Source organism: Lynx rufus, unplaced genomic scaffold (assembly GCF_022079265.1).
Source record: "Lynx rufus isolate CCGP_SWC_20201006 ecotype Redwood Valley unplaced genomic scaffold, mLynRuf1.p SCAF_6, whole genome shotgun sequence".
Classification (NCBI taxonomy): Eukaryota; Metazoa; Chordata; class Mammalia; order Carnivora; family Felidae; genus Lynx; species Lynx rufus.
The window spans coordinates 93,274,536-93,531,883 of record NW_025814878.1 but is presented as its reverse complement, the minus strand read 5'-3'; the positions used below and the strand labels follow the sequence as shown (position 1 = coordinate 93,531,883).

The 257,348-nt window shown below is 36.6% G+C and overlaps 1 protein-coding gene across 4 annotated transcripts; it reads right to left on the bottom strand.

Annotated features, from left to right (window-relative positions):
• Positions 1 to 36,073: 36,073 nt before the first annotated feature.
• Positions 36,074 to 229,367, bottom strand: HMGCLL1 (3-hydroxymethyl-3-methylglutaryl-CoA lyase like 1). 4 transcript variants are annotated; one of them, XM_047103158.1, is made up of 13 exons: positions 229,260 to 229,367; positions 212,394 to 212,416; positions 206,126 to 206,148; positions 200,660 to 200,677; positions 184,577 to 184,596; positions 183,896 to 183,976; positions 183,556 to 183,663; positions 153,397 to 153,492; positions 151,031 to 151,179; positions 138,341 to 138,404; positions 136,569 to 136,757; positions 40,045 to 40,170; positions 36,074 to 36,175 (listed from the first exon to the last, which is right to left on the bottom strand). In XM_047103158.1, the coding sequence occupies exons 1-13, from the start codon at positions 229,365 to 229,367 to the stop codon at positions 36,074 to 36,076; spliced, it is 1,107 nt and encodes a 368-aa protein (XP_046959114.1). The 4 variants fall into 4 exon arrangements, with proteins under 4 accessions (XP_046959114.1, XP_046959115.1, XP_046959116.1 ...); XM_047103159.1 differs by lacking the exons at positions 184,577 to 184,596; positions 200,660 to 200,677; positions 206,126 to 206,148; positions 212,394 to 212,416; XM_047103160.1 differs by lacking the exons at positions 153,397 to 153,492; positions 184,577 to 184,596; positions 200,660 to 200,677; positions 206,126 to 206,148; positions 212,394 to 212,416.
• Between the last annotated feature and the right edge of the window lie 27,981 nt (positions 229,368 to 257,348).

The following is a 257,348-nucleotide window of genomic DNA, read 5'->3' as shown; positions in this document are numbered from 1 at the left end:
AGTCTCCCTTGAAGGCAAAATGTGTTATCCCAAGTTACAGTCTGCATGATTTGTTTCATGGTAAATTTGAATCCATGTAATAGTAATTAGTTGCATCAAAATATGACATATTATGGTTAGCAGGGTTTTTTTTCTGATCAATTTTACAAATTCCCATTGGCTTGCCAAAAGGAAAATGCTAATAGATATATCCAGTATAATTTGCTATTTGTGTATTCTTACTAATTTTCACATCACACATCATGGTATCTTTGTTTTTTGTAACTTAAATACTGTAGAATTTTGCTTTAGTAACTTGGTATCTTTATTTCATACAAAAACGTAGTTGCCTGAAAAAAATCAATATGCATTTTAATAATGACATACTTCATTTGTGAATTTAATTTTTCCTATGTTAATTACTATGAAATTCTTTGGTAACAAAGTAATACTATAATTGTATATTCTATATTGTTACTTTTGGCCAGATTTGACACCAGAGTGCAATTGTGATTAGAAAATTGTGAACAAGTTGTTTGTTAGTTTAGTTTTTGGTATATATATGCTTTTCAACTCTCTGCAATCACATTAATACCCACTGTTATGAATGAATAGGAGGTTTCATTATCCACAGTGACACAGAGACACAAATATTCAATAATCTGAGAATATTAATAAATAGTGGTATATTCACACTTAAAGGTTGAATATTTTCTGTTTCGTCTCATATCTATTGCTATGTTTCTATTGTTTACTATGCTTCAGATTAAATAGTCTATATTAAATTAAATTTGAAGTTACCATTTGGCTGTCATTACTCAAAGTAACTGAAAAAGCTATCCTTTGTCTTTTAAAACAGGGAAGAATGATTTGGTGAGTCACAAATCTCCCTCAAGGAGTTCTACATATTGAAGAGTCTTTGAGCTCTCTACGTTATGTGAGGAGAATGTAGACACTTCTTTCTCCAATTCCTGCCATTTAACATGGGCTTGCTAATGTCCTGGAAACAGAAACTGTTTCTGGAAAACTGAGGAAAGAAGTCAAGTTGCTTTTAGAAATATGTTCATGTACAGCAGAGAAGGTGAGGACAGTGTGAAATAGATGATGCCCTTATAAAACATAATCTTGTCTCCTAGGCCAGCAAGAATGAACAGGCCATTGGGGGTAGAGTTGCAGAAGCAGGAATCCACATGCAGCATTTGGAGAACTTTAAAGAATCAGCTGTCTCTTGACAGGGAGTCCAAACTGAGAAAATATGGAACATAAAACTGACAAACACCATGACTGAGACACAAAACGTCCTTAAACATGTGGCTAAGAAGTCAAGATACCATAAATGTGGCTTTCGGGCCCCTTCAGAGCATGGCCCACAAGCCACCCCCATCTTTCATTCTTCTGTTCTTTAGAAAGCCTTTCCTCACAGCCTTTCCCTACTCTGTAGTTAGGTACTCCTGCTCAGTGCTTCCCCATCTTAGGCTACTATATCTTACTGCAATTTATTTTTCATCATTGTTTTTCTTAGTAAATTGTAAACATGCTGATTGAATCTGTTGGTTCATCTCTAATATCCCTTTCTTTACACATTTAATAAAAACTGTTTAATGAATGAATTGGAAGGCTATAAAGTGCCACAAAATAGTTTGAAACAAGGGAGTGACATCCAATATATGAATGAGAAGAGGCAGGCAGGCAGAAATGGAAATGATGGACTGAAGATGGCGAACACTGATGTCAGTGTGCTAAAAATGCACTGCAGTGTTGAGCTAGGAAATATTGAAAACCCTGGGCGCCTGGGTGGCTCAGTCGGTTGAATGTCAGACTTTGGCTCAGGTCATGATCTCCTGGTTCATGAGTTCAAGCCCCAAGTCAGAACCTGGAGCCTGTTTTGGATTCTGTGTCTCCCTCTCTCTCTCTGCCCCTCGCCCTCACATGCGCTGTCTCTCTCTCTAAAATAAACAACCATTAAAAACTTAAAAAATAAATATTGAAAACTTGCATTAACCCATATGTTCAACACATGTTTACTGAACATGTACTATATACCAGCATTGTACTAGGCACTGGAGATAGAGTTCTGAACAAAGTCTTCTTGGAAATTTGAAAAACATACAAATAAAGACAGTAGTTTGTAAAAGTGCTATATACAACTAAGAAATGATAAGCTGAAGGAAAAACAAATGATAGGCTCAGGTGTCAGTAAAGTGATGTTAAAGGGAAGTAGCAGTGACGGGAGAGAGCAGCATGTGCATAAATATTTCATAAATAGAATGCATAGCAACTCGGGATGAAATGTTTGCGAGAAGAATGTTGTAGAGATCATGGTAGGAACAGAGATTAAGAGTAGCCTTCTGGTTTGTTGTGCCATTGGGTAAACTATGGCACTCTCTAGAAAATCAGTTCACATAGGGGGAAGATGAACTTGGAATGGGAAAAGGCAGTATGGCAGTTACCTTCAGATCTGTTCTTCCCTTTGTTCACCTTGTATATACTCCAGGAGGCTGACCTGTATGAAATATAGGTTCTCTTGTCCTCCAGCCTCCAGTTGAGTTCAGACAATAGTGAGAAGATGGGAGGAGATATTCCCCTGAATCCCTCCATAAAGGCCTACCTTGGGCTGGCTGCCTCCCTTCTATCAGTGTGGCATATTCTATATGAATCTCTCCTTCTGTGTTCCAGAAACATTTCCTTTTTCCTTCAGCATTAGCAGTATTAATGAGTAACTCAGCTGTTACTAGTCTTGAGTTCCCGAGTTACAGGATTACCCCTCCTGGTGTTCTGGTGTTCTACAACTACCTACACCTGTGTAAAGACTCCCTCAATCAAATACTTTTAGAGTCCTCCAGTTTTAGATAACTTGGACTTTATATTAATTTGAGGATACTATTTGTTTCCTTTTGGATCCCGAATTATCCTGGTAATTAGGGGGATATCCAAGTGGAGGTATCTAGTAGCCAACCAGAAAATATGGCTGTAGGACTGAGATCTGAGCTAGTTCCATTGACTTTAGAGTTTTCTAGGATCTTCCTTACATACCTCTCTCCCCAGATGAGAAAACAAGTTTACCACCAGATGGTGCCTGTGATTTCTGGAAAAAAAAATTGGGAGAAGAGTTGCCAAACCACAGACTTCTCAGAAAAATTCAAACCTTGATGAAATTCCCTCTACTAGTCTGGCTATTTCAGTTGTAGGTTTTTGTGCCTCTAGCTCCTTCTGCCTAATTTACCCACAGCCTCTTGTCCTCCCCAGAAGTGTTTGCATAAAATCCTACAGGCACAAGGAGTCAGCAGGGTGGTATCAGCTGAAACTAAGCAAGGTCAATCAGAAAGGCTTGCTGGGAAGGGATTTAAGGCGGAAGGAAGGACTTTGTAGTTGTTGTAAAGGTGGGGTCATATCTATTCCTACTTCTGATTTCTCTGTGAGAGTTCTGGAAACATCTTGTGGGACTTATTGAAACGTGCATCCCTTTCGTTGCCACATACAGTGAAATGAAGATAATTTAAAGAGTAAGTGAAGGTTTCTTTTTACTTTTTTTAGAACAAAATTGTGAGCTCTATAGCCAAAGAATAAAATCTAAGGAACTGATGGTCGTAATGATGGCACCACAGTTTTAAGGGCATGCTAGCTTAGCATGTACATTTGGTGCATAACCACTAGTATTTTTACATGTCCTTGTCTAGTATTTCACACTTTGCTCCTCTTTAAAACTTTGAGATGAGTACTTGGCTGTAATCATTTACTACACTTGGGTTTCTCAAGTTACTCCCTCAATGCTGTTTTCGGACTTGAGTGTTCATTCAGACCACACTGGTTGCACCTAGAAACTTATTGTTGTAGAACGGATGTTTCCAAAGCTTTTCTACACAAATGAGTTTCAGTAAAGGTATTCTCCTTAATTGGGGATTTATAACACAGATACTATCTTTGTTGTACAGAAAGAAGGCAAATAGGCCTTTAAAATAGCAATTTAAAGTTTTAGTTAGACAAGATTGTCAAATTTATTTTTAGACAAAGCCATAAAACTTCATGAAACTGTGGAATTTCTCCAGCTAGTGCATACAATTATGTCAATTTGTCTATTAACCTATGAAAAATGTAACTGTCCATTTTGAGCGTAATAGACTATTTGCTATCTGCATGTAACTTGAATTTTACCAGAGACAGCAGGGACAATTAGGTAAAATATTTTATAAATCTTTTATGTCTAGGTAAAAAAAAACACAATTATAAATACAAAACAGCCATCTTTAGGGTACAGTTCTTCATTTGCAAGCCTAGGGTTTGCTGTGGACATATGTTTACAGTACGAATTAAGGAGTTTTTAATTTCTCATTTAGTATTTTGTGTGTGTTTTCATGAAGTCATTTTCTGTTTTCTTAAAAATACTTGATTTCTTTTATGCAATGGTTTAATATTTTTAACACAAAGATCATTGTTTTATTTCCTATGGATAGAAGTTCTTAAAAAGAAAAGGGTTGAGGAGGATGCATTTTCATGATTATTAAAACAATATTTTCAAAAAACATGAGGAAAAAGAAAATGGATGCATATGTACTTAGGATGGCTAAATAATATACTTTGAGACTTTACTGAATTGTCTATTATGTTGTATAATTGGTTTTACAGAAATATAAGGTGAGTATATTTTTATTGAAAGTTTACATTTATTATATATATATAGTTTTTTTTCTTTTTGAGACAGCGAGTATGCATGTGCATACATGAGCAGGGGAGGGAGGGTGAGGGAATCAGTCTTAAGTTTCATGCCCAAGCATGGAGCTCTACACGAGGCTTGATTTCACCACCTTGAGATCATGACCTGACCCAAAATCAAAAGTCAGATGCTTAACCAGCTGAGCCATCCAGGCACCCCAACATTTATTATATTCAATATTGTGAAACAAACACAATTGCTGCCCTTGTGCCCAGAAATCCTAATTTAGTGAGTTCTTGAAAGTAATGTGCCTACTAAGAATAGCAGAAGTTATTATTAGGGCATTGTAAACATAAGCAAAGAAATAGTTATAAACACAAAAGTAGAATTAGTCCTCAAGGAAGTATCGATACACATCAACGATCTATGATAAATAAAGTAACTTAATTTTGGTTTTGGTAGAAATGTAAGTCATTGAGATCTGGAAATGATGTTACTGACTTGGTGGAGACAGAAGCCCAATGATAGTGGAGTGAAGAGAAATAAGTGAGAATATGAAGACAACGAATATAGACCAGTGTTAGAAATTTTGCTCCTAAAGATAGAATTATAACAGAGGTGTATATGTGGAGTTGGTGTTAGTGTGAGGGCATCAACTGCTAACTAAGAGGAATAGATGGGAGAAGGAAGAGACCTTGTAAACTGATAATTTTGGAATGGATAAACTCATTATGGAAATATTCTAGAGGAAACATTTCTAAGCTAATCTTGGTTCAAATCTTTGTTGGCCCTTGTTTGGGTCAAATTACTTAACTTCTGAAGTTTTGCTTCCCTCAACTTTGAAATAAGATTAATAGAATTTATCTTAGAAGGTTTTGAAAGGAATAAAAATTATGTATATATCCTGCCTGGCATGTGCTAAGAAGTGTATGTGGGCTTTCTACTATATAATTACTTAGAATCACCTGGGATATTTTTGGTCATAAAATATGTATTTCAGAGTTGGGTGATTTTTGCCATTAACTAATCGGGTATGAAGAGCTGAATTTTACCACATTTGAATTTTTGCAGATAAGTTCAATGAAGGGAAGAAGGGGAAGGGAACTTAATTAAAAAAATAATTGAATCATTTTGGCAATGACTAAGACCCAAAACAGGTTATAGACGGGGTCATATCTCTGTGGTCTCAGTGGGGATGAATAGTTGTTGGGTGCACTGTTGGTACAAGAGAGATAGAAAAATGATACCTGAATCAATTTCACAAGTTAGTTAATAGAACCGTGAGGGTGTCAGCCTGAGTTGAAGGGGACATTAACGAAAAGGTCTTAAAATGAAGCTAACAAGGACTAAAATGCCAGGTGTTAGGTATGTTACCATCACCAAAGAATAGCACTGCGGGGTGGGGTGGGGGGGAGGGGGAGAGTGAACCAGGCCCTTGAGTCTTCGTGAGTGACAAGGAATTAAGAGAATACTAAATGACAAAGACTCAGTATAGTACCTTGACGAATCAGATAATGGGTAACTAAATTTGATCATCCTCTCTGCAAAGATTTGGGGTATTTTGAAACAGCAACAAGGAGAAACATTTTGGAAGCAGAAAGGGAATGAAGAAGAATGTAAAACCCAACCTGTAGTTCCAGAATTATGTGAGTTGTGGCAGAAAACTCCCTAAAATCAAGAGGATGCCATTCATAGGCAATAGTTAATTGATCCAACGCTATGATTCTTAAATTCAGTTCTCATGGAGGGCTTGTGAAAAACGGCTTTCTGGGCTCCATCCCTGGGTTTCTATTTAACTGATCTGGGATGAGGTGAGAATTTGCATTTCTTACAGGTTCCTAGGTTATGCTGCCACTGCTGGTCTGAAGGTCACACTTTGAGAAACACTGATACAGTGGCTCTCAACCCTGTATTCTCACTTGGGAGACATTTAGACTTAGTCAATATCCATGTTCCTTCCCTTTGGATTTAATTGATGTGACCTAGTCCAGAGAATAAATATGAGTTTCTATCATGATTCTAATATCCAGCCCATGATTTAGAATCATTGGAGAGCAAGTAGGAAGTAACAGGTGGAAACGAAAGATACAAGATGAGTTTGTTGAGGACTGACTCTGATTCCTGAAACCCAGTAGAAGGATATGGAAGACCAGGAAGGAATGAAAGGTGGCATCTTAATAGGAAAGGATCAGAATGAAGGAATAAGGAAGCACAAAACAATGGATGATCTTGGCAGCTAGGCCTTGAATAGCATGTGAAACTGTCCTGGAAATTACGAAGCACAAAGAGAATGAAGATGGTGTAGTGACCTCTTGAAGCCTGAAATGTGGCCATTGGCAAAACTCCAGGGGACTGGTCTTGGTCCTAGCTGGAGAGATTATTATATATAAAATATTCTTTCCCAGTGTTGAGAAGAAAAGTTATCAAGGGAATAGGAGAAACAGGCAGTGTCCCAAGTCTCTGAACACTGTGATCTTGTATGTGTTGAGCAATTACTGCTGTTCTATTATTCCTAGCACTAAAAGGCAATCCAGAAAAGAGAAAGAGATAAACAATGATCTGATTCCCTGCTGCCCTATAGTAGGATACAATGAATTTGTTCACCTGAAAAAACAACAAAGTATTTGTATGCTTACTTCACCAAGCATTTATAAAATCTGTGACTACAGGAGAGAACTTGTTCTTCTGATCCACTGATAAGTGATACACATAGGAAACGTTAAAGTTTTAGTTAAAATAGAAACCTAAGTCCTATTTCCATCATCTCTTGTTGAGACTAATGTCTTAGCCCCTTTTTAACTCAAATACGTGCTTGTCCCTCCAATCTGTCAATGTTATTCCCTGCTTCTCCATCTATTACTTAAAATGTCTAAATGGATTCTCCTAGCTTTTAGGCTATAGAGTAAATTTCTTAACATAGCCCTAAAGCAATAATTAACAGAACTTATTGGTGGAAAGCACACTCCCCAGAGCAAGACTTGCTGGTGTGGAAGCTCATCATTGTATTCCAATTAACTCAGTGAGTTAGGAAAATTACTTAGACTCTCCATGCCTCCATTGATTATATTAAGGAATCATTAAGGATATCTTTCATAAAGTTAAGATTGAATAACTTTATACATATAAATTACATAATACAGTGTTGGCAGGCAACAGGAGCTCAATAAATGTTAGCTATTATTTTTTACTGGCAATACCGATGTGAAGACCCCTGCCTACCTCCCCTAGGCTAATGTTGTATGAGGCTTCTGGCTCATTCACACTTTGTGTTCCAGCCACAAAGCTTTTGTTTTCATCCCTTGCAATTGAGAAGCTCTTTGTTCTTACCACTTACTTCTACCATTTAGCTCTACCATTCATCTTCCTCCCCTCTCCACCAAGGTAACTGCCATGCAACATGGGGATTTGAATAGCTGCTTCCTTGGGGAAGCTGTCACTGGCCTCTCTGACTAGCTCGGCAGACCCTTTGATAGTACTGTATACCTCTTATGTGTAACCATCACTACATTTGTGGTCACATATTTGTGGGATAATTTGATCAGTTTTCTCCTCTCTGGCTTCAAGCTGCTTGAGGCAACTGACCAGTTGTTGGGTTTTTCGTTGTTGTTTGTTTTGTTTCTCTTACCAGTACATTGGCTGTGTCTTGTGCAGCTCCTGCTAGTCAGGTAAATGTGTGGTTTTTGAATGAATAAGAAAGGAGGACATTTAGACATGTACAATTCCTACAACTGAGTGAACTTGAGTTAAAATCTTTGTGTAATAGACTTTTACTAAGAATCTTGATATCCTAACAAAAGCAAGAATAAACAAGTAGACTATATCAAATTAAAAAAAACTAATACAAAGCAAAATTAAACAATAAACAAAATTGAAAGGTAATAAACAAAATGAGAGAAACTATTTGCAAATCTTGTTTGATAAGGGGTTAGTATCCAAAATGTATAAGGAACTCCAACAACTCAATAACACCAAATTCCAGTTTTAAAAAACAGGAAAAGGGAATAGACATTTTTTAATCTTTATAAAAATGACCAAAGAGACATGAAAAGATGTTCAATATTCCTAATCATCAGGGAAATGCAAATCAAAACTACAATGGGATATCACCTCATACCTGTTAAAATCGCTGTTAGCAAAAATAGCAAGAGCTCAGTCATGTCAAGAAAGAAGAGAAAAGGGAACACTTGTGTACTGGGACTATGCATTGGTATAGCCACTATTGAAAACAGTATGGAGTTTCCTCAAGAAATGGAATACTATCTACCATATAATGCAGAAATCACACTTCGGGGTATATATCCAAAGAAAATAAAATCAGAATCTTGAAGATGTATCTGCAGTTGTATGTTAATTGCAGTACATTAGCCAATACATGGAAACGGTGTAAAGTGTTCATCTATGGATGATTGGGTAAAGAAGATATACATACATAGATACACACGTGCAATGGAATTTTCAGCCATGAGAAGGAAGGAAATCCTGCCATTTGCAACAGCATAGATGGAACTTGAGGGCATGATGCTAAGTGAAATAAGTCAATGACAAAGGCCGCATAGTATTATATGTGGAATCTAAAAGAGCTAAACTCCTAGAAACAGTATAATGGTGGCTTCCAGAGACTAAAGTCTAGAGGAAATGAAGAGAGGTTGGTCAAAGAGTAAAAACCTCCATTTATAAGACGAATGAGTTCTCGAGATGTACAGCATGGTGATTATCATTACCAATACTGTATTAGTATTTATAATTATAGTTGACCTATAATTTCAGATGTACAACATAGTGATTCAACAATTACATATTAATCATATAAGCATGGGTTAATTTCTGGGCTGTCTATTCTGTTCCACTGATCTAGGTGTCCATTTTTCTGCCAGCACCATACTATTTTGATTACCATAACTTTGTAGTGTAGCCTGAAATTGACTGTGATATCTCCAGGTTTGTTCTTAACATTGCTTTGACTATTCAACATCTTTGGTGTTTCCATATAAATTTTAGGATTATTTGTTTTAGTCATGTAAAAATACTATTGGTATTTTGAGAGGGATTGTATTGACTCTATAAATTGTGAACAATACAGACATTTTAACACTTCTGTTGCAACCCATGAGCATGATCTATCTTTCCATTTTTTGTTGTCCTCTTAAGTTTCCTTCACCATGATCTTAGAGTTTCCAGATTATACATCTTTCACCTTTTGGTTAAATTTATTCCTTGGTATTTTATTCTTTTGATGGAATTATAAATAAGTTTTTTTTTAATTTCTCTGTCTAGTAGTTTGTTAGTAGTGTTTAGAAATGCAACAGATTTCTATTTTTTTGGTTGCTGTATCCTATAATTTTACTGAATTCATTTAATGGTTTTTAACAGCTTTTGCTACAGTCTTTAGAGTTTTCTCTCCAAATATTGTCATCTGCAAATAGTGACTTTTTTTTTTTACTTTACCAATTTGTATGCATTTTGTTTCTGTGTCCAATTGCTATGACTAGGATTTCTAGTACTTTGCTGAATAAAAGTGGTAAGAGAGGCATCCTTGTGTTTTTTTCTGATCTTGGAAAGATTTCAACTTTTCACCATTGAGCATATTAGCTGTAAGTTTGTCCTATGTGGCCTTTATTATGTTGAGGTATGTTCTCTTATACCCACCTTGAGAGTTTTTATCATGAATAGTTATCAAATTTTGTCAAATGCTTTTTCTGCATCTGTTGAGATCATCATAAGGTTTTTAACTATGATTTTGTTAGTGTGGTGTATCATGTTGATTGATGTGCAGTTACTGATCTATCTTGCATCCCCAGCATCAACCCCACTGGACTGTGATGAATTGTATTTTTAATGTATTGTTTAATGAGGTTGAAGATTTTTATCTGTTAATCAGTGATATTGGCCTGTATTTTTTGTTTTGTTTTGTTTTGTTTTGGCTGTTTGTTTTTTGGTAGTGTCTTTATCTGGTTTTGGTATCAGGTTAATGCTGGTCTTGTAAAATGAATTTGGGAACTTTGCTGCCTCTAATTTTTTGGAATAGTTTGAGAAGGATAGATACTAACTCTTCTTTAAATGTGTGGAAAATTTTATCCGTGAAGCTGTCTGGTCCTGGACCTTTATTTCTATAGGGAGTTTTGATACTACTGATTCAATTTTGTGACTACTAATTGGTCTGCTCGGATTTTATTTATTCTGATTCAGTCTTGGAAGATTGTATGTTTCTAGTCTTGTACACTGTCCAAATTCTTGGCATGTGTGTGTGTGTATATATACCTGTATGTGTGTGTGTGTGTGTGTGTGTGTGTGTGTGTGCGTGTGTGTGTATAAAAATCTTAAAATCCTTTGTATTTAGTTGGTGTCAGTTGTGATTTCTCTTTTCTAATTTTGAGTAATCTTTTTCTTTAATTCTGGCTAAAGTTTTATTGTGTCATCAATCTTCTCAACCTAAGCTTTTCAAAGAATCATATCTTAGTCTCATGATCTTTTCTAATTGTTTTTGTCTCTTTCTCATTTGTTGCTATACTATAATCTTTATTTCCTTACTTCTAACTTTTGGCTGTTTTTGTTCCTCTAGCTCCCTTGTGTGTAATATTAGGTTGTTTGATACTTTAATTTCTCGAGGTAAGTAAGTATCCGTCTACACTAACTCTTAGAACTGTTTTTGCTGTATAAAGATTTCTGAACTATTTTTTTCCATCTTTGCCTCCAGGTATTTTTATTTTTTAATTTTCCTTTTTGGTTTCTTCATTGACCTATTGGTTATTTAGTAGCCTACGGTTTAGCCTCCACTTGTTGTGTTTTTTTTTTTTCTAGTTTTCTTTTTAAACTGACTGCTAGTTTCATGCCATTGTGGTCAGAAAAGATGTTTAATACGGTAAGTTTAATCATCCCATTGAGACTCATTTTGTGACTTACCATGTAATGTGTCTTGGAGAATGTTCCATGTGTACTTGAAGAGTGTGCATTTTGTTTTGGTATGGAATGTTCTCTATCTATTAAGTCCTTCTGATGTGTCATTCAGAGCTGCTATACCCTTACTAACTTCTGTTTGATACATCCGTTGATGTGAGTGGTAGTATTAAATCCCCGTCATACTGTATTATTGTCAACATCTCCCTTGATGTCAATGTTTGCCCTATGTAATAGGTGCTTTTATGTTGGGTGAACAGATATTTAAAATTGTTGTATCTTTTTTTTTTTTTTTTTTTTTTTTTTTTTAAGGATCCTTTCATCACTATGTAATGCCCTTCTTTGGCTCTTGCTACAGTCTTTTTGTTTTTGTTTTTTAATCAATTTATTCGAATTCCAGTTAGTTAACATACAGTGTAATACTGGTTTCAGGAGTAGACCCCTCAGTGATTCATCACTTACATATAATACCCAGTATTCATCCCAACAAGTGCCCTCCTTAATGCGCATCACCCATTTAGTCCACACTCCCCTTTAGTGTTGTTTAGAGTTGTGCCACACTCTTTAGTGTTGTGCTTGGATTCCTGTCTCCAGTGTTTGTGGATCTATTATAGGCTTTTGGTTTTTGGTTACCATAAGGTTCATATGTAATACCCTATGTATACTAGTCTATATTAACTTGATGGTTGTGTAGATTTTAACACATTGTAAAAGCTCTACATTTTTACCCTCCTCTGCAGTTTATGTACATGATGTCATATTTCACATCTTTTTATTTGGACACTTTTCACTAATTTTTGTAGATAGAATTGATTTTATTACTTGTATCTTTTAACCTTCATACCCAATTTATAAATGCTTGATCTACTACCTGTACTGCATGCTTGCTTTTACCAGTGGAATTTTTTTCTTTTCCAAATTTTCTTAATTTAAGCTATGGCCCTTTTCACTTAAGTTCTCTTAATACTTCAGACCAGTTTAGTGGTTATGAACTCTTAACTTTCATTTGGGCAACTCTTCATCATCCCTTCTATTCTGAAGGATATCCTTGCCAAGTACAGTACTCTGGTTATGGGATTTATTCCTTTTTTTTTTTTTTTTTTTTCCTTTTTAACTCTTTGAATATATCATGCCACTCCCTTCTGGCCTAAATAGTTTCTGATGAAAAACTACCTGATAGTCTTATGGGGTTGCCTTGTATCTAACTGGTTGCTTTTCTCTTTCTTTTCTTCTCTCTTTCTTTTCTTCTCTCTTTCTTTTCTTCTCTCTTTCTTTTCTTCTCTCTTTCTTTCTTTTCTTCTCTCTTTCTTTCTTTTCTTCTCTCTTTCTTTCTTTTCTTCTCTCTTTCTTTCTTTTCTTCTCTCTTTCTTTCTTTTCTTCTCTCTTTCTTTCTTTTCTTCTCTCTTTCTTTCTTTTCTTCTCTCTTTCTTTCTTTTCTTCTCTCTTTCTTTCTTTTCTTCTCTCTTTCTTTTCTTCTCTTCTCTCTTTCTTTTCTTCTCTTCTCTCTTTCTTTTCTTTCTTTTCTTCTCTTTGTTTTCTTCTCTCTTTCTTTTCTTCTCTCTTTCTTTTCTTCTCTCTTTCTTTTCTTCTCTCTTTCTTTTCCTTTCTCTTTCTTTTCCTTTCTCTTTCTTTTCCTTTCTCTTTCTTTTCCTCTCTCTTTCTTTTCCTCTCTCTTTCTTTTCCTCTCTCTTTCTTTTCCTCTCTCTTTCTTTTCCTCTCTCTTTCTTTTCCTCTCTCTTTCTTTTCCTCTCTCTTTCTTTTCCTCTCTCTTTCTTTTCCTCTCTCTTTCTTTTCCTCTCTCTTTCTTTTCCTCTCTCTTTCTTTTCCTCTCTCTTTCTTTTCCTCTCTCTTTCTTTTCCTCTCTCTTTCTTTTCCTCTCTCTTTCTTTTCCTCTCTCTTTCTTTTCCTCTCTCTTTCTTTTCCTCTCTCTTTCTTTTCCTCTCTCTTTCTTTTCCTCTCTCTTTCTTTTCCTCTGTCTTTCTTTTCCTCTGTCTTTTCCTCTGTCTTTCTTTTCCTCTGTCTTTCTTTTCCTCTGTCTTTTCCTCTGTCTTTCTTTTCCTCTGTCTTTCTTTTCCTCTGTCTTTCTTTTCCTCTGTCTTTCTTTTCCTCTGTCTTTCTTTTCCTCTGTCTTTGCCTCTCTCTCTCTGTCTTTGCCTCTCTCTCTCTGTCTTTGCCTCTCTCTCTCTGTCTTTGCCTCTCTCTCTCTGTCTTTGCCTCTGTCTGTCTTCTTTGCTTTTATTTTTTTTAATGTTTATTTATTTACTGGGAGAGAGAGAGAGAGAGCTAGAGTGCTTGCAGAAGAGCACAAGCAGGGGAGGGGCAGAGAGAGGGAGAGAATCCCAAGCAGGCTCCATGCTGTCAACACAGAGCCCCATGTAGCGCTCAAGCTCATGAACCATGAGATGGTGACCTGAGCCCAAATCAAAGGTCAGCTGCCCCTGCTTGCTTTTCTTTTGCTGGTGTGTGTGTGTGTGTGTGTGTGTGTGTGTGTGTGTGTGTGAATTGATTGGGTCCTACCTGTTGAGTTTTGGGTGCTTTCTGGACATGATGTCTGTTTCTTTCCCCAGGGTAGGGAATCTTTCAGCCTTTTTTTTTTTTTAAGTTTATTTTTTTGGGAGAGACCAAGACAGTGCAAATAGGGAAGGGTAGAGAGAGAGAATTCCAAGCAAGCTCTGTTTTGCCTGTGCAGAACCTGATGTGGGGCTCAAACCCACGACTGTGAGATGAGGAGCAGAAATGACAAGTCAAAGGCTTAACCTACTGAGTCAACTAGGCACCCCTCAGCTATTTCTTAAATAAGTTTTCTGTACCTTTTTGTCTCTTCTCCTTCTGGGACTTCTGTAACACAAATGTTAGTATGCTTGAGGTTGTCACAGAAGTCTCTGAAACTATCTTTTTTTTTTTTTTTCCTTCCTGCTTGTTGTTGAGCTTGGGTGCTTTCTACTATGTCTTCCATATCATTGATGCATTCTTCAGTTTCTAATACGTTGTTTGCCTCTAGTATGGTTTACATTTCAGTTCCTGTATTCTTTAGCTTTGTTTCTTTTTCATACTTTCTATGTTGAATTTCTCAATGAATTCATCTACTCTTCCCTCAAGATAGGTGAGCATCTTTAGGACTATTACTTGAAACTCTTTATCAAGTGAAGTGCTTATCTCCTTTATTTAGCTCTTTTTTCTGGGGTTTTGTTTTGTTTGGATCGCAATTCTTTGTTGCCTCATGTTGTTTGACCCTGTGTTTTTTATTATATATTAGATGGCTGTATCTCCTGGCCTTAGGTAGAAGGCATCATGTAAGGTCCAGTAATGCAATCCCCCCCTAGTCACCCAAACCAGGTGCTCCATATGTAGTCCTTGTGTGGACTGCGTGTGACCTCTTGTGGTGAGGCTGTGACTGCCATGGCCATCAGCCTGGCTTACTGTAAAAACCAGCTGTGACTGCCATTGGTGCATTGTTGAGCAGAGCTTGTCTGGCTGCAGCCTTTGTGGGTGTGCTGGTGGGTGGGGGTAGGTCCCCACCTCTCCTCCACTAGGCAGGAATATTCCAAATGGTTCAGGGGGAGGGTGGTGCTGGTCCTAGTGATTGCTGCTGGTCAAGTGTGGTGGGGCAGTACTAGCTCTAGGGCATGCTGGCCCCAACTGAGGCTACCTGCTGAGTATGGCAGAGAAGGAGCTGCTTTAGAGGATCACTTTCTGGTGAAGGTGGGTTGGACAGAGTGGAACCTCAGAGGAATACCTGGGCTAGGCAGGCATTGCTACCAACATGGATGGTGTCAGAACTGGCTGTCTTAAGTGTCAAGTTAGCTAGGCTAAAAGAGGGCAAGAAAAAAAATTACCTGACAGCACCTCTGTTATCAGAGAAGGCTCCTGCAGATCCCTGACCCTCCAGTACACATCTTAAAATTGTCAGTGATTCTTCATGGATACCCCCACGCACTGCTCAAACTGCTGTTTCCATGCTGGGTCTCAGGCCAAGTGATCTAGCATAGTGCCCTTTAATAACAGAGATTTGTTTTCCTGCAGCCCTCTGGCTCTCCTAGAGCTAAGTCCCACTGACTTTTTTCGAAGCCATAAGTTGAGGGTTTATTTTCCCAATGAAGGTCCTCAAGGCAGCTGTTGCCTGATTGAGGGCTCAACTGCCTTGTTTCTCATGGAGTGCCTCCATGCCTGTGATACCCTGGTGTGTCAGTAATCCACAAGTAGGGGTTTGGTTCTTAATTGTACCTCTTATCCTTGTACCCATCTTGATGTGACTTTGTGGCCTTTTCTTTATTCCCTTTTAGCTATTGAAAATGTGCTCTGCCAGTCTTAGGTCATTTTTACAAACACTTAGGTTACATATAGTTTTTCTTTTTTTTCAGTGTGTCCCTGAGAGATGAGCTCAGGATTCTCTTTCTCCACCACCTTGCTCTCTATCCAAACATCATAACAATAAGACAATTTCTCACCACACACACACACACACACACACACACACACACAAAAGGTGGTAATGATGCAACGTGATGGAGGTGTTAACTAGCCCTAATGGTAGCAGTCATTTCTCAATAAAGAAGTGTATGCTATCATCACAACGTAGACCTTAAACTTACACAATATTAAGTCAATTATATCTTGGTAAAGCTGGGGGGAAAATGTTGATTTTAATCACATCCACAAATAGATTCTATGTGTTTAAGTCTGAATTATTTAGTAAAAAAGAAAGAGATAACTACTAAATAACTTTTCTGTATAAATATGAAGAGAAGTGGTGAAGATAACTAGTTTTTGGTTATGGCTCCTCCAAACATAGGGCATAAGCAATAAGGTATAATCATTAATCTGACTGCTTAATGTGAGACACATTCAGACAGGCAGCTTGCTTATTTGAAAGCTGGGCCAGTTTTCATTTCCTAGAGAGTCTCAGCCTCCCTGCATTCTCCGGAGGGGCAAAATGGTTCTCTATTCTCTCTGCCTGTTGTTATATTATGCAGTATTTTATTGGAATTAACTTCAATCCTTCCTTGAGTCATGGCTTACTTCCTGCTGGAGTTTCAGTGACATGTTGGTTTGGCAATATAATTAATGTATACCTTTCCTGAGGGAAAAACAGTAAGATCTCTTAAACTGGCATTTTCCACAAACGTACACGGGTGTTAACATTGTTCCTCATTTCTGGGTCGCCTGGGTGGCTCAGTCGGTTAAGCATCCGACTTCAGCTCAGGTTATGATCTTACAGTTCATGAGTTGTAGATCCATGTCGGGCTCTGTGCTGACAGCTCAGAGCCTGGAGCCTGCTTCGGATTCTTTGTCTCCCTTTCTCTCTGCCCCTCCCCTGCTCACGCTCTGTCTCTGTCTCAAAAATAAATAAACAGTAAAAAAAATTTTTTTTAAAATCGTTCCTCATTTCTTCCCTGGTACCAAGCCCATGGTAAGTTCCACAGTGGATGAAGTGGGGTGGTTATTGAGAGAGGGGAAGTAGTGGTTAAGAAGGGGTCAGGAAAGGATACCAAAGTGGAACCTTCTGCTTCTGCCTTTCTCTTCCCCTCATGAAAATGTCTATTTAATGCGAACTTTTCTTGCACCATATTCTCCCTATGTTTTATGCTATGACTGTTAGTACAGCCCTACTACTCAAATGTAAGTTAATAAAATTGAAAAAACACTGCTCTCTCAACAAAGCCTGGCTTTCCATGCTATTGTTACTTCATGTGTTTGAAAAGATTAGATTTTGAGCTCAAATTGAACAAGGACTTCTTTAGTCTAAGACTGTACCCTTAGTCTTAGGAACAATGAATATTTTTGCTTCATTCATTGTAGAGTTGTAGAGAATCAGATTTCAAGGGAAATGAAGGAAAAAAAATGTGATGGTTTAAGATTTTTCCATTATGTTCCTATTACATGCAGTGGTTCATCTAAAAGCTAGAGTTAATATAGGAAAGAGAAATAAGGACAAGGGAAAATAAAAGAGTAGATGAGAGCAAGTGAGAAGAGAAAAGGTAGGGTGCAGGCAGTGGGGGACTAGGCCCTGCCACCATGTCCTTCCATTTCACAGACAATCTTACCTCTACTTCAGGCAGTAAACAAGAGTGCCTGTTCTAGTAGGGAGCACCCCTAGGACTTTGGTGGTTGTAGTTGCCTCAATGTTTTGCAGGTAACTATAATCATCAAAGCCACAGGTCAGAGAAGAAGACCAAAAATCACCTAATCTCCTCACACTGGATTTAATTTGCTAGTCACATACATACGTACATATACATAGTTTTTTTAAGTGTGAAAATCCATGTGACACGGTTCATATTTCCGAAGTAGTAGTTTGATTGCCCTTAGTGACTGGTTTATTTTTATTTAAAGGACAGACACCAAATCTAGTATTTAAATGTTTGCTTGTATAATGTGGCTGATGGAAAGTTGAGTTTAATTTGTGTGTTACATTGACAAAGTATCCCTGATTCTACAGACTTTGATAATTTCACGCCTTCATTATTATTATTAGTTGTAATAGTAATAAGTACACCAAACAGAATAGGTTAGGTTACTCTATAGGATCAAGCAGCCACAAAATGTCAGTGGATCACAATAACAAAGGTTTATTTGTTCCTCACACTACAAATTGAGTACAATTAAGTTCTAACTGTGCTCTGTTGATTTCACTGAGAGATCCAGGCTGATAAAGCAGCTTCTCCCCAGAACACTACCAGAGGGAAATGAGAAATCATGACAAAGTACATCTGGGGTCCTAAAACTTTGATCTGAAATAACACCTGTCCTCTCTGCTCATATTTCATTGGCCAAAGCAAATAAGGCTCTGTGAATCAGTGAGGCAAGGAGGTACAGTGTTGATACAGAGAAGCCCAGGACACATTTGGGGATAGTAAGTCCGTCAAAATAAGTAGCATTTAAGTAATTATTCAGCACCCAGAATTTTTCTAAGACTGACATATTTAATACTCATCAGAGTTCTGTTGGGTACATACTAGATGAGAGTATTGAGTTTGGAGAGTACGAAATGTCTTCAGGTTTACAAAATTGATAGTGGACTGAATTGGGATTGGAACTGGATTTGTTTCTGTCTCCAAACCCAGTCTCTATTTTTTTTTTTTTTATTTCACTGAATAGGTTTTCAGAAGTTTTTCTGGGAAGAAAGGGGTTGAAATTTAAACCTCAGCTGATGAGAGGCTGAATGGTCCATATTACCACTCAAGTGTTAAGAAAATCCAATTTGATGGTAATTAGTTTCCTCTAAACCTGTGTGAGGAATCAACTGCCAATAGGCCAAAGTACCTTCAAATGAGCCAATGATTTTTCTCTCATTAGTAACTAATTAACCTGCAGCTTGGGGGCACTTGTCAGTAGGTGTTCAGAAAAAACAATAAAATGAGAGGTCAACTAGGGTAGCTGGAAAAGGTCAAACCAGATTTCTGAAATATAGTGTACATGATAATGTATATGTGACAACCAAAGGTAGTATTAAAATCAAATCAATAAATTGTCTTTGTATTTTTTAAGATCCCTCATTTTATGTATGAAAACAGAATGGTAGTGAGCCATGGGTTTCCTGGTCTAACCAATCACTGACCACAGTGCTTAAAAACATTTTTGGGTTGTTAGAATAGGTAGCTTTATAATTTTCTGGATGCCATTTTCTTTCACATACAAAATTTCTCTTGGTTCCCATTGTCCTACTCCAATGTAATTTCTTAAGGCACCCCTGAAAGTATATGAAGCCAACATAGTGAATAATTATTGAGATCCAATTACATACCCATGCTTGTGGTGAACTTGATTGTGGAAAAAAAAAAAAAAAAAAAAAAAACCCTTCCCCCTTGGAGCCTAAAGTCAAGTAGGATGACTTAATGTGCAAAGGTGTTGGTGTAATTAATTTAATACCAATCACAGCAGCATTAAAGCATTTTGACAACACATTGCATTTGCACACATTACCGGTTGTCCTGAATTAAATAGGAAAGTAACAAGAAAATTCATTCAATTCAACTTTAGTATTAAGTTGTGGACTGAATAATTGGATTTCTTCTGAAATTCGTATTTTAAAATCCTACCCACACCTCCATGTGATGGCATTGGGAGGTGGGCCTTAAGAAGGACTTGATGTCATCAGGGTGGAGCTCTCAGGAATGAGATTGGTGTCCTCATAAGAAAGACCCAGAGAGCTCTCTAGTTTTCCTTTCTTGGTGTGAGGATGATAAGAAGTCGGCAGTTTACAAACCTGGGAGAGGGATCTCACCAAACCTAACCATCCTGGAACTCTGATCTCACTTTCAGCCCCCAAAACCATGAGAAATGAATTCAGATATAAGCTATCCAGTCCATGGTACTTTGTTATAGCTACCCAAACTAATTAAGACGTACTATGATTTAACTTAAACTACTTAAAAGACAGGTATTTGTTAGACTTGATTATTATTTATGCCTAGACAGTTATATAGCAAAGATTTCAAAATAGATACATCAGATTTGAAAATTTATGCATTTAATCTTAGCATTTTTGAAGGCTTAAAATTTTCTCATGAAGTTAAAATTATATTTAATACTTGAAATTTTAGGTCAACATTCAAAATTTAACTATAATTGTAGGTAAACACAAATGTTGCAAAGTATCTTGTGTTAATTAAAATAGACTACTTTTGTTGTCTGTGAAAATGGTACCATACATTTAATCTTACTGTAATAAAAAGCCTTACGTTTTCTGGTTTCTAGAATATATGACCATATATTCTCATCCTTGAATATCTTGAAGCACCCTTGAAGCTTAGCATAAAAGTAACAGGCCCTCAAACAGGTGGGTAACATAATTTTCGTTTTCCTAATGAATAACAGAATCTAAATTGCATCTTGCCTTCATTTGAAACCCAACCATTTGGTTATGGTAAACTGTCTTGATGGGAAGTTTATCTTAAGACTTATGTAATCTCTGCCCCTTGTGTATCATGATATTTGGGGAATATATTTTCTGGGGATAACATATGGTGGAACAATCTTTGAGGTTACCTGTTGTGACCCTGAGTTTGCATTATGGGGGAAATATGCTTCCAATTAAAATTGTCCTATGGGGATGCTATTCTTTATGAATTCAGGGTGAAGAATAGCTAAGGAGTCTGGTCTGTGTCTGACAGCTGGTGCAAAGCACCTTGAATCAATAAAAGTCTTATTAATTCCATTCTAAGTACTTGCTATTGGTTCACATGGACATGATTCTACAAAGAACTGTAGATTTGAAAACTTCTAATACAGGTTATTGTTGAGAACAATGCCAATATTCCTGAAAAAAAGGCCTACATACTGACAAAAACAGCATCAAGTAAATACCTACATATCAGCAGTTTGTAGTCACTGTTTTAAGTGCTTTGAGGGTTACAAAGAAGTTGAAAGACATAATTAATTTTTTAATTGATACTTCTAGAAAACAAGACCCAGAACTTTAAGGCTATGTAGATTAGGGTTTATAGAAATTCCTCTCAAGTACATGAATTAACTTTTTGTTGAAAAGGATCCAACCATTTATGAATGATCTCCTAGGTTGCCCCATGCATAATGCTAAACCTATTACACATTCTGCAGAGTCAAATAAAACTTAATTATAGGAAGATTTATTTTTCCTTACTGTTCTCCACGCTTTCACGTTGTTCCATATTTAGTTTATTATCCAGTTCAAAACAGGAAAACACAAAGTCATGTTGATTCTCCACTTAGACTTCATTATGCATCTCTAGTCTGTCGCTATACCCCCATTGATTTTTGTGGAACATATTCTACTATTTTATCATCTCATTCAGATATGAGTGTCCAGATACAAAGAAAAAGATTTCTCTTAATGTAGTTACTACAGCTCCTCACCTTCAGTAGAAAATCAAATTTATGGTCAGTAATTTGGAAGGAGTTGAACATTCATTCCTTTTTCTCCCTTACAAGAATCTCAAGATGATTTTATAAAAGATCTGGTTCTCATTCTTAAGGTTCCTTAACAGCCAGTCAATAGGAGGAAAGATCTATCTTCTTCATACTTGCTTAGTCATAAGGAATTGGGTGGTGGTTGAGAAACATTTATTGAAATGATATGACATGGCAAAATTCTTAAGTAATTCAGTAATCTTGGGGTGCCTGGGTGCCTCAGTTGGTTAAGTGTCTGACTTCGGCTTAGGTCATGGTCTCATGGTTTGTGGGTTCCAGTCACATGTCGGGCTCTGCTCTGACAGCTCAGAGCCTGGAGCCTGCTTTAGATTGTCTCCCTCTCTCTCTGCCCTCCCTCCTGTTCGTGCTCTGTTTCTCTGTCTCAAAAATAAACATTTAAAAAAAATGAGTAATCTTAAAATTTCTCCTTTTACTGAACCACTAGATAGGTGCAGAGTGATTACTGTGTTAAGCACTGAGCACATGGTTTTAGAAGAGCTTTGAGGCTGTAAACATAATTCCCAAGCATCTGCCCAACTGGTTTCCTTGTGTTTTTTATGAGCTCTTTATTAACCAGCTCATGTCCACACATCCATATTCCCCCATTTTTCCCTGTGCTTTAGCTGCACTAGATGCCTTTGAGTTTCCCATATGCACCCTACCCCTTCCTTGCAAAGGGTTTTAACACATAATGTCCCTTTCACATGCAATGGTCTTTCCTATCTTAATATTTTTTAGACTTCATCTCACGAACCATGCCATGTAGATGGACGCATTTGACAAGGTCATACCTTCTACTATATGAGGTTGGAAAAAGATAAATTTCTTCCTAATAGCACTTATTACAAGTATAATTGTCATTTGATGTGATTTTGATTCCCCCCTATTAGGCAGTTCTATAAGGAACCATGGATGATTTGACTCATAGTTACATCTCTAGCACATTGTACAACATGGCCCCTATTTGGCCTGGTTGACAGTTGCTTTCCCAGGATCCAGTCTCACTTCTGTACATAGAATTACGATTTTGTTTAGGGTAGCAGTATGTCCAAATGAAATGCTTGAATTCCCTGACTCTTCAACAACTAAGTATAGTGATGACACATTTCTGGACAATGACAATGGGAAAGCTATAATTTTCCAGATAAAGAGGCAGATGTAGCAAGAACGCTAATGCCCCCTTTGCTGACCTTGAACGTGAATGTAAAGATTGGAGCTATAGAAGTTATTTTGAGACCAGAGGAAACCAGCATAAAGATGAAAAATAACATACTTTCAGCATGGTGAAGCAGAAAGATACCATTACAGTATCGTGATCACTTATACAGATGGGATGGGCTTTTACCCAAATTGGTTCAAATATTGAGACTGATGCTACTACATACACCAAGAAGATACGAAGAGATATATTCCTCATATATTGAATCTTTCTGATAAGATTAAGGAAGATATCCAAGCAGATATAAAAATGGCTTGTGCAGACGCAGGGGATGATTGGCCCTGGATTTTGTGGCTAGGAGGTAGAGTCAAGGTGGAGGTTCCTACATAGTTGGAACTTAGTTGCTGGTGATTGCATGGTTTGAACTTCACTAGCCCCAATGGAAAGCAAGTGGGCTTTCTTTTTAGCTTGACCATATGTGGCACAGAAGGATAGGGAAGGGAGATTTAAAAACTGCCAGTAGTTATACACCAAAAAGGGAGTCAGACATTTTCTTACCTATGACACTACATTAGTAATTGCACCCATGTACCTCCATATTGATAATAGCAGGCAATCACAATCCTAACTGTTGAATAGGTGCTGAAAAAATACATGCTATTTGTTCTTGAGGTATAATTGAACTATAACATATTTCAAGTATATAACATAATGATTCAATATTTGTGTATAATAAAACGATCACAAAATGTCTAACATCTGTCATCATACACAATTACAAATAAAATTTCCTTGTGATGAGGATTTTTAAGATTCATTCCACTGGCAACTTTTGCAGATTCAGTAGAGTACTAACTACAGTCACAAAACTGTACTGCATCCCTGTGACTTATTTTATAACCAAAAATTTGTACCTTTTTAATCCTCTGTACCTGTGTTCCCTATCTCTCCACAACCCCACCACCACCACCACCACCACCTCTAATGCCCACCAATATCTTCTCTGTATCTAAGAGCTAGTTTTTGTCAATTTTTTCAAGATTCCACATACAAGTGAGATCATAAGACCTAGGTCTTTGTCTCACCTCATTTAGCATAATGTCCTCAAGGACCATCCTTGTAAATGGCAAGATATCCTTCTGTTTCATAGATAAATGATATTCCATCATATATACATAGATACACACATATATGCATGCACATATGTGCATCCTATCCATATATCCACATTATTCATTCATGACTCAATGGACACTTAGGTTGTTTCCCTTTCTTGGCTCTGCAATAAACATAAAGGTGCATATATCTTTTCAAGACAGAGTTTTTGTTTCCTTCAGATAAACACTCAGAAGTATAATTTTTCAACTATATGGTAGTTTTCTTTTCTAATTTTTGGTGGAAACTCCATACTGTTAACCATAGTGGTTGCACCAGTTCATGTTCCCACCAGCAGTGCATAATGATTCCCTCTTCTACACATTCTTGCCAACATTTGTCTTTGTGATGATCACCATTCTAACAGGTGGGAGGATACCTCATAGTTTTGATTTACATTTCGCTTATGCTTAGTGATGTTGAGTATCTTTACATGTACTTGTTTGCCATTTGTATGTCTTCTTTGCAAAAATAACTATTCAGATCCCCTCATCTTTTAAAATTGGATTGTGTGTTTTTCACTATTGAGTTGCAGGAGTTCTTGATACATTTGGATACTAACCCTCACAGATACATGATTTGAGAATACTTTCTCAGATTCATTAACTTACTTTTTCATTTTTTTGATGATGCAGAAGCTTTCTACTTTCATGTAGCCCGGTTATTGTTGTTGCTGCTGCTGCTGCTGCCGCTTTTGCTTTGTGATAAAATCCAAAAAATCATCACCAAGATCAATGTCAAAGAATTTACTGGCTCTTTTTTTTCTAGGAATTTTACACTTTCTGGACCATTCAGGTTTTTAACCCATTTTGATTTTTTGTATCTGGTATAAGAAAGTGGTCCAGTTTTATTCTTTTGCCTATAATTGTCCAACTTCTCCAACACCATTTATTGAACAGACTGTTTACCCCAGTATATATTCTGGCCTCCATTGTTGTATATTACTTGACCATATAAACTTGGGTTTATTTTGGGGAAGTCTATTCTGTTGTATTGATTTATGTGTCTGTGCTAGTATTACACTGTTTTCATTATTAAAGCTCTGCAGTATATTTTGAAATCTAGGATTGTGATACTTCGAGCTTTGTTATTTTAAGATGGCTTTGACTCACAGAGGTCTTATGTGGTTCCATACCAATTATAAAATAATTTACTCTCTTTCTGTGAAAAATGCCATTGGAACTGGTGGGAATTGCATTAAATTTTCATGTTACTTTGGGTATGGACACTTTAACATTATTCTTTCAATCCATGGTAACAAATATTTATTACTGTCTTCAATTTCTCATCAATGTCCTAAAGTTTTGGGTATACAAGTCTTTTACCTCATTGGTTAAATTTATGTCTAAGTATTTTTAATGTAATAAGTGAAATTATTTTAATATTTTCTGATACCTTGTTATTAGTGTAGAGAAGTACAAAAGATTTTTATACATTGATTTTGTATTCTGCAACTTTACTGAAATTTTTACCAGTTCCAAAAGCTTTTTATTTTTTTATTTTTTTTTTTTTTAATTTTTTTTTCTTCAACGTTTATTTATTTTTGGGACAGAGAGAGACAGCATGAATGGGGGAGGGTCAGAGAGAGAGGGAGACACAGAATCGGAAACAGGCTCCAGGCTCTGAGCCATCAGCCCAGAGCCTGACGCGGGGCTCGAACTCACGGACCGCGAGATCGTGACCTGGCTGAAGTCGGACGTTTAACCGACTGCGCCATCCAGGCGCCCCCCAAAAGCTTTTTAGTGGGGGCTTTAGTATTTTCTATATATGTCATATGCAAATAGTAATAGTTTTACTTCTTCCTTTCCAATGTAGATTTTTTTTTTCTTTCTCTTGCCTAATTGCTCTTGCTAGGATTTCTTCTATTAAGTTGTTTAAAAGGTAAGAGTGAAAATTCTTGTCGTGTTCTTGCTCTTAGAGGAAAAGCATTCAGTTTTTCACTGTTGGAGTATGATGTTAGTTGTGGCCTTCTAAAATACTGCTTTTATTGGGGTGCTTGAGTGGCTTAGTTAGTTAAGCGACTGACTTCAGCTCAGGTCACAATCTCCTGATTTGTGAACTCAAGCCCCATGTCGGGCTCTGTGCTGACAATGCAGAGCCTGAAGCCTGCTTCAGATTCTGTGTCTACCTCTCTATCTCTCTTCCTGCTCCCTGCTCACACTCTGTCTCTCTCATAAAAACAAACATTGAGAAAATTGAAAAAAAAATATGCCTTTTATTAAGTTGGAATATTTTCCTTACCCACTTCATTGAGAAATTTTTAAACTGCAAATGTATATGGAATTGTGTCATATTTTGAGATGATGATAGGATTTTCATCCTTCATTTTGTAAATGTGTCATGTTGACTGACGTTCAGATGAACTACCATCCTTGCATTCCTGAAATCCCATTGATCATGGTATCATCCTTTTAATGTATTAATAAATTTACTTCTCTAATATTTATTAAGGATCCTCGCATCTGTGTTTCTTAGGAATCTTGGCACTTTTTTTTTTCTTTTTTGTGGTGTGCTTGTCTGGTTTTGATATCAGAGTAATGCTGGCCTTGTAAAATGATTTTGAAAGTATTGCCTTTTCTATGTTTTTAGAAGTTTTTGAGACACATTAGTATTAACTCTTGCTTAAATGTTTAGTAAATTGATCAGTGAAGCTGTCTGGTCCTGGACTTCTGTTTGTTGGGAAGATTTTAATCACTGTTCAATTTCCCTATTAGTAATCTATTCGGATTCCCTATTTACTCATGATTCAGTCTTGTTAAGTTGTATGTCCAGGGATTTAACCATGTCTCCTACGTTGTTCAATTTGTTGGTGTATAATTCACAGTAGTCTCTTAAAATGCTTTGTGTTGCTTTGGTATCAGTTAGAATATGTCTTTGTTTCTGATTTTTTTTTTTTATCTAAACCTTCTTTTTTCAGGTGAGTCTAGCTAATGGCATGTCAGTTGTTTTATCTTGTCAAACAACCCTTTGTTGTTTCCGTTGTTATTTTTTGTCTTACTATTCTATATTTCATTAGTAAATACTTGATAAATGGTGAAAAAAATCAAGTTTATAAGGTATCCAAAGGCTTAGACTTCCAGAGTTTCAAATTTTATATTTTTCAATATATACTATGCTCTGTAACTTGGGCTGAGGTACCTTCTAGTTACCAGAACTAGAAGGTAACATTGATACAGATAAGGACTTCATCTGTTTTGTTTACTATTAAAACCTAAGAACTTACTAAATTGTTTATTTAATATATGTGCTCAAAAAATACTTATTAAATGAATTAATAAAATGTACCACTCTGATACATGTAGGCAAGAACCCTGATTTGCACTTGTGCTTTTTTAACTCACAAGAGAGTCTATAAGTTTTATTAACAGCTTACTAACTTGTACATGAGGCACTTGGAGAAAAAGTGACTCAAACATCAAATATATCTTTGCTGTTAACTAAGATTCTGCTGAGATCCCCCCCCCATCTTCAGGGATTTTTAAATAGTAGGTGAAATAGAAACTGCGAAGAGGTGACTTAATAGTGAGAGCTCTTCCAAATTAGGAAACTAAAGGCACAGTTTGCCACAACAACATAGTCTTAAACCACTGAGGGCAGGGCATATATTTTGCCCTATACATCTCACTAACAACTGAGACTGTTAACTAATGAAATCAAATAAGTGAAGTTGATAATAAATTCCATATTATCAAGATACATTTATGTCAATTATTTTAATTCATGAAACATTCACTCATGAAGCCCTATCTAATATGTGTTAGATACTAGGAGAGGCAATGGGGATATACAGGTCCATATAATAGAGGCTTTGAAATTCAGAAGACCACAGTCCAGTCAGATACATGGGTATGTAACAAACAATCACACAGAAGAGTGATGAGGTATGAACAAATTACAGTGGGAACATGCTGCATGCAAGCAGGAGAAGGTTATCAAAGGCCAAGATATGAGCATGAGGAGAAGCAGGACATTGAGAAGTAGTGATTTATTTTGAGGGTTATTTCATTAGAGGTCTTAGAGGGTAGGGTAGTAAAAGATAACAAAGTTAAACTAGAATGGTAGATGAAGTCCATATTGGGAATGGTCTTCTGTGTTGTGAGAAGTTTTTAAAATAGGAGAACAAATAAATCCTGACCATGACAATATTGCCTACAGAAATGTTTATTGAGAAAATTGCATGTAAAGTAGAAATTTTCACTCACTTTAGAAAATCGGGGATCTTTAACAGCCTATCCCTATTCATCTAGATAAATGGTACTATATTTGAGTTACGGGATAAAAAACAAAACAAAACAAAAAATATTTTTTTACATTTTTATTTATTTATTTATTTTTTTTTTTTAATTAAGATTAAAATAAATGATACCCCTTCAAAACTACTGACTTGAAACTCTGGACGCCTATTCATTTTGCCAATGAAGCTAATGTTTTTTTGGCTCACTCAAATTGTTTTGGAAATTTTTTACATTATTTTGAATTATCTGAAAAGTGGAAAATACCTCTTGTGTCAGTCTGCATTGGAGTTTTAGAGAAAATTGAAAATCATTTGGATAGAAACTTGGTGAATAATGTGGGTGCTTGAATTGGTTAATGTATTATATTAACAATATTGATGAAACAAAAACAATATAGTTGATACTATCTTTGTTAACAATAGCAACATAATATGGAAACTGAATGTGACTATACATTTGTGAAATTTAATTTTTTATTTGGAAAAACAATATAATTCTAATTGTAAACGACAGTATCATTGGGTCACTTGGGTGGCTCAGTCGGCTCATGATCTCAAGGTTCATGAGTTGGAGCTCTGCGTCAGGCTCTGTGCTTACAGCTCAGAGCCTGGAGCCTGCTTCAGATTCTAGGTCTCCTCTCTCTGTGTCCTGCCTCCCCCCAAAGTAAACATTAAACATTTCTTAAAATAAATTAAAAATTTCTTAAATAAAAGATACTATCACTGACCTGGATGCATGACTTTCCCAAATGACCGTTTTGAAGGACAACCTTTCCTGTACACACAAAATATTTAATGATGGTGCTGCACTGAGTCCAGTGGGTCTAAGTAATAGCCTCTACTCACCTAAGTGGTAAAAGGCCAGGAGGAAGAAGCAGACTAAGAGCATGGCTATGTCTGTGCTGGCCATCATGCTTCACATGCGTGCATAAACCCCTGGAGAAAAACACATCTATCCCTATGCATGCTTCTAACATTTGTCATCACATAATTCTCCCTTCTTATTGTCCATAATTCTACCCTGAAATCCTCTGATCCTCAACATCTGTGAAGACCTTAAGAGATGACAAACCTAAGACATACTGTTTTTTGTTTAAAACACAGATTTTTTTTTTTTCTTTACACAAATGTTAAAGGTACCTCAGGGTACTGAGACTGCTGTAAGAAAGACAGACATGCAGAATTCATAGCTCAATGATGGAGCATCATAAGCATGGGACTTTGTCAACTTGAGATTACATGTTTCTGGGATTTGATGGTGATCCATCTCTTTTGGAATCATGGCAAGCTCTTAAGGACCATGTCCCCTTTACATGGAACAGGATGAAGGATGATCTTTAATAAGAGCCTGAGCACTAAACAACTCATAATGGAGGAGGAGTTACACTCTAAGGGCAGTTCCATAGCTAGGGATAGTAAGTGGTCAATAAATGTTAACTATTATCATTTTTACTACATGTCAAGTACTTTGTCAAATGCTTATAAGTATTTCAGGAAATACAACAGCTCTGTAAACAAGGGGTACTATTTAAGTTTTATAGGTGAAGGAACTGAGGTTTGAAGTTTAAAGTTATTAGGTAAAATGACAAAGGTTTGTATAGCCATTAAGTAATGTATCAGATGGTACCAAGAAGACTCAAGACTGATGGATATGCAGTAGGTCCGTTATACCTTCTCTCTCCATGGGCAAAGTAGTTTCCATGACAGAATCTTCTTCCCTAAATTGAGGCATTATTTCTAGTTTTTCTTTATAACTATTCCAAATGCTCCTATTACTCATTTTAATTTACTTTTATACTTAAGGGTTTGAAGAATACCATAGATAGAAAACTGGTGGAATTTAGCTCTGACCCAAGTCTCCTGGAGAAATTCTTATGATTAGCCTGTTCACCTAGTTCTTGCATCTTATGGAGCTGGCAAACTGTCAAGGGGAGGAATGTGATAGGAGATGTTGACATTTGTTTTGCATATTCTGTTGATTCCCCTGTAAGATTTTTTCACATTGGAAATGGCTGTTTGGATTTTAAGAGTGTTAGTTTGAAAGGATGCTTTGCTGTGTGAATGTGAAACATGTAATAAACTGACTCTGGTCTATTCCCCCCCACCCCCCCCCCCTCAACTACAAGGGTGGTAAATCACTGTTTTGGAAAGAAGTTCACTCTAGCTTCTGATTTAGTAGATTTGACTTGGGGCCCAAGAATTTGCATTTCTATTAAATTCTAATCACATTCTAATGAATTTGTATTACATTGCTTTTCCTCATTTCTAGAGTATAAACACATTAATGGTACAGATTTTGTCAGCTGACTCCTAAATGATCTGGGTTTATCTGGGTAAAACTTCTAGGAAAAAAAGTAAGCCGTGTTGCTGATGCTGCTTGTCCTGGAAACACATTTTTAAAAAACACTGTCTTAAAGTGGAGATTTAAACTCTTGCTTCACAGGAGACTACCTTCTATACATTAAAACCAAACAAAAACATAAAACCAAAAAAATTCATGCTTGAAGTCTTATTCCAGACCAACTAAATCAGAATCTTTGGAGGCAAAGTCCAGGTATCACTATTGTTGTCCACACCCTCCACACTCTCATCTTCCACTGACGGATCAAAGGTGCAGCCTGAAGTGAGACCATAGACAGTAAGTTTGTGTGTCAGCCATAGAGAATTGAGGGTGATATCTATGTTGAGACTTGATTCTGAAATACCTGTAAATGAGAACTACTGTAGGAACACTGACTCAATGAGGCCTTGATACCAAATCATTGTGGAACTTTTATATCTCATGATTACACAGATGACAGCTGACCTAACACACTTTCTCTCCTTGATGACATGTTACAGTGGACTTAGAAATAGGCAATGCAGTTCTGGTTCCTTGAATGGTTCTAGAAAGTTTAGACGATAAAACTGACCCTTACTGGCCCAACTGGAATAGTCATTTATGCTTTCATGAGACTGTGTGTGTGGTGCGTTTGTGTAAGAGAAATGTAGAGATAAAAAGGAATTACAAGTGCTTCTTATGATAGCTAATATCTTTCTTCCATCTCAGGAAGGTTTTCAATATTACCACTTTTGGACCAATTTTATGGTTTATTCCTGCTTAAAAAAATTACAATTTCATAACCTTCTTGATGTATATATGTTTCCATTCCTTAGTGCGATCTTTCAACATAGATTTTAAGTATTGAATAAGAATTGCTGTCAAACTACTAGGAGACAAATCCTAAAGAATGACTAAGGGCTCAGGGAAAAATTAAATATATTTAACAGGCAGACTTCACATAGAATGGTTCCTTTGATTAAATTATTAAATATTTGATTTAAATTACTTCCTATTTTTATTTTTCCTTCTAACTAACATTTACTAGACATCTATTGTGTCAGGCCTGAGCAGTGTGTTCTGGGCACTAAGGAAGTAAAATTAAAGAGGGTAACAAAGCTCTTGTTCTCATGGAGCATATATTTTATTGGGGAAAGAAAGATCATAAACGACTAAATAAACAAAAATTTTATAATAAAAGTTCAATAAGTTAATGTGAGAGAAAGGAATCGAGGCCTTTCCTTAAATTGGGTTTTCCACAAAGACTTACTACAAGAGGTGATAGTGATGCTGAATCTGAATGACAAGAAGGAGCCAGGAAAAGAGCATTACAGGCAGAAAGAATAACTAAAATAAAGCATCTGAGGTGGGTCTGAATCTTGCCTTTTCAAGGAGCAAAGACATTGGGCCATAGCACAATGCAGGAGGGGTAAGTGGCACAGGTATTTTGAATACACAAAGCTTCAGGGGTGTCTGAGTGGCTCAGTTGGTTAAGCATCCAGCTGTCAGTTTTGGGTTAGGTCGTGATCTCAAAGTTTTCTGAGTTGGAGCCCCATATCAGGCTCTGTGCTGACTGTGTGGAGCCTGCTTGGGATATTCTCTCTCTCCCTCTTTTTCTATCCTTCCCCTGCTCATGCTATCTCTGTCTCTCTAAAAATAAATCAAAAAATTAAAAAAACAAAAGCTTCCGATGCCCATTAGACACCCAAGAGGAGGTATCAACAGGCAAGTGCTTCTCTTCAGTGAGCATATGAGTCCTGTGAGGATTTTGGCCTGGGATAGAGCCTGAGATCGTGCATTTCTCAAAAAGTCCCAAGCAACGATAACCCTGCTGGCAGTGGAACACATTTTGACTGGTGGGGATGTAGGTAAATTTGTATGTGAGTCAAATAGGACACAAGGAAGAGACCAAAAATTTTGAGGTGGAGGACATGGGACCAGAGAGATAGTGGGAGGTGCATGGAGTGGTCCCCAGAAACCAGGATGGGCTTCCAGTAGGTGGGAGTGTCAAATGAAGTGGTAAACATAGCATGAGGACACATACTTGCATTGAGCATATAACAGCCCCTGGAAAAGTTGGATAGACTAAGTTAAATTGTACTACTGCTCTAGGTGAGTTTCAAGCTTTACCATTCTTCTCCAGCCCTCACTCCACCCCCAACTAATGTCTGAAGACCTCACTTCCTGTCTTCATTAAAAAAAATTAGCGGGATCAGCTACTTTCCCCCTTAAAACCCATACCCTTCAACTTTAAAAACTTTTGTTTCCATCCTTTGCTCCTGAGAGGAGGTAAATATGGTCCTTCCTTATGCTTGTTAACTCATTAGCCTCAACTCCCCTATCATTTCACCATAAAATGTGCTCTGCATCAGGTTTTTTTCCCCCCACTATTTCACTGATCTGTTAAAGGTGATCAGTGACCATTCTATGGTCTATTCTAATGGCTTATTCTCCTCTCACCTTACCTTTAAGGAAGGAACATGTAATGAAGTTATTCCCAGTGAAACATGAGAAGTTTGGGATAGGGGTGGGAAAAAAGTCTTCATTGATTAAACAAAACAACAAAACAAACAAAACCACATTCACAACAAAACCCTCCACAGTGGCTGAGCACTGTGTGGGATGTGAGGCTGGGAAGTATACTGACCATCTTGTGACCCTGAGGAGCGGTAGCCTGAACGTGAACCAATACCTTGAGACAAGAAAAGAGGAAAGTGGAGACAAACTTTTGCTTATAACAGAATTGAGCTACTGAACTAAATGATGGTGAAAAAGCAATATTTCTAAAATATTGGAGAGAAGTTTTGTTGCATAAGCCTACTGAGTAAAGGCTTTTTATTATGTGCAATTTATAGCAGCCTCGCTGATGGACTCCACCATAGCAGAATGTGCTTTCTATTAGAGCTGTTCAAGACAGACAATAGTTTCTTAATCCCCTCTCCTTTCCTTTTCTTCCACCTTTATTCCCTCCATTTCTGAACCTCTTCCTTTCCTCTCTCTTGCCCAATCTCTCCCTCCCTTTTTCTGTCTCCAAAACTATTCTTTTAATTTCTCGATCTACCCCACATCTACAAAACTTCTTCTAGTCTACAAAAGCAGTTTGTAAATGATTATTGGTATTCACAGCAATTCTTCACTTGGCTGTTACTTCAATTTAGATTTCTGGCTGGTGCCCAGGCCTTACTTTTATCTCTTCTTGACAATTCTGATAGGGATGATATTTGTGGCCAACTTATTCAATGTTGTGCAACTTGTCACTCTCATACCTAGAGTTGATCATTTCGGAGACATAAGATGCACATATATAGAAATGAATAGCCATGTAAGTCCAGCTAAATGTTAATCAGAATAAATAACACAAAAGGGCAAGTTGAATTTTTTCAGAAAGTCAGAGTCAGTTTCCTGTTTATTTGCTTTGTGAATTTCATGAATCTGGAACTTAGAAAATTTGTAGCTTTCAGAGGACTTCATCTTAGTTTCCATCTATAATAGGTCATCAACATATACATGTGATAAAATATGTTACATATTCTAGAACACAGGATATTTTCCTTAAGGGCAGATTCCACAAGATTATTTTGATAAGTATTTCAATAAAGGTCATAATTTCTTTGCCATTCTAAAGACTTTCCCCATGGCTAACTCTGACATGGGTTTCTGTGCAGGTTGTTTGGGTGGGTCCTACAATGATTCCAGGGTTTCCCGGTTAGTTGAAATATGGCTTTGGTGGGATTCTGCCTATGGACTTCAGGTAGCTTTCTGTGCTTAATTGAGTTTTTCACCACAAATCAGAAATAAAACTCTAATTCAGCAGAAAGGTTTATACGGTTTGGGTGGGGAAAGGATAACAAATAACTAAAACATGGACCTTCTTGTGAGTGTGAATAGGAAACATTGAAGGATTCTCGGAACTGAATCTGTAGACTGATATTTGCGCTGTTTAAGTGTGTGCTAAGCTGCACCTGGGGTTTCCAATTACTTGCTCTGCTTACTTTCCGATTACTTGAAGACTATATGGTTTGTGTTTCAAAACAGCAAAGTTTTGATCCTGGCTGTTTCTATAAGCAGTTTGTACCAAAAGATCAGTTTCTGGGTATCTCATAACTAAGAACTCCACAGTTCTAGAAAAGAGGAAAATTCAGTCTTTAGAACATGGGGTACATTGCCAGCTGCACACACTAGGGCAGGTGTCCCATTACTGCCCCACTGCACAGGGCTGTGTTCTCTGTGAAGAGAGAGACATAAGGGAGACATAGCAGGCAGATCCATGAAGTTCTGTGATCCTGTTTGCCCCTGCATTACCTCCCTGCCAACACTAATCCAAATGCAAAGAGCACTCTAGATGACAGGCTCCTGCTCTAATACCCATCTCAACCTGATAAGCTGGCTTCTTCTTGGGAATTTAGTTTGGTTTTGTCAATTACCAAGATGTTTCCCTTGAGACTTTTATTACGAATATCTTCAAAGTTAAGTTAGTTGTAATCAATAGTTCTCGTATTTTTTTAAATTTTGTATTTCAATAGTTGTGATGAATATTTATAGAAAGTCCACAGTGCTCACTTTCATATTTAAAGATATTAAAATTTATTCAAAGATAAGATCACCAAGTATTGCTGGAGAAGACTACATAAACAGAACTGATGATTCAGACCCACATTTAATAATTCTGTCCCCATATGATTTGCATAGGTTACAGAAATGCTTTTTCTTAACATAGTCTTTCTGCTCCTCCTCTCCACTTTGACATATTAACTTTTGCTATTCCTGGCAATGTTTTCTATTGCAAAAGATAAAATTTCAGCCATTTCAACATTAAAAATTACCATAAAGTCAACCAAAAGTGATCACATTTAATCAAAGTACCTGGAATCAATGAAAACAGTTTTGTTTTATTTTGTTTCATGAATTAAAAACTGCCTTACTATTCTTAGGATCATAGTGACATTTCCTCGGGCAATTTGAATGTGACCTGAAAATTACCAAAGTGGATTATACTCTATGTATCAATCTGTTCTTATCACTGCAGCTGAGACACTGAGATGACAGTTGAACCTTATATTTTTCAATAGTTGAGTAACACCATGCTTGTTTTTACTAAACTTGATGAAAGAGAACGTATGGTAAACTGGATGCATATCACAAACATGGGAGGTCGTAATGTTTCCAGCATATGGCATCTTGCCATTGACCACAGCCTCTTGGAACAAGATAAAGTCGCTGAAATAGTTAACAGATGTTAGCCATACTTGAAATATAAAAGTTCTATTGCTAAAAATTATGTACGGTCAGATGGAGATTTGGCGCTTGGTTCATAATTTAACTGACTTGGCAAATGGAAAGTTGAGATCCAGAGGCATAACGCATAGGACTGAGGCCACACACTTTGCACACTACGCAGAAGCTCATAAACCACTGACAATATGTATACTGTGCTAAGCCAGCTTGATTAAGTATTAACACAGTATTTGATACTTAGGGAAACCTGAAGTTAATTTTCACATCTACTAAATTAAAAAGTTATTTCTATTGGAGCAAAAGAGTAGACTTTTCTCCAAGTTCAAAAGCATATCTACAAATTGTAGTGTTTTACTTCAGCTTCCAATTTACCGATGACTGGATATTACTTTCCACTGATTTCATAATTTGTCCAGTAATATACTTTAAAATTATATCTTTTTCCCCCACTCTTGTCTATTACTTCACATTTCAGAACAACTTGATAGTAATGATTTTCAGAAGAGTATCTGTAGATGAAATGGATCTTCTCAGCCTTAAGTCACAAATTTATTCAAGTCAAGCATTGAAGGAGGCTTGTGCTACTTTAGAGTTTGTGGTTTTATTCACAGCTTTGCAAATAAAGTCACCAGCTTCCATCACTTTGTAAATATTGACACCCTGATAAGGAAAAGAAGGGAGACCAGTTGGATTAGGGAGAAAGAAGACAAAACAGATTTCCGTTTATTAGTAGTTAATTCACAATTTGAAAATTATTAAACAAAATGTTCATTGTTGATTTGAAGGCAACATTTGTCTCCATGAATTCTGCAGTCAGCATTTTAGTTTCTTATGTTTTAATAAAGCATATCTTGAATCTGCCCTTTCTATAAAATCATAGGCTAGCCATACCTGAAAGACCTCAGAGTAATTCAAGGTTGTACCTAAACTCTAGGAAGGACAGTAACAAAACTAGAAACAATGTACAAAATACCAGTGAAGGGCAATTAAAATTAGAATGGTTTGGAGGAGTTCATAGATAAGGACTTAAGAAAGAAAATCTTTTTACTATGTAAAGAAACAAACTTGATCAACCTATAGGAGATAGAAGAAAAGTGAATGCATGATTTTAACCATATTCAGAAACACTATCAGTGTGATTTCGAAGGAAGTAGTTGTAGGTCAAATAAAATGAAGTAGTATTTAGTACACATCTGGAACTTGTTTGTGAGGTTGTACTGGCTGAAAGCATAAACAGGATCAACAAAGGCTTAGATAAATCCACGAATGACAGATAGACAGTTGGGTATGAAGGCCAAGTTTGGGGCATACCCCTTATCTCTTGGGCTTGGTGTAACAAAAGGTCCCTATCAAGGTCTCCACCCAGCACTTCTACTGTCACTAAGGGAGACAGAGAATTAGGTAGATTACCCAGAGGTTGCCCTCAGGTAGCATTTCATAAACTCTCAAGTCCTCCCTTAACATGGACTAGAAACTGTATGGACTTAAAATCGAACAGACTCAGGCTTTCGTGCTATTAAGTAATTCTTTTTTTTTTAATTTTTTAAATTGTTTTTATTTATTTTTGAGACAGAGACAGAGCATGAGCAGGGGAGGGGCAGAGAGAGAGGGAGACACAGAATCCGAAGCAGGCTCAAGCACACAGCCTGACATGGGGCTCGAACTCATGGACTGTGAGATCATGACTTGAGCCAAAGTCGGATGCTCAACTGACTGAGCCACCCAGGCACCCCACTATTAAGTAATTCTTAATATTTATGTACAAGTCCATCATTTTCTTAAAATAGACAAATATAAATATTCACAGGGCCTTCTCATACCAAGACTCATAAGGAGATCATCATTTTAATACAACTGATTTCTCTCTAGAAACTTGTAGAGCAATGTTTCCTTTGTAGTTTACTTCTTTGTTTTTGGGGAATGATCAAGAGAAATGTTTTGTAAAGTGACACTTATAAATGATTTTCATTTTCATTTTGCTATAAAGTTGTTCTAGGGTACCAACACTTGCTTTGGTCTGAGTTTATTGGTTGCATCCTGAGAATGGCTTTAGGTGGAACATGTTAGGCACATCTTACTTGATATCCTAAATCCAGTCCTATTTAAGTTTTGTGAATAATTAGCTACATGTGTCTTTCATTTTTGAATTACACCCAGGAAGGAATAATAGAAAGATAACCAGTCTTCTTTGCTCCCCAAGAATTCCATTGATAACAAGTATGTTCTGGAATTTGCTGACATTTTACCCAAAAATTTCATTTTGACCTTTCTCTCTCATTTTACTTAACAGAGACCATTATGAAATAACATTGCATGTTTAATATTGAGTCATTTGTCAGATGCTTAAATAGGTCTCATGTACTATGATATGTTCTGGGGTTTCAAGAACCTCATGGAGAATAAAGTTTCTGTCCTCAGGTTGTTTACAGTAAAGCAGGCAATATGGAGCCCTGTTGAGGGGAGGGGGGGGGGACCCTGTATTATAATTAAAGACACTGACAGAGTAATGCCCAGCTGATTACGAGGGCAGAGGGTGGGTTAGTCAACCCACTGAGGATAAGAAAGTAGTGAGGAATGTGTCAGGAAAGTGTGTCAGGAAGGGTAAATCCTGACTTCAGTGTTACCTGGGGAGTATAAGTCTTTGAGAAGGAGGACCAATGGGGCACTGCAGGCAGAAGAACAGTACAAAGTACCTGAAAAAATGGATACTATAAATGTAGGATGATAGGCAGAGATGACTTGAAAAGTTATGACTAGGCGCTATGAGGTGACAGAACACAGCTTTGCTTTTCAGTAAATGAGAACCCACTTTGGGTGCTCGAGAAGAAACCAAGCATATTCACATTTGTATTTTGGATGAAATCCTCTGATGGCAGCATGAAGATGGATTTAAAGGCAAGTCAGAAGCCTGCACACCAGTGTAGACGATGAATACCCAGAAAAGAGATAAGGGATTGTGCTGACATAGTAAGGGTATTAAGGAACAAACAACCAAAGTAACTTACACGTGGCTCTTGGTAATTGATTGGACATGGGAGCCATGTGACACGGGAATTCTACAGAGAAGCTTGGCTTATTAGCTGGGTAGCTGGTTGAATTGCAACTCCTACCCAGTGTAACAATCCTCTCCTTAAATTGTGAATTCTTCTGAATGAAGCTATGGCTTATTTGCATTTCAGCCCCCAAGGTCTAGAACATGACCTGGTACATAATAAGCATGAAAGCATCAGCTAAGTTCAAGTTGGTCATCTAAGTCATGGCCATACATTTTTACTGGAAATGATTAGGGAATTTTGTAAATGAAAGAGTTTCTCCTAACCAGGGAAGACAGGCTTTTGGTGTTAAGTCCCAGGTGATATTACCTATCACCCAGTAAATGTCACTGGAGCATCTCTGTGTAAAGGGAACAGATGTAATAATCATTCACTAGCTGCAGGGGGAGCTAGACACATTATACATTATACAACCTCAGGGTAGGTTCAGAGGTAGTAGCACACAAGTTGGCATGGAAACCCAAATGTGAGGAACCCAACAGTATGGACCTGGGGATCAAGCAGAGAGACACTAGAAGAGTTTTTGAAGATGGTAGCACTTCACTCTTCAGGTGAAATTGAGTATGGGGAGTAAGGCCAACCAAGTGGTGGTGGCACATGGTGCTGCAGGACCTTGAATGTAAGTAGTGTGAGGAGAGAGAAAAGATGAGAGAGAGGAGCAACATTGCATTTTGTAATCCAGATGATGCTTTCAAGTAATGTTAACAAGCATGTGGTGGGATGCCTGGGTGGGTGGCTCAGTCAGTTAAGTGTCCGACTTCAGCTCAGGTCATGGTCTCACCACTTGTGAGTTCTAGCCCCGCGTCGGGTTCTGTGCTGACAGCTCAGAGCCTAGAGCCTGCTTCAGATTCCGTGTCTCCGTCTCTCTGTCTTTCAAAAATAAATAAAGTTAAAAAAAAAGCATGCGGCAAAACTAATCAGTAATTTAGGTGAATATTGTAGAGGATGTGACTTTCCAGGTACTTTTTTTTAAAGAGACTATTCTTTTTTAAAGAGACTAGTGTCTCATGCCGTAAGTACTGTTAAGCTCTCCTTTTTCCTGACCATTTCAATAGTGCCCTGGGCCCTTTTCCAGAAGCCCTAGTTGTCAGTGCAAGAAAATCAAGATCTCCATTTCCTCCTAGGAAAACATCCATCCAAAACAAAACGGCAAAAATAACAATCCTAACAGCAAAGACACAGGCTCTGACTCACAGTGTGTGAAATCAAATCAGATGATACATGAAAAAGTACTTTGGAGGTCATGAAGCACCATAAAAGTGTGACATGGTAGCATTATTGGTGATGGGGCTATAGCAATAACTTACTTTATAAAGCCCCCTAAAAAGTTTTTATTGTGTTTTCCCACTGTGCATTTTAGCAGATAGCAAAAGTGTAGTAAAACTTTGACCTCAAAATTTCTTCCCAAATCTGAGACACATTCCCCTTTGTATCTGCAAGGCATGCATGAATATTAAAATATGTTAAATTACTTACTGTGTTGAGCCCCAAGCCATTAAGCATATATATCAAATCCTCAGTGGCTACATTCCCAGAGGCACCTTTTGCATACGGACAACCACCTAATCCTGATACTGCAGAGTCCACCACATTAATTCCCATCTGGAAAACAAACCAGAACACTCAGGGCTTGTCTATTTATGGCACGCAAATTGTTGAATTTCTATTTAACCTGTTCCAAAGAGCAAATAAGCGAAATCTAAACCCATTATGCAAACATACTCACTTACTCACCTGCTGCTAGAACAGTCCCTGGGGTGCTGATTTCTTTTCTATCTAATCTTGTCTGTTAGGCTAATGGAAATTCTAAGGATCTCAGGAAGGAGAATAATCTTAGATAAAAATTAAAATGGTGTTATTCATAGGGGGTGAAGCTTGAAGTAAGATGAATTCACTCTCAGGTCATAGATATTCTCCAACCAATTCTCTAGCTCTATCCTAGTAGTATTATATAAACACAAAATATTTCCAACATCCCAGCTCAAAGTCAGTGTGCCTTAGAAGACTGGTCTTAGTGGTAGGGTCACTGTATTTGAAGTAGTATTTTAATGGACTCAATTCACCTATTCAATTCACTTGATCTTTATTGAGCCACTATTTTGCATACCCAAACCTGCTGCTTTGGGAGAACTGAAGAGACACTTGTAAGGCAAGCCATCCACTGCCAATGCTAGTTCCATCTCACAGTTATTGGGTCCTCATTAAGTGCTAGATGTTACTCCTAACATCTTAGGAGTATTAACTGCTAACCTTCACAAAAAAACCTCATAAGGAAGATATTCTTCTATCCTCGAATCACAGATGAAGAAACTCAAGTACAGCAGGATTACAGAATTTGCCCAAGGTCACCTCTGTCTCCAGAGAATTCAACACTGGGATTATGGTCTCTGGAAACATGCACATTGGCACAGGTTATGCAGGTAGGGACAGGAAAGCTAGAAGGTGTATGTGCTGGAGGTGGTTTGGAAGACATGATCACAGCGGGGTCTGAAAGGGGTGTTGGAGATCGGGATCGGAGAAGACTGAGAAGACAGGGAGGCATGTATGCTTCTATAAAATGTGACAAGTGGATAATCACATGCTACCAAGAGGCCTAATCTGATTCTTCATCACCTGGGAATTGAAGAAAAAGTAACATGGTCTTAGCTAAAATGAGAAGCACCTGAAATCAGAGCTCTTGGGTGGCCAGCTGGCTTGATAATCTGAATGTTTCACAAGATCCCTGATGCTGCTCTTGCTGCTACTCTGGGGATCACACTTCCTTTTGCTTTTCTTTATCTTTCTGATAAACTTTTTGTTTTAGAATGGTTTTAGATCTTCAGAAAACTTGTGAAGAACAGAGCATTCCCATATATTATGCACCTAATTTCCTGTGTTATTACATTATCTTACACTATTAGGGTAAATTTGTCACAGCTGATGAACAAATATTGGTATGTTATTAAAGTCCATTCGTTCTTTAGATTTCCTTAGTTTTGAACTTAATGGCCTTTTCTGTCCTTTCATTTGGGTTTGTCTGATGTTTTTTTTTTTTTTTAATGGTTAGACTAAAATTCTGAAATATTTCAAGAAAGACAACAGAAGTAAAATGCCCTTCTCAATACATCGTATCAAGGGTACATATGATCAACATGTTTTATGACTCATATGCACCTTGATCACCTGGCTGAGGTTGCATTTGTCAGGGTTCTTCTGCACCAGGAAGTCCCCACTCCCCACTTTCTAGATTATGCTCTTTGGAGGAAAGTCATTATGTGCAGCTCGCACTTAAGAGGTAGAGAGTATCTACAGAAATTATTTGAAATTCTCCCATTTGGGGGATTTGTATATTCTCCTCTATCTATTCAAACATTATTTTTTTTCAGTAGGGACTCATGGTATTTTTTTCAGTTTGGTGTACAATATTACTTTCTATATTTGTGGCTCAAGTTGCTTGAGATTTGGTTTTTAGCTCCTGGGTCCCTTTGTCATACCAAGGGGAGGGGACTGTGCTTTTTGAATCACTCTTCTAGATATCCTCTTAAGAGTTAAGAGGATATCTACCAAGGCCTACAAGTTTAAAAAAAAAAATTGGATGATAGACCAAAACATTTAACAGTGGTCATCACTGGGTGGTGTGATTACAGGTAAATTTATTCTGTTTGTCTTTGTTTTCCAGTTTCTCCACAATGAATGTTAATTATATATAAAGAAAAAAAAAGCTCTGTAAACCATAGTCTGTAGTAGAATGAGAATGAACATAAATGAATCTAAGATTCGTTTTCTTGATTAAAATCATTATTTTGCAATTAACTGATCTTTCTAGCATGTGAAACTGCAGGGTTACTCTGCATACAAAATCATTGAATACAGACATGATCTGAGTGAAAGTTTACCTGGAAAATTGCCTTTACCTCTTTCCTAGCATCAGAATAGCTGTAGACATGGATTTTCTGTTAGTAAGCTCTATTCCCAAATTAATTGAATCAATCCTACGCAATATGTGACTTTAAAACAAAGTTGAAGAGATTATTAAAGTATACATTACCTGCGAAGGAGAACATTAAAATATCAGTGCCTTTTAAATTGTCTCTCCAAAATAAAAAATCACAGTACTATTTTAAAAGTATTTTTTTATGCAGTATCTCCTACATTCTGATCTCTATTAAATGTGCAGTTCTGTTCCCTAGAAATAACTCTTAATGGATAATGTTGACCATATACTAAGATTTTTAAACAAGCTGCTTTGGAAACTTCTAGTCTTAGTCAACTAAGAAAATTTGGTTTTACTATGTATGTTTTCTTTACTTCCCTATTCCATTAGAAATGATACATATTATCATGTAAACAAGTTCTTGACCCAGTAGGAAGAAAAATATTTGATTCTTGATGGTAAATAGAAGGATGTTTTTGTACTTAATTATTGAAATCATGATATTATAGTAAATGTCACTACTTTTACTATATTACTATCATGTATTTGAAAATAATAGATAGGCTCTTAGATGATTTTGTCATAAAGAGATTCTTTGCATTAAAAGATCATTCTTAGAAACCCCCTTCCCAGGTCTCCAAACAGAAACCACTACTTTCTGGTTCTTTGAGGTGTGTGTGTGTGTGTGTGTGTGTGTGTGTGTGTGTGTATACACATGTGTGTTCCCGGGTGTGTGCACAAGAGGTTTTCTTGTACCATAGATCGCAAAACAAAGTATTTGCTTTTTGTTTTGGAGAAAAGGTTATCTTTAGATGAGTAGCCACAAGGTGGCAATGCAGCTTCAAAATCCACCAAGTTAAAGTTAAGCATTTACAACCCTACTGGGTTCCAGCCCCCCAAAATGGCAAACATGTAAATGAATCACTTTGTATTATACAAATAAATATTTTCTCTTTAAGAGAGGAAACTTACAAACTGTGGTTCAATATATTCAGTGTATGTTTTATTAGTCTTCCTTTGAATAGAACATATTTATGAAGTGCATTCTATGTGCCAGGAACTTGGAATACATACAAAATCCTGTAGCTCATGGGGTTTAGCATTAGAAATTAAAATTACTATATATTTTGTCACTGAGAAGTTATCAAACTAGAGGTCATTTTCTCTAGGGTAAGAGAACTAATTCTCCCTAAAATAAAACTCAGAACTCAAAGGGTGGAGGTGTGCTTGGCTCCCACATTTCTCCAAGCCTATGCTTAAAGCTATTAATCCAGTGACCAGGAAATGATAAACTTGTTGAGTTCAGTTACATGTGCTCTGTCTGCTTGAGCTCTGCAGTTACACGCTTGGACTTAAGGGCTGAGAAAAATGAATGAAATATTAGGACCCACTTTTTCTGGAAAATGGTAAATTATAGATCTACCATGAGCATATCACTCTGTGCTACAATCTTAGGTGAGCTCTATGGAGTAGTAATCTTGTGTACTGCTTAGATGCCCAAACCATGCTGATATTCTAACAAAAAGTACATCGTGACTTTTTCTTGGTGCTTGCTGTAAGAACTTACTTCCCAAACAAAACTGAAGAATACCTTAAGAGGTGTCAAATCATTTTGCAAAATTTACAATGTCCTATATGTTCATGATTTCAAAATATCTAATGGAATCTAAAATTTTAGGTATTGAGGATACTAAAATCTTAACATACCAAAATTCTGCATATTCCTTAAGGTTTGAAATAGCATTTAATTTCTTTACCCCCTGAGATCAACTTTCTCTTTAAAAATAACCGTTATGTTAGATTTAATTTAAAAATAAGGTAATTTCCGATAGTGTAAGTTACACATTGAGTAACTTAAATTACTCAGGGAAAAGGCAAATATTCATGTAGGATACCTATTAAAAATATACTCATGTTTCTAATATTTGTCTCCTTAGCCATTCCTCATAGCTAGTATCCCCTCTAACACAGGATTGCAATTTTCCATGCATGAGGGGCTACTTGTCTTCCAGGGGTCAGACCAGATAGCACTTATGGACCATGACATTCTTTCAAATAAGCCTAGATCTTGCCTTGAGATACTTCTCAACCAGTACTCTAAACAATTAGTATATATTGAGTTATGATACCACCTGAGAAATAGCACTCTATGCCATTCATGTGCACTGTGAATATAACATATTACATAAATCACAGATAATGAACACTTAGCATACATGAATAAAGTCCAGTGTTTTAATTAAGTGACATATATACAAAAATTGGTATGTAAATGACAATAGGCATATAAATTGCTGTTGGGGGATAACTAAGCCATTGGTGATTGGTTATTAATACTTTCATATAATATCCTTTATCTTTGAACAGATTTTCTGACATACTTCATTTTTTTTTTTTGCCTTACTATACATAATGAGATAGATTATATTCTTACCTTCATTTAGTATATTTCAAATGGAGATAGAAATGGGACTGTGTACATAGGAGGGGGTAAGGAAATGGAAAAAGAGATAACAAGGAAATTCTCAACTGCGGTAAGACAAAATAATAAATACTATTAGTGAAAATGTATTGAATGTTTATTTCGTCACAGATACTGTGTCATATGCTTTACATATGATAAAGTCACACAAAGTTAGTGTGAAATGGGTGGTAACCCAGGCCCATTTTACTGATGAGGGAACTGAGCCTCCAAGAAGTCAAACACTATTTCTTGCTTTTGCAGTAGCTGTGTGCTACTGCCCAATGTTAATTGTTAACGTTTAATGAGAGCCCTGACTATATGCAGGGCAGATGACTAAACACTTTCCATTTAATCCTTGTAATAACTTCAGGAGGTGAAGTGTGAATTAGGAAGAAAACACTGACAAATCAAAAGCCTTCCCATTTCTTATGACGCTTTCTTCAACTTTCTAAAAAGTCTGTACACAATTTAGTAACGAGAGATTTGAGAAATTAAATGATTGCTGTCCAAAGGTTTTTTTTTTCCCCTATGAAGCTAGACCAAGAAAATAGCCAGAAATGTTAATATAGATTTATGTTCGAGTAGATATTCTTTGTAGCATGATTTGTAACAGGAGAAAGAAGGCCATAAGTTAAATGTCTGATAATTGGGAAGTAGTTAACACATTAGATAAGATGGACTATTTATTATGAAATCATTAGATACCCACTGAAAAAACACATTCAGTGAGGAACAGACCTCCATATGTTTGAGTCACTATTCATTTTGAGGTGTGCAGTAATATTGGCACAGCCAATTAGAGCTTATACACCAGCTGATGAGATAGGTTAAAATCTACCATTTTGCAGCTAGTTTCTATTCTATCTTTTCTTTTGTTAATGGAGCATTTCTTAATGATTTTATTATCTCTTGAGACGATTTCTCTTGGCATCATCTACTTTTGCCTGTTCTTGAGTGGACAGTGCTACTATACTGCACTTCTCCAATAACCTGTAGAAAAGGACAGAAAAATGTCCTTTGAAGTAGAGTGAGGAGAGGATGGACACAGGTACAGAGATGTGTTAAAGCAACACAGACCTCGACGTTTTCAGGAAAATAAATGATCAGTAATCTACCTCTTTAAATTGTTTAGTAGTTACCCTATGGTTTACAATAGAAATGTTTAATAAGTACCTTCAAATATCCATGCCACATATAATGAAAGACCTTAAGACAGTAGATTGTCCATTCCATCCAACCACCCTTTGTGCTGTAGTTTCCTCACCTTTACTTTTATAATCCCCTAATACATTTACATACCCATAACATGTTGCTACTCTTTTTGCTTTAGGCAGTTATCTTTTAGAGCAATTAAAATAAGGAAAAGAATTCACTTTGATTTACTCCACTTTGAGTTCTCTGAAGAAACTTGACAAGAACATCAGAGATTCAGATCACAGTATTCAGTTAATACTTTTTGGAGGTGGATGAAGGAAGATGAGTTACTGAAAGAGACAAGGAGTTCAGGAGGAGGTCCAATGTCACAAGCCAGAGTGGGAAAATTTTCTCTAAATACTTACACCACAGTAATGAAGGCTTCACAGAAGGAGAAGGCTTTCTATTTAAGGAAAATAAGAGCCTAGAAAAACTACTGGATATGAAACTGACAAATTTTGAAATGGATTGCAGCATAGACAGGACAGGGAGAGCTAGCAATTACTTGAAAAACAAATGGAGAGCATACAGCCTAGTACTTAAAAAACCAGTTTAGGGACACCTGTATTTGAACCTGTCTGCCACTTGTTAACTGCATGATGTTGATAATTTTACTTCTCTGTCCCACCAACTGTAAAATGAATATAATAGTACTAAATGATGGCTTGTTTACTATTTTGTGAGATCTTCCATGGGAAGTGCTTACCACATAGTTTGGCACATAACACTCTGCAAATGTTGGCTTTAACAAGGATAGGTCAAGAATATAGAGACAGAGGGCATGTGGTCTTAAAGAAAATTAGGGCATAATTGAGGGTATGTGAATGGAGAGATAAGGGGAATATCTGAGACCTATAACTTGGAAGCCTTAAGGGACAAATTAAATGAAGTAAAGAATGAGGGGCGCCTGGGTGGCGCAGTCGGTTAAGTGTCCGACTTCAGCCAGGTCACGATCTTGCAGTCCGTGAGTTCGAGCCCCGCGTCAGGCTCTGGGCTGATGGCTCAGAGCCTGGAGCCTGTTTCCGATTCTGTGTCTCCCTCTCTCTCTGCCCCTCCCCCGTTCATGCTCTGTCTCTCTCTGTCCCAAAAATAAATAAACGTTGAAAAAAAAATTAAAAAAAAAAAAAAGAATGATACCAGGGGCGCCTGGATGGCTCAGTGGGTTGAGTGTCTGACTTAGGCTTAGGTCATGATCTCACAGTTCGTGGGTTTGAGCCCAGTGTTGGGCTCTGCACTGGGATCCTCTCTCCCACCCCCAACCCCACCCCCATCTCTCTCTGTCCCTCTGCCACTTGCACTCTCTCTCAAATTAAATAAATAAACTTTAAAAAAAAAAAGAATGATGCCATACATAGAAGAGAAAATTCACAGAGCAAAACCCTTAGGAGATGTGGATGAATTTGGGATAAAGGCAGAAACATGGAGTTGAGCTAGAAATTAGTGGAGAAAACTGTCCTTTGAAGTAGAGTGAGGAGAGGATGGACAGAGGTACAGAGATGTATTAAAGCAACATGGACCCTGAAGTTTTCAGGAAAACAAATGATCAATAATCTCAGAAACACAGTGACTGAGTTTATCTGCTGAGATTTCAGAAACAAGTTATGTCATTTCTGGCTCCCTGATACTAGCTTCTCTTAGACCCAGCCCTACCCTGCTCTTCCCACACTCTTTGATGTGTGCACAAATAGGTAGATGGATAATGGGGAGGAAGAAAAGTGGACAGATCAATAAATAACACTGGAAACAATAAAAATTGTACCTATACATTTTTCATAAGAATCTGTAAACTATTTTTCATAAGGATCTATAAATTCAAGAGTTTTACAACAATACAATTTAGTCTATTTCCCTTGTGATTAATTGATTTAAAGGGAACTAAGCACCTGAGTTCTTTGTGGGGTTACCAAAAGTCACAGAGGTCATTAGTTCTTGAGGTGGATCTGGATTCTAGAGGTGGATCTTGTCTCTGGAATTTCACTAGTAGGAGGTAAATAAATTCTAGTTCCAAATGAATGTTAGTGGGAAGACTATCTAATGGTATAAATATGCAACTAAATATTAAGTTTTAAAAAAGTTAAAATAATGAAAGCACAGTGATGCTGACAAGAATTAAGTGTCAATGTAATCAATATTCATAAACCAAGAAGGGCTTGGGATAATAGGAGGACCAAATTTGGGGGGCAGTGGAGAGTCAAAACAGCAAGATATATATATTAACTGTATGAGGGCAAGAACGTTCCTCTATCTCACTTCATCATAGGCTCAGTATATGGCATAGCTCTTAGAACATAATAAGTTATTACTCAAATATTTTTGAAAGAATTGGACAAGTAATGTATCTAAAACAATACATGCAATACCAAGACCCGGTGTAAGTATAACTACACATGATAATAAATGAACTTGATACAATTCGATTGGAAACACAGAACTACATAAGGAGGACGCTAAAATAAATGAAATGGTTCAGTGGTTCACTACCTATGTTGTTTGTTCCCTAAACCTCCTTTTCTTAGAACCGTCTTCTCACAAAGATGGGTTCCTGGAACCTGTTTGTGTGTTCAGTGACTCCTTATTCAGTGCAGTTGATGGACCTCAATTGAGTCAATCACAGTCTCCTCTCCCAGAACTCATAACGGACACAAAGATAGAATTCACCTTTCTAAAAGGTCAGATGTACAGCATATGAACTATGGAGAAACAACTTTTTATATGAGCAATGGAAAAGCAGAGAAATTCAGTCTGCAGTAAGAGGGAAGAGGAAGCATCACTGAATCAGAAATGTCACCCGAATTTCAGACAGCTTCTCAGTCTTTCTGAGGTCCAGTTTCACTTCCTCTTTACCTTTGTTTTTGAAATAACTTTTAATCAGAGCTATGTCAAGTGTCTTCAACCATATAATATTCCTAGGAAGTAGGTACTGTCATCATTTTATAAATGAGAAAACTGAGTCACAGAATGTTTAATATGACCATGCATAGTGTTACATATTTGATAAGTGATTAAGCTGAGATGCAGGATTAGGTGAAAAAGTCTCCAAATGTCTGCTCTTGTGTGTGTACTTATTTAGGAGGTTTTCATGAGACATCCCTGTATCCTCATAACAAAGGGTCCTTTTTGCTTAAGGTAGTTTGAGTTGGCTACTGTGGCTTGGAAACAAAGAGTAGTAACTAACACATCATTAAGTTAATGACCTGGCAGAGAAGATACTCATAAAAACAAAGAACTATAATACAAAGTATAGTGTGGTAGTTATTAGGAGAATTATAAACAGAGCTATTCAGAAACACCAGTGAGACGGTTTCTATATTTTGTAAGGGAGCAAGGAAGGAGGGGCAGGGTGAAAAGGTTGATGAATAGTTTGGCTCAGCTTTGGGCCTTGAAGGATGTTGACAAGTGGGGGATGGTGAGGGAAAATATATTCCACAGAGAAAGAACAGCTTGAGAAAAGGCACATATGATGAACAGGCCAAGGATGTACTGAGAATATTTTAATGAGTCCTGTACTCTAGGGGCTGTTGAGGTGTGGAAGGAGTGCGGTTCCAAATCATGATAGGCCCTGAATGCCTTTCTCTGGGGTATGAGCTTTATTTCCTACAAAATAAAGAACTACTTAAGGTCCATGAATAATCATGGCATCATAAGCATTTGTTTCACTCAAAGTTTGTTATCAGGGGAGCAATAATGGAGATGGATAGAGGTTAAGAAATATGTAAGCAGAAGTACTTGTTAGAAAAATTAGGGCAATGCATGAAGCCAATGGTGATGAGTATTTAAAATGAAGCTTTTGTCATTGACAAAAACAGACTTCTAGCTTAACAGCTAATAGAAGGATGATCCATTAGCTGGAATGGGATACAGAATCAACTCCAGTAAAAAGTAGAAAATCATTATAGATATTTAAAACAAAACTGGATATTTAACATATCATTTCTTAAAGCATTCATGCTTGTTCAAAACTAGCATTAATTCTTCTTCATCTTTAATTGTATACCTATTTCTTCTTGCTCACTTATATCTGGGGTGATCAATGGCTTTGGTAATGTTTAAATTAATGGTTAAGCATTCTTATAACCCAAAGAATTGACCTCTCTTGGGCAGTGAAACAATTAAAAAAGATATGGCATTGTGCTTCCTGGCTTGAAGATTTCTCCTCTCTGTTGAGTACTAGGGGTGTAGTTGGGGTAATGGGTGATAGAAATTTCAGACAGGTTAAGGGAAACCCTAGAATGCATGAGAGTGGTCCTGCTTATAAAGGTGTATTCTGGGAGTGTATAAGACTCAAAAGCTCCCATCCAACTGGCTAGAATGCCAGCTCAGCAAAGGTGAAGTGAGGAGCCTGGCAAGTGGGACCCAAGGTAGCCTCAAGGACAATAGAGCACTCAAACTGGCCACAGAAAGCATACAACAGTCTTGTATATCCCTCACCAGAGGTAAGAGAGCACAAGCAAATGTGAGAGAACTAGGATAATGACCAGGAAGGAGCCAAGTATGAGCCAACATCTATACACCATGATTACCTATCACAAGGGGCAAGGCTGAACAGGATGGAGAGATGCATCAGAGGAGATGAGTGAGGACTGAGAATGCCATAAAACCAGGTAACCCCTGACTAATGGTGGATGGGTACTCAAACTCCCTTCAAGTAGACAAGCTCATAGGAACAAAAGGCAAAGAAGGGCAGGGGGAACTTGAGGCACTGAATTTTAAGTGGAAATGATTCAGCTGATTTGACTTCAGCCATTTATTAGGAGATATTTGGAGCATTTAAACTGGAGGGATTATTAAACTGAACATTGTCACTTACTTACATAGAAAGTTTAAAACATTTCACAATGTTATATCACTGTATGATTACCACTCACATCCTTATTGTTCATTTCAAATAGTTCAAGTTCATTCTGATTCCCAAATGACTTACCAAAAAACTTGCTTACTCTAGAGACACCATTGATCAGAATATCTCACAAGATATTTATGGTTATAATGGTGTTAAGTTTTCTAAGCAGTGAGTATAACTTGAAAAGAGAGAAAGCTGAATATACATGAAATCAAAATGGATTTTCCTCCAGTTGAAGCCAATTATTCAGAGAAGGTAGGAAAACAAAAGTATACACTTAAATATATAGCAGGTGAAGTGGGTTTGGAGTAAACCAACATATCTGGAAAACATGATAGGATCAATGGTTGAGGCAATTGTGAGCATTTTGGATAAGTCTCAGAGGTAGATAATAGTTGTAGTTACATAGTTCAAGATCATTATGCGGTCAAGAAAGTAGACATATTTTGTATGACTCCCCAGGAAAATGGACAGAAGTAGATTTTGCTTGATTATGAGAGAGAACTCGGTAGCCATTTAAGGCTGCCCCAAATTAAATGGTTAACACTCAAAATAATTATCTCCATGCCACTGAAACTATTAAAAGACTGTCTAAAGATTGTAGAAAGAATCCCTTCTCCAGTGAGTGAAGCTATTGGCTTTGAGGCTCTCTAGGATTTTATCCAATCCTAAGGCTTTCTATAAATGCATATTTAACTTAGCTTGCTCAATACCATCTAATTTTGTCATAAAGTTATAAACATAGATCACATTAAAATATTAAGTGTTTCTGCTATTGTGATTTGAGGTAACACATTCCTGTGGTAGGTCCATTCCTTGGCATCTGTACATGACAGGCAAATTCTAAGCAAAGACACAGTGACTTCTTGGGATGGTAACATTCAATAATCTTCTAGATGGCATACAACTGTGTGTCCAGTGCTAATAGCCAAGAAAAAAGACTTTTAACACACAGTTTAAGAAAAAAACTTGAAGAGTCTCCTAAAAGGTGTCAAAACCATACATATTTGGTGTATATGGCAAGCCTGCCAAATACCACTACAGTTACAAAAGCTTAGGATTTGTTTTAACTTTAATACTTACAAGCACCTAAGATTCAATACCGTCCTTAGTTAAGAGTTAAAATAGAGAAGCAGATAGGAATTTTTAGATATGAGTCCAAGTACTATTCCCTCTCTTGGCTAGATAACATTCAGAGAAAAAGAAATCACTTATGAAATAAGTAGGAAAATACAACATTAACCATGGGAAAATGGATTGATATGGCCAAATATCCTGTTTGGGTGAGAATAAAGTTAGACTCCTCAACTTTTACAACAGAACGAGAAACCTTCCACCTGCATCTCTGATTCCAAATTTGTGTAGCCCAGTGATACTCAAGCGTCTGCTTGTCTGCCCCTTTTTGGTTCCTGGTTTTGTTTTGTTTTGTTTTGTTTTTTATTTTGAGAGAGTGAGTGAGAACATGCACATTGGCAGGGGAGTGGAGGGGGGAGAGAGTGAGAGAGAGAAAGAATGAGAGAATGAGAATCCCAAGCAGGCTCCATGCTGTCAGCAAAGAGGCTGATGTGGGGCTTGACCTCATGAACCATGAGATCATGACCTGAGCCGAAATCAGGAGTCAGAGGCTCAACCAACTGAGCCACCCAGGCACCCCACCCTTTTTGGTTCCTTAACACAGGGGACTGAGCTGTGTAGCCTGCATTCCCCCAACTTCCATGTCAGCTAGATTCCAACTGGTTCAGCCAACAGAAGGCTCTGATGGAGGAAGAAGCTAGAACATTTCCCCCTCTGTTTCAGGTGGTATTTTTAGCACAGCCTGTTTCCTCATTGTCTCTAAATGTTGACCAAGGACAGGCCCATCATGGTTCCACTTCCGTCCTGGTGACTCTGGATGGTGGGCTCCTATAACAATGTCTTCTTTGTCCAGCCTCATGGCCTCACCGATGTTGTAGTGTGATTTCCTGTTGCTGCTAATCTCAGGAGTGCCACTTTAAAAGTGAGAGCACCAGGGTGCAAGATATAAGGAGATATCCACTCTCAGGGTGGAGCAAATACAGTTAACACCTGAAAATGAGTGCACCCTGGGCACTGGGCTACCCTGCCCTAACCCAGATCTCACTCATCTTTGGTTGCTTTACTGCCTAATGTTTAGTTTTATGGTTCTCCTTTCACCTGTACACAATTTCCTGGATTCAGTTGCTTATATGGCTCCTGCTTTCCGGCTGGACCCTGAGAGACTCAAGCATCCTTTTCATAGAGTTCAATCTGAATTTGTTTCCACCTAGCTGTTGTCAAAGGCAGATTGAGAAAATATTAAAGGAAGACCTTTTAAGAAATATACAGTCCCCCCTCTTCTAAGTATTTGAATTCTAGTCTTAAATGAATTTAGTTTATCAGAAAGATCTATACCAGGATCTCATCAGCTCAGACTCCTGCAGAGATAGCTTCCCTGAATCCTATTTTAAGGTTATTTTCTTTCATTTACTGATAGTCCTTATAAAACATAAAAAATAAGTCTCATGATGGACAATTTTCCCCCACATATATCTTAAAACCTCCTGATGAATATCCCATTCATTAATTTTACTACATTGTATTCTGTATTAATCAGGATGATCAGGTTGAATTACTTAAGGGAATAAAAATGGGGGAAATGTGTTGGTTTACTTAAGTGGACTGCGGAGAGTTCCCCTAATCTTGGGAAAGACTGGACCCTTTCTGTTTCTTTCTCTCTGTCTCTTTCCCTACTCCCTCCCTTTCTCTTCACCCACCCCCCATCATTTATTTTCTGTGTTGGCTTTATTTTTTTTCATATATTCTATACCAAAGGTCACAGAATTTTATGTAAGAAAAGTGAGCACTTTTTCATGAGCTCCAACCAGGAAACTACTGGGAAAGGGATATTCATTGAGCCCCCTTGAATCATATGTCCATTTCTAACTAGTTATTGAAGCAAAGTGCACTAGAGTACAAAGATTTCTTGTAGGATGGTCATGAGTGTACCATTTCCTATACTTAGGAGGGGTGGTGTGTGTGTGTGTGAGAGAGAGAGAGAGAGAGAGAGAGAGGGAGGGAGGGAGGGAGGATGGGGAAGGTGCTGTAAGTTCTCTGCCCTCACAAGAAGTACATGGTCAGCCTGGTAAGGAAATGGTTTCTTAGAAGAAGGAAGGTGTTATTTTCACAGATCAAACAAGAATTCTTCAGTAAATTGCTTTTGTGGAAGCCACTCATTATATTCCATTTAAGTGTCAATACCATAACAAGATTTGTGTAACTCTTTAGGTCTTTGTTTTTAGAAAACTTGCAACATCATTTAATGCTCAGTAGTGCAAGTTTTCATCACGTCATTTAACAAACATTTATTGAGTTCCTACATTGTTCTGGGTGTCAGCTCTAGAGTAGTGGAAAATAACATGTACATAACATGTACAAATACATGCTTTTATGGAGCCATCTTTCTGATGGAGGATAAAACACTTAACATGGTTAAACCACAAGATAAGAACGATGCAGGAAACAATTTACAGGGGAGAGATGCCAATGTACACCATTATTCTTCTACGGAACACTGCTTGAGAAAGGAGTATTTGAGCTGAGACCTGGGTGAAGTAGGAAGATGAACTAAAGAACTTAAATGAAATAATTGCCTATAAGGCAAAATGAACAAAGAACAAAAGCCTTGAAAAGGGATGATGCTCTGTGTGTTCAGAGCAGTGAGCAGACCACAATGACAAAGTAGTAGGAAACAGGGAGACAGTGTTAGAAAATAACACCAGACGCTTACCAGGGCCAGATATTGTAGACAAGTATATTTTAATAAGGTGTGTATCATTAGGATAGCAGATGGGAGTCTCAGCATTTTTTCAATGATAGGAATAGAATGGAAAACATCTTGGGGCATTATACTTTTTTTCCATATCACAAAACATTTTACTGTATGATAGGTCATGATGTTTTGGATTAATAAACTACAGTGGACTAGGGAGAATGTTACTGGCCAAAGCTGATGAAGCTATTAACAAATTAATTGAAGACATGTTTGTGCTTTCCTGTCAAATAAAACATGTTTACTTGAATAAAAGTCTCCTGTAATTGACTACAGGCTATGTAGTTTCTTTCTTGGACGATACAATATGAATTTCATAAATATCCATTAGTTGAAATAGTTCTGATTTCACAAGGAGACCTCTTCGATCAAAATTACTATGAAATGATAGCTCTTATGAACATATTCAGCATTGTCAATCAACCAATACTTACCAAATACACCTTTACAAAGGCTCAGCATACCAGTATATTTAAGATACAGTTCTTGATAGAAAAAAAAAACACCTTATAACCTAGTAGAGAAGATATGATGTACATATGAATACACAGAAGGACGACTGTGAGAAGTACTAATTCAAGTCAATTAGGAAAATATAAGAGTTCAAGGAGGAAGGAAATTATTTCAGGCCATGTTAATCAGGGCAGGTTGCATGGAGGAAATGACATCTGAATCTGGCCCTGAAGAGTAGGATGATTTTACAGAGTATGGCATTGGGAGTAGTCCTTCAAAAAGAACTGAAAACACCAATGACTGAACTTGTTAATAACAGTTTCCTGTTTATTGATATTTAACATGAGCTCGATTCTTCCCACGATGTAGCCCAATTTTGTAGAAGTATCCAAAATATTATTTACTATGAAAACATTTATTAAGTGGTTTCTATGTACAACTCACTAAATGGGACAAAAATAAAGGTTATATGCAATATTATAAGTCTAGATGCTTAATGGAATGGGTTCTTAAAGGATTGTGATACGTACATACACATACTTTTTAAATTTCAGTCAAATGCTATGTTATTGAATATGTTTAAGATAGCTTATATATAAATACAGGAGATATACCTATCCATATATAGCTATCAGTGTGTGTGTGTGTGTGTATTTCAACCATATTACATAATTACTATTTAATTTAGAACCTCAGAATCTTCTTTACAGCTAATGTCCATGAGATATCTGTAAATACTATTCCATTTCTTAATAGAATTACATCTGTTCTTTCTCAGTATTTCAGGCCAGTGCCTAATCTTGTATCAATTACTCACATCATCTCACATGTCCAGAAGGAACTTATATCAAAGTTTGTAAGCCATCTAACAAACACATGAATGCTTCTCTAAAGTATAGCTGTATTTGAAATTTTACAGAGGAGGAACTCTTCCAGGCATCTTATCTCACTAAGGATAAAAGAAATCCAAAACTTTACACAAAATAAAGTACATCATATAGTTGTCTATGGAAAATGTGCTAGTTATTTATTGTGATATATGTAAAACTAAAAATATCATGTCAAGTTGGTATTTAACTCAAAACTGAACCAGTTACGTGAACAAAGAACTCATTTTTTCTTAACTGAAGATGAATCACAATTGAGAGTCATAGCACTGAGGTTTAATTTTACCCAAGTTTTTGTCCCTTTCACCAACCACATATTTATAAACGTCATTTGCTACCAGACATGGTTTGGGGGAGCACAATAGACAGGGGCTTTGGCTTTGCTTGCAGTTCTTCAGTTACTAGATATTTGACTTTGGAAGAGTTACTTTACTTCTTTGGGTCTCACTTTCCATATTTGAAAAGTGAGTTGGTAAAATAGTTCCCTCTTGAGGTCTTACTTTTAGAGTATATAAAAATATTCTCTAAAAAAAGAGGAAGGATAGAGTTCATGGTTACTTTCCTAATTATAAAGGAAATGAGAGATGCTTAAGAGCTCCCTATAAAGTTTTAATAAAATGGCAATCAAGGTGCTAATATTATACCTGCCAAATATCATACATTTATAGCAGAGGTTTGTACATGGTAGGCAGACAGTCTATATGTGTTAAGTGACTGGGTGAGCATATTTTGTGCTTCTAATATATTATTCTACTGATAAAATATGTTACAGTTAAAATGCATATTTAACATTAAGGGAATAACATGTTTATTGCACTATAAACCATCATGCTTCTCAATATATAAAAAAACTCTTCTTCTAAGTCACATTTCCAAATGTTTTACAAGTCATAGATTCCTTAAGGAATCTGAGGAATCTGAAGAAAACATTATAACCTTTTGCTAGAAAAACTCAAAAAAGACACACATTCAAAACTGAATATACTGATCCGATCCATGGGCTGAACACTTTTCTAAAATAAATACATTGAACTCACTTGTCACTTTTATCCAAGGGAGGAAAAACACTCCATTGTTACTAGTGAGCTGTATAGCCCATGTATCTGCACATTTTTGTGCGTCACTGTTTTTTAACCCAGAAATGTCTGAAATTTGGTATGAAGATAGGTTTTAATATCAATGTTTCTTATTTATTACTAAAACACTAGCAACATTTAAACATTTATCTGACCAAGTAACATTAAGTAGGAAATCTCTATGAGACATAAAATATAAGATGTAATATCTGCTCATGAGAAACAACTTAATGTGTTTTATTAAGACTTTTGCCCTTAGGGTGCTGCTACAGGACTTGGAACCAAAATCATTTAACTCTGTGCCCTGAATATGGAGGAAAAGAAAAAGAAACACAAAAATCTAATTTGTAAAATTATTCTGTTGTGCTTTGTTGGCAAGCAGTATAAACATCCTAAAGAATAATGATCTGTTGTATTTTTTAGTCATCTAGACATTCTTTAAGGTAGTAAAGATTTTTTTTTTTTATTTTGAGAGTAAATTGTTTTTTGGAGAGTCAAAAAAAAGAAACATGTGGAACACATTCCTTGGCTTTCCAAAACCTCCAACTGTGAGTGACACATGTACAGTATTTTAAAATTTGCAAAAAAAGAAAAGAAACAAGAAAGGAAAATCATATTATAATTCTCCAAATAATACTGTGTCTACCAAACAGTACTGGTTTTGCAAAGGTTTAGCTAGTGTTTCAATGCCTCATAATCAGTAAGGTAGTGGGAAGGACTAAAACCAAACAGGCAAAGATTTGCTAAATTTGAAACACCCTTTGAATAGAATACTTGGCACATAGTAAGAACAAGAATATAACTAATTTCTTCCTTCACGTTACTTCAACTAGTAAATTTACTTAATGAAAATTAATGTATTTTGGTATTTCCCTTAAAACCATCCTTTGAATAAGATAAGAGAAACCAATCATCACTTTATCAGAATTTCAAAAAACCATCAAATTAGACCACCGTTTTACAAATTAATATTTTATATATTTTTTTTTTTAAATTTTTTTTTTCAACGTTTATTTATTTTTGGGACAGAGAGAGACAGAGCATGAACAGGGGAGGGGCAGAGAGAGAGGGAGACACAGAACCGGAAACAGGCTCCAGGCTCCGAGCCATCAGCCCAGAGCCCGACGCGGGGCTCGAACTCACGGACCGCGAGATCGTGACCTGGCTGAAGTCGGACGCTCAACCGACTGCGCCACCCAGGCGCCCCTAATATTTTATATTTTAAATGTACTTGGACTCTGAACTTAAACTGAAGAAGTACTCAAGACAGTCAATAATGCCACTCTGGCAGCTGCAAAACTACCCTAAACACATGAATAATGAAGTCATCCTATTTATAACTTAGAGACATTAAATAGTAGCAAAATTTAATAAGAATATAAATGGCTGTGGGGAGCCTGGATGGCTCAGTTGGTTAAGTGTCTGATTCTTGATTTCAGCTCAGGTCGTGATCTCAGGGTTCGTGAGACTGAGGCTCATGTTGGGCTCTGTGCTGACAACATGGAGCCTGCTTGGAATTCATTCTCTCTCTCTCTCTCTCTCTCTCTCTCTCTCTCTCTCTCTCTCTCTCTCTCCCTCTCTCCCCCCTCTCCCTCTGCCCCTCCCCCACTCCCCACTCCTCTCTTTTCTCTTATTCTCTCAGAAACAAACATTACATATATATATATATATATATATATATGTGTGTGTGTGTGTGTGTGTGTGTGTATACATATATATATATGTGTGTGTGTGCATATATATGGCTCTTTACTAATAGGGTATACAAGGGGCACCTGGGTGGCTCAGTCTTAAGTGTCTGACTTCAGCTCAGGTCATGCATGATCTCATGGTTCATGAGTTCAAGCCCGGTATTGGGCTCTGTGCTGACAGCTCAGAGCCTGGAGACTGCTTCGGATTCTGTGTCTCCGTCTTTTTCTGTCTCTTCCCCATTCACACTCTGTATCTCTCTCTCTGAAAAATAAATAAACATTAAAAAAAAAAAACTACAAGGGTAGAAAGTTTGTATGATTCATTGTGATCCATATGAATGACAAATACATCAAATCAAGACATTCAGTCCCATCAGATATGCAATATACGCATGTGATTATGGGGCCTTTGGGGCATAACTAATACAAATCTCTGCCATAATTAGAGTCAATACTTGAGAAATTTTAAAAAAGATATAATAGGTAGGGTGTTTTGTTTCTCTATGCTTACTTTTCTAAGAGAATTACTTCCTTTCTCAAAAGAGGCAATTTGCTCTCTTGGGACCTTGCCTTCCTCAAAACCTTCACCTTTATATATTAGAACTGTATACAAAGTCATTTCCATTCTTCCTGTGCCAAACATGTATGCTCTCCTCTTAAACTTTGTTTTGTTCTCTTCTTCATTTATACGGCACCCTAGCTTTCTCCTCCCTGCCCACTCTCCCCCCATGACTTCCAAAACTCTCCTCTCTCCACACATCTGCCTTCATCCTCTTCAAGCTGGAATAACAACTATATGATTTTAATTTCATCTAGAGATTTAAGTTTCAAAATGTGATCCATAATATGCCAATATAGAATCTTATAAATTCTTTTGATCAGTTTAGATCAATTTAAAGTAGAGCATGCAAATGATCAATGAAAATGCTAGTCTTCTTTAGCTGTACTTGGATAAACTACTGTAAAATGGTCTAAGGATTATTTTGAATATCACCTAAGACCAAAACTGATTATGCAAAGTTCCTTTATTATAAGCATGCCTCAGATGCTTAGATCTCATATTGCTGCTATATATTTCATCTGGTAGACTTCTCAGAAGTAACGTGCAAAACGGTACACCTAACACGACTATCACAATTAAAACATGGCTCGTGAAGGAAAATTGTGCATGGATGGTACAAAGAGTCTCTTCCCACATGGAACAATACATGTTGTCAAAAGTCACAAAGAGAATATGTTCGGGTTGGGTTGGGGTGTTGAGTCCATACAGTCTTTAGCTGAGAAAAGAGATAAAGATATGTGGGAAAAAATGGCCTTTGCAATGTAAACAATTCTGTAACTCTTTTAAAGCAAATGAAATGTTATAATTCCTAATTTAAATTACTTACTGTTAGGCCTTTGTTTTCATTGTTTCATTGTTTCTCTTTAATAGTTAGAGCGGTGTCTGGGTGGCTTAGTCAGTTGAGAGCCACTGACTTTGGCCCAGGTCATGATCTCACAGTTCACAAATTCAAACCCTGCATCAGGCTCTGTGCTGACAGCTCAGAGCCGGGAGCCTGCTTCAGATTCTGTACTTCTCTCTTTCACTCTCTCTGCTCCTTCCCAGCTCATATTCTCTCTCTCTCTCTCTCTCTCTCTCTCTCTCTCTCTCTCTCTCAAAAATAAATGAAAACATTAAAAATTTTAAAAAAAGAACTATTAAAAATTTCTAGAAAAGTTACACTAGAACATAGAACTTTCCAAAGTGCTCCTATGAGACAATAAAATATATTTTGATACAGGCATTTCAAAATATAATAATAGATACAAATTTTGGTCTAAAACTGTAGGTCATCTGCAGATTTTCTAATATCTCAAAGTATCTACTTCTGTTACCTAAATGTAGTAACCCCCTGGCACTTCTCCAGATGGAATCATCGCTGAAAGAAAGGGAGCTTTGTCTTTTGTTCTGTTTCTGATTGAGCTGTTCATCTTTCTACTCCACATACTCTTGTGTTCCTGACAGAACACATGGGACGTGCTTTCAGTATAAAATATTTCCAATCTCTTTTGAATGCCTTGAGTCTCACCTTTAGGGCCATACTGTGTATGTACAGGCTCATTAAAAAAAAAATGAGTATCCAAAACATGGGAATCAGGAACCACATAAAACTTTTTAGATAAAATGTCTCATTTTATTTTTATTGTAGCTTGTTTTATTCCTTAATTTTTATTTACTTTAAATAGTGGTAATGAGACTCTTCTATAGTCACCTAGGATTAAAATTTCTGTCAAGATACACATTTCTAGAAACAATGACTGTGAACAATATTAACACTAAATTCCATGAGAAATTAATTCTCTTAATTGTTAATATGTGATAGCAACTGAAAAAAAGTCTGTATCATTACAGTTTCATGAGGATGATTTGCTGATTTAAAAAAAAATTGAGACTATATAGGAAAAAATATTAGACTCCTAGCTGCAGAAATCAAATTTTAAAAAGACAAAGTAAGAGATGTAAAAGTCTTACTCTGCAGCCATAACAGTGATAATGTGATGTAGTGATTTAATGTTTTAAGAAAGCCCTCTACTGTCAGGCCTCTATATACCCACCTGGATATACATCTATAGGGTATTTTTAATAGATAAAAGCTAAAACAAAGTTCTCCAAATATAAATAATATGGCAGTAGCTGAGCCTGACATTTGGTTCTGTGACTCAAATTCATTCAGATTAATAACCTAGTGAGGATTAAAGATAGTTTCCTCTGTGTGGATTACCATAGGTAAAACCAACAGCCTCTCCTACTTTGTAGCCTTTTAGAATTAATTAACTGCTGATCATTGTCTCAAGCATTCTGATCCTATCTAAGCTCCAAATAAAATCAGTCCTGAAGGCTTCTGTGTCATAAAGAAGTCTTTCCTGACTGGAATTTGATAAGGCAATTTCTCCTATCTTGTTCTAAAACTTTTCTTGTTTACTCTGCCTTTTGTTTTGTTTTGTTTTTCTTATTACATTAGCTTTATTGAAAGATAATTGACATGTAACATTATGTAAGTTTAAAGTATACAATGTGCCAATTTCATACATTTATGTATTGCAAAATTATTACCACCATAGCATCACCTAATACCTCTATCCAGTCAATTACCATTTCTTTTTTGGGGTGACAATATTTAAGATCTACTCAATTAACAACTTTCAAGTACATAATATAGTATTATCGGCTATTGTCTCCATACTGTACATTAGATCCCCAGAACTTGTTAATCTTACGACTAGAAGTTTGTACCATTTGACCTCCCCATTTCCTCCACCTGCCAGTGTCTGGTAACCATTGCTCTACTCAGTTTCTCTGAGTACAGCTTTTTTAGCATTCACATATAAGTGCTATCATACAGAATTTGTCTTTCTCTGACTAACCTAACTAACGTACTATGATGCCCTCAAGGTGCATCTAAGTTGTCAAAATTGTCTTTCCCATCACTGAGTGTGTGTATCTACACCACATCTTCATCTATCAAAGGACACTGAGGTTGTTCCGTATCCTGGCTATTGTAAATAATGTTGTAATGAGCATGAGGTATAGGTAGGTCTTTTTTTTTTTTTAATCTTTTATCAGAAAAAAAAATACTGCATAGGCCCTAATACCTGAACATCAAGTATATTCATAAACAGTGAGTATCTTCTCGCAAACAGTTTTAGGTATGAGACCCAGATGGTACCCCTTAGGGTAAGAGTTTTAGCCCCTACCCCAATAAGCCCCATCCCCTCACAGCTCAACTCTTCAGTACACATTGGGGTGCAAACCAAAGGTAGCTCCCAGGAATATTTTTTCTTCAGGTGTCAAAGATCCCCAAGTGATCTCAACATTCACCCCTTCCTGTTTTTACATTTGCTTGTCTGCAAGATAGCTGCTTAGCACAGGTCAGTAGTGAAGCTCTGATCAAAAATACATAATATACAAAAACAAAGAAGAAACATATTTGGGCCCTTAAGACAAACCACCTCGATGACCTCCCCATCTCTCTAGGGCCACTCCTAGGAGCATAGATGTCTTGGAGAGGCCAATGCCACCCAGCTGCTCTCCTGGCTCTGTCACACCGCTGTCGTCTTAATTGTCTGTAACAATAAAAATAAGCACGTACAACATACACATCCACCCAGAAGTCTGGTTGGCCCCTAAGCCTTTGTTTCGTGTTACAGTACTGGGGAGCATGTGCCCCCAAATGGTAGCCACCTGAACATCGCAGTAAGCTTCGTAGGAAACACAGTGTAGCCCCCACTCATTGTCCTTCCCTCAGGTGGCTGTTGTCCGTTTTCTAACACACAGGCATCAATTCTTCAGGTCCTGTCTGTCCATGTCCACCCCAAAAGCTCAGTTATGGGTGCCATGGGAGTAAGGTCGGTCCCCAGAACCATGTTCAGCTCTCCTCAATGAGGAGCTGTTGGGAGCTGTACAGATTTTTCTTGATGATTCAGAAACCCATGCCCAGGGTCTGGAACTGGCTGAAGCCAGAGATGAAGGGAGAGTTGGCAGAGCTGATCAGCCCCTGGATCTTAGGCCAGAGGCATTAGTCCACATGCAGCACGAGGGTCAGCTGGACGGTGGGTACCAGGATGGGGTTGAGGGCCATCTGACCCATGCTGTGGCAGCTCTTCCCCTATTTCACGCAGACATCCAGCAGTGCTCCTCACCAATCACCGGGCTTGTTTTAGGCCATGCGCAGTAGTTCCTTGCCCACCTGGCTCACCAGCTGGCTGGACATTGATGACAGCCATTTTAACAGGTATGAGGTAATATCTCATAGTTTTGATTTGCATTTCCCTGAAGATTAGTGACGTTGAGCTCCTCTCTCTTTGTATCTGCTGGCCATCTGTGTGTCTTCTTTGGAGAAATACGTGTTCAGTTCTTTTGCCCATGTTTATTTGGGTTGTTTGCTGTTGAGTTGCATGAGTTCTTCATGTATTTTTCTTATCAATCCTTTATCAGATATGTGACTTGAAGATATTTTCTCCTATTCCATAGGTTGCCTTTTTATTTTCCTGATTGTTTCTTTTGGTGTGCAGAAGCTTTTAAGTTTGATGAAGTCCCAAACAGCCTTGTAGTTGATTTTCTGTTTTTGTAGCTTGTGCTTTTGATGTCATATCCAGAAAAATGCTTCCATGACCAATGTAAAGGAGTTTTTCCCTGTTTTCCTCTAGCAGTTTTAGGGTTTCAGGTCTTCTAAAGTTTCATCCATTTCAAGTTAATTTTTGTCAGTGGTGTACGATAGGAGTCCAATTTCATTCTTCTGTGTGTGGTTATCCAGTTCCCAACACCATTTGTTGAAGAGACCATCCTTTCCCCATTGATTATTCTTGGCTCCCTTGCAAATATTAGTTGAACACATATGTGAGAATTTATTTCTGTGCTATGAATTCTGTTCCATTGGTCTATGTGTCTATTTTTATGCCAGAAACATACTGTTTAGCTTTGTAGTATAGCTGTATAGTAGAATTGGAAATCAGGCAGCATGATGCCTCCAGCTTTGTTCTTGCTTCTCGAAACTGCTTTGGCTATTTGGGACCTTTTCGGGTTTTTTTTTTTTCCTGTGAAAAATGCCACTGGAACTTTGATAGGGGTTACATCAAATCTGTAGACAGATTCAGTATGCACAATGTGGACATCATAACCATATTCTTTTTTTTAATTTAAAGATTTTTTACTGTTTATTTACTTTTATATTAAATATAATTTGTTGTCAAATTGGCTTCCATACAACACCCAGTGCTTAACCCAACAGGTGCCCTCCTCAATGCCCATCACCCACTTTCCCCATTAATTCTTAAAATCCACGAATACAGGATATCTTTCCATTTGTTGAGTTTGTTCAATTTTGTTTATCAAAGTCTTAGAGTAGAGGTCTATTACCTCCATTATTGAATTTATTCTCAAGAATTTTATTGTTTTTGTTCATATGAATGGGTTTATTTTCTTTATTTTTTGGATGTTTTGTTGTTAGTGTATAGAAACACAATTGTTATCTTTTGATTTTGTATACTGCAACTTTATTGAATTTAATAGTCATGTTTTGATGGAGTCTAGGATTTTCTGTATATAAGACAATAGCATCTATAAACAAAGACAGTTTTCCTCCTTTATTTATTTCTTATTTGATTGCTCTGGCTAGGACATCTAGAATTATGTTGAATAGGAGTGGTAAGGGGGCACTCCTGTCTTGTTCCTAATCTTAGAGGAAAAACTTTCAACTTTTCACCTTTGAGCATGATGTTGTTCGGGTATGTCATAAATGACATTTATAGATTTTGTTTTTAAGTTTCATGAACAAAGCTGTTAGAATCATTTCAAAGAATATAAACTTAATAAATCAATATTGGGATACTTGTCATCTTTAAGATAGTGAATTCTCTCCCCCATGAACATTATATATCTAGCTGCTTGTTCTGATTTCTTTGTATTTCTTGAATATCACTTTTAATTTGTGCAGGTTTTCATCAAAAGTTCAATATATATTTGTTTTGAACACATATTTGGTTTCTTCTAGTATTCTATAGATATTTTTAATTTCTAACATGAATATTTTATTTACTCTGTTATATCTTGATTGATAATTACTCTGTGTAGGAACACTACTATTTTGAATATTTTTTAGCCTGAAACTTTGCTGAATACTCTTAACACTATATATATTCCCATTCCCACAGCCACACAATGGTTAGTACATATGCTAGGACTGTCTACATGAAAGTCCAAGAGAATATATATTCCATCACTATAAGTAACCATTTGAAAATACATTTGATTTTTAAAGTCCTAATTACTTTTTATTTCTTATTGTATTGGCTAAAATCTATACAGTGCTAAAACAGCAATAGACATCTTATATTAGAAACAGGATCAATCAAAAAGTAATCATTTAGTATAATATTCATTGTAAGGTTTTGGTAGATGATATTCATGAACTCCATCTAGGAAGGTATCCATCTACTCTTAGTTTAAAGACGGTTTATCACGAGCAAGTATTTATCAATTTTTGTCTGCATTTCTTAAGAAATTGTTTTCTAATCTATATATGTTATATATGTTATGTTCACTTTCCTGTTATTGAAATAATCTTTCATTCATTTCTGGTATAAACGTTGGTGTCTTAGTTTGGGCTGTTAAAATACTATCAACCATGTGGCTCATAAAACAACCATTTGTTTCTCACAATTTTGGAGGCTGGGATATCCAAAATAAAGGTGCCAACAGATCTGATGTCTGGTGAGGTATCTCTTGCTGATTTTCAAATGGCTGTCTTCATTTTGTATTTTTCATGACCAAGACAGAAACCACCTCATTTCTTCTCATAAGAGCCTAGTCTTTTTCATGAGAATTCTACTCTTGTGACCTAAGTACTTACCAAAAGTTCCTATCTTCTAAAAATATAACATGGGCTTTATGATTTCAACATATGACTTGGCTGGGAGTGGGACACAAACATTGAGTTCATAAAAATTGGTCATGTTCTATTTATTTTTACTGCTTAATTTTGTAACAGTTTAAAATCTGTGGTGTTAAAAGTCTTCATGAGATTTTTTTCTTATTTTGTATTGGCATCTATACCCATGTATGTTTTCAGGCTGGTCTGGCTCCAAAACACTGCACTTAATCTCCATGGTGCACTATCATGAGTAATGGAAGTTATTAAATAGCAAGAATTCAACAGAGTAAACTTTAAAGATCCAATTTGCTTTATTAACTGATTAATGAATCAGGCAGCATCCCATGTAGCAAGTAGATGGGAGCTCCAAAGAGTTACAGGGGGAAAGAAAGTTTTTAAAGGTAGAGAGGGAGCAGAAAAAATGAAATATTATTAGCAAAGAATCCACTGTTTTGGGCAAGGTCAGCCTCCTAAGGAGAATAGAAGGGGTCTATCAGTAAATTTGCCATGTTGACTGGTTGAAGGTTTTATTCCTCGGGGGTTGAAACTGCAGTTAAGTTAGGAATTAAATCTTGATTTACTGACTTGGGGCTTTAAACTAAGTGATGCCATTTTGGGCCTGTGGTTTCCTTTTTAACAGACTATAAGATTCTTAAGGGCAGAATCTATTTGTAGACCCTCTGAGGCTCAGTAGTGAGCCCCAGAACCCTACTCTGTAAACCTCTGTGGTTAGTGGGCCAGACATTTGAGCAATATTATGCCAGATGAGCCAAATTATTTTCACTAATCAAGAGGCAGTATCACCAGCCAAGCAGGAAGAAAACATAGTAGGAAGCTGATAAGGGATGAACCTTTAGAATAGTGGTAGCTGAAAGGAATGAAGTGCCAAGTCAAGAACAAGAGTTTTGTCAGTAAGTGCCTCAATAAATAAGGGGTGAGATTTCACTTTGTGAGCTAATATGATAACCTGAAATGATTCCTGTGCTTTAACTTGTCTCTTTCCACTGCCTCTTCCACAGTTCAGGCACAATAGTTCTCTGCTCTGAAGGAGAGCAATAGCAGTTTAAATGTATCTACATGACAATACATACGGTTTGATCATTGACCATCCCATCACTCCTGCAAAAAACATGGGGATCAATCAGCCTCCTCTCCCTTTTTCTCTCTTTCTTGCCTTCCTAATTCAGCCAATCATGAGGTCCTATTAATATTAGCTCCTAAATAAATTTCCAATAACCCCCTTCTCCTACTCTGCATTGTATATGCCCTAGACACAAACCCATCAATATCCCTTGCTTGATTCAGTAAAAGAGACTATCACCTGATCTGCTCGGTCCTATGTTCCTGGAATCAACCCTTTACAGATCTGCCAGAAAATTTTTTCTAAAGTACAAACTTAAAGTTCAAATATCATTTCCTTGTTTAAAATCCTTTGTGGCTCTCCATCACCTACTGGATGAAATCCAAGATTGTTACCATTGCTAGGGAGGCCCTTCATGTTTTGGCATCAGGATATGTTGTACTGCCCCATCTTTTATCATTGTCTTACATTATGTTTACATGACCATTTTCCTTGTTACCATTATCTTGAAGTTCATATTTCAACAACTTAAAACTTCTGGTAGATTCCCTCACAATATCTGTAACTTTCTTGTTCTTACCACAATATCTTTTCTGCCTGGAAATTTGCCTATATATGAACTAACTCTTCCTCATCTGAAATATTACTTATTCTAAGAAACTATGTTTTTGGAATAAAATTATGACTTCAACTAATAAAGATATCATTTTAAGGAGTTCTTAGACACATGTGAAAACATTTATTTCATGGATTTGCATGCCTGTAGTTTAAACTGTACAGCCTATATTCAATATAGAATATATTTCCTCTTTGTATTTTTTTCATATTTTCTTTGCAAATGTTTCAACAAGAGTCATATCAAATTTCTTTTGTATAGGCATCTATAATTAAGTTGTCATGTTACCTGAATGGATATTACCTAATTCCTGTTCCACCTTAGATCTAACACCAATTAAAATTGAATTAAATAATTCAACCAGAGCTCACTTAAGGAAAATTAGCAGACCTAAACAAACAAACAAACAAACAAAAAACAGCTTCTGAATTGTTCACCGATTCACAGACTCCCCAAGTATCCTCACTGAATACAGGTGTTTTGTTCTTTTTTGTACCCTTAGGTACTATAGTATCAGGTAGTCCTGTTTTCCACAAAGAAATCAAGAAAAAAAATTCCTTTTTATATAAGAGATAGAGAGTTTCTATTGAAACTGTATATGTTTAGCAATATTTAGTCACTTTGAAGATAGGTATCAAACACTAAGTAATATTATGTGTTAAACCCTGTGTTAGATGCTGTGACTATGACACACACAGTCTTTCTCCTAATAAGTGGAACGCTGACATGTAAATCAGCTGTGGATAATGCTGCAATAAACATGGGGATGCAGATATCTCTTCAATACCCTGTTTTCAGTTCCTTTGTATATATACCCAAAAGTAGGATTACTGGATCATATGGTAGTTCTATTTTCAATTTTTTGAAGTACCTCCATACTATTTTCCACAGAGGCTAAACCAATTTACATTTCCACCAGCAGTGCAGTAGATTTCCATTTGTTCCACATCCTCACCAGCATTTATTATCTCTTGTTTTTTTGATGGTAGCCATTCTAAATTTTTTTTAATGTTTTTTATTTATTTTTGAGACAGAGAGAGACAGAGCATGAACGGGGGAGGGGCAGAGAGAGAGAGAGACACAGAATCGGAATCAGGCTCCAGGCTCTGAGCCATCAGCCCAGAGCCCGACGCGGGGCTCGAACTCACAGACCGCGAGATCGTGACCTGAGCCGAAGTCGGACGCTTAACCGACTGAGCCAGATGGTAGCCATTCTAACAGGTGTGAGGTTATATCTCATTGTGGTTTTGACTTGCATTTTCCTGATAATAATGATATTGAACACTCATTATGCATAATAGTTAATATATAAACACCTGAATGTCCATGAACAGATTAATGCATAAACAAAATATGGAATAAATATGCAATGAAATATTCTTCAACTATGAGAAAGAAATCTCTCATTGCCAACAACATGGATGGACCTTGAGGTCATTATGCTAAGTGAAATAAATCAAACAGAGAGCGGCACCTAGATGGCTCAGTCAATTGAGCGTCTGACTTCAGCTCAGGTCATGATCTCACAGCTTAGGAGTTCGAGCCCCGCGTCGGGCTCTGTGCTGACAGCTCAGAGCCTGGAAACTGCTTCGGATTCTGTGTCCCTGTCTCTCTGACCCTCCCCTGTTCATGCTCTCTCTCTCTCTCTGTCTCAACAATAAATAAATGTTAAAAAATTAAAAAAAAACATTAAAAAAATTTTTAAAAAAGTCAGAGAAAGACAAATACTGCATGGTATCACTTGTATGTAGAATCGTAAAGAAAAAAAAAGAATATGGGGCTCCTGGGTGGCTCAGTTGGTGGAGCATCCAAATTCAACTCAGGTCATGATCTCACAGTTTGTGGGTTCGAGCCCAGCATCGGGCTCTGTGCTGACAGCTTGCTCAGAGCCTGGAGCCTGCTTCGGATTCTGTGTTTTCTCTCTCTGCCCCTCCCCCACTCGAGCACTATCTCAATATGTCTATCAAAAAAAATGTAAAAGAATTTTAAAAAAATTAAAAAAGAATAGAAAGTGGTTAACAGAGATAGGGTGGGAGTGAGGGAAATAGGGAGAAGTTGGAAAAAGAGTACCAACTTCTAGCAATGAGTGAGTTCTGAGGATCTGATGTAAAACATGGTAACTATAGTTGATAATATTCTATTGTATAATTAAAATGTGTTACGGGCACCTGGGTGGCTCAGTCAGTTAAGCATCCAACTACTGATTTTTCCTCAGTTCATCATCTAACAGTTCATGCATTTGAGCTTCAAATTGGGCTCCACTCTGACAGCATGGAGCCTGCTTGGGATTCTCTTACTGCCCTTTCTGCACTCATGCTCTCTCTCTCACAATAAATAAATAAACTTTAAAAAAATGTGCTAAGACAGTAGAACTTACGTTCTCTCTCTCACACACACACACACACACAGTTATATGAAGTGGTGGATGTGTGGGGAATCCTTTCACAATGTATGCATATATCAAAACACAATGATGTACACTTTAAACATATATATTTTTTTATTTATATCTCAAATTTAAATTAAAAAGAAATAAGCAGTGGAAATACTGTGTGGACAGCAGAACTGGGGATATGCCACATGTGTGGTACAGGAACATAGTCCAGAAACACCTGTTAATGAAGTCTGTGTAAATTGAGACTTAGGAGACAACTAGAGATTGTCCAGAGAAGGAGGCAAAAGTATACCGTAAAGACCAGCCTGCCTATGCGAGGCCTCCAGCCCAGGGGATTTGAGTGAGGGGGAGCATGACAAGCAGTAAGGTTGTGGTGGCAGGCCTAGGGCAGCCTAACAAGGGGTTGGAGATCTATTTTGAGAACTTAAGGCTACAGTGGAGTCACTAAAGACTTGAAGAAGAATGTGAGATCTTAGGTCTAATAATATACTTCATAAGGTAGCAATAGATTCAAGTTGAGTGATTTTGAAATTATTGGAAAATTAATGATCTAATATCCTCTCACAAATACACAATTAAGTTCGATAGCAACCAATTTCACCACTTGGTAAAGTACAATATCTTTTTTCATTGCAGTATAATTAACGTACAATGTTATGTTAGTTTCAGGTGTATAACCTATTGATTCAACAACTCTGTACACTACTCAGTGCTCACCACAATAAGTACAGTCATCCTCTATCACCACACAACATTATTAAAACATTATTGACTATATTCCCTATATTGTACTTTTCATCTCCATGACTTACTAACTTTGTAACTAGAAGTCTGTACTTCTTAATCTCCTTTATCTCTTTTATCCATCCTCCCACTCCCCTCACCTCTGGTAACCACCAGTTCTCTGTATTTCAGAGACTGTTTTTTTCGGTTACTTTGTATTTTTAGGTTTCACATGTAAGTGAGATCATGATTATTTGTCTTTCTCTGACTTATTTCACTTGGCATAATACCCTACAGGTCTCATCCATGTTTTTGCAAATGGAAAGATTCCATTCTTTCTTATGGCTGAGTAATATTCCTGTGTGTGTGTGTGTGTGTGTGTGTGTGTGTGTGTGAATGTACAACATCTTCTTTATCTGTTCATCTACTCATAGACACTTGGGTTGCTTCCATATCTTGACTATTATAAATAATGCTATAATGAACATGGGGACGCATATATCATTTCAAATTAGTGTTTTTGTTTTCTTTGGGTAAATACCCAGTAGTGGGATTACTGGACCATTTGATATTTCTATTTTTATTTTTCTGAGAAAACATGACTGCACCAATTTACATTCCCACCAACAGTGTATAAAGGTTCTTTTTACGCTACAACATCACCAACACTTGTTATTTTTTGACTTTTTTCTGTTAGCCATTCTGACAGGTGTAAGTTAATGTGTTACTGTTGTTTACAGGTGAGGAAACATGGGGCATATGGAAGTTAAGTAATTTCCCCTAGGCCACAGGGTCAAACTTGGAACCTAAACATTTAGATTCCAGAAGCCCTGCTTGGAACTTGTGTTCTATATTCTCCCACTCAGGAGCTAAGATGCTATAGATTAAATCAGGAAAAACAATGAGTTGGCTTATCAGAAGCAATAGCTATGCTATATTTTTACATTAGGTATTTGTGTATTTGCATATTTATTTTGATTAGGGACCACACAGGATGTTTGAGGGTAGAGAAAGCTAACCTCTTGTGTAGCATGGATTTATAGACCTATATTTAGTCATGCATATTTCTTTTATTTTCTAATTCATGTTATGAGTTTCAATCGAGGGCTTTTAGGATAGTATTTTGAAATTGGGACAAATATATTAATGCTGAAAAGAGGAACTTAGTGGAAGTAAAACACACACACACACACACACACACACACACACACACACACACACAAAGATGTAAAATGACAAAAGCCCAAGCCATGAAATAGCAATTTGAAGCAAGGGTACATGACGTCAGGAGCAGTAAGCAGACTGAACCCACACTGAAGCTGAAGTGAGGAATAAGAAGTCCAAATCCTGGCTATGTTTTACTACTATTCTGTATGCCCTGTAGATACTGCAAGATATAGGTGCAGCTTCTATCGCCTATTGATCTTGAAGCCAGACATTCATGCAGTGACCCTAAAGGTGACCGATAACATGGAAATATATATTTGAAAGTAGTTGTGTTTTATTCCATTGATTATTTGAAATACTTAAAGTAAGAGCAGGAGGGGTGCTTGACAGCTAGTTAGCAGAGAAGGAGGGACAGACAGAAAAGGGGAGAGGGGTGAAGGAAGGAGAGGAAGAGGAGCAAAAAATACTTGCTACTGTTTTTAATTTTCACTGGCCAAATGGCACCAGTGTAAAGGGGGCAAATTACTAAACCCAAGTATAAACAAAGAATCCAGGGGGCTTCTTATATCACGGGATTGACACAGGTGCATATTCATCTTTTGGCACATTTGGGAAATGAAAGTTCTACTCTTTATTCAAATACCATGAAGTTATTTACAACTAGATCTGGAGGTTTCATATTTATTATCATGAAGTATAAAGCCAAATGTCCCTTTTTCAGGAGCACCAAAGATTAACAGATTAGAATGTTTTCCACATGTCCATTTTTACTGTCAAGAGAATTTTAAAGAAGTTTTCCAGCTTCCGCAGCTGAACCAGATGTCAGTGGATCCCACAGTGAAATAAAATTGGCAGAGTAGCCTTCTCATGACCCCGGTGTTGTTTTATCAGGGATCAGTTTTATGTCTAAGATCCATTCCTTGCTGAAGACTGTAAAGTTTTTGGGTCCAGTCTGCCACAATTACTGAAATCCGCTGACTTGGTTGAACCACTGAAACTAAGCAATATTTCTTGTAACTTTTCTCACATGATGCTATAATTGTTGTTTGTGTTGGCACAAGAAAAGTAAAGGGTCTTATTTCCACTGTGAGTTTCTGGTCTCTGGTTTCAGAAACATCAGTAGAGAATATTTTACCAGCCACATTTTTTGTTACGTAAATAAGTCCTAGGGATTTACACTATAGGTTCCTCCATTGTGTTCGCAAATGACCATTGCCTGAAAGACAGTGGATAGACACTTTGTAAGATAACTGTAGGAGGTAACGCAATACAAAAGTGTTTTATTTTCATTGCTAGCTTTGGTTCAGGATTTCATGACCAGAAGTCCAAATGCAGTTATATGGATATATTTCATTCTTTTCTTTCTTTAATTTGTAATTTGTCACTGTTAATTTAAAAAGCATAAAGTAGACATGTAGTTTAAAACATAATAATATGAGGGGTGCCTGGGTGGCTCAGTCAGTTGGGCATCTGACCTCGCCCAGGTCATGATCTCCTGGTTTGTGTGTCTGAGCCCCGTCGGGCTCTGTGATGACAACCCAGCCTGCTTTGGAGTGCCTGCTTTCGAGTTTGTATCTCCCTCTCGCTCTCTGTCTCTGTCAAAAATACACAAACATAAAAAAAAATAATAAAATGAACATCCTGCTTACCTTACAGTTTAAGATAAAGCATCACTAATATATTTTTTTTAATTTTTTTGAGAGAGACAGAGCGTGAGAGGGGGAGGGGCAGGGAAAGAGGGAGACAAAGATTCTGAAGCAGGCTCCAGGCTCCAAGCTGTCAGCACAGAGCCTTATGTGGGGCTTGAACCCACAAGCTGTGAGATCATCACTAATATTTTTGAATCCCCCTGCAAGCTCTACTTGATGACATGTCCCCTCCTACAGAAAACTCTGCAAATCATGCTTTTGTTTTTCTTTATAGTGTTAAAATGATTGTTAATTTTGTCTATTTTCAAACGTCACATTTTTACATAACAAACATTACTTTAGGTATTCTTCAATAATTTGCTTTTTTCACCCATTATTAATTTTTGGAGATGAATCCTGTGATTACACATAGCTCTTAGATATTCCTTACCATAGCATATTTCATTATGTGAATATGCAATACTTTACCCAATTCATTTGATTTCATTTTTTTTTTTTAATTTTTTTTTTCAACGTTTATTTATTTTTGGGACAGAGAGTGACAGAGCATGAACGGGGGAGGGGCAGAGAGAGAGGGAGACACAGAATCGGAAACAGGCTCCAGGCTCTGAGCCATCAGCCCAGAGCCCGACGCGGGGCTCGAACTCACGGACCGCGAGATCGTGACCTGGCTGAAGTCGGACGCTTAACCGACTGCGCCACCCAGGCGCCCCGACCCAATTCATTTGAGATGGAAATTGGAGCTGATTCAGTTTTTATTATTAACATTTTTGCTATAAACTCACTGTATCTCCTGCTGTACATGTACAAGAGATTTTCTAAGTATATATCTCAATGAATTTCTGGATCATAGGGTAGGTACATGTTCAAAATTACTATAAAGAGCCAACCTTATTCAAGAGTGGTTGTATCACTACATAGTCTCATTAGCAGGATGTGAGATTTTCTGTAAATCAACATTATTACCAGCACTGGATATTCTGGATATCCAACCCTGGATATGTCTGACTTTTAGCTGCTTGGCAATATACAAGGAATAAAATGGAATTGCTTATTTTCATCTGCATTTTTCTGATTAATAACACGGCATTTGTGTTCCCTTTTGTGTGTAATACCCAATGGAGTCCTTTGGCCATTTTCCTACTGGTTTCTTTCTTTCAAGTATACATAGAGAAAGGAGCACAAATCATAACTGTATAGATCAACAAGTGTGCATAACCCCACCCACATCAGAAAACAGAATCTCACCAGTCTAAGATGCCCTTCTCACATCGCCCCCCCCCCCATTATGCTATTCCCATCTTAGCATCTATCACTAATGGATGAGTTTTATATGTTTTCAAATGTTACATAATATAATATACACTTCATCATGTCTGTCTTCTCTTGCTCAACAACTATTCTTGAAATTCAAATATGTTATATGTAGTAGTGTTTTGTTAATGATCATAAATGATAAATGCAGATACCACCATCTATATACATTCAATTGCTGACATGGATTTGAATTGCTTCCAATTTGGGGCTATTACAAAGAATACTAGTGTGAACATTCTTGAACATATTTTTTGGTGAACGTGTGTACATTTTGTTAGTATATATTTAGGAATGCAGTTGCTGAGTTTTAAGGTATGCATATGTTAAAAAGTGGTGGTATCAATTTAAACTTCCACCAGCACTGCTTAGGAATGTCATCTGTTCAAAATTCTTGCCAATACTTACCAGACTCTATAATTTTAGCAATTCTTGCAGCTATACAGTGGTATCTCACTGTGGCTTTAATTTACATTACTCTGATGATTAATGGAGTGAGTACCTCTTCATAGCTTATCAACATTAGCATACCTTCTGTTGTAAAATGTCTCTTCAACTCACTTGTTCATTATTCTATTGGGCTTTTAATCTTTATTTTTTCATAGATTAATAGGAGTTCTACATGTAGTCGGTATACTATACCTTTGTCAAATATATAAAGTGCAAATATCTTTCCCCATGTCGTGGCTTGTTTTCTTTGTTGCTGTTGTTGTTGTTTAGTTTCATAATATATCTCTTTTTGTTTTAATAAACTTAGTATTTTAGGGCAGCTTTAGATTTTCTGAAAAATGTGAAGATAGTACCGAGAATTACTATATTAACTGTACCCAATTACCATAACCAGTTAATCCTATTATTGATATATTTTATTAATATGTATCCTGCTCTCTTTGGGTGGAAAATTCTACAAATATCACTTAGAATAAATGGGTTGATACTGCTATTCATATCAATTCTAATTTTACTGATTTTCTGCTTGCTTGTAATATCAATTACTGAAAGAGGTAGGTCAAAGTCTTCAAATGTAATAGGCAATTGGTCTATTTCTTGTTTGACTACTGCCAGTTTTGCCTCATAAATTTTGATGCTGTGTTGTTAGACGCATACATATTTACAATTGTTATTTCTTCTTAGATAATTATCCTTTTGTCATTATGTAATATGGAAATTTATCCCTAGTACTTTTCCTTGTTTTGAAGTCTGCTTTGTTGGAAATTAATATTGCTACCCCAGCTGTCATTTGATTAGTATGGGAGTCTTCATGTTTAAAGCAGATTTCTGGTAGACAAAAAGTAGTTGGGTCTTATTTTTATTCACTCTGACAATCTCTGTCTTCAAAGCAGTGTAGTAATAATATTCACATTTGAAATGATTAGAGATTATAGGTAGATTATATCCACCATGTTTGTAAATGTGTGTTTTCATTACCTTTTCTCTTTTCCTACTCCCCTTTTTTCAGGCTTCTCTGGTTTTAACTGAGCATTTTATGATTCTATTGTATCTCTTAGTAAATCAATCGTAGTTCTTTTAAGAGTTTTTAGTCATTTATTTAGACTTTCCAATATACCTTTTTAACTAGTCTAAATTCACCTTCAAGTAATACGATACCATTTCATGTGTAGTGTTGATACCTTATAACAGAGTATTCCCAATTTCTCCTCCCATCCCTTCTAACATTGCTGTCATTCATTTAATTTATCATTAGGCTAATATTACTCTATCCTTTGTAACTATTTCTACTTTGAACCAACAGCTGTCTATTAGATGAATTAAGAATATTTTAAATAAAAGATTGTTAAAAACTGAGAACAAACTGAGGGTTGATGGGGGGTGGGAGGGAGGGGCGGGTGGGTGATGGGTATTGAGGAGGGCACCTTTTGGGATGAGCACTGGGTGTTGTATGGAAACCAATTTGTCAATAAACTTCATAAAAAAAAAAAAAAAAAAAACAAAAATAAATAAATGTTAAAAAAAAATAAAAAAAAAAAAAAAAAAAAAAGATTGTATTTTACATTCATTTATTGCATCTCTGCTCTTCCTTATGTAGATCTGATTTTTTCTGTCATATATAATTTTCCTTATCTATGAAGAATGTCTTGAACATTTCTACAGGGCAACTTACTGATGATGAACTCCCTCAGGGTTTGTCTGAAAAAGCATCTGTTTCGAATGGGGGCCAAGATGGTGTAGCAGCATGGAAGTTCTTGGCTTTTTTCATCCCTGAAATGCAGCTAGATAAGCACCAAACCATTTTGCACACCTAGGAAATTGATCTTTGGAATAACACAAAAATCCGCATAATGCAAGACACAGAACTCAGCAGGTATGTAGTGTGGAGAGGTGAGGTGGGGGAGAGAGAAGCCTCAGAGAATAGGGAGATGTTTTTGTGGAGAGAGGACAAAGAAGAGGGAGAGAATGTGGCACATCGGAGAGTACAGGAAAAGGACTCCTCCCAAAAGTAGCTGGAGAGAAAGAGTGGAAATGCTCACAAGGGAATGAACAAGAAATCTGTTCCCCAACACCACTGATGGGGAGAAAGGAGAGGGTTGCAATACCATTAGGACCCTATAAACTGGGGAGCGCAGAGTTGGAAATTCTGGAGCTCAATACCTGGGGGTGCTCTGGTAGGAAGGGCGAATCCTTGGGAACAGGCAGTGTGAGGTCTAAGGGATCCATGGGCCACACAGGGAGAAGTGGTTTCCCTTTTTGGAGGGTATTTGGTAGAGGCCACATAGCCTCCTCACAGGCAAAAGTCCCAGCAGACCCCAGAGAGCAGCCATGTTTGCTGGTATTGGAGCAAAGTCACCAGAGTGTGGTGAAACCTGGTGCCAGCTGTGTGTTGTGATTTGACATAATCTCTGAACCACTGCTGCTATGCAATTGCACACACTTTTTTCTGGGTAAGCTGGCACCAACCACAATCTCTGAACCTCTGCCACAGCATGATCACAAAAATGTTCTCTGGGGCAATGTGACCCCCAGCCATTGCTCTGTGAGATCCTCCCCCAGAGGGATGGAGTGGGTCCAAGCTGCAGTGTTGTCAGAAGTGAGGGGTTTGGAAGCATTGCCCATCTGAGATAAAATTCGGGAGGGAGGTGCCACTTGGCAGGCTGATGGCTTGGATATTGTGGGGAAGTGTGGATACAGTGTAGAAGTGAGGAATGGACAAAAGCCTGAGACAAAAGAGAGATGTTTGGTTGTGGGTAAGTGAGAAACTCACAACCAGTGAAGAAATTGAATCATTAATCAAAAATCTCCCAACAAATAAAAGTCCAGGGTGGATGGCATTCCAAAGGAATTCTACCAAACATTTAAAGAAGAGTTAACACCTATTCTTTTGAAGCTGTTCCAATAATAGAAATGGAAGGAAAGCTTCAAACTCATTCTATGAGTCCAGCATAACCTTGATTCCAAAATGAAAGATCCCGCTAAAAAGGAGAACTATAAAGAATTTCCCTGATGAACATGGATGCAAAAATTCTCAACAGGATACTAGCTAAGTGGATCTAATAATACATTAAAAATTATTTACCATGATCAAGTGAGATTTATAACTGGGATGCAGGGCTGGTTCATATCCACATATCAATCAATGTGATACACCACATTTATAAAAGAAAGAATAACAACCAAATGATGCTCTCAGGTGGTGCACAGAAAGTACTTGACAAAATACAGCATCCTTTCTTAATAAAAACCCTAAAGAAAGTAGGGATAGAAGGATCATACCTCAAGATCATAAAAGTCATATATGAAAGACCCACAGCTAATATCATCCTCAATGGGGAAAAACTAAGAGTTTTTCCCCCAAAGGTCAGGAACACAATAGGGTTGTCCGCTCTCACCACTGTTAATTCAAAATAGTATTGGAAGTTTTAGCCTCAGCAATCAGACAACACAAAAAAAATAAAAGGCATCCAAATAGACAAGGAGGAAGTCAATCTTAAAGTCTTTGCAGATGACATGATACTCTGTGGAAAACCCAAAAGATTCTGCAAAAACTGCTAGAACTGATCCATGAATTCAGCAAAGTCGCAGGATATAAAATCAATGCATGGAAATTGGTTGCATTTCTATACATCAATAATGAAGCAGAAGAAAGAAAAATCAAGGAATCCCATTTACAACTGCACCAAAACCAATAAAATACCTAGGAATAAGCCTAACCAAAGAGGTGAAAAATGTATACACTGAAAACTATAGAAAGTTTATGAAAGAAATTGAAGAAGACACAAAAAATGGAAAAATATTCCAAGTTCGTGGATTAGAAAAACAAATATTGTTAAAATGCCTATAGTACCCAAAGCATTCTACATATTCAATGCAATCCCTATCACAATAATAGCATTCTTCACAGAGCTCGAAGAAACAATCCTAAAATTTGTAGTGAACCAATCCCAGACTTTAGCCTCTTACTGCAAAGCTGTAATCATCAAGACAGCATGGTATTGGCACAAAAACAGACACATAGACCAATGGAATAGAATAGAAACCCCAGAACTAGACCCACAAAAGTATGGCCAACTCATCTGTGACAAAGCAGGAAAGAATATCCAGTGGAAGAAAGACAGTCTCTTTAACAAATGGTGCTGGGAGAACTGGACAGCAACATGCAGAAGAATGAAACTAGACCACTTTCTTACACCATTCACAAAAATAAACTCAAAATGGACAAAGGACCTGAATGTGAGACAGGAGACCATCAAAACCCTAGAGGAGAAATCAGGTAAAGATCTCTCTGACCTCAGCTGCAGCAATTTCTTACTTGACACATCCCCAAAGGCAAGGGAATTAAAAGAAAAAATGAACTATTGGGACCTCATGAAGATAAAAAGCTTCTGCACAGCAAAGGAAACAATCCACAAAACTAAAAGGCAACCAACGGAATGGGAAAAGATATTTGCAAATGACATATCGGACAAAGGGCTAGTATCCAGAATCTATAAAGAGCTCACCAAACTCCACACCCAAAAAACAGATAATCCAATGAAGAAATGGGCAGAAAACATGAATAGACACTTCTCTAAAGAAGACATCCAGATGGCCAACAGGCACATGAAAAGATGCTCAATGTCTCTCCTCATCAGGGAAATACAAATCAAAACCACACTCAGATATCACCTCAGGCCAGTCAGAGTGGCCAAAATGAACAAATCAGGAGACTATAGATGCTGGAGAGGATGTGGAGAAACGGGAAACCTCTTGCACTGTTGGTGTGAATGCAAACTGGTGCAGCCACTCTAGAAAACAGTGTGGAGGTTCCTCAAAAAATTAAAAATAGACTTACCCTATGACCCAGCAGTAGCACTGCTAGGAATTTACCCAAGGGATAGAGGAGTACTGATGCATAGGGGCACTTGTACCCCAATGTTTATAGCTGCACTCTCAACAATAGCCAAATTGTGGAAAAAGCCTAAATGTCCATCAACTGATGAATGGATAAAGAAATTGTGGTTTATATACACTATGGAATACTACTTGGCAATGAGAAAGAATGAAATATGGCCTTTTGTAGCAATGTGGATGGAACTGGAGAGTGTGATGCTAAGTGAAATAAGCCATACAGAGAAAGACAGACACCATATGTTTTTGCACTCTTATGTGGATCCTGAGAAACTTAACAGGAACCCATGGGGGAGGGGAAGGAAAAAAAAAAGAGGTTAGAGTGGGAGAGAGCCAAAGCATAAGAGTCTCTTAAAAACTGAGAACAAACTGAGGGTTGATGGGGGATGGGAGGGAGGGGAGAGTAGGTGATGGGTATTGAAGAGGGCATCTTTTGGGATGAGCACTGGGTGGTGTATGGAAACCAATTTGACAATAAATTTCATATATTAAAAAAAAACATGAAAGAGTTTCAAAGACTCTCTCTTCTTTCCTGGCTTTGGGAAATGTTAGAGTGCAAGTACTGTGTTGTTTGGTTTTGTTTTTCAAATTCAAAGCTTGTTTATTATTTCAGGAAAAAATCCTATAAATAATAAATATAAATTAAAAAAAATTTGTAGTGAACCAAAAGAGACCTCGAATAACCAAAGAGATCCTGGAAAAACAAACAAACAAAAAACCAAGGTTAGAGGCATCACAATTCCAGGCTTACAAAGCTGTAATCATCAACACGTATGGTACTGGCACAAAAACAGACACATAGATCAATGGAACAGAATAGAGAACCCATAAATGAACCCACAAACGTATGGCCAACTAATCTTTGATGAAGCAGGAAGCAATATCCAGTGGAATAAAGACAGTCCCTTCAGCAAACAGTGCTGGAAAAACTGGACAGCATCATACAGAAGAATGAAACTGGGCCACTTTCTTACACCATACACAATAATAAACTCAAAATGGATGAAAGACCTAACTGTTAAGACAGGAAGTCATCAAAATCCTTGAGGAGAAAGCAGGCAAAAACCTCTTTGACCTCGATCATAGCAACTTCTCACTCACTATGTCACCAGAGGCAAGGTAAACAAAAGCAAAAATGAACTATTGGGACCTCATCAAGATAAAAAGCCTCTGCACAAAGAAGGAAACAATCAGCAAATCTAAAAGGCAACCGGTGGAATAGGTGAATATATTTGCAAATAACATATCAGGTTAGTATCCAAAATCTATAAAGAACTTACAGACTCAACACCCAAAAAACAAATAATCCAGAGAAGAATTGGGTAGAAGACATGAATAGACACTTTGCCAAATAAGACATCCAGATGGCCAACAGACCCATGAAAAGATGCTTAACATCACTCATCATCAAGGAAATACAAATAAAAACCAAATTGAGATACCACCTCACACCGGTCAGAGTGGCTAAAATTAACAACTCAGGCAACAACAATGCTGGCAAGGATGTGGAGAAAGAGGAACACTTTTGTACTACTGGTGGGAATGTAAACTGGTGAAGCCAGTCTGGAAAACAGTATGGAGGTTCCTCAAAAACTTAAAAATAGAATTACCCTATGACCCAGGAATTGCACTACTAGGAATTTATCCAAAGTATCTAGGAGTGCTGATTCATAGGAGCACATGAACCCCAATGTTTATAGCAGTGTTACCATAATTGCTGAAGTATGGAAAGAGTCTGAATGTCCATAAACTGATAAATGGATAAAGAAGATGTGGTATATATGTTGTATGTATATATGGTGTGCACACACATACACAATGAATATTACTTGGCAATCAAAAAGAGTGAAATCTTGGCATTAGCAACAACATGTATAGAACTAAAGGGTATTATGCTAAGCAAAATTAGTCAGAGAAAGACAATTGTCGGGGCGCCTGGGTGGCTCAGTCGGTTAAGTGGCCGACTTCGGCTCAGGTCACGATCTCGCGGTCCGTGAGTTCGAGCCCCGCGTCGGGCTCTGTGCTGACAGCTCAGAGCCTGGAGCCTGTTTCGGATTCTGTGTCTCCCTCTCTCTGACCCTCCCTCGTTCATGCTCTCTCTCTGTCTCAAAAATAAATGTTAAAAATTTTTTTTAAAAAAAGAAAGACAATTGTCATATGACTTCACTCATCTGTGGAACTTAAGATACAAAATAGATGAACATAAAGGAAGGGAAGCAAAAATAATATGAAAAAAGGGAGGGGGATAAAACATAATAGACCCTTAAACACAGAAACCAAACTGAGGGTTCCTGAGGGGGTTTTGGGTGAGGGGGATTGGCTAAATGGACAAGTGGCATTAAGGAAGATACTTGCTGGGATGAGCACTGGGTGTTATATGTAGGGGATGAATCACTGATTCTACTCCTTAAATCATTATTGTACTATATACTAACTAACTTGGATGTAATTATTCAATTAAATAAATAATAAAATACAGCTAGATTCTCATATCTTCTTCTGTATCCAGTCTCTTTTGATGTGACATTTTATAGGAGCACATGAAGAAAATCTAGTCTTATTTAAATATGTAGTTGGAAAAGTAAGACTCTTAATAACCTAAAGTTTATTTCAATGTTGAGTCCAAAATCATGTCAATAAGTTTTTTTAGTCTGTTACCTTTAAATCTGTTGGAATATTTTTCACATTGAATGGATATTTTTACCCATGTAGAATTTTGGAACATCATGCATTAGTCACTTGGTAAATGTTGGTTCACAGGTACATATAGATCTTGGCAGTGTTCACACATTTAGTTATATAATATGAAAGATCAAAATGAAAATTAATATTTTTTTAAAAAAACATTTGTTTCTCCAATTCCTTTGAGGAATAATTCTGTTGAATACATAATTCTAGGATTCTTGGGTTTTTTTCCTTCAACATTTTAAATGTTATTTTTTGAGAGAGAGCGAGAGAAAGTCCCTGTGCATGAGGCCAGGCCGGGAGACAGGGAGAGACAATTCCAAGCAAGATCCACATGGTAAGTGCAGAGTCCAACATGGTGCTCAATCCCATGACTATGAGATGATGACCTGAGCCAAAATCAAGAGGTAAAAGCTTAACCAACTGAGCCATCCAAGTGCCCCTTTCCTTTATTTTTAATATTTCACCCCACGTTCCTATTGGTGGCACGATTTCTAATGAGAAATCCAATGTGATTCTTATCTATGTTCCTATTATAGGTAAGAAGTTTATTTTCCTTTGGCTTCGTTTAAGGTTTTCTCTGTCTTTAGTTTTCTATAACTTAAACATGATGTACCTAGGTGTAGATATTTTTATATTTATCCTGATTGGTGTTCCCTGAGTTTCCTGGAGCTGTGATTTGGTGTCTGCCATTAATTTCAAAATGCCCTCTGATATTGCTTTAAATATTTCTTCTACTCTCCTTTTCTTCTTCTCTTACTCTAAGAACACATATGGTGTACCTTTCAAAATCATCCCACAGTCGTTGTATAGTTTTTTTCTCTTTGCATTTCAGTTTTATGAAGTTTCTATTGACACATTTTTTAATGGTTATTTTTTGAGAGATGAAGAGATTGTGAGGGGGTGAGGGGGCAGAGAGTGAACGAGAGAGTCTCAAGCAGGCTCCACATTGTCAGCACAGAGCCCAAAATGGGGCTTAAACTCACAAACTGTGAGATCATAACCTGAGCCAAAATTGAGTACAATGCTTAAGCAACTGAGCCACCCAGGCACCCCTCTATTGACATATTTTTAAGCTCACTGATTATCTCTTTGGCCATGTGCAGTCCACTGATGAGTCCATTCTTCATTTCTGTTTCGTTTTCCCTCCTGCAATTCCTTTTAATATCTTCTTAGATTTTCCATCTCTATGCTATATTCACATCTCTTTTTTGCATGTTTCTACTTTTGCTGTTAAAGCCCTTAGTATCATATTCATAGTTACTTTAAATTCCCTCTCTGAATATTCTAACATCTGTATCATATCTGAGTCTAGTTCTGATGTTTTGTCTCTTTAGGCTTTTTTTTTTCGGTTTTCTGCATGGCTCTTGGCTGGTTTTGTGATTTTTTGCTGTTGTTGAAAGCCAGACATTTTGTATCTGATGACAGAAACTGAGGTAAATAAGCTGAACACATGTGAGAATTTGAGAGTTTAGCTAGGAGTTTGGCTATTTTGAATGTTGTAGCTGTAACAGCCAGAGGCTTTAGTTTCCTTGATTTTGTCTTACCTCTTTATGTAGAATTCCCTAAGTATTCCTTCTCAGAGAGAGTTTATATCTTGCAGCCCTTTCAGCTTTAATTCACTGCTAGGAGGCTAAAGACTTGTTGGTGTGATGATAAGGTGTAGGGGAAGGGAAAGACTTTATAATCTTAAGACTCTTAGACTTTTAGTGGGGCTGTATCTGAGATGACCTTCACAAGTGTTTCTCCAGCATTACCAATTTTTTCTACTCTCTTAGTAAGACATGAAGTCTAACAGGGAGTGCAGTGGGATGGATGTCCTTCCCCAGCTGGGATAAGTCTCTGGTAATGTCTTTTTCCCTAGAGAATAGGCTTTTGTAGGGAGAATGTTTTGGTAATATTACACAGTGAATATTCCTCCTCTCTCCTTGCCTAAATCACAAGATCTTTCTCAGCTCCTCACTATTGGAACTTGGTGAAGTTCCTTGAAGTAAAACTCATGAAATTGTGATGACTCCTCGAGTTTGGAGCTAGAATTTCTCCCTCTCCTTCTTATCTATGCTTCCCCTCCAGCAGCTGGTCAAAATACCATTTACATGTTTCTACTGGATAAGGAGATCTCAGCTGTGCAACTCTGGATTTGTCTATCTATCTCCAGATTTCAGGATAGAGGTTTGCCCTGCAATCTCAGTTCTCTGATGGTTCCAAGAAAAGTCATTTATTTTCAGTTAGATTTTTTTTCTTGTTTTAAGAATAAGGGTGATGATTTCCAAGCTCTTTAAACCGGACACTGATAACAGAGTTTTATATCTTTTTTACAGACAGAAAATTCTAATTTTAATGTAGTCTACTTATTGATCTTTTTCTATCTTGTTAGCTCTTTATTAAATAATATACCACTGTCTATGCAAATCATTTTCTCTCATGTTGTTTGCTTCCATGCTTAGAGTTAGGAGGCATCAGGACTTGATACTATGTACAATGTAAGATAAGGATTAGGATTTTTTTCCCCCATGTGGATATCTAGTTGAATAAGCACCATTTATTGAAAAGATCACACTTCTCCCAGTTTCAGACTTGCTTTTAAATTTAAGGCAAGAGAAAAAAAATTGAATAGCGAGAAAAACTGAGCACCAAATGTATGGTATAGATACATTATACACTGAAATAACCATGTCTTTTTCTTTTTAAACTGTAAAGTAGTGATTTCTAATATATTTTCTAATGTTGAACCTAACTTGAATTCGTAGAATAAAACAAAGTTTTCAGTTTATGTTACCTTCTTATACATTATTGTATTTTGTTTATTAATTATTTAGGATATGGCATCAATGTTCATGAGTGAGACTGGCCGTTATTGTCCTTTTATATACTGTCCTTGATTGATTTGGGAGCCAGAAGTATATTACTTGTAAAATGAAATGGGATTTCATTTCTGTATTTCAGTATTGTCTGAAAATGTTTGTGTAATACAGAAACGACTTCCTTTATGTTCAACATAACTCACCCATAAAACCATTTGTGTCTGATGTTTTCATTGTGGGAAAAAAAAAAACAAACTATTGTTTCAATACAGATCTATTTCTTTTTTTCCATTTCTGATCATTTATATCATTCCATGAATTTTCTTTTCACATTATTTTTCAAATATGTTGATGTAACAATTTCTTACATTTTGATCTATGCTACATCTGTAATAGTGTACATTCCTTCCATCTTCTCATTTCTCCTTATATCAAAAGTGAGATAATTTAAGCCATTCAAAGTTTCACAGAAAGCTAACAAACTCTTAACAGAAGTTAGGAAGAAACATAAATTTCCATATGAATTTAAAATAGAGAAGTGAAAAAAGAGTACATATGAATGAACATAGGAATTTATCTGTCAGATAATGATAGAGAGGTCTTAAACATTTACAGACCAGCAACTTCTTTGGGTGAATGGATTATAAAAGAATAAATATGTGTTAAAAAGAGATTACCTAAATATTACATATAATCAAAATAGTTCTTAAAGATTAAAATATTATTTAAAGAAAATATGAAAACAGACATGAATCTAGGTTAGTAACCACACAGATGTTTAAACACTTTACATATATGTTTAGTTTTTTAATGACGTAGCAAAACTCTCAAGTCATTAGTGAGGCACCATTGCATGTCAGTCTCCTGGTCTTATGCAGAGTCAAAATTTGCATTTGAAATGACATCTTGTTTAATTGTCATTAAATTAATGTTTTCCGGCTTTATTGAGAAATAGCTAACATACATCACTGCATAAGCTTAAGGTGGACAGCATAATGACTTACATTTATTAGGAAATGATTACAGTAAGTGTAATTAGCATCCATCATCTCATAGAGACACATTAAAAAGAAACAGCCAAAAAGGAATAAAACTTTTCTTGTGATGAGAACTTTTCTTGTGATGAGAACTCTAAGGTTTTACTCTTAATTCTGCTGTATGATACATATGAAAGTTGTTAACTATAGTCCTCATGCTATACATCACCAGTACTTATTTATCTTAGAACTTGAAGCTTGTGCTTTTTGAAGATATTTTCCCAAGTTCCCTTTTCCTCTTCCCGCACTTCTGATAACCATAAAACTGATGACTTTCGTCATGAGCTTGCTTCCTGCCCCCCCCATGCCCCTGTGGGTGTCTTTTTTCTTTTCTTAGATTCCATATGTAAGTGAGTTTATACACTATTGTCTGTCTGCCTTATTTCACTTAATGTCCTCAAGGTCCATCCATGTTGTCACAAATGGTAGAATTTTTTTGTTTTTATGTCTGAGTAATATTCCATATTATATATTATAATATTCCACATTATATATTATATAAATGTATATATACATAAGTGTATATATACATATACATTATATAAAATGTATATATTCCATTTTATATATAATATTTACATTATATATTCCATATTATATATTCCATAGCTTCTTTATCCACTTATCTGTCTGTTTTTTCCATGTCTTGACTATGGTGAATACTATTACTATACATGTGGGGGTGCACATGAGAAGGTTATGCCAACATTTTTAAAAAGTTAGATGAAAGTAAAATTCACATAATGATATAAATGATCAGAAATGGAAAAAAGAAATAGAACTCATTAAATGATAGTTTACATATTTAATTTCTTTGACTATATTCTCAGAAGTGGAACTGCTGGATTATAAAATAGTTCTATTTTTAATTTTTTGAGGATACTTCATTCTTTTTTCTATAGTGGCTGTATCACTTTACAATTCCAGCAACAAGGCAAAAGGATTCCCTTTTTCTCAACATCCTCACCAGCACTGGCTATCTCTTGTCTTTTTGGTGATGGCAATTCTAACAGGCATGAAGTAATCTCTCATTGTGGTTTAGATTTGTATTTCCCTAATGACTAGTATTCCCTAATGAATAGTGAGTATCTTTTCATGTACCTGTTGGCCATTTGTGTATTGCCTTTGGAAAAATATCTGTTCAGCTATGTTGCCCATTTTTTAAATAGGATATTTTTGTTAGTTTTTTGCTATTGAGTTGTAGTTCTTTATATATTTTGGTATTAACTCCTTATCAGATATGTTTTGCAATTATTTTTTCCCATTCCATAGGTTGTCCTTTTACTTTGTTGAAAGTTTATTGGGCTGTGCAGAAGCTTTTTAGTTTAATGTAGCCCAACTTATTTTTTATTTTGTTGCTTGTACTTTAGGTGTCATATCCAAAGTGTCAGTGCCAAGATCCATGTTAAGGAGATTTCTTTCCAGTTTTCTTTCATAAATTTCATGGTTTCAGATCTTATATTTCAGTCTTTAATCTGTTTCAAGTAAATTTTTGTGAATGGTATAAGATAAGTGTCTAGTTCTGTTCTTTGACATGTGTGTATCCAATTGTCACTGCACCATTTACTTCAGAGACTGTCTATTCTCCAGTAAGTATTCTTGGAATCCTGATCCTATTAGTTGAACATATTTCTTGGGTTTACTTCTGGGCTCTCAATTATATTCCATTGATCTATATATCTTTTTTTAAGTTTATTTATTTTGAGAGACAAAGAGACTAAGCAGGGGGTGGGGCAAAGAAAGAACGGGAGGATCCCAAGCAGTATCTGTCAGAGCAGAGTCCAATGCAGGACTCAAATGCACAAAACTGTGAGATCAAAACCTGAGCCAACATCAAGAGTTGGATGCTTAACCAACTGAGCCACCCAGGCACTCCATCCATATGTCTTTTTTTAATGCCAGTACTATACTCCTCCTTTTGCTGTTGTATTTATTTTTTTACTTGAAGTACAGCTGACAAACAATGTTACATTAGTTTCAGGTGTAGAACGGAGTGATTTGACATTATACATCATGCTCACAAGTATACCCACCATCTGTCATCATACAAGACCATTACAATACCACTGAATATATCCAGTGCTGTGCCTTTTATCCCCATGACTTATTCATCTCATAACTAGAAGCCTGTATCTCTCACTCCCCTTCACCAATTTTGCCCATCCTTCCACCCCCTCTCTCCTTTCACCATCATCAGTTCTATTTAGGAGGCTGTTTCTGCTTTTTGTTTTGTTTTTTAGATTCCACATATAAGTGAAGTCATATGGCATATTTCTTTGTCTGACTTATTTCACTTTACCTAATTCCCTCTAGGTCCATACTTGTTGCAAATATATCTCATTCTTTTTAATTGCTAAATAATATTCCACATCTTATTTATCCATTCATCTATGGAAGAACCCTTGGATTGCTTCAATATCTTGGTTATTGTAAATAATGATGCTATAAACACAGGGTCCATATATCTTTTCAAACTAGTGTTTTCATTTTCTTTGGGTAAATAGTAGTGGAATTACTGGATGATGTGGCATTTCTACTTTGTGCTTTTTGGGAAACCTCCATAATTTTTTCCACAATGGTTGCACCAATTTGCATTCCTGCCAACAGTGCACCAGGGTTCCTTTGCCTCCACATTCTTGCCAACACTTATTTCATGTCCTTTTGATTCTGGCCTTTCTGAGAGGTGTAAGGTAATCTCTCATTGTGATTTCAATTTGAAATTCTTGGATGATTAGTCATGTTGATCATCTTTTTGTGTGTCTGTTGGCCATCTGTAGGTCTTCTTTGGAAAAAGGCCTATTCAGGTCCTCTGCCCATTTTTCATCTGGATGATTAGCATTTGGTTTTGAGTTTTATAAGCTCTTTATTTTAATATTACTTTTTTATCAAATATTTATGAATATCTTCTCCTATTTAATAATTTTCTTATCAGTTTTTATGATTTCTTTCGCTGTAAAAAAGCTTTTTATGTTGGTGTGGTCCCAATAGTTTATTTTTGGTTTTATCTCCCTTGCCTGAGGAGACAATCTAGAAAAATATTGCTAAGACTGTTGTTAAAAAGATAACTGCCTTTTTTTTTACTTCTAAGAGTTGTAAGGTTTCAGGTCTCACATTTAGCTCTTTAATCCATTTTGAGTTTATTTTTGTGTATAGTGTGAGAAAGTGGGCCAGTTTTGTTCCTTTATGTGTATTTGTCCAGTTTTTCCAGCACCATTATACAGATTGTATTTTCCCTATTGTATATTCTTGATTTCTTTGTTGTATATTACTTGACCATATAAATGTGGTTTTCTTTCTGGACTGTTTTGTTCCACATATTTATGTGTCCACTTTTTGTGCCAGTACCATACTGTTTTGATTACTACATCTTTGTAGTTTATTTTCAAATCTGGCATTGTGATACCTCCAGCCTTGTTCTTTCTCAAGTTTGCTTTGGCTATTTGGGAACTTTTGTGATTCATAGAAATTTTACTATTATTCTAGTTCTACAAAAAATGCTGTTGGCATTTTGAAAAGGATTACACTGAACCCATAGACTGCTTTGGGTAGTGTGGACATTGTTACAAAATTAATTTTTCAAGTCCATGAATACAGATTATCTTGACATTTGTTTGTGCTGCCTTCAATTTCTTTCATCAGTGTGTGAGTTGTCACAGCATAGGTCTTTTACCTTCTTGGTTAAGTCTAATTACTTAGTACCACATTGTTTTGATTTCTATGGCATTGTTGTATAGTTTGAAATCAGGACGTCTGAACTCTCCTATTCTGGTCTTCTTTTTAGGATTGTTTTGGAAATTCAACATCTTTTGTGGTTCCGAATAAATTTTAGGATAGTTTTTGCTGATTTTGTAGAAAAAAAATGCCATTAAGATCTCAATAGATCGTGATAGATCATGACAGGCATCACATTGAATCTATAGATCGCTTTTGGTAGTATTGACATTTTAAAAATATTCGTCTAGTCTATGAACAGATGATACATTTACATTCATATGCATATTTGCTTTCATTCATTAATGCATTTTGGTTTTAAGAGCAGAGATCTTTTTACTTCCTCAGTTAAATTTATTCCTAATTTTTTTTGTCCTTTTTGATGCTATTGTAAATGGGAAAATATTCTTTTTCAGATAATTCGCTGTTAGTGTATACAAATGCTAATAATTTTTGTATGTTCAATTTGTATCCTTTAACTTTACTGGATTTGTTTTTGTGTATTCTTTGGGATTTTCAACATATAAAATCATGTCATCTACAAAGAGAGACAATTTTACTTCTTCCTTTTCAATTCTCATTAATTTTATTTCTTTTTCTTGACTAATTGCTCTGGCAAGGATTTCCAATACTGTGTCGAATAAAAGTGGTAAGTGGGAACCCCTGTTTTGTTCATAATATTAGAGAAAAAGCTCTCAACTTTTCTGCATTGAGTATGTTATCTGGAAGTGTGTCATATAAGACCTTTTTACACTGAGGTTTGTTGTTTATATCCTAATTTAAGTGGTTTTAATCATGAATGGATGTTGAATTTTATCACTTTTTGAATTTCTCTTGTAATGGCCATATAGTTCTTCATTTATTTTGTTAATGTATCCCATTGATTGATTTGTGGTGGTTGAAACATCCTTGTATCCCAGGCATTATACTCATTTGATTATGGTGAGTGATACTTTAATGCCCTGCTGAATCCAATTTGTTAGTATTTTATTGGGAATTTTTGCATCCATATTGATCAAGAAAATTGGTCTGTAGTTTTCCAATAGAGACTTGTTCTGGCTTTGAAATTAGGGATATTTTGGCCTTATAAAATGAGTTTAGAAATGTTCTCTGCTTATTATTTTTTTAAATGTTGAGGATTGGTGTGAATTCTTACATAGGTGTTTGATAAAATTAATCAGTGTAGCTTTCTGATCTTGGGTTTTCCTTTGTTGGGAGGTTTTTGATTACTGATCCAATATCCTTACTATTGACTCAGTCTCTTACTAGATTTAAAAAATTCTTTCTGATTCATTCTTGTAGGCTGTATGTTTCTAAGAATTTTTCACTTCTGCTAGTTCATGTTGTTGCATATGTTGATGATAGTGGACTCTTATGATCATTTATTATATATTTAAAGTTTATTATTTTGAGAGTGTGTTCATCTGAGTGGGGGAAGGGAAGAGAGAGAGGGAGAGAGAGAATCCCAAGCAGGACCTGAGCTACCAGTGCCGGGCCCATTGAAGGGCTTGACCCCACAAACTATGGGATCAGACCTGAGCCAAAATTAAGAGTTGGATGCTTAATCAACTGAGCCACCCAGGTGCACTGATCCTTTATGTTTTTATGTTAGCTGTTGTAATGTCTCCTTTCTCATTTTTAGTTTTGTTCGTATGGGTTCTGTCTTTTCTCCTTGGTTAGTCTAAATTAAAGTTTGCCAAGATGGTTTACATTTTCAAAGAAATGATTCTTGGTTTGGTCAAACTTTTCTTTTCCTGTGTTCTTATTTTATTTTTATCTACTTTAATTTTGATTTTTTTTCTCTCTTCCTAATTCTGGGCTCATTTTGTTCCATTTTTTAAGGGGAAGACTTAGGTTGTTTACTTGGGATCTTTTTTTGTAATGTGGGTATTTATTGTTAGGAACTTTCCTCTTGCAACTGCTTTGTTGCATCCTATGTTTTGATATGTGGTGTTTCCATTTTTGTTTGTCTCAAGATACTTTTTTATTTGTCCTTTCAGTTCTTTTTTTATCCATTGGTTGTTGAGGAGAAAGTTGCTTAACATACATGCATTCTAGAATTTTCTTGTTTTGGTCTTTTTATTTATTTCCAGTTTCATACCACTGTGGTTAGAGAAGACACCTGGTATGATTTCAGTCTTCCTGAATTTGCTAAGACTTGTTTAGTGGCCTAACATGGACACACCCAGTTAATGTTCAGTGTGTACTTGAGAAAATGTGTATAGGCATACCTCATTTTATTGTTTGCTTTATTGTACTTCACATGTAATATATCTCTATCTCTATCCATCTATCTATCTATCTATCTATCTATCTTTTTATAGAAGGTTTGTGTAAACCAGAGTCAAACCAGTCTACTGGCATCAGTTTTTCAACAGCAACATCACTTGGTATTTCTATGTTATATTTTGGTAATTCTCTCAATATTTCAACTTTCACATTAATACTTTACTTGCTATGGAGTCCTATCACCAGTGTTTATGACTCCCTGAAAGTTCAGAAATTTTAGTGATATTTTTTAATTAAGGTATGCATTTTTAAGACAACATGCTATTGCACATTTATTAAAACTACACTATAGTGTAAACACTTTCATATACACTGAGAAACCAAAAATTCATTTGACACATTTTTCAATAATCACTTTACTATGGTGATCTGGAACTGAACCCCAAATATCTCCAAGATATGTCTGTATTCTCCTGTTATCAGATGTATGTTCTGTATATGTCTGTTAGGTCCATTTGGTCTCTAGTGTTGTTCATATCTGCTATTTACTAATTGATTTTCTGTCTGGTTGTAATATTCATCATTGACAGTGGAGTATTAAAGTCTTTATTATTGTACTATTATTTGATTTTCCTTTTATCTAAGTTTATGCCTTATGTATTTAGGTGCTCTGATGTTCAGCACATAAATATTTAGTTGTTATATCTTGATTGACACCATTAGCATTATTTAATGACTTTTATTGGATCTTTTACTATTTTTACAGTTTATTTGGTCTAATATAAGTATAGCTACATCTGCTTTTTCAGTGGTTAACATTGAAATGAGTTTTTCCATTACTTCGCTCTCTATGTTGGTCTTTAAAACTAAAATGAGTCTCTTGTTGGCCGCACCTTCTTGGATCTTGTTTTTTTGTTTTCCATTTAGTCATTCTATGTCATTTTAAAACAAGTTTATTCATTATTTTTGAGAGAGAGTGTGAGCTGGGGATGGGCAGAGAGAGAGGGAGACACAGAATCTGAAGCAGGCTTCAGGCTCTGAGCTGTTAGCACAGTGCCCAATGTGGGGCTTGAACTCATAAAACGTGAGACCATAACCTGAGCTGCAGTTGGAAGCTCAACCAACTGAGCCACCCACGCATCCCTCTATGCCTTTTGATTAAAATTTTTAATACATTTAGGTTGAAAGCAATTACTGAAAGGATTTACTATGAACAGTTTGTTTATTGTTTTGTGGTTTTTTGTGAGTCCATTGTTTATTTTTTTTATCCCACTCTTTTTGTGTTTTGATATCTTGTGGTATCAGTATGCTTTGACTTCTTGATCATATTCTTTTGTCTGATCATTACAGGTTTCTATGGTTATAGTGAGGCTTACATAATATATCTTAAAATCATAACCTTCTATTTTAAACTAATAACTTAATTGCAGTGGAATTTCTATACTTTTGACTTTTACTTCCCTCACTTTTTTAGGTTAGTGATGTTAGAATTTACATATTTTTATATTGTCTAATAATATAATATTGTCATAAAAATAAACATAACTACATTTAATGTTATTTAAATAGAGTTGTAACTGAATTATATACCCTCATTTCCATAATACAAAATTCAACTTTCACTACATATTTCCATTACCAGTAACTTTTATATTGCCTTCTAATGTTTTTTTAAGACTCAATTAGCTTCCTTTTTATTTCCATTCAATTCTATAGCTTTTTTTATAGGCAGGATTAGAAGTGATGAATTCCCTCAACTTTTTTTTTTTTTTTTTTTTGGTGAATACTTTCCTTCAGAAATTGAGACAGAAAGTTTTGACATGCATAGAATTCTTGGTTGTTATTTTTTTTCTTTCAGTATTTTGAATATTGTCATCTTCTCTGGACTGAAAAGTTTCTGTTGAGACATCTGTAGACAGTCTTATTGTGAGGGTTCCCTCATAGGTAACCTCCCTCTTTTCTCTTGCTGTTTTGTCAGAAGTCAAAGAATTTTAAATTAATTATGTCTTGGTATAGCCTTATCCATGTCTCCATTGGGTTCTTTGGGCCTCATGAATCTGGATGTCTATTTCCCTCCTCAGCTTTGAGAAGGTTGTCAGCTAATACTGTTTAAAATATACTTTCTTTCCTTTTATCTTTTTCTTCACCTCCTGAAATTCCAATGATGCAAATATTGTTTCTTTTCATTGTGTTCATAAGTTCCTAAGCTTTCTTCACTTTTGTTTTGTTTTTCTTTTTACTGCTCTGATGATGGATAATTTCAAATGCTTTTTCAGGTCAGCACTTCTTTCTTCTGCATGATCAAATCAGCTTTTGAATCTCTCTAAGTAATAGATTAGTTCATTTACTGTATTTCCGAGCTCTAGATTTATATGTATGTATGTGTGTTGATAGCATCTCAAACTTCTAACTTGGTTCATGCATTATTTTCCTAATTTAGTTTGTGTTCTTATAGTTCACCGAAGTTTTAAAAGAAGATTATTCTGAATTGAGACTTCATACATCTTTATTTTAGTATCAGTTATTACAGCTTTTTAAATTTCCTTTGGCAGTGTCATAATTATCTCATTTTTTCAAGATCCTTGATCCCTTATGTTGTTATTTGAGCATCTGAGTAAGTGGTCTCCCTCTTCCAGACTTGGCAGGTTCTCTTTATCAGAGACAATTCTCTACGAGTTTGTTCAGTTTCGGTTCTAAATATGTCTGATTGTAATGTCCTTGGCCAGGTGGTACCCATGACTATTGTTTATTTTAGGGCAATTCAAATGGTCACTCTTGTTGTAGAGTGTGAGAGAGTGTGTCACTGGCTGAAAAGAGTTGGATAGGACTGCTAATTTGGTCCCTTGCCCAAATGAGGCTGTAGAATGGGTTTCAGTTGCCTTAGTCATCTGGTCAAATTTATTAGATGGTCATGTCTGGGTAGTATAATCAGCATTATGTGAAGCTTCCCTGAATGGGCAGGGCAGCAGCAGAAGACCTGGGGCCTGTATGGCTTGTTGTTTGTTGTCTCATGGCTCTGATCAGGCAACAGTGTACACTGAATTCCCTGATCAAGTGAGACCACCAGTTTTGCTCTGCAGGTGGGGGGAACCACAAGCTATGTTCTCTGTTAAAGTGCCACTGTAAGCAGGGCTATTGGATGGGCCTTGCAGCTTTCCATTTGCTATGGTAAGGTTCCCTAGTTGGAAGGCCTTAAGCTCTACTCAGCAATAAGTTGGGCTAAAAATTAATTTTCCAACCTGGGTACAGTAGAAGCAGCAGCTTCAAGGCCACTAATCCTTTATGTAGGTGAATTTTTTAAGAAAATTATTTTGAAAGGATTACAGGTGCCATATTTTTAATATAAAGTATTCTATTTATTTAAACTTAAAAAGACAAAACCCAAATATTCCAGTAATCTCCAACAATCACCCATATATTCCTGTATCTATGAGGGTTTCTTGTTTGTTTTTTTACATTCCACAGTATTTATCTCTACCTGACTTAACTTCACTTGGCAAATGCCCTTGAAATCCATCTATGCTGCAAATGGCACATTTTAACTTTTTATGGCTAAATAATATCCTATCATATGTATAACATCTTTATCAACTAATCCATCAGTGGGCACTCAGGTTGTTTCCATATCTTGGCTATTGTAAATAATGATACAGTGAACATGGTGGTGTATATATAATCATTTCATGTTAATAATTTTATTTTTTTTCAGATAACTTCCTTTCACCTCTTCAAAGTGGAATTGTTGGATCACATGGTAGTTATATTTTTTAATTCTGTTGAGGTACCTCCATACTGTTTTCTATAATGTATACACCAAATTACTTTCCCACCGACAGGAATGAAGGTTACCTTTTCTACACATCCTCATCAACACTTATATGTTGTATTTTTAATAATAGCCATTCTTACAGGTCTGAGTAGATACCCCATTCTGGTTTGATTAGCATTTCCCTAATTAGTGATGGTGAGGATCTATGTGTAGTCTTTGGAAAAATGTCTATTCAGATATTTTGCCCTTTGTTTAATCAGATTGTTTTTGTTGTTGAGATATGTTACATATTTTGTCTTATTAGTCCCTTATCTGATACATAACTTGTAAATATTTTTGCCTACTCAGTAGGCTGCCATTTGATGGATTTCTTTGCTGTGCAGCAGCTTTTTTGTGTAATGAAATCTCACTTGTTCATTTTTGCCTTTGTTGGATTCAAAAAATCATCACCAAGGCTCATGTCAAGAAGATAATTGCCTATGTTTTCTTCTAGAAATGTTATGGTGTCATGTCTTACATTAAGTCTTTAATCAATTTTAAAATTTTGTTTTTTATATAAGATTGTAGTTTCATTCTGTGGTTTGTGGATATCTAATTTACTAATTTATCAGCTCCTGTGTCATAAATTATTTGACCCTACATTTGTGGGTTTATTTCTGGATTCTCTTCCATTCCATTGATCAATACATCTGTTTTTATGCCAATACCACTCTTTTAATTGGTATAAGCTTATAAGACAGTTTGAAATAAAGGAGTATTATACTTCTGCCTTTATTCTTCTTTCTCAAGGTTACTTGGACTACTTGGGGCTTTAAAAAACGTTCTTATTTTTATGTTTTTAATATGAAATTTATTGTCAAATTGGTTTCCATACACACCCAGTGCTGATCCCAACAGGTGCCCTCCTCAATACCCATCACCCACCCCCTGTCCCTCCCACCCCCCATAAACCCTCAGTTTGTTCTTAGTTTTTAGGAGTCTCTTATGTTTTGGCTCCCTCCCTCTCTAACCATTTTTTTTCCTTCCCCTCCCCCATGGTCTTCTGTTAAGTTTCTCAGGATCCACATAGGAGTGAAAACATGGAATCTGTCCTTCTCTGTATGACTTATTTCACTTAGCATAACACTCCAGTTCCATCCACGTTGCTACAAAAGGCCAGATTTCATTCTTTCTCATTGCCACGTAGCATTCCATTGTGTATATAAACCATAATTTCTTTATCCATTCGTCAGTTGATGGACATTTAGGCTTTTTCCATAATTTAGCTATTGTTGAGAGTGCAGCTATAAACATCGGGGTACAAGTGCCCCTATGCATCAGTACTCCTCTATCCCTTGGGTAAATTCCTAGCAGTGCTACTGCTGGGTCATAGGGTAAGTCTATTTTTAATTTTTTGAGGAACCTCCACACTGTTTTCCAGAGTGGCTGCACCAATTTGCATTCCCACCAACAGTGCAAGAGGTTTCCCGTTTCTCCACATCCTCTCCAGCATCTATAGTCTCCTGATTTGTTCATTTTGGCCACTCTGACTGGCCTGAGGTGATATCTGAGTGTGGTTTTGATTTGTATTTCCCTGATGAGGAGAGACATTGAGCATCTTTTCATGTGCCTGTTGGCCATCTGGATGTCTTCTTTAGAGAAGTGTCTATTCATGTTTTCTGCCCATTTCTTCATTGGATTATCTGTTTTTTGGGTGTGGAGTTTGGTGAGCTCTTTATAGATTCTGGATACTAGCCCTTTGTCCGATATGTCATTTGCAAATATCTTTTCCCATTCCGTTGGTTGCCTTTTAGTTTTGTGGATTGTTTCCTTTGCTGTGCAGAAGCTTTTTATCTTCATGAGGTCCCAATAGTTCATTTTTGCTTTTAATTCCCTTGCCTTTGGGGATGTGTCAAGTAAGAAATTGCTGCAGCTGAGGTCAGAGAGGTTTTTCCCTGCTTTCTCCTCTAGAGTTTTGATGGTTTCTTGTCTCACATTCAGGTCCTTTATCCATCTTGAGTTTGTTTTTGTGAATGGTGAAAGAAAGTGGTCTAATATCATCCTTCTGCATGTTGCTGTCCAGTTCTCCCAGCACCATTTGTTAAAGAGACTGTCTTTCTTCCATTGGATATTCTTTCCTGCTTTGTCACAGATGAGTTGGCCATACTTTTGTGGGTCTAGTTCTGGGGTTTCTATTCTATTCCATTGGTCTATGTGTCTGTTTTTGTGCCAATACCATGCTGTCTTGATGATTACAGCTTTGCAGTAAGAGGCTAAAGTCTGGGATTGTGATGCCTCCTGCTTTGATCTTCTTCTTCAAAATTACTTTGGCTATTCAGGGCCTTTTGTGCTTCCATACGAATTTTAGGATTGCTTGTTCTAGCTTTGAGAAGAGTGCTGGTGCAATTTTGATTGGGATTGCATTGAATGTGTAGATAGCTTTGGGTAGTATTGACATTTTAACAATATTTATTCTTTCAATCCATGAGCACGGAATGTTTTTCCATTTCTTTATAGCTTCTTCAATTTCCTTCATAAGCTTTCTATAGTTTTCAGCATACAGATATTTTACATGTTTGGTTAGGTTTATTTCTAGGTATTTTATGCTTGTTGGTGCAATTGTCAATGCGATCAGTTTATTTGTCTTTCTGTTGCTTCATTATTAGTGTATAAGAATGCAACTGATTTCTGTACATTGATTTTGTATCCTGCAACTTTGCTGAATTCATGTATCAGTTCTAGCAGACTTTTGGTGGAGTCTACCGGGTTTTCCATGTAATAATATCATGTCATCTGCAAAAAGTGAAAGCTTGACTTCATCTTTGCCATATTTGATGCCTTTGATTTCCTTTTTTGTCTGATTGCTGACGCTAGCACTTCCAACACTATGTTAAACAACAGCAGTGAGAGTGGACGTCCCTGTCGTGTTCCTGATCTCAGGGAGAAAGCTCTCAGTTTTTCCCCATTGAGGATGATATTAGATATGTGCTTTTCATAAATGGCTTTTATGATGTTTAAGTATGTTCCTTCTATCCCGACTTTATCGAGGGTTTTTATGAAGAAAGGATGCTGAATTTTGTCAAATGCTTTTTCTGCATCGATTGACAGGATCATGTGGTTCTTTTCTTTTATTAATGTGATGTATCACATTGATTGATTTACGATTGTTGAACCAGCCCTGCAGCCCAGGAATGAATCCCACTTGATCATGGTGAATAATTCTTTTTATATGCTGTTGAATTTGATTTTCTAGTATCTTATTTAGAATTTTTGCATCCATATTCATCAGGGATATTGGCCTGTAGTTCTCTTTTTTTACTGGGTCTCTGTTTGTTTAGGAATCAAAGTAATTCTGGCTTCATAGAATAAGTCTGGAAGTTTTCTTTCCCTTTCTATTTTTTGGAACAGCTTGAGAAGGATAGGTATTATCTCTGCTTTAAATGTCTGGTAGAATTCCCCTGGGAAGCCATCTGGTCCTGGACTCTTATTTTGGACGATTGTTGATAACTGATTCAATTTCTTCACTGGTTGTGGGTCTGTTCAAGCTTTCTATTTCCTCCTGTTTGAGTTTTGGAAGCGTGTGGGTGTTTAGGAATTTGTCTATTTCTTCCAGGTTGTCCAGTTTGTTGGCATATAATTTTTCATAGTATTCCCTGATAATTGCTTGTATTTCTGAGGGATTGGTTGTAATAATTCCATTTTCATTCATGATTTTATCTATTTGGGTCATCTCCCTTTTCTTTTTGAGAAGCCTGGCTAGAGGTTTATCAATTTTATTTGTTCAAATAACCAACTCTTGGTTTCATTGATCTGCTCTACAGTTTTTTTACATTCTATATTGTTTATTTCTGCTCTGATCTTTATTCTTTCTCTTCTGCTGGGTTTGGGGTATCTCTGCTGTTCTGTTTCTATTTCCTTTAGGTGTGCAGTTAGATACTGTATTTGGGATTTTTCTTTTTCTTGAGATGGGCCTGGATTGCAATGTATTTTCCCCTCAGGACTGCCTTTGCTGCATCCCAAAGCATTTGGATTGTTGTATTTTCATTTTCATTTGTTTTCATATATTTTCTAATTTCTTCTCTAATTGCCTGGTTGACCCATTAATTATTTAGTAGGGTGTTCTTTACCCTCCATGCTCTTGGAGGTTTTCCAGACTTTTTCCTAAAAAAAGTGTTTATTTTAATCCCAATATGTAAGTATTATATTGGTTTCAGGTGTACAGTATAGTGTTTCAACATTTGCATATATCACTCAGTGCTCATAAAGACAAGTGTGGCTCCTTAACCCCCATCACCTATGTAACCAAACCCTCCACCTATCTCCCCTTTGGTAACCATCAGTTCTCTATAATTAATAAGAATCTGTGTCTTGGTTTGTCTTTCTTTTTCCCCTTTGCTCATTTTTTTTTGTTTCTTAAATCCCACGTATGAGTGAAAGCATAGGTTATTTTTCTTTCTCTGACTTACTTCACTTAGCATTATGTTCTCTAGCTCCATCCATGTCATTGCAAATGGTAAGATTGCATTCTTTTATATGGCTGAATAGTATTTTATTATATGTGTGTATACCTACATACGTACATACATATTCCACATCTTTATCCACTCATTAATCGTTGGACACTTGAGAGGCTTCCCTATCTTGGCTGTTGTAAATAATGCTACTATAACATAAGGGTGCCTATATCCCTTTGAATTAGTGTTCTTGTATTCTTTTAGTAAATAAACTGTAATGTGATTGCTGGATTTTGGGTAGTTCTCTTTTTAACCTTTTGAATTACCTCCATATTGTTTCCCACAGTGGTTGCACGAGTTGTGGGTCCACACAAATTTTAAAATTGTTCTATGAAAAATGCCATTAGAATTTTAATAGGGATTAAAATGAGTCTGTAGATCACTTTGGGTAATACATTTTAACAATATTAACTTTATAATCCATGAACATGGGATATCTTTCCAATTATATGTATCTTCTTTAATTTCTTTAATCACTATCTTATAGTTTTCAGTGTATAAGCCTTTAACTTCCTTGGTTAAATTTATTCCTAGCTAATATTTATACTTTTTGATGTAATTGTAAATAAGATTTTCCTAATTTCTGTTATTCATGTGTAGATATGCAACATATTTTAGGACATTGATTTTGTATCCTGCAACTTTATTGGATTTATTATTTCTAAAAGTTTTTTTTTTTTTGTTTTTTGGTTGAGTCCTTGGTTTAATCTTTTTGGTTCTAACAGTTTTCAATATGTGGTAGGTCATCTACAAATAGGGACACTTTTCCTTCTTCCTTTACACTTTGGATCCCTTTTATTTCGTTTTTCCTGCCTTACTACACTGGCTAGGACATCCAGTACTATGTTAAATATAAATCAAGAGAGTGAGCATCTTTGTCTTATACCTAATCTTAGAGAAAAAGCTTTCAACTTTTCACCATTTAGTATAATGTTAGCTGTGGGGCTGTCATATGTGGTCTTTATGGAGTTCTCTTTATTCTACACCTACTTTGTTGATAATTATTATAAATGGATGTTAAGTTCTGTAAAATGCTTTATCTGCATCTATTGAGATAAGATGTGTTTTATCATTCTTTGTGTATATATGGTATATCATGTTGACTGACTTGTGAAAGTTGAACCATCTTTGCATCCCTGGAATAAATCCCACTTGAATAGGTATGTGATCCTTTTGATGTGTTGTTAAATGTAGTTTGCTAATATTTTGTTGAGGATTTTTGCATTTCAGTTTACCAGGGATAGGGCTTGTAATTTTCTTTGCTTGTGGCCTCTAATCTAGTTTTTATATAGGATACTGCTGGCCTCACATTATGAGTCTGGAATATTTCTTTCCTTTTATAGCTTTAGGAACACTTAGACAAGGGCTAGCATTCTTATTGCATTGTTTGATAAAATTCACCACTCAAGCAATCTGGTCCTGGACCTTTTTGTTTTAAATTTTTTTTTTTTTTAACATTTATTTCTTTTTGAGACAGAGAGAAACAGAGAGTGAACAGGGGAGGGGCAGAGAGAGAGGGACACACACAATCTGAAGCAGGCTCCAGGCTCTGAGCTGTCAGCACAGAGCCCAACGTGGGGCTTGAACTCACAGACTGCGAGATCATGACCTGAGCCAACGTCAGACGCTTAACCGACGGAGCCACGCAGGTGCCCCTGGACTTTTATTTGTTGAGAGGTTTCTAATTACTGGTTCATTCTCCTTAATAGTAATTAGTCTGTTCAGATTTTCTATTTCATTGTAACTAAGTCTTGGTAGGTTATATATGTCTTTAGGAATTCATTTCTTCCAGGTTGTTCATTTTTTGATTTTCATAGTCTCTAATCCTTTTTTCTAAAAAAAATATTTTTGAGAGAGAGGAAAAGAGACAATGTGAGTGGGACAGAGGATCTGAAGCAGACTCCACACTGACAGCAGAGAGCCCAATGAGGAGCTCAAGCCCGTGAAATGTGAGATCATGACCTGAGCTGAAGTCATATGCTCAACTGACTGAGCCACCCAGGTGCCCCTCTAATCCTTTGCATTTTTTGTAGTATTGGTGATTAGTATCTCCTCTTTCATTTCTGATTTTCAGTCTTTTTTTTTTCCTTTCAGTCTAGCTAAAGGTCCATCAATTCATTTATCTTTTCAAAGAATCAGCTCTTAATTACATATATTTTTTCTATTGTTTCTTCATTCCCTACTTAGGAGAGCTTAATTTGTTCTAGTTGCTTGAAGCTTAAAATTAGAATGTTTATTATGAACCTCCTTGTTAGAACTGCTTTTGCTCTGTCACACAAATTTTGGTATGTTATCTTTGTACCTTTGAAATGTTGTCTTGACACAAGGAGACCTATACCATGTTCCATGGCTGAATAGAGCCACTGGCTGTGCTGGGTGTGCAATTAGCTCTGTCCACTTGCTTGCCTTATAGTTTGTAGGTGTTCTCATTTTTACTGTCATATGTTGTTTGTGCCACACTGGGTGGTCTGTGATGGCCCACTTCGGATTCTCAATTTCCTGAATAGTCTTCCTAATTGTGGGGGCCAGAAATCATAATCAGTAGGTAGTGAGGTTATGACTCAGCTCTTCTGCCTCGGCATGGGCAGAACAGGCTCCAGAGCAAGCAAAACTCTTCATTTGGGGGCTCAGAATAGTCAGACCTGCACCCCCACTGACTTCCCTGGTTAAAGCATATCACCAGCTTGGATCTGCAGATGAAGAAAACTAATTGGGACCAGTACTTGGACTATATGAATACAAACTCAGCCTGCTAAGATCCATGTACTGTTTGTTGGAAGCTGTTTCTTTCTAGCACAAATAGATTCCCAGGGATTAATCCCTGAAGCATCCACTATGAGCTCTGTAAGGTGAAATCAGAGCAGAGGCTAGAGGCATTCACGATGCTGGGAGAAGGGTGACTGGAAGTGACACATAGGCTGTCTTCCCACTGGAGGAATGAGAGGCTGAGAGGAGACCTATTGCATGGTGGTGTGTTAGCCCTAGAAAGGGGAAATGTGCTCATCGTGTAGCTGTTCAGTTTACCCTTCTAATATAGTCTGTCTTTGGTCTCTCAAGTGGATGGTGGTGCCTCAGCCTAATTCCTGTGTTCTACAATTCTCTCAGTAGTTTCTTGTCCATGAATAGTTGTTAGGTGATTCCTGACTTTGCTTTCTCTCACAAGTAGAACTATGTCACCATTTTGACAATGACGACCCCTAAACCCACTCTTGTTCTGGTTATTCTCACATAGAACTATTTCTTTTTGTGGTAAATTCAAAATCTTCCTTTAGAAAGTTATTCTTCACTAATATGTTTCCATAAATTTTCAAAATATGAAGACAAATGTCCTTACGTGTTAATTTGTCATATTTCTTCCTTATCTTCTCTTTAACTTTAAACAAATCACCCACGCCACTCTCCCATACTATAGTGCAAGACACTGAGTTTATGAATGTAGGGTTCATCCTTCACAGGCTTGTGCTTTGTATATATGCATCATTTTTATCAGCCTTTCCATATTTTCTGTGGGAGACTCTGCTGAAAACAATTACCAGGCCTGTTGTTCTTAATTAGCACTCTTTTTCTTGCATTATATTTGCATTTTGCACTGTGTATGTGTTGAAATATGGACACTTAATTTCCTCAAAAATTTTCATTGAATGTGAAATTACAAATCCCCTCTCTCACCTGTTTCATTTATAGAACCCCAAGTGATCCTCATATAATCTTACACTGTATATGCATACTCATTTTCCCCCAAGTTTTAATGATTTTTTTTAATTGAAAAAAAAAAAAGATTTGTGTAAAAAGCCTGCAGGTTAAAACAGTATACAGAGAGGTAATTATAAATATACATGTGCAAATATACTGCTTTGATTCATTTTAACTCCCAATTCCAACTAATCTAATCTATAATTCCCATACCTACTAAAGACCACAGACTCCATTAGAATTCTGGATTAGTAAGGAGTTTACTATTTCTTATCCCATGCAACTACAATCTATTTAAGAATTTTAGATCAGGATTCTAAAACTCAAATTCTTCCCGGGGTTAAATAAGTGGGATACAAGATGCAAATCAGAGTTTAGGGCATGTCTTCTTTCCAGAACTCAGTTCCAGCCTATTTTTGTCATGCAAGAATATAAAGTTAGCACTTGAAGAAGTTAGCTTCAATAAATCCACAGCAAGATTTTTTTAAGAAGGTAAGTAAATCAACACATATATCTGCTCATCTAACATTGTACAAGATTGAAGGGAACAATAATGAACATATTTGTCAGATAGTTCCTTACACATGTCCTCTTTTCAACTTCCTTTTCAGGCCAAATGGTCAAGAGAAGCTACTCTCCATCTGCCTCTCCCCTAATGTTGTTTTTACTTTTCAACTTCTTCCTAATTTAGTAACATCTTCCTACCCCTACCAAAAATGAACACACTCACCTAGAATTTCAGATAGGAATACACTATTTGTTTCCATAGCTGCAGTAAATACCATAATTTTCAATAAGCAAACACCATAACCACATTGGCAAACATAGTCTCAGACACAGTGGAGATCCTTAAGTGCCTTCAGATTTAAGCAAATGAGTCAAAAATAAAGTAGGAAAAAATTAATAAAGTCATATCTCATTTCTTAGTAGATTCAGCTATGGAAAACTGTTGGCCTTCTCATAGCTGATATGAATACTAATACATTTCACTTGAAGGTCTGTTATCCATAAAGTCTTGTGTATTTTCAAGGGGAAGTGTTCCAAAATGTCTATGTAGAAAAATAAATAGGATTTTCTTTTCTTACAGAATAGAAACAGTACTTTTTTAATTTAGACCTTCAATGAAAACAGTGGGTTTTGGTTATTGAAGTAAATGTTTCCTTTAAGAATGTTTACTGAACTGAAAACATTTACTAAGAAATGTGAGCTTTATTTAGTTATCTGTAGTTATTATGCGATCAAAGTAAAAGGAATCTAATTCTCAAAGCATCCTTTTCAAACCTCAACTTTTTACCTCAGGAAATTGATGTTGTAAACATTTTCCATATCCTGTAAGAAAAGTTTTTTCCCCAACTAAATACTTATTAATGAGGAAATGAGCCTTGGGGAAACTCAATTTGTGAATAAAGAGAGAAAAAGATTGATAAAATACAAGGAAGAATTCAAAATCAGGAAGAAAAAATAATCCTCATCCAGGGTAGAAATCTCCATTTGTAAGCCATAACAGAAAGAAAATAAACAACTTTCATTTTTATACAATTTGTTAATGGAAATATGATATTCCTAAGTCAATCCTTTCTAAATTTTTGAGGATGAGGTTTTGGATAAATTTAGTTAAATATTTAAAAATAAGAATGGTTTGATAAAAAGACTAATATAGGGGTCATGACATTTGTATTAGATTTAAAATCTAAGTTCCATTAACATATTACACTTGTATGAAATACACAGGCCTAAGTGACATGAAAAGCCAAGATAACCTAAGTTGTTATCCTGGTTCTACAATCTTTCAAACAGGAAGCTTTGTACAACTGATCTAACCCTGGTAAGCCACAGTTGTCTTATGTGAGAAAAAAAAAATGTAAAAATATAGCACTTGTCATAGCTGAACATTTGCTACTGGTGAGGAAAGAAATTATGCAATAAGTGGATAACAATGTGCTTATATGAAAATTATTACATCATAAGTAGAGTACAGCTGGATTATAGATTTGAATATAAAAAATGAAGCCAAAGAAAGGTAAGTACGCAAGTAATATAATTTTAGAGTAGTAAAGGTTCTTCTAAGCACAATTCCAAAGGCAGAAGCAATTAAGAGAAGACAATATGATCAATATGTGGTCTTCATCTTACTTTTCCCAGCATTTAACATAGTCAATTACCTCTTCCTTCTTGATTTACTTCTTCCTTGAGATTCAAGGACTCAAGAATATCTTTTCTCCTACCCCATGAGACAATTTTTCAGTTCATTCTGGTGCTCTTTTATCCTCTTTTCCCTTGGACTTAAAAATAAATTCCAAATTTGCTTCTCACCCAAAACCAATTCTTAAACATACAGGTATGTGTACGGGTGGTAATAGTGAGGTACGGGTTTTTTTAGCTTAATATACTATCAAAAGCATTCTTTAATTATGCATATATACATTATTATATATGTATGATTGAGGATGCCCTATTTTAATAATTAGTAATTTCCCCTGCAGGATGGGATTGCAGGTAAAAACAATTTTTTATTCCTTGTTAGCCAGAGTATTCAAATGTTTAAACGATTTTTTGGTTGTTAACACCCACCCAATAGGAGGAATGATATCACCCAGATGGTGACATCAGTTGTTCCTGACCTTGCTCTCCCTTACAAGAGTATTCCTGGACAAGACACCCCTAAGAGAATCCTAGAACAGAGGAATGGGCCTGAAGTACCCTCATGCATCAAAGAGATGAGGGGATACTCTATTAGAAAGGTAAGAGAAGCAGCTACATGGTGACTCTATCACCTGTCTGCTAGTTCAGTGCAGTACCATGCTGAGAGGTCTGCCCTGAGCCTCTGGTCCTGCTAGAGGAAAAAAATAATAGCCTAGTGGTGACATCAGGCTCGGTAACATCCGACTGGGGTCTTGCACTATATGGATTGAGGGGAATCTGCCTATGACTGAGGAAGGGGGAGTGGCTTGTAATAGCCACACTCCTTTCTTCGCAGAGTGAGTTCATTCAGGAAGTATCCCAACCAGCTAACTGCAAGTTAATGGTGCACTCTAACCAGGGAAATCAGTGCAATCATTTCTGCCTGATTCAAATCCTCAAGGAATTTTACTGGCCCTAGAGCTTGGTTTGCCCATGCAAAGGTGCTAGATGATGGTCAAACCTGCTGCAACCCAACCTTGCCCCAGCTGACCACAAGGGCTGACAAAAATACCTAGAAGCTACACAAACTAGTCATGCTCTTGTCCTGTTGCCCAGGCCACCGCAGGGAAAATAAGCTTAGTGTACCACCACATGTTGGCTATAGTACCCAGGCACAACCATCCAGTAACCATATGAAAGAACCCCCAAACCAGTGAGACCATTCTTCAGCCTCACTGGGGCAGGTAACCAAGCCAAATATCTAATCCAACTGCATTTAATCTTGAGGTCAAGGGTGGGAGTAAACAACTGGATTGCATAAAAACAGACAATAGTAAGAGGCCCCCATGGCCAAGGACACTACCAGGAGATACTTCAAGAACCCAAACTGATTGGCGCAGGACTATTTATGATAAAGCAAAGTTTGTTGGGGGGTTCTTGATCCCTTATGTAAGTATCTTAATAAGAAGGTTGCTCTTCCAATCAGGTAAAGATGACACCACCAAAAGAAATGAATAAAGCTCCAATAACTGCAATGAAATGGAGATCGATGAATTGTCATAGGATTCCAAATAATGCTTTCAGGAAGTTTAGTGAACTACAAGAACATGAAGACACGTAATCAAAATTAGGAAAATAATGCCTAACACAAAATGAGAAGTTCAACAAAGAAACAGAAACCATAAAGTCTCAGAACTGAAGAATCCATTAACTTCCAATAGGTTCAAAAGCAGACTTGACCATCTTTACTATGAGTAATTACTTCAAATAAAAATAGATGAAAAAGATATAAAATGAATGGATTAAAAGTAAGATACATCAATATGCTATCTACATGAAAACACAATTACCTTAAAGACACATCGACTGAGATTGAAAAGATGGAAAAAGGCATTTCAAGCAAAGCAAATGGTAATTAAAAACAAAACAAAACAAAAAACCCCGGAACTTAGGTAAAGGTCATTACATAATGTAAAAGAAGTCATCCCATCATGTAGATATATTAAGCAAAAAGTAACAAAAGGCGACAACAGTAATGAAATAATATTTAGGGACTTCAATATTCCACTTCAACAATGGGTAGATATTCTAGAGAATCTAGATGAAAACAGAGGATTTGAGCAACACTATAGACCATAGGGACCTAACACTACATAGAGAACCTTCTATACAATGACAGAATAAGATATACCATAGGTTAGGCCACAAAGCAAGTCTTAGCAAATTCAAGAAGACTGAAATCATACCAAGTGTCTTCTCCGACTACAACGTTATGAAACTAGAACTCAATACAGGAATATTTATGAATAAGTTAAACAACACACTCCCAAACAGTTATTTGATCAAAGAAGAAGTATCTTAAAGATGGAAACACAAAATCCAAAAACTGGATGCAACAAAATAAGTTCTAAGATGGAAGTTCATTGCCACAAATGCTTACATTAAGAAGAACAATCCCCAAGTAAATTCTACACCCTAAAGAATTAAAATAAAAGAACTAGGTCCTAAGTTAGCAAGAGGAAAGAAAAAAGATTGAAACAGAAAAAGAAAAAGACCAAACTCGGGATTCTTTGAAAAGATAAATTTGAGGAACTTTTATCTAGACAAGGGAAGAAAAAAATGAAAAAGAAAGCTTTACAACTGATAGCAACAAGAGGGGATAAGAGGCTACCATGATCAACTATATGCCAACAAACTGAGCAATGTAGAAGCAGTGAAAGAATTTTTAGAAACATACCACCTATAAGACTGAATTAGCAAGAAATAAAAATCTCCCAACAAAACAAAGCCCAGGAGCAAGAGTCTTCAATGATGAAATTTATTAAATAAGAGTACTGCAAAGAGCAGTAGACAGTCCCATTTTTTACAAGGCCAGTATTGCCCTGATAACACAGCCAGAAAAGGACACTACCAGAAAACTAGTATCAATCTTGATGAATACAGATGCCAAAATTCTCAATAAAATATTAGATACTAAAAACTAAAATAAATTGAATTGAGAAGTCCATTAACAGGATCATCCACCACGATCAAGTGGGTATGATACCTGGGAGGCAAAGATGGTTCAACATCATTACATCACACTGTAATGAAAGAAAAAAAATCCCATCATCTCCATAGATGAATGAAAAGTATCTGATGAAGCTTCATTTACAATTGTAAAAAATAGCAAGTTACATATAGAAGGAATGAATCTCAACATACTAAAATCCATATGTGATATCCTACAGCTACCATTGTACTCAGTGGAGAAAAATTGACAGCTTTTCCTTTAAAATCAGAACTAAGACAAGGGTTCCCACTTTCCCCACTGCTATTCAGCATAGTACTAGAAATCCTTGCAAGAGAAATCAGGCAAGAGAAAGAAACAAAGCCACCAGAATTAAAAAGGAAGAAGTACAATAGTCTATATTTGTAGATAATATGATTTTATATACTGAAAATCCTAAACCATTAGGATTATTCATCAGTGAATTATATGAAAAAGAAATCAACCCCATTTATAATACCTTCAAATAAAAAAATACTTTAACGAAGAAGATAAAAGAGCTCTACACCCTGGAAACACAGATAAATGCAAAGTATCCTGTGTTCATATATTGGAAGAATATTGTTAAAATATCAACAGTACCAAAAGCCATCTTATGGGTTTGATGCAATCCCTACCAAGAACCAATGGCATTTTTTACAGAGGTAGAAAAACTATATGGAACTAAAAAAGATTCAAAATTGCCAAGCAATTTTGAGAAAGATGAACAAAGTGGGAGGCATCAGACTTCTAATTTCAAACTATTTTACAAAGCTACAGTCATCACAATAGTATGGTATTGACCTTAAAAAGACAGATCAGGGGCACCTGCATGACTCAGTGGGTTCAGCATCGATTTTGGCTCAGGTCATGATCTCACATTTTTTTTTTTATTAATTTTTTTTGAATAATAACATTTATTTATTTTTTGAGACAGGGGGAGTCACAGATTCCGAAGCAGGCTCCAAGCTGTCAGTACAGAGCCCCACCCGGGGCTTGAACCCATACATCATGAGATCATGACCTGAGCCAAAGTCAGCCGTCTAACCGACTGGGCCACTCAGGTGCCCCATGAATTCATATTTCCTGAGTTTGAGACTGCATCAGACTCTCTGCTGTCAATGCAGAGCCTGCAGATCCTCTGTCTCCCTCTCTCTGCCCCTACCCTGCTCATGTGCATGAATTCTCTCTCAAAAATAAACATTAAAAAAAAATCAATGCAACAGAATTGAAAGCCCAGAAATAACCTCAGGAAATAAGTTTAACATTTGACAGGTTATTCAAGAATATTCGATGGAAAAAAGATAGTCTTTAATAAACAGTGTCAAGAAAACTGGATATTCACCTGTAAAAGAATGTAACTAGACCCCTATTTTACACTACTCACAAAAATTAATTTGAAATGAGTTTATGTCTTAAATGTAAGAGCATGAAACTTGCAGAAGTAAATAGTAAAAACTCCCGGACATGAGTCTGGCAATGATTATTTGCATATGATATCTAATGCATAAATAACAAAATAAGAAGTGTGGTTACATCAAACTAAAAAGCTCTGTAGCAAAAACAGTCAATAACATGAAAAAATAATCTACAGATTAAGAAAAAAAAAAGTTGCAGAACATCTTTGATAGCAGACTATGTATAGAACTCATATAACTCAATAGCCAAAAAATAAAAATCCTATTAAAAAATTCTCCAAAGATCGGAGTAGGTGTTTTACCAAAGACAATATGCAAATGGTCAAGAAGCACATGAAAAGATCTTACCATCACTCATCAGTAGGGAAATGCAAATTAAAACCACAATGAGATATTACCTCCTGCCCTAGAATGGCTATCAGTGAAAGAACAAGAAAAAAAAAATACGTGAAAATGTAGTTAAAGGGGAAAACTTGTGCACTGCCGGTGGGATTGTAAATTGGTACAGCCCTTAAGGACAACAGAATGAGGGATCATAATTAAAAAAAAAAAAAACACACTAAAAATAGAACTATGCGATTCAGCAATACCACTTCTACAAATATATCCAAAGGAAACTGTACCTCATGTTCATTGAAGTATTATTTATAATAGTCAAGACCTAAGTTAAATGACCATTGATGGATGAATAGGTAAAGAAGGTTTGGTATGTATACACACAATGGAATACTAGTCAGCAGAAAAAAAAAACAGGAAAATTGTGCCACTTGTAACAACATGGGTGGACCTTGAGGAAATTATACTAAGTGAAATAAGTTAGACAAAAACTTACATGCACTGAATTACATCATTTACATTTAAAACACACAAAAAACCCCAGAGAGAGAGAGATCAGATTTTTGGTTACCAGAAGTGGTAGAGAGAGAGGGAACTGGAGCAAGGTGGTCAAAGACACCCACTGCTAGTTATAAACAAGTACTTGTGCTGTAATATACATTTTGATACTGTTGTATGATATGAAAATTGTTAAATCATAAATTCTGAGTTCTCATTACAAAAAAAGTTCCTTTTTTTCTAGTTCTTATTGTCTACATATGAGATTTGGATGGTAACTTATTACTGAAATAATTTCACAAAATATGTATGCTTTACACCTGAAACTCATAAAGTGATGTATTTCAATTGTATCTCAATAAAAATGGAAAAACCCCAATTAATATGCCCCTTTAAAACCTGCTTTAAACAATAAAAAAATGTAGAATTTAGTTTTGACTGCACTTTTAAATTATTTGGCAGAGAGGCCTTCCAAAAGTTTATTTGCCTTAGGGATTGAAGCAATTCTGAGGAATTATTTTGCTGTGGTCATGTTGAACCATGAGTTCATGAAATATGGATTACTATCATTAACAGGTGACTGCATTTGTTCTCATAAAACTGGCAATGTCTTGGAAAGATAAAATATCCTAATCACCTACTTTCTAAATTTGCAGTCTTGGAGTCATTACTCTGACTGCCTGAATCTACCCTTACTCTTTATTACCCTCACCTAGAAATACTCATGAGCAATTCCTAGTCCCACTGAGTCTGCATTGGAATAATATTTCCCATATGTATCCTTCATTCTGTTTTCCCTCCTATCATTTATCACCAGGAAGTGACTATTGCAGTAGTCTTCTCCCTAGTGTCTGTGTCTCTATAACTTTGCCTTTTCATCTCTGCATCACCCCAAATCCCACTAGTTCATCCGCCACATAGAATTTGGAGTGAGCTTCCTGAAACAAGGCATTAATCAAGCTGTCCTGATTTGCAAACATCAAATACTGTCAACTGCCAGTAAAGTGTAACAAAATAAAAAGCTCTCTCATTTTGGTGCATTCATGGTCTTCGTGGGTTCCTGTGACACTTACCTGAAATTCCCTCTGCTCATACTGCAAACTCTACAATGTCAATTAGTAACTGAGCTTACTCTTGCATGCATTCTTCCCACAACTAAAATACTCACTGTTCAAATTTTATACACACACACACTCATATAGACACAGACACACACATACACACATGTGTACACACATATATATAGTCAGCAATAGTCAATAACCGTCAGAGCAAAGCCAGTACCGAGTATGGTGGGTTGGTTTTCTTGCTACCTCCAGGCATGGAGTTAATTCTTAGCATCATCCATCGCTGGGTGTAGCTCCTGACCTTGCCTACCAGTTCTCCCCAGGCAGGAAAGGTGCCATAGCCCTATTCACTATAGAGCATGCTTCTTAACCCCATTTTGACCAGAAAGTCTGATAAGAATACGTAAATATTGTGTAACTGACCAATGCTTGAGCTGACAGCAGACAGAGCTGATCACCCACAAACTAAAGCCCGTGGCACTACTGGGCCAAGGGAACATGGAATGTGCATCACCACAAAGAAGCTTAGTGGTCTTTGAGCCCTTTATCTCAGTAAGCCTATGCAAGAAAACTAATTCATAGTCCCTCTTACAATTGAATACAGCTTCAGCCCATCTGACAATTGTGAGAGTACTTGGGAAGCTGTGCGGCTCATCTAACAGCACTGCTTACAGTGGCACTTGAACAGACAGAACTCCTAGCTTTTCCATATGCAGAACAAAACTAGTGGCCTCACCTGACCAGTATATTCAGTGCACACTCTTGCCTGACTGGGGTACCCAAACAATGAACTATGTATGCCTTGGATCCCACTGAGTTGCCATCTCAGGGCAGGGAAGCAAATTCATACCCTCAGCTACCAGTGAATATAGTACCCAATCACAACCATTTAATAAGTCTAAGCAAAGAATCCTGGCAACCATAGAGCCCATTCTACAAAGTTATTTGGGCATGGAACCAAGCCTGAAGTAGTTTCCAACTATTCTCGACCAGTAGCATATCCCCAACCCTGACCTCTGAGCTCAAATAATTGCCTTTTCCAAAAATAAATCCTAATGGCAGGACCCACCTGCCCAAGGATGTTACCACAGACACATTCAGAAACTCAAACTGAACTGACTGGTGAAGAACTGTCTTCTATATAGCCAACCTTCAAAGTCCAGAAGAGGAGACTGTTTACTCAAATGTGCAGATAACCACGTAAGAATTCACAGATCTTGAAAAGTCTGGTAAATGTAACACTGCCAAAGGAAATTAATAAAGCTTCAATAACTGTAAACAAATGGATATCTACAAACATAATCCAGAGTAATCCTCTTGAAGAAGTTTAGTGAATTATAAGAACACACAGACAACTAAACAAAATCAGGAAAATGAGAAGTTAAACAGAAACCACCAAACCAAACAACAAAAAAATTCTTAAGCTGAAAAATGAAATAAATGAATTCCAAAGAGTTATAAAAGGAGACTCAACCATGCAGATGAAAGGATCCACAACTTGTAGGATAGGACATTTGAAGTTATCAGAGGAACAAAATGAAAAGGAGTGAAGAAAGCCAACAGAATTATGAGATACAATGAAAAAGAACCATGTTCTTATCATGGGAATTCCAGAGGGCATGAGAAAGACAAAAGAACAAAAAGTATATGTACCATAATATTGGCTGAAAACTTCCGAAATATGGGGAGAAAATAGACATCTGGATCTAAGAAGCCCATGAGACCTAAATATTTTGAGCCCAAAAAATGCTTCATAGAGATACACAATAAATTGTCAAAACTTAACGACAAGAATGCCATTCCAAGATGGTGACACGAGAAGACCATGAACTCCCCTCCTCCATGGACACAGAAAATCTATACCTCTTTGTAAAGCAATTTATCCTGAAGAAGAATGGAATGCTGACTCAAGAGCTTCTGCACAAGACAGAGATTATATAGAGGATCAACAAGAGAAATACAAACATGGTACCAAGGGCACCTTTATCCCCTACACTGCCAACTATAGTAGGGAGAGATGATACTGAGAGAAGGCAGATTTGTCTGCTCTAGGGCACAGAGAAAAGCCAGGGTTTATAAAGGGCAACTGTAATATAAAGAACTTGCCAAATGACAGGGGAAGTGCTGAAACTCTCTGGGTCTGAGGTCCTGAAAAGGTCCATGGTTTAAGTTCCCTCAACACTTCAATAGCACAGAAGGAAGCAAGGTTCCAGGTGCAATAGCTAGTCACCCACCTCAGTGAGTCCTAGGTCCCTAACCAACACTAGTCCTGGACACATGGGGGCACAGGAAAAAAAAAAAGTCATGGTTTAAAAGAGCAACTAGAATATAAAGGGACGAGCACTGGAACCCTTCCAAATGACATAGAGCCACTGGAACTCTCTCCAGATTGAAAGGGCTAGTGGGCACCATGGTTTAAGTTCCCCTCCACAATGACAGAGTGGATGGGAAAAGGATACAGGCACCCTAGCTGGCCTACTACCTCAGTGAACCCTAAGCCCCTAGCCCACACCAGACCAGGGCATCCCACCGGACTGGCCCCAGCATGGCAGACTGGAACACCCCTGGTTAGCACTCACTTGTATTCCCACCAAGGGAAGACTGGCATCAATCACATTGCATGCCCACACCACTTTGTCTCCAGGTGGCTTGCTAGGATACTTTTGGTGCACAGTGCTCCAAGAACTGCTGGCTTAGGGTCTGCTCAACCAACCAACCAACCAACATGGCCTAGGCATGGAGAACCCTGGGAACTCCCAATTTGTGCCCATGTGGGTTTCAGACCCCTATCTCTTCCATAAAGAAACTCAGCAGAATGGGGAGCATAGTGGAAGAACTGAGAACTTTGACAAAGAGACAGAAAAGACAGAAAAGAAACAATCAGAATTAAAAAAAAATAAAGTGAAAAATACACTAAAGGAAATTAACGGATACAGAAAAACAGACCAGTTGAGCTGGAAGACACCACCTATGATGACCAGAAAGAAAAAGGACAGCTTAAGGGTTGAGTTTGGTCAATGTCAAGCAAACCAACACTGCCATTACAAGGGGTCTCAGAGGGAGATGAGAGAGAGAAAGGGGCATAAAACATCACTGAAGACATAATAGCTGAAAATTTCCCTGACCTGGCAGAGGAAATATACATCCCTGTTTAGGAAGCACAGACACTTCCAAACAAGATGAACCCAAGGAGGTCTAAATCACAACACATAATGATTAAAATGTCAAAGGTTAAAGATCAAGAGAGAATTAGAAAGTAAAAGGGAAACTTCATAAGGCTATCAGCTGATTTTCCAACAGAAACTTTGAAATATATCATGCCAGTCCCTGTGACCTGCAAAGAGCTGAAAAGAAAAAAAACAAAAAACAAAAAACATACAACCAAAAACATCTACCTGGTAAGGTTATCATTTAGAATTAAAGGTAGGTATAGTTTCCCTAACAAAAGTTAAAGGAATTTATCACTACTAAACCAGCCTTCCAGGAATGCTCAAGGGACTTCTCTAAGTGGAAAAGAAAAGGCCATAATTAAGAGAAAATTATGAAAAAACATGTAAAATAGGACAAGATATACATAAAACATGGACAAAGGAGTACAGAAAGTTCTTTTATTATTTATTCATTTTTATTATTTTTCTTTTTTTTTAATGTGTATTTATTTTTAAGAGAAACAGAGCCTCAGTGAGAGAGGGGCAGAGACAGAAGGAGACACAGAATCCTAAGCAGGCTCCAGGCTCTGAGCTGTCAGCACAGAGCCCGACCTGGGGCTTGAACTTACAAGCTGTGAGCTCATGACCTGAGCCGAAGTCAGACGCTTAACAGACGGAGCCACCCAGGTGCCCCTCATTTTTATTTTTTTAATGTTCATTTTTGAGAGAGAGAGAGAGGGAGGGGGGGAGGAGAGGGAGGGGCAGGGAGAGAGACGGAGACACAGAATCCCAGGAAGGCTCCAGGCACTGAGCTGTCATCACAGAGCCCAACACGGGGCTCGAGCCTAAGGACCACAGGATCATGACCTGAGCCAAAGTTGGATGTTTAACTGACTGAGCCACCCAGGTGCCCCAAGAAAATTCTTTAAACATATTCTTAAAGTTAAGTTACCACTGGGGCGCCTGGGTGGCTCAGTGGGTTGAGCGGCCGGCTTCAGCTCTCACGGTCCGTGAGTTAGAGCCCCGCGCTGGGCTCTGTGCTGACAGCTTAGAGACTGGAGCCTGTTTCAGATTCTGTGTCTCCCTCTCTCTGACCCTCCCCCGTTCATGCTCTGTCTCCTTCTGTCTCAAAAATAAATAAACATTTAAAAAAAAAAGTTAAGTTACCACTAACTTAATCTACATTGCTATGTACTTAGGGTGCAATAAATGACCTTCATGATAACCACAAACCTAAAACCTATAAAAGATACACAAAAAATAAAAAGAAATCCAAGAATAACACTACAGAAAGTCACAAAAGGAAAAAGCAAGAGAATAAAGGAAAAAAAGAAGTACTACAAAAACAACCAGACAATAATTAACAAAATGGAAGTATGTACCTATCAATAATTACTTGAGGAGCACCTGGGTGGCTCAGTCAGTTGGGCCTCTCTTGATTTCCAGTTAGGCCATGATCTCTCATGGTGCATGATATCAAGGTCTGCATTGGGATTCTCTCCCCCTTCCTCTGCCCATTTGCATGCTCTCTCTCTTAAAGTTATAAAACAATTACTTTATATGTAAATAGTGTAAATGTTCCAGTTAAAAAATACAGGGTGGCAGAATGGATTTTTTTTTTAATTTTTTTCAACGTTTTTATTTATTTTTGGGACAGAGAGAGACAGAGCATGAACGGGGGAGGGGCAGAGAGAGAGGGAGACACAGAATGGGAAACAGGCTCCAGGCGCTGAGCCATCAGCCCAGAGCCTGATGCGGGGCTCGAACTCACGGACCGCGAGATCGTGACCTGGCTGAAGTCGGACGCTTAACCGACTGCGCCACCCAGGCGCCCCATCAGAATGGATTTTTAAAAAAAGGTCATCTATATGTTTCCTACAAGAGAATCAATTCAGACCTAAAGACACATACAGACTGAAAGTGAAGGGATTAAAAAAATATATGCTAAAGGAAGGGGAAAAAAGCCAAGGTAGCAATACTTACAACACACAAAATAGACTTTAAAACAAAAACTGTAACAAGACTGGCAAAAGGATCAATCCAAGATGGTTACAACAATGTAAATATCTATGAACCCAACAATGGAGCATGTAAATACATAAAGCAAATATTAACAGACATAAAGGGAGAAATTGACAGTAATACACTAATAGTAGGCAACTTTAACACCCCACTTATATCAATGGATACATCGTCCTGAGAAAATTAATAAAGAAACAGTGTCTTTGAATGACACATTAGCAGGGATGGTCTTAACCAATAATACAGAACATTCCACACAAAAACAGCAGAATACACACAAGTGTATTCTTTCAAGTGCGCATCCAACATTCTTCAATTTAGATAGTATGTTAGACCACAAAACAAGTCTCAATAAGTTTGAGATTGAAATCATAAGTATCTTTTCCAACCACAATGGTATGAAACTAGAAATCAATCACAAGAAAAAACAAACAAAAAACACAAACACATGGAGGCTGAACAACATGCTAAACATCCAATTGGTAAACGAACAAATTAAGAGAAAACCAAAAACTACATGGAGACAAATGAAAAGACAATGGTCCAAAAACTTTGGAATTTGGCAGAAGCAGTTTTAAGGAGGAAAGTTGTGATACAGGCCTACCTGAAGAAGTAAGAACAATTTCAAATAAACAAAATAACTTTATGCCTAAAGGAACTAGAAAAACAAAAAAGCCTAAAGTTAGTACAAGGAAGGAAACAATAAAGATTAGAGAAGAAACAAATGAAACAAAGGTTAAACAAAACAAACCAAACAAACAAAAAACAATGGAAAAGACTGATGAAACCAAGAACTGAAAAGAGAAACAAAATTGATAAATCTTTAGCCAGACCCATCAAGAAAAAAGATATAATCTAAATAAAATCAGAAATAAAGAAGTAACAACTGACACCACAAAAATACAAAGGATGATAAGGGAATACTATCAAAAATTATATGCCAATAAAATGGATAACCTAGAAGAAATGGTCAGATTTCTATAAATATGCATTCTTCCAAAACTGAATGAAAAAGAAACACAAAACCTCAACAAACCAATTAGTAGCAACAAAATTGAATTGGTAGTCAAAAACTCTAAACAAGCTAACGTCCAGGGCCAGAAGGCTTCTCAGGGGAATTGTACCAACATTTAAAGCAGAGTTCATATTTGTTCTCCTCAAATTATTCCAAAAAATGAAAAAGGAAGAAAAGCTTCCAAATACCTAATTACCCTGACACCAAAACCACATAAGGAGTACAAAAACAGAAAACCACAGGCCAATATTTCTGATGAATACTGATGCAAAATCGTCAACAAAATATTAGCACATCACATTCAACAATATAATATTCACCACAATTAAGTGGAATTTGCTTCAGGGATGCCAGGATGTTTCAATATTTGCAAATCAACCAATGTGATAAACATCAACAAGAGGAAGGATAACAATGAGATTATCATCTCAATATATACATAAAAAGCTTTTGAAAAAATTTAACATCAGTTCATGATAAACCTTTTAACATATTGGTTTTAGAGGAGACACACCTCAACATAACAAAAGCCATACACGAAAAACCCACAGCTGATATTACACTTAATGGTTAAAAAATGAGAACTTTTTCAGTAATAATACAAGGACATCCACGCTCCAGTTTTCTCAACATAATAATGTAAGTTCTAACCACACTATTCAGACAAGAAAAAAGAAGCAACTAAATTGGCAAGGACATAAACTATTGCTGACACTATATGTAGAAAACCCTAAACACTCCATCAAAAAACTATCACAAAATATGAATTCAGTAAAGTTGCAGGATACAAAGTCAATACACAAAAAGTGTTTATGTTTCTATATGCTAATAAAGTAGTAGAGAAATTAAGCCAACAATTCTATTTGCAATTCCACTAAAAAGAATAAAAAAAAAAACAAGGAATAAACTTAATCAAGGAGGTGAAAGACAAGTACTCTTAAAACTATAAAATGTTGATGAAAGAAATTGAAGACTCCACAAAGAAATGTCAAGATATTCTATGCTCGTGGACTAGAAACACTAATACTGTTAAATGTCCCCAGTACCCAAAGCAATCTACAGATTCAATGCAATCCCTGCCAAAATACTAATAGCATTTTTCACAGAACTAGAACAAATAATACTAAAATTTGTACAGAACCACAGAAGTACCCAAATAGCTAAAGCAGTCTTGAGAAAGAAGAACAAAGTTGGAAGTATCATAATCCCAAATTTCAAGATACTCTACAAAGCCATAGTAATCAAAACAGTATGGTGCTGGCACAAAAACAGACACACAAATCAGGGAAACTGAAGAGAGAGACCTGAAATAAACCCTCCTTTATATGATTAATTTATAACAAAGGAGGCAGGAATGTTACAATGGGAAAGGATAGTCTCCTTAACAAATGGTGCTGAGAAAACTGGATATCCATATGCAAAAAATGAAACAGGACCACTTTGGTATCATACACAAAAATAAAAAATAAATACCTAAATTTGAGAGCTGAAACAATTAAAATCCTCAAGAAAACAGTGATTCGACATTGGCCTTGCCACATTTTCTAGATATGTCTCCTTAAGCAAAAGAAACAAAAGAAAAAAAAAATAGATTATTGGGACTACACAAAATTTAAAAAGTGTTTACAATGCAAAGAAAACCATCAATAAGACAATAATGCAACCTACTGAATGGGAAAAAATATTCACAATGATATATCTGATAAGTGGTTAATATACACAATAAGGAACGCATACAACTCAAAACCAAATAATAATAATCCCATTAAAATGGACATTTTTCCAAAGAAGACAAAGGTGGCCAATAGTCAAATCAAAGATGTTCAACATTACAAATCATTAGGGAAAAGCAAATCAAAATCACAATGAGATACTACTTCATACCAGTCAGAATGGCTGGAATCAAAAAGACAAAAACAAACAAACAACAACAAAAACTGTTGGTGAGGATATGGAGAAAAAGGAACCCCAGACCACTGTTGTTGAGGATGTAAACTTCTGTAGCCACTGTGGAAACAGTACGGCGTTTCCTCAAAAAGGTGAAAATAGAAATACTATATGATCCATCCACCTTGCTACAAATGGGCAGATTTCATTCTTTCTCATATGTGGATCCTGAGAAACTTAACAGAAGACCAAGGGGGAGTGGAAGGGGGAAAAAAAGTTACAGAGAGGGAATGAAGCAAACCATAAGAGACTCTTAAAAAGTGAGAACTGAGGGTTGATGGGGGGTGAGAAGGAGGGGAAAGTGGGTGATGGGCATTGTGGAGGGCACCTGTTGGGATGAGCACTGGGTGTTGTATGGAAACCAATTTGACAATAAATTTTACATATGTATATAAAATTAAAAAATAAATAAAAAGAAAAAAATACTATATGATCTAGTAATTTTACTAGTGGGTATTTACCTAAAGAAAATGAAAACACTAATTCAAAAAGATTTATGCACTCCTATATTAACTGCAGTATTATCTACAATAGTAAGATATGAAAACCCCTGAAGTGACCATCAGTAGATAAAGAGATAAAAAAGTGGTATGTATACACAATGAAATATTACACAGCCATAAAAATTGATAAGATCTTGCCACTTGCAACATGATGTAACTAGAGGATATTATGCTAAGTGAAGTAAGTCAGAAAAGGTCAAATACAATATAATTTCATGTACATGTGGAATATAAAAGAAGAAATGAATAAAAAGCAAATGAAAAGTAGAAACAGACTCATACAGAACAAAGTTATGGTTGCCAGAGGGGAGAGAGGTAGGGAGATGGGCAAAATGAGTGAAAGGGAATGGGAGATACAGAGGTCCATTAGTGGAATGAATAAGTCACAGGGACAAAAAAGTAAACCACAGGGAATATGGTGTTATGGTAGTGTCTTATGGGACCAGCTGAAAGTCATACTTATGAACATAGCATAATGTATATACTTTGTATATGTTGTACTCCTGAAATTATGTAACATTGTATATCAAATATATTAAAAAAACAAGTCAAAGACCAAAAAACCAGTTTAAAATTAGCAAAGAAAAATAGAGAAGTACATGCAAGGGAACCCACAAAAGACTATCAGTGGATTTCTCTATAGAAACTTTTCATCAGGCCAGAAGACAATAAAATTATATACTCAAAATATTGAAAAAAAAAAACTCAACCAATATTTCTATACCAGCCAAGCTGTCCTTAAGAAACGAAGGAGGGATAAAACAGATAAAAGCAGAAGGAGTTCATCACCACTGGACTTGCTATACAATAATCTAAAAGGGAGTTCTTTGATTGGAAATAAAAGATTTATTAACATCATAACATTTTAAGAATGCATTGTAAAACTCATAGGTAATGGTAAACACATAGTTAATAATTCTGTAATTTGGTAATGGTAGTGCAAAATTCATTTACAATTCCACTTTAATATTTTTTAATATTTAGGTTTTTTTTGGGGGGATGGGAGGCAGAGAGAGACAGAGACATAGACAGAAGCAGGCTCCAAGCTGTCAGCACAGAGCCCAACACAGGGACTAAACTCAAAAACCATGAGACCATGACCTGAGCTGAAGTCAGATGCTTAACTGACTGAGCCACCTAGGTGGACCTACAGCTCTACTTTAAAAGTTAAAAAATGAATATAGTAAAATAACCATAACTTAAATTGTCTGTTATTACACAATATAAAAAATGTAAATTGTAACATCACTATCCTAAAATGTAAGGGGAAAGAGAAGTAAAAGTATAAACTGTAGAAATCCTATTGAAGTCATTAGTTGAATTAGTTTAATTTGTCTAACCAATGCATTCAGTAAAATTGTAGGATACAAAATTAACATTCAATAATCAGTAGGATTTCTATACACTAACAACAAATTATCTGATGAAGAAAAACCAATAAAATACTTAGAAATAAATGTAACCAAAAAGGGGGAAAACCTCTATAAACTATAAGATATTGACAAAATAAATTGAAGAAAACACAAAAAAAGTAAGTATCCTGTGTTCATACATTGGAAGAATATTGTTAAAATGTCAACACTACAAAAAGCCATCTATAGATTCAATGAATTCCCTATCAAGGTTCCAACGACATTTTTATAGAAGTAGGAAAAAAACAATTCAAAATTTATAGTCCCTTAATAGCCAAAGCAATCCTGAGAAAGAAGAACAAAGCAGAAGGCATCATACTTTCTGGTTTCAAAGTGTACTATAAATCTGCAGAAATCAAAACAGTATGGCCCTGGTATAAAAAGAGACACAGAGATTAGTGGAAAAGAATTGACAGCCCAAACATAAACCAAGCATGTATCTTCTTCAACTAATATTTGACAAGGGATTCAAGAATACTCAATGAACAAATGACAGTCTTTTCTGTAAATGATGCTGAGAAAACTGAGTATTTACATGTAAAAGAATAAAAGCTAGGGACACCTGGATGGCTCAGTCAGTTGAGCATCTGATTTCAGCTCAAGTCATGATCTCACAGCTTGTGAGTTCAAGCCCCAGGTCAGGCTCTGTGCTGACAGCTCAGAGCCTGGAGCCTGCTTCAGATTCTGTGTCTCCCTCCCTCTCTGCCCCCCTTCCCACTCATGCTCTCTTTCTCTCAAAAATAAATAAAGTTTAATTTAAAAAAAAAAAGACTAAAAGCTAGATCTCTGTCTTACCTCACTCTCTCACAAAATTGACTCAAAATAGATTAAAGTTTGATATGTAAGATCTGAGACAAGGAAACTCCTGGAAGAAAATATAAGGGAAAAGCTCGTATAAAAGCAAACGTTTTTTGGGGGGAGGATGAAATGACACCTACAACACAAACAATAAAACCAAAAATAAATAAGTGGGACTATATCAAACTAAAAAGGTTTTTCAGACAAAAGAAACAATTGACAATGTGAAAAGACAACATATGGAACAGGGACAAAATAGCAAAACATTATCTAATAAAAATATAAAGAACCCATATAACTCAATAGTTAAAAATAAATGATTCAATTAAAAAAAGGACTAAAGACCTGAATAGACATTTTTCCAAAGATAATATACAAATAATCAACAGGTACAAGAAAAGATGCTCAACACCATTAGTCATTAGGGAATTGCAAATCAAACCCATAATGAGTTATCACCTCACACCTGTACAATGGCCATCGTCAAAAAAGACAAGAGATAACAAATGCCGGCAAGACTGGAGAAAAGGGAACTCTTATGTACTGCTGGTGGGATTGTAAACAGGTATAGCCACTATGGAAAACAATATGGATAATCCTCAAAAAAATTAAAAACGAAACTACTGTAAGGCCCAAAAATTTCACTTCTGGGAATATATCCAAAGGAAACCTAAAACACTATCTTGAACAGATATGTGCATTCCGTGTTCAGTGCAGCATTATTTACAATAGCCAAGACATGGAAATAATGTAAATGTTCAATGACAGATAAATGGAAAAAGAAGTTGTGGCATACATACACGTAATAGAGTAATATTCAGCCATAAAACATGAGGAAATCCTGACAACCCTGCCAACATAGATGGATCTTGAGAGCACTATGCTAAGAGAAATAAGTCAGACAGAGAAAGACAAAATGCTGTATGATCTCACATATATGTGGACTCTAAAAACAAAACACCCCACCAAACTAAGAAAAAACAAGATCCTAATTTTGGTTACCAGAGGCCACTGTAGAGGGAAGGGGAATGGATGCCAAGTGGTCAAAAGATACCAACTTCCAGCTGTAAGATAAACAAACACCAGGGAATGTAATTTACAACATGTAATATACAATATACCACTTCTGTATGATACATGGAAGATAATATAGTAATAAATCATAAAATTTAGAGTAAATCTCATAACAATGGAAATTTTTGTTTTCCTTTTTAGCTTGTTCTTATTATATCTGAATGAGATAGTTGTTAACTAAGCCTGTCATAGTAATAATTTCATAATAAATTTAAGTATAATCATCATGCTATTATCTGAAGCTTTGCAGTAATGTATGTCAATTATATCTCAACAAAATCATAAAAAAATAATCATAGAATATTTTTACTAAACTTGAGAAGTCTTTAGTAGTAATGTGTACCCATAACCTGATTCTTAGTTATTATAATTTATACAGATTTTTAAAAAATTAGGTCTGTAGAACTTAAATTTGTAACCTAGGTAAAAATAATATTACCTAAGCAATTTGACATGATTTCAATATTTTGAGAGATGAAAACATTGAGTAAGGTGATGGTATTTTATACTGCTTCCTATTATCTATCGTACTTAATAGATTGTCACATACAAGGTAGATAAGTTTTTTGCTAAATGAGCATTTTAAAATGAATTATAAAATAATTCTAAATGGTCACAGTGGTACCCCTAATTTCCATTTTATATTCTGCTCTACATTAAAGAAACTGATAAATAATGGAAAAAAAAAACCTTTTATCTTCTTGTTTGGGATTCCACGTTTGACATGCACTTTATTAAGTTTCTCTTCCTACCCTATTCTTGAATCTAACCTTACAGAGAGTACCATAAACAAGTTTGGTATTCTAAAGTGAGTAGTTTTATAAAAATGAGACAATGTGATCTAACAACTATATTAGGAACATATATTACTCCCATTATGTTCAAACCCAGAACTAGAAATCTCTGTAACATATGAGACAGTTGATTGAACAACAAAGTGGAAGGATTCTTGACTTTGGCTATTGGTGTTATCAGTGGTTCCAATTTTCTGTGTGTGTGTGTGTGTATGCTTGTGTGTGTACTTGGTTTTGGTTTTAGTGCTGGGCATATAACCATCAACTGATTACATTCCAATAGGCCAAAAACAAGCAAGTAATACTTCATGTTAATACCAAACTAATCAATTTCAAACCAATATTTCTAAAGGAAAATAAGTATTCACATTACATTCAGTGGCAAGAATATATATGTACATAAAGTTTCCTTGTAAACATGAACTTCCATAAGACAACAAAAATTGAGAAAAAAAAACTTGGAAGAATTAGAAAATGAAAATCTGAATGTGTTTTTATACAAACAGGGCAAAACAGCAAGATTTCCAAATTAAAACCATATGTGTTGAGAGAGAAGTGATGAGTACTTGGTTGAAAACAAGATATTGAAACAAAATTAAAACAATAAGATGAGACATTTACAGAATGAATAAGAGAGGTGCTTGAAAAGGTAGTGAGTTTTGAAATTTCCATCTGTTATGCCAAGAAAAGAATATCATATCATATCCTGGCCCAAACAGCCACCATAATAATATAAAAGCCAAAGTTAAGTACTAAAGAGAACAAAGACTAGACCAGGAAGAAGATAATTTTATGAACAGATGATGTTATTTTTTTCCCTGAAGGTGATAACAGCAACAAGGATTCATTTTAAACTAAAAATGTTATTTTTTAAAAGCCGCTAAAATTTACCAGGGTGAGTCTGTCCTCCTGATTCAAAACTTGATTCTGTGCAAAGAAAATGAAATCACAGCTACGGCCCAGGAATTCTGTCTTACTCCGTGCACTCAGACGCGAAGACAAAGAGACTTCCGTTAATCTCATTTTTGGAATAATATCATCATGCTAATAAAGTCAAAATATCCAAGAAGAGCAAACAAGATATTTTGATTAACTATATCTGCTACGAATTGATGAAAATTTTGTGAATGAGATACCTTCATAAAGAGAAACCCTCATAAAGAGATAGCTTCCAGGGTGACAGCTTTTTTTTTTTTTTTTGGTAAATGTATCAAGAATTGGGAATCTGGAAAAATAGGAGTCTTTCTCAATATCCTATTTTATCATTATGGGAAAAATGTGTGTCTCAGCATCATGTTGTTTTAAAGTCTTAAGTGAAAACAAGGAGTACCCACTGGGAGAACTCTAGGTAACTTTAAGAAAATGAAGCAAACAGCACAGCATTCAGGCTCATGGGCAGTGAAAAGACATCAAGCAGATCCACTCTCCACTTTCTACTCCAAGGTGCATGGTGTTTGAGTCTACCTTTCTGTTTACACCCGCTCTCCACCAGGGCTGCACCTCCAACCTACTCAGCCTCTGGGGCCCGAGAAAGATGTTCCAACTGACTAATAGGTACTAGGGATTTTCCTGGATCCTCAAAGTTGTGACTTGTGGGAATGGAGATCTCAAGGGTAAATGTGGCTCCCCATGAATACCCCTTTATCCCAGAGAGTCAATCAACTGTAAATTAAATGTTCTGATATAGTTGGGGAAACGTTGATTTTTTCTTTGGCAAAGCTAAACCATAATTAAAAACAAAATATACTGCTGATGAATTCAGTGTTCTTTTTATTGTCTCACAGAACGTTTTCTAAGTAAAAAAAAAAAAAAAGAAAGGCACTGATAACCAATTTAATAAGCATGGACGTGTTACTGTAGAAGAGGCAGACTGTTTTTGGACAGATTTTCCTTCTTGGTAAGCTTCAAGCTTATGATCTAAGCATAATCCATTGCATAAAGATTGAATACTTGCATTTTTAGCATATTACAGAATTTCATGTTTTATTTTTATGTATTAATTGAATGCCAGTTTAAAATGTCATCTAACTCCAGAAATAGATAAAAATTATATTATCTCTGAAAATAAAAACTAATTGATCACCTATTGCTAAAACCACAGACAAGTTTATATTAATAAAAAAAATGTTGGTGGGGGGCGCCTGGGTGGCTCGGTCGGTTAAGCGTCCGACTTAGGCTCAGGTCATGATATCACGGTCCATGAGTTCGAGCTCAGAGCCTGGAGCCTGCTTCAGATTCTGTGCCTCCCTCTCTCTCTGGCACTCCCCGTTCATGCTCTGTCTCTGTCTCAAAAATAAATGAACATTAAAAAAGATTTTTTTTTTAAAGATGTTGGTGGTAAACAAAAGCAAGCTACATTTTTTTCAAATATTTAATCAGTTTCATCACTGATCAAAGCAATCCAACCAGCGGAAAAAAATATAGGAAGCTACTTTGTTCATCTTTTGCACACTGCCTTTTATGGCCCAGGAGCCCTTCTTCTACACATTGGAAATGTGGACATTAAACTTTTGCTGGAATTCTTGTCCTCTTTTATTTCTGTATTTTTTGATAATTTATATATTATCTCACCTTCCGATAAGAATATTTTCCAGCAGAATACTGTGATGGAACAAGTTTATTGTGTAGAAAAAAAGATTATCATAAAAAATTTTGAAAATACAAATTTAAACTAAGACTATTTTCTTTATAGCAGTACTGTTCAGAGACTTTACCAACTAAATCTAACATCTACAAGAGTGTCTGATAAAATGAGGGTCTATTAAAAATTAATGATATTTTTTAATTTTTTTTTTACGTTTATTTATTTTTGAGACAGAGAGAGACAGAGCATGAATGGGGGAGGGTCAGAGAGAGAGGGAGACACAGAATCTGAAACAGGCTCCAGGCTCTGAGCTGTCAGCACAGAGCCCGATGCGGGGCTCGAACTCACGGACTGTGAGATCATGACCTGAGCCGAAGTCGGTCCCCCAACCGACTGAGCCACCCAGGCGCCCCTAATGATACTTTTTTTTTTAACACCTCTGTAAGGGCATCAAATTTTCACTTTTTAAAATTTTCTTTCTAGCTCATTCTATTCTATTTAGTTCTTTATTTTTTTAAATTTTGTAAATGTTTTTGTTGGTTTGTTTGTTTTTTGAGACACAGGGTAAGTTGGGGAGGGGCAGAGAGAGAGGGAGACACAGAATCCAAAGCAGACTTTCAGGCACTGAGCCTTCAGCACAGAACCCAATGGGGGCTCAAACCCACGAACCTTGAGATCATGACCTGAGCCAAAGTCAGACATTTCACCGATTGAGCTACCCAGGTGCCCCTAGTTAGATCTTTATAGATGTTAAGAAATGAGTAACATGTATTTACATGTATTTGTAATGCATGTATTTACACATTTGTAATGCAACTCTGTCTCCTGGCTCACAAATAAACTGAGTAAGAAGTTATTTTTACTGTTACTAGTTTTAATTGCAATGACTATAATAACTATTAAATGCAGTGTTACCAAGGCAATTGTTCTAGAAACTCTACATCGCATATCAAGTATGCATAATTTCAGGAGGCAGACATCATTGTATGCATTGTATAGATACAGAACTGACAACAGAGAGACTCCTCTGGCTAGTGATTAGAATTTTCAGAAATTCTCCCTGAGAACCTCCAATACAAATTGCATAAAGAAATATTTGCTGTTTGGTAGCATTGAAATATGGTTTAGCAAAAGTTAATATAAAAAATGCTTTGATATAAACATTACGAAAACAATTTGGTTTTTCTAAAAGAGAATAATAAACATATGGAAAACATTATGAAGAAAGGCACATTAACTAAAAGTCTATTAAGTTTAAGGAAAAAAGACACAAAGTATTTCTTTAGGAGAAAGCGAAATATTGCCTATTCTGTTTTGTCTCCATGCTACCAATTAACATTTACTGTTATTTGTGGTACTGGATCTCATTTGTTTTATTGTGTTTTTATCCAGTTATGAAGACAAATCATTTGAATGAAAAAAAAATAGGCTGTCCAATTGTCTGATATTAAGTAGATTAAATAATTTGTTCATTGGCATTTTCCTCGGGTACTTGGGAACATGAGAAAGGTGAAACTAAATTTTTTATAGAAAAAATTAAGACAAGTATATTGGTCCATGTACATTTCTTCCATTACTAAAATGTTGCATGTTTTCTCACCTCATTTTCTTGCTCTTTCAATTTTGAGTGGTTATAAATATGCCACACTTAAAGCTACAGTCTCAGAATTATTTCTCTGTGTTAAATATCTGATAATTACGAGTTCTTGACTTGCATACAATTATGTACACTTGAATAAGTCATATGTTCAAGTAATAAAAGCACACAATAAAACCTGGGAACCCAAGAAAGATCTTTCTACTACATGATTAGTATGTGCTTTCCAGACTGAGGGGGGATGTTCCATTTATAACTCATTTGTTTCCTACAATTGTGGCCAAGTTTCCACTTATTATATGTCTCCTTGCCTTAATATTAACTTCCAGTTTAGAACACTGTAAACTGTTTCTCAAGCCCCAAATTAAAGCAAATGATATCCACTCCACATCCACCACCAATTTTACTAGAAGCCACTTCAAAGATTCCATTTTTAAAAATGAAGTAGGGCCACTGCTTCCCGAAGCCAAGGTTAGTCCTGTTAATAATGAAGTGGAACTTTCTCTGATTTCCTTTCTATTTAAACACGGGCAGTTTTTTTCCAAGACATTTTTTCTCCTCCACTAAAGGTAAAAGTGGTCATTTTGTTGTTGTGGCTCCTGCTATTGGGGAGGGGATGTGAGATGAGAAAAGGAAAACATCCCTGGAGAACTCAGCCTCACTCAGTGTTGCTGGAGCCCAGTATATGTGTGTTTGCAAGGACAGTCCAGAACCACATTCAGGTCGATTTAGAGCATACAAGTTCCAAAACATTGAAACATTGTCTCAGCTACACTCAGTTTCAAAGAGAGCAATAGTGTAGATTGTCAGGGACATCAAACGATAAAAGTGGATGGCCAAAAAGACAAAACTTTACAACTTCAAATGTTAGATTCCCCAGCAGGTTTCTGCTTTTTGGCCATGTACTCACTTGTTCATTTCAACTAGCCTCTCCAGCTTTACATCATGTTGTTTCCTAGACAAACCGCTGTTACCCTCTTCTCTACCAATTTACACGGTGACAACAACTTATGATCTGGGGCAATGGAAGACCAGGCTGGAAATACACTATTGCTTTCCCAGGGCCCTGCCTCCATTCTACCCTCCTACCTCCCATACTTACCTGGTGCTTATGCACATAGTACAAGAATAGAACACAGTTATAGAAAGTGGTAGACATATTTCCTACTAAGTGCCACAGGGGCTGCTGAAGACAACATCCACCACCTTTGCCCTTTTCCTCCCCTGACACACACAACACAACACACACACACACACACACACACACACACACACACCAAAAATAGTTCAGCTTAAGTTGAAGACGTGTTCTTTCAGAAAAAATTTAAATCATTCCTGGCACCTCAAGGTGCCACTAACCCACAACCAGTTAAAATCAATTTATCGGGGGGCGCCTGGGTGGCGCAGTCGGTTAAGCGTCCGACTTCAGCCAGGTCACGATCTCGCGGTCTCGGAGTTCGAGCCCCGCGTCAGGCTCTGGGCTGATGGCTCAGAGCCTGGAGCCTGTTTCCGATTCTGTGTCTCCCTCTCTCTCTGCTCCTCCCCCATTCATGCTCTGTCTCTCTCTGTCCCAAAAATAAATAAACGTTGAAAAAAAAATTTTTTAAAAAATCAATTTATCGGCCTGGGTCTTTCACTGCACAGGTGATGTGAATTTGAACCCTAAGTCCACACAGGGATTGGCAAAAAGTTATGACGTATAAAGATGGACTTAGTATTTCTCCTGTATACGTAGCCAAAGCCATGAGAATGAATACCCTTGCCTTTTCCTCTCGTGAGGAGGAATTTTTGCTGGTTCACCTTTTGAGAGAGTGGCATTTGGGAGGGGTCTCCATCTTATACATGTTCTCATTCATGTTACCATCTTGCTTGGGACCAGGGTTATTTCCCAACCCTTTGTATGGCTGTTTCAGGATGAGAAAATGCCCCAAGATTTCAGTCCTCACCTCTTTGCAAGGAGATGCTCTTCAATTAATTCAGCCTATGTCATAAAGCTTAGCTTCTCTTATAAATTATTTGTCTTCTCTCAGTTCCTAGGACAAAATCTTCCCCTCTCCCAATGTCTTTTGCCCAAGTGGTGTTTCATCTGCTTGAACTATTCTTTTCACACACTGGCATGTGCACATGCATGCACACACAGATACTTACACCCCTTATAGGGGCTAGTTCTCATGTTTTATATCTGATTTAAAAATTTTTTTTCAACGTTTATTTATTTTTGGGACAGAGAGAGACAGAGCATGAACGGGGGAGGGGCAGAGAGAGAGGGAGACACAGAATCGGAAACAGGCTCCAGGCTCTGAGCCATCAGCCCAGAGCCCGACGCGGGGCTCGAACTCACGGACCGCGAGATCGTGACCTGGCTGAAGTCGGACGCTTAACCGACTGCGCCACCCAGGCGCCCCATGATTTTAAACATTACTTTCTCAAATAGGCCTTGTTAACCATTAAAATCACATTAGGGTATCAGCAATATTTTGCATTTGGGCATTTTCAAGAGGTAGTTTCCAGAAGAAGTTTGGATTCTCAGATTTTGCACCATACTCCTAAATCCCAAAGAACTAAATTATCATTCATTATATAGTAACTGTGCTACACAAATAAACCACCACCCAAAGTGTCACCATGCATAGAAGATATACCCATATAGTGGGATGAGAAAAGGAAGGGGAAGGGAAGGAGAGAAGTGAAGGGAAAGAGGGGGAGAGGGAGAGAGAGAGGGAATATCCACACAGAGAAGTCAGAGAGGGGCGGGGGAGGCAGATGTCTTCAGGAGCTGGCTGGTCAGGAACACTTAATAAGTTACAGTTGTAGCTGAACACAGAATCCTGAAGTGATCCCTATTTGTCTATTGTTTTAGAAGCTAGAATACCTAGGAAGGGAAAATTGTAAAAATTCCCACGCCCAAAAGTCCATGGGATATCATTTTCTGTTGTAATTCAATACAGTGTTCCTTGCCTGCTTCCAGAGGATAAACATGGATTTGTGCACATATGCTACAAAGTCAAAATAAGCCCTTTGTCGGGCTTGATCTTCACATTGTTTTTTAACTTCTGCCAAACAACTGTACACTTTAGGACTATGACATACAGTTCTACAATACGGATTTTCAGCCACACTAGAAAGTTTTGATACAGTCTTGTTTTGTCAAAATCATGGGTTCTATAAACATCACACAAACCTATTTTTAACTAAGGTTAACAAGTTAACACTAATTGTAAGATATATCCATAAACACTATTTATATGTAGTGTTTTAAAGTAAGTGCATTAAAAATAACTAAGTTATTAGAATTTAGTAAGTAATTTTTCATCACCCAGCTTTCCAAATATCTTCATTTTGATGACCTAAAATAACATACTTGATAAAAAAAGCCAAGAGTCTCTGAAGAGGATGCCTGCAACACCACAAAAACTTATTAAACAAAATATAGGTACAAAAATCAGATAAAGGCACTATTAGAAAAGAAAATTACAGGCCAATGTCTCTGATGAACATAGACACAAAAATCCTCAACATTATCAAACCAAATAAATAATACATTAAGGATCATTCGCTATAATCAATTATTACAGGGATGCAAGGATGGTTTCATATCCACCAATCAACATACATGATACACCACTTAATACCATGAAGAACAAAAATCTTATGATCCTCTCAACAGATGTAGATAAAGCTTGTGACAAAATTCAACAGCACTTAATAATAACTCTCAAAAAAGTGAGTTTAAAGGGAATATTCCTATACATATTAAAGGCCACATACGAAAAACCCACAGGTAACATCATACTCTATGGTGAAAAGAAGAAAGCTTCTCCACCAACATCAGGAATGAGACAAGTGTATCCAATGTCGCCAGTTTTATCCAGCATAGTTCTACAAATCTCAGCTTCAGCAATCAGACAAAAAAAATTATTATGGAGGAAGTAAAACTGTCACTCTTTGCAAATGACATGATCTATATAGAAGTCCCTGAAGTCCACACCAAAAGCACTGTTAGAACTACAAAATGAATTAAGTAATGTTGCAGGATAGAACATTACTAAAGCGAAATCTGTTGCATTTATATACAGTAATAACAAAGTGGAAGAAAGAAAAACTAAGAAAACAATTGTATTTACAATTGCATCAATAATAAAATACCTAGCAATAAATTTAACCAAGCAGGTGAAAGACCTGCCATTTGAAATCTGTAAGTAATCAATGAAAGAAACTGAAAATGACAGAAAGAAATGGAAAGCTATATCATGCTCATCGATTGAAAGAATATCATTAAAATGTCCATACAACCCCATAGTAATCTAAAGATTCAATCCAATCCTTATCATAACACCAACGGCATTTTTCACATAACTAGAACAATAATCCTAATATCTGTAGGGAAGCAAAAAACACCCTGAATACCCAAAGCAATCTTGAGAAGGAAGAACAAAACCAGAGGTCTCACAATTCCAGATTTCAAAATATACTGCAAAGCTAAAGTAATTAAAAGAGAAAAAAAAAAAGACACATAGATCAAGCGAACAGGATACAGAGCCATAGTTTTATGGTTAATTCATCTGTGACAAAGGACTTTGGAAAATACAAAAGAAGTGAAGAATATACATTAGTCCATTTAATAATGATGTTGGGAAAAATGGACATCTACATGCAGAAGAATGAAACTGGATCACTCCAGGGATCCACTGGATTATGCTATACACAAAAATAAACTCAAAATAGATTCAAAAACATAAATATGAGACCTGAAACCATGAAACTCTTAAAACAAAACATAGGCAGTAATCTCTTAGACACTGGCCTCAGAAACATTTTTCTATACATGTCTCCTCAGGCACAGGGAACAAAAACAAAATTAAAGTATTGGAACTATTCCAACATGAAAGGCTTTTGCACAGTGAAGAAAATCATCAACAAAACAAAAAGGCAGCCTACTAAGTGGGAGAAGATATTTGCAAATGATGTATCTGATAAGGGGATAATATCCAAAATATACTAAGAATTCATACAATTTAACACCAAAAAAAGCCAATAAAAATAGGAAGAGGACCTGAATATTTTTTAAAGGAGATTCCAGATGGCCAACAAACACATTAAAAGATCCTCAATATGACTAATCATCAGGGAAACGCAAATCAAAGCCATAATGAGATATTGGCTCACACCTGTCAGAATAGCTGGTCTCAGACAAGAAATAACAAGTGCTAGTGAGGATGTGGAGAAAAAGTAGCCCTCACGCACTGCCGGCAGAAATTCAAACTGGTGCAGCCACTGTGCGCAATGTTACAGAATTTCCTCAAAGAATTAAATATACAAAGACCATACAACCCATATTTCAACTTTTGGGCATTTACCTGAAGACAACAAAAACACTAATTCAAAAAGATATATGTGTCTATCCATTCTGTGGCAGCATTATTTACAATAACCAAGATAGTGAAGCAATCAATGTGTCCATCAATAGATGAAAGGATGAAGAAGATGTGGTACATATATACACAATGCAGTATTACTCAGCCCTATGAAAGAATGAAATCTTGCCATTTGCAACAACATGGATGGACCTAAAGGGTATTCCACTAAGTGAAATAAGTCAGAGAGGAAAAAATCAATACTACATGATTTCTCTCATATGTGGAATCTAAAAACCAAAACAAGCAAAGAAAAAAGCAGAAATAGATTCATAAATACAGAGAACAAACTCTGGATTGTCAGAAGGGAGTAGGGTATGGAGAATGAGTGAAATAGATGAAGAGTATTAAGAGGTACAAACTTCCAGTTATAAAACAAAGTCATAAGCATGAAATGCTCATGGAATATAGTCAATATTGTAGTAAGTTTGTATGGTGCAGAGGGTGACTACACTGACTGTGGCAATCGTGCATATAATTACTGAATTACTATGTTGCACCTAAAACTAATATTGAACTACCCTTTAGTAAAAAAAAAAAGAGAAATTTTATCAAATAAAATTAACAGGAATAGGAGACATCATTGCCCTAAAAATAAATGCGCAATTTGCAGATGTTTCCTGAGTACTTGTCATGGGGTGGGTAGTTTAAATATTATATTCGTGGCAATTTATAAATATTACCTCGCTAAACCCTTTAACATGTTTATATTATCATTAAGGATACCCGTTTTACACTTACACACAAATAACGCAAAATACCTGAAGGGCCGTAAGGATATTTGCTAAGGCTTGTCCATACGTGTCATGGCAGTGAACAGCAAGCGCAGTGGGTGGGACTTCTTTCATGACACTCTCCAACATTCTTTTCATGCTTCCTGGAGTTCCCACTCCAATAGTGTCTCCTAGAGAGATCTCATAACAGCCCATGCCATATAATCTTTTAGATACCTGTTGGGAAAGGTGAGAAGCTAGTAAAAAAAAAAAATAAATAATAATAATAATGGAAATGAACAAATTCAAACCCTGTTACTCCTTAGCAGACATCATCTACAAGTAAAAGTCATACCTAAGATCAGTTATGTATTCATGGGAAACACATATTTTAATTTTCTGGTCCTTTTCCTTGGTTATTAAATCCCAACTATTATATAAAAGTTTTAAAGACATTACTATAATTATCTTTTTCTAATATTCAAGTTGGTCTTAGAAACCTAACTGTCCATCTCCATGTTCAGTTATGCAATTATAAGCTACAATTTCAATTATGGGAGGCTTACTTTCTCAGCCCTTTAAACAAACAGAAGCATTACAAATTTACTTTGGAAGCAGTATTTCTCAAGGCATGAGATTTGAGGTCACGAGATATCAAAAATACTTTCAGCTTTGTCACTAAGTAGTTGTGTGATTGGTAGAGTCACTTAGTATTTCTAACTTAATACTTCTGGTTCATGAATGGATGCACTTATGCCAAGTAACCTGCAAATTCCCTTTGTGTTGGATAACTAAGGTTAAGTCTAGATGACTCACTTAAGGTTGCTGGTCATGCATTCTTAATGCTTCCAATCTGCCTGTTACACAGTTCTCTTCAGCAACTCCTCAGACATTCTGGTGCAGTAATGGAGAGCCTGAGGGTATGTGTGGTCCATCCATAGACCTCATCCATGAGGCAAAAGGCAGCAAAGCAAGGGGCTTGGTGGACAGGTAGATTTGGAGCCTAGTTTTTGTGGAGCCTGAAGTTCTATCATTTTGGAAGTGTTTTTAAGGAAATAATATATAATTGTGAATGCAAATTTATAAGGAGTCTTAGAAGGGTACCATATAGGTGAAGGACTAAAATATTTAAGCTTCTTTATTTTACAGTATATCTGCTTCTGTGTGCAAAGGTCTTCCTTAGATAGGCTGGGATAGCACGCATTTGAAAAATCTGCAGCAAATTTCAAAAGTTCAAATGAAGGCACAAAAGAGGAATGGCTTTAGCCAAATCAAAGGTTTATCCTAAGTTCTGAATTTCTAACAATGTCATCTTTAAGGGCTATTATCTATTCCTGCAAAACTGCTCTCTAATGAAAGGAACTGGAGTCTCAGGACGAAGTATAGGATCTCAAAGGAATGAACAGTGTACAGAAAAAGTAGTGTATACACTCTGATACAAGTGCCCAAGTATGCAGGACAAGAACACAGGGATGATACCTGAGCAATCAAAGCAAAGTTTAAGTGTGCATGTACAAACTTCCCTGACATTCTGATGGAATGTGGAAAGGTCACCCACTAAGTTCCACCCATGTAAAAATGTTTCATCTATGAACCCCAACATGAGCAGACTCAAATGTTATTTAACTTTGAATAGTTGTAGCCAATATATACATCTTCAGTGTCAAAATGAAACTACTGGTTAAGTGATCGATCTTGTCTTCCATGGTTCTCCTGAAACTTGGTTGTGCAGATGCAATCAACAGTAAAGAGAACAGCCCGCTTTTAAAAATATTATACATCATTTTACCAAGAACCAGAAAACCACAGGTATATCTTACTTCTGTCACTTTTTGTGGTGTGATGTTTCCTTCATACGGACAGCCCAGGGTGCAAGACACATACCTAAATTTAAAATATAGAGCCATATAAATATATAGATGATTTAAGTCATTTCCTAATTTCCATTTTATAAAAATGAATAGCTAAAAAGTCATCAAAAATATTTTTTACCCTAGTCCATTATTATTCTTAGAACAAAGAAAACCAATTTTGGAACATTTTTAACTTAACTCAATTTTTTTCTAATAATGACAATTTGATAAATGTTATTTGATGGCAGATGGAGTGACAGGTGTTTATCTTGTGGAATTATTTATGCTATAGCAGCATATGAACATTCAAAGCGGAAAATACCAGTGAACTACATAGTTTTATTTAAGTAAGTACACACATCCAACTGTTAAATATCTAGTTCTTTGGAATCATACAGAAATAGCGAGTAGATGACTAACTGAATTTCTCTTCACTCCCATCTGGATCTTTTGGCCTCATTTAGATAGAGTCATTAATCACCCCAAAACTCCTAGAGTTGGCCACAACCTCAAAGTTCATCTTGTTTATCTCTCGTGGGTATACCTAAATCATCCTATACCGAAGAGTGTCTCGTCTACGTTTTAAAGGCTCCATATAAAGATATTCTGTAAGCTTCTTCAACAATTTACTCTAATAGAAAAAGTCAAGCCTTTCCTGAAATGATAATGATACTTTTCCATCTTAAAGTATTAAGCTTTAGAAAAAGCCTGTTTTAGCTATTTTCAGCTCAACACCAATCCCATTTTATTAAAATTTCCTCAGAGATTTTTACAACATATGTATTAAAATAATGCATCATGTGTCTGATTGTCAGGGATGAAGCAATTCACATGAGTGAGAGAGGGGTGGTAGGAAATGAGGCTGGAGATCCAATTCTGTGAGCCAGAATACAACAGGCTTTAGACAATAAGGCCCTTGGAATGCCATGCCAAGGAGTCTGAACTTTGAGATCACTCAAAATTATTAGGTAACGTAGTGACAAGATCAGAGTAGTTTTCCAGAAACGTTAATTCTCCGGGAACTCTGGAAGTGGTTGCCAACAGAAAGGTGGAAGCAAAAACAAGACAAAAAATAATACCATATTTCCTTGATTCTAAGATGTTGTCCATTATAAGATACACTATAAATTTTATAACAGGTTTTGGAGTAAAAAATATACATATTAAATATATACATATATATTCAATGATTCAATACATACTCATTGATTCTAAAACCATAATCTAGGGGCGCCTGGGTGGCGCAGTCGGTTAAGCGTCCGACTTCAGCCAGGTCACGATCTCGCGGTCCGTGAGTTCGAGCCCCGCGTCAGGCTCTGGGCTGATGGCTCGGAGCCTGGAGCCTGTTTCCGATTCTGTGTCTCCCTCTCTCTCTGCCCCTCCCCCGTTCATGCTCTGTATCTCTCTGTCCCAAAAATAAACGTTAAAACCATAATCTAATTTCAAAAGTATTAAAATGTGAATAAAAGTTGTGTTTTGGAATTAAATAAACAATTCAGTAAGTCAAGTAAGCAGTAAAGAAGACAGAGGAATAAATAGGATAATTCAAGCACAACTTGAAATTTATGCAGGAAATCATTTCTCTGCTCTTGCAATTACTATAATTATCTTATTTGAATAACCTGTATAAATTTAAACAAGACACGTAGAAAGGAAATGTTCTGGGGCGCCTGGGTGGCGCAGTCAGTTAAGCGTCCGACTTCAGCCAGGTCACGATCTCGCGGTCCGTGAGTTCGAGCCCCGCATCGGGCTCTGGGCTGATGGCTCAGAGCCTGGAGCCTGTTTCCGATTCTGTGTCTCCCTCTCTCTCTGCCCCTCCCCTGTTCATGCTGTCTCTCTCTGTCCCAAAAATAAATAAACATTGAAAAAAAAAATTTAAAAAAAAGAAAGGAAATGTTCTATAAACCTAACACTTGGAAAAGGTGGCTAAAGATGAAAAAGAACATTTTGGATTCAGATATAATGATTACAGATAAATAAATGAATAATTACTTCATTCTGAACCCAAAATATCTAGATGTGGTTCAATACAAAATCCAAGCCATCCATTTACATGCCGTCCCTCTAAATATGAAAAACAATGTAAGAAAAAACCAACAAATTCAAAACGATATAAAGCAAACCAACCTTTCTTGCATTCTTTACTATCTGGCCATAACTACCCTTTGGTAACATCACCTGCATTTTCATTCACTCAAGTTTTCCCTCAGACTCCTTCCCAGGCCTAAGGTTTGCCTGGTCTCCATTCTTCACTGCATTTCATCTTTCTACATTCTTTTCCATCCTTGTGAGCCACTTCTCTCACCTATTTACACATGGGGCTACTTTCCCCCAGAAACAAATGTGATGGTTCTCAACTACGTTCATTAGCTTACTTTAACATCCTATAAGCACAGGTTAGCAAACGAAGACCCATAGGCCAAATCCTGCTCATTAGTCTTTTGCAAGTCAAATTTTATTGGAACAATGCCATGCCTATCTGTTTACCTATTATCCATGGCTATTTCTACACCATAAGAGTTGAATAGGAGCACAGAGATTATCTGACCCATGAAACCTAAAATATTATTATCCAGTCTTTTACAGAAAAAGCTTGCTGCTGGTAAAAAGTGAAACATTTTCATGAGTATGAAATGGCCTCCCCCATGATAAAAATAGTCTATATTGTCCCCTTTGAATAGTAGCTAAAGCCAATTTCTATAGCAATCTATTAGAGTGGTTCTCAAACTTGCCTGCACAGAATCACCTGGGGAGTTTAAAAGCCAAAAACTCTAATGGTTGACACACTCCAGGCCAATTAAATCACAAACCTGAGGAACTAAATTCAATCACCAATATCTCAAAATAATTTCTAAAGTTCCATTTAGAAACTTGCCAAAATTGAAAAACACTGAAACATCAGCAATACTACCTCCCCTTGAATGCCTGATTTATTCCCTTGTAAAAAGGGTTAATACACAGATTTTAGTCTCAAGAATCTCACTACTATGCCCCAGCACTTTTTATCTATTTTCAATTGGCTGGTAGTTCAACTTCTCACAGATCTATCTTGAATCATTTCTATTCTGCTGAAGCCCCAAACTGCAACCTCTCCATTTCTTATTTTATCCCATTTCTTACTTCTGGCTTAATGTCCTTTTTACTGAACTACACCGTTTAGTTCTTTCAGTAATGGTAAAGTTTTGCAGACTATTTTGTCACCAAATAATTTTACTTCACCTTCATTAATGTTTAATAGTTTGGTTAGGTATAAAATTCTAGGTGAACAGTCATTCTGCCATTTTGAGCATATTTCACTAGCTCTGGTCTCAGTTTTGCTGACGAGAATTTTGCTATTTAATGGTAATTCTGTTATAGCAATTTTAAAGTAATTTGTTCTCTACTTTTTGGATTCTCTCTTTATATCTCATATTCTGCATTTTACTATGAGAATGTCAGGACTTATACTTCTTTAATATTAACACTGATGTTGTTCCTCAAATCTAGAAAATCCTCAAGGTACTAGTTCATCAATCTATCTCTAACATTTACTTTCCCTGCTTTCTCCTTCTGAAAATTCTGTGAGGCACTCTCTCTTAACCTCACTTTCAAAAGTTCTATTACATTTTTCTGTGTTTTATTTTTGCAGTTTCCTTGAATACTACTTCTAGTCACCAATACCCCTTTCAACTGTATGTAATCTGCAGCTGAATGCAATCATTTCCTTTATAAATGTATTTGTCATTTCAAGAAATGTTTCTTTTTGTAAAATCTTCATCATTTTCATAAAGATCTGTTATGTTCTTCCTTTGCCTCTGTATTTTAAGGGGTTAAATTCTTCAGATTGTTCTATTTCCTTCTTTTCTGTTAAAGTTTTCCTGCTTTTCCTTTTTGCTTCTTTCTCTCTTCTTTCTTTTTGCTTCTTTGTATCGTCATGTGGTTTGTAATTTTTACTGTATCTTTCCATGGTGATTTTAGTTTCTATGGGAGTTTCATGAGACTCTTGAGTTATTCAAGTGTCTCTATAAACAAGATATGACTGCCTTTTGTCCTTGCCCAGTGGACTTTACCAATTCTTGGACAAATTTCTACCTTAATTTCTTATTTGGGGTTTCCATAATATTCCACAAATTCCACTGACTTTGCATTGGCAAAGAGGAGATTCCAGGCTCCAAGAATCATCACTTTAAAATACATGCAGAAGGTTGAAACTAGACCACTTCCTCACACCATTTACAAAAATAAACTCAAAATGGATAAAGGACCTAAATGTGAGACAGGAAACCATCAGAACCTTAGAGGAGAAAGCAGGAAAAGACCTCTCTGACCTCAGCCGTAGCAATCTCTTACTCGACACATCCCCAAAGGCAAGGGAACTAAAAGCAAAAGTGAATTACTGGGACCTTATGAAGATAAAAAGCTTCTGCACAGCAAAGGAAACAACCAACAAAACTAAAAGGCAACCAACGGAATGGGAAAAGATATTTGCAAATGACATATCGGACAAAGGGCTAGTATCTAAAATCTATAAAGAGCTCACCAAACTCCACACCCGAAAAACAAATAACCCAGTGAAGAAATGGGCAGAAAACATGAATAGACACTTCTCTAAAGAAGACATCCAGATGGCCAACAGGCACATGAAAAGATGTTCAGCGTCGCTCCTTATCAGGGAAATACAAATCAAAACCACACTCAGGTATCACCTCACGCCAGTCAGAGTGGCCAAAATGAACAAATCAGGAGACTATAGATGCTGGAGAGGATGTGGAGAAACGGGAACCCTCTTGCACTGTTGGTGGGAATGCAAATTGGTGCAGCCACTCTGGAAAGCAGTGTGGAGGTTCCTCAGAAAATTAAAAATAGACCTACCCTATGACCCAGCAATAGCACTGCTAGGAATTTATCCAAGGGATACAGGAGTACTGATGCATAGGGGCACTTGTACCCCAATGTTCATAGCAGCACTCTCAACAATAGCCAAATTATGGAAAGAGCCTAAATGTCCATCAACTGATGAATGGATAAAGAAATTGTGGTATATATACACAATGGAATACTATGTGGCAATGAGAAAAAATGAAATATGGCCTTTTGTAGCAACGTGGATGGAACTGGAGAGTGTGATGCTAAGTGAAATAAGCCATACAGAGAAAGACAGATACCATATGGTTTCACTCTTATGTGGATCCTGAGAAACTTAGCAGGAACCCATGGGGGAGGGGAAGGAAAAAAAAAAAAAGGTTAGAGTGGGAGAGAGCCAAAGCATAAGAGACTGTTAAAAACTGAGAACAAACTGAGGGTTGATGGGGGGTGGGAGGGAGGGGAGGGTGGGTGATGGGTATTGAGGAGGGCACCTTTTGGGATGAGCACTGGGTGTTGTATGGAAACCAATTTGTCAATAAATTTCATATATATAAAAAAAAATAAAAAATAAAAAAAATAAAAATAAAAATAAATAAATAAATAAAATGCATGTTTTAGTAGAACATCTATCTCATATCATGTCGACATTAAAATCCCATTTTCGATCCACTAGGAATTTTATCTGAAATAGATACCCCCAGGTGCTAGTGGCATCAACCTGCATCCTCACCACACTTTCTTTGATGAAACCTGAGGACTTTCTTTTCTCAGTTTAGCTATATGTTTCAAAAATGGTTATTTTCATATGTTTGTAATGGGAACAGAAAAGGGAGTCTTTGCATCAGTTCAGTCCCCCATAGTCTCTGTCTTTCATCATTATGCAGATAGATAACTCAAGGAACAACTCCAAGTCTCAGGAACATTACAAATTGGTTTCCTGACACATTGACATGACATATTAGGCTCAGTATGTCAAAAATGATGCTCACTCTTGCTTCCCCTGCATTTGCCATTAAAAAAAAATGCAGTCATTTTCAGAGTCTGTCCTGCCAAATCACTTAAAGGTCACCTTTGAGAACATATTCAATAACCCAGATACCCTGGTTCTTCCCTTCCAGCCTCTGTTGCACATGACATCTGCTAGTGCCAGTCCAAACATACAGAACAGTCCCTGAGTATTTTCCTCAGGACAGCTGCATACATCTGCCAAGCGCTCTCCTTGCCTCTGGTCTCACACCACTCATTTTTACACTAATACCTATTGACAAAATACGAGGACTACAGCATAGATCTGATTAGTTTTACACTTCAAAAATCTATAGTGACTTGCCATCGTCTACCAAGTAAACTTGGTATTCAAGTTCAGCAGTTTGTGAAACCTCTTTCTACCCCTCTCCCACTATACACCCTGAAAAACTCCCCTTCCAGTGGAAGTAAGCTCTTTCCTGTTACCTAAATGCTTTTTGAGATTTCTCTTCACTATGCCTTTGCTCTTTGTACATTTCTTACCCTGCCTGAAAAGACCATTATTTCTGATTATGTTTCCCTATATTTACCTATCTTTAATGACTTCATTTTATTGACACCTTCTGCATTAAGTTTCTCCATATAACCCCCGAGAAATTTAATATAGTATTACTTTAAACTTGAATAGGATCTGTCTGTATGTCTCTTAATGTATTTGCCTTTTTTGACAGTTAAATAACAATTTCTCTATATATTATTTTCCCAGTCTGCTAGAAACTCTTTGAAGTTTGGCTACTTTTTCATTTTCATATTCCATACATTATCACTAGACAGTACATTGTATAAAACATTCAGTATTTCTTGAATGAATTCATGCACAAATTTGTTATTTAAGGTGCCATTTTCATTATTTAATTAATTTTCTATTAAATTCCTGATCTTTACTCTAAATATGTAGCTACATCCAGGCTATTAATGCACTTACTTCTAAATCCTGTAGCCAAAGATGATAGTATATGAGTTCAGATTTAGAACAAAACCTTAAACACTATATAGGATGACAGAATCAAAGAATGGTCAATCATATTGAAGCTAATTGCGCTAACATTAAAGGCATGGTGTTACAATAAATTCTGTGGATGGAAGGCTGAGTTATTTTTATTTGTGCTTGTGAAGGCCATTTATCAATATTGTGCAAAATCATGATAAAAGAGAAACTGAGGCAATCAAGTCTTAACAACTTTATCTGGTGAAACTGAGTCATGAAAAAGCACCTGCATTGAGGCCTTACCCAAGGCCTTCCCACTATTATCCTCTGTCCTTTAAAATCATTCTGGCAAAAAGAAACAAAAACGATGAGCCTGGAATAAACGTCACAAATACTTGCAACGGAAACAATCAATGACTGCTATCCTCAGAAGAGAAAAACAATGCCAAGAATGAAGAGGTGACATGTAATGTCAATTAAACATAATTAAGACATTTAAATGTAGGAGCTGTTTTGATGCAGTCATGCACAGTATGTCTGCTTATAAACAATACAAAATAGCATTCCATTACTAATAAGCCAACCAAAAACAGATTGTGAGAGCCTGCTAAGCACTTAACACTACAGATAATGTAAGAAATAAATACTGTCCCTGGGTCTCAAGGAGCAATTCTGCTAATTCTCTTTTTGCCCTGAAATGCTAATTTCATGAGAAATGACAAAACATGCTCTTCAAAGGCTCTGTATGGAGGCTGTTTAGTGATGACTACACAACACAGCTTACACATATTAACTATTGCTGGGTAGGTGTTATTCTGATACACAGCAGTGCCAGATTAATATGTAAGGCTAAAAAAAAGTATACCTTCAAACAAACCATATGTATGACAGAAAATAGCTTTAACAGATGTCTCATTTTTAGAGTTTTATGTACCATGTTTTGGTAAATGAGGTTTTGAATTGCTCTTCAAATTTTTCCTCCCAGGCCAACAGAAAGGCCTCAGTCTAAGATATTGGAAAGGAACTTGGCCAATCAACTGTACACTTGAAAGATGGTGCCATATATGCAAGTGAATTCCCCTGGGGTAGACTGTCCAATGGAAGGTATTTGCTACATTAGTCATGAGAAACATGGTGCATTTAAAACACTGAGACTTAAATAAGGAAACTCATTATCACACTCACCAATATTACTACTACCTTCAAGATCAGCATCAGAATCCATAATAGCATGTTGTATTATGCAGAGGAAAAATAAGAAATACATGTGCAACATAACGTAAATGGTTTGGCTAAGAAACAGGTTGCAAGTTCTTAAATAAGTTTGTGTTCAGAATTATCTCTTAACGGGAAAACCAATGAAAACTGACCACTTTGAGGGAGAGGAATCTGCACTTACTTCATGGCCATTTTATAGGTTAGAAATTATACAGAGCTAAGCAACTCATCAAAAAATAATTAAGCACAAGAATTTCCTAATATTAACATTAATTTCATCGAAGAAATTGGCCACTAATATACATAATACAATTTTATCCAGAAGCTGTTAAACCAGACTGGATTATTATTGCTATGGGATAAGCAGAAAGCAGGCGGTGAGGGTCATAGATCAAGAGATGCATAAAATATGCACTTTAGAAAAACAAATGTGAAAAGGACCACTGAGACAATCCCAACATAAAAAGCTTTTTTCATTGTGAAGGAAATTGTCAACAAAACAAAAAAGGCAAACTACCAAATGGGAGAAGGTATATGCAAATGATATAACTGATAAGGAGTTAATATCCAAAATATATAAAGGACTTATACACCTCAACATCAAAAAAAAATCCAATTAAAAATGGGCAAAACACCTGAATACCTTTATCCAAAGACATACAGATGCCAAGAGACTCATGAAAAGATGTTCAACATCACTCATTACCATCAGGGAAATGCAAATCAAACCACAAGGAGCTATCACCTCACACCTTTCAGAAGAGCTAGTATGAAAAAGATTTAAAAAATAGAAAGTGTAGATGCTGAAGCGGAAAAAAAAAGACCACTTGTGCACTGTTGGGGGGAATGTAAATTGAGGGTCACTGGAAAAACAATATGGAGGTTCCTCAATAAATAGAAATTCCATACCATCCAGTCATTCCACTACTGGGTATTTACCCAGAGAAAACAAAAACACTAATATGCAGTGTAAACCATTACCACATCCTAAAATGATCTTTGGTTTTTCTGTATCTAAAAGTTATATATGATTGTCTATATTAACTACTAATCTTTTATTCCTTGTTCTCATTATTTTGCACATTTTTTTTCTGGGAATTTGAGGAATCCAGCAGTTACGGTTCATAGTTAAATATTTTTGCATTTTGTAATTTTTTAAAACAAAGTATGGTAATTTTGTTTGGCTTCCAGGAAAAATGGTACAAAACTACCTTCTTTCAACTTTTAGTAGGCTCAACCTTTCAGAGTAATCATGGTTCAGATCATTTGAAGTCATTTTACAGAAGAGGCCTAAGATATAATTATGTAAGAAGTTATGCTTTGATATGCACAACTGCTGACCTTTTGAATTTGTAATGTAGATTTCTAAGCCTTTTAGTAGTGAAATTAATAATGGCTCCTTAGTGATAGTTTCCTTTTTAAAAATAATATTCTCACAAAGAGAGTATGTGATTCTTGTGACTTCATTTAAGGTAGGTCAATACTCAGACAAAAAGGAATAAGACTAAATGTCTCATATATTAGTGCACTACTTCATATCTTGAAGACGTTCCAATTTTGGAAGGATCTTGACAAACCAAGAGATAATAATTTCAGGAAATGCATTGATAAAAATAGAGAAAATCATTACATATATCACAGAGTTTTATTTTTCTTTGCCTTTTTAACTTTTTAAAAATTTTGTTATTAGAAAAATAACCTAGATATTTTAAACATATGTCATATGAATTACACATTAAAAATGAAGTCCAAAATGTAAACATTTCATTGCTCATTCATATATAATGTATATTCAGTGGTAGTTAGCTGACTTTGCATTTTATGTCAATGATCTGGCATGGTATGTTTTCGCAATGTGTCCCAGATGTTATGTAAAGTTCTGAGCACATATAAAAAATGTGTACACATGCATGTGTATATGTGTGTTACAGGATGGGGGGGAATCAAACCACAGCCTTAATAACTTTAATAAAAGCTGCTATTTAGACCATATGAAGGTTTACTATTTTTATTAAAATTTAAATGGTTTTAGTGAGCATTTATAAAATGTGTACTGCCTTATGGCCTTTAAATCTGACAGCTGATGACATAAATTTTCTGGACGGTGATCAAGTACATGTTGACGCAGCTGTTGCCATGTTGCCATAGTAAGATGCTGAGGTGTCTGCTTCAGTTTCAACTAGTTGAACATGACTCTCTTTCTTAACTGAGTACCAATGACCTATGACTTCTAATATTGCGTATCTAAATTCTAGATTGCCAGCAAAAATAAAATCTAATTTAAACTCTATTAACATTTGGGGGAGTAGGTAGATAATTCTCATCTGCACAAAGAGGGAACTCACATACTAAAAGGCCTATTTCTAAAAATGAATACTGTTTCAGAAGATCTAGGAGTTGTGCTCAAAGGAACAAAATCTGCATTGGAAAACACACATTTATTTATTGTATACTTCTGCAGTAAGTCTCTAATGTACTCTGCTGATGGCATTGGACTGTGAGTCAGTTTTTGTCCATCTTGCACTTTGTACCCTTCTTATTAAGGCCTGGCAAACTTTTTAAGTTATAGCATGGTTAGAAGTTTCTTTATTGGGGTGCCTGGGTGGCTCAGTAGGTTTAGCATCCAACTCCTCATTTCAGATCAGGTCATGATCCCAGGGTGGTGAGATCGAGCCCTATGTCAGGCTCCATGTTGAGTGTGGAGCCTGCTTGGGATTCTCTCTCTCTAACCCCCTAACCCCCTCCCCAACTCACACACACTTTATTAAAAAAAAAAAAGTTGCTTTACTGATGGGACAATATTAGTTGCCCAAAACTCAGTATTCAAGAGGATTTAAGATTTCTATTAAATATATTACCTATTCTACTTTATAAGAGAAAAACAGATAATAAAATATGATATTAAACAATTTATGTTTACATCCATCTTCTAACATTAAAAAAACTTCCTATTTGAAGTGCAAGCTGCACATGCACTTTACTTTGCACAGTTATGCATTTTTCAAATTTCTAATGAGTGACTTTACTGTAAAATCTATACTCCATATTTAAAGATGCATTAAAATACAGTAGCTTCTTCATCTTTCCCGTTCTTTAAAAAGAAAGAGACAAAACAGCTTACATATGTTTGAATTTAGAAACTTGTAATACATGGTTTTGTGGCTATTCACCTTTTTTTTGCCTTAAGAATACACATCCTTTATTTTCTGTCTATGGATACACATTTCTTGGTTTATAAATTTTTCTTGCATGTGCTTTCCATGATGTGTATATTTTAATTACAAAAACAATTTTATATCTTTAAAAACTCATGCTGAAAACTATTGCTATGGAGAGAGGAAAAATAAGCTAACAAAAGTAAGCAAACCAATAAGACAGTTCCCCATGGTGTGGTCTAATTCTATTTGCTCTCCAAAGGACCTTGGTTGAATTCTAACCCTTTTCTAATGTTGTCACTCAAAATTGGATCCACTTGTCTTTCTCATTAACCACTAAACCTCTCCCTGCCACTACAGATTTTTCTCTCCTCAACTGAAGGAAGTAAACCTGTATCCAAATCTAATTATAGCTATCAGACTTGTCTTATGAATACTATACGTCTTAATTGATTTCCATGAGAAGACTATCATACCACTATAATTATAAAAAGCAATAGAAAATTAGCTAATGTCTTAGAAACAAATTCCTTCTTAAGTGATCATTTATTATACATTTCATAGAACATGGGTCTGGGAGTAGAGCCTGTTTGCAGTACATGCTCCAACTGCTGGTTCTGGAAGCAGGTAAGAATCAAAGCAGATCTTCTCTCTCTTCCTCTTCCCCATTTACCTTTGCTTTTGGGTCACACAGAGAAAACAGGGAAATCGGCTGTTGAAAGGGATGCTGAATGAGGGGAAAGATGGGCCGAATTTCCTGGTGCAGCTTGAAGGCTCAATTTTATGTTTTTTGTTTTTTTTTTTTTTTTAATTTTTTTCAACGTTTTTTATTTATTTTTGGGACAGAGAGAGACAGAGCATGAACGGGGGAGGGGCAGAGAGAGAGGGAGACACAGAATCGGAAACAGGCTCCAGGCTCCGAGCCATCAGCCCAGAGCCCGACGCGGGGCTCGAACTCACGGACCGCGAGATCGTGACCTGGCTGAAGTCAGACGCCCAACCGACTGCGCCACCCAGGCGCCCCTCAATTTTATGTTTTAAATACTCTATTGAAGGTCTACATAAAATAATTTTGGAACAAAAAATAATAGGTCTTAGAAATTTTTTAAAGATGTGGAAACCACATTAGAGGGTTCCTTCGCAAATGGTACTATGAGTATACACAAATTGATCAACCCAACAGTAGGCTGAGATGAAAAGATAGTTGCATTTGGGTAAGTGTTAATAAGATGAGTAACAATGTCAGGTTTGCAAAGTCAAGTCGGCCTCTGATCTTGGAGCACTATACCCTCTAGGCTAGATAAACTCTAATAATTATTAACTGGTATTCACGAGACAGATCACTATACAGTGATGGCCTGATCATACAAGGTACAAAAGACACCCTACATATATTATGAATGCTAAAATAATAACTACATAGTTCATATACGAACTTAAACAATAGATAGTAACTAACTAGAATTTGTGGAATTTCATAAATACCCTCGTGCTGGAATATTCATGTGCCTTGCCGACTTAACAACCTCTTCAAACTTCTCCATGCTTTCTTCAATAGAACAGTTAATATTCTTCTTGCTAAAGGATTCAGATGCGGCACCAAAAACTGATATCTCAGTGGCTCCGGCAGCAACCTGAAAAAAGAGGATTAAGGGCAAAAACAATTAACTTAAAATATGTAAATGATAACAATAGAAGAAATATTATTTACTCAATAAAGGCATACATGTATTCATTAACATTTGCCTTGGAATTCACAATTAGAGTCTTCTCATCTTGCCACATAAGCTCTTTTCAAACTTACAAGTATTTCGTGATAACAAAATAATTCCCCAAGCTGCAACACTCTATGAATCTATGAAACTATGAAGTACAGAATCTATGAAGTACAGAAAACAGTGATGATGTTCCAATTTAATTTCATCTTTCCTAAATTATGCGTAGGTATCAAAAATATTTTAACTGTAATTATGGAAAATACTGGCACCCCAATAAAGCCTTTTAATATCTATGGAAAACATTATTTTTAGACCAATTATTAAAGAGTAGTAAATGCTTTCTGTTCTCCTCTTCCTATAACCTAACAGAAAAATGTTTTTCCAATTCATCATTTAGACTTTGCGCCAAATTTTTTTCCTGTCTCTTAAGCTAGCTTCCATTGTTTCATACCTTGACTGCTACAACATACTCTTGTATGTCTAATGTCTTAATCCTCTTGCCTAGTCTTTAAATCCAAAATATTAACCTAATATTTTTCCCTTTTGCCATCTTAAGTCCTTTCCCCAGACTTCTCCAGTGACTTGTTTTCAAATATCACATTTCCTCATTTTCCAGCTGGATTTTTTAAGACTTTCTATTAATGTATCTGTAGTGCTGTGCCTAGATTCTCCTCTCTTTCGGATACCCTATTAACGTATTAAGAAAAAAAATCTTTTTTTTTAATCCAACATTAAAAAAACACCAATTGGTTCCAGTCCTCCACCAAAAATAAATTTTTAACTTCTAAAATCAAAATTCTATTTTAATACTTACTGTGTGCCAGAATTTTAGTACTTTTGTGTGTTCTATCTGTAACCCACAATCTTACCCATTTTACAGACGAGAAAACTGTGGCTCAAAGAGGCTAAATAACTAGCACAAAGTCCCACAGCTACTATAAGTTATCAAGTCATGCTTTGAGAACAGGCATGCCTGACTCCCAAGCCATGTGTTCCATCCCATTATTTGCCCTCCCAAGCTATTGTTGAGGGTGTACTCTCAGTTCGTGTCTTTTTCAAGGTGGAGACATTCGTTACTTTGTTAGGACCAACGACAGCAATATTTATAATTTCTTAAAATGCCTCTTTCTTTAGAGTAGAATAAAAAACTTACACCAAAATTAACAAAAGAATGGGGCGCCTGGGTGGCGCAGTCGGTTAAGCGTCCGACTTCAGCCAGGTCACAATCTCGCGGTCCGGGAGTTCGAGCCCCACGTCAGGCTCTGGGCTGATGGCTCAGAGCCTGGAGCCTGTTTCCGATTCTGTGTCTCCCTCTCTCTCTGCCCCTCCCCCGTTCATGCTCTGTCTCTCTCTGTCCCAAAAATAAATAAACGTTGAAAAAAAAATTAAAAAAAAAATTAACAAAAGAAGAATGGTTTTAACAAAGATACACAACAGGTGATATATCAATGAGTGTCTACAACCTCAACTTTATGCAACACAGTCCCAAATACAAAAGTGAAAAATAATAATTAACACCAGAAATAGCTGGTGAAAAACTTTTATGACAAAGCCATTTAAGCACAACACCTCAAGCCTTCTTAATATTGCCTTGATTCCTCTTGTATGTGTCATTATCAGAGTTTTTTTTCACATATAAATTCTTAACTCACATAGGATTGGGAGAAACAAGCCGGAAGGGGAGAAGAGGGAAAGTTGCTAGAGGCAGTTGTAAGTAACAGTGGTTAGCTTCACCTACAGGGAAGGAACATCAGCAACAAAAAGCTGATCCAAAAAAGTTGGCAAAAATGATCCACTACAATAACACTAATATCGTACTGAGAAATGTTTAAGTTAAATTCTGTATTCCTTATTTACAAAGGAAACACAAAATATACTTTCGAAAGAACTTCAGCAAAATGGATAACTATTTTTGTGTTTTGATTCCTGAATGGTTAAAATGGAAGGGCCATTTATGTGCAACACTTTAGTCCATACCAATACCATGGAGTTACAGATCACCAGGTATTCGTGTGCATACATTAGCATTTATGCAGGGTAACAAGGGAGCCACATTGGATACTGTTTTAACTTTGTAAAGATCCTTAAAACAGCAAGAAGCATTGATTTTAAAATAATTCGCAGCACACTTACAGCACGGTGAAAACCCTGAAGATTAGGAGTAAGGACAGGATATCGAACTCCTGGGTATTGATGAATGCCTTTCATCACTTCAGTGTGATCAGCCATCTGAAATATGTAATAGTTATATACAAATATTTAACTTTAAATATTTTGTCAAGCAAATGTTTCATTTTTCAAGAAGGTTATAATTACTCATGCAATTATATTCTAAAATTAATGTCAGAAATAATAAAGCTCTGTCAAGATAGCTAATGATAAGTAGTTCGTAAGGTCATAAATACATAAAAACTAGATCTGGGCTTAACTTATTCACATAACAGGATCTGGTTAAATGAGTGATTACGAATAGTCAGCAACTCTCTACTATTTTCACTTGGCTGATCTTTGGTCTCCTTCTTTTATTTCACAGCCCACCCTTCAAATACTCCTGAGACTGGGGAAAATTTTAAAAGCAATATGCCATGCTTTTAAGTTCCATGTGAAAATCTCACATCCAAATAATTTTCAATGTATGAAATTTTACATTATTTAGTAAAAAATTACATATCTTTTAGAATACTTTAACAAGGCTGAAATCATAGTATATATGTTATTTGGTTAGCATGGATGCTTCAGTAAGAGTCATAGTGCTCTCTGAATTATCATCAGATTACTATTTGTTCTTATAATGCAAACAAATGCATACAATGGAGTAACAAACAGGAAAATTTAACCCATCTCTCCAAGACTTTATTTTTCTATATTTTCTGTGATCCTATAAAAAATCAACTTTATAGAATCAAAGTTACTAGTTTGCCACGAAGTCTATTATTTAGCCTCCTAGAGCAAATAACCGATGATCAAATCTCATAATCAGCACATAGAAAAATTATCACTGACATACCATGAGCTTTATATAATTCAGAATAAATTATGGCATAAACAATAAATATAAGGAATAATATATAAACAATGAAAAGTATAAAAAATGAGCATGGGGAAAGCTACAGAAACATACATCAAACCAAAATCTTTACCTTCAATATGGGAATGGATAATGAAAGACTTGTTTTTTACCTATGTATCTTGGCTTGTTACAACAAGTATTTTTAATTTTAAAATGCAGTAAAAATTAATCAAAGTACAAATGCTTTTCTTAATAGAACTACACAGTTTAAATATATTAAATATTACAATATTTACTCCTATTAGCCCCTTAGTCTTACTCTCAGTGAAATGCCAGTGGAATTAAGTAAATGAGTTTTAAATACATTTTAAATTGAAAATTAAATATTTAAGATGCAAAAAAAAGTGCCTCCCATTGACTGCATCCTACCTTATTGACATTTAAGTCTCCAAGTTTCATACAATCCAAACACATTTACTTCTGTTGAAAACATGATTGTTGCTTACTTATTTCCTAGAGATCACATCCACTGTCTGCCAACCAATAACTGCATTCTTAACAAAGACTATCCCCCATGGTCACCTACAGTGCATAAAAGCCAATGCTCTAATTTCATGCTGAGACTATTTAACTTTAAAGCAGATGTTTATTAAGCACCTACTGTGTCCAAACCCCTATGCTAGGCCTTGTGGTAAATATAAATACAGGAAAGTAAGGTCCTTGCACTAAATAATTTGGGGAGATAGCACAGATGCACACAGAAACATAACCATTGAAAGGAATATAGTGGTTGCCAATCAGAGCACAGGTTATAAGAGTTCAGAATGGGGAAAGGTTAGTAGGACCTTTAATAGCCTAGGAAAATTTTAAGAGGTATGGAATACAAACTGCAGAACATGACTACAGCATATTAAAATTTAAAAAGATATTGCCACAACAGTATTTCTAATTCCACATGCTTTTCCAGAAGTTCAACAATTCCTATCAATAGGTGAACTATATTTACTTCCCACTTGAACCTGGGCAGATTTGTGATTACTCCAAGCAATAGAATATAGCAGAAATAATAATATGTGACTTCAGAGCCTAGGTCATAGACAAGTACACAGCTTCCATATGGCTTTCTCTTTGGGGGAAGCCACTGTGGGGAAATTAGCTAACAGGCTGTGAAAAAAAAAAAATTAGCTCATGCAGAGAGGCCATGTGTGGCAGCTAATGTGGAAAGTAACATGTGAAAAGAAACTAAGGCCCCCAGAGAACAACCAGCATCACCCCTAAATTTGTGACTGAAGAAGCATTCAGATGACCTTAGCCTCCAGCATTCAAGTCACTCACATGAAGCCCCAGACCTTGTGGAACAAACAAGGTGCCCTCCTGGACCCACCCTCAGATTTCATGAGCAAAGCAAATGCTTATTTACACCACTAAGTTCTCAGGTAGTTCATTACATAGCCATAGAAGCTGAAACACAGAAAAATCAATAGGGCTGGAAAGGAGGGAGGGGTGGGGCAGCAGTAGCAATACATAATCTGGCTAGAGAAGATTATGGGTAAATAATGTGGGAATGGATTATAAATGAAGATAGGGGACTATACACTGGGATGTGTCCTTGAGTTAGGTTCACATTATTCTAAAAATACAGCATTTATCATGAGGTCAACAGGAAAGCCATGGGGAGTGTGTGTTGAATTAGCCAAAGATTGGGATAAATGCAGTATTTTTGGCAAGATACATCTGGGAGAGATGCAAAGGGCAGTATGGAAAAGAAGTGAGGCAATTGTCGGGCACTTGTGAGAATGCAGCATGCCACAAGTTCCAGAGAAATGGTACTGGGAATGGAAGTCCCAAGAAAAATTAATAGGACACAGTGGGATATAAGTGTAAGGAAGAGGACTTTACTCAAAAATGCAATCCTCATTATTATATAGCCTTCTTTTTATTTTTAAAAAAAAATTTTAATGCTTATTTATTTTTGAGAGAGAGAGACAGAGTGTGAGCAGAGGAGGTGAAGAGAGAGAAGGAGACACAGAATCTGAAGCAGGCTCCAGGCTCTGAGCTGTCAGCACAGAGCCGGATGCGGGGCTCGAACTCATGGACCGTGAGATCATGACCTGAGCTGAAGTAGGACGCTCAACCTACTGAGCCACCCAGGTGCCCCATATAGCCTTCTTTTTAAATTATTTAGCATTTGTGCATATTTCGACACAGTCCTTCACTACATATCTATGAATTTAGCCTTTAGGCCTGATGCTACAGTGTGAACTCTATCTGTACCTCTCTCTCTCCCTCCTTCTCCGTCACACACACACACACACATACATAAATGCACATGCTAACATATACACACAATTTACAATAAAAATTATAGTACTACTAATTTCAATCAAAGAAAAGCAAAGTTACTACTAGTTCTAGGGAAGTGTAATGAAATCTGAAACAATACTCTTACTAGAGAGTAATATTAATCGATACTACTAGTATTTATGGTCTAGAATGTTTAAATGTTCATTAGAAACATTTATATTATATAACAGAAATGAGTAAAGTGTTTCTGTAACCAATATACAGATTTGGTTAACGTATGCATCATAAAGTAGCATAAAGAGCACAAAACAAATTTTATTCTTTAAGAATTACAGATCATATTGACCTGTATGCTAGTATTTCATTCTACATGTAAATTAACCAAAATATTGACTCACGATGAAAAAACAATGATTTAACAGATGTTTTAATCACTAAAACTAGAAAACAGAGATGATAGCATCAAAATTCCTATGTGATGAAAGTTAAGCTTTGATAATCATTGAAGATACCTTAGTAAAATTATAAAACATGAATTTGAATCCAACAAACCAGTACTTTTTCCTTCTTTGAAATAAATAGCCACAGTATAATGAGGTCATTCAAGAAGTAATAGCAGTCTATCTAAATTTGGTCAATAAAGACAGTTATATAAAGAGCTTTAGAAAATCCTGATGGGGTGTAATTTTATTACAATGAATAAAATAGAACAGGTTTCAGTTAAAGTATATACTTTCAGCTGAAGGTATAAAATTCTTGCCTTTTTTTTTCCTCTTAGGAAGTTTATGCTATACTTCAATCTTGATGTTATTTTAATGTCTCAAATTTAACTGTTATTCAAGCAATAATGGAACGATTCCTTTACAGCACTATTTTGACAATTTAACAAAAACTTTCTACATCTGGTTTGATTTAACATATTTTAAAGATTTTCCTATGACTTTTAAGATCATAAAAATCCCATAATTTGGTTGATAACATGCTTTGCTATCACCTGGCCACAGTCTGGAAATGGCAACACCTATGTCTATCTGGCCAACAAAGCAGGTTATACCATGGTTAATCAATTTCTTAGGCATCCACATTTATATATGAACTGAAATAATATTTTGCAACATGTTGCAAGGGCATTATAGATATGAAAAAGTTCATAAAGATTAGAGTGTAATAGGCATATAGTTTAGAGATTGCATTTGCTACTATCATGGGTTAATTAAATTTAGACACTCCACATAATATATGTTTAGATATCTTATTAATATTTTGTCATTATCTGAATTCTATAATCTCCCCAAAATACACAGTGCCCTCATCCAAATTCCCTGAGTTTACTGGGATTTCAAGATATTGCACATGTATATAGTCATAAACAATAACAAAAAGTTTCTCATAAACTTAGAAAAAAACAGAAGTTTCAATTATATTTTGTACACAAACTATTACATTTATATTGATGGCATACTAAAGTTAATTTTAAGAAATCCTAACACCTTAAAAATAATTTTTAAAGTTTCATGATTTTTATATTGATTCAGTATTTTATACACTTACTACATATTTAACATGGCATAAATGAAGCAGACAGTTCATACACACTTAATACACAGGCCAGTGGGGAAGGAAATGTGTGTATATGTGTACATAACAAATCACAAATGTCCTGTGATCTGGAGTTTTAAGTAGCACAGATAAGAAAGCATTTTTCTTGGTAAACTGAACTAAAATAATGACAAATAGTTAAGCTAAGTGTTGTCTAGGCTAAATGTAAGTAATTCAGGGGTCTGGTTTTTAACAGAGCAAATTATTCATGAGAGTTTGATGAAGCAAAACTATTCATACAGCTTGAAGCTATTCAAATGTATTCATAGAATGAGACGATTCACATATATCTATTTACATATTTCCTATGATAAATTCAACTTTCTGTGTACTGTAAAAGGAAAGAGTTTAAAAAGCCTGAACTCAATTTTTCATTAAAATTCTTCAGATAATTATGGAGAGAAATATCATACAGAATTTTTTTTAAAATCACACAATTCTTTCATTTTTCAAGTCCAATGAAATGAAAGTAAAAATACCTATTACACTTTATCTCTCTTCCAAGTAACAGCTGACAGAGAAAACAGAATATTGACTAAGTAAATTTTGTTCAGTTCCAAATGAATATATGATGTTTGAGATGTTCAATCAACTGAAATAAATATAATTAACTTTAGATAAAACTGCAGAAAAATCAAGAAGTTCTATTCTTGTTTACAATAACTGATTCTTATTCACTTAGCAATGATTAACATCTTTTTTTCTTTTCCCAGAACAAATGCAATTATGAAGATAACATGTGGTACAGGTTTTTCAGTTCCAGAGCTGCATTATAAAATTTTATGTGAAAGTCTTTTATACATATTGATGACATATAAAACTGCTACATTTATTATTTTAAGTCAGTAACAGTTTAGTCACTAACAAGTCACTAACAAGATTACAAAATACATGACCTGAGTTGTTTTGTATCACCATAGAAACTATTCAATTCTTCACTGGCTCTGCTAAAGGTGAGGAAATTGTACCATGTTATGGGGTGGAAATATTAAGAATTTAAGTTAGCATTGTGTTTTTAAATGGCAAAAGTGTGTTGAATAGAATCTAAAATTCATCTGAGGAAACAAAAAAGATGTTAAGAGATTCCATCTTTACAGTGCTATCTACAAAGTGGTATCTGTAAAATTATATAATTTGACCATGTCTTACAACTAGATCGTGTAACCTAAATAAAGAACTCTGCTTTCACTCTTTTTTTTTCTTTGTCCTTCTCCAGTCCATATGACCAAGTCAAGCATCATTAAGGAGTGAGCATTGCCCATTGTCCCTTCTTTCATTCCATTCAAATGCTAAAGAAGTCAAATTGTTTCCTCCCCTTCACTCTAACAAGAATCCTGCACCTGATTTCTTCTCACAGTATTTTAAGAGGTCAACTGTTGAGTGCTAGAAGCAAGAGGACAAGAGAGTGAGAAAGTCTAAATAATCAAAATAGCAATAAAGTTGGAGGAAAACAGGATGGGGGGTGAGAGGTATGTCTTGGTGGCAAGATGCTTGTACTTCTCTGGAGCAATGAACAAGTATGAGAAGAGAAGACAAATGGGAAGATACAAAATGTTGCTTTAATCTATAGAATGGGTCTGCTGTAATGGTCTCCAAATAATGCACATTAGGACTGGAACACCATTTAATCGCTTTAAATTTCTATTTTATATTTCTTTATGTATGAATTCAGGCACAAAGTTTGCCACTACGGAGAGCTCATGATGGTTGCCTCTTCAATAATATCGCTGTAAATGTTCTCATATGTTTAAAATACATAAATATTATATTACATATAATACTCAATTACACTTCCTATTAAAACTGTCACTGTAGGGTTAAGCAAAGAGTCCATATTCACAATGTCCTACAATATCTGGGACCAGACGTATATAAATATTTAAGGAGAAACGAGTTTCAAAACGTATAGAGCCAGAAGCTAGTTTAGAAAATTCTTCTGAACATTGTATGTGTAAAATTCTAAGTGATAACCAGTTTTCACCAATGTCAAATTAAATGGAAGTCTTTTCTTAACAGAGATATATTCAAAACACAAGATATAAAATTTTAAACACATCATTCATATTGTTATCTTTTACAAAAATCACAGAATATATATCAAAATTATTCATTGTGAAGGGCACAAAACTGTAGTAATTCTTCTCAAGCAGTGTGTCTGTATATAAGGTTACATATCACATACAAAAAAACAAAAACAAAAACAAAATGAAAAGCAAAAAATAAAAAAATAAAAAAATAAAAACAAAAAAACAAAAAAACCCTAAACACCAGAAAAGACTGAATCATCTTTCTAGCTTCTCTAAAGAAAGTATTGTAAAGTGCTATTATGAGAAAGGCTTCAAAAAATGAAGGAAAAAAATGAAGAAAAGGAAAATCAGTTTCAATCAGTTTTGAACAAAACTACAACTAGTAATGAGACTGAATCAGTAATTTAAAAATCTCTGAACAAAGAAAAGCCTAGAACCAGAAGACTTCACTGGTGAATTCTACCAAACATTTAAAGAAATCTTAATGCCAATCCTCCTTCAAATTCTTCCAAAGTTTCAAGAGAAGGGAATACTTCCAAACTCATTTTATAAGACCATACATTAGGAGCTGGTCTTATAAGACCTTGATACCAAAACCAGACAAGACGCTACAAGAAAACTATAGGCCAATATTCCTAATAAACACAGAATAAATAATCCTCCAAAGACTACTAGCAAACCAAATTCAATACAACATGTAAAGGATTATACACCATGGGCAACTTAGATTTATCCCTGGGATGCTAGAAAGATTCACATGCACAAAGAAATTAATGTGATACACTACAGTGACAGAATTAAGGATGACCATGTCAATATATGTCAATATTTGACCAAAAATGCTTCATCAGAAAGCATATGACAAAATTCAACACTATTTTATGATAAAAACTCACCAACAAATAAAACTTTAGGAACAGAGTCAAACTACCTCAGCATAATAAGGACCATATATGAAACCCACAGCTATCATCATATTCAGCAGTGAAAAATATTTCCTCTGAATCAGGGATACAACAGTATGCCTACTTTTTCTGTTTACATTCAATATAAAATTAGAAGTCCTAGCCAAAGCAATTAGGCAAGGAAAAAAAAAAATAAAGGCATACAAAGAAGAGGAAGTTGTAAAAGTATTTATGTTCACAGACGACATGATCTTATATGTAAAAAACTCTAAGGGCCACATTAACAAAAACAAAAGCCTCTTGGAACTAATAAAAAATTCAGTAAAGTTGCAGGATTCAAAGTCAGCATACAAAAATCAGTTGCATTTATATACAGTAACAACAAACCATCCAAAAAGGAAATTAAGAAAACAATATCATTTACAATAGCATCAAAAAGAATAAAATACTTATGAACAAAGTTAACCAAGGAAGTGGGAGAACTGTGTACTGAAAACTATAAAACAGTGATGAAAAAAATTAAAGCAGCTAGAAATAAACGGAAAGATATCCCATGTTCATGGATTCTAAGATTGTGTACTGTGAAAATATCCACATTACCCAAAGTGATCTATAAATTAAACATGCAATCCCTACCAAAATATCAATGGCATCTTTTGTTTTTTTTACCGAAATAGAAAAACAATCCCAAGATTTATATGGAACTATGAAGAAACTCAAATAGCCAAATTAATCATGAGAAAGAAGAATAAAGCTGGATATATCACAATTCCTGATTTCAAAATAATTTTCAAAGCTATAATAATTAAAACAGCATAGAAGACAGATATATAAACTAATGGAGAAGAATAGAGAGCTAAGAAATAAACTGATACATAAACGTTCAATTGATCTTTGACAAGGATGCCAAAAATACACAATGGAGAAAAGATAATCTCTTCAACAAATGGTACTAGAAAAACTAGATAACAACATGTAAAAGAATGAAATTGGATCCTAATCTTATGCCATATACAAAAATGAACCCCAAATAGACTGACATGTAAGATCTGGAACTGTAAAACTCCTAGGGGAAAAAAGAGAAAGAAAGAAAATAGTTTCATAGCATTCATCTTGGCAATGATTAATTGTATATGACACCAAAAGGACAAAAAAAGCAAAAAAGACAAGAGGCACTACGCCAAATAAAAAGCTTCTGCACAGCAAGGGAACAATTAATAGAGCAAAAAGGGAGCCTCCAAGTTGTAAGAAAATATTTATAAGCCATATATACGATAACAGGTTAATATCCAAAATATATAAGGAATACAGCCAACCTTATAGCAAAAATAACAACAAACCAATTAAAAATGGACAAAGGATTTCCATAGACATATTTCTAAGGCAACAGACATATCTCATATGGCTAACAGACATATGAAAAGATATTCAACATCACTAATCATCAGGGAACACAAATCAAAACTACCGTAAGATATCATTTTATACTTGTTAGGATGAAAAACAGAGAAGATAACAAGTATTGGCAATAATGTAGAGAAAATGGAACTCTTGTACGCTCCTGTTAGAAATGTAAAATGGCACAGCCAATGTGGAACACATTATGGAGGTTATTCAACTAAAAATAGAAATACTGTATGTTGCAGCAAACCTACATCTAGGTATTTATCCATAATAATTAAAATCAGAATTTCAAATAGATATCTGCATTCCTGAGTCAGAGCAGCATTATCCACAATATCCAAGATGAAATAATCTAAATCTCCAAGATTGAATGGATAAAGAAAATGTGGCAAAACCCACAACGAAATATCATAAGCATTCATAAAATAATTCTGCCAAATGCAACAAAGATAAACCTTGAGTACATTATGCTAAATGAAATAAGCCAATTACAGAATGATAAATACTGCATAATCCCACTTATATGAGGTAGCTAATATAATTAAACACATAGACCCAGAGAATACAATGGTGACTGTGAGGGGCTGAGGATAAGGGAGAAATGGGAAGTTGTTATTCAATGGGTACAGTTTCAGTTATGCAAGATGGTTAAGTTCTGAATGTGCTGTACGACATTCTGCCTATACTACATTGCACCTTGAAAAATTTGTTAAGACGATAGATTTCAATTGGAACAGTTAAGATGATGGAGCAGCATGGAGACCCTGAGCTTGTCTCATCCCTGAAACACAGCTAGATCAGCACCAAACCATTGTGAACACCTAGGAAGTTGATCTAAGAATTAATACAACAATTGCATAACTCGAGCCACACAACTCAGCAGGTACGTGGTGTAGAAAGGTGAACTGGGGGAAGAAAAGCTGTGAAGGGTAGGAAGCCATTTTCACAGGGAGAGGACACAGAGAGAAAGATAAAGGGGAGAGTGCTGTGCATAGGGATTGTGCAAGAAAAGCATTCCTCCTGAAAGTAACTGGAAAGAGAAAGAGTGAAAACACTCACAGGGGACTGAATAAGAAATGTCTTCCCCAAAACCACTGACGGGAAGAAAGGAGAGGGTTGCAAACCACCAGGTTTCTATAAACAGTGGAGCGCAGGGTCTGAAGTTTCAGAGCTCGGTGCCTGGTGATGCTCTTGTGAGGAAGCAGGGCAAATCTCAAAGAGCAGGCAGTGGGATCTGAGGGGTCGGTGCGCCACACAGGGAGAAGTGGTTCCCCTGCTTGGAGTGCATTTGGTAGAGGCCATAGAACCTCCCTGTAGGCAAAGGTCCCAGCATCCCCTGGAGAGCAGTCATGTTTGCTAGTATTAGGACAAAGACACCAGAGTGTGGTGAAACTTGGCGCTGGCTGTGTAGTGTGACTGGCAATATTCTCTGAACTTCTGCTGCTGCATGATCACATGAATGTTTTCTTGGGCAAGCCAGGACCTGGACATTGCTCAGGGAGACCCTCCCCCAGACAGTTGGCATGGATCCGGCCATGGAGGTCTCTGAAATGTGGCGTTTTGAAACACAACCCCATCTGAGATAAAATTCTGGAGGGAGGTGCCGCTTTGTAGGCAGACAGCTTGAACATAGGATAGAGGCAGGGAATGGACAGAGGCCTGAGACAAAGGAAGGGTGCTTGATCACGGGTGAGTGTGTGAAGTTCCTGTTCAGAGACTAAGGACCTGGGTGAAGCCATTTCCACTTCTCCCTTGCACACTCATTTTGCGCAGGTACACTTATCCACCACAGTAATATAAGCAGTGCCACCTAATGGAGTGCCACCAATTACACGAAGCCCCTCCCAAACACATCGACAGAAGACATAGCACAAGTCACTCCACTTGCTTAGTGTAGAGACTATAGAGTGCTTCAAAGTTTCAGTTCTACGGAAAAAGGGATATAACTCCAGGTTTCATTCTGCTTATTAATTTGTTTGTTCACGTTTTTTTTTTGCTCCTGTTTTTGCTTAAATTGTTTTATTCCTTCATTCTTTCTCTTTCTTAGATATAAACAGAAAAATTTACTTTTTATTTTTAAAATTTTTATTCTACTGGATTTTATTCTATTTATTCTATCATTTTTTTAATTTTTAAAATTTTCTCAACTTTTTTCCATTCTTTTCTTTCCCTTTTTACTCTATTCTATAAAGCTGCTTTCAACAAGCAGACCAAAACACACCTAGGATCTAGCTTCATTTATTTTTTTGTGTTGTTTTTAATTTTTTTAATTTTATTAATTCTGTTCTTCCTCCAAAATGACAAAATGAAGGAATTCACCACAAAGAAAGAAAAGGAAGAAATGACAGCCAGGGACTTAATCAACAGAGATGTAAGTAAGATGTGTGAACTAGAATTTAGAACCACGATAATAAGAATAGCTGGAGTTGAAAAAAAAAAGCTTAGAAGAGAGCAGAGAACCCCTTTCTGTGGAAATAAAGAAATAAATCTAGTCAGGCTGAAATTAAAAATGCCATAACTGAGATGCAATCTCAAATGGTGCCAAGATGGCAAGGATGGACAAAGCAGAGCAATGAATCAACAATACAGAAGATAAAATTATGGAAAATAATAAAACAGAAAAAGAAGGAATCAAAGGCAAAAGATAGTGATACAAGACTTAGTGAACTCAGTGACTTATTAAAAAAGGGTAACATTTCAATCATAGGAATACCAGAAAATGAAGAGCAAGAAAAAGGGTCATAAGGTCTGTATCAGCAAATTATAGCAGAAAACTTTCCTAATATGGGAAGGACACAGACATCAAAATCCAAGAAGCACAGAGAACTCTCTTTAGATTCAACAAAAAACGACCATCACCAAGGAATGACTTATGAAAGCAGCAAGGGAAAAAAAAAAGTCCTTAGCTTATAAGGGAAGACCAATCAGGTTTGCAACAGACCACAGAAACTTGGCAGGCCAGAAAGGAGTAGCAGTATATATTCAACGTGCTGAATTGGAAAATATGCAGCTAAGAATTCTTTATCCAGCAGGCTGTCATTCAAAATAGAAAAAGAGATAAAGGGTTTCCCAGATAAACAAAAACCTAAAGGAGTTCATGACCACAAAACCAGCCCTGCAAGAAATTTTAAGGGAGACTTTTTCAAAGGATAAAGGACAAAACAAAACAAAAAAGACAAAAAACAACCAAGACTAGAAAGTACCAAAGACCTTCAATAGAAACACCAACTCAACAGGCAACACAATGGCACTTAATTCAGATCTTTCAGCATTCACTCTAAATGTAAATAGACTAAACATTCCAATCAAAAGACACGAGACATTAGAATGGATAAGAAAACAAGACACATCTATATGCTGTTTATACAAGACTCATTTTAGACCTAAAGACACCTTCAGATTGAAAGTAAGGGATGGAGAACCATCTATCATGCTAATGGTCGCCAAAAGAAAGCTGGAGTAGCCATACTTATATCAGACAAACTAGATTTTAAAACAAAGACTGTAACAAGACATGAAGAAGAACATTATATCATAATCAAGGGGTCTATCCACCAAGAAGATGGAACAATTGTAAATATTTATGCCCCCAATGTGAGGCAACCAAATATATAAATCAATCAATCACAAACATAAAGAAACTCATTGATAATAATACAACAGTAGGGGACTTCAACACCCCACTTACAGCAATAGACAGATTAAGCAGAAAATGAACAAGGAAACAATGGTTTGAATGACACACTTTATGTGAGCAAATTATAGCAGAAAACTTTCCTAATCTGGAGAAGGATTATCTGTTATATTTATCAGATATATTCAGAACATTTCATCCTAAAGTGGAATACACATTCTTAACAAGTGTACATGGAACATTCTCCAGAAAAGATCACATACTGGGTCACATATCAGCACTCAACAAGTACAAAAAGATCAAGATCATACCATGCATATATTCAGATCACAACACTATGAAACTTGAAATCAACCACAAGAAAACTGGGATGCAGCAAAGCAAAGGAGATCCTAAGAGGGAAGTATGTAGCATTCCAGGCCTTCCTAAATAAGGAAGAAAGGTCTCAGATACATAACCTAACTTTATACCTTAAAGAACTGGAAAAAGAACAGCAAATAAATCCTAAAAATAACAGAAAAAGGAAAATAGCTAATTTTAGAGCAGAAATCAATGATATCAAAAACAAACAAAAAACAGTAAAATAGATCAACAAAACCAGGAGCTGGTTCTTTGAAAGAATTAACAAAAATCAATAACCCCTAACCAGATTTATTGTAAAAGAAAAAGCAAATGACCCAAATAAATAAAATCACAAATCAAATAGGAGAGATCACAACAAATACTGCAGAAATATAACAATAATAATAATAATAATAATAATAAACAATCGAATATTATGAGCAATTATATGCAACAAATTGGGCAATTTGGAAAAAACAGACAAATTTCTAGAAATATATCAACCACCAAAACTGAAACAGGAAGAAATAGAAAATTTGAACAGAACCATAACCAGTATAGAAATTGAATCAGTAATCAAAAATCTCCCAACAAATAAGAGTCGAGGACTAGATGGCTTTCCCGGGGAGTTCTGCCAAATATTTAAAGAAGAGTTAACACCTATTCTTTTGAAGTTGCTCCAAAAATAGAAATGGAAGGAAAACTTCTGAACTCACTCTACAAGGCCAGCAGTACCTGGATTCCAAAACCAGACAAAAACCCCAGGGAAAAGGAGAATTACAGACCAATTTTCCTGATGAACATGAATGCAAAATATCCTCAACAAGATACTAGAAAACTGGATCCAACAACACACTAAAAAAATTATCCGCCACAATCAAGTGTAATTTATTCCTGAGATGCAGTGCTGGTTCAATTTCTGCAAATCAATTAATGTGATAAATCACATTTATAAAAGAAAGCATAAGAACCACATGATCCTCTCTATAGAAGCAGAAAAGGCTTTTTACAAAATACACCATACTTTCTTCATAAAAACCCTCAAGAAAGTAGGGACAGAAGGATCATACCTCAAGATCATTAAGGCCATATATAATACAGACCCACCACTAATATCATCCTCATTGGGGAAAAACTGAAAACTTTCCCCCCTAAGGTCAGCAACACTATAGGGTTGTCCATGCTCACCAACAGTTATTCAACACAGTGTGGGAAGCCCTAGCCTGAGCAATCAGACAACACAAAGAACTAAAGGCATCTAAATCAGCAAGGAGTAATTAAACTTTCATTCTTTTCAGATGACATGATACTCTATGTGGAAAAACCGAAAGACTCCACCAAAAAACTGCTAGAACTGATCCATGAATTCAGCAAAGTCACAGGATACAAAATCAATGCACAGAAATCAGTTGCATTTCTATATACCAATAATGAAGAAAGAGAAATCAAGGAATCAATCCCATTTATGAGTGCACCAAAAACCATAAGATATCCAGGAATAATAAACCAAACCAAAGGGGTGAAAAATCTATACACTGAAAACTATAGAAAACTTATGAAAGAACCTGAAGATGACACAAAAAAATGGAAAAACATTCCATGCTCATGGATTGGAAGAACAAATATTGTTAAAATGTCTACACTACCCAAAGCAATCTACATATTCAATTCAATCACATCAAAATAACACCAGCATTCTTCACAGAGCTGGAACATAAAATTCCAAATTTTGTACGTAACTAGAAAAGACCTCAAATAGCCCAAGTAATGTTGAAAATGAAAACCAAACTGGAGGTATTACAATTCCAGACTTCAAGCTGTATTACAAAGCTGTGATCATCACAACAGTATGGTATTGGCACAAAAACAGACACACAAATCAACGGAACGGAATAGAGAAACGTACCCATAAACATATGGCCAACTAATCTTTAACAAAGCATGAAAAAATATCTACTGGAAAAAAGGCAGTCTCCTCAGCAAATGGTGTTTGGAAAACTGGACAGCAACATGCAGAAGAATGAACCTAGACCACTTTCATACACCAAACAGAAAAATAAACTCAAAAGGATGAAAACCTAAATGTAAGACAGGAAGCCATCAAAATGCTGGAGTAGAAAACAGGTAACAACCTCTTTGACCTCAGTCACAGCAACTTCTTACTTGAGGTGTCTCCACAGGCAAGGGATACAAAATCAAAAATGAACTATTGGGACCTCATCAAGATAAAAAGTTTCTGAACAGCAAAGGAAACAATCAAGAAAACTAATAGGCAACCGATGGAATAGGAGAAGATATTTGCAAGTGACATATCAGATTAAGTGTTAATATCCAAAATCTATACAGAACTTATCAAACTCAATATCCAAAAAATATTCCAGTGAAGAAACAGATAAAAGACATGAATAGACACTTTTCCAGAGAAGACATCCAGATTGCTAACAGGTGTGTGTCTATGTGTAACATCACTCTCATCACATTTTGTATAATTTGTTTTATGTATCTCTCTCCTTGACTAAATTATTAGCTCCTTGAAGACTTTGCATAAAAGGAGCATTGAATAAATGGTTGTTAAAGGGCGCCTGGTGCCTTAATCAGTTGAGCATTCAGCTCTTGATTTGGCTCGTGTCATGATCTAAGGATCATGGAATTGAGCCCCACTTTGGGCTCTGCATTGAACATGGGGCTTAAGATTATCTCTCTCTCCTTCTGCCCCTCCCCCACTCACCGTAATACAAAATAAAATACAATAAATAAATGGTTGTTGAAATGAACTCAAATTTCTTTCCTGCCCTTTATTCTCTTTTGAATTCGACCCATCTTGAACCATGATTCTTTTTCTCTACTAATTCTTCTAAGATTTTACTTTTACCAAGAATGGTAATAATGATAAAAACATTTACTTTATGCTCATCTATAAGTTATGTCTGTATGTGTTGAATTATTTATGCACATTATCTCTTTAAACATTTATTTTTTTGTAATGTTATTTTTTTTTAGAGAAAGAGAGAGAGAGAGAGAGAGAGAGAGAGAGAGAATGGAGGGGGGGTGGGCAGAGAGAGAGGTAGACACAGAATCTGAAGGAGGCTCCAGGCTCTGAGCTGTCAGCACAGAGCCCGACATGGGGCTTGAACTCACAGACCAAGAGAGCATGACCTGAACCAAAGTCAGATGCTCAAATGACTGAGCCACCCAGGCGCCCCATCTCTTTAAACATTTTTAACAAACCAATGAGTGGGCAATTTTTGTAGAAGATGACTAGAGATACTAAGGATGAGGGAGATTATCCAACTAGTGACTGGGAGAGCTGAGATGGGGCCCAAGTCTACTTGCCTATACGCCCATTCTCTAATACCTCTTTGATAAGTATATCCCCTATAGCATCTAATTTCTACATCTTTATCTTAGCCATTGCTAAAGATTTTGTGTGTCACAATGTCAAGGGAGTAGCCCCTAGAAAGACTCCATCCTCAAGCTAAACAATTTGGGTGGGGAAGCATGGTTTAATTATCTAAACCAGGTTCTCCCACACTAGATTCACTATCAGAACGATTTGATATACTTTAAAAAATATATAGATTTTCGTACAGATTCTGATTCTGTTCTGCTGTGGGACCAAGGAATCTATAGTTTCAAAACTTCTCAGGAGATGCTAGACATCAACAAGACAGAATCACAGTGGATTTAAGTCACAAAGGCTGTTGCTGGCTTCTGCTCAAAGGAAGACAAATCTGTACACTTCAGGACCTCACTCCTGCTTCAGTAAAGAACATTAATTTCATTTTTATTCAGAGGTACATGCAGGCTATGTGGACCTAAAATGACTGCAATATGAGAGGAAGCTTCTATAAGATAAACAACACAAAAATATCTAACTTTTGTAAATTTCCCTCAACTGTATGGCCAGTTGAGTACATTGCTAGTGCCCTCCCAGGGCCTTGGGAGACAGCTATACAAATATTTTAAGGTAATTTCCTCTCTGTAGCACATATTGAGGTTCTAAAAATGTTTCGTCTAGGGTGGAAAAATCCCATGGATTAAAAAATAAAGTTTGGAAAGTACTAAACTTTCTAGTTTGCTGTTCACAGTTATCAAGATAGTTAAGGATCTTCCTGAAATACACATTCATGGTGTCTATAGTATTCCTTTTCCTTACCACTCCAGAAGAAAACTCTCAAGAAAATAGTGACATCAGTCTGGAATGTCTTATTCTTGATATATCATTATTTCTGGATCTATGTTTATACATTCTCTGCTTAATAAACCAATTTATAGTTTTTCAGGAATGAGATTTAAACTCATGGATTTATAACCCTCATTTTCCCGTGCTTGCTAGTATCATTTGCCAAATCATTTTAAAAAATATTTTTGAAGGATTCTTTTTGTTTGCCCCACCAGCACCACCATCACCCAGGACAACATTCATTTAAGTTCAAAACAAGGAAATGTCAGAAGGCATTTCCCTACCATCTCCACTTCACAGATGAGACATAACTGATGGGATTACTTTTTATATGCAGGAGTACAGCAGGAAAGATACAGAAGGTGCAATTTCTTCAACACACGCCATCTATTACTATAAAAATGTAAATAGTGTGGTTTCAGACACTATAACTCAAAATTCAATTTGAGCAGTAACTCCTCTTAAATGTAATACTTTTGTAAATTCAGTAATGAGAAAAAATGGACTAGAGCTGTTCCTGACAGTTGTGGGTGAAAATGCTCTAACCAGCTATGAACAGCATTGTAGCCTGGGTACTATAACCCTGTCTCATTCACAGACTCTTTGCACCAACCCCATATATCTCAGCCTCAGTAGCACAAAGGAAATCTTGATCTGCTTGAAGAAGTAAGACAGTTTTAATAAATCACCATCTTATAATAATAAACACAGGAAATCTCTGGAAAATTGAACATCTAGTGTTTTTTCTTTTTTTTTTTTTTTTTCCTACCCAATACCCTGTTTTGGCTGCACTACTAAAATGGTCTGACACCACACTTAAAAAACTTCTTAAGTCCAGAAGCCTTAAAACTAATTTGGTCTGGTGTATCATTTCCTGTACTTCCTTGTTTGGCATTGCCTTTGTGTTCTAAGGACTTTTGTGCTGCCCTGTATTGGATAGAACACACATGCTTCTTAAGAGTGACCAAATCAAGTAACATATGACCCCTACTCTTTTACTACAAATGCAGGCAGGACATTTTAATCATAACCCATTAATGTGTACAAATATTAATTTTTAAATTACAAAACAAATCCAATCTACCCAATGGATTTGTGGGTTTTAGACTGGAAAACCAATGTTTCAGACAGAGAAACCAGTAATTTTATTTAATAACATTTCCCAGTTTCCTAAGATAAACTTAACAAATACACATTAGTTATTCTTTGTTCAGGTCAATGCCTTTGTGACCACACTCCTGGTCTTCCCAAGTCAAAACAATCATGTTCCCAACATCACTCTGAAGTAGGGGCAAGAAGTCTCAAAGCTCCCAGTATATAATTTTCTTTCCATTCAACTGTGCTACCTCTCATAGATCATGCCTCTGGGTTTGATAATAACACTGTCAACATTGTTATTTTCCATACATGGAAGAAGTCACTTTTAAAATACTAAATTTAATTGTACTCATTCTATACTGACAGAGCTTCCCTTCTTCTTTATATTTCTTTCTAGAGGGCACCTCTGCCCACGGTGGATAGCCACACTGATGAGAAGAGGGTAAGCCTGAGTTGTTTGAGGGAGATCATCTTGCTGGCAATAAGGGCTGTAGCAAAATGGGTCTTACTACTCTGACAAGGAATTCCATCATTGTTAAAGTTGTATGATCATATACAATGATTTAGCCATCACATGGATCAGAAGATCTATTTTTTAGTCAACAGTACAGAACACAGAACTTTAAAAAGTTAGAGCGACCAATGGCCAACTGCTTAATGTGTTCTGGTTACCAAGTTCCATTTTATTGTAACTAATTTACAGATATTCACTCAATTTTAAAACCTCTAAGTTTTAATTGTTTTTAGTAATTACATTCTTATTAACTCTACAATTGCCTTATTATGTCAATATCATGACTACTGTTAGTAAATATGCATTATTCAATTTTTAAGCTCAACAAAGAACTCAGTGAAGTTTTTAATAAACATGATAAAAGTAATGAATAGGACAATGAACAACTGGAAAATATACAAGGCATAAGACGGATAAAAAAAAATACTTTGCCAGGGGAGCCTGAGTGGCTCAGTTAAGCATCCAACTCTCGATTTTGGCTCTGGTCATGATCTCGCGGTTCATGGGTTTGAGTCTCACATGAGGCTTTGTGCTGATGGTGTGAAGCCTGCTTGGGATGCTCTCTCTCCCCCCCTTCGCTGCCCCTCCCCCACTCACACTGTTTCTCTCTCTCAAAATAAATTAACATTTTAAAAAATACTTAGCCAACTCATACGTGAGTTGAAAGTCAGGTCTCAGATTTTCTATCATTCCATTAGAAAATGTATATGTCATTATATCTAGGCAGTAGATACAATAATGTCACTAAAAGCTTAGGAAACCTGCAACCTGAAGGCTTGAGGGAAAATAACTATTTTGAGGTTACTAAGAAATACATTTCCTACTATACATTGTAAGCTGAATTCAATATAAAATTCACTAGCCTTAACTAAGAGTAGTGTTATAATTTATAATCGGTCTCACATCCCAGCAGTGCATGAAGGTAGGAAGTTGTATTAGTTTTCTCGAATTATTGGCATGGACCAGCTTTCACGTTAGTATTTCAAAAATTACTTGATTTATGCAGTTAAACAGGGAAACATGAATGTGAATACCTAAAACAATTAAAACCATATCAACCTTTTCAATTACAGATGGATGTTGTCTAAAACCTTTATAAAATGTATAAAATGAACAGCATTCTTCAAAGAATTTTTACATATTAATAATGAATGTCTAAAATTCAAAAAAGTTATAAAACATTCTCTTCTAAATTATAATTACAATCAGTGTATAATTTTATAAGTTATTTAACATAAATTAATTTGGGCAAAAATGTTTAAAGTAAAATAAAATTTGTTATAAAATATGCTTTCTATTGACAGGTATACACTATGTGAAAATATAAATTTATGGTCCTTTATCAAATGTGGAAGAAGTGAAACACTAGCATACATATCTCAATGTGTATGTTTTGAAATATAAAACTTATTTATTGCTTAATGTGATTTTTTGAATGTAATATCAACTTCAGCATTCATATTTATCTAATTTCTCTATTACGTATTTTTTTTACACCTGTAAAACTTTCAAAAAAATTAACCAGGTATTTTATTACTTTTTTATTTATTTATTTGTTTACCTTTTAGAGAGGGAGAGAGAGTACGGGCACTTGGGGGAAAGGCAGAGAGAGAGAGGGAGAGTGAGAATTCAAGCAGGCTCCACAATGGCAGCACAGAGCCTGACCACTGGGCTTGAACCCACCAACTGTGAGATGATGACTTGAGCAGAAACCAAGAGTTGGATGCTCAAACGACTGAGCCACCCAGGCTCCCACCAGGCATTTTAGATCAGAATGTGTGTGTGTGTGTTTGTGTGTGTGTGTGTGTGCGTGTGCGTGCATACAAACTTGGATAAAGATACTTCGCTTTTCTTTTTAAAAATTAACTAGAAAGCATAATTCTTCATAAACATATTAACAAAATATGTATTTTACATCTATCTACTTAAAAGTGAATGGTGTAATATTTTCATTTTCAATGCTCATTTTATAAGGATCATCAATTTTTCAAAGGAAATTTAGTTCATTGACATACTCTGCTTCTCTTAAAGTGGATTGCATTTAAGTGGCTTGGTCAGGAGACACACCAATGGAATGAGTTTACACTAAAATAAGATTGACAATATTTATCAATAAACTGATCATCAGAGTATTGCAGAAAAGACCGTTAATAAGTTAGGCTCACATCTTTCTTGTGCCAAAATGTACCCATATTCAGCTTTTATGCAATTATATGATGTGCAGATCTTTCAGCTGTCAATGCATATAGACAGTTCCACAAAACTAGATTTTAAGATTAGTTTAACCAAATACAAAAAAATATTTTAATTTAATCAAGCAGCTTTGAACAACTGTTCCTTTCTTTCAAAGGAAAACTTAGAGGAAAATACACTAAACACAATACATTCAATATTAGTGAATAAAAAATGATAAAGTGTTTTAACATTTTGTTATAGTTCTTTTTATAAACCTAAAAACAAAATAAAACCCAATTTGTTAGTCAACATGCAAGTGATCCTATTAAGTGATCATAAAAGCAGTAAATTCTGAGAATAAGTCTTTGAGCATAATTATAGTTTTTGGTCTCATGAGGAAAGACATCCAAATATATTGAATTATACCTTCAGCATGAAAAAAAGAAGAAAATCTGACCAGTAGAACTGGTGACATTATTGCTCTTAACTACAGGTTTACTTTTGCTTTGGATACAGTAATGAAAAACTCTATCTTAGCTGCAAAGTAAGTTGGTATTGAGTGCTAAATAATATGAACAATGTTAGCAACTCATATTTGTTCCAATTTTGTTGCAAACTATTACCTTAAACCAGTTCAAAAAGAAAAAAAAAAACAGTAATGTCCACTATTATAACTAAAACACCCATTTTCATATTTCCATGTTTGTTTCTGAGACAAAAGGTGTTTTAAAATTTTGTGAATATGCTTTAGGCAATTTTCTTGCCTTATGTGAGAACCATAGTGATAATTTAAGTGTGAATACTTTTAAAACACTTTAAAATTTTTCACTTCAGGTTAGTCACTGCTTAAAAACATAGAAAATGATTAAGCAAAACAAAAGAAAACAATACAAAACAAGTCGGTAAACCCTGCCCCCCCAAGGGGAGAAATACGAATTTACACCATCACTATTTGTGAAGCTATAGTAATACCTGCTGTTATACAAGCAACACTTGTAGAGGATATAAATCAAATTCACCACCGTTATGTAGAGAGATCCTAGTATAGTACTCAGAATACATTTGATTATTCTTACTTAAAAGGAAAAAAAATTTAACTGCAAACCTAGAGAAACATCTTAATACAGTAACTTAAAATAATGCAGGATGTTTCCTCATAACAAAAAGCAACAAAAATCTAATTGCGACTTTTCATTTCTAGAGTACATTGACATTTGCTTTTTATAAAAAGAAAAGAAAAGGACTTCCTACTCTCTACTCTCTCAAAAGGAGACAGGCATTACCTAAACAGTCCAACACATTGAACTGAATCATGTGTACTGCCAGGCATGCCAACTAGGTTACAAGAGACGATCTAGAAAGGTATTAGTCTAGAAGTTACGACCCTGCTGAGCAGGTCTGGACATGGAAGGCAGGGCTTGTGGGTCTACAGAAAGCATAACCTCCACAGTGAAGACAGCGATTCCTGGATTTGCGTGGGCTCACCACCTTCACATGGATGGTGGGGATTTTGAGGGTATGAAGGCAAACTGCAAACTCTAACTTTTACGTTTTGTTTTCTGGCGTTTTCTTTTTCCTTCCATCCCCATCTTTGGGCAGGATGTGATTCTCCCCTCCCGTGGCCTCATCTTTCATCTTGGTGCATGTTTAGAAATTGGGATGCAGGAAAAAGCTGGCTTCGCTCCAGGGAAGAGGTGGTTCTGAAGGCAAAGGCCTAGGACTCCTGTTTCACCAGCTTCTACTTCATTTCTGTCTCTCTCCTTCATCTCTTATGCTGTCTGAGCAAAAACCCTCTCCTTCAAATGCCAACCTGAATCCCATTTGAGGCACACAAATTTATAAAGGGGTTGGGTAAGATTGAGGTCATTATTAGCAGCCCTGATAATGCTAAAATATCTTTGTTTGTTTTTGTTTTGTTTTTATAATTTAGGAGCTTCAGAATGCAGAGACTTTTTTTTTTAAATCAACTATATTTATTCTTTAGTTATTAGTAAGAAAGAGTGTGAAGCTAGATTAATTACTGTATCATTTTTAAAAACCTAAGTGTCAAAAATATAAAAACCGTTCCAATGAGATTTCTTCTCCCACTCCTCTAGTGCTCCTCTAGAAGGCCACTCTCCAATCAAGAGGTGACATCTTTGAAAATGGATGGCTTTTTAATTGCCTCAACTAATTATTAATGGAAAATTAATGCTGTAACATTTATAAGACTTGGTTATGAAAGGCACACCATTTTTGCCTGCCTCTTGCAACACTCCCCTTTGCAACTCTAAGCCACCATTGAGGAAATTCAAACTAACCCATTCAGAGAGACCACCTACAGAGGTTCTGAGAACACACAGAGAAAGAGGTGCCCAGCCAGGCCCCAAATGAGCCAACAGCCAATCCCTGCTATTCCAGCTGGGGCCACCATCTATGCAAAACCCCTAGCCAGAGCTGCCCAACTGAGCCATGTCAAAATTCTTGATCCATAGAAACCATAAGCAAAAGCAAAGGCTGTTAAGGTTTCAGGAGGCTAAATTTGAGCATTTCTTATGCAGATAATCAAAAGGACCAGAATTCATTTTACTAGCTTTCAAGGACTAAGGCAATCGCAGATATGTGGATCTGTGAATACACTTGTGAACACACAGGTGTATACAGATATGGGATATCTGGTACACGTTATACACTCAGTGGAAAATCGCTAGACTTATTGAAACAATCTGAAGAGGTTGTGGTTCATGCCATTAAATGCCGGGAAAAAATGAGCTAGAAAATCTGATATGCTAGTTTTGTTTTGTTTTGTTTTTATTTTCTTGAAGAGCTAATGTACTTTACCATGTGAATACAGCTTTCATAGCACAATCTTATCCCCATTTACTTCTTTTCTTCCAAATTTTTAAATTCTAGTTAGTTAACATACAATGTAATATTGGTTTCAGGCATTGAATTCAGTGATTCATCAATTACATACAATATCCAGTGCTCACACTAACAAGTGCCCTCCTTAATACTCATCACCCATCTAGCCACATGCAGAAGAATGAAAGTGGACCACTTCCTTACACCAAAAATAAATTCAAAATGGATGAAAGACCTAAATGTGAGACAGGAAACCATCAAAATCCTAGAGGAGAACACAAGCAGCAACCTCTTTGACCTTGGCTGCAGCAATTTCTTACTAGACACACCCCAAGAGACAAGGGAAACAAAAGCAAAAGTGAACTATTGGGACTTCATAAAAATATAAAAGCTTCTGCACAGCAAAGGAAACAATCGACAAAACTAAAAAGCGCCCATTTACTTTTTTGTTATTTTTTTGATGTTTATTTTTGAGACACATACACACACACACACACACACACACACACACACACACACACACGGCATGAGTGGGGAAGGGGCAGAGAGAGAGCGAGACACAGTATCTGAAGCAGGCTCCAGGCTCTGAGCTGTCAGCACAGAGCCCAAAGCACGGCTCCGACTCACAGACCGCAAGATCATGACCTGAGCCAAATTTGGGCACTTAACTGACTGAGCCACCCAGGCGCCCCTACTTTTTTGTTAATTTTTCAAGAAAGGGAGCACAAGCTGGGGAGAGGGACAGAGGGAAAAGAGAGCATCTTAAGCAGGCTCCATACTGAGTATGGAGCCCGACACGGGGCTCGATCCCACAGCCCTCGGATTATAACCTGAGCCAAAATCAAGAGCCAGACACTCAGCTGCCTGAACCAACCAGGTGCCCTCCCTTTTTAATGTTTATTTATTTGACAAAAAGAGACAGGAGCAGAGAGAGAGGGAGAGAGAATCCCAAGCAGGCTTTGTGCTGTCAGTGTGGATCTCAACACGGGGCTCAATCCCACAAACCTTGAGATCATGATCTGAGCCAAAATCAAGAGGGAGATGCTTACCCCACTAAACCACCCAGGTACCCACCAAAGATTCCCTTTTTTAACCTTTTTTTTTTTTAATTTTTGGAGCGAGAGTAAAAGGCACCCATTTACTTTTAATAACTATCAGAGCTCATTTACTGAAAACCTACATGTCTATTTCTTCTGAGATCAACCATTGAACAAATATCAACCAATTATTATTTGACACGTAAGAAATTCAACATGCTCAAATAAGTTGAACAAGAAAAAAGAAAGAAAGCCTAGTACAGTTAGAAGCTATTGTTAAAACAAACAAAGAAACAAACAAAAAACGGCCTTTAAACTTCCTTAATATAAACCTTTTTAAAAGGAAGTCGCATTAGTGTGTGTACCACAACTACAAATTCAGGAGCTAAGGAAAGGAAATGAAGACATCACCAATGACTAGTCTGATGATCCAAACTGGCAGGTGCTTGATGCTGACTGTGATAACTGACCAGACACATCTCTACTGTAGAAATGACATGTGGAAGGCCTCAAAGTACCAAGAAGGACAGCAGTTAAGAACAAGTCAGTTAATCTTAGCGTGTAGTAGCAGCAAAGAGTATCTTAAAAAGAGAGTGAGCACACTCAGGCCACCTCCACTGAAGAGAGTTAAATGTTCCTCCTTTAGTTCACCCTCCCCCACCTATCTGGGTACTGGGACTTCTGTAATCATGAAATGGAACTGCTGTCTCGGTAAATTTATCCTCCATTTTCTGCAGAGACAGCAGAGGCCAAATCATGGGAGGTATAACGGATGGGACTTGCACTGCAACACTTCCCAGATGATGAAATTAACCTATCAGTTAACTGTGCCTCATAAGCAAAATACTTGGGGGGGGGGGGCGGTGTGTACGCGCATGTGCTCTCTCAACCTCTGTCTGTCTCTCTCTCTCTCTCTCTCTCTCTCTCTCTCTCTGACACACACACTCACTCACTCATCATCTATGCTAAAATACCCTCTTCCAAGCTTCTTCTCCACACACCCATCCTTTCAACAAGGGCAGAGCAAGGAAGAGAAGCAGAACACTCAGAAGCAGAAGCTACAGCGTCCTGCATCTCACCAACATAAATCTGAACCTGAAACTTCAATCCAGTAACTGTCTTCATTACTAATAAAGAATTCCATCATACACTAAAAGGAGGGCAGGGGAAAGTTTACGCATTCCTTGTTGCTCACATTGCGCTTAGGTCATATTTATAAGTGTTTAACGAATTTGTAAGTAATTGTTACAGTATTTTGAGGATTTTTTTCTACTTTTACAGAGAAAATCTCTGTCCATGTCATGACTTGGCACCCACCCTTTCCAACTGTTAAAAAATGAATTTGAAAGGGAGCATTTGCTGATACGTTGCATATGATCTACATAAACATACGGTGTTGTGGACGTTCAATGTATTCTTATTTTTCCGTAAGTGATGTTCACTTTCATCACTCATGTGAATGAAAACATTTAAAACCAAATAGCTAAATAAGATGAATATAAAACACTAGTTTATTTTGAAATTATTGTCTTTATCATGATTCCAAAGTTGCAGTAAGCCTATCTATAACATGTTTTCTTTCTTCATGCCATAGAAGAGAGGGGCTATCTGGATTCTTTTCAAATGTTCTTATATTATATGTCACTCTAAGGAAGTCTTTTTTTCCAGATAAGTTGTAAAGAACATGTTGTGTTTTGTGTTTTTTTTTTCTTTTAATGGCAGGTATTTTATCATCTCTGGCCATTTAGATGATAGGTGTGGGATCCTGTTTTATATGGCACCCTGCTACTGTGGAACTTTTCTTTTAGCTGCCTTAGAAAGCCGTTGCCAAACACAACAGTGGGCGGCAACTGTAAAAACGCTTTAAAACGCTAAAAAAAGAATAAGTGAACAAGCAGCAATCTAAACATAAACTAGACGACTATTCCCATGACCTATATTTAAGGAAAAGAAAAAGAAAATGCAGAGAATTAATAGAACACCGATTTAGAGCCACACTCCCAGTCTTTAGAAGTACAAATCACTTCACACAAATACCCGTAAGCAGCTGCACTAAAACTGTTCTGTCCCATCTCACATGTTATTTTAAGTTAGAGGAGTCTAATGTCATGACAGTTTCTTCAAAAGTCAGTGGTTACAAGATAAAATGTCCAAAGAGAAATTAGCATTATGAATTCGTTCTGATTTCCAGCTTTTCATTAGCATGACAATGCAATGCAATCGGCAGAATTACATGATAAGACAATCATTGACTACAATAAAAACTGCTCTGCACAGGCCATCTCAGTGAAATCTAAAACACAAGCACAACTATGGAAAATCAAATTGAAAAAATGGGATATTCTCGCAATTGCCCTTTGAAAAGACCTCGGTAGGTTGATAGGTCATCTAGAAAATGACTGGCATAACTTTGGAAGACTCAATCCGATAGTTTATTTGATTCAGACATGCTTCTTTTTTACAGATGTTTAACAATTTGAAACACTTTGTCATGCACGTGCCCACATGAGAATTAAAAGTGAAAAACACAGGACACATATTTAGTATTTGAATAAGTATCTTCAATTATTCAGATAGGACCTGTCTGCTGCGGTATTTAAACACACACTTTCATCTCTAAGAAAGTCTTTTCATCAAAAAGAAGGAAGTTAACTGTGTGGAGTCCAGGGGTCAGTCAATGCATCTGTTAGGCAATCACTCAGGTAAGCCTGCTGAGAACTGGTCAGAGCCAGGTGCTCTGGACTCTGGGCACTCATATGCAGGAATCCACTCATGGGCCTTACTGCCCTAAGTGCTCCCGTGCTATTGGCAGCATTGCTGGGATTTCCAAGGTCCAAAGAGGCGAAGTCACTTACTCAAGCTCAAGGCAGAATGCGGACAGCAACACAGTCCCAGAGGTACTTCGGCCTCACCACAGCTGTCCTCAAGAGCCACAATGGGAATTTCATCATTTATTCAATAATACTTTGAGCCTAGGAAGTGTTCATTCAATCTCAATAGGTTAAGTCATGAATTTACCAAGCCTAGAATAAATCAGCTTATTTTATGGCCCCATCACACATCTACTTACATTATGAGACCAAAAAGCAGTTTTTCATTACTGCATACAGAGGGACAGCCTTCCCTTTTGCTCTGACCATCTTTTCTCTAAGCTGGCTAAACAAGAAGGATGGTCCTGTAGAAGCGTTCTAGCCTCATTTTTCTAAATGTCACTTAGATTAGTTTCAAGAGTAAGCTATCAAACAATTCCCAGAGTTGTGTAATAATAGGATGTGACAATTGGTGACAATTTGCACCACTTCAGTAAAGAAGAGTATTTTGTAAGCAGCCTTACGAAATCATTGGAAAATAAAAAAATCTTGAAGTGAAACATTATCTTAGTAAATTATCTGAAGTAAAATAATATCTTAGTAAAATATTATATCTGAAATACTACTGTGATTGGTCATCAATTAATATTCACAAGAACTCTCCTTTTTTCTGACATTACCCTGAAGTTATACCTGTCTTTCTAGTTTTTCTTCAACAGTCATCAAATTTGTGAAATGAACACTAACTGAATCAAACAGAGGCAATTTCATGAAGACTTAAATATGATACAAGGGGCTCACATTCCCTTAAAATTAATGACAGCTCATAAAATAATGGTGAGCAATTTTGCAAAATGGCATTGTCAAGGAAATAGGTCTAGTCTCCTAAAGCTCTTTGTGCCTTCCTAAGGAAATTACCTGTGGTCTTCATTACATAGAACCAAATACATGAACAAAAGAGTCAGCCGTCCATACCAAAAAATTCAAACTGACATGTTATTATTATTTCAGGCTGATTGATTCTTTATTCATTTCACAATAACTACTTACTAGGCACTAAGCAGTGGGGGAAGAGTGACAGACAAGGTCACTACCTCTGTAACTCTTACAGTCTAGGAAGCAGATAATTAAAAAATGTTCGCCGAAATGAGCTATTAACATAAAGCAAGATGGTCAGTAGGAAGTTTGATTTCAACCCAAGTGAGTCTGAGGTAATGACTGCACATCTAGATGAAGCTTATCAGAGAAGGCAGGACCAAAAGTACAGATCTGTTATCCTTTTATTTATTTTTTAATGTTTGTTTATTTTTGAGAGAGATACAGACAGAGCATGAGTAGGGCAGGGGCAGGGGCAGGGAGAGAGAGAGACACAGAATCCGGAGCAGGCTTCAGGCTCGGAGCTGTCAGCACAGAGCCTGAGGCTGGGCTCTAACACAGGAAAGGTGAAATCATGACCTGAGCAGAAGATGGATGCTCAAATGATGGAGCTACCCAGGCACCCCTAGATTTGTCACCCTTTTAAAGTGACTGTTAATGTTGGAAGGGCAGGCCAAAGAAGAGAGCACAGGCAAGGAAATTACTGAAGGCAGAATGTTAAGGGAACTTTAAACTTACATGATGTCAAGGATGACAGAAAAAGAGCAGTTGGGCAAGTAACTGAATGAGGATTACAGAGAATAACAACGAAGGGAATGAGATGAGAAGATAATCAGTGAACTTAAGTGCCAGGGAGAGATTGAAGGATCCCAGGAATGAGCACAGGTATTAGATAGGAAAGGGAGAGGGATTGGTTTAATGGCTACTCATCATGTTTCAAAGACCAGAGCCAAACCTCAGAAGGGATGATTGTTGCCACATGACTGTCAAATCTGGGTAGACTTCATCTTAAGAGAAGATTGAGATGGCTCCCTTTGTCTTGCTATGATAGACAGATTTCTCTAGCAAATTTAAGTGCTAAAAAAAAAAAAAAGTGACGAGTATGTATCTACATTTCTAATAGGAGATTTTATTTTTAAGTTATCAGGCAACTCATCAATACTTCATTCTAAGAGATAAGAAAGTGAAAGCACCTAAAGATATTCAGATAATTTATGAAGTCAGTAAGTAGTTAATGGACAGCAGGCTCCTAAATTGCTATTTAAGAGCCTTATCTACTCATCATATTGGACCATTATACTCAGGTAGGCTTGGGATGGAGTTCCCAGTAACTTTTTAGGACTTAATGGATAGAAGATGTTTCATCAGAGGGATTTTTCCTTAATCGTGTCTCAGTGCATGGGCTAATATTTTGGAAAAAAAAGTAGTAAATTAGTAATTATATCAGGTTAATATTACAATTTACAGTATTTGCTAAATCTTGGCAAAGTTGAATTAAAGATTCAATTAAGGAATTATGGATTTACATACCTGTGGTACCCATCTGGAGGACACAAAGCTGGTCACTTCTATTACAGACAAGCCAGTTTGGGAAAGTTGATTGATAAATTCAATTTTTATGTCTGTAGGAACTATAACCTATGAAAGCATTAAAAATTATCTTATAAGTAATTTGCATAGTGTCTATTGAAGCATAAATAGAAAATTACTTCCTAACAGAAGCAAATCATATTTAAGATGCATAAATTCAAGTAGCAATTGAGGACAAACACAATCGTATAATATATGAAACCCATCTAAGTCTTTAGAATCTTAATAAATATTTTGATTTAGCATTTGGAATAACTATGTTAAACTAGTATCAAACTACCTTTTCATTCTGCAATCCATCCCTAGGTCCAACTTCTACTATTTTAACATACTCAGGGAGTCCAGATAACTGGGATGTTTCCTGAAATGGAAAATACAAGGCAAGACAAATAGGTAACAGTTAGATCATCAAACCTGCTTATTTGAAAAATCAAACAATTACACTTTGTTATAGAAAGTTCTCACCCCAGAAAGCTAAATTAAACACAGTGCTATAATCCAAATATCAAGTTTGTATTATCAGCAACATAAGATCATTTTTTTTCTTCTAGCTCAGTAATATCCAGTCATTAGATGAAAACTGCAAAGATTAATTTCTAAAATATAACTGTGGAAAAGGTAATATACTTAGGATTTATAGAGCAAATTTGTTGAGTGACTCTCTGTGTGTTGATAAAATTTACTATTGTTAGAATTCATTACAAAAGTGTTTCTTTGTATTAACATACTTCTACCAAGCACAGTCTTAAAGATGCCACACTCCATACCTTGAACTTGAGGAATGTGGTTGTGGTTCTCTGGCCTATGCCCAGAAAAGCTGAGACTAGACAAAAAGGTATGCTGCTTATTTATTTTCTGTGTCACACAGCACAACCAGCACCTAAACATAGCTCCCGAAGTACAGAGCCACTCCAGTAGGGTCTAAACCCTCAATATTCCACTGGGAACACCTAGTTGTAACCCAGTGTAATACTGTTCCACCTTTTGCCCAAATCTGAAATGGCAGAAGGTCTAGACTCTAGAACCTCTGGCCCAAACCAAGTACTATGGACACATATTTAAAAAGACACTAGTTTATGGCACCTGGGTGGTTCAGTCAATTAAGTATCTGGCTCTTGATCTCTGCTCAGGCCATGATCTCACAGTTCATGAGATGGAGCCCCACATCGGGCTCTGTGCTGACAGTGCAGTGCAGAGCCTGCTTGGGATTCTCTCTCTCCCTTGCTCTCTCCCTCCCCTGTTCACACGTTCTGTTTCTCTCAAAATAAATCACTTTAAAAATAAATTTAAAAAAATAAAAAGACAGTTTAAAACAAGAAAAATAGGAACTGCCTTTCCCAATGTCATATCACAGTTAAAATGATAATAATTCCCTAGAATCTCTAAGCTATGTTAAGTGTGGGCAACTACCATCAATTTCTTCAATAGATAGCTGATAGAATCCATCAAAATCAGCAGGACCTGTACTTCAGAGTTGTTTTTGTCTTGCCTTTCAAGAGGGATGATGGATGTGGGCCAACCAACGTGTATTGTCTCACTCTGTCCTTGTAGCAATCATCGACATATACTGGTCAAGTGGTCTGGATGCAGAACCCGGTTTGTTTTCTGACACAGAAAATTGCTCGTTGGCCCTTTTAGGGCCATAGCCAATATGTTCTCTTATTGGCATTGTGTGCTAACTCAGCAAAAGAACCCAGAAAATCCCTGCTACAATGTTTACATACCACCCTCAACATTTCCATTAAACTGGGCAATTTAATGAGCAAAAATTAACTAAAAAGGAAAAGAATTCTCCTCTCTACATCCTCTGAGCAGGTTGTAAGGGAAGCATGGGGATCCTCATCTTTAAGCTCAGTTTTGGAAGGCAACCATGAAACCAAGTCTCATTTACAGTGGCCATAATTTCAAGGCAATAAATGACAAGGACGGCATGGGAAAGTGGAATAACAGAAGCTCATTCTTTTTTGTTACCTTCAGTCCTTAAACGGCAGAAATAAAAAACAAACAAAACCGACCAATCTTAAGCCATGTTTTTTCATTCCTGCTTTTTCCTGAACCTGCACCTTCAACAGCAATTAGCTTGGAGTATATATACATGGATGAAGAGTACTTCTTTATTCAACAGCAATGTTTTAACAACCACAAGAAACACAGTCTTTTTTAAGGTGGTAACAACAAGCCAAATGCAATTAAAAAACTTAAAACACTCCTTTACAACACTGTGTAGCTAACAGAAGCAACAATCTGAAAAAACTGAAGTAGAAAACTCTACCAAGTACAGCCATTTCAGTGTTAGGTAGAAGCTAGATATGAGCAGTGGAGAGAATGCCCTGAGGCAGAGTCCCAATTCCTTGAAGAGGAATGATAGAGACAGGAGCTGGAGCCAAGGATGTTGACAAATAAACTACACATTTAAAGCTGGGGAGCACAACATCCTGATCTGATGGCTTCTAAGACCTCAGGAGTGACAGACCAAAGAGCCACAGGTACAAACTTGTCCTCTCCTCATCCAGCTCTGCCCCAGTAGAACCTCTACACTCATTATAATGCATTTGCGCTGCACGTATACAGCCCTGCCTGACAAATGATATGATGATTCCACAAACCTCATAGGGTTAAAAACTCCCCCTCCAAATGACTAGAAACAGCCTCCATTAGAGACCATCCCACTGTACCTCACAGCACTCCCCTAGCCCAGAGAGCCCCCATAATATCCAATCCAATAACAACCTGGGGGCTGGTTCCACCTCCTGGAACCTGCCTGCTCTCCCACCTTAGGAATGTGTTTTCCTTTAATAAAACTGCTTTGTGCTGGCTACTTTCCTTCTAGCTGCCTTTATTTGAGCATGAGCACGGACCCCCTTGTAAAACTTCTCATGGGGAATCCAAGACTGAGACCTCCATTCCTACAAGGCAGACTTTCTCTATCCCATAACAAAAGCAGAATATCAGCTCACTTGATATTAGATTTCTTCTTGAATATAATATTGTTTTGTGTAAGCATGGATATGTATTCCCTCTATCAGTGAATCTGAGAAATCTGAACAAAATTAAAATGTGTTCTCCTTGTTAACAGCAAAATAAATTAAATAAATAAATAAATAAATAAATAAATAAATAAATAAAACCCATTAACACTTGAATATGTATGATGTGAGAGCCCTCTCTCAATGATCTTTAGCCCTTTTCTAGTCATTACTATCACTGTATTGATTTCTGTAAGGAGCTTCGGCTACACATAAACAATGTCTACTGGACTAACTCACCTAAGTGCTGTCCAAGTATATAGAAGTGATTCATGACTGATCTCATTATTTTCCCCACCTCATGCCTCTCTTCAGACATTCTCCCACCACATGCTATTCTTCACCTTCTTTCTTACCACTTATGTCTAAGTGGCCCATTTATTAACTGTTTTATTTTGGCATATACCCAGCACCCAGCACAATGCATAACACTTACACTGTGCTCAGTAATTACTTGTTGATTACGCTGGTGAATCTCTTCTGTCACTGGCTTCATTAAAATTGTCATTTTTTTTCTCATCCAATCTGTTGCTATGGCTTCCTAGGTAGTGTTTCTCATCTTGTTTTTCCATGACTAAAATCTTTCAGCATCCAGCAGTCACCTTCAGAGCAATCCATCAGTCTAAGGTAAAATGATTTATGACAAGCCTCTCATCTTCTACCACTGTCTCTACTTCATGCATCCTCTGATGTTAGCCAGGGCAAAATCATGTCTCCCACCCTTTCATGTCTGTATACATGAGGTTTCTGCTGCTTAGAAATACCTTCCATCTGTGAAAAACATTTTCCACCAAATCCGTTTCTCTTCTATATGGACGAAGGAATGGACTACATTTATCCCCTATGTAACAGTTATATCTGAACAAATTCCAATCAATTGGATGAAATATCCAATGTATATCCCTCCATGCTCCTTGCCTTTCAGCAAGCTTGATGCAGAGGAGCATGGCAAACTTGAAAACTCAAGACCAAACAAAACCAAAAGTAAATCAACAAAAATAATGAAGTAGCCTGTATCTTTCAATCACTGCTTAAATAACGACTCCATGCCAATAAGAAGCAATCATTTTATACTTTATATGGACAAAAATAAATTTCAACTCTTTAGACCATTTACATTACAGGTAAATATTTTATAGTTACTAATTGTGAAGGATAGTTAAGGATCTGAAATTTTAGCCTGCTTGTAAGCTATCTAATGAGGCAGCATGGATGCTGGTGGAAGGCACAAGACACCTGGGTCAGAGGAAAAATTTTTAAAAAGCTTACTACTCACAACACTCACAGCAAAAGCAACAGCTAGAGGATTAGCCTTTGTGCTGGTTCCTCAAGCTCCAAATCCTACACGGAGAAGCAAAGAAGATGAAGTGACACTTGCACAAGCAATGGGTTGCACTACAGGAAAGGAACCCCAAGCACAGTGAACCTGAACCTTTAGTAATAGGCGGTAAGCATGATCTTTTCATGGCTATAGAGGTAAACATGTTTGTTATACTTAACTATGAGCATGCCTACCTTTTGCTCTGCAGGAAGACATTATCTCTATTTTCTAAGACTTTAAGGACACTTAGCCTTTGCTCCAGAAGACTTCTAGCATGTAACGCTGTTCCAAAAAAACAAAAAGGTGTTCCCAGTATAAAAATACTTTTTTCGAAAGAGAGAGAGACAGAGAGAGAGAGTGCATGAAAGCGGGGGAGGGGCAGAAGGAGAGGGAGAATCTTGGGCAGACTCCATGCCCAGGGTCCCAGTGCAGAGCCCAATGTGGGGCTCAATTCCACGACCATGAGATCATGATCTGGGCCGAAATCAAGAGTCAGGCACTTGACTGACAGGGCCACCCAAGCACCCCCTTCAATACAAAAATTCTTGAAAAGAGAGGTTGGAATCAAGGCAATTGTAACTCTGCTTGTAGACATACAGAAATTTAAGACATGTATGGAGAATTACTTCCCAATAGTAATCACTCTTCATTTTTATACCATCTTGATTTATGGCAAATTTTCCCAATAAGTAAGCCACTCTGTTGGCTTCTGCAGTTATGAACAGAGCCTGGGACCAAACCTGTTCAATTTATCTCATGAGACATTTAATTAAGGCTACTCTCAACAAAACTATAAGTAGTAGGATAAAGCCAGCCAGCAGTATTGACTTCAGCCATGCCCCCTCCTCCTCTGAAGGGTCCTGGACGCAACCAGCTGTATAAATCCTATGCAGTAGAGACTCTGCACCAGAAGCAGAGTTGTTTACTTTCTGTCCATTTTATGATGGTGGATATGTTGCCATGCCCACTACTATGATCCATCCAGATAGCAATGATGGTAATCCAGATGATGGAAGTTGATCAGCAACGTGATTCTAGGGGATATTAGAATGTGGGCCTCATGTGATTCAATCAACACAATTCAGAGCACCTAAAAATCTGTCTTTGATTTTTCAGTCTATACATGTCCAAATGGCAAATAAGCTAGTGTACTGACCACACCCCAAAGTAAGTTAAAAAAAAAAAAAAAGGAATATCCTCAAGTTCTTCTGAGTGGGTAGGATGATCACACTCATTTTTAGTTCTGCACAACTGTTACAAATGTTGTGAAACCACAGCAGCCCTGTGCACATCATCAGGTTTCAGCTTAGCCAAAATATCATCCAACCAGGCCAAGGCCTCTGGAAAAGCACTGTAAATAGAAGGGTGCCACTGAATCAGTAGCTTTGCTTTAGGCAGCAGGGTGGGCAGCAGAGGGCAACTGCTACTTTTTGTGTGTAAAGCTGAGATTGCACTGGGGACAGGCTTACCACTTTCTTGAATATACCATTTCTATTTGATTAGTGAGGCCTGTTGAGGTTGTACTACCTTGTTAGTCATTTCCAAAATGCAAATAGGCCATAGAGTCACAATGTCCCATGACTCAGGTGTCCAATTTCAGCAAGAGCTCAATAGCAAGGTAATACCTGATTTTCAAAAGATACCTGGTAGCTCTGTCAGGGCAGTGAGTACAAATTCCTAAGCAGCACCTCTAAGTGGATGCTGCCTGTCTTTGGTCAGAAGGATTCAGGGATTCCCAAGCGTATCTTCACTTCACTACATGCAGCTCTTCCTAACTGAGGTGATCCCCTCTGGCACTTATGGGACAGACAACTACAATGCCATCACATGTCAACTCTTACTATATGTTCAGATGTGGAATCAACAATACATTGCATTGGCCTCAACAGCCCCACCCAAAAGGTTACTTTGATTCTCTTTTCCCATTGGGAACACTGCCCAAACCTCATCAGTTGAAAACAGGACTCCCACCCATGGGATTGAGTAGGACGCTGACACCTTTAGATGACAGCCAAAAATGTTTGAGTCCTCCCTCTCCCCAAAGTTCCCCAGCATACTCAGATGGATGATCTCCATGAACTAATAATCATCTTTTTCCTTAAAGCAGATGGAGGAAGAAGACTGGAAATGATCCAGGGGCACAGAGGGAAAGATTAGTTCCATAGTAGTAAGGCACCTTTACTTTCTATTTTGGGCAGCATAGTAGCTGCTCACCAGCTCAATCAGATGAACTTGCAATGTTTGGAAACCACACAAAGTACTACATTACACATCAAAATCATCATTACTGGGGCACCTGGGTGGCTCAGTCGTTTAAGCATCCTACTTCAGCTCAGGTCATGATCTCATGGTTCATGAGTTCGAGCCCCGCGTTGGGCTCTATGCTGACAGCTCAGAGCCTGGAGCCTGCTTCGGATTCTGTGTCTCCCTCTCTCTCTGCCCCTCCCCCACTCATGTTCTGTCTCCCTCTCAAAAATAAATAAACATTAAAAAAATTTTAAAAAATCATCATTACTAACACCATGGATTTTAACCTAGGAAACCCCTGCACTCAGCATCCACAACTGCATTGGTTTCCAGCAGGATAATGAGGGGTTTGTTCCCACTGGCTGGCATGGGCTTGACTTGCACATGATCCACATCTCCTAACTCTTTATCTAGTCACAATATATTGGCTAAGGGAGTTTTGCAAAGTGGCAAGGCTAATGATAAAATTTATCTAGAATTCTTTGGCTCCCTTCTCATTCTCCAATATGTTACCTTTCAGCACTATAAACACAATCTGGGACAGTAGGATTCCCCCATACTAGTCAATGACTGATTCATCTATGGTTCCTTACAGGAACCCCAGCCAAATCTCTCCAAGAGGGCCAAAGTTTCTGTAGAGCAGCCAGGACTCACAGACTCAGAGATCTTTTGCTGTCATCTCCAATTATATCTAAGTTTTCCATGACAGATTGCAGGACAGGCTAAGTTGTAAAAAGGTGCAGTTACTGCTATTCCTCTATCACAACCATTGCTTACCCCATACCCTCAACTCCCAACTGAACCGAAGTTCTTATGATTCACCCAATTTCTTTTCATAACATTGTCCCAATTTATTTCTTCTCTACTCCTAGTAACTCTTGATGGAAAGAGGGAAGAGAATCTTCAGCCCACACAGTGTTTATCTTAGTGCTAGCTGTTACAATGGGTGGACCTGAGACTGTCCACCAGGAAGGAAGTTCCTTCCTGCCCCTAAGAAAGTTAACATAATCAAGGCACCGCTCAACCCTTGAACCTGCTTCCTGGAAACCAGGCTGCAACCATCTTCCCAATTTCTCATCATTAACAAGCAATAAAACAGTAGACCCTATTTTGCTCAATTGACTATAAAATCTGGTCAATTTGTTCATTATTAACTTCCATTTTCTTCCCTCAAATCCCTTTAATTCATCAGAAAAGTTTTCATTCTTCCTCTTTCAGGAAGTTATGTCTTCCTCTATACTCCATCCTCGTTAACAAACTGTCACAACCTTTGAAGGATTAAGATTTTACCCTACATACTAGCTCATAAGCAACTCTGTCACAGTTTTATGGGTGCTGGCAGAAGATATTCAACTCTTGAATCTGAGACAAAAAATTTATTATTCACATTAATACCAGTCCGAGCATCAGAGCACCAACATTTTCTTTCACTGGTTCCCTGAGCATGACATGAGCGGTGCTTGGGGGAACCTGAGTATTTCACAGTTGGGCAGTTAGCACGCCTGCCCTTTGCTCTGTTTCCCAAGGTTGTTTGCCAGACAAACACCTTGAAAAGACATTTTCAAAGACATTTAATCAATGCCTTGCTAATAATACATACAAAAATGCAACAGACCCATGAAGAATTGCGTCTCAACATTCTTATTACTTCAATTAATACTCAGTTACTATTCTCAACAAAACCTCTTAGTCATTATCTAAGAATCTATTTGTCATCTATTCCAGACTCTTCTGATCTCCTCAAACGCAGTAATTTCATTTCTATTATCCTATAACACTCTGTAGAGACTTATCTTAAAATATATCTAGAAGTACCACTTTGCCTATTTCTAAGCCTATTTTGATTATAAATCTTCAGAGTCATTAGAATGGACACACACTAAACACTCAAACGCTCTTTGTTAAATGAATAAATGAGCTTACATCTAACCAGAAAAGTAAGTTTGAAATTTCATCTATCCAATACATATTAGCAGCATTATTATAGTTATCAGATATGTGGAAATAAACCAACCAAACAAGAATCTGTGCCCATAGTAAGCTCACACTTTAGTGGCACAGGGAACTGCATGCTACTTTCTGAGAGCAGGGGGAGTGGGGGCACAGCAATTTTTTTTTTACAGTGAGTATCTAAGAGTTGATAAATGACGTATATGTTCCAAGGAACATATAAGTTTTTTTTTAAGTGGTCTGCAGAAGTTAGCAACATAGTCTTTAAATAGGTCTATAGTTTGAATTTATTTTTATAGCATTAAAAGGTCTATGTTACTGAGCTCAGTGTATCCTGTTTAATGTGGAGTCATGTATGATACTGGTGAAAACAAAAGATGTATTATCCAGAACAAGGCATTCAAAAAGCCATGTTATATGCTGAATGTATGCCCACATTTGGCATCAGATTTCTAATGGTTCACTTTCATAGTACAACAACAAAAGGAATACTATCTTGCATTTATATGTTGCTTTATTATTCTAAAGCACTTTTCTATCCACATTTCATCTGTGAAGCTACCCTGTGAGGTAGGCAGAACTGAAAGAGAGATTAAATGACATTCTAAGGTTACCCAACTAAGTTCCCTGGCTCCTTTTCTAGTTTTCTTTAGGATGAGATTAAATATACCACAAACTATTGAGCTTAAGGTTGTGAAATAATGAACCATTCTTTTATGTAGAACATAAATGGGCTGCTTTACTTACATTTTTTCAATCTTACATAAAATTAAATGGAAGGCATATTTTGATGAGGGTTTCTCTGAAATCTTAATGGGGTGTGTTCATGTATTTATTTTATATATTTACACATAAAATATATATGGGAGACTTCTATATATACAGTCTATCCTCCTGATGGTGACAGATGATTCCTTATTATTCACTCTACAAATCCTGCTTTTTTTTCCCCTCTAAGAAAACACCACCATCCACAGGAGAAATTTCCTGACAGATTTTTATATGTTGCACTCACTTCATTTCCTGAGGAGTAATTTTATGTGTAAATAAAGTCTTTATAATATTGACATATCCTGTTTCATAGTCAGTATTCTTCCCACAGAGAACTGCTACACCAGCCAAATCAAATGCTCCCACTACACAGATGAGAAGTATGAATCAGGAAATTGTAAGATTTTCTTTTGAAATTAAATTGAACTTTTTAAGGGAGCGTAAATTAGATGTCCACTTTTACAAAGAATCTATTTTTTTTATCCCATATGAAATATGCACATGGTGCATTTTGTGGTAACATTAAACTCTCCACATTCTGCTATTTGTTATTTCTCAGATATTTCCCTGTTAACCTAACAGAGTCAGAAACACATACAGCATTCTCACTGGTAGGATAGGTATCAACAGAAACCTTGGTCCTCTGGAACAATCTAAAGACATTTCTGTCTCTGGTGCCTTTCCAGGATGGACTGAATCAACAAAGTTGATATTTGAAACCCTTCTTTCAGAATATCCATGCCCCAGTGCTCACTCAAAGGCGATCTCTGGCAGTTTAAGAAGAATTTAATTTCTAATATGGTACAAGTAAGTTTGTAATGTACCATTAAGTCACCTCCAACTTTATGAACAATATATCTTAATTTACAAACTCAAAAGGTCAAAGAAGGTCTCTACTTACCTTTTAATAATTTTTGACAGCCAAAAGGAAAAGGGGAATATATCCAGTACTTTGTTCCCAACTGCATTCAGTCAATGTTTAACAGAGATTAAGAACAAGATCTAAAAATGTAAACACTCTCCTGATGTATGCATGCTAATAATTGTCCTAGGTACTAAATGGAAAATTAATGCTGGGCATTAGTGCAGATATAAAGCATAATTCAACATGAATTCCTTCTTGAAATATGTAAATGTTATGAGCACTTAAATAAAAGTAGTTACAAAAAAGCATAAGAACATTATATAAGATTATCTTCCATAACAGCAGATTGAAATATAGAATGATGAACAATATGAGATCTAAATTTATCAATTTTTTTTTTAATGAGGCTCTTAGCATCTCCATCACTGGAATTCATTTCCCCATTAAATAAATTCCATTTTTAAATGTGTCTTAAGCAATAAATGTACACATACATACTTAATATTCATTCATGGATTGTTTCAATATAAATCCATAACTGTATTATAAATCCAATTGTGTATGAGGACTGAAAATACAGATTAACACAGACTGTGTGAACAGTTTATGAAACATGGATGGTAATAGAAACAAAAGTGGGATGAAACACATGTAAGGAGAAAAACTGAAGAAATCAAGAAAAATAGTTTTTAATCCAAGAATTCTATAAACTGTCCAATAAAAGCATTAAGATAAATTTCAAAGAATTCAAAAAGAAAAACTTCTATGCATTGAGATAGCATGAGATCTTGTACACATAGTTATGCTTCTTTATTTTTTTTTTAATTTTTTTAACGTTTATTTATTTTTGAGACACAGAGAGATAGAGCATGAACGGGGGAGGGGCAGAGAGAGAGGGAGACACAGAATCGGAAGCAGGCTCCAGGCTCTGAGCCATCAGCCCAGAGCCCAATGCAGGGCTCGAACTCACGGACTGTGAGATCGTGACCTGAGCCGAAGTCGGACGCTCAACCGACTGAGCCACCCAGGTGCCCCTAGTTATGCTTCTTTAAATGGTTGCTGTTACTTAGGCTATTTAGTTTGAAGAAATGAAATTATTTATTCCTACATTCATGGCAATTTAACAATAAAATAAAATAAACTTTACGAAAAATTAGCCAACATCATCTATAGATTTTTATTACTGTTATCATTATTACTGTATTAAAGATTAAGATAGTAATAAAAGTGTTAATTAGAAAACCCAAAAAAAGTTTAACTTGAAATATTTAAAGTATAGAAAGTTACCTTTTCCTTGGTGTCTTTGCCAATATATATTTTTTAACCACTACAATTGTTTTTGCCTTTTGCAGACACAATAAGCAGCCAGATTGATTGAAAACATAAACGCATGCACACACACACAGGACAAACTCCAACTCCCAGGAAAAATGTGGGCTATGTCATGTAATACACCAAGTTTCATCATAGAAATGTTTTTAGGATGTTAATATTCTCAAAACACTGGCTTATAATAGAACATGCAACTAATTATGTTAAGCTAGCCATACAAGCAGGATGACTTTATAGCCACAAAGTTTAAGAAAACTATTGGAATACATTAACTTTTGTCAGAGCTTTAAAGTTCATACACCCAACGTGGTATGGCAGTGCTTTTGCTGGGGAAATCTGGCTTATTTGGCTAAGAAGCCACAATTCATTATTGTAAATAGTTGCTTAAGTTTGGGTGGCCATTATCATTGGCAAAAAGCAATTAAAGTGCTTTAAGTGACTTTTTGGTTTTGCCATGTTTACTGTTTAACAATGGCAAATGATGAAATCACATGAGATATGTGCCAGGGAGTTTTCAGCTTTGTAATACTCTTTATTAAGTACAATAAGACTAGATACCTGAAGAATCCATTCAAACTTTGAATAAAGTTTTTAGATGTTAATGAAGTCCCTTTGTCAAAACGCTCCTTTAGGTAATATCTATGTTCTGATTGGCAAAAATCAAAATGCCTGAGAAATGCATGGTCATAGACATACACCAAAAATTCTCCGGAAATAATACACATTAATAGTTTGTGGTGTCTCATATCTCATCATATGTGAAGTTTGACATTTGTGAGTGATGAATTGTTGAGTGCTAAAAATCATTGAATAAGAGACTGATAGAGATACTACCACATGCTAGTGAAATTAGGTGGAATCTATCTTTGTAAATTTTGCTTTCCATTATTAATGGACTATAGTGCATGTTTGAGTATGCTGCTCAGCTCTCCCTTTCTGTACGAAGACATTCCCAGAAGCCAAACCTTTGGCAGTTGAGGACACTTCAGTTAGCCTTTTTTCAGGGAATGCCCTCAACTAAGGAGAGCCACCTTACCTACAGTCTCATCTCCTCTCTGTGATCAACCAGAGTGGTTTAGACAGGGATTTAACAGCCCAGCCCCTTTGCTGTACAACGGCACTGTGCAAGGCAGTGCCACAGGACCTTATCAGCTCCGAAGACCCCAGTGGGACTCAGACTTTTAGTTGTCTGTCACAGTTCACTTCTTCCTCTGCCTTGTCCTGCCTGCTCCACTTCCTCACAAGTACTATCAAGGGCACCAACCTTCTGCACACAATTCCTCCTCCAAGAATCTGTTTCTTGAGGAACCAGACCTAAGAAGATTGGAGCCAGAAGTGAGCTGAGGAAGTACACTCTAAGATGGGATTGAGGAGATAGAATACTTATTATTTTTCAGTTAGTCCCCCTCCTTGGAAGAAGACGAGACATTAATGGTCCCTGGTAACCTGTAGTAATGCCACTGTTGAAAGTTTCACTGGTTCTACAACAGGATAATCTTTGTCCCCCAGGGGACATTTGGCAATGTCTAGAGACATTTTTGGTGTCACAAGTGCTGGGAACTACTGGCATCTAGTGTGTTGAGATCAGGTATACTGCTAAACATCTCATGATGCACTAGACAGGCCTCCACAACCAAATGTAATCCCACATAAATGAAAAGAGTGTTGAGTGTCAGGCATCCTGATCTATACAACTGAAGTTATTGAAGGTTAAGGTTGTACCGTCAATGATGTTAGCTGCTCCAATAAAAAGTCAAGATCCATCTCCTGGTTTACATTGCTGAGCCAATTTTCAGACCAAAAACCAAATACCTCAGGGAAAAAGAAAAAAAAAAAAAAGAAGAAAGAAAACCAGATTCCCATGTGAAATAACCTGTACTACTACAGCAACTATATGAGTCATTTAATTAATTACTGTTCCATGAAACGGAGATCATAAAGGGTTAATATTCAAAATATATCAAGAACTTGTATGGGGTACCTGGGTCGCTCAGTTGGTTAAGCATCAGACTCCAACTCATGTCACAATCTCATGGTTCATGGGTTCGGGTGCTGCTTCCGGCTCTGTGCTAACAGCTCAGATCTTGGAGCCTGCTTTGGATCCTCTGTCTCCCTCTCTCTCTGCCCCTCCCCCACTCATGTTCTGTCTCTCTGTCTGTCTCAAAAAATAAACATAAAAAAAGAACTTATACAACTCAACACCAAAAATAATAAAATAATCCAATTAAAAATGGGCAGAGGACCTGAATAGACATTATTCCAAAGAAAACATACAAATGGCCACCAGATACATGAAATGATGCTCCATATCACTATCATCAGGAAAATGCAAATCTTAACCATAATGAGGTTAATCACCTTACACCTATCTGAACGGGTAGAATCAAAGAGACAAGAAATAATAAGTCATGGTAAGGAAGTGAAGAAGAAGGAACACTCATGCTCTGTTGGTGGGAATATAAATTGGTGTAGCCACTGTGGAAAACAGTACAAGGGTCCTCAAAAAGTTAGAAATACCATATGATCCAGTAATTTACTCAAAGAAAATAAAAACACTAATTCAAAAATATATAAGTATCCCTATGTTTATTACAGCATTATTTACAGTAGCCACAATACTGAAGCAACCTAAGCATCCCTCAACAGACAAAGAAGATGTGGATAAAGAAGATGTGGTACACACACACACACACAGAAATATTACCCAGCCATAAACAAGTATGAGATGTTGCCATATGCAAAGACATGGGTGGACCTAGAGGGTATTATGCTAAGTGAAATAAGTCAGACAAAGACAAATATATGATTTCACTTACATGTGGAATCTAAAAAACAAAAAGCAGAAACAGACTTATGAATACAGAGAAATAATGGCTGCCAGAGGGGAAGGGGGTGGGAGGATTGGCAACATGGGTGAAGGCAAGTGGGAGGTACAGGCTTCCAACTGTGCAATGAGTAAGTCATAGGGAAAAGTACAGCACAGGGAATATAGTCAATGGTACTGTAATAATGTTTATAATGACAGATGGCAACTTCGCTTGTGGTGAGGACAGTATAACATGCTGACTTGTTAAATCAGTAGGTTGTACACTTAAAACTAATGTAACGTGTGTCAACTATACTTCAAATAAAAAATAAAACATTGTCAAAGCAATGAGAAAAAACCAAATGAAATAAAACGGAGATCAAAGTAGCTACGAAGAATTTTGGCAAAGCCATGCATACTGCTGCACATATAGTGGTCATTAGACAAATAGGCCCAAACAGTATTTTTTATTCATTCATTTATTCATTAATTCACTCACATGACTCTAGCTGCACAGCTGACATAGGCAAAACCCTATTCTATAAATTGCTCTAAGAAAGCCCATATGGATATGGAAATCAATTTTCAAGGAGTTACCCTAGTGAGAACATTCCTAAAATAAATCATTAGTAACTCTAGTAGCTTTGTATCTAATACTACTCCTGAAGCAACTCTTCGACGTCTTTTAAAAACCATCATGGAAGGGCCCTTCAGTGTGGTAATGAAAACTCTCAAAACAAACGACCTGGCTCTACCATACACACGATGCACAAAGCTGGTTCTACCATGTACTTTGATGTACAAAGCTGAGGAAATAATTTGATTACTATTCCTCATTTTCCTCTGTCTGAAGTGGGAAGGTGACTCTCCTCTGAGCCAAGTGGTCCTTGGCTTATATGTGTATTGTGAAGATAGAATATGAATATATATCATTTAGCATTTAGCTCGGTGAGGAGTTAATACTTGATCGATGTTTGTCATGTGACATGAAGCTAACATGAAGACATGAAAAGCTTTTCTAATATTTTAAAGGAAGGATAGTTTAAAATTATTTCATTATCACTTTAAAATACACCTATTTGTTTAAAATTTACAATGAAAGGAGTCATTGCCGATAGCAGACCAGATTACCTTATAGAGTTCTAGCCATAATCAAAGTAATACATGGAAATTATTCAAGGTCTTTCAACAAGGAACTCAAAACACTTTGGAGACAGTATCCTATTCTGGAAGCTGCCAACAATTTTATCCACCTCCAGTGCTGACACCATCAACTCCACCCATCCTGTTCCACTTGGCAATGTCAACCTCAGTTTGAACTTTTGAGAGGCGACAGAGGGGCACTCACTTCATTAAGAGGGTAAGTAAGAGCTCATATTCAAAACCTGGCGGAATAATGCCATGAATGAGCACAGGAGTAAGTTTTTTACTTGTTGGAAACGTTCTCCTGGAAAAAAAAATGAATTTAACAGCAAATTAAATACATTAATAATTCTGATTGGCACGATGCTCAAGGCAAGACTATCTAAAAAATCCCTGCATCATACTCTTCACAAACTAGATTTTAATTTCTCTTCTTTCACCCCAGGGAGCTTCCTTTCAACTTCAAAGAGTAGTATTGGGGTATGGAAGATCTAAATTCAAACAGACAATATACATCTTTTTTGTAGAACACAGAGCCAGCAGATGAATGGTTGACATTCATACAACAGTATAAGGTTTAAGATGACCAACGCCCTTGAGCAAAAAAGACTTCACAATGCCTTAAAACAACCCAATTACTCATTTTGTCCTCATTCTTGAAGTACACTGATTATTCTAATTGTCACTACAGGTAATGGAAGAGAAAAGCTTCCTGATCTCAAAATCAGAATTTTCAGAAATCTGATCATTTGGGACATTCAAAACATATGGGAAATAAAATATACTGAAACACTCACAGCAGTGGAGGGAGGCTAGACAATTTTGAAAAAGTTATACCAATGCATATGGCCCCTTGAGGCAGGACCAGACCAGGACCCTAAGGTGATTATGTCTATAACTGAGACTTTAGTGTGTCCCTCTCCAGCCTATCCTTCTGCAGGCTTTCACATTTCAGTAAATTGCATACTTTCAAGCTGCTGCTGCAGACTGCAGATTTGTGCCCCCCACAAATTTGTATGTTGAAACCTAATATCCAATGTGACAATATTTGGAGGTAGAGCCTTTGGCAGAGCCCTCATGAATGGGATTAGTGTCCTTATAAAACAAACTCTGGGGTCCCCTAGGTTGCCCCAGAGGGTTAAACATCAGACTCTTGTTGATTTCAGCTCAGGTCATGATCTCACGGTTTCATGAGTTCAAGCACCACGCCAGGCTCTGTGTTGGCAACGCAGAGCCTGCTTGGGACTCTCTCTCTACCTCTCTCTCTGCCCCTCCCCATTCATGCTGTCTTAGTCTCTCTCAAATTAAATAAACTTAATTTTTTAATGTAAACAAATTAAAAAATTCAAAAAAAATATTTTTAAAAAAGAGACTCTGAAGAGCCCCCACTATACTTCCACCATGTGAAGACACAGAGACAAGACAGAAAGACAGCTTTCTGTGAACTAGGAAGTAAGTCCTCACCAGACACTGAATCAGTAAGCACCCTGATCTTGGACTTTCCAGTCAAAAGAAAAGGAAAATAAAGTAGTTGTTTATAAGCCATCTAGTTTATGGTACTCTAGATAGTAACTCCAATGGACTCAAGCAACAGCTAAAGCCTGCACATGGAAACATCCTCAAATCCTCTCTTCATGTGCCCTCTCTCAGCCTGATCAACAAACGGTGTTCTATCTTTTCAATAATCATCTCCAAGGCAGCAACCTCATTAACACTGCAAAACTTACAATCAATCGCATCATTCCTCTGGTTCAATACCCTCCATGACCTTCCTTTTTTTGGAGAAAAATCCAAAGTTTTACCATGGCTTTTGAGGCCTCCAAGATATTATACCTTATTACTTTTCAGAGCTGCTCTCCCACTCCTCCTTCACTCCTGCTCCAGCCACACTGATTTCCCCACAGTGCCCTCAACCCCTGGGCACTTGCACTTCTCCCGCAGGACTGCTCTTCCCCCTTGTATCTCTGTGTCTCACTCCCTCCCTTTCATCCTATCTCAGCTCTCTGTAGAGCCTATATAATACAGAAAAAAACAAACAAAACAAAAATCCTCCTTTCCATTTTATCACCCTTAATCTTCATTATTCTTCCAGTATTCATCACCACCTAGCACGTTATGAGCATGTCTACTTATCTATTGTCTGTCTCTTCCCATTAGACTAAGAACCCCTTGAGCGTATGGACTTGTTTAAGTTCACTGCTATATCCCAGCTTTCTGAACTTAGTCTGGCATATGGAACATGCTCAGTAAACACTTATGGAACAAATAAATGGATATGATTTATTCAGAGTTCATAGAAGTTAGTCATATAATAGAAGATGTTCACAGTCATTATGGCTTAGAAAACTACCAAAAATTTACTCTACATAGTGCTCCCTGATACTCTGAGGAAGACACTTAGAATCATTATTTGCACATGAATGGTCTAAGGGAAGCTTTCAAAAACTCCAAAGGAGCTGCATGTGGTAAAGAAGCTTCAACAAAAGAAGTTAGGTCAAACATCTGGGCCGCTGCTTTTCTAAAAAATAGAATGTCCTGTGGTCTAAAGGAATATACGTGTTTTTGTTGTCAGTTCTCCTCAGCAGGGTGGGATACAGTTGAAATCTTCCACTGGTATTACTGGCTATGATAGATCAAAATATATCTAGAGTCTTGGTCCTGAAGCTCTAAATACCTATGAGAGTACAGGCGTGGGGTGGGAGGGGGGAGGTTCCCTATATTAGAGGAGGAAGAGTTGTGATCCTTGTCATTAGTGTCAACTTACAAAGGGCTCCTTGGAGTTCTGTGATTATTAGTTAGCTGGGCTTTCTTTATCCATTCATTTCATCAGCCCTGGCATACTGCAGTGAACAAAGGACCCCTTTTTCGTGAAGTTTACAGACAACAGCAAAAAATAAAATAAATGTGCAAGTGTCATAAAGAAATCAATGAGGGAAAGGGAAGAGGAAGTTGAAGGACAGGAGACATGTTTCAAGTTTACATAAGAAGGTATACTTTGAGAAAAGAATAGAAGGAGGTGGATGATGGGATTGAGTGCCAAGTTATACAGATGTCTTGGGAAAGTTATACAGATGTCTAGAAAGGGCCTTGTAACAGCCACGTTCTCCAAGTTGATTGGGGGAAACACATACGGTGTGTTAACTGCTATAGGAGGGGCCACGTGGCCAGTGTAAAATGGAGAAGAGTGAGCAAGAAGTCAATTAAAGTAATACAATGAAATAAAGAATTTGGAAGTATAGAGAGGACCCAGGTAAAGACTTATTTCCAGGCTGATAGAAAGCCACTGGAGCACTTTAGAGCAGAAGAATGACACAATAGGAAGTGTATTTTACTAAGCTCACTCTGGCTGCTGTATCAGTAACAGAATGGTGGAGGCCAGAGTAGAAACAGGAGATGAACAGAAGGTTACGGTAATAATGCAGATGAGAGAGAATGGTGGCTTGGTTAGAATGGTTTAGAGGTAGAGGAAGCCAAAGGAGACCCTGAAGGTACAACTTTTCACCCTAACAAAGTGTCTCTTGATTTCCAGGCTAGGCAGGACAGATGAAAAACTTATATCCTGATGTTCCCTGGAAGTCTGACAATGTAAAATGCAAAAGAAGTCAGAATACTTATGAGAGGGAAATAGTCCCAAGTGTTTCAAAAAAGGAAAATAAATTGTTAAATTTATTCAAAATCTGCTTCCCCATTAAACTCCTTCCCACCTCCATCCATTGAGAAGACTACTGCTATCTTCCTGCCTGGAGCTTCTAACCTCAGGCCAGCCTGAAGCAAAACAACTACATTAGGTTGCCTGGCAACACCAGCTGTATCCTGACAGTTCTTGCCCCGCAGCAACCCCAGCCCTGCATTCGGTAATTTCTAGACTGCTTCTCTGACTTCTCACCTGTCTCTGCATTCTAACACGCTGACCTCTCCTGGCCCTAATTCTAATTAAAACTTATGTTTTGTTTCCTTAGGGCTCTGAATCCAACTGATGAGGTTGCTACCGGCTTTATTACACTTTGCTTTCCAGGTGGCCGATTTCATTTTAGAGACACTGTACCTCAAACCCCAGAGGTGTCTCTAATGTTGGAAATGTGAGCAGGCTGGTGAGGGGTGGTCTGGGGCCGCTGAATTTCTGATCCTTCTTAAATCACATCACGTGAGTGTTTGTTCATTCCATGTAAGCCAAAATCTAGCCCTGCTTAAATGTTCTTCATATACTGAGAAGTCGGGGCGGGGGGGGGGGGGCAGTACTCAATAAATTATGTTGCCTAAATAGAGTACAGCTGGTACCCACACTGTACTTAAAAATGTTCCATGTACTTCAGACTATGCCTAATTCATTCCACAACCTCCTATTCTCAAGTAGGACAAGTGAGCAACAGGGTACTTTGATAAAAGTTTAACCTGGTGGGGTCAGTCTAAAACAGCCCTGTTTTTCCAGGATTCAGTTGGAACCTATCTGGAGAAGCCAGTCCTGCTTCAGGCTCCATTTAAAGAGACAAGAAACTTAGGAAAGGTCTGCACAAGAATTAAAGTTGCAGGTATAGCAAAGGTGAGAGGATAAAAAGTACTAGAGCTATTTAGGCTGTGGTATAGAGAACAGGCAACTACATAACTTAACATGTAAAGGATTACCCTACAAAGGGAGTTTCTGACAATGTTTATTTAACACTGGAATACAAACAGCAGGTGGAGTATGAGGATTAAATTTGCTTCAAGTGAGGGCTATTAAATATTTTGAAGAGTTGTTGTTACAGATGGTTGACTGTAATAACATGGTCTGAAAAATAAGGTACCCATACATCCCTTTGTGTTTGAAGTCATCCTGGTTTATACCTGTTGTCCAAGGTCATTAATATTTTGCCCGTTTTCCTCAAAGTACCCACACTGGAGGAGAGCCTGAGTGGCTCAGTCCATTAAGCATCTGACTTTGGCTCAGGTCATCACCTCACTATGAGTTTGAGCCCCACATCGGGCTCTGTGCTGACAGCTCTGAGCCTGAAGCCTGCTTTGGATTCTGTGTCCTCCTCTCTGTCTCTGCTCCTTCCCTGCTTGCACTCTCTTAAAAATAAATAAAACATTAAAAAAAATTAAAGTACCGACACTGGAACCATAAATTTTATGATCACTGCACTTAAATTCCCTACATAAATTTACTTTGAAGATATACAGACTTAATTTCACATCCATTCCTTCTACCCCTACCAGAATACAGAGCATTCATAGTGACAGGCAAGATTCCTGTCTCTGTCCCTGCATACCACTCTCACAGTCTATCCATGTGATTATGATGACCAAGGATAATCACAAATAAGCAAAGCTATCCTTCTAAGAACGCTTTAATCCCAACATGTGGAATGCCCTAGAAATTGAGCCTTTTCCAGTCCCTACATTTGTGTAGAAATATCTGGGCAATGTGAAAAAGGAGATGTGTTTTCAACCCTACTTCCTCCAAGATGTTTCTTGACTTTTTGTTCTCTCAAATTTTATATCTCCCAGTGGATCCACCATCCTCCAAACTATCCAAACATCCAAATCTCATCAAACATTTTCTGACCATGTCCATAATCTGTCAGGACTATGGTCTTGGTGATCAAAGTGCTATCTTCACCCTGAGGTAGCCCAGAACCAAATTTGGGTAAGCAGACATTCCCATACCTTTCACCTAGCAATGGAATCAGCCCCAAGGCACATTTTAGCATCGGAGTCTCTTATGTTTTGACTTCTCAGAGCCACTTGATGAAATAATTATTCTAAGGGAACATCAGTCTAAAGAGCTAATTGTGCAGGATGGGAGGAAGGGCCAGAGAGATATTTTAGTAGAATTAAATAGGGCCTTTTCATTTTGGGATCAAATACTATGTACATAGCCCTCAATTTAATTTGCCCATTTCTTTTGTTTTTGAATATGCCCAGTTAGATTTAATACTCTCTTACAATCCAGAAAAAAAGAGCCTGACTAGAGATTTGGCAGAAAGGTTAAGTCTATATGGTAGGAATTGCTATGCATACTCTCCTGCCACCCTCACATGGTATGACCATTCAAGTGAGATCTGGACAATGGAGTATAACAAAAGCGTGTCACTTTCAGAGTGAAGGACGTGGTTCAGTCAGTGGAGGATGTGACTTCGACTCAAGTCATGATCTCACTGCTCGTGAGTTTGAGCCCCACATAGGGCTCTGTGCTGACAGCTCAAAACCTGGAGCCTGCTTTAGATTCTTGGTCTCCCTCTCTCTCTCTGCCCTTCCCCCACTCTCACTCACTCTCTCAAAAATAAACATAAAAAATAATTTCAAAAATAATAAAGGACCTTTAATGACCACTAGGAGGGATGACTGGTATGAGAGCAGGTCATAAACTTCTATGAAGCTACCTTATCTCTAACTGTTCCAGATGCTCAAATAGCTGGCATCAAGAAGGAAAGCTTCCATTCAGAGATAAACTTGATTTTGTCTTTAATGATAAATATGAGCCTTTTGTAGAAAAATAAACCATTCCCTACCAACAGAAGGGGTACAGAACAAGCCTCCCCAAAATGCAGCATGTTGATTATTTTGAGCTGAAAACAAACAAGGCCCTTAAAGACTCACCAAGGACTTTTTACTTCTCCATTATCTGCCTCTAAGATTTCACAAAGAGGGCCTGGTCCAGGAAGAGAGCTATCACCAAAGATAACTTTTGTAGAGTATAAGCTAAGTGTGGTAAGCTGAGGGGAGCTTGGCAGGATGTCTGTTCACATTTCAACGTCCCACTGTCTCTGTACATCACAACTAATATTTGTTTACCAACTTTTTGCTCTTCCCATCTTCCTGTGAATTATCTTCCTTCCCTTTTAAACTTCAGACCCCTATCCTCTTCTCTTTGGCTCAGGATAACCTGCAAGCCTAATTGCTGTCTTTGGGCCTCTTGTGTCTTTGAAATTAAATTTGGTTACTCTGTCTTGTGTCAGTTTAATTAATAGACCAGCCCCCCCACAACCTCAAAAAAACCTAGAAAGAGAAGGAAAATTTTTCTATGCCTGCAATTGGTGACCATGAAGGGCCCTTCAGCAACTGGACACTGTTCACTCTGGGACTTCTGCAGCTGGGAGATCCTAGGACCTCTGATAAACACCAGCAGAAGGAAAGAATTCTTAACATGTCAGTCTCCCAGAGCTCTAGCTGCAGGGTCCAATGGAAACAAGAGTAGCAAGAGTCCTTTTTCCTTTTCTAAATTTGTGAGGTGGCATTCCTTTTGTCCAACTGTGGCAGCTCTCAGGGGAGTTTGTCAGAAAGGGTCCGGGTCCATAAAGGATCATCTCAATCTTCACTTGTCTTGTTAGTGCGGGCAAAGTCCTATTCCAGGAGCACCTGACCAGTGTCAACGACTAGCCAGTTTATGACTGGAGGCAACACACATTCTCAAGAGTAACTAAAGATGCCATTTGCACTATGCCATTCTTCCCAACTGTGACCATGAAGATTTTTTGCTTTCTTAGGCTAATACTGGAAGTCAACTTTCTGGACTTTGCGAGGGCTGCATTCTCTGCACTCTCCTTTGGGATGCCTCTTACAGAAAAAAGGCTTATTGGTTTGAGTCACTATTAAGAATTTAAGATCCTACTCATCAATGGCCAGATTATGGATCCTCTGAATTAGCTATATTTGAAAAAGAATTTTCTAGAGTGCTCATCCTAAATAATTGTCTTACTGGTACCTATGGAAAGACCAAACTACAAAAAAGAATACAAAGGATTATAATGGCTAGCCTTAGGGACTCTTAACAGAAATCAGATTTATAACAAAAATTAAGGTCCACACCCAATGTTAATTCCCCTTCTTAAAAACCACCCTATCTCCTCAGCAAATTCCCAGGCCCTTCTGCAAATAATCAGGAAATGGATCAACTAAAGGCCAATGTTCAGGGACTAATGAAACCAATAGTAGAGGTTTTCACCCTACAGTGAACTGGTGTAAGGTTGAATTGGTCACTCAGAAAGGAGAGTCGTTAAATATTTTATTCAGACTTTCCTAACCTCCTGCGGTTGACGAGATTCTAAGGAATTTTCTGGTAAAATGCTACATTATTCCCTTACATAGTTAAGGGAAATTAAAATAAATGAAAAATCATGCCAAATTCTGGCAAATCCTGGAGTCTATAGAGGAGACCCTAGGAAAACTGGCAGAAGCCAGCTAAGAGCAAATACGCCAGATTCAGCTCTCTTGCATCTTTGTCTGTAGGGCCCGTTAAGAGAGAAAAATAAAATTTCACATCCCTTCCTTTCCAAACCTAGACCCATTGGTTATTGATCCTTTCTCTCCCAAGGATAGGTACTGCCTTCTAGCTTGTGTGTCATTTCGTGCCCTGAGAATGTGGCTTGGTATTCCCTCTTTCTTTTGGTTATCTTTAGAAGTGACCCCAGATTTTGTGAATATTGTATCTCCTATATATATATATATGTATATGTGTGTGTGTGTGTGTGTGTGTGTGTGTGTGTGTGTATATTTCTTTTTTTTTTTTTTTTGGACCTTCTGCTCTGAGCTAAATGCCCAGAGGAAAAGAAAAATATTCCAATGTACTTGGATGGATAGGTCAGTCCTTTATCATCCAGAATTCACTCTAGTTCTTTAAGAATTAAAAGCAACTGAGGGTGCCTGGGTGGCTCAGTCAGTTAACACCCAACTTCATCTCAGTTCAGGATCTAGCAGTTTGTGAGTTCGAGCCCCCCATCTGGCTCTGTGCAGACAGCTTAGAGCCTGGAGCTTGTTTCAGATTCTGTCTCCTCCTCCCTCTGCCCCTCCCCCACTTGAGCTCACTCTCTTTCAAAAATAAATAAACATTAAAAATTTTTAATAAATATTAAAAGCAAAGCTCTTTATCTTAAAAATCTTTGCAAAACCAGAAATGCAACTCCAGGCACAACACAAAGACCACTTAGCCTTTTCACCACTCCCCAAACCTCCTCCATTTATCTCAAAATGCTTTTAAGTATTGTAAAAATTCTAGCCTTAAGGGAGTAAGAGTTCTTCTGGGAAGAACTTGGATTCTTTCACTGTGCCTCTGAAAGGTAAACCTTTTACCTAGCCCTCCCTAGAATTCTTATTTAGGCCATCACTTTAAAATACCAACTTCAGAAAGGTATTTTTTTTATCAAAAGATAAACAAAACCACAAAAGATTATTTGAAACTTAGAATAAAAAAATCACCTAATGTGCCTTCTCCACAAATACCCATCTCCTGATTAAAATTTTAAAGTGGAAACTTTAATGTCTGTGTTTATATGTTCATGACTGTCTATATGTGTGTGCTGTTGATGTATGGTATTTTCTAACCCTGGATGGTACTGCCCAATTTAATTTATTAGAAAATTGTCTTAAAATTTTGCCCTGTATTATCAAGCAGCTAAAATTGAATTGTTATTATACATATTTTAACAATAAGGTTTAGTATCAACAGTGTACTTATGTATAACTGGAACTTGATTTTATCTCCTAAAAGTTAAAAAGTTAAAGAGAAAACTAAAAGTTTTCTTGAACTATTGGTCTAACTTTGATAAGAGATAATAAAGTGTTTTCTTTATTTTTTAAGCAATATGCCTAGAAACAAAAATTTTGATAATTTGTCCTGTAAAAATAACTTTGTGTTTCATTTATTTACCAAGTCTTTGATTACTTAAGAAAACTGAGTCTTCTCTATTAAGAGAGCTAATAGGGTTTATGGGTTTGTGTTTTAAACTATTTCATTTTTTGTATTTGCTCTAAAATTTTTTTTAATGTTTATTTATTTTTGAGAGAGAAAAAGAGAGACAGGGTTTGAGTAGGGGAGGGGCAGAGAGAGAGGGAGACACGTAATCTAAAGCAGGCTCCAGGCTCTGAGCTGTCAGCACAGAGCCTGACATGGAGCTAGAACTCAGGAACCATAAGACCATGACCTGAGCCAAAGTCCAAGATCATGACCTCAGGGAGCCACAGTCAGAAGCTTAACCAACTGATCCACCCAGGCACCCCTTCTGTATTTGACTGAGCTGAAGTTGGTTGCTTAACCGACTGAGCCACCCAGGCACCCATGTTTTAAAAATTGATATTTTTGACAAATTTCCCCCAAATCGAATTCTAAATGAAATCTTTGACATTGAGCCAACTTTGGGATTTTTTTAGAGGGTCCCTAGAACATATCAAAAGGTTTGGTCTTTTTAAAAAAAGAGATGCTAAACTAATCAAGCTAGGAACCATTGTCAAAAAAGAATACTAAGCATTATTTACATTGTCTTTGTAGGTATATATGATAAATGTTCCAGAAATTGTATAACATTCCTAGAAATCTGGTATGTCCTAATAATGTTATCACTTGTAATTCTGATTACAATTACAATTACAATACTGTGTGTGTCACAGAAATAACCAAATTCCTTGTCAGCTACATTATAATGAATTTTCATCTGACCTTTAACATTGCCACTTTTAAGCCTTTGTCACTCACAGTTATTGTTTTACTTTGATGTTTTTGTAAAAGTGTTTCTGCAAAAGTGTTTCCACTTCAAAGAAATTCATGGAAAGGATTCTGTGTAAGTATTGTAAAAATTCTGGCCTTAAGGGAGTAAGAGTCCTTCTGGGAAGAACTTGCATGCTTTCACTGTGCCTCTGAAAGGTAAACCTAGAATACATTTTCTGATAACTTGCAGATTATGCCACTGAAGTAACCAATTATAGAACTTCAATGGGGGAAAAACTGATGGCTTTGTAACATTGCTAACAAAAGATCAAAATCAACAAGAATTGATTACATAGGACTGATAAACTGATGAAGAGGACTTTAATTTTGACTCTGTTTAAATTACTGGTTCCTTACTCATGAGTTTTCCAGATCTCGGAAAAATTGTCCTCCTAAGCTATGACTGAGAGCACTTTAAGCAGAATATATCCTTATAAGCAAAGATGGATGAAATGTTTATCTTTTTCTCCCTACCTGAACCCTCAAGAATTTGGAAACCCTCAGGGAGTTTTCTTAGTTTCATGGCAGAATACTTACTTGCCCAAGTTCTATAAGAATCTGTTGTCCTTGTAACAACAGGACACAATTGGAAACATCAGTTATATTACCAAGGCTTTGAATGAAATATCCTATTTGGAGAATGATGTGCACAGACTCAGATAGGACCAGATGGCTTTAAGGAACTAAGGTTTATGTTATAGAGCTAATAAAACCTCTTAGAAAAATCAGTTTGGCACCTTGCTTACAAGGTTCCTAGCAGTCTTGCCAGGTGAATACAGTCACTTCTTGGCAGGTATAGAAACCTCAATATATTTGGAAAACCTTAGAAGAGAATAATTAACCTGAATCTACAGGTATTGCTGGTGAAGACAATGGCAAGTCACTGCCTTGATTTCCTTGCCTTCCTGCCTTTTAAAAGTTCAATCTGAGAATTTTTATAAAAGGTTCCAGGGGTGCCTGGGCGGCTCAGTTGGGTGAGCATTCAACTCTTGATTTCAGCTCAGGTCATGATCTCACAGTCCCTGGGTTCAAGCCCCACATCAGGTTCTGCACTGTTAGTGCTTGGAATTCTCTGTCTCTAACCCTCCCCACCCCCCATACTCTCACTCTCACTCTCTCTCTCTCTCTCTCTCTCTCTCTCTCTGAAAATAAACTTTTAAAAGTTTGAGCAAAGCATATTTAAAAGAGCCTATATGATCAATCACCATTCTTGCTCCAATTGCGTAAGTAATCGTGCCAAATTTATTAAAACCAGACTTAACCTGTGAACAAATTAGTCTTCCTATGTACTTAAGTAAATTACTTTAATAAAAATGGAATGATTGTAGAGACAAAAACTATGTTTGAGCAAAATACACCTTTGTGGATATCAAATTCTGGTGCTGGTAATTGTCTCTGAGATTTTGTTTTCTACCTATAAATTGGATTAGATTCTGAATTCTTCCACTTTTTCCGTTATTTGGCTACAACTCTCAAAATTTACATTTCAAGCTTCTCCTATCTTTTGACTTGGAATCACTGAGAACTAAAATTTCCCTTTTCCCTGAACCATGCAAGCTAGAGTTGGACAATTTGATACGAACTTCAGAGAAATCACAACAGTTTACATATGGACAGTTTTCATGCAGGTTGCTCAGTGACCACTTAGATCACCAAAGACATTCAAACTACAAACCAGGAATATCCATCAGATTGTCTCTGCCAGCCCTCACGCCATCTGATGATGCTTCAAACTAGTCATCTAGAAATTTTCTCAACTACTTGGCTTCAGAACTCAGAAACTGGAATCATAGTCTGTCCCATTATTAACCATTTTCTTCTTTTGTTTCCATAAAAATGTCTCTTATTAAATACCCGATTACACCATAAAATTAACTTTGGGAGTCCACCTGTATCACCACTTCCTGAAAGGAAACACAAGTGCTTAAATGAACTCATCTATTCTCAGGACTAAGAGACTGCTCAAGTGAGATGGAGCAATCTATAACTCAACTTCTGGACAGTGAACCTTCTTGGTGAAGTTTTACACATGAGACTGAAGGGGTTCAGAATGAGTCTTCCCAAAATGTGCCACTGTGGCATGTAGATTATTTTGAGCTTAAGACAATCAAGGCCCAAAAGACTGAGAAAGGGCTTTTCACCTCCCTATTAACTGCCTCTAAAAATTTAGATTCAGAGCCTGATCCAGGAAGAGAGCTATCAGAAAAGATAACTATAAAAATTATAGGCTAGGTGTGGTAAGCTGGGGGGAGCTCCACAGAGGCTGTATATTCAAATTCCTCTCTGTGTCCCACTGTCTCTGTGTGGCATGACAAACTTGTTTACTTAACTTTTGCCCTTCCCATCTTCCTATGAACTGTCCTTTTCCTCTGAAGACCCAGATCCCTACTTCCCTTCTCCTTGGTTAAGAATGGTGCTTAAGCCTCAATTGCTTGGCTATCCTTGAGCTTCTCATGCTTTTGTTGGTTTCCCTTTTGTACATTTTTTTTTTTTCATTTAACTACTAGACCCACCAAAAGAACCAGGGCAGGGGGATTTTTCCAACCCCTGCACATCTAAACATAGCTTTATATATTCCTTTCTTCCTTTGTTCAACAATTCATTCATTCATCCACAGTTTGGAGTGGAAAATAGTAAGGAAGAGAAATGGACAGGAAGATATGCTCATTTACAAGAAGAGTAAAAAAAAAATCTATAGAAAGCAATGTAAAGTAAGACTGTCATTCTGTATTATGAACAAGGTAGTATCAAACTGCTAAAGCAAAACCACTCACTTGATCAAAGACTTGGATTTCTATTTACAAATCCCAGAGCTTTCTTAGGACTTTAAAGTAGGGCCAATATAATCAGAGTAAGACTATAAAGGTGTAATGCAGGATGTCTTTCCAACTCTAAGAAATGATTTCCAGTGGCTCTGAATAGCTAGACATCATCACTGTCCCTTGCTATTTCAAAAAAAAATTATGTTCCAGTATGTTCTGTATTATGTGAATTTCATGTTCTGTTTCATGTGATACCTATAAGCTATTCTGTCCAAATTCCAATTCCAGCTTTTTATAATTTCAGCTGTGATCTACGGTTCATTCTGTTAAGACTTCTCCATAATCCCTCCGTTCCACATTATATATACACCTTCAGTGCTTCCTTCCCTCCCTCACATCCTAACACCTTCATTTAATCACTTCTTAATCATTTGCCTGAAAAGTAAACCCTCCAGTCACTTATTGTTTCCTTCCAGATGCTGCTGTGGAATGACTCCCCAAAGGCTTCACCTAACATTCCATCCATGTTCATCTGGCTGTGCAGACTGTGATTCCAGGACTCTAAAGCTTTTAAGCTCTTTCTTTCCAAGAAAACTCATAGCTAACACCATTATTTCCTCACAAAAACAGCTAACATCTGCAGTCTGAAACATCAAAACAAAGAAAAAAAAACTGCACAGTTCTGCTAAAGTTGGATGCAAACTTTATCAGCCATTTTAGGCAATAAATCAATGTTCTCTTTTTTTCACTTTCCATTAAAAAATAAACCATGGTGGCTGATTTTCAATTTCCCCTCAGAGGAACAATTAACAAACAGGTTACATGCAATGGCTAATTAGTCTTTATGCCCCCTAGCTAAGCAAACTAAGCTTCTATTTAAAAACCTAATCTCTAACAAAATTTATCAGGTTGCTCAATAAAGTTTAATTTTATTCTGTACGTAAATAGTTCACTTTAGCAGCATTATTTATTCAATTTATTCAGGAAGCAAATACCCCAGCAAACTGCTTATTCTAAACTGATAGCATTCAATTTTTGTTAAAGTTATTCATCACAACTCTCATATTAATAAACTTGCATATAATTAAACTGTATTCTTAGAAAACAATTTTTAAGACTTTGATCTTTCTTGTTTTACAATCTTAGTTAATGTAGATTCTTTTTTAGAAATAAGGTCCCTAGAAGACTGAGACAAACTTCAAGCCTCCTCATTCCAGCTGTTTCCTGTATAGATCATAATGGCCTTTAGTTATGGGCAATTCCTTTAGATCAGTATTTCTCAAATTTTAACGTGCATGTGAATCCCCTGTAGAGCTTATTAAAGACAGTTTCTTGGGACCATCTCCAGAGATCATGATTCATTAGGTCAGGTTGGATCCATGAATTTGCCTTTCTAACCAGTTCACAGATAATGGTGATGCTATTGATCCAAGGACCACAAGTTGAGAGCCATGGGTCTAGTTTAAGACAACTTAAGAAAAAATCTGTATGATTATGCTTAAGAGCCCATCACCATCAACTACAAAATCCATAAAATCCCTCTACCAATGTAAAAATGATAAAAATTAAAATCACAATCTTTATACTAATATCCATTCTAAGCCCATAGTTTGAATAGCACTTTCTTAACCCCTTCCTTTCAAATACCATTATTTAATGTCTAAGTGGAAATGCTTTATCTTCCCTCATCTGGACCATTACAAATCGGTCTTTTCAGCATATGACAGAGTAATATATGAAATTTTAAACCATAACACCAGAATCTCAAACAATTCTATAAATTCTCTTTATAAAGTGTGCAAGATATTTAAACATTTTTCTACCTGTCTTTAAAATTTTCAGTGATATTTAAAAATACCAATGATGATAGCATCTATGTATATTAGAGCACACTAAAAGAAACACACACACGCACACACAGTCATTTTTATGCTGAACAGCTTGAGAGAATGGGAGAAAGTTGTTCAGGAAAGACCTCAGGATTTGCTGCCCCCCACCACCAGGCCATCTGCCCTCTAGGGCATCGTTTTAGTCCTTGTGGAGGGAAACAGTTGGAACATCAATGGCCTGATTTACACAGGTTTGACGTAGCAAGAGTATGTCCTACTGTCCAAAGTGATACAACAGATTCAATAACTTATGGAAGTCATTTCAAAGTTTCAAATAATATCCTGAAATCCCAAAGATACTCAAACATATCAGTAGAATAAGCCAAGAAATCAACTACAAGGTAGGCAGGGTAAACAAGCAGATATTATAGGAGATTCTATCCTATTTGACGCCTTCTCCCAGATGCCCACTTTTTAAGTGGCTTCTCCCAGTTCTTCTTATATCAATCTCAAATACAATATTCTTAATTGCTCCAGGTCCTTAATTCTCTTTGCCCAGCTCATCATTTCCATCCTCCCTAGTTAGAGTGTTCTAATTCAAAAAAAAAAAAAAAATCAAAGTTTTAATATACCACAATTTACCCAATATTAATAAATATGAGCTTACATACATCCATAGCCTTAAACCTACATACATGGGGACGTACATTCATACACTCGCAAACACGTTTGGACATGGATGGGATGATTTTCAGTGAGTAGATATACAAGCCCGTGATTGATAAACCTATTCACAGGAACAAGCTCATGAGCTATGTTTGTCTTCATGAAAATTAGAGCAACTCAAGTGTATTGATACTTGGAAAACATTCAAATGTTTAGCTAATTACAATGAACAAATTATAAACTAGGGTTCTAATAAAGTATTTTATGTGTTGATGGGGATGTTAAAGCCAAAATGTGAAAAATAAAACACACACCCCATAGACCAAATTTAATTATACCCTGCCACAACTGAAATACAAATATCAAAACTATCTAAGAATAGGATCAGTTTTTCTGATTTCCAGCTTTTGTAGTTTTTATAGTATATGAGAATTGTGTAGTTCATTAAAGATTAGGCACAAATTTGATTTTGCACACAGTGTTTCCTTCCTGGGAATTAATGACATACCTATATTCTAGCATGTCCCAGAGCATTTTAATTATTCCAGACTCTCTAAAAGAGTTCTTGGCATTCACTTTCTACTATCCATGTTGGTTTAACAGATTAGGTCTCCAACTACATTATGAATCAGAAACAGAAGAAAGTTATTACATGTAGCTTGAGTAATTAATTCATCTGATACCAAGGTTTACCTGTGGCTTCATCAAAACTAGCTAACCAGGACTTCCTACAAAATGTATGACAAAAATCATTTTTATTTTCCTTTTCCAACAGTTGAAAAAGAAGCTCCTGGTCTTCTCTTGCTTTTCTTTTTTAGTAAAAGAACAAGTGGCATATCAAAACTCATAGGGCTTATGGCTTCCTCAGAAGTGGATGGCGCAACATCACAGCTCAATGTTCCCAAGGAGCCAAGTCCGCCCAGTGGCAAGAAGAAATGAGGAAATACAGACACAGGCCACCCCACGTTCTGCACTTCAGCATGGGTTTTAGAATTGCTGAGCAGAAATTGAGGACAGAAAAGTCACTTGAAACAAGTGCAATCTTTAATGGTGTAAATTCAACTCAAATGTCCAGTCACAACATGACTGGTTCCTGAGCTCTTCATTTCTCAAATGGAAATATCCTGAAGTTCTCTTAGGGACACATTGTAGAGCTAGAACTGTGTTGTCATTATTTTTTTATCACTCCATTATCTTTTTTATTCTGTGATCAGTTATATACAATTTGTTTCATTATCTTTACATTTGTATTTGTTTGTGTCCAATAGAAAATTCTTGTTTCCTATGCTTCCAACAACCCAGGTCTTATTAATAAAGTTTTTATTAACCTCACAATAGCACTTTAGCACATATTAGGGGATTGAGTTTTTTTTTTTTTTTAATTTCACTTATTGTATTATAGTGTGGTTTTACTCTACACACTGTGGTTTAGATGACCACTTAGACCAAAGAATAAAGACGCCAATGGTTGAAGGAAATAGATTTCTTTTTTCCAACAGAACTTATTCAGAAATTTTCAATAGGTGTGTGAGGTCTGCATACATAATATTTGGTATGTATACAATGCCTTTTGTATAAATCTGACCTTTTTGGTATGACTTTAAGTCAACTGTACCTGTCCCAAGTTTAAGGCACTTATTAAGAAACTAAGAAAGGATCTATTTCTCAGAAATATCCTATAACACCATTTACCCGAGTACAGAGGAAAAAGAAGGGCTGATGTGAGGTACAGAGTGAAAAAGGGTTGTCAAAGTTTAACAAAGAACAGTGGCATCATTTTAAAGAGTCTGAATAACTTCTCCCTAAAATAACAGTGATTCATTCACATTCATCTACCTCAGATTTTCAAAATTGGGTCTCAAAATGAATAAGGCAGGGTAAGCTATATCATCCTAAGTCATTTGTAACCAAGTGCAGTTTCCTTCCTTAAAGTGATTGATTAATCTAGAACATTACCTAGTCTGTTAAACAAAAAGAAGTTACAGTAAATGAGTACAAAATAATTTTCTTGTAACTCAAGTTCCTCCTGGTCTTAATATGCTTAATACTAGTCTTCATACGCTGGCATGATGTAGCATAAGAAACTCTGGCTTTGGGGCGCCTGGGTGGCGCAGTCGGTTAAGCGTCCGACTTCAGCCAGGTCACGATCTCACGGTCCGTGAGTTCGAGCCCCGCGTCGGGCTCTGGGCTGATGGCTCAGAGCCTGGAGCCTGTTTCTGACTCTGTGTCTCCCTCTCTCTCTGCCCCTCCCCCGTTCATGCTCTGTCTCTCTCTGTCCCAAAAATAAATAAACGTTGAAAAAAAAAAATTAAAAAAAAAAAAAGAAACTCTGGCTTTGGAACCTGTTACAGGTTCAAGTCCAGTACTGCTACGAGTTATGTGACCCGCAGAGATTTTTATTAACTCTATGAGCCTCCCTTTCCTCACATTAAAAGTAAGCAAAACAGGATCTTCTTCGTGCAAATATGAGTTCAGAAGTTAAGTAAAGCCTTTAGCAAAGTCATTGGCATAAATTCTGTATGTGGTAGGAATGGTTGCTATTATTATTGTGTAAATTCCCAAACTCTTGTCAATAATACTCTATTAACAGTTAATGTAGCACTTTATAGCTCATGTGTTCTTCCATTTGTTCCATTCAATAAGTTAGTTGCAAATCTAGAGCAGGTATGCTAAAATACTATTGACCCTAAATCATACTTTTTGATTAAGGGAAATGATTGGCATTCTATTTAACAAGTTATCACTATTCTTTTCTCCCCAAAAGGTCACTATCTGTATACATTCTTCAAAAAGCAAATAGATACTTAAGAGATCTAGCTCTCTAGAGATGAATATTTACACAGGGTTATGTTCCATTTCCTTTAGCTCAAGTTTTTCTTTCAATATTTTCTAGAGCATACATTTAGCAGAATTATATTAAATATTAAAATCTTGTCATAAGGGAACAGGGACTAAGTGATAGCAGACATTCATGAGTGAAAGTCTGAATAACTACATCTGTTTCTCCACAGGTCTTGCAAATTTCTTTTAAACACAGCCCTAAAACCTAGGCAAACAGAACTCCAAATTGCCCTAAGCTTTTATGTTTGACCAGGTCCACAGCTTTCTATAAAATGTAAGGTTTGAACTGTGCCATAGGCAGTTTTAAAAATCTGAGAATTCTCAGTCCTTAAATCAAAATTCTCAGAAAGTAGAAATTGTGTCTAAGTAAAATAAGATTCATATTTTGACTTCAACATTAACCTATGTGATCAGCTTCTATTTCACAGTGAAATAAATACAGATTGAGGAAAGAATTTAAAAAGTGAATGCCAGACTCTGTACACTCAGTGGGTTACAGATGTATGAAAGTGGTGGCAGAGAGCCACTCCACTTCCTTCAAGATCCAAAAACATTTGGAAGGAAGCCCCAGAAGGAAAGACGTCTGACAGACATGTTCTCTTTGGGGTTTCCTGCCTCCTTTTTTGCCAAGCTTCCTAGACCCCTTCGCTTGTTAATAAAGTTCACCAAAAAGACTTTATGAAATGCTGATTTCATAGAGTGAAACTTATATTAAAGGCGTTTTTATGTAGTCGAAGTTTCCTGCCATCTGCATTTCCGTACTTCACAAATCCAAGGAAGCGTGACTTGGAAAGTTAACGAGCCTAAGGTGACATTTGATGCGCTTACTATCAGTGGGATATTCAGCCCAAACACTGAATCCAAAACCAGAGACCATGGCTTAGACACTGCAATAGAGAAGCTGCTTCACCCTAAGGGTATCATTATACCCCTCAATGTTTCTACTCCTTTTCCCATAAAATGGAATCCTGAGAAGATTCATATTGTACACCGTGTGAATTAACTCAGTAAAAACAGATATGGAAAGTAAATGAAAAGCTAGATTCTACTTTCTCTGACCTTCACAGTGATAGGAGAGAAAACACAGGTTTTTCAAAACTTCCAAATTTAGCACCTGGATTTAAAAATACACATTATAGTCCAATATGGAAAATACAGAACTAAAACTACTAATTCTAGTCTACAAAAATAACATCTTTTATATAATTAAACACATACTCTTGCCCATCAGAATGTCAGTTAATTTGGCTGAAAGCAGCTGAAGTTTGTATTATGGATATTTGCTGTATTTAACATATAGAAACTATTTTGGTCTATAGACATTTTTAAAGGATCTGAGCATTTAGATCTCCTGAATAACAGAAAGGTAAATAAAACATAGCTTCATCTCTTGAGAAGATCTCACTCTAGCACTAAAAAAATATTACATGTTTAATGCCTAGATATTTTAATCATTTCAAACATATTTGGTAGGGAACTCTACTTCAATGAGGAAAACAAACATGAGTCCACTAAGTACTATACAGAAATTGGGTCTGGCAGAAAGAGAGGCAAGAGACACAAGCCAAACACTCAAAAGAGTCACCACTTGCAAAGGTGAGCATCCATTTTCAAATCAAACATGAAAAAAAAATTAATAAGTAGATTTTCAAGATTAGGGGCCTGTCAATTATTTTTTTCCTATAAGAGACAATAGATAAGATAGATGGTACAGATACAGGTTGATATGTATACATTCACACACATCACTATTCATACCTTAATGAATAACTCTCCATGAATTAATGATATTAATTCTGCCAGTATATTTTCAACCATCTTATTCTGACCAGGAAGTTCTTCCATCTATCCGAATCCCATTTGACCTTCCATCTACCTCCAACACAAAGACTATTATCATCATCACTGACTCCCCCTGTGCTGCATTAGAACATATTTACAGGCTTGTGTTTTTAACTGAGTTGTAAGAAAGGAATGCAGGAAAAAGAGTGATTCAAATAAAAAGCAGGATGAAGAAATGAGCTTTCAGAAGAAGATAGCAATGAAAAATGAAAATGTGGCCTGAATAGTGCCCTTGGGACAGAAGCTCCAGTGGTTCTACTTCCCCTTCCTGCCCACCATGGTCCTAACCACCTTGCCAGCATCAGAGAGCCAGAGCACAGCCCTTCCTCTCTCTGAATCAGGGAAGGAAATACCGGCTTCTCTCATCAAAATCATGTTCAGAACTCACAGCTCTGGTCCCTTCATCACTGTGTAGAAACAATAGTTTTGTTTATACTTTATATTTTTCAGAGAGCCTTTCTACTAGTGGGCTTTCCATTACATTATTACTAGGCTTTCCTATAAACTATATGAAAAAGGTTTAAAAATATAAACATCTATAAACTTGAATAATGTTCTAAGTTATCTTCACACAAAAGTCTCTTTATATAAAGTCTGATTTTAGAATGAATGTTTTGGAAACAGGATATGCCAGCCAGTATTATTTTCTGAAGAAAATACAAAAATGTCCCCATCAACATGGGCAGATGTGGAATAAATGCAACAACACCTGAGTATTCACTCAGGAATGAATTCTGATTACTCAGAAAATATCATCCAAAGGGGAAGATAGCAAATTTCTGGTAATTTAAAGACAACTCCTTCTTACTGCTAATTACCATTAGGTTCTATATTGTTCAAAATATGCCAATGTTCAGAAATGTCCTAGGTGATCTCATTAAAGCATCCCCATGTAATTGTCCATCAAGAATTTAAAATACATATTTATATCCATCAGCACAGTAAGATAATCTGGATGCCCAAGGCAGCGACATAGACAAATAAAGAGTGCACATCGTGCTTAAGGCATTTCTATGTCCTTAACTTTTAAATGTAGCCGTGACCCAACAAAATACTTCCAGAGAATAAAGTCTGCTCACCTGTGCAGAAGCCAATCTGCATCTCCCACTTAGACTAACAATAGAGAGACCTGCGGGAGGAAACCAGAATTCTGCATGTTGCTTTTATTATTAGGGCTTTAAGCAGGCTGGACGATCACTTTCAAATCAGAATTACTGTTAAAAACAATATTCCCCAAATATATGACTTTGCTTTATCTCCTTTAATATGATCTGCTACATGAAAGTGACCCATAAAGTTACAGTGCTGCACAGTCTAGCCCCTTAGTTGATTAGGAAAACTAAAAAGAAACAAAAATAAAAGCTAAACTTGGAAAGGGATAGTCAAGGAAAGAAGAAAGGGTCAGGGAAAGTTACAGCTCAGAGTGAATAAGCATAAAGAAAGCCAGAAGACTTGGAGGAGCTCACAGCTAATGAAAAAAACAAGAACACAGAGTGGGGGGAGGGAAGGATGTGAAAGCCAGCTGGAATAAGAGAAAGCAAGAAATACAGGAGCCAACAGAAATCCAAGGACACAAAGTATTGGAGATTGAAGGGAACAGGAAATTTATTGGAAACCAAGTTGTTTTTCCTTTTGTATCCAATGCAATTCTATTCCAGGCAGAACTCTAGTCTCAACCTCAAAGAGGGCAGAAGGGAAGTTGAAACTCATAGGAGTCTTTCATGGACAGGAGCCAGGAGCTCTGGAAAGATAGACCAGAGAAAACATGATATGACAGCAGACCCTCTGAAAGCAGATGCAGCGATACAGCAGTGGCAGCCTCACCCAGCACAGTATTTGCAAAAATAAACCAACATCAACAATAACAACAAAAGAATGTAAAAACAGTGATGGTGTGGCTCCACCTCAGAGCTACGGAATCAGAATTTCTGGGACATTTGATAAAACACCTCAGGTGACTCCTATCACCAGAAAAGTTTAGGAAACACTGATATAGGAGGAAAAATCAGGGGCTCTGCAACCACAGCTGCCTGAATTCAATTCCCAGCTCTGCTATTCACTAGTTGTGGACCACGAACAACTTATTTTACCCTTCTGCATCCTAATTATTCAGTTCATAAAATGGATTGTTGGAAGGATTAAAGGAGTTATTGTATGCAAAGCAGTTAGTACCTAGTACATATTGAATACTCCACAGTAGTAGCAATATAAATTAAAAAGCGTTCTGAACACAGAACTCATACAAAATATTGTATCTTAATTAAAAAAATATGAGAAATATATATAAAAGCTGCATCTTGGATGTGGGATGTATGGAATGAAGTATCCATAGGAGCATCCTTCCCAATGGTACAGAGACCAAGCCACAACCATCAGGGTTTCTGTTCTTGATCTCAGCATTCATTCACCAGCCAGGCATTTCCCTTCAGGAATCAACATGTGAACAACCTTGACAAAAAGGTTTTTGTTTTTGTTTTTTTTCAAAACCACATGTAAGTCAATTCAAACTAAAGGGGACTCCAAGATGTGCAGTCTCCATGCTCGAGAGATGAGGACTCTCTCAAAATGCAATAAATCCAGGTCCTGACGGATGCCAAGATACCCAAAGAGAACCACATCCATCAAAAGACTGTTGAGGATCAAACACGTGATGACCCACTTTATTTTACAATACTGTTTCTTGGGTCATTCCCCAAAAAATTATTCCCAACAACCATCTACTTCTTCTGTAGAACCCCACATAGTTCTCTGCCTTTCTCGTTATGTGAAGACTCAAGCCTCATAAGTTTTCCATCTGGAAACAGCTCTGTAATAACAAACTCCACTATATTCATAACCTCTGAACTGAACATTCCCATCATCTTATGGCCTCAAATGAAGCCTTGATCACTAGTGTGGAAAGCATCAGACCTAGAACCCTCTCACATAGAGACTGCTTAGTTTCCTACACCTTGCTAGTGACCAAAAGTATGGATGGCATCTTTGGTTTCTATTACTTCCTGAAAATTGTTGCACTTTTTTACTCCTATAAAAACTCCTGCTCCTTTGAGATCCATGTGATTGGGCTATACTGTCCTTCATCTCTGTTTGAGGACTTGTATCCCTTAACTACCAAAGCCAGGAGAACTTAGTTTTCTATTGTTCCCTTATCCCCACATTTTGAGATTGTTCTGCAGCGTGTTCAAGGTCCTGGTGAACCTGCCATCCACTATTCGACTTCCACTGAAATTTACTGAGTTAACTTCATCTGAGCCATTAAATCGCATGGCCATACAAAGGGCTCGTCACTGCTTGTGACTGTTCACTTTATAAGCTTCTGATTCACAAATATGTGTATTTTCAACTTTCTAATTTTGTTGTGCCCATGAGTAAAGTCTTTGGCTTCATCAGTAATACAAGTCTTTGGACTCTACTTCCACCTACCTGTCAGAGATCTTATGTTAACAAAAACAGTCTTGGGGCACCTGGGTGGCTCAGTAGGTTAAGCGTCTGACTTCAGCCAGGTCACGATCTCGTGGTCTGGGAGTTCGAGCCCCGCGTCAGGCTCTGGGCTGATGGCTCAGAGCCTGGAGCCTGTTTCCGATTCTGTGTCTCCCTCTCTCTCTGCCCCTCCCCCGTTCATGCTCTGTCTCTCTCTGTCCGAAAAATAAATAAACGTTGGAAAAAAAAAAATACAGTCTTGAGAATGGCCATATACCTGGTAACATGCTATGCAAGGAGCCATGGTGTAATAATGAAACAGACTTTTGCTAAAGATGAACGAGTTCACTCTGTGAAGTACATATTTTGTTCCAAACAATCATACTGATTTAAATATCAAGTAATAATACTAAAAAGTATAAACAGCCTCAGAGATAAAAACTATAAAGTGGTGAGGCTGGCAGACATGGCAGACAGGAAAAACACATCAACAGTCACAGAAAGTCACTTACTGAAAGGTACAGACTATCAGGTAAGCAGCTTATAAGAGACATTTAAAGCAAAATGATAGAGAAATGAGAATGCCTCAAGACACTTCACATGTTTTGAAAAAGACTAACATTACATGAGCTAAACATTCAAATAAGGAAAATGAAAATGTTAATTCAAAAACACAGAAGTAGACTTTTTTTTTCAAGAAATAGAAATTAGTTTTTTGCACATCATACCTATGCACAAAGATACAAACATATACATGTAGACAAGAGGATCAACAAACCTACAAAATACTTTTCAAATGAACTAATAAAATACGTGGATTTCCAGAAAGGCTTAAGAATTGACAAAAAGAATGAAACAGAAATAATGCAATGCAAAGGATTAAAAAGAAAAGGTTCATGACAAAAATATGTTTACAAACCTCACGTCCATAAAACCAAAGATTTGAGATAAACATATCAATAGAGACAAAATATTATAAAGGGATTATCCATATAATCATTCATTGATTTATTGAAAAATTTCACTGAACTATGTCACACATAAGTAAGTAGTATATTGTTTTTCTAAAGCCAGATACTGAAGTTGAGCATAATTTTCTTTTAAAATCTTTCAGGGGCCCCTGGGTGGCTCAGTCGGTTAGGCGTCTGACTTCAGCTCAGGTCATGATCTCATGGTCCGTGAGTTCGAGCCCCGCATTGGGCTCTGTGCTGACAGCTCAGAGCCTGGAGCCTGCTTCGGATTCTGTGTCTCCCTCTCTCTCTGACCCTCCCCCGTTCATGCTCTGTCTCTGTCTCAAAAATAAAATCTTTCATAATTTTTATTTATAGTGAAAACCATTGGAATAGTCTATTTTTCCATAAAGTATGATTTTTTCCTGAAGCATCCAATCATCTTTTTATTGCTTTTTTTCTTTTTGAACTTTAAGTTGTTACTCTATACAAATATCCAGCTATAAATTCTGTGAATCTAATGTAAGCATTGCAACTATAGTTAATAATACTGTATTCGGGCACCTGGGTGGCTCAGTCGGCTGAGCATATGACCTCAGCTCAGGTCATGATCTCACCGTTTGTGGGTTCAAGCCCCACATTGGGCTCTGTGCTGAAAGCTCAGAGCCTGGAGCCTGCTTTGGACTCTGTGTCTCCCTCTCTCTCTCTGCCGCTCCCCTGCTCACGCTCTGTCTCTCCCTCTCTCTTAAAAATAAACATAAAAAAAATTTAATAATCCCAGGATGTGTGTTGGTATCTTATAGATAGCAGCTAAGAGTATAGTAAAAACAGTATATAATTAACAAGCTATTGCAGGGGGAAATTAATAATAATAGGTAATTTCAAAAGAAGCTATAAGAGGAGAAAAAGGGGGAAGGAGTCAAAGTGGAAGGGAAAAAAAGAAGGAAAAACACTTGAGACAAATAAAAGAAAAAAAAGTGAAATGGAATTTTTTTTCTCTTCTGAAAATTCCTCCCTAGTCCTAAGATATTTAGTAAATGTGCTAACAACTGCATAGATGCAAACTAAAAAGCATGCAGTCACATTATCCTCTGCTTAAATTTAAGCAGAAATATATTCAGTTTAAAATTCTAGAGAAATTTGAACACCAAATCCTTTCTTTGAATCACAATTTTTGCAGAGAGCCAATGTAACTTAAAGGAATCAGGATATGATGTACAATGACTATAAAGTTAATGTCACATAATCTACAATTTTGCTTTTATGCATCTAATACATTTAAAATCATTTGAATTGGAATTTAGATTGTTCAGAATTTTATTGTCACATGGGTTATTAACATATGAAGAAACTGAGGCACCTGGGTGGCTCAGTGTTAAGGGTCTGACTTCAGCGCAGGTCATGATCTCACCCTTTGGGAGTTCGAGCCCTGCATCGGGCTCTGCACTGACATTGCAGAGCTTCTTGGGATTCTCTCTCCCTCCCTCTCTCTCTGCCCCACCACGCCTGACTCTCTGACTCTCTCTCTCTCTCAAAATAAATAAACTTTCAAAAAAAAATTAAAAAATAATATAAGAAGAAATTTAGATACTGCTTATGTAGCACTTGGAAACCAAAAAGGAATTGCTTTCCCAGGTTACATTTGATTTGATCACACTGAATCAAAACCTTGAAACATACCAATTAAGCCAGTTTCTTCATACCCATTTTAAGAGACACACATAGGAAATCAAACAGGCCTTAAGAGATACCTTGAACCATAGAATGATCTATTTTAACAGCCTCGTCTATTGAAAGTCTTCTGTAAAACCAGCGCCATTAGCAAAATATTAGAAACTCAAAGAATTTAATTAGTGGAGCTGTGGTACAGTAAGCCTTTCATTTACAATGACCCATTTTGTATTTGATAATAAATTGTGAAACTTCCGATGTATGTATACTTACACATACACACACTCAATATTTATTTTTAATCCTAATAATTTATCAGGGATACATTATTACCACTCATGTGTAAATGGAAATTTTAAGATCTAGCCAGGATATCGCCTACACAAAATCACAGAATGACTTGGTAGCAGAAAAAGATCTAGGTTTCCAATCTTCTATTGCCTAGCGCAGGATTCTTTCAAAACACAACATTCTATGTGTCCCAACTGTTATCAAATTGTTTCAAATCACAGGGGCCCTGCTCATCATTCTGTCTGCCAGATTTTATGGTGAACAAATGATAAAGCATTCTGCTGTCTCTGCACAAACCCCAGAATCCATTTTCAAGTCTCCTCCCCATCAAACCTGAGTAGCCTCTATGAGATGAAGAGGTAAGACCCAAACAGTAATATCCATCTTCTATCACTAAGACCAAACTGTATTGACACCAAGTATTCATTCTTCTAACATTAGCATTCATTTAACTAATATTTATCATTGAACTGTGATGTATCCATCATTGACCTGGCAAGTGCTAACAAGTATTTCATGGTCCGCATAAGCATAAGAAAAACATCCATTCATTTGTTCATTCAAGAAGTATTTACTGGCCATTAAAAACTAACCATTCTGTTACTTGCTGAGAATGGTATATGTTTCCCTTACTTTTATAATGCTTTGAATCTGGTAGGGAACTAAACATCAAATAATCACAGAAATAAATATATAATTCATATTATATATGATGAATTGTGCACTAAGCAATATAGGATAGCAAGGGTTGCCTATCTTAAGAGTCTTGGCAAGATTTCATGGGAACACAATATTTGAGTGAAGATCTGAAGGGTGAAGAGAAGTTAATTCGCTGAAAAGAATCTTCCCAGCAGAAGAGAGAACGATCAAAGATCGTGGTTCCAGAAGAAACATTAAGAATTCAAAGAAGGTCACTGTGGCAAGAACAAAAGAATACCTCTAGATGGTGTTGCAAAGAGATGCAAAGAAAATACCATTTGAAGCTTCAGAGACACTTTAAAAGTTGTGGTATTCATTCCTAATAGTAATGGACATTCATAGAAGGCTGTAAAATGGGGGAACAGCAGGATTCTATTTGAAGTAGAGAACGTCTCCCAACTAGCCATACAAACAGTGGATTGAAGAAACCTCACTCGTTAATAGTCCATGAGAGATAATGCCATTTTAAAATTGGTAGCAGCAGTAAAGTTGGAAAAATATAGATGGATTTGAGAGAAAGTCAAGACATAAAATTGCAGGACTTAGTGATACTTTGGATGTAGGAAATGAAAATAAAGAGCTCTTGGTTTGTGGTTTATAGAAAGGAATGAACTGTGATGGGGTTCTTAGGAAATACTGGAGAAGTTCTGGAGATTAGGGAGGGAGAACACAAATCTAGTTTTGGAAATGCTGAGTCTGAATTGCTTTTCCAATTTGAAAATGATGATGTCAAATGAGCAGTTGAACGTGAGGACTGGAGTCTAAGAGGGAGATGGGGAAATAAATCTGGATAAATAAATACACTATATATATATATATATGTGTATATGTATATATACATATATATATATATATATACACACACACACACACATACACACACACACACACACAATATAAATAGTAACTGAAACTGTGAGTGTGGTAAGAAGTCATGAGGAACTGATCATTTCCCAGACTGGTAGAGGCCACTAAGTCAGGCTGGTTCCAGATTTAGGAACCACAGAGGTAGGCCTTAAAGCAGTTACAGGTGTTGTTAAACAGATGCCAAGGGAGGAGATCAATTGCAATGAGTGAAGTGTCAGGTGTCAGGTACCAGGTGTCAATGGTGCTGTGAGTTCAAATAAGATTTAAAAATTACAATTCAACAAGATTGAGACTAAAACATAATTATACATAAAGTGCCATGAGAGCACAGAAATGGGGCTTCAACTGTAGACAGGGCAAAGAGTTGGTCAAAGGAAGTGACATTTAAGCTGTGCTTGAAAAATGAATAGGAGTTTCCCAGGCAAAGCAGTCAGGGGATAAAAGGGCAATATTTAGAGAACACATAGCTGTTTCTCATACTGCTAGTCATTTTCAATTACCTGCTTCCACATATTAACAGGGCAAAGTAGACATGCGCAGGTAGCAGCCTAGCCTCCATCATTGCCCCCACAAAATTAGAACGTAAGGGAGAGAAATACAATATTAACATAGCAACAAAAGTGATGTAAAGTCTCAGAGTTAGGGAATAAAAATTAAGGATTCCTTATTATATAACAGACTGAATATGAAAGTTAACAGTTACAATAAAAATCAAATTAGAATGCAGAAAAATTAAATAGACACGTAAACATACAAGAAGAATAACTTTCTCTTTTGTGAATTCTCAGCAACAGGCTTTGAACCAGGTGACCGTGGCCATCTTTTAAGTAATCAGAAGCAATGTATCTTCTGATTGATTTTGAAGGAATCCACAAATGCTGAATTCTGATTTGTAGAAACAAGATTACAATTTCACATAAGGATACACTAAATGGAGAATACACTAAATGTAAAACTACAGGAAAAGGGATACCCAGTATTAGAATTGTTGATTTAAAGCCACATAGTAAAATTATGTTTACCTACTAAAATAATTAACACAAGTTATTATTCTGTTTACAAGATGAACCAGGAATAAACATTTTGCATTCAGCAAGACAAAAAAGAGCTAAACCCTTATACTGTTCCTTCCTTTGTCCACGGTTTAACATTCATATAAACAATGATCAATGTCACTACTTGCAAAATTTTACATTTTGACCTCTTTTAAAGGAAAAGCAAATATATATTTCTTTTTTACCTGCCATTTGAGAGTGCATTAGGCTGCAAACATGTGGATACTATTAAGTTGCCTGTTGTCTCAAAATAGGTATTCAGGAATCACATAGAAATAAATTTTGGTTTGAAATTGCTGTTATTTACAATGTTTTTTTCAAGCTTATTCAAGTGTGTTCAAGCATAAATTGGGGGATAATTACTGGTACGACATTAGGGATAATTACTGGTACAACAGATAATTTCATTCTACCATTTTATCCTAGCCTTGTATGTTGGCTTCATTCCTTTTTCTGCCACAATTTTGACAAATGTGTCCTCTTTGTTCCACAGTACAGGAAAGGAAGTGAAAACAAAGGCACTGTCCCTGGAGGAATGCCTGCAGATAAGATTATATAATGGGTCCCCTCCAAGGGGAAAAACAGAAAAGAAACAGTTTCTTTTGGGGGACCAGGAGAAGGCCACAGGTAGGGATCTTGCTGGATCTGAGCTATAGAGGCGGGTCTACATGTTCACAGCACAGAGATGATGGGGAATCTTTTAAGAGGTGAGGCCTAACAAAACGGAACCGCTGCTGGAAGGGCCCTAGGGTGCGGTGGCTACATAACAGGGACAGAGATCAGCTGGCAGTGTGCAAAAGGGTGGGGACACCCTGGGCCGCGAGGTAGTACCTGCGCAGGGTCAAGTGCCCCAGCCACTGAATCCCCGATCCAGAGATGCTCCCGGAGAAGCTGCTGGTAGCTGAGGCAGTGCTTCACCGCTGATGGCACATTCCCCATGGCGGGGCCTGGGACTGCAGACGGCGATGGGAGTGCTCCAGGAGCCTGGAGGAGAGGGATGCGGAGCGAGCGGCGCTGGCCCCGAGCGCGCCCCTCCGGGCCACGGGCGGAGAGCACCAGCCCTGCTCCGCGCACTGCGGCGGCGCCGAGAGGGTGGGGAGCGGACGGCAGCGGCGGCTGCGCCCGGGGCAGGGAGCTCGGGAGGCACCTGCGGCGGACGCCCCCAGCACTCGCAACCGGAGAAGAAAAGGAACTGTACCCACAGCTCCTCAAGTGTGGCGCGTTTTCCTTACTGCGCTCAGCGTGCGGGGCTATCTGCCCACGCCCCACTTACCGGCTTCTCACCTGGTTCAGATCCTAAGAGAAAGAAAGGGTGTAAATAAAAGGAAGGGCGCATGCGTTTTTGTGCCGGTGAGTTTGCTCAGTCCCAGCTGCAGACTTTCATGCTTAATGTGGGTTTCTCCAGCCTTGAACTCATTTGAGTTTCTGTTTGATGATAGTAAGCTCGATTTTAAAATATTTTGAGGGCATCCGCAAGGTAAAAACACCGTGTAATAAAGAAGAGAATATACAAAGTACAAAATTGGGGGAAATATCACAGATAACTTGGTAGGTCACCACACTGTCAGTAAACTGGTACTACAAGTTAAGCACCGAGATAGAATTGAGTAAGAGATACATGGCTCAAAATTATTAAAGCCCTAAAGGCTAAATTCGTTCGAACTGACTATGCTATACAAATCCTTGGGACATTGAATAGGAGTACTCTTTGCTGTGGAGGGGATTGGGAAGATGGTCCTGGAACAGACCATTTCTGTACCTCCTCTCCTTTCACACAAGCACACTTACATCACCTGGACCCACTCTAAAACTTTTCAGAGTGGGTTCAGCAGCTTGAGAGTGACTAGACGTTCATCAAGAACAGTCTTGTGCAACCAAGCGTGCATGGCCAGCCACACCAGTCAGCTGGACTGGTTGCTGTAGCAAATAGAAATCAGAACCTGGCTGATGTTGCACTACCAGATGAAAGGATACAAAGATTATGTTGTGAAACAGCATAAACACACTTAGAAGGAATTTAACACCCAGAATAAGGACACGATCATTATTACCTGTGAGAATGGTAAGACTTCCCATGGGTAATAGAAATAAAACACTAAAGACCAAAAAAGGCGTAGAATGGAGAGGTATCACGTAGATCCTTACTGGAACAGCCTTGGAAAAGGCAAAGTGGATGAGGGGATCTTAGACCCCACGGCTTTGACCAAGGAGATTAACTTGGAGAACATGCTCTGAGCAGCCAAACTGAACTCATGCAATTATTGGATGCCTTTAATTCTCTAAAGCACAAAAAAATTCCAATTGTTATTTACCGGATAGTGACTATTTTATAGGCATATATTCATAGTGCTAAATCGATTCTATGTCATTTTTAGCAGAGCTCAACTGTTAATTATTTTCCACACAACTGAAATGCATTTAGGTTGCAACAATGCCTATTACCATTTTTTTTCTTACTGTTGTAATACTATAACAGGGAACATAAGATTTGAAAATTTTTTAAAGGACCAATTTGAACAATAGTAATAGCAAGGTAACCTTCATAATGGAGTCAGTCTTTCAAAACTTGAAACAGTTTTGATAATTATTAGTGAAGCCTAAGCTTTTGGAAAATATGACTTCTGAGATAAGCCAAATATTGTATGTCCCTTCGTACTAAGAACACCAAGAAGTAAATTTTAGTGCGTACTAGTTTTCTAAATAAGATAGGTCTTCAGAAAATGTCATTTCCCAATGAGTTCACGATAGTAATATAGTGTTTGTTTTGTTTTGTTTACAGAAAAGCCTTATAAATATGAAAATATTTGTTGGCACGGATTAACTTCGTGCATTTCATATGGGAAATGCTATATCAAAAATTTAAACTATAAATACCAAAATCATTAGCAATAATAAGGACCAAATATCTTAAGAATGTATACTCTCACAAGTGACAGGGAGTGAAAATAGATGGGCTTTTGCTGGAAGGTACAGTTTGACGCTAAAGCTAATTATGAATGCGGAAAATTTATAAATTTGAACAGTTACCTTATTGTACATCTTTCTTTTTTACTATTAGAATGAAATTCTCAATATGTACCCCTATTATTACAAATCTAAAAAGCTCTAGACGAAATGAGAATAGATAACAGCAAATCCCTGTGGTAGGCAATGTAGCTCTTTCTCCCCATATGCAGGTAAAGAAATGTGGGTTCCATCAGGGCAGTAAAAGAGATATTTGTTCAATATCACAAAGTGGGGCACCTGGATGGCTCAGTTGGTTAAGCATCCAACTCTTGATTTCAGCTCAGGTCATGATTTCGTGGTTCCTGGGATCGACCCCAGAGTGGGGCTCTCCCTCAGAGCACAGAGCCTGCTTGGGATTCTCTCTCTCCCTGTCTCTCTCTCTCTGCCCCTCCCCTGATCATGCACCCTTGCACTTGTGCATACATTCTCTCTCTCTCTCTCTCTCTCTCAAAATAAAAAAAATAAATAAACATTAAAAAAATCACAAAGCGTGTGGCATACATGATCTGCACTCTATACTACTCTCATTATGCATCAGAACTAAACTATTTCTGCTTCATTGCATTTCAACATTCAAATAATGAGAAGACACAAAAATTCATTGCAAATTAAAAAAATGAATTTCCTGTTTTCTTTAGGGAATATAAGTAACTTTTAAATCATGTATATAACTTTCAATTACCTGTCTTTCCTGGATTGTTCTTAACTCCCTTCCCTCCTTAAGCTCCTACTCAAAATCCAATCTCTCAAGCAGAGATGTTAATATCTTGGACCCATCCATTGTCTCTTTCTGTTCTGTTGCCTTCTCTCTGTCATATTTCTCTTTGAAAGGCATCACCTATAGCATAGTGAGGGAGAGCCCAAGAACTGGTTTTAGAGTATCTGAGATGGGAGACTGATTCCACCACTTAGGAACTAAGTGATCTTCAGCAAGTTCTTTAGCCTCTGTTTCGTTACATGTAGATGGGTGATGATAAAGTTTCTCACCTGAGAGAGCTGTTGCAAAGATGATATGAGCTAGACTATATAAAGTCATCAACACATGGTCTCTGGCACATAGTAGGCACCCAATAAAATTTAACTATTATTACTACTGTAGCCTGGTTTTCTGGTTTATTCTACCTTAAAAAATCTACACTGTACAGCCTGAGAAGTTTTTGAAAGTACATACCTGATCAGTATTTCTAAGCTTAGAATTCTTAGAGATTTCTCATAGAAATCTCAAAGAAGTTTATTAAAACTTCACTCAATTTTTCTTGAGATTCTTAATTATCTTTACAGTCTCATCTCCTGCCCATTTTCTAAACTTATTCTTAACTCCAGAAATATCAAAGTTTGTGGAATTCTCAAAGTTATAGGGCTCTCCTATGCTGTATTATCATTTGAATATTTTTTCCATATTGTAGACATTTTGGGAAATACAAAAGATGCATGAAGATATCAATGAAATCACCTAACATTCTAAAGCTAGAAATATTTTAATATATTATATCTTAGAAAATAAATTGATATTTTCCATCTATGCTTTTCATTCTGACTATTTCATTTAACATTGAATTAAATTCTTTCAAACTATGATGACAATGGCTATGCAATATTCATATACACATTTATAATCAGAAGCATTTTTCAATAATCTTCTAAAGTACAGCCTTGGGGCGCCTGGGTGGCTCAGTCGGTTAAGCGTCCGACTTCAACTCACGTCACGATCTTGCGTTCTGTGAGTTCGAGCCCCGCATCGGGCTCTGGGCTGATGGCTCAGAGCCTGGAGCCTGCTTCAGATTCTGTGTCTCCCTCTCTCTCTGACCCTCCCCCATTCATGCTCTGTCTCTCTCTGTCTCTCTCTGTCTCAAAAATAAATAAACGTTAAAATTTTTTTTTAATTAAAAAAATAAAGTACAGCCTTTTACTTATTTTTGAAAGGGAGATGGGTAGCTAGAATATGATCATGTGAATGTTTCTATAAATTATTGTCTAATTAATCTCCAAAACACAACATCTTCCATGATAGTTGTGTTTCTGTCAATTTCTGTTTCTATTTATAACAAAGTTTGTTTTCATATATACAGTATTTTCTCATGTGGTTCATAATTTACTAATATAAGTTTTATCCTTGGTGAAAGGTTTTTGTTTTTGTTTTTTGTTTTTGTTTCTGTTTTTGTTTTTGTTTCCCCCCCATGGGAATCTTCTATGGGTTATTGGTACATCCCTAAAGAATGGCTTCACTTTGGCTTGGCTGGAATTTCCAATGAGTTTGGTTTAACAGCGCTAGGATTTATTTTTGTTGTCGTTAACATCTTAGCTTGAGGTACCATAAGGATATTATGAATCTTTAAAACCATGCACAATGGAATTTGGCTTCAGTTTTCTTGCAGGGATTTCATCTCTCACTCCCACACTCACAGATGAACCTTCACCATCTCGTACACACGAAACTGCCTCTGGAGACCTAATGGTTTATGATCTTGGCTCAATTAGCTCCCTTTCTCAGATGGCTATTGGATATCCCATTCCCATGTGATAAAAACACCAGTCTCTGGCTATACAGACTTTTACTCTCTTGTGGGCTTTTTGGCAATATTTAGTACCTGGGTGTGTCCTTGATATCAGTGTTTGAGGGGAAGGAAACGCATCTTTCAAATCAGCATGGGGCGCCTGGGTGGCTCAGTAGGTTCATCCTCCAACTTCGGCTAAGGTTATGATCTCATGGCTCATGAGTTCGAGCCCTGCATTGGGCTCTGTGCTGACAGCTCAGAGCCTGGAGTATGCTTTGGATTCTGTGCCTCCCTCTCTCTCTGCCCCTCCCCTGTTCACACTCTGTCTGTCTCTGTCTGTCTCTCTCTCTCTCAAAAAATAAAAATAAACATTTAATTTTTTTTAAATCAGCTTAGTTGTCTATGTTTATCAGAATTCTAACTTGAATTTTTTTTATATAATTACTGTGTTTGCACATACTTTTCAATGCATTCTGGGGTTCCTATCACCTCTAGGAAAGTAAAGGCAGAATCCAAGAGATGGTGAAGTGAACTAAGAATATTAAGTTTAAGTAGGAGAAACTGAGAAACTTACAGTAGAGTTCTAATATTTTGATGAATCCACAAGAAAGAAAACTAGACTGAAGCCACATATTCTCTATAACCCCTCCCATCCTTCTTCCTACTTCCTCTCCATATAAAATGACAACAATAAATTACATAGTTGTGCATTATCTATATCCTAAACAAAGGCTCTCAAATACATAATGAGGAGGGATTTGTATTCCAGAGACCAGTCGACCCAAAACTAGGTGGACTGACCATATCAATCCTCTCAAGTGCCAAGTTCTTGGGGGAGAAGGGTCCAGTTAAAACAGGTCATTTTGTGAGTCTCTTTGGTCCCAAAGATGGCTTTTTAAGGGTTTGTATGATGACAGAATGGATAAAATCAGAAGCAAGTGAAAAAATCAAAATAGTAATAGTAATAAGTGCCAAACTGGCATGTAGCCAAGGTACCTACTGGGCAGGGATCAAAGACACATATGGTGAGTCTCAAACAATGATGCTATAGAACTTTGGCAAGTATCACAAGACTAATGTGCACCAGCCTTAAACAATAAAAAAGAAAGAATGAAAACAACTTGGTTACCAATACTGGATGATACCTAAGGGGAAGCAAAGCTTTCATCATCTCAGTTTTATTACTGAAAAATTTAGATAACTTCTCACATATGTTATGTCTGGCTGATCTAAATTGATGGGAAGGATAACAGAATGTTTAAAAACATTCTTGGCATTTGGTCCCTAAAAATAAAGTTCCATTAACAATAGCATTGTTCTGAAATAGAGCATTCTTTTGAGAGTAAGTAATGAGATCTATTTTACCAAAATAACACCCCACCCAGGTGATGGATACCTGGCACTAGAAACAGAAATCAGAACAAAGCTGCAAACCACACTGCTCCAGATGTAGGAGTCCATTTCTTCTTTTACTAATTCAGAAGGATCCGAAAACATTAGATTTGCCAGCTGTGTTATAAAATAAAAGATACAAACATTGACTGTTCACTAACTATTTTTAGCTCATTAGATGGCTGCAGTGCACATAATTTTTGGCAACACATCTAAAAGCATCTTTCCATTCCATTACCTACAAACTCAGACTCTATTTGGCAAATGTTTTATCAATCAGTTAATATATTTTGATGGTTTACAGTAAATGTGACCTTAACAGGTAAAGTATAGTCACTCTTACCCATGGACAGGATCATTCTTTGAATCTGTATAAAGCACTATTAAATCAGAAAACAAGTCAATATCAATTACAAATACAAAGAACTTGGTATTTTGCTTTGCACATAGCAAGCGCTCAATAATACATCTTAGCTTTGTATCCCTTCTCCTCTTTCAAATCAAATCAGTTCACTGTTAAGAATATATATATATGACATATATATGTCACATATATATGACATATATATGTCACATATATATGTCATATATATGTCACATATATATGTCATATATATGTCACATATATATGTCATATATATGTCACATATATATGTCATATATATATGTCATATATATATATATATATATATATATATATATATATGGCATTTCCCCAGTTGGAGAGACTTTATAAAGCCCAAATTTAATGACGTCTATAGAACATTAGTTTAATTCACTAAAGAAATTTTTTTGATGTTCAATAGTTAATGGGAAAATAAATATGAACAGATATGTAAGACATACCTTCTTGACTTTAAAGGTCTCACATTGTAGTGGTGACATCCAAAGAAAACTAAAATTTAACTTTAAATATATATACTAATAAATAAATACTAATATATATATAGTAGCAGATGCATTTTAGTCAGATGACTGTAAGACACTAAATCCTAAAATATAGAATCTAGATTTAAAAAACATTACTTATAGCATAATTTGCATGTTCCTTAAATGTGTATTGAATATTTAAATGCGTAATAAGTATAGGGCACTATACCACCCTGTGAGGAGTAATAATGAACAAGCAGCCTTTCACACAAAAACACTTCTAATTTAGTAGTGAAACATGCCACTCAAATATCTACAACAAAGCAGGATGTTGATGAGTGCCAAGTGATAACATGAAAACCACAGGGGCAGAGCACACTCCATTTTGAGTTAGGGACATAAGAGAAGGCACCAGAAGGAGGGCATATTTGAGAAGCTTGGACAAACCAAGCCCATCATGTGAAGGGGAACAGCAGGGAAAGGAAGAGAAAGATCAATTGATAACAGGCTACATTACCACCAAGAACTATCAAGACATGGAAATAATTTAAAATAAAAGTGTTCATAAAAGTACCTGATCTAATGATATTTTTATGTTCGTGATTATTTCACGGTGGAAATTACAGGTACAATGATCCTTTTCAGTTTTGCCACAGATGAACATAAACACATAAATCCACGGAAGGTGCTAAAACGAGGCTAATTTTAAAGTATTTACTTTGCAAGTCAGACTTTTATATACAGCCTTAGATTTTCTTTAAAGTGTGTCATACCTGTTCTTGTAAGCTGGGGAGGAAAGATTGGATTTATTAAGTGACAAGACCTATGAAGCTTTTAACTCCACTGGAGGTTTTAACTATGTGACTGGATTGTCATCTCCATTTAATAGCTGAAGAAACTGAGGCTCAGAGACCTTGGACAACTACACCAAAACCAACAGGAAATGTTAGTGGGTTCAAATTTGTGTATCTCAAAGACTTTGCTCTACCTTTTTTTAATCTCATGTTTTTCAAGAATAAACGATAAACAGGCATTATTCACACACATACAGCCATTTGTTCCTTATAATACTTTCTAGAAAAGGAAACCTTTGTTCGCAGAGGTTAAAATGTTTATTCTAGACCTCAGTCTTCTGATTCTTCATTCCGTGAGATTTCCACAATGTAGGGAGGAACAAATCTTGTCCTAAGTCTGAAATTCAAAGACTTTCAGGCTTGATGACAAAGACTTTCAGCCTTTTCAGGCTTGATTACATTTAAAGTACTGTCCATGGGAACAACATAAGATTAAAGAATTCTCTTTATAACTTCAGCATTTATATATGCTCTGTCTTACTGAGGGTTTAAGACTAAGGTCTAGGTCCTCAAAGAAAATTTGCAGAGAGGACATCATCTTGATAATCATGTGTAGTGGTGGTGGTGATATTACTCTTATTGTAAGTAATTCGAGCCATGAGTTCACGCCCATGCTATAAGCTTATCAAAATATCTAATAGGAATTATGAGTTGTGAATTCCCGATGATTTTTTACTTTTCATTTTTTCTTTCTCTGTCACCTGGGATACTCATTAGTATATTTCTCCACATATCACATTTTTTTTTTCCTGACCTAATGAAGTTCTACTCTACCACTTATAGAAGTTTTTCCATCATGGAAAAAGTAGTTGTCATGGCAACAGCTTCCTAGTGTTCTCTTGGAAGTACAATTCTCTAAAGAATTCAAAACAACTGATTGGATAATGGAGTCCCTTTCAAACTGGAATGCCATCACTCTGAGAACATTTTAGTTAAAAATTGTAAGGGCAGAAAGTCATAAGAGTGCATTAATAAGTGGCATTACTCAATGTTCTGCATTTTACCAGCCTCAAATCTCCTCTAAATTCACAAATGGAAATGCATCAATATGGAATCATATGAATTTTCAAGGCAATGATCTATAGCTGTTGTGTAATGCAATATTAATTTTGACAACTTTCAAAACTCATACATGATGTTTGGATAAGTTTTCACTCACTCATTTAAAGTTTGACATCAGCTAAAAAATTATAAACCCACTAGATAGGTAGGGGTGCAGGAGAGCAAGGAAACAGGTTCTGGAGATTCCCTTCTTCCCACTCAGTCCCTGCTCTCATTATTTTTTTCCAGCATCTTCTATTTCACTTTCTCACTCTATATTGTACAAACATACTTGTTAGTTTATTTTATTATGCCCTCAGAAACATTTCCTTTTCTCATAGTTATATATTATTCATAGAGATTTCTGATTCTTGGTAACTCATAGTTTGCTTAACAAAAGCTTAAAGGTATAGACTTAATGTTAGGATTAATCAGCATTATTTGCAACACTGTGAAAATGTTTTTTGACCTTTAAACTTCATTTTCAAGGGTGCTTGGAGGCTCATTCAGATAAGCATCCAACTCTTGATCTCGGCTCAGATCATGGTGTCATGGTTCCTGAGATCAAGCCCCTCATCAGTTTCTGTACTGTCAGGGTTGAGCCTGAAGGTGAAGAGATTCTCTCTCTCCCTCTCTTTCTTTCCCCCTCCAGCTCACACACACACTCTTGCTCTCTCTCTCTTCCTCAAAACAAATGAGCATTAAAAAAAAAAACCTGGGGGCGCCTGGGTGGCGCAGTCGGTTAAGCGTCCGACTTCAGCCAGGTCACGATCTCGCGGCCCGTGAGTTCGAGCCCCGCGTCGGGCTCTGGGCTGACAGCTCAGAGCCTGGAGCCTGTTTCCGATTCTGTGTCTCCCTCTCTCTCTGCCCCTCCCCCGTTCATGCTCTGTCTCTCTCTGTCCCAAAAATAAATAAATAAATAAATAAAAAACGTTAAAAAAAAAAAACCTGTAAAAAAAGAAAAAGAAACCAACAAAATCATCTTAACAGAATAGCTTAAAATCAGTATTTCTCAACCTCAACAGTATTGATATTTTGGGCCTGCTAATTCTTTGCGTGGGGGCTGTCCTTTGAATTTTAATAATTTTAGCAGAATTCTGGCCTCTAACTCAGCAGATGCCAGTAGCCTCCCCTAACTCATGACAACCAAAATTATCCCCAGGCACTACCAAATGCCCCCTGGGAGGCAATAACCACCACTGATTGAACATGACTGGTATGCTAGATGATGATGTCAGTGACTTTACCTGTGACAGGAACTATGGTAAGTACTCTGCTATGCACATTATCTAATTAATGAGAAAGGTTCTCTGATTCTTACCTCACAATTGAGACAGTTTGAGCACAGAGAAGTTAACTAAGTCACATAACATGACATGGCTAGTTAGCAAGACAGCTGAGTTCAAACCCAAGTGGTCTGACTACAGAGCCTACATTTTTTTTTATCATCAGGCTATAGCTACTTTTGCGGAAATCACACTAAGCAAGAATGAAATCCATCAGAGACATGGATCATTTTAGATTTGCTTTTTTTTTTCTTTTCCCATAATTTCAAATGTTTAACCTATGGAAAATAGACTTCCTACAAATGTAAAACTTCTTCCAGTAAGTAGTTCCCTTATTCCCTTTGTCTTGCTCATTGAGTTGTTGAAATCCCATCAAAGACCAGATTTCCCAGGCAGAGATTTAAAGTTCAGCTCAAAAATTACATTCCTGGGATCATATCCTGACAAAACCATAGTTATGAGTATGAGACCCATACATATCATAAAACTGATTACATGTTATCTCACTTTATAATCATTCAAATATGAAGAGGATCAATATATTTTTATTATCATTAGTTCAAAACAAACTCATTAAAATTAGTTTATAAATCTTTTAACTCTTAGCATTCAAATATTATCTTCTTACAAATGATAGCCAGCAAAGCTTAGATTTCTCTTGCCACCCCTCTCTTTTTTTTAACTTATTTTTTTTTAATTTACATCCAAGTTAGTTTACACATAACACAGTAATTATTTCAGGAATAGAATTTAGTGATTCATCACTTACATATAATACCCAGTGCTCATCCCAACAGGTGCCCTTCTTAATGCCCATCACCCGTTTAGCCCATCCCCCCACATACCACCCCTCCAGCAACCCTCAGTTTGTTCTCTGTATTTAATAGTCTCTTATGGTTTGTCTCCCTCTCTGTTTTTATCTTATTTTTGTTTCCCTTACCTTCTGTTCTTCTGTTTTGTATCTTAAATTCCACATATGAGTGAAGTCATATGATATTTATCTTTCTCTGAATGATTTATTTCACTTAGCATAATGCACTCTAGTTTCATCCACATTGTTGCAAATGACAAGATTTCATTCCTTTTGATACCAGAGTAATATTCCATTGTATATACCACATATTCTTTATCCATTCATCAGTCGATGGACATTTGTTGCCACTACTCTATCTTAACTCTGTGTGGTAGAAGTGATATTTTGCAGAAAATACACACTATCATACAGCACAATTTATAAAGATTTTGCCTTTGTAAGTATTGTGTCTTCAAAAATTATGATTTCTCTCTTGGTCTAAAACCTTGTTTTACTTTGTTTCATGCTGACTATAAAATGTTAAAAGGAATATAGTCTAACAATCAACATTTTATCTGATCAAGAACAGTTAACTTATATCATATTAAATGCATGGTGTATATTATCTCCTTCTAAGCTTCTAGGAGAGTTGATTGAAATGATAGCAACCTATAGCTGGCTTGAATTGATTGATTTCTATGTGCCACACACTATATTAGCAGTTCTTCATATATTAATTCATTTAGTCCTCAGAACAACTCTTTTACATAGGTATCTTTAATATCAACCTTTTGGAAGCAAAAAATTGGAACCATAGAGAGATTAAATAATTTGACCAAAGTCACATTGCTAAGAAATGAGTTAGTTGGTTTATAAACCCAAGCCATTTGGCGCCAAAGCTATACTGGAGTCACTTATGTATACTTCCTTCCTACTACAGTGGGGGAATTATCACCACATATTATATTAGTCATCATTTTAATAGATAAATTAAATTAGAAAGTGTATCTTACACTGACACAGTAGGAACAATGTACTCAGCTTCTTACAAATTGTGCCATCCATAAAAAATTCTTGGCAGGAGAGGGTAAGAATTTTACTTATGAAGAAATGAATTAATAACTATAAAGATGGTTTTGAATCCAATGATTCTAAATTGTTACTTAGACAATTTACTTTCTTCCCTTCTCATTAGTTCAACTATCTGAATCCTCCATATCTCAGTGAGACCAAGTTTTCCATGTGCTTGGGTTAGTCCCAGAGTCTACTTGTCTCGCTATCCTATACTATACAGAATTTCATGAATTTCTCGTTTTTAGCAAAGAATTTTATTTAATAATTATATGAAAATAAGCCAGGATGGGCTAAGTCAACCTTCAGCTTCTGCCATAATCTCATCTTGCAGAGTGTGAGACATTTGTTCTGAGAATGGAGTTCTCACTTTAACACGTGGTTAAATCTGTAAGAGGACCAGCAGCAAGCCTCTTTCTTTATTTGATCTTTTCCAGATGCAACATGTAACTACTATCTCCTTTTCAAGGACAGCATGCAGGGTGCCAGCTGATCAAATAAAATGGGCTTTGTGAGAAACAGCTAGGGACAGCTAATTCCATGTGGTCTTGGGTGATGATGGTCAGAAAAGAAATCTATCCATCAATTCCTGCTGATCCCTTGGTCTTACTAGCTGGTTAGTTGTCCCATGACCCCTTCTTAGTCCTGTGAAATGTCTGAAGCTGACAAAATACCAATCCTCTGAATAGAAGGAAATATTGAAACTCATAAGCTAAACATGCATGAATCATGTAAAGAAATAGAGGCTGAGCAGTCCTGCGATGGAGTATGGAGAGTAGCGGACACGCTGGATATTGTGAGGTTTTTGAAGACTTTACTATACAATGTAAATCTACAACTGTTCATTGGATTTTTACTTATGCTCACACTTTTCATTTTGGAATAAAATATTTGGATAGCAATCTCAGGAGAAAACAAATGTGCATTTAAAGTACTAAGTTCTGAATTTCCATTTCTCAAGAAAGTTGATGAGGCACTTGCAATTTAAACAAAATGTATTTCAGTATTTACCATCCACCCTGGGAGTTGTACCAATCACATTAAAATCAAAAGACAAATCTACAACAGAAGCACCAGCGTTTTAAGAAGACTATACCGAAAGACAACATGTACAGGCAGAGGTGGAATATCTATCAATCTATAAAGCATGACCTTTGGTTTAGTTATTATTCTAACTTAATATTCCTATTTATATTCTAAGACTTTGTGTGTGTGTGTGTATTTGTGTGTTTGTGTGTGTGTGCATGCATGTGCACAGGTAAATAGCAAAAATAGGGCTGTTAATACACTGGCTCCATGAGAAAGAGAACTTGTAAGTAATACCTTTTAAGTACATTGTTCAGAGATTTCAATAGAAAAGCAGCTTAGCTAATTACTATAAAAGTTTGATATGGTTTCTCATCTGATTCATGGAATAAAATTCAAGCTGTTGAAATATATTCAAGGGAAAGATCTGACTTGACTGTGAATGCTATTATAAGTTCAGTTAAAAGTTTAACATTGAAGATAATTTTTGTTGTTATTGTGATATTACAAATAAGGTCTTTTGTGTAACACAGCAGTATAACAAAAGTGTGTTCCTACTAAAAAGCCTATGAAGAAAAAAAATGTAGCTGGGATTGGTTGTGATACACAAATAACTCATGAATGTTGCTAAACTAGGGAAATATTCTACTAGTCAAACTGAAAATATGGATGTCCAAATTTACACATATCAGGAAATATACCATTGAATCACAAGCTTTTGAGATGAACTGATGTTGAAAAAAAATACTGTAGCATAAAAGCATATATAACATTCCTTTTTTAAATGTTTACTTACTTATTTGGAGAGGTGGTGGGAGCAGAGAGAGAGAGAGAGACAGAGAAAGAATCCCAGGCAGGCTTCACACTCAGCATGTGGAGCCCAATGTGGGGCTCAATTCCATGACCCTGAGATCATGACCTGAGCTGAAATCAAGAGTTGGATGTTTAACAGACTGAGCCACCCAGGCAACCCATGAGATTTCTTCTTCACTGCTTATCTTTGATCTGATTTTAGACTGTTAGGGCCCTTGTGAACAACTTTGCAAATCAATCTCAGTTTCTAATATATACTAAATGTTTTGTTTTTGTTTTTGTAAAAGATTCCTCCAAATTGTTATGGCATTTTCAAAACGAGTTGGAAATCTTTAATACATATGATCAATTAATAGAGTGCCCAAGACTTCAAATTTTGAAAATTTTAGGAAATTGCACTTAAAGAAAACACAGTTTGCAAAGAGAAGTTGCTAATATTTATCTTTACTACTTTAAGCTAATTGGTAAAAGTTAAATGATATACAAGATTTAAGTCTGAAATTGTATAATTGAGTTGTGTGTTATCTTGAATTTGGGGAAGAACCTTTGATAAAAATCTTATGTGTTCTTGGATAGATTCATATTCTGTATGGGAATGAAATGAAGTAAGAAGGTTGATTCTTTCACAACATCTTATTTGGAAAATATTCAACAAAATAAATATTAAATAGGATATTGATATTTACATCAAAAGAGAAATATTGAATTGAATAGAATAACAAATATTCATGGGGAGTTTGCTTGATGAATTTTATCTTACAAATGATTTTGTCAAAGCAAAAATATTATAAATGCAGTTTAAAAGACAGTATAGGGATGCCTGGGTTGCTCAGCTGGTTAAGTGTCCAACTCTTGATCTCAGCTCAGGTCATAATTTCATGGTTCAGGAGATTGAACCCCATGTTGAGCTCTGCATTGTCAGTGGGATTTTTCTCTCTCTCTCTTTCTGCTCTCTCTCTCAAAATGAATAAATAAACTTAAAAAAATAGTATAGTTACTTGGACTAAAATATTGGAATAAAATATAGGAATTGAGATACCCTCTATTTAGAAGATTTTTTTTCTGAGGGTACCAGGAAACTCAGTTACTGTATAAAAATATTTTCTCAATTAAAAATTATTATTTTTCATAGGAAAGAGTTCAATACAGTGGTAAAATTTCAATTTTATTGAATAAAATACATAACTTTAGGAAAGAATGTAGATATATGGAAATTTTTGATATTAAGTCTGATAGTTAATAGTTAAAAGTGATGAACTATTAAAGACATGACTAACAAATAGACTAAGCTCATAAATGTAGTGCTAAGATTTTTTTTAATGTTCAGGTAATTGCTACAATAATATCTGTTTTCTTTTTCTATGTGCGTATTTTTTTAAGAAAATTAAAAATATTGTTTTAAAATAATTATTTTATAGGTTCACCAATATATTTTCCATAAATAAGTATTTCAAATTTACACAATTTCAATTACTTTGGTACATTTTTTCAAATTCAAAAGAGTCAATTTAGACAATAAAATGATGTGATCACTCTATATGATTAAAACCACAGCACATAAGATTGGATTGGGTGCCACTGGGTGTCTCAACTGGTTTCAGCTCAAGTTATGATCTCACAGTTCATGAGTTCAAGCCCCACATAGGGCTCCATGCTGACAGTGCAGATCCTGCTTGGGATTCCCTCTGTGTCCCTTTCTATCTGCCCTTCCCCTGCTCATGCTCTCTCTCTCAAAATAAACACATAAACTTAAAAAAAAATGTTGTATTGGTATTTTGTCACTGTGTAACCAAGCGGCTTAAGGTAACACACATTTATCATCTCACAGCTCTATGTGAAGAAATCTGGGCATAACTTAACAGGGTCCTCTCCTCAGGGTCTTACAAGGCTGCAATCAAAGTAAATGGACTATATTCCCAACAAAAAGCTCAGCAGGGGAAGAATTCCCTCCCCAGTTCATTTGAGTTGTTAGTGGAATCCATTTTTCTGTGGCTATATGATTCTAAGTCCTCACATTTGCTGGCTGGACGCTGGAGGCTGCTGTCCGGTCCTAGTGCCCACCCATAGTTCAGTGCCATGTGGGCACTTCTCCAACATGGCTACATCTTCATTGAGCCCACAGGAGACTCTCTAGCTCCAGTCGGCTAAGATAGCACCTTATGTGATATGATATAATTGCAGGAATGACAGTCTATCACATTATTTTATCAGTTAAATGCAAGTTCACAAATTCTGCCCATACTCACAAAAGGGGTATTTACACAAAGATGTAAACCCTGGGAGGTGAGAATCATTGGCTGTCAACTTAGGATTTGTCTGTGACAAAGATAATATTCGATATTTCAAAATGTAAAAAAAAAAGAACATGCTGATGTGTGATCACATATTACTCATACAGTACACTGGTTTTTTTTTTTTTTATTTTTTTATTTTTTTTTTCAACGTTTATTTTATTTTTGGGACAGAGAGAGACAGAGCATGAACGGGGGAGGGGCAGAGAGAGAGGGAGACACAGAATCGGAAACAGGCTCCAGGCTCTGAGCCATCAGCCCAGAGCCTGACGCGGGGCTCGAACTCACGGACCGCGAGATCGTGACCTGGCTGAAGTCGGACGCTTAACCGACTGCGCCACCCAGGCGCCCCTGTACACTGGTTTTAAGATACGTCCATAAGTTCTTTGATACCCCTACCCTCAGAGATGGTCTTTATGTCCTCTCTCCTTGACTGAGAGCCAACCTTAGTTGACTATTTTTTTGCCAATAGAACCCAATGGAAGTGATATGTTGTGACTTTTGAGACTAGGTCAGAAATGGCCTTGCAGCATCCGTTTCTATCATTCTTTAGAGGCCTCTCTTGGGACACATCCTTTCAGAACCCAGCCACCATGCACTGAGAAGTCTATATCACATAGAGAGGGCCTGTGTAGGTGTTCCAGTCAAAAGACCCAGCCCAGATGCCAGAAAAGAAAAAAAAAAAAAAAAAAAAAAAACACCTTGGAAGCAAATTCCCCAGTTCCAGTTGTTCAAGGCCACAGCCATTGCTATGTCTTCCCAGCTAAGGCTCCAGACATGGTGGAACAGGAAATATTTGTCCTCTGTGCTGTTTTCTAATTCCGGATCCACAGAGTCAGTGAGTGTAATAAAATGGTTGTCACTTATAACTCCAAGTTTGAGGTGATTCGTTACACAGCAACAGTAACTAGAATACATATTGAGAATTTATGTGCAATTTTTATTTACAGTTATAAGTTCAGAAAACTCAGATATAATGCAAATTGTCTTTATCAAAAATATGAAAAAAAACACAGTGGAAGTTTAGGAACTTCATAGATTTGAATTGCAAAATTTCAAATACATTTCACTATGTATTTAAATTATATCTATACTTAAATTTTTGTCTTTCAAATCAGTTATTAACCATTAGTTCATGAAGTTTGTCACTAAGTGCTGAATTTTAAATTACTATCTGCCAAGTTAAGCATTTGACATTTAAAACAGCTGTGGCAATTCTATTTACTACTTAGATATTGAAAATCAATGACAAATACTAAAATACATATAACTTGTAACTAAAGCCAGTTGTTGGAGTATAAACATGGAAAAATATTTAAATTATATACTATCAACTAAATGAAAAATATATTAAAATAACATGTTATATATAAAAAGTAAAATGTTATGTGTGAAATTCAATGATTCTTGATCAGCAACAAAATATGGGTATCATTTACTTTTTCCACATTGCATTTGAGTTTTATTTCAAGGTCAAGTTGAAGCTTTTAGATGTTATGAATAAAGTAAGATCTTCTTTGGAACCTAACATAAAATATTGTGACTTTTGACTTTAATTACAAACACCATGTCAATAAAGTTAATAATACTTTAATAAAGAAATTCTAAAAAAATTGTAATTATACATACTTCTATTTTATAAAGTTCAAAATACACTGCCTCTATGAGACTTTTCCTTTCATCACAAGACTACTAAAGGCATATTAAATCTTTAAATATGATTTATAGCCTCTTTCTATCTATGAAGACATAGTTTCTTCCATAACAAAACAGTACTTATGTACGAATTAATCCCAGATTTTCAAAGCTGCGATTGAAAAGGATACAGAAGTTGTTAAGAGGGAACTGAAATACAAGACATATTAAGAAGTTGTAAAAGGAAGAAGTTGTAAGAGCTCAGGACTCATGGCCCAGAAAATTACATGTCTGGAGTCTATAGAAATTAAAAACGAACAAACAAACAAACAAAAACCTCCCTGCACTTACTCCATTATCTGTGAGAAATGACATAAAGGAACTACCAATGACAATGGTAAAATGAAGTAATTATTTCCAAAATAAGGAGCTTAAATATTAATTCTGGGTGAGATGCTAGCTAAAATTATAGATGGAACAGTCTGTAAGTACAGAAAATAGAAATGTTAATCATAATGGCCAGTAAAACTTAGAAAAATAAATCATTTTAAACTAAACACAACTTTTTTTTAACAGACTTAACCTTGTAAGACAGAGAAATGGAGTTAGGGTCTGGGTAATTCACCTAAATAAGACACAATTCAGAAAGGGGCATGATAACTACAGGAAAATGTCTGAGGAAAGCCATTGAGGAAGAAGGATTAGACTGGTTTTGCATGATTACAAAGATTAGGATTTGGATCAGTGGATGCAAATAAAGGTGCGGTGTACTGAAGGGCAGGTTTCCCACAATGAGAGCATGGTCAACTAAACTGTACAAATTCAGGACATGTAAGGTCCTCATCCCTGGATATGTTCAAATAAAGGGCTAAAAACAACAAATACCACCCCAAAACAAAACAAAACCCCAGGGTCTGTTATCTACTAAAATTATGGTTTCCAAGTGTCCTGTATGCACAGAACATGTCCTGTATTTCATGATTTTGTTCTGTGTCCTCTACTAACTTTGATAACATACTTTAAATGTCCTTTATTTAGCTTTTGTCAAAAAACTACAAAAACACACCAGACCTATTTTTCTGCCATACTAACTGGTACTTAAGTAACTTAGGTGCCAACAGTAGGTGAGGCCATACCTTCACTAATAAAGATCTGAGTAATCCCTTATGGTTTCTCCTGCAGTTTTGACTAAGGGAAAATGAACAGGGAGGACTGAGAATTAAAAGTACTTATTTTCCTATACTCACAGAAAGGAAAGAAAAAGACTATTTGGGCCAGAGTTCTAAGTTGTGACTAGTAACCACCAATAAGTAGAGATAACTTCTAATCTGTATACATGCTCAGAAATCAGCCAGTCAACAGTTTCATTTTAGAAAGTTAGCAAATGCATAACAGCCCCAAGCATTTGAAGGTCAGCAGCTTAATCAGTGACCCATCTAGACAATGGCCAATCGGCCAGTGCCTCACTCTAGTCAATTTGAATGTCAGACAGTCAACAGCAGACTTATTTCTATAACCCACACGAGCACACCTGAAAGTCCATCAAAAACATATCCATTTATGGAAGTGCACCAATACTTGAACTCCAGCCTTTCCTAAATCTTATGGAAGATCAACTCTAGCTTTGTATTTGTATCTTAAAATACAACTCTCTTTTGCAGGCAAACGGCAAGTTAACCATTTTTTTGCATCAGATATAAAAGTCACTTGTTGTTAGTTTACAATTCTTTCAATGATTCAAACTGATTATAGTTAAAGTTTGCACCTGTGAAATAACACACCTACTGGTATGGCTGTGAGGTTATTAAACGGAATCTTTTTGATTTTTGCAGTGGTTTCTATGATCTTTTTTTTTTTTTTTTCAGCTAAGACAACAGAAAGTATGGTGTATTGTACACGTTACACTCAGACACAAATGAAAACGGAGTTAGTCCCAAAAGTCATAGGTCCAGGGTAAAAGACCAAAAGGAACTATTTTGGTATGAGCAAAGTGCGTGTCTCAAAGGTGGTCCTTGCAATCGGATGGCGATAGATGTCCTAGGTCCATGGAATGCAGTCCGATTCCTAACAGCATCACTGGCCTCCAGCTTTCCGTATTTCTGCTCCTGTGGCTTCCATGTGAGCATAAGCTTTGATGTGGTGGTTGACATGGACCTCTGCCTCATCCATCTTTTTAACTTCAGCCTACACATTAGCTTCTTCCTCCCTTTGGCTTTCACAGTGTTTGGGTTTCCAAGAAGATGGCGCTAAGGCTGAGAACTCTATTATCTATTTTTATGTGTATGTATTGTAGCCCAAATGAAAGAGTAAATTTTGAGATACATTTTATGAATGGCGGGCATTTATTAAACAAAGAAAAGGAACTCTTAATGCTCTCACTTTTTAAATCATAACTTGTGGTTTATACAAACCACAGGTAAGCAATCACGTTGCAGAAAAAAAATTTCCCTTAGTTTCTGTAATACCTTTTGGGGAAAATGTCTTCTTATAAAATGAGATTTGAGAAACAATAGAAAAATTTGCAGAGATTCCCTTACTTAGTAGTGAATAAAAAAAAAGTACTGCTTTAAATGGAGGTCATACAAATAATAAATTTGGTAAATGTTTGCATAAAGGTGAAGAGAGTGTTTATCTGAAGTTGAAGCAAAACATGAATGGTCTGGGTAGTTTAGTTGGTTGGGTGTTGAACTCTTGATACCGGCTCAGGTTATAATCTCGCAGTTAGGATCCAGCAGTCCTGAGCTAGAGCCTGGTGTCAGGCTGGTGCAGTCCTGAGATAGAGCCTGGTGTCAGGCTGGTGCAGTCCTGAGATAGAGCCTGGTGTCAGGCTGGTGCAGTCCTGAGATAGAGCCTGGTGTCAGGCTGGTGCAGTCCTGAGATAGAGCCTGGTGTCAGGCTGGTGCAGTCCTGAGATAGAGCCTGGTGTCAGGCTGGTGCTGACAGCAAGGACCCTGCTGAGCATTCTCTCTCCGTCTTCTCTCTCTGCCCTTCCCCTGATCATTCTTTCTCTCTCTCTTTTGTCTCTCAAAATAAATAAATAACTAAACAAACAAACAAACAAACATTAAAACAAAACAAAACATGAGTGGTCTTGTAGAAGGTGTGGCGGTCTTGCCCATATTCTAATAATGCTCCTCAAGCATCGTTGGATGTCTGTTCTATTGAAGTAAATATTATACAATTATTCTTTTACTTCAGCATTTGTTCTGTTCAAACTGAAAGATTAAAGAATTTTTGTGATTCCTTTGGCATTCAGCATTCTTTCATTTTCTTCACATTCAAAACCTGGTATCTCTCTTTAACAAATGCAGATAAGAGAATCCTCAATTTATGTGAAGCTCTGAAATCTGTTTTAATTCTAAAGAAAAGTCCCCCCCAAATTCTTGTTGCCAAGAATGTTGATAATACATTACCTGAAAGCCTATACATTAACAACAGGATTATGCAGATTGAAAGAAGAGTTAATGGTGTTCTTGAAATACTCTCTGGCATAAAGGAACTTTTCAAAAAGTGCTAAAGAAATAAAAAAAAAAATGTAGCCCATTAGGTGCCAAGGCTCTAATGGCTTGGCTCTTAGGCTCTTCTTAAAAGAGGGACATCACTTATAAATTGAAATAAATTCTGATTTGAGGTATATAGTTGTCAGGGTGCCTGGGTGGCTCAGCTGGTTAAGTATCTGACTTCGGCTCAGGTCATGATCTCACGGTCTGTGAGTTCAAGCCCCATGTCGGGCTGTGTGCTGAGAGCTCAGAGCCTGGAGCCTGCTTTGGATTCTGTGCCTCCCTCTCTCTCTGCCCCTCCTTTGCTCACTCACACTCTGTCTCTCTCTCACTCTCAAAAAAAAATGAGTAAACATTTAAAATTTTTTAAAAATGAGGTGTATAATTATTAAGGAACTTGTTATGACTGTTTTTTAAAATGGACTTTACCCTTTAAAGAATCTGAATCTTCTATATTGATGTTAGTAAATATTCATCCAGAATGAGAATATGAAATCATTATGTGTAGGGTTGATGATGAATGGAATAAAAGTTGATAAGAATGCTCTTTCTTTCATTAGTGGAAAAAATTTTTAAAGTAGCTGGTCAAGATATGCAACATCATCCTGAAGAATGCAAAAGCAAGTTATGCCATTAAAATAGTATTATGTGTTGGGGCACGTAGGTGGCTCAGGCTGTTGAACATCCAACTCTTGGTTTCCGCTCAGGTCATGATCTCATGGTTTCGTGGGCTCAAGTTCTGCGCGGACAGCAAGGACCTTGCTTGGAATTTTCTCTCTCTCTCTCTGTCCCTCTTCTGCTCACACCCCAGCTGTCTCAAAATAAATAAATAAACTTAAAAAAATAGTATTATGTGTCATATAGTACCTACATTTGTGGTGAGCATAGCATAACATATAGACTAGTTTAATTGCTATGTATATTTGAAACTAATGTAACATTGTATGTCAACTGTTGCACAAAAAAGCATAGTATTATATGCTTCAACAAATGAAGTTGAAAGTCAATTTGAGTTAACTTTATGCTAGTAAGTGTTCAGTATACCAGTGTATAATTCTAATGCTCAGTGTGTTTTCTCACTAATGAATGTTCAATGGACCAAAGAACAAAAGACGTTGGCTCTGATGATTGTAGAGGCTGTGCTACAATAGAATCTGTTAAGCAAATTATGCAAAACAAGAAACTGCTAAGTAAGGCCAAATCATCAGGGAAATATAGTTAAAGAAAGAAGCATATAATTTAAATACTTGTAGTTTATTGCAGATAAGTCAGAAATAATTTTTCTTTCAGATATACCTCATACAAATTTTCTTTTATCTTAATGCAATATACAAAGCCAATTAGAAATAACTCAATATTTAAGTGACATCTTGTTTTTTTTTTTTTATTTATTAGCTAAATCTGGCAACTCAAGCGGCCACAAATAGCAAAATCTCAGTGCCATTCATTCATGAATGTGAATTGTGTTGTGAAATGTGAGTTTGTAAGTCCATTGAATGGTGCTTCTGATCTTGTGCAGAGTTGGCTAATCGAAGGTGGGCTTTCTCCAGCATCTATATGCAATTGATGGGAAGGCTGGGGGCTGGCTGTTAGAGGATAACCTCACTCATTTTTCTAGTTAGTGGTTTGCTAACTGTTGACTCAGGTTATTGGGATGACTGTGACATATGACTCTTATCATTCTGTAGGATAGCCTTGACCTTTTCTTAGTAGCTGCAAAGATTTCAAAGAGAAACAGTGGAAACACAAGGTCTCTTAACTGGCACATTATCAATTCTACTACATTGTATTAGCCAAACCAAGTACTAAGTTTAATCCAAACTCAAAGAGGAAGGATATAGACTTTATTCCTTGAACCCATATGAATCACATTGTAAAAGGAGCTAAATACAGGAATAAGTGGAGAATTGTGGCCATTTTTGCGATAAATTTACCACATAGGAATTCAAGCAGTGTACCTCTAAAAACTATTGTTTTTTTTATTAGTAAATAAGCACATTTGCTAATTGTAAAATGTTCTTGTTAAGAAGTGAATAGCATATAAGGTAATGTTTAAGAAAATCAACTTGGCTCTCTTAATTAGCTTGTTTTATATTATTAATATCTTATATTAGGTAAAGGCTAAATAATATAAATATTTAAACCATAGGTAATATAATTTAAGCTTAGTATTTTTCTTATTCTTTCATCAATTGTTTTCCTACAGATTTGATTCTATCTAAATAAATCCGATCTGTCAAATCCTAATGCTTTCCCTTTATAGACCCTTACTTATAGCTTCCATGAAAGTTTCTCCATTTTAAGATAGGATAAATAAGAGTAATCATATTTTGTTAACAAAATAACTATCATCAATGTACAATGTTTCATTTGGCTCTAGATCTCTTGGCTTGCTAAATAAAATACATAGAAACTACAAGAAGATAATACACTCATCAAATGATGAAATCGGCAAAACGGCAGGATGTAGACCATGGATTAGCATAGAGCTGGCATTTTATATTTGACTCTCTGGCACCAAAAGAAATTTCATAGATCTTTTAGTTTGAGAACAGTTGATTGAATATTGTTCACATGCATGCAAAAATAAAATTATAAGGAAGATAAGATTTTTCTACACACGTTATGAGTATTTCCATTCCAAGAGAGCCAAAAAGGTGTTATACAACCTGTAATTACATTTTCCTTTAAATCATAATCTGATGATACATTTCCAGCTTTTCACGCATTCTCTTAACTTGTTTGTATTTCCTTCCACAATTAAACACAAAATCAATAAGATTAGGTCCCATAAATATCCAAGTCTGGCTAAAAACCTGCAATTTCTGGTGCACACAATTTCAGGTGTTATTTTACTTATGTAAAATTATGAGAATTCTGTTTAAATAAATAGTATCAGTACTTTGGTATTTTTGTTTTGCAATCTTTCTATATAAAAACAAGTAAAAAAAATCAATTGACCAGGCAAATCCTTCTATGCAGCTTACGAACTGATCCTGAAGAAGATGAACTGTTGGCATCACCATGTGATGAAACCAGTTGGTAATGAGTCAGCTAATATCTAAAGTACATTTTATCTGAAAAACAAACATGAAAATTGAGATATCCAAGTAATTTATTAGAGTAACATTTCTTTAAAAAGGCATGTAATTTCCTCTAAAACAATGTTTCTCAATCTTTACCTTGAATTGGAAGCACCTGAAGGGCCTGTTAAACCCCTGTTTTTCATTGGTTTTCAGACTTACTATTGGTAAGTCTGGGATGTGCTTAAGAATTTGCATTTTTAACAAATTTCCAGGTAATGTTGATACTGTTGGTCCAAAAGCCAAACTTTGAAAATTACTGATTTCAGAGGGACTGAAGAAACAGTTTAAAAATTAATCATTATTCTTGGGTCTCTAATCTACTGCTCTCTTCTCTAGGCATCTTAATAAAACTGGTTATCAACTGGTGCTAATCTAAAGGCAAATGCTGCGATTAAAAATTATATAACTGGACACCTGGGTGGCTGTCAGTTAAGTGTCCAACTCTTGATTCTGGCTCAGGTCATGATCTTACAGTTCATGAATTCAGGCCCCATGTCAGGTTCCGTGCTGACAGTGTGGAGCCTACTTGGGATTCTCTCTCTCTCTCTCTCTCTCTCTCTCTCTCTCTCTCTGTCCCTCCCCTGCTCATACTCTGTCTCCCTCAAAATAAATAAACTTAAGAGAATTATATAACTAAGAAAAGTTTTAAACTTTCTCTCTATGGAGTGTTGAAATCATGTCCTAACTCATTCCTACTTGATGGTTTCACACACTTAGACTGTCCTTTGAACTGCTTTAAAGTTTATGTAGGTTATACTTTATTTTGGGTTTTATTTCTTTTTTTTTTTTTTCAACGTTTATTTATTTTTGGGACAGAGAGAGACAGAGCATGAACGGGGGAGGGGCAAAGAGAGAGGGAGACACAGAATCGGAAGCAGGCTCCAGGCTCTGGGCCATCATCAGCCCAGAGCCCGACGCGGGGCTCGAACTCACGGACCGCGAGATCGTGACCTGGCTGAAGTCGGACGCTTAACCGACTGCGCCACCCAGGCGCCCCTTGGGTTTTATTTCTAATTAGCAAACTCTATTTTCTTTTTTTTTTTAAGTTTATTTATTTTGAGAGAGAGAGAAAGAGGGTGGGAGGGGCAGAGAGAGAAGGAGAGAGAGAACCCAAGCAGACTCCACAGTGTCCGTGCAGAGTGCAATGCGGGGCTCAAGCTCACAAACCACGAGATGATGACCTGAGCAGAAACCAAGAGTCAGACGCTTAACTGACTGAGCCACCCAGACACCCCAACAAATCCTATTTCTAAATACAGTACAGAGAGATATTTGTGAGTTCTCTTGCTACCTGTGCATATCTATTCATTGCTCAATTTGGGACAAGTTTGACAGTTTGTTATTTTAGCTGATATAATATCTTGTGATTACTCAATACAGAAATGTGCAGTTTCAAAATACTAAACTCTTCTCAGTGGTCTCAGTATTTGACTCATTCACTTCATGATTTGGGGGACAGAAAATGCCCGTGCCACCAGCTTAGTCTAATTTGTGTCACCATGAAAGTTCTTCTTGCATAAAAATTGGTGGTGTCCTTCCTAAGGCCCCTCATTAACTTTTGTCTTTTATTACATCTCACTAGTCTGAAAGTTCTTAAGACACTGTGCTTGCTTAACTTCAAAAAATCAGAAGTTATATAGTATGTTATGTTTCTCTGAAATTTATTTTTTAATCAGTAATTTCTTTTGTAGTTTATGATTTCTCCAACAAGAATTTTTTTTTTTTCTTAATAGGAGCAAACTAAAGAGCTGAAGCATAAGAAGCCCCTTGGTCCTATCATATATCAAAGTCAGATTTTTTTCTCAGTGACAACACTCAATAAAAAAAAATAAGTTGATTTTATTCCATAAGTGCATACAGAAGTTACATTGATTCAATATCTATTTCCATAGAGAAGTAGTTTGTTGGGTGTCTAGAGAGTTTGTTGAGGAGAAGGTCATTCATAAAAATGTCTCATCTGAAATTTTCCTTCTGCCCCCCCCCCCTTTTTTAAGGAGAACAAAAGTCAAGGGTAGCAGGGAGCTGACCCAGCTGTCAGAGGCTCCACCACCAGCAAATGTTTTATCTGCACAGCTCTTTGCCAAGTTTTCTACTGACAAAGAAGCCCTGAAATGTGAAACTTTAAGTCAGTTCATCAGAAAACAAATATTACATATAAATTAGTTTGAGGAAAAGAAAATCATACACATTCTTTAACTTCTGTAGTTGTTTTGAAACAAAACAAACCCCTCTTACCTCTGCCAAAGAATGTGGCAAACCCGTGTAACCAGTGACATTTTTATCCTTAGGATTGAGTTTATATTTGTAGAGTAGTTTCACTTAACTTTTGAGTTGCTCAAGTTTTCTAGGCTTATATTTTGTAATTTTAAAATTATATTTTCAAAGATTGTACATTTAGTTTCCTAAAGCTTTTTATTAAGACAAAGGAAATTTTAAAAATGTTATTGTAGAAATAGTGATACTTGTACCAGAGGGACACATTAAAAACATAATGAAAAACCAATGAAGTTTTCAAGGGCTACTGGCATATAAAGCTTGCAGCTTTAAGGTTGTCTTTTCAGCTTTTAAATTAATGCTAAATGAAGTATTTTCCTTGAAAACATTCCACGTGGCAGAAATACAACCTGAATGTACAGAACAATTATTAGGATGATACAAGCTATGAAGATTTTACCCTCTCTGAATGCAGGGGTTACTTCTATTACTGTTTTATAATCACGTATATTCATACAGTGGGCACCATAATACAGTGAATATTCAAGCACTTTTACATGTATTAGTTTTCAACAATCCTGTATTGAAGTGATCATCTTAAAAAATGAAGAAACCGAAGTACATGGGGATCAACTGGCCAAAGATCATACACTATTGTCTATATTATTTAGTGTGTTGATATTTAAATTCATAATATGCTATGTATGTGGTAGTCAAGGAGATGTGCCATCCAAATTCTCCCAAATGAAGAGTTTATAGCCTCAGCTGCTAGAAATGCTGATGGCAGAAAGTCTTCAGCTGGCAGTGCTTGTAAAGACTGCCTCAGATGCGAAGAGCTGACCTCCACTCTCATCCCCACCCCCTCCAACGGTCTCCAATGGCCAAATGGAGACGGCATTAAAAGACTTCGCCATTGCAACCAAGATGGATCATGTCTGGCTGGCCATGTTGGCTCCAGAGGCTATTGTCAGGCTTACTTTGTGCCTTGGCTACCCTTTCTACCCAATCCTGCTTCTCTTCCTTTCCTTCCACAGACAGTGATCACAAGGACACTTACTAAAAAATACCTAGTGCACTAAACTTCATCTCAGGATCCACTTCTCAGAGAACCTAACATGGAATACTTTATCTGCATAATAATAAAATGCATTTGTGGGGTGCCTGGGTGCCTAAATAGGTTAAGCATCTGACTCTTGATTTTGGCTCCGGTTATGATCTCGCAGTTCTTGAGTTCAAGCTCCACATCAGGATCTGTGCTGGCAGTGCAGAGCCTGCTTGGGATTCTCTCTCTCCCTCTCTCTCAAAATAAATAAATGGGCTTTAAAAAATAATAATAACAAAACACATTTGTGTCTATGATACGTACATCTAAATATTCAACATACTATTTCATAAAGCATCCTTGTATATTTATTTGAATTGGCAAAAATTCATATTCAAATGGATATGATTTTTTTTTATTTTATCACTAATTTTGCTTCAGTTTAGTATTCCATATTCTATCCTAAACAGTTATTATACTATCTTGGTTTGGAAAAGTCATAATC

Coding starts and splice junctions, on each gene's coding strand:
- HMGCLL1 (XM_047103158.1), bottom strand. CDS start 229,367: ATGGGGAATGTGCCATCAGCGGTGAAGCACTGCCTCAGCTACCAGCAG. Junction 212,417..229,259: donor GGGCACTTGACCCTGCGCAG/GTACTACCTCGC, acceptor AGAGTTGGAAAG/ACATCCTGCATTACACCTTT. Junction 136,758..138,340: donor CACCACAAAAAGTGACAGAA/GTAAGATATACC, acceptor CTTTCCCAACAG/GTATCTAAAAGATTATATGG.